General features: G+C 32.5%; 9 protein-coding genes across 15 annotated transcripts; 6 read left to right on the forward strand and 3 right to left on the reverse strand.

The window, feature by feature from the left end:
• The first annotated feature begins 423 nt into the window (after positions 1-423).
• LOC127708478 (mitotic spindle assembly checkpoint protein MAD1-like) lies at positions 424-28,512 on the forward strand. The gene is made up of 17 exons (XM_052213353.1): positions 424-553; positions 3,455-3,625; positions 5,403-5,560; positions 11,389-11,571; positions 12,355-12,479; positions 13,670-13,751; positions 15,268-15,398; positions 17,908-18,022; positions 18,611-18,660; positions 19,420-19,506; positions 22,888-23,032; positions 23,714-23,908; positions 24,665-24,726; positions 25,949-26,039; positions 26,449-26,671; positions 27,188-27,378; positions 28,047-28,512. Exons 2-17 carry the CDS (start codon positions 3,466-3,468, stop codon positions 28,200-28,202), a joined length of 2,154 nt encoding a protein of 717 aa, XP_052069313.1. The 5' UTR covers positions 424-553; positions 3,455-3,465; the 3' UTR covers positions 28,203-28,512.
• A 3,391-nt stretch (positions 28,513-31,903) lies between these two features.
• On the reverse strand, positions 31,904-57,426 carry LOC127708486 (carboxypeptidase D-like). Its single transcript, XM_052213373.1, has 9 exons — positions 57,007-57,426; positions 54,687-54,892; positions 46,997-47,155; positions 46,258-46,421; positions 39,133-39,266; positions 38,523-38,662; positions 38,153-38,285; positions 37,242-37,447; positions 31,904-35,959 (listed from the first exon to the last, which is right to left on the reverse strand). The coding sequence occupies exons 1-9, from the start codon at positions 57,251-57,253 to the stop codon at positions 35,870-35,872; spliced, it is 1,479 nt and encodes a 492-aa protein (XP_052069333.1). The 5' UTR covers positions 57,254-57,426; the 3' UTR covers positions 31,904-35,869.
• A 7,748-nt stretch (positions 57,427-65,174) lies between these two features.
• Positions 65,175-88,645, forward strand: LOC127708491 (transcription factor A, mitochondrial-like). Its single transcript, XM_052213379.1, has 10 exons — positions 65,175-65,276; positions 68,838-68,986; positions 69,935-70,008; positions 73,163-73,324; positions 75,202-75,300; positions 78,495-78,551; positions 80,019-80,138; positions 80,889-80,960; positions 81,386-81,424; positions 84,377-88,645. The coding sequence occupies exons 1-10, from the start codon at positions 65,185-65,187 to the stop codon at positions 84,527-84,529; spliced, it is 1,017 nt and encodes a 338-aa protein (XP_052069339.1). The 5' UTR covers positions 65,175-65,184; the 3' UTR covers positions 84,530-88,645.
• A 12,528-nt stretch (positions 88,646-101,173) lies between these two features.
• Positions 101,174-108,460, reverse strand: LOC127708497 (uncharacterized). Its single transcript, XM_052213388.1, has 4 exons — positions 108,358-108,460; positions 103,911-104,311; positions 102,205-102,264; positions 101,174-101,518 (listed from the first exon to the last, which is right to left on the reverse strand). Exons 1-4 carry the CDS (start codon positions 108,458-108,460, stop codon positions 101,345-101,347), a joined length of 738 nt encoding a protein of 245 aa, XP_052069348.1. The 3' UTR covers positions 101,174-101,344.
• A 373-nt stretch (positions 108,461-108,833) lies between these two features.
• On the forward strand, positions 108,834-138,187 carry LOC127708492 (solute carrier family 25 member 16-like). 5 transcript variants are annotated; one of them, XR_007985281.1, is made up of 10 exons: positions 108,834-108,880; positions 116,795-116,929; positions 117,792-117,884; positions 119,078-119,211; positions 122,536-122,599; positions 123,391-123,576; positions 125,486-125,648; positions 126,459-126,530; positions 131,719-135,322; positions 135,486-138,187. XR_007985281.1 is itself a non-coding variant. In XM_052213380.1 (9 exons), exons 2-9 carry the CDS (start codon positions 116,824-116,826, stop codon positions 131,888-131,890), a joined length of 990 nt encoding a protein of 329 aa, XP_052069340.1. In that variant the 5' UTR covers positions 108,834-108,880; positions 116,795-116,823; the 3' UTR covers positions 131,891-138,187. The 5 variants fall into 5 exon arrangements, 2 of the variants coding, with proteins under 2 accessions (XP_052069340.1, XP_052069341.1); XR_007985280.1 differs by having other exon boundaries at positions 131,719-134,838; positions 135,002-138,187; XR_007985282.1 differs by having other exon boundaries at positions 131,719-134,838.
• Positions 138,188-143,221: 5,034 nt separating this feature from the next.
• Positions 143,222-152,593, forward strand: LOC127708490 (uncharacterized). The gene is made up of 3 exons (XM_052213378.1): positions 143,222-143,463; positions 149,612-149,786; positions 151,382-152,593. Exons 2-3 carry the CDS (start codon positions 149,619-149,621, stop codon positions 152,264-152,266), a joined length of 1,053 nt encoding a protein of 350 aa, XP_052069338.1. The 5' UTR covers positions 143,222-143,463; positions 149,612-149,618; the 3' UTR covers positions 152,267-152,593.
• A 29,029-nt stretch (positions 152,594-181,622) lies between these two features.
• Positions 181,623-183,298, forward strand: LOC127708494 (uncharacterized). Its single transcript, XM_052213385.1, has one exon. It carries the CDS (start codon positions 181,941-181,943, stop codon positions 182,817-182,819), a length of 879 nt encoding a protein of 292 aa, XP_052069345.1. The 5' UTR covers positions 181,623-181,940; the 3' UTR covers positions 182,820-183,298.
• A 34,780-nt stretch (positions 183,299-218,078) lies between these two features.
• LOC127708481 (inter-alpha-trypsin inhibitor heavy chain H4-like) lies at positions 218,079-223,373 on the reverse strand. Of its 2 annotated transcripts, none has more exons than XM_052213358.1 (2): positions 223,286-223,373; positions 218,079-221,196 (listed from the first exon to the last, which is right to left on the reverse strand). In XM_052213358.1, exon 2 carries the CDS (start codon positions 221,158-221,160, stop codon positions 219,106-219,108), a length of 2,055 nt encoding a protein of 684 aa, XP_052069318.1. In that variant the 5' UTR covers positions 221,161-221,196; positions 223,286-223,373; the 3' UTR covers positions 218,079-219,105. The 2 variants fall into 2 exon arrangements, with proteins under 2 accessions (XP_052069318.1, XP_052069317.1); XM_052213357.1 differs by lacking the exon at positions 223,286-223,373 and adding an exon at positions 222,965-223,067.
• LOC127708493 (phenazine biosynthesis-like domain-containing protein 1) lies at positions 223,270-237,182 on the forward strand. Of its 2 annotated transcripts, none has more exons than XM_052213383.1 (9): positions 223,270-223,391; positions 225,585-225,681; positions 229,268-229,366; positions 230,099-230,211; positions 233,826-233,855; positions 234,255-234,343; positions 235,711-235,904; positions 236,258-236,320; positions 237,007-237,182. In XM_052213383.1, the coding sequence occupies exons 1-9, from the start codon at positions 223,302-223,304 to the stop codon at positions 237,120-237,122; spliced, it is 891 nt and encodes a 296-aa protein (XP_052069343.1). In that variant the 5' UTR covers positions 223,270-223,301; the 3' UTR covers positions 237,123-237,182. The 2 variants fall into 2 exon arrangements, with proteins under 2 accessions (XP_052069343.1, XP_052069344.1); XM_052213384.1 differs by lacking the exon at positions 234,255-234,343 and adding an exon at positions 234,141-234,229 and having other exon boundaries at positions 223,302-223,391.
• The last annotated feature ends 19,589 nt before the right edge of the window (positions 237,183-256,771 follow it).

The following is a 256,771-nucleotide window of genomic DNA, read 5'->3' on the forward strand; positions in this document are numbered from 1 at the left end:
AACAGATACCGGTACTAATATTATTTATTAACCCCCCCCCCCCCCCCCCCCCCCCCCCCGCGAAATTTCGCTGTAAATGACTGGTTTGGGGGCATTTCTCTGTTCAAACATTGTTGTTACTACTATATTTTTTTTAACTCCACTTAGGATTGCCTATTGAGTTTTTTTTGTTTATCTCTAGTGGATAGCTGTTTCATTGGTAATCATACCACATTTTAGACTTATCTTTTTATCGTTTGATAGTTTTTCAATTTCTGAGACCAAGAATTTATTACGTATACTATACAAATCCTTGCTAAGACCAGGAACATATATATAGATATACTGTTCCCAGCTAAGACTAATAAATATTATATGATTATCGATTGATATTATTTTATTCCGGAATCATTTCGCTGGTAGTCCATTTACGGTTCGAATATTAACAAATAATAATACAGTTACCTCCCTTTTGTAGGGCGCATTTTTTTTTAACAAATTTTGATGTTTTGGAGACAATTGACACTCTCAGATTTGGTATACAATACAAGAGAGAAAAAAGCACCATACTAGGGTAAGCAAATGGTAAATTGGATCTCCTGTACTTGGCGATCGCAATACTGGTATATCACTGGCACTGCAGTATTTACTGTATAAATTTATGACCTATATTATGTATCCCAAATAAGTTTTTTTTAGAATAAAATGTTCCAGTGTACATGTACCAGAATTGTGGTTTAAAAAAAATAATCAAGTTGCCAAACATAATAAATGAAATATGACACGACATTTTTATCAGCACAAAATACTAAAAAAAAGTAATTGTCATGATATGGTCACAGTGTAGCTGCGGAACCGTAGCTCTTAGGTCCTTATGTTATTTTTTGACTATTTGCGGACCATAGAGCTACGGATTTTTCCTATTTCAAAACGTTCGGAATTGCGACCCAGGTTCAGGTCGCACTTATTTCCCAAAAATTTATTGATTATCGTCCATGCAAAGCTTGTCAATATATATAGTTCGTTTCGTTAGACATTTTTCTAGGATATGACGTACCTATTTATGTTTGAATATTCATATCCTTAACACTATTATCTAATTATTCCCATTTGTATACATTCTCCGCCTATTTTGTTCAGCCATATTGAATCTCGTCGTGACGTCACGAAAATCAAGATCGCAAATAGTCAAAAAATAACATAAGGACCTAAGAGCTACGGTTCCGCAGCTAGTCACAGTGGCGCATCCAGAGGGGGGTGTATAACAAACGGGCATAATTTTTTTTGGGGGGGGGGGGGGGGTTGCATGTGAATCCCATATCTGACCGGAGTGTCTGTTTCGCCGAACTGATATACTGAATACTTTTTTCAAGGCCCGACTGCAACCTGCCTGCTGGGTGTGGCCTATATGTCTCCATGTGTCAACCGCCATTCACAACTTCATTGTCATTTCCGACTCATTCGTAGCCGTTGGTTGATTTGGAACCCCTCACTTCCCTTGTTGGTTGAAACATTTCAACCAAACATTTGGATAAAAATTGCTTGTTTGTCTTTCTTTGTGTCGGTCGTATTGTAAATCCCACATCAAATATATTAATTAGTACATAGCTTTAGATCCATCCAATCATTTTATAATAGACAATTAATGGAGAGAATACGGCACCAAAAATGTCCAACCCCTACACTTTAACTATAAAATGCATTTTACACTTATTTTATGTTTTTTAGCCAAAAAAAGGTCCAAAAACTTTTTTGCCTTGCTCCGAATGGCGAACTTTAATACTACGCCCCCCTTTCCAAAATCCTGGATAGGCCCCTGTGGTCAGATCATATGTTTTCGTATGTCATATGAATTTGTACTATGCATGCTTTTTCAATGGAAATTGTGACGTCACAATGCATTCTTAATAGCACGAAAATCCATGAGACCAGGATAATTATAAATTAATATACTGAAAATGGACATTTTAATATTAACACTATTACTCATGACTCATTTGAATGATATGGCAAGGGTTGTTATATGTTTAAATGATGATATAGAGCAATTGTAATCAAAGAAAGTCTCAAATCTTCTGTGGTCTTTATCTTAAAAGGACCATTCTTTTCCTACAGAATAGTTTTCAAAATACAATGTACATGTATACCATTAGGATTATGAACAGGGGGTGAGGCCCAATTTTTAACAACATTTTTACACAAGATAGATCTATACCAAAAATCAATACTGTATTTCTGAAATAAAATTCAGTTTTAGAAATCAAAACAGTTGAATTGGAATGAAAGATATCTCAAGCAAGCAGAAATCATTGATATTGCTTTATAAACAACTCGTGACAGTAAATAGGTAAATGACTTTCCCAATTGCATCTGCTACACAGAATAATATGATCAATAGATTGATCAATTAGCTGTTATCCTTGCAGCGTCTAATATGGTCATTCTTCTCTGTATATGTTGCAGATAATTACACTTAATATAAGTCAAATAACTTTAAATCTACATGAACATCAATGAAGGGACGATAACTGTTCCCTTTGTTCAGCCAAAAAGGTTTACTGATCACAATTTTCATCACTCTATTAATGATACATGTATTGTTCAACTATACCATTTCATGATCAATTAAAATTTGTATAGGACCCCCAGAATTTAAAACTCTGCAAATTAAGATTTAGTTGGCGAATCACTAAAAAAAGACTGCACAAAATTGCCCTGTTTACAATAACTTTTATTTAATTAGTATAAAAACTGGTTGGGGACCATAAACAAAATTTTTGGGGCCAAGCTGGCCCATGAAAAAAAAAGTTGTCCCTGTAGTAAATAAATCTAATGAGAACATCTGTCGCAGTGCAATTGATCTAAATATTCATTAAATATTTAAATCAGTGTTCCAGCCAGGATTTGAAAAGGCAGTCTACAACAAAATCTTTTTCAACTACTAGTCCGAAGACAAATATTCCGACATTTTTCTTAAGTGTCTAAACAAAGTTTTACAAATACTTACTAGTCCGAATAAAATTTTACTATTCTGGGGCATCAGATTAGTGGCTAACTATGCAGACTGAAAGGGCAAGAGCTAATCTCAAAAATGACATGTTAGTCTATAAACTGAATAAGTTATAACTTAAGAAAGACTCATTAGCACTTAGAATACTTAAGCAAAATAGAATTAATCCCTCATATTGTTTGTTTAATTGGCATTATTAATGGGAGGGGAGGGGGTCGTTTCACTGCATTATCATTATGCATAGATGTCAGTGCAGCATAATTGGAATTTCTAATTTCCTTTGTATGTTGATAGCTGATTAAGAATGAGATAACTATTAAAATCAGTCGTGTAACCATGAGACAAAATGATTTTGAGATACATGTTTTCATCTCGGTAATTATGAATGCTTGAGACTTTGAAATATATGAAAAATATTGTTGTTATAAATGTTGACATAATTCTATTTTTCTCTGGTTTTTACAGAAGAAAGAAAGATGAATGACAACACAGCAGTGATCAGGATGAAGAGAGATTTTGACAAGTTTATAAGTGGACAATCAGGCAGACTTGATCTTAGTCAGAGTGTGGGGTCAGATGACAGCAGCTACATGAACATTACATCTGGCACAGCATTATCAGTCAAATCTATGCTGGGTAAGCGTTATGTCAGTAACTAGTTTATTCAGATGGTCTTGACTTTCGATAGAAATCTTTCAAATTTTAAAGTTCTGTAAATATAATTGTACTCAAATACCTAACTACAGACAGAACTTTGATTTGAGGTGAACAAATGACCAATGTATTTTCATATTTGCAATTTTTGTCTTGCCTTGTGCAGAGACCAGATTTAAAATTCAGGTTAAGGGGAACCACCTATGGTAAATCAATGGTATTTGATATGCAGTTGTATAAGCATTAGCACATCACATATGTCCATGGAGATTGCTTGACCCTGTCCCCTCAGTCATGGTCTGTTGTTTTTGAAACTTTAGATGAGTTAAAATGGTAATGTGACTGATAAGTTCAAGATCAATCGTTTATGTTAAAAATGATATTTGATATGCAGTTGTATTAGCATTTGCATATTTCATTTCCAGGAAGATTATATGGCCCCTTCCCCCTCAACCATGGTTCATTGACATTGTAAATTTTGCATAGATTACATGTTAAAGTTTATGATTAGGTCAGTTAAACAGGAATCAGTCTATCTAAGGTCTTTATTTAATGAATTGTAATGTTTTGACAATTAAGTTCTTCCAGTTTTTTCCATTCCCAATTTGTTTGATTTTGTTAAAATGAGAATTCATTTATAAAATGTTTTCCTTTGAATAAAGATTTAGTGCTATAAATCTGAAAATTTCTCCACTAAGTTTAATTCTTTTGATACAGAATTTAAGTTTTGATTTCCATTCAGTGTTTGTCTTTCTTTTAAAAATGAGTCAAAAATACACAAAATAGAAAATACATGTACATGTTACTCTTTCATGACTATCTTTTATGCTATATTATTTATTTCAATTACTGTAGTATTGTTTGATTACAAAATTTGTGTCACATATAGATACACAGGATATGAAATGAAAACTAGAAGCTGACATTGACATTTTTTGATCACTTGGTAGCCATATATAAATGAATCTATTTTTGGAAGTCAACTGCAGTAAAAAGCTTCATTTTTGCAAACTTGATGATGCTGATTTCTGTCATATATTGTGTTTGCTTTCAGTTGGTTTAGTCAGGGATTTTAAAGAAGATAGACATATTGTATTCTTGAGAATTGAGAAATCAGTTTTGCTAGGAACATACATTGTAGTAATTACTTCTAAGAAGTATACAGATTCTTCAAAGTCCAAGGTGGCCAAGCTAAATCAAAGTGAACTTTTCTTTGCAATGTTTTATTCTATTTTATAAACAATAGTTTCTTAAGCATGTCTTTTTCATGTATAATATTGTTACTGTTAACAGAATGTAACTTGTATAGTCTAAGTAAGGATCCAAACAATGATTCTTTTGATTAGAACAGTGACCTCACTATTGTTTGTAGGAGACTTTTCTACAGTAAAATATGTTTTTATTGATTTATTTTAAGTTATGACATTTACCCTTCATATCCTCTTATTAATAATTTTAAGAAAAAGTGCACACATAAAGCATGTCAACAGCCTTAGATATATAAAGTTGTAAAGTCTAGATGTGACATACCATGGTCTGCCTGTTTGCAATCTTTGATGTTACCTGGGAAGTATGAAATTTAGTCATAAATCAAATTTAAAACTCCACAATTTTTTTGACAATTTTTTTTTCTGGTTTATAAGCAATGGTTTTTTTAAACAGGTCTATTTCATGTATTATTTTAATTTTGGAACAAGTGTCAATATTGCTATATGTAAAATATCTTTTATAATTTTTTTTTCTTTTTTGACCATTTCAGAAAAAGAAAAAGACAGTATGTTAAAGGATGCTGAATTATCTGCAGCAAGAGGAACAATAGCCAAACTTGAGGCTGAAATATCTACACTAAAAACATCAAATAAGAGAGCAAGAATAGAATTTGAAAAAGATTTGGGTTGCATCAAAGAAGGAAAGGATGTATGTTTTAAATTTGTATATTAGGTTTCTACTTGAATAATTTAGAACAAAGTTTCACAGTTACAGTCATATTTGATGGAAAGGATGGCATTAAACAGGAATGATGCCAAAATTTTCATGAGGCTAAACATAATCTTCAGAAGTTTTTAAGTAGATTAAGAAGCAGAGTAGACACACATAACCACAAGACACCTAGAGGTCAGAATACATTCTTCAGCAATAAACAGGTATCTACAGACAACAATGCATTTGTATGTCAAGTTCTAAACTGTCTACAGTATTAACAGAGGTGTGAATAGATTAAACAAAAACAACTAAAGATCTGCCACCAACTCAAAATGAAAAAAACCTTTGATACAGTATGTACTTGTGATTTTGTGATCAATTGTTCTGTATTTTAGAGTAAAGTGTTTTTTATTTGATGACTTTTGATCTAAATGTTACTATTTTGTATGCTCTTTTGTGTACATTTTGTTAGTCTTCTGGTTAGAAATTAGAAAGGTAGTAGGGTTGAGATCTCAAAAATATAGTTTAACGCCTACACATAATATTTATGTGCATCTGCCAAATGTGATGCTGAAATTCATTTACATGTGTATTTTTACTGTACAGAGTAAAGAAAAATTGTGAATAAATTGATTATTCAACATAATGGAAAATAGTTTATTCCTGAAACATACTAAACAAAACCCAAAGAACAGCATGTTTTTCATTTCAATGTCCCAGTAAACACTTATATGCCTTTAACACAGACCAAAAGCTCATGCCTCAGTGAAAATTTATCATTTCCCCTAGTAGTGGTTTGAGCTGAATTTCTTTGCTAAAAATGTAGAAGTCGATACTCCTATTTCTGTGCATTGAAACAGACAGATGCAAAAATCACCGCCGTGAACATCAAATTCATAAAAGGATATGATTCACTATGATATTAAAATAGATGATCATAAGAAAGGTTCCTTACTTAGGGCAGAGTCAATACCATGTGGCAGGTTTTTTGTCGAGCCTGCAACTTTTGTTGCAGAAAGCTCGACAAAGGGATAGTGATCCGGCGGCGGCGGCGGCGTTAACTAACTTCTTAAAAGCTTGATATTTCAGAAGGACAGTTAGGTAGAAGACCTGGAGGCTTCATACTTTGTATATAGATGCCTTATGATATGAAGTTTCCGTCTGTCATATGTCCATAGTCCTTGACCTCATTTTCATGGTTCAGTGACTATTTGAAAAAAAAAGTTAAGATTTTTTGTAATGTTAATTTCTCTCTTATTATGAGTAATAGGATAACTATATTTGGTATGTGCGTACCTTGCAAGTCCCTTATGCCCGTCAGACAGTTTTCACTTGACCTCGACCTCATTTCATGGATCAGTGAACAAGGTTAAGTTTTCGTGGTCAAGTCCATATCTCAGATACTATAAGCAATAGGTCTACTATATTTGGTGCATGTAATGATTGTAAGTTGTACATGTCCAACTGGCAGGTGTCATCTGACCTTGACCTCATTTTCATGGTTCAGTGGTTATAGTTTAGTTTTTATGTATTGGTCTGTTTTTCTATTACTGTATGCAATAGGTTAACTATATTTGGTGTATGTAAATATTTTACGATGTACATGTCAGTCTGGCAGGTTTTATATGACCTTGACCGCATTTTCACAGTTCATTGCTCAATGTTAAGTTTTTGTGCTTTGGTCTGTTTTTCTAATACTGTATGCAGTAGGTCAACTATATTTGGTGTATGGAAATATTTTATGACGTACATGTCAGTCTGGCAGGTTTTAATTGACCTTGACCACATTTTCATGGTTCATTGCTTAATGTAAAGTTTTTATACGACCGCAAAAAAATTTTGTGGTCGTATATTGGTATGACGTTGGCGTCGTCGTCGTCGTCGTCGTCGTCGTCGTCGTCGTCGTCGTCCGGCGTCGTCGTCCGAATACATATTGGTTTTCGCACTCTAACTTTAGTTTAAGTGAATGGATCTTTTTGAAATTTGACCATAAGGTTAAATACCACAAAAGGAAGGTTGGGATTGATTTTGGGGGTTATGGTACCAACAGTTAAGGAATTAGGGGCCAAAAAGGGGCCAAAAATGAGCATTTTCTAGTTTCCAGACAATTACTGTGGAACGGTGTATGGATCTCTCTGAAATTATACTACAAGTTTCCATACCACAAAGGGATGGTTAGGATTTGCTTTGGGGGGTTATGGCTCAAACCGTTTAGGAATTAGGGGCAAAAAAGGGGGAAAAACAAGGTTGTCCTGGTTAATGGACAAATACTTTAGTACAAAACATAATTTAAAGCAGTGTAAGGGAGATAAATCAAATACATCATTGAAATTATCTCCCTTACACTGCTTTTAAATTATGTATAAAGTAATGGTTAATGAACAATAAAGATAATCTAAAACAGTGTAAGGGAGGTAATCCAAATACAACGTTTTGGTTACTTCCCTTACACTGCTTTTAAATTATGTTTAAAGAAATGCATATTTATAAAGGAAGACCAGTAAAAATATCTGCAAATGTTTTCATCTTTTTTTTTTACAAAAAAATCCATATGAAAGATTTGACACTATATTTTTATTAATTCTATTATAAAATAGATTAAGTTAGCACTATGGTAAATTTAAATGGGTAATTATGGTTGCCAACTCCATTGGAAATTTGAATTGAGATTATGACCATATCTTGAGGGAAAGAATTTTTTTGGGGGAAAAGGGGGGGGGGGGGGGGATAAAAAGAAATTGTGGGGGGGCCAATTTTTTCTCATTTCAGATTTCAGAAATTAAAAAGAATTATTCTTCAAATATTATTTTTTTTTCAAATTTCAAATATTGAAAAATTTCAAGAAGTAATCTTTAATTGCACAGTATGGCGCATTAGATTTGTAAAATCTTTGATCACATTTATTTATTTGTTATGCCGAATCTAACAGTGTATTTAGATTTTTAATTTTGGGTCCAGTTTTCAAATTGGTCTACATTAATGTCCAAAGGGTCCAAAATTAAACTTTGTTTGATTTTAGCAAAAATTGAATATATGAGGTTCTTTGATATGCTGAATCTAAACATGTATTTAGATTTTTGATTTTTGGCCCAGTTTTCAAGTTGGTCCAAATTGGGGTCCAAAATTAAACTTTGTTTGATTTCAACAAAAATTGAATATATGGGGTTCTTTGATATGCTGAATCTAACCATGTATTTAGATTTTTTATTTGTGGACCCCGTTATCTAATTGGTTCATATTGAGGTCAAAAGGGTCCAAAATTAAACTTTATTTGATTTCATCTAAATTTGAATTATTGGGGTTCTTTGATATTCCAAATCTAACCGTGTATTTAGGTTTTTAATTTTGGGTCCTGTTTTTTAAATTGGTCTACAATGAGGTCCAAAGGGTCCAAAATTAAACTTAGTTTGATTTTAGCAAAAATTGAATTCTTGGGGTTCTTTGATATGCTGAATCTAAACATGTGTTTAGATTTTTGATTATGGGCCCAGTTTTCAAGTTTGTCCAAGTTGGGGTCCAAAATTAAACTTTGTTTGATTTTAACAAAAATTGAATATATGGGGTTCTTTGATATGCTGAATCTAACCATGTATTTTGATTTTGGACATTGGACCATAATAGGTAAATTAAAAAAATTCAAGTTCTTAGACCACATTCTTTCTGTGTCAGAAACCTATGCTGTGTCAAATATTTAATAACAATCCAAATTCAGAGCTGTATCAAGCTTGAATGTTGTGTCCATACTTGCCCCAACTGTTCAGGGTTCGACCTCTGCGGTCGTATCAAGCTGCGCCCCAGCGAAGCATTTTATTGTGTTTTGGTCTGGTTTTCTAATCCTGTATACAGTAGGTCAACTATATTTGGAGTATGGAAATATTTTATGATGTACATGTCAATCTGGCAGTTTTTATTTGACCTTGACCTCATTTTCACGGTTCATTGCTCAATGTTAAGTTTTTATACGACCGCAAAAATTAAAAATTTTTTGGTCGTATATTGGTATGACGTTGGCGTCGTCGTCGTCGTCCTGCGTCGTCCTAAGACACATTGGTTTTCGCACTCTAACTTTAGTTTAAGTGAATGGATCTCCATGAAATTTTACCATAAGGTTCAATACCACGAAAGGAAGGTTGGGATTGATTTTGGGGGTTATGGTACCAGCAGTTAAGGAATTAGGGGCCAAAAATAAGCATTTTTGTAACTTCCAGACAATAACTTGTGTGTGAGTGTATGGATCTCTCTGACATTGTACCACAAGGTTCCATATCACAAAGGGAAGGCTGTAATTGATTTTGGGGGTAATTGCCTCAAAATTTTAGGAGTTAGGGGCCAAAAAAGGGGCAAAAAACAAGCATTTTTCTAGTTTCATGACAATAACTTGTGTGTAAGTGTTTGGATATTTCTGAAATTGTACTACAAGGTTCCATATCACAAAGGGAAAGCTGGAATTGAGTTTGGGGGTAATTGCCCGAAACGTTTAGGAATTGGGGGCCAAAAAGGGGCCAAAAATAAGCATTTTTCTAGTTTCCAGACAATAACTTGTGTTCAAGTGTATGGATCTCTCTGAAATTGTACTGCAAGGTACCATACTACAAAGGGAAGGCTGGGATTGAGTTTGGGGGTGATGAATCATAAGGGGGTTCAAAAAATTTGGGGGGGGGGATTTTTTTTTTTTTCTTTTTTTTTTCTTTTTTTCTTTTTTTTTCTTTTTTTCCTTTTTTTTTTCTTTTTAAATTTTCCATTTTAAGTTGGTTATTTCTGATTTATATTTAAAAGCAAATAATAATGATATGGTAGGAGATACACACCAAACAGGATGTGTAAATTATTATATAATAAGTATTGTGCAATAGCAAGAAATTTTCAATTGCACAGTATTGCACAATAGCAAGAAATCTTCAATTGCACAGTATTGCGCAATAGCAAGAAATCTTCAATTGCATAGTATTGCGCAATAGCAAGAAATATCCAATAGCACAATATTGCGCAATAGCAAGAAATTGTCAATTGTACAGTATTGCGCAATAGCAAGAAATATTCAATTGCACAGTATTGTGCAAAAGAAGATACTTCGTATAAATAGAGACGTTTTAAGTACTAGCTCTCCCCCTTTTAATAGTGATCAATGGAATAACGAAAGGTACATAGAACAGAGGAAAAATCTTCATTTAACTCTATTCTATCAGCATTAGAGACAACAGAAATATTATATTATAAATTATTATAAATAAAACAATAATAAGTAAAACTAAAAAAAAAATGCTCACTTATGGCAGAATGAAAAAATGATAATATAATGCCTTCTCACACTCAAATATTTGCCACTGTACTTTCTTCATACAGCTTCATGATAAAAGGTAAAGTTACAGTAAAAATAAATTAAAAGAAACATTTTAGTTCTGTTTTAAACTGTAAATAACAAAATTGATATTGATCCCTAATGATAAATACTTGCAATTGCAATCATGCTTTTACTATATATGGCCTCGTTGGTCTAGTGGTCTAAGTAGTTCATTCACTGTTATCACTAGCTTGTCAACACTGAGGTTGTGAGTTTGAACACCTCAAGACATGTGGTAAAACATGTATGGTTGAGTTACAGTAACCTGTCTTCACAAAAAAATTTAAACTTATTGACTGGAAATTATTTTTTTTCCCCAATTTTCTCTATCTCTATATGGGATGCAACTCTTTTTTTAAAGAACTTGTTACAAGCCCCACTACAGCTAGCACTGGACTAGGCTAATGGGCTTGTGGTTAATCACTAAAATTGAGTAATACATCTTTCTCCAGAAATCAGATAAGTGTGTTTTTATTTTCAGAGGGAGGGTGACAAAATGAAAGAGTTAAAATCACAGATCCATTTCCTGTCTAGCCGTGAAAAATATGCCAGAGAAGAACTAGAGGAATATAAAAAAGTGAAAGACAATTCAAGATCCGATTATGAAAGCAAAATATTAGAGTTAAAAAAAGGAAATATGAAACTACAAGATGAAGTTCAAAAGGTATATAAAAAGATATCAGAAAAACATTTTATGAAAAATTTTACAGCAGGAGTAATGTGTGTTAAGGTCTTTAGATAGCATTAACTATTGTTAATTACAAGTCATAACAACGTAATTGTGTATATTATTCTTGTCAATATGTGAATAAATGGTGATACATCGGTACCCCGATATGTACATGTAAAAAAATTCAATAGAAATGATATTCTTGGTGACAAGAAACATAATGAGTTTTACATATACACAGACCATGAAACAATCTTGAAACATTTAACATCTTACTGTTATTCTAAATATGAATAATATTATTTTGGATGTAACACATCTTCTGATTGGCTGAAAGTTTGTTGTCTATCAGCTCATAGACATAATTTTGTCATATGACCGTGAAGTCATCAACGTTTTTTCGTGATTTACTCCTTAAAAATAGAATTAAGAATTAAATTATAAGGAAATAACCTCAAAAATGTGGTACACACTTTTGAATAACCCACTATGCAGGTTATTCAGGTTGCACCACATTTTTAATGTTATTTATTCATAGACAGAAAAAATATTACAGCCATTCCTAAAATAAAACCAAATCCAGAGTGAATTGCGGCAGTTGCTATGCAATATTGATTGTTTTGAAAATATTACCATTATTCGGCAGCTTCATTTGTCATTGGAATAAAACAAATGTTATACATATTAATCATTGCTTGACCTTAATACTGTGTGTTTGTGTGTATTTTGAGATTTAGTCAAGGAAGACTATATATATCTCTCCTTTTTTTCTCTTAGACGCGACAGACCTTATCTGAAAAGACTGCAGATTTTAGAAGTGAGCTGTTGAAATCTCAGACAAGTTTACAGAAAAATATTAATGACCTAGAGGAAAGTCAGATTCAGCTAAAACTTCAACAAAGGTAATGTTTTAATCAGACAACTCAACAAAATTTCTCTTAAAAAATGACAGCAATGGTAGCTTTCCAATATTGCATTAAAACTATGTTTAAACAGTCAATCAGGGAATATACAAATTGTTTATACAGCTCAACAAAGGTAATGTTCAATTTTGACATTGAAAGAAAAGTCTAGTAAAAATGACAAAGTTGAAATCATGTACCAAAGGTAAGTTTATGGTTAATTATGGCAATATGGATAACATTAAAATCTTACAACTAGTGTAATGTTTGACATCTAACAACAAGTGTGAGGTTCACATCTAACAAAAAGTGTAAGGTTCACATCTGACACCAAATGTAATGTTTGACATCTGACAATAAGTGAAAGGTTCACATCTGACAAAAAATGTAATAATCACATTTGACAAATGTAACATTCACATCTAACAACAAGTGTGAGGTTCACATCTGACAACAAATGTAAGGTTTACATATGACAACTAGTTAAAGGTTCACATCTGACATCAAATGTAATGTGTGATACCTGACAACAAGTATTATGTTCAGATCTGACAACAAGTGTTATGATCACATCTGACAAGGACAATGAGTGTAACATTCATATCTGACACCAAATGTAACGTTCACATCCAACATCAAATGTAAGGTTCACATCTGACACCAAATTTAACGTTCACATCCGACATCAGATGTAAAGTTCACATCTGACATCAAATGTAAGGTTCACATCTGACTCCAAATGTAACATTCACATTCGACATCAAATGTAACATTCACATCTGACATCAAATGTAAGGTTCACATCTGACACCAAATGTAAGGTTCACATCTGACACCAAATTTAATGTTCACATCTGACATCAAATGTAAGGTTCACATCGGACATCAAATGTAACGTTCACATCAGACAGCAAGTGTACGGTTCACATCTGACAACAACTGTGACATTAACATCTGACAAGTATAACATTCATATCTGAAAACAATTGTACATTCAATGGACAGTGTAAGATTCAAATGTGACAACAAGTGTAACTTCACATCTGGGCAAGTCAGTGAGCAAAATTACACTTGTTAAAATACCTCTTTATTGGGATCTCTGTGTTATCGTTATCAATAAGCATTATGGAGAATTGTTATCATTGATAAGAATAAATTGTAAGAATATTACAGTTTGTGAAATTTTACAGGAGAGTATCAGAGCTAATGACAGAAATATCTGAGTTAGAAGAACAAAGAGCCAGAGCTAGCATATTAGAACAACAATTGAAGGTAAAAATAGTTTTATATAGTCAGATTTTTGTCGAGCCTTCGACTTTAGTCGAAAAAGCGAGACATAGCGATCCTACATTCTGTCGGCGTCGTCGTCGTCGGCGGCGTCCACAAATATTCACTCTGTGGTTAAAGTTTTTGAAATTTTAATAACTTTCTTAAACTATACTGGATTTCTACCAAACTTGGACAGAAGCTTGTTTATGATCATAAGATAGTATCCAGAAGTAAATTTTGTAAAAATAAAATTCCTGTTTTTCCGTATTTTACTTGTAAATGGACTTAGTTTTTCTGCCGGGAAACATTACATTCACTCTGTGGTTAAAGTTTTTAAAATTTTAATAACTTTCTTAAACTATCCTGGATTTGTACCAAACTTGGACAGAAGCTTGTTTATGATCATAAGATAGTATCCAGAAGTAAATTTGTTCAAATTTTTTTTAATTTTTTCCGTATTTTACTTATAAATGGACTTAGTTTTTCTGCCGGGAAACATTACATTCACTCTGTGGTTAAAGTTTTTAAAATTTTAATAAATTTCTTAAACTATCCTGAATTTGTACCAAACTTGAACAGAAGCTTGTTTATGATCATAAGATAGTATCCAGAAGTAAATTTGTTAAAAAAAAAATTTCATTTTTTCCTTATTTTACTTATAAATGGACTTAGTTTTTCTGCCAGGAAACAATACATTCACTCTGTGGTTAAAGTTTTTAAAATTTTAATTACTTTCTTAAACTATCCTGGATTTGTACCAAACTTGGACAGAAGCTTGTTTATGATCAAAAGCTAGTATCTAGAAGGAAATTTTGTTAAAATTTTGTACCTGTTTATCCGTATTTTACTTATAAATGGACTTAGTTTTTCTTCCAGTTAACATTAAATACAGTCTGCAGTTAAAGTTTTTAAAATTTTAATAAATTTCTTAAACTATCCTGGATTTATACCACACTTTGACAGAAGCTTCTTACAATCAAAAGATAGTATCTAAAGGAATATTTTTATTGATTTTTTTTTCATCATTTTTGTTGAGCCTGCGATTAACAGCAAAAGTAGGCGAGACACTGGGTTCCGCGGAACCCTTACGAATTTTTATTATAAGTTGTTTGATCTTGAAATAGCTTAGAAATACAATAGAATACAAGTTAGTTCTCTTTCCTGGAGAGGAGCACTGATTTTCTGCAATGAAGAGCCAATAGTTAACAGTTCTTATCCTCAATAAATAGGATAAATTATCAGTGTAGAAAATTATTTCTTTGGAATGTTCTTTAGCACTTTATTAAGTCATGTCATAACACTAGAACTTGACTTGAAAATAGTATTTTGATAAAAATTAACCCCTTCCAGAGGAGTAGTACTTGTTTTTTGTAACTTTACAATTGCAATTGACTCTTGCAGACAAATGATGGAAATGTAAGTTTTAATTGTTTAAAATTTGATTGCAAACTAACCAAACTTTTGTTGAATATAATTTTGTAGAAGAACTCTAGTGCGAGTATTATTTTCAATATTTCAGGAATTAGAGACAAAATGTACTCGAATGGAAGAGGATGCCATTGTTACCAAGGCAATGAAAAGTCAGTTAACATTGTTTCCAGGTATAGAAAAAGAAGTAAAGAAATTAAGAGAACAAAATGCTCAATTAAGGTAAATATAGTTTTGAATTTCATAAATTTGATTTGGCTTCAGACTCTATGTCAAATGCCCCTAATGAATGTTGGGTCAAAGGTTATTCCTTGAACTTCACTGGAACAAGCCTTTTCCTAGCTTTAAATTGATGTTTGTACCTGACAATTTTTGGAAATTAGTAGAAACTTTAACCGGTTTAGGAAGTTTTTAGTGTATTTTGTATTTCTATAACAAATTTATATGATAAATAAAACAGTTTGTTGACAATTTGCATGATACTTTATATTTGACTTATTTGAAAATAGTACTTTAATAGCTAGTTTTAATGTGATTTTTTGTCTTGCCTGCGACAAAAGTTGCAGTATACAACATTTAGATATTACTATCCAGCCGCGGCAGTGGCGTAAACTATTTGTATAAAGCTTTATATTTCAGAAGGTAGAAGACCTGGATGCTTCATATCTTGTATACAGATACCTTATGTTACGAAGTTTCTGCCTGTCATATGTCCATTGTCCTTTACCTCATTTTCATTGTTCAGCGACTGCTTGAAAAAAAATTATAGTTTTTTTGTCATGTGAATTTCTCAATTATTATGAGTAATAGGATAACTATATTTGGTATATGGGTTCCTTGAAACATCTACATGTCCGCCAGACAGGGTTCACCTGACCGCAACCTCATTTCATGGATCAGTGATCAAGGTTAAAGTTACATAACTAGGTCTGTTTATCAAATACTATAAGCAGTAGATCAACTATATGTGATGTATGGAAAGATTGTAATGGGTAAATGTCAGTCTGGCAGGTTTCATCTGACCTTGACCTCATTTTCATGGTTCATTGGTCAATGTTAAGTTTTTGTATTTTGGTCTGTTTTTCAAGTACTATCAGCAATAGGTCAACTATATTTTGTGTATGGAATGATTGTAAGGTGTACATGTCTGTCTGGCAGGTATCATCTGACCTTGGCCTCATTTTCATGGTTCATTGGTCAATGTTAAGATTTGTGTTTTGGTCTGTTTTTTAAATACTAATAGTAATAGGTCAGCTATATTTGGTGTATGGACTAACTGTAAGGTGTACATGTCTGTCTGGCACATATAATCTGACCTTGACCCCATTTTCATGGTTCATTGGTTAATGTTAAGTTTATGTATTTTGGTCTGTTTTTCAAGTACTATCAGCAATAGGTCAACTATATTTTGTGTATGGAATGATTGTAAGGTGTACATGTCTGTCTGGCAGGTATCATCTGACCTTGGCCTCATTTTCATGGTTCATTGGTCAATGTTAAGATTTGTGTTTTGGTCTGTTTTTTAAATACTAATAGTAATAGGTCAGCTATATTTGGTGTATGGACTAACTGTAAGGTGTACATGTCTGTCTGGCACGTATAATCTGACCTTGACCCCATTTTCATGGTTCATTGGTTAATGTTAAGTTTTTGTGTTTTGGTCTGTTTTTCAATTACCATAAGCAATAGGTGTATATGTCTGTCTGACAGGATTTATCTGACCTTAACCTCATTCTCATATATCTTTAAAAATGTTAAGTTTATGTGATGCTTTTAGTAAAACCTTTATCTTTAAGACTTTCAACAAAAATCAATGGTCAGACAGTAAAGCAGGCGAGACATTTCACTGTATGCACTCTTGTTTAATAACTTACAGGTTAGAAGGAGAATCTGATTGTCTTAGCTCTATGCTATTCAGTTCATAACTATTTTTAACAAGTTAAACAATAAATCAGATGGGTAAGTTTTGCGAAGTAGGTCAAGTGGGATGAAGGGCAAAATATTTGAATTGATACTGAGAAAAGAGGGGTATGTTGTTTAAGGGTGGAATTTTAGGTTTACAACAGGCCATTTTGTGCTTTGTAATCAATATGCAAGTCTTCCCTAGAGCCATTTCCTGTTTGCTTATATTGTGTAAATTTACTAATCCAGCTTAACATGAAATATGCTTGGGTCAAGTGAAAGGGAATGATGTTAGATTTGATATGAAGAGCTTGAAACACCAAATAGGCACCTGTATATACTGTTGAATCATTATTATTTGTTGGATACCAATTTTCGTGGACTTCGTGGGTAAAGGTGAATCAAGAAATTAAATGTTCAAAGAATGACAAATTTCCTATAGGCTTGTATGCAGACTTCGTCAAAGCAATGAAATAAGATATCCACGAAAATGCAAGTTTTCCTTAATCCACGAAAATTGGAACCCACGAAAATAAATGAATACACAGTAGTTGAACATGCTGTGTGGACCTCAAGATCTCTTTTACTACTTTGTGTTGTTGGGTTTCTGTCTCAGTGTCATATAACCAGATCTTCTTTTTCATAATATGCTTGAGTTATACCATATTAAGTAATTTTTAATATGTGATGTAGCCACTTTCTGTTTGGTGATTCTTTGAACAAGTACCAGTATACTTAACACAAATTACATGCCACTCCATGTTTTATCACAAATTTATAATTGTGATATTAATAGAAGTAAGATACAGATTACTTTGAATTTTTTTAGAGAGATTCAAGAGAACAATATGTTGTTAAAAGAGAAAGCTGAAAGTTTAGAAAGAAAGTTGGAAAGAGCTGAGAAGATATACACTGATGCAGCTCATTTAGATACAGAGAATCTGGTTTGTTTTCAAATACTGTGGATTCATTATTATTTGTGGAATAACGATTTTTGTGGATTTCCTGGGTATAGGTAAACAATGAATTTAAATGTCCAACGAAGTACAAATTTTCTATGGGTCTGTATGGAAACTTTGGCAGAATCACAAAATCAAATATCCTGAAAATTACAACTTGTTCTCAATCCACGAAAAATAGGTATCCACTAAACACCCGTATGCTTTGATTGATTATCCTCACTGACTTGCCTCAAAATGGTAAAATAGCTTTCTGGATGAAAATTAAATGGCTATTGAGTAAGACCTTATAACTTCCAAAATTACTACCTACCATGAAATGAAGGTCATTACCATTCCAGAGTTACTTTCCTTCAAAATGGCAAAATATATGATTACTTCATTTGATTATGTCATTTTGTTTTGAACTTGAATCTACATTTATTTTTTTGTTATTTAGGATCTTACAATTGAGCATTATTATCTACTTTTAAATGATGGGCAAGTTCAATTTTCACTTTATGGTCAGTCTGTTTTTAATACTTTACATAAAAATAGTGTTTTTTATCTCAAGCTAAATGTTTTGTATTTAAGGCACTGAAATCAAAACTACAGAAATGGGAACAGGTGGAAAAGGATGGCAGGTAAGTTACTTAAACTTCATTCATAAACACAAAAAACTAGATGTGGATTCCTCTAAAACATTTATTAGAAAATTTCTGAGGCAAAAGAAATATTTTGAATTGGAAAGTTGTATAACAGAACCAGTATATGTAAATTTCAATGCTGTAATTTATCATGCAAGTAGTATATCATATATATATTTAGTGGTAATAATCATACACATGGAGCACAAAGTATCAATGATAAGAAATGCTAGTAGATTTATTTACAGATCACTTAAATATAAAAAGTTTTCAATGTGTCAGATTGTGGAACAGAATGTGTTGTCATATTCCTTTGGTTTTGCCATTGAAATTAGATAAACAATCTGTTGATACATAAATCATGCTTATTGCACTCATGTATTTACCACTGTATTTCACAGTAGATTTCATACAGCAGCATCATGTATATAGCAAACAGCACTATCTTTTGCAATTACCAAGCCAATTTGTGTACTTAATTTCAATACTGAAAAAAGTAATTGAATCATTTTAGTCACATTTCAAACTTAAATAAGTGAACCAATATTACCAGGTAATTGGCAAAAAAGACACAATGATCACTCAACAGTTGAATTATACACTTTTATCAATATAAAGTATATTGACTGAATAAGAAATATTTTAAGGATAATTCTTATACTTTTTTCTTTATGTATAATCATTATGTCGCAACATATATTTAACACCTAACACAGCATAAAGATACATTGTTTAAGATTTAGTTGTTATTTATAGATCTCCATCACAGTTGGCAAAGAGACTGACATGTCTGCAGGAATCTGAAGCTGTTATGTTAGAAAGACAAGGACAACTGCAGAGCAGGTGTGATCATTTAAGCCACATGAATTAATTTGCAGAATTTTATCCTTCTTCCACAGAAAATGTTTAAAATTACTGAGAGAGGATTTTCATTTATTTTTCCTTTTAGAATTTTACTTAAACCTGCTTAGAATATTGGAAAATGTTTTAAAGAATAAAATTAAATTTGATTTACGAAAATCTGGGATGGATTCTGACAGCATTAATGTGGTTTTTAAGAACAGAATTAAGATGGTATAATGAAAAAGTTAAACGTTACATAAGTAGTATTGATTTTTATGGTTTCAATTTTGTCCATAGATATAGTGAAATAGATTTCTAGTAATCATTGTTGAGTCTTTTCATGAGATCAAAATAACATTCCATTTATTTGTAATGAAGTTCCTGCAACAGAGTTGATTACATTCAGAGTTCAGTTCCTAGATATAAAGTGACAAACAATCATGGTAGTCAGTTTAATTTGAGAAATTGTTTTAGGGGATTATAATAGCTTATATCCAAAAATTGGTCACTCACACATAAATTTCCTGCTTTTATATCTGTGGTTATTTGGTATTTGTTAGAGTTTTAGATCTCAGAAGCATAATGACCTACAATCATATCCTCGAAAGTATACCATCCTTCCATCAAAAAGTGGTCACACTTTTATAGATTTCATGCTTTATTGTCCCTAGCATGACACGTTGCAGGGGACATAGAAATACTGTCTGTCCGTCCATCCGTCAATCCTGTCTTGTTAGCGCTCTCATGTGTACAATCCGTGCCAGATTTTTGTTGAGCCTGCAACATTTATGTCGCAAAAGCGATACATAGCGATCCTATATTCCTGCGTCGGTGGCATCAACATTTAGGTTCAGTCTGTGGTTAAAGTTTTTTAGATATTAATAACTTTGCCAAACCTTCATGGGATTTTAGGAAATTTGGACAGAAGCTTGTTTATCACCAAAATACAGTATCAAGAGCGAAATTTTGAATATATTTATTTTTTATTTTTCCATATTTTACTGATAAATGGACTTAATTTTTTTTACAAATAAAAATTCAGATTAAAATTACAAATAAACATTCAGATTAAAATTACAAGTAAACATTCAGATTCAGTCTGAGGTTAAAGTTTTTCAGTCATCAATAACTTTGTCAAACCTTATAGGAATTTTATGAAATCTGGACAGAAGCTTGAAAATGACCAAAATAGAGTACCAGAACAAAATTTTGAAACTATTTATTTTCATTTTCGTGTATTTTTCTCATTTATAAATGGACTTAGTTTTTTTTATAGTTACCGAGTTGATACAATCTGGGATTAAAGTTTGTTACAGGTCAATTACTTTGTCAAACCTTATAGGAATTTTATGAAACTTTGGCAGAAGCTTTTTTATGATAAAGAGATAATGTCTGAAGCAAACTTTTGAAAATGTATTTTGTTCATTTTCAGTTTTTTTCTTATAGATAGACTTAAGATTTTTACAGTTAACATTTACAGCCAGTCTTGTATTAAATTTTTTTACACGATAAATTTGTAAACCTTCATCAATTGTTATGAAACTTAGACAGAAGCTAATCTTCAATACCAAGAAACAGCATCTAAAAAAAATTTTTCATTTTATTTTTTAAAATTTCTGTATTTTACTGATTAATGGACTCACTTTTTAAAGTCAAAATTACACTTTTACACTGACAGCAGCAATAGAAGGCGAGACACTGGGTTCCACGGAACCACTTACGAATTTTTATGAAACTTCTATCATAATTTTCTATCAGCAATGTCTCAGACAAGTTCGAAAATCAGTGCCAATTAACTATATATAAAAGAGTTATGCCCCTTGGAATTATTAATTACATTGGAAATTGAATTTCATTTGCTCTGAAGCCTTCAATTCTCTAAGATAAATATAAAAAGTTTTAAAGAACTAAAAAAAGAAAATTTTTTTATTAGTTTTTGCCCTTGGACATATAATATGAATCAGGTCTGTTCGCCCAAAATTCATGTTCGCCCCTTTCATGTTTGCACCCTACACGTTCGCACCCAACATGTTCACAACAGGTTTTCTGAAGTGTTTTGTTAATTATTTTGTCGAAATGAATAAGAATATTGTCATGATGATCAAAGTCCAAGTTCATTCATCCAAGACTTGTAAAAGAAAGGGAAAAGATACCGAACGGCTATAAACTCGTCACAACCACATTGCCACTACAATAACAAATAATACAAAAACTGGGCCACAAAGCACATGTTTAGTAGGTCCAAATCAATAACAATAATCATGATTTTCAAACATATAACAATAATACCAAAATAGCTTTGTAAATACCATATTTACATTTAATCAACTACTCACAAAACGATATTTCATTTAAAAAATTTATGAATTTTTATTTTTGAAAATATAAATACTTTGATATATACATTTAAAAAACATATAATAATTTAACCTGTATTTGAATAGAAATTGGGTGCGAACGAATGCAGGGGCCGAATGTGTAGGGTGCGAAAGTGTAATGGGAGCAAACAGACACAATACCATATAATATGTGCAACACGGGAGACATTGGAACTAGTATTGACCGTGCAAGGGCTGTATAGCCAGTCAAGGTCGTTAAAAACTTCCATATATACATTGGAACTATGTTCTTTTATTGAATGAGATAAAATTTTATGTCCCAAGTTTTATTTTTAGATCCAGGATGACCTATCACATATAATTTGGTGTAATGATACATTTAGGAGAGTATACAACTGACCAGTTTTCAAGCTTCAGTGACAGGTCTTAAGTTCTCAAATACTAAGTCAACTTCTATCATATAATTCAGTGGAGTAATCTGACCATATATATGTCACTGACTTTCATTTCATACTTCAGTGATTTTTTTCATGTTTTTTTAGCTCATTTCTTGTATAGTAATGGACCCAAATCATATAACTTGGTGTAAGGAAAATCTGACAAAAGAAAGTCACACTAACCTACACCTCACATCAGTTTTTTCATTGGAGTTATTTTCTCTGGTGCATTTTAACCTGCTTTTGGAGGAATTCAGTGTTTCATATTAGTTTAAAGTCCTTCAGGTGCAATAAAAACATTACTGGCACTTCAAGTTTTTAATTGAAATTTATTTTTCACTTCAATGACAGTTTGATTAATTATATTAGATATAATATTGTGATTTGGACAAAAAAAAGAAATCAATTTAGTATTTTGCATTTAACTTTTAATCATTTGTTAAAGTACATTGGGATGTATACAGGTAACCCACATTATTACACTAGATAATTTTTAATATGCTGCAAAACTTAACATATATGTTTATCACTTAGGAATAAGCACAAATCATTAGAATGAACAAATGCTAGAAAAATATATTTCGTATTACATAAAATGTTGACAGAATACACAGTTTAGAAGAACATCTGAATAGTAGTCAACAGAAATTAGAAACAACTGTAACTGAATTACAGAAAGAAAAGTCTAAGGTGGAACAGAATGCAGATCTGATAAAACGATTACAGAGAAAACTTTTATTTGTTACAAAGGTAATTGAGTTTACTTATTATACCCCTTCTCCAAAACAGTGGGTAGGTATACTGGCTAAGCATTATCTGCCAATCAGTCATCCTGTATGCCTATCTTTCCATTACAAATTTGTGTTTTCAGCAGCTGCAAATCAGAGTTTCTTGATATTTAGAAAAGAAGCATTTAGTTGTTGTCCTGAACCATCATCAACATGTCTTGTTAGAAATATTTGTATTTTTCATAAAATGGAAATAACAGTTTTAAATTGAAAATGAAATCATGATGTTAATTAGTGGTAGAAAGGATTGGTTTGGGTAGAACTTAAAAAGAAAACTTTTTTGGAATAAAAAGATGGATGTATGGTAATCCTAAATTAAAAACATCAAAATGAAATCAGTATTTAAAAGGGAATTACCAAAAAATATTGGACATTTTATCAGACCACACCAACCACTAACAACAAACTCCTCTAAGGAAATATACCTACAAACAAAGACATACCACACATGGTCCAGATAGCTTGGCTTACAGTCACAAAATGTGATAAATTGATGTAGTGATAACAGTAATTTTATTTAGACTGCCAGATCTTGTTATTCAAATACAGCTCAGCTTTCAACAATGAGCAAACCCGTACGGTACAGTCAGCATATTTCAGTTTGCTATTAGATATTGTAATTTGTTCACTTTTTTAATTGTAGGAAAGAGATGGTTTTAAAAATATTCTAGATTCTTATGAAAGTGAAATGACAGTGAATGTAGCCAAACATGCTTCATCTAGGATACAACATTTAGAGGAAACGATAGAAAACTATCGGAAACAGGTGGATCAATTAGAAGGTGACCTTCAGAAAGCCTTCTCACAAAATGGGGCTCAAAGGATGGATAATCCACAAGTAAGTTAGAAAAATGGTACATTATATTGTATTCTTATTTTGTACTCTATTCTCAATGATAAGAAAATTATTAGTTCAGCTTTTATTTTGGCTAGTGAAATTGGGTCAGACAACTCTTAGACTGCCAATAGCAAGCATGTTCCTTGTTGTACTTTCCAACAGCAAATGTGGTCATTAGGGTATAAAAACCAATACTGGTCGGTGTCCTTGAAATTAAAAAATGCACAGAACCTATTAAGACAAAGTCTTTATTAATTATTTCGGATGTTGACCAAAGGATTATCTCTAAATAAATCAATCTATAATTAATTAAAAGTTATAGGTACCAGTTGAGTAACACAGGTTCCTCTGAGAATCTAGTTTTGACCTTTTCATTAAGAAAAATTATGAATAAGTTATTATAACAAAATGAAATACACATATTACAAGTTTACTGTGATTGATTGATTGATTGCAATAAAATTTCAGTGCTTCAATTTTCTGTGAACATCTTTGTTTACCTCTTCATAGATGTTACAGGTATTGAAATTTGTATCTGTCACATCTGTGGTGTCATTCATGATTATGAATTATTGGTCCATGCATTGATGTGTGTCAGTGTGTTCCAATCTTGTATTGTTTTCATACATAACACTAACATCATGATTGGTCACAGGGTTATAAACTGGAAATCCACTTGAAATACTATCTTGTCATAGTAGTTTGTTATGTAAAAATTCATAAGAAATCTTCACTAATCTGTTCTTTTTATTTCAGACGTATGTTCCTGTTGTTCCAGCTCAGTCAGAAGTTGATAAGAAAACTATCTTACAGCTTAGGTATGGTTATATTGATATCATCTGTTGTTTTTTACATGAAGGGAGTCAATTTGAAGTACTTCATTATAAACTCAGCAATATGAATTGCATTATTTTGATTGTGACCAGAGCATTATGAAAAATAAGCACCTGATGTATAATTTGTGCCTTTTTGGTCCTGAAAGACTGTAATAAACTGAAAGTTCTAAGATTTAGTGACCTAAACATGCATGAATTATTTGCCACTGGACGTAAAGCAATAAATAAATAATAAATCTAAAGTCAAGATTTTACTAAGAAGACACATGACAAACTGCATGAATATAATGCAACTGCTTGGCAATATAGCTAGATAAAAAAAATTGTTGTTTCTGGCCTGGAAAAGGTTGTATGAAAAGGATTTGAGTCTGCTTGAAGCTACTGTGACCATTGATCCATTCAAATTGAATTCATCAAATTTGATCATATACTCATTATGAATAAACAAAGACATATATATATATATATATATATGCAAAAAACATTTCATTTATGTGAATATTATCAAGATAAATCAGATCTTTAGAAAAACCCTTTTGAATATGAAAACCCTATAAGGTCACAGCACTCAAAAATAAAATAAATTTCAAGACATTGTATTTTGGATCAAGTAACCGATCTTCTGAAAAAGATTCTTTATGTGCCTGTCCCAAGTCAGGAGCCTGTAGTTCATTGGGTGTTGTTGGGTTATGTCTGTCAGTTTTGATTTTTGTAAATTGTTTTGTTATAAATTAGGCCTTTAGTTTTCTTGTTTGAATTGATTCACATTTTTCATATCAAGGCCTTTTATAGCGGAATATACAATATGGGGTTTTCTCATTGATGAAGGCTGTATGGTGGCCTATTATTGCTTATATCCACTTCATATGAACTCTGGTGGATAGTTGTCTCATTGGCAAACATACCACACCTCCTTGTTTTTCTAATATGGATGAATTTTGCTGAAAACTTCAAATACTGGATATATTATTGAAGGCTTATATCATAAGTTTATTTAATATTTACTAAGGCAAAATACAGACCAATTTAGATTAATTCGAAATCACTTGTATGATTCCAGATTTATTTGGGATATCAAACAAAATATTGATTGAAGAGCTGCTGTGTACCTTGATTAGTAATGCTTACTGTACATGTTAATCCATTTGGTAGTTGGCTACGCTTTTATTTTTCCATTAAATGTAGAAATATTTTATGCTTTTAGAGAAAGAATATCAGTTTTAGAAAAAGAACTTGAAAAAAGTGAAGAACAGAGATATATATTAGAAACAAGAATTGAACAAAGACATTTACAGGTATCAAATGAAAATTACTTTTACCTTTATTTTAATCAAGTAAATAGTATCTGAGAACTAGATAAGTTTTGACTATACTAGAATATCAAAGTATCATCTGAAATTCACTTAGCACACAAAAAGACTTGTGTGTTGATATTTTTGAAATACAGCGAAACTTTATAGATGCAATTTCATGTCATAGCAATACCTAATTCATGAAAATAAGTACACATGAAAATATAAAAAAAATACAGTATGCTGTGATTTCACTGAAATTTTACTATTCCTGTAGCAACTGAGTCACGCTAACCTTTTTGTTCATAAATTTGTATTCAGATTGTATACCAATCTGCATAAAATTGCTTTTAAACCTTGCCTGATACCTTCTTTACAGTTTCAAACATAGAATTTTTTACCTTAATTATAGGGAGACTATGATCCAACCAAAACAAAAGTTATACATTTTGAAATGAATCCAGTTGCTATGGCAGCAAAACAAAGAGCTGCAGAATTACAAAGATTAAGAGAAGAAAATGAAACATTGAAAGAGAGAATTAGAGTCCTTGAGGAATCAGGAGGTCAAGCAATGGATGTAACAGAACAAGTTCAGAAAAGATTATCTGAACCTTCTTGTAGCAAAGAGGTTGATGGTATGGTTCTTGTTTGATAGATGACTTTGTTATAAATCATAATTGGTCATACCCCCACTTATACTGGATCTCTCTTACCCATATGTTGAAACCCTTAATCAGTAACTAGTCTTTTATCTATTGACTCATCTATTTCATATTTGGTATTCTTGCTATGATATAAACATGTGCACTTCATTTTTATTTTCAAAATGAATCATTTAAGTAGCAGCCCTTTATCAACTTTTTTCAAGATGCATATACTTAAGCTCAAAAGTTTTGTCTTTATTCTACATCACAATCATCAGCTGATCAAATCCCAACTTTGTTGCAGCCCACAAAATAATGGGGACGACATAATAGAAAATTTTATTCATTGTGAGATGTACGTACTACTATCCTAGATACAATATATTTATGTACAAAGAAACATTCTTCACTCTTTTATACAAACCATTTTTTGCATATTAAACACATATTTTATTTCAGGCTTCTTCCTCCTTTAAATACTATATTATTTAATTAAAATTTTTGTAGAAATAAAAGCTCAACTAACAAAAGAAGAATTAAAGAACAAGAGGTTAATGGAAGCATTTTCTAAGAAAAGTCAGGAATTTCGTGAAGTGTGTTATCAGTTAACAGGATATAAAATAGACTTCCATTATACAAATCAATACAAAGTAACCAGTATGTACGCTGAATCAAGGGACGATTTCTTTATATTTCAGGTAAGATTTTACCTTAGTAGGATAAATGTAGGCAGTTTTCGTTTGCAGTTTGGGCCTTTAATGGAACACTTAAAGCTTCACTATGTTAATTATTCATGTGTCATGGTCTTGTACAATGTATGTAAGCGAACACTTAATGTTTGTGTATGGTAAATTTCTACCACGAAAACTAGATATGTGTGAAAAATTCCTGATATATGTTACTCAGACAGTGATATGAGATCCTGTATAAAAACACAATATATGTTTATTGTCAGAAAAATATACATTTTATTTTTATGAAAATTTTGAGCAAGAGGAAAAGTGAGGCATATAGAGGTTTTCTTCATTGTGTAGTGAATACAAATCAATTTGATAATTTCCTACAATTTACTTATATTGCTTTTATCTGTCATATACAGGTAGTAGATATATTGTTTGTACAAAATATCTTGATATGGTTGATAGCTGGATAATCACATTATTGTTTTGGATTAATAAGCAGATCACAGAAGATATATTGCTATGTTACTATTAACAGTTTTATATCATTATTGAATTTTAAAAATTAAAGTTTAACAAAGAAATCCTACTTGTTATATTCCAAATGGGCTTAGACTTATAGTTGTGCTCACAATATCATTATTAAATTTTATAACTAGCTCTAATTTCAATCACAACTTTTTCAGCAAGGTGAGAAAAATGATATGCAGCTATTATCTACAGATTTTACAGAGAATTTAGAAGAAAGCATAGACTTATATCTGTCTAAACACAAATCTATACCAGCATTCTTAAGTAGTGTTACCTTAGACTTGTTTAAAACACAGACTTTTAAAGTTTAACAAAGAAATCCTACCTGTGATATACCAAATGTGTTCAAACTTATATTTGTGCTCATAATATCAGTTTATAGACAGAATAGCTACAAATGAAATGGCACAAAATACAGACAGAAACGTTTAGAAGAATTTGGAGAAGTACTTTGTCATCGTATATGATGGCAAATTTTAAAAAATTTCTTTCAGGGATTTCAGCAGCTAGTGTTAATCATGAAATAAATTGCATTGACATATATATATATATATATTGTAAAAGTTGTTAACTATTATAAAATGGAATCATTGGTGGAAATAAATGAATTTTCATGTACAAGTGTAATGTTTTTTTGCTATAAAAAATCGGACACTTGCTGGTATTTCTTCAGTATTCGATATTTCATATTTTTTTATAATGATAAAATGCTTGGACCATATAAACTTTGGCTTTATGCAGGTGCTGACCTTATAAAACCTTGTTTGTGACATTGGTATTGTGTTTATGTAGAGTTTGATCTATGAGGTCATGAAAAATTGCTCAAGAAAAAAAAGTTCACAGATGTTTTAAGTTCTCTTTCAGTTCATAATTGTTTTTTTTTTTTCCCAAAACTTTTCCTTTCGAACAGTTTTATGCCTTGCAGTATAAAGAGAACTTAATAAAATGAGGAGATGTGGTATGCTTGCCAATGAGTCAACTATCCTCCAGAGTCCAAAAAATATAGAAGCTAGCAACTATATGTCATGTAGCCTTCAACAATGAGCATTTATGATGACTTGATAAATAGAAGAAGTTGGACATGTTAAGCTAAGAGTACCCCCACTCATATTTCAAAGTATTGGAAAACATGAAGTATGTGGGACATATCCTAATACTGCTAAACAATTTACTCTTTACTGTTAAGCTTCTGACCAAATATGATAAAATTCTGTTTGGTAAGTACTAACAAAAATGTGAAGAAAATATTTAATTTCATTCCATATTTAGAAAAAACTCAAAGTATTGGCAAACAGGAAGTAGGTAACTAACAGATCCAAAAAGTGGTCACACTGCCAAGCTGCTGACCAAATATGAAGTGATTCTGTTCTGTGGTACCTGAGAAAAGTGTCAAAAATTTTGTATTAAATGGACAGACCAACAGATTAGGTGATTGCAATATAGCCCAACTATTGGAGTAGTTGTATAGTTTTCAGTAAATGTTTGAACATTACCGGTAGACCCACATTAAAAAAAACATTATTATTTACCATGTTCATTTTGTAATGTAAATTGTCATGGAATATATCATCACTATACAACACAACCTTTCAAGCCAATTCAATCTGTACTTTATCAATACTGTTTACTAAATCTAATGGTTACTGAATTATATTCATGTATACAAGGGCATCTTTTGTCTAGTTTCTTGTGCTTGTTCATTTATTAATTTTCTTTTGAGGGGGGATTTTATTTGTCCAGGCCATATAAACTTCCTGGTAATTATCCTTTGACCTGGCCATTTGATATTTGACATGATGGTTTGTCATCTGAAGACAATGTGTCACTTTCAAATGCAGATGAAATCTGACCTTGACCTCAAGGTAAAACAATTGATTTTTTGGGACATTTTAGTTTTTGGCCATAATTTTCATTTCTATTGACATTAGCTTTTGATATTTGTCATGTGGAGATCTTCTGGTTCTTTTTGTTGTTATACATTCTTGTTAATGCCTTAACTTTTATTTTTTTACATAGACTAATGGTATTTAGGTTAGAGATTTATTAAGACCATAAGACCATGTGTAGTTTAATGTGGACAACTCTACAATTTGTAGATTCCTTTAAAAGAATGAATGATTGGAAAAATAAAAGAAAAATGTGTCTGAGGACACGAATGCCCCTGCTCAAGCTCTTCAATTTTTCAAGTTAAAAAGGTGCATAACTCTAAACTGTTAATGACATACTTCCAAAATTGAAAGTCTGTCTGCATGTTGTAGTTCTTAGCATTGTATACAAGTTTTATAAAATTTGGATGAGGCAAACTTAAGTTAGAGTGCAGAAATGAAACAAATTGCAATTTTCCAATTTATAAAGGGGCATAACTCTAGAACGGTAAGTTACTCACTGCCTAAATTCGAACTCAGTCTGTAAGTTTTGGTTCTGTGCATTGTATATGAGGTTAATAAAATTTGGATGAGGAAAACATAAGTTAGAGTGCGGAAACAAAAATAGGACTGAAAGAAGGACTGTCAAGGGCAACATTTAATGCCCCTGTAGGGTAGGGGCATAAAAATAAATTGCTGCAAAGTTTTAATATTGAGTAACTGCTCTATCACAAAACACCAACAGAAATGTCTTTGTTGTGCCTTTCTGGTATCAGACCTATAGATGAAAAGGAGATGTATGATTTAGTCCACTAAATTAGTCCCTCATATTGAAAATACATTCCAAATATTAAACAGGAAGATCAAATGATGAATTTTGGGCACATTATCATGCCTACACCCAAACCATATAAATCCTTTTTTGCCAAGCATTTCAAGTGCACTTTAGGGTTTGTCTCTGGGTGTCATGCCTAATCCCCTTTTAATCATAAATTGATAGTTGTATCAGAAACTGTTCTGATTCCTAACCCCTAAACCATATGTTCCTAATTTTAATGATAACAAGCATTCTGAGAGTATTGCATGGCAATACATAGTCCCCTATGTTTAAAAATTCATTGTACTGGAACAAAATGCTTACTTGATCTATAACTTGTCATGGTGTAAACTATATACCAATTATCAAATCAATATCTTCAAGCATGACGAAAAAAAGTGTGGAAAACTGATAATTTTAGTGAATTATCTAAGTCCAAGGACCATAACTCTGCACAAAATCATCAGACCGGAACAAAATTCGAACTTGATCTGTAACTTGTCATGATAAAACAATACACCAAATATCAAATCAATATCTTCAAGCACGAAGAAAAAAACTGTGGAAAACTGATTTGCCGGACTGACGGATGGACAGACAGATAGACAGACGGTCAGAGTGCAAACCTAAAGTCCCCTTCGACTTCGTCGGTAGGGGACTACTAAAAACTTTAAGAGCACCATAGGTTTTCTCCCTGGGGGTTATATCTGGTCCCTTAGACCATCAATGTTAAACATATTGAAAACTATATATATCTCTGGAGTCCTTCCCTTAATATTCTTTTTATTGAAATAAAAAATCTTTAAAGAGTACCTTAAAGTTTTGCCCATGAAGGGGTTATGACATTTCCCCTGACATCATAAATTGTTAAAATTAAAACTGCTCAGATTCCAACCTTCAAACTATATGAATTTCCAAGTGCACCATTGGTTTTGTTCAAATGGGTCATGCATTGACCCCTCATTTTATAAATTTAAAAATATAAATACATGTATATTGAAAACTGTGTTCAGATCCCTAAACCTTATACATTTACCACAAGTGATGGCCTTTCTATTACCTGAGTGACTTCTATGGATAAAGTGGACACATACATTATATTCCACTAAAATAGTTCCTACTAGTTTAAGGATTTATCTATACAGTAAAGTTTTTCCCAACTATTACCATGATCTCTGTACCAACAGCTTAGAAAGTCCTTTCATAACTGTTTACATGTGTAGTTCTTTATGATTGTGGGCATCAGCAATAGAAAAATGAATAAATAGAAGTATAGCTATATCACTCCAAACGCTCTGTGGCAGTAATTTTTCAGTAAATAAAAACTGAATTGCAAGAAATATTTTAATGACAAACACAACAACAGGTGGGATATAACAGTTTGTAGAGGAGTATAAAGAATTAAATAATAATTCCTGCAGTTTCAATTAAACAAATTTTCTCATTTTTTTTTGTTCAAATGTTGAAAACTTTGACATATCACAAAATTAAAAAGTGTACACTTAACTTATAAAAAAAAAAAGATTGTATACATTGGATTTGAATAAAATTCTTATCACCTGCATTTTGTTCATTTGTAGTGAACTTTGACATAAATTGTGATAGAGATTTATTATAAATTTTGAAGAAAAAAAAATATATTAACTATGAAAATTTCTCTGAAAGTTTACTTGAAACTGCAGGAAGTATAATGAAAAAAGTACAAATACAAGTAAAAAGTCATAATTGTCAGTACATATATCAAAATATAAGGTGGGTAATGTTGACCAGTACAGAATTCAGAAAAAAAAGATTACACCTGTCTGACAGCAAAACAAAATCTGTTGAATTGTTCATTTTAATTTCTGGATAAAAAAAAAAACATTAATTCAATGAACTTTATGACATTAATTTCTTGTATGTTGGTCTGCATATTAATTTAAAAAATAAATACTGAACTAAACGAATTGTTCAATAAGGCCAATCTTCACCTTGAAGGTTAAAAAAATACATACTTTCAACACAGCAAATTTAGTGTATTTGTCTGGCTTTACATCATCTAAATGTTTGTCAGCAAAACTGGAAACTGGAAAATTAATCTTTAAAACAGCTGTGATGCAAACAGTGATACTTAGACAATATAGAATAAGGAACTGCCAAACTAAATTTAATGAAAGCTTAAATTAATAAAAAATACTTTTAATTGCAAATTATAATTCTGAACATATAAATGAGATTCAAATGAAAACCAAAACTGAATAACTTGATAAAGAATATAGTTACATATCACTATTTAAATAGAAATTAATGAATAGAGGACACCATATATTTTGTATAGGCGTAAAAGATGTAAAAATTTGAGGCAATGTAGATTCTGTAGTTATCTGTAAATACAAGATACAGATATTTCTCTTCTTGCTACATTAAAAAAAATTCTAGATTTGAAGTTGGCAAACCTTTAAGCTTTGAAAATCGTCGTAAACAGAGATATCATAAAATAATATTTTTTTTAATGATGATTGTTTCTGAAAGTTTTCAGGAATGTGTTGCATTATAATCACTGAAGGAAGATTTTAACCACATGTAACATTTTTATTCACTGTAGGAAGATTTCAACCACATGTAACATTTTATTGACAGCAAAACTGGGAGACCCTCATTATTCTAGTAACTAAAACAGGAATGTTACAAATATTGTTCGCTTCGCCCATATCACATAAAAATCTATTCAAGATTAAAGAACGACTTCAAAGATTTCTGTGGTAATTTAAAATGTACATTTAAAACAAAATTATATCATTGTTTTGGCATTTGCACTGAAGAAAGTAATAATTAATAAAGGAGTTAAGATGTTACCTACCTAACATTTAACATATAAAGCATGGATTATAAAAATATATCATGTTTTGACTTTTGAGTCTTAAAAGATCTCATTTACATAATTCTTAAGACTTCATTCACTGCCAGACCAGAAAACCTGCACAAAGAATTCTGACCTGCTCAAAACAAGTTTTTATTGATTATTTTTAGTTCAAACATTTTTATAATGCATGCTGCGAAGACAGATGATTTGCCAAGTTCTGAAGAGTTTCTTTGAAATATTTGAAATATAAGTGAAATTCAGGTGTTGAATTTCTGTCGAATAATCTAAATAAATTAGATTTTTTCAAAATGCTTTACTTAGTTAAACTGATATTGATTCAATCAATGTATAACTTATCCTTTCTTTAACAATTTCACAATTTAAATAATATCATGTCTTTTAAATTCCCCCTAAAAAACAGTTTTAACAGTTTAATTTTCATCAGAACTTGGCGAGTTGAACAGATAAGACATATCATGCACATATTGTTCACACATCCTCTTATCTTATTTTTTTGTTGATGTATGAACAAAAGTGTTTAATATATTATAATACAAGATAGTACATAATGCAGATGGGATTTTTATCCCATTTTTACAATTTTTCTATTATTTTGGAATAAATAAGTTATCTTGAAACCATATACCCATCTGTTCAACTTAACTGATACGTAACTAGTCACTAATAATGGAATGTCAACATCAATTCTGGCTTCTCTCTTAATAAAACATCTCAAGTTGAGGATTATTTTCCAAATTTAAGAAAATGTTTTTAATTTTTTTAGTTTGACTGCTTACATTATGTATGCCAAAGAGTTGAAAAAAAGCTCAACTTGAGAGATGTTTTATTTAAGATAGGCCGATTTACAAATTTACCAAATTAATACTACCTGCATAAAATCTGACAAATCTTAACAATTTGAACACTAATTTACCTGTTTTGTAATCTTTCTATCATTTTTGTATAAATATAAATGTATAATTAATTGTGTAGCTTTTTACAATTAAAAAAAAAAGAATATGTATATAAAAAAATATAATAACAACCTCATATTGCACTAACAATGGAATTCTTCAATAAACTAGTGGCTCCAAGAGCCTGTATTACTCACATGGCTTACAATTATAACTTTGATTCACGAAAGGCAACTTTTAAATAGCAATAGTTATGTAATTATGGTCATGTTTGGAAAAAAGCTAATCTAGGATTTGCATAGGAGAAATTTAATACAATTTTTGTTCATTTTATCCTTATGTTCCATTTTCAGTTATATGATGGTTGCTTAGCAAAATCCTTACATTAAATTCTGAAACTGAACAACATATCCTTGATGATTTGATTCTAAACTGTATTGGACTGATGACAGATACTAAGTGATGGCAATAGCTTACACTGGCACTTTTGACCAGGTGAGCTAAGAGAAAAAAATCTGTTTAATTGTAAAGAGAAGAGTAGAAAACAAAATATCTTACAACTTAAAAAATGTTATCAATAAATCTTCAACAACCTAATCATTTAGGTTGTCAAATGGATTTCTAGTAATTAAAAATCAATAAAACCTTCATCAAAGATTTATTGCACTAAGTGGAATTTCATTGTGTATTACTTTCAAGAATTTGTGACAAAATATCTTACTACCATAACACAGTTTACATTTCACCATTTTATGTTTATATCTAATCCATTCAACTATAATGTTGACCATTAAAAATTACCTTTAATAAAAAATTAACAATAAATTTTACCTAAAAATTGTAATACCTATGAATTTCAAGCGTTCAATTAATTGTTGGAAAACATTTCTATGGAATGTGAGGGGAAAAAACAGCTTGGAATATTTTGGGATTTCTAAAACAGAATAACAAATCATTTTCAGATCAAATTTGCTGTGTCTATGAGTAATGTACAGGAATAATATTTTGTTTGTTATTTACCCTGAGGATTAAGTCACATGCAAATAGATTCAAATTTCAGTAGGATATTTAGAGTACAACTTTTGGTTGGTTTCTGTATTTAAAATGACATGCTATTTTCAAAATGTTTGTCATCTTCAATACATTTTTTGATATGATAACAGCAACAATGTCAAAATCAATCTTCTGACTTATTTTGGCTCTTTATTTGTTAAATCAAAAACAAACTAATTAGATAGCAGTAAACCTTTCTTATACTTTCTTTGGATAGTTTTAATTTTTAAATATACAATTATTCATTCTTAGTTTTCCAATATTATTTCACAAAGTTATGATTTTTAGAGGTGCATGACTACTTATTTAGTAACATGCATGATTATTTTTTCTGTAAAAACATCTTTCATTTCTATCCTCTTAAATAACAGACTTTTGGAACTATCAAAAGGTAACAAGAAAGTTTGATAATAACTTTTCAGATCTAATAGAATACACCATTATCCCAAAGAAGGCATCATTTCCATATAGATTTCCGACAGCAGGTTTATCTGTAGCGTCTTCCGAAGTACCTGAGGATAAGGTCTCGTAACCTGTCCACATCATACTCCTCGGCTGGATACTCTCCGTAGAAGTCCTACAATATGTTTAAACAAATCATGATAAGACTTACTTTTGAATTCATAAATGCTTAAGTTGTGGCTTCTTTTTTTTACAAAGGAAACACAAATTCTGTTTTATTCGACCAAACTGGATCTCTTGACGCTATATCTTGCACTTAGCAATGTGTGTTGCAGCTCAAATGCATAAAAATATTTAAAAACAAAAGCTTTCTAGACAAATCAAATAATAAAACATTGTTAAAGTATTCCTCATTGCAAAAGGATTTATTATCCTTTTTGGTACTTATTTAGCATTACCTGACTACAAGGATGACCCGTTTTATCTAAAACTTAAAAGATGAGATTGTGTAAAAAATATGTCCATATCTTATCAGCTACAATGCTAGCATGAATATTTTTGCAGTTTTCTAAGTTATTAAGAGCATTACCCCTACAATCGTTCATCGATAGAACTCATTTAAATCTGCTTGAACTATCATTGAGAAGGATCTTACATATCCATAACTGATGAAATGTTGATTTGCTAGATACCTAACAAGGTTATTGCTGATATATTTTAAGACATTATCAATCATGACTCCTACAAAAATTCATCAAAAGGACTGTTTTAATTTTAGTTATCCATGAGACTGATGATTGATGGTTTAAATATACTTATTCCAAAATTTTAAATGAATCGGATATTACAAAATGTACAGTTTTGTACAACATGTTGAACTATATTTTTATGTCTATGACCTAATCAGTTGGTGGTATGGACATGATACTAGTTTTGCAATAATACCTTTTTTAAACCATGTTACATACAATAAAATTAGTACTCCAAACTCCAAAATACATACTAGTACAACACAAAGAACAACTTTTAAACAAATGGCAACATTTAATTACAAAGCAGCCTCTAAGAGAGTAATCTTAATCCAAGTAACTTAAATATAAAATATTTCAGAGAATATATTTCTGATGTTTATTATACAGTTTGATGATAGTAAGAAACCTAACAACTACTCAAGGAACTCTTTAACAAGAAATTTTACAATAGTCAATAGAGCAAGTTTTTATTTGGACCTACCAGTACTTTTGGTGTGAAGCAGGTAGACTCTGTGGAACAGCCATGTCAAAATCAATAAATAATTACAAAATATATCAAAGAACTCGTGCTAAACTATAAACCAAGTCAATGTAGTGTGAAATTGACCTATTCTTTATGAAAAGCTGTCAGACACCCTAGATTCATTACCGTACTAAGTTAATTATTTGAAGTGCTTAACAAATATCTCAATCACATATACTTACCCTGTTATCAAATGCAGCATCACCATCTTTGATTTCTGGTTCCAAGTTCCCGTTAACTGGTGTCAGTTGAAAGTCCCTTTCTACAGCTTCAGTCATTGGCTTATTTTGAACTTCAACAAATTCTTCCATGGGGAGATAACCCTCCTTCACTACCTTTAGTTTATACTTTCCATCAATCAATAGTCTGTAGTAGTCACCATCCTTGTCTGTTAAAGAGCACCAAAAAGTATCATTAGATCAGGGTAATGGGTTTAGGTCAATACCTATGAACATATTAAAGACTCAACAAACAAAGCAAATTTTGTCAAACTTAGAAAATCAAATCCAAATTTAGGTGATTTTAAACTCTTGAGATAAGAGGTCAGACTAAGTTGTTCAATTGTCACACAAAAAAGTCTGCAATAAGACATGTCACTTATCCTAAACACACTATCCCAACTCTTAGCTTTACACCTAAATGCTATTGCTTAAGGTAGAAGCTGTAAATTACAAATTTAGACAATTAGTCCTATGTCTGATCAAGAAAGGGAAAGTTAAGTTTTAACCCAACTGACAATTAAGCTGTTTTGAGTAAAATGAGTGTAATTTTCTTCTGGTAGGATGCTGTTGAATACTCTAGATACACCCTTATATTAAGAAATATAATTATAAATCACTTCCTATTTTCACATGAACTCAGAAGTAAATTTAACTCCAGTCAATAATTGACTTACCTGCAGTCATTGATACAAATTGTACTATGACAGCCCTTCTAAAGGTTGTTGAAAAATGTCAAACAAGCAAAAAAAGCTCATTTTTTCCTTTTCTCATTAGCATCATAATAAATATGTAGTATCATTGAAAAAAAGTTTTCCAACTTCAAAAACTGTTACTCTTTTTAACTAACTTGACCTATTTTAAATCCAACTTACTTGTTGTAATATCATGATTGATGTACTTGACATCATCACCTCCAGCGACCACTTTGTAGACCTTCACTGAGGCATTTCTTATAGGTTCTCCTGTCTCTGCATCTGTAACAATCCCTTTCACTCCATCATGCACCTAAAATTTAAAGTCAAATTAATACTTGGCCAACACACTCAGAAACTGAAGAAAGTATGAAGGAATTTATGTTAAGTTTGTAAATGATTTTAAGTTTACATATCGATCAACTCCTTCAAATTAGCCTTCAACATTTTAATAGTCAAGTGTTTAAATACTCACTGAAATCAATATTGTTGTTTATAAAACTGTTCAGGTAATGTATATTCATGTACCAAAAGTAAGACAAATTTGTACCTGAAGCATGTAGTTGATAAGTGCCTCTTTGTTCTGGTGCCAGTAATCTTCCTCCTTTTCAGGTACTGGGAACTTGTCACAACCTAACTCTAGTGTGATCTCAAAACAGTTTGTTTCAAGGAGATTGTAATCTTGCATTCCTAAATTACAAAAAAAAATTGTCAAATTGGGATTGTAATTCTGAACTAAATGTGTTATTCTGCAATCCTGCAATAGCAACATAGTTTCTGTCAGGAAGATTCATACATCATTACTAAGTTTGTCTTAGTAAGACCCTTACAAAACAAACAAAGGAAATTTTGACCTTTGAATTTGCTTTCACATTTTTATCAATCTATCTAGAAGCATCCCCCCTTTTTTATGAATAAAATCCCATAACTCAGAAAAATAAAATCTAAAATTTATAAAAATCGAAAGGGAGCTTACGTCAATAGATACAATCAATTCAAATGTGTATACCATAATACGTCCCATAAACGGGATTATGAAAATTGCTTACATATTTGCTAAAGGCATTTAACATGTTTAAAAAGTTTTCTTGGGAGATTCATAGATACAATTCCAACAGAGGTTTTTTGCAAACAAAAAATAAAACAAAAAGTGTTCATACCTCCTGGAACAGAGTACCAGTTAGCTCCATTAGTAATACCCTCTGGGAACAAATCATCCCCTGACATATCACATGGTGTACGATTTTTCTTGGCCATTTCTGTGTGATATAGAGAATAGGATTCTGCTAAAAACCTGAAAGAGACAGAAAATGCATATTAAAATAACACACTGTACAAACCAAACATATATCAAAATCTGACAAGAAATTTTTTTGCTAAGAAATATACACCAATAACTTTATATATATATATATACACATTGTTAAAATATACTTTTTCACTCATTTGGTCTTTTGGAAAATGTTGTTTGTGCTGTATTTAGACCCCTCTACCAAGAAATTTGTTTTGCATGCACACTTATAATAAAATGCTTCGCTGGGGCGCAGCTTGATACGACCGCAGAGGTCGAACCCTGAACAGTTGGGGCAAGTATGGACACAACATTCAAGCTTGATACAGCTCTGAATTTGGATTGTTATTAAATATTTGACACAGCATAGGTTTCTGACACAGAAAGAATGTGGTCTAAGAACTTGAATTTTTTTAATTTACCTATTATGGTCCAATGTCCAAAATCAAAATACATGGTTAGATTCAGCATATCAAAGAACCCCATATATTCAATTTTTGTTAAAATCAAACAAAGTTTAATTTTGGACCCCAACTTGGACAAACTTGAAAACTGAGCCCATAATCAAAAATCTAAACACATGTTTAGATTCAGCATATCAAAGAACCGCAAGAATTCAATTTTTGCTAAAATCAAACTAAGTTTAATTTTGGACCCTTTGGACCTTAATGTAGACCAATTTAAAAAACATTACTAAAAATTAAAAATCTAAATACACGGTTAGATTTGGAATATCAAAGAACCCCAATAATTCAATTTTTGATGAAATCAAACAAAGTTTAATTTTGGACCCTTTTGACCTCAATATGAACCAATTTGATAGCGGGGCCCACAAATAAAAAATCTAAGTTCATGGTTAGATTCAGCATATCAAAGAACCCCATATATTCAATTTTTGTTGAAATCAGAAAAAAGTTTAATTTTGGACCCCAATTGGACCAACTTGAAAACTGGGCCCATAATCAAAAATCTAAACACATGTTTAGATTCAGCATATCAAAGAACCGCAAGAATTCAATTTTTGTTAAAATCAAACTAAGTTTAATTTTGGACCCTTTGGACCTCAATGAAGACCAATTTAAAAAACGGGACCCAAATTAAAAATCTAAAAACACGGTTAGATTTGGCATATCAAAGAATCCCAATAATTCAATTTTTGATGAAATCAAACAAAGTTTAATTTTGGACCCTTTTGACCTCAATATGAACCAATTTGATAGCGGGCCCACAAATAAAAAATCTAAATACATGGTTAGATTCAGCATATCAAAGAACCTCATATATTCAATTTTTGTTGAAATCAAACAAAGTTTAATTTTGGACCCCAATTTGGACCAACTTGAAAACTGGGCCCATAATCAAAAATCTAAATACATGTTTAGATTCAGCATATCAAAGAACCCCATATATTCAATTTTTGTTGAAATCAAACAAAGTTTAAATACTGGACCCTATCTTGGACCAACTTGAAAACTGGGCCCATAATCAAAAATGTAAACACATGTTTAGATTCAGCATATCAAAGAACCCCAAGAATTCAATTTTTGTTAAAATCAAACTTAGTTTAATTTTGGACCCTTTGGACATTAATGTAGACCAATTTAAAAAACAGGACCCAAAATTAAAAATTTAAATACACGGTTAGATTTGGAATATCAAAGAACCCCAATAATTCAATTTTAGATGAAATCAAACAAAGTTTAATTTTGGACCCTTTTGACCTTAATATGAACCAATTTGATAACGGGGTCCACAAATAAAAAATCTAAATACATGGTTAGATTCAGCATATCAAAGAACCCCATATATTCAATTTTTGTTGAAATCAAACAAAGTTTAATTTTGGACCCCAATTTGGACCAACTTGAAAACTGGGCCAAAAATCAAAAATCTAAATACATGTTTAGATTCAGCATATCAAAGAACCTCATATATTCAATTTTTGCTAAAATCAAACAAAGTTTAATTTTGGACCCTTTGGACCTTAATGTAGACCAATTTGAAAACTGGACCCAAAGTTAAAAATCTAAATACACTGTTAGATTCGGCATAACAAATAAATAAATGTGATCAAAGATTTTACAAATCTAATGCGCCATTACTGTGCAATTAAAGATTACTTCTTGAAATTTTTCAATATTTGAAATTTGAAAAAAAAAATAATATTTGAAGAATAATTCTTTTTAATTTCTGAAATCTGAAATGAGAAAAAATTGACCTCCCACAATTTCTTTTTATCCCCCCCCCCCTTTTTTCCCCAAAAAAATTCTTTCCCTCAAGATATGGTCATAATCTCAATTCAAATTTCCAATGGAGTTGGCAACCATAATTACCCATTTAAATTTACCATAGTGCTAACTTAATCTATTTTATAATAGAATTAAAAATATAGTGTCATATCTTTCATATGGATTTTTTTGTAAAAAAAAAAAAGATGCAACATTTGCAGATATTTTTACTGGTCTTCCTTTATAAATATGCATTTCTTTAAACATAATTTAAAAGCAGTGTAAGGGAAGTAACCAAAACGTTGTATTTGGATTACCTCCCTTAGACTGTATTAAATTATCTTTATTGTTCATTAACCATTACTTTATACATAATTTAAAAGCAGTCTTTGGGAGATAATTTCAATGATGTATTTGATTTATCTCCCTTACACTGCTTTAAATTATGTTTTGTACTAAAGTATTTGTCCATTAACCAGGACAACCTTGTTTTTCCCCCTTTTTTGCCCCTAATTCCTAAACGGTTTGAGCCATAACCCCCCAAAGCAAATCCTTACCATCCCTTTGTGGTATGGAAACTTGTAGTATAATTTCAGAGAGATCCATACACTGTTCCACAGTTATTGTCTGGAAACTAGAAAATGCTTATTTTTGGCCCCTTTTTGGCCCCTAATTCCTTAACTGTTGGTACCATAACCCCCAAAATCAATCCCAACCTTCCTTATGTGGTATTTAACCTTATGGTCAAATTTCAAAAAGATCCATTCGCTTAAACTAAAGTTAGAGTGCGAAAACCAATGTGTCTTCGGACGACGACGCCGGACGACGACGACGACGCCATACCAATATACGACCACAAAATTTTTTTGCGGTCGTATAAAAATTGCGGTTTTTATCCAACGCAATCATAGGTTTGAACGTTGTTTTCAATTGAGACTTGTATATATGTATATATATATATATATATATACCATTTAATATTTCATATTGTAAAAAGACCAACCCCGATGAAGACTATTTGTTGTTCTGAAATATTTGTATTTCTATAGGATATTATTTCATCTTTAACTTATATATCTTTTAACATTTTTTTTACTAAAATCTATATAATGTATAATTGATCCTGTTTATGTAGCATCCTAAGCGATCAGATACCTACTTACTTTGAATCATTATACATATATATGATCCTCCTTCTTTCTTATGGCCAGTGTAAAATTCTTATATGTTAATTGTACCCGTAGGTACTAATGTGGTTATAAAAGTAATCCAAGCCTTCTTCATCTCTATGAAGTGAACTCAAATTAGCATGCAACAAACATGTTTGAATTATTCAGTTAAGTATTCCATTCTGATACTAATAAAAGGAGACGTGACACGATTTAAAAAAAATTTTTTTTTTATATTTAATTGATAAATATTAGTTTTAATACATATTTTGTACAATTTTGCTGGTCAAAAAACCTGATCAATCGGCATTTTTTAAGTCAAAGAATCCAGCGCTTGTCATAATGAATGATTTTTAATTAGATAACGGTCACGTGATCGTGCTTACGTCAGTGGTTACAAGCTGGGAAAATGTCTCTTACTGTGGTAACAATCCGATCGGTATTGTCTGAAAGATCGTCGTTGTTGGACTTTTCGCATGAAGAATTAATATCCTTTTCTTGGTTATTTTCCACACACAATGGCTCAAATTGATGAGGTCAATTGTCTCTGTAGTTTGTCAGTAATCGGGAAAAGTGCTTTCAATACCGTCCATAGTGTATCGACTTCATCATATAGGTTTCCTGATGAATAAATTTAATAAACCGCTTTCCTCATTTTTTATTTATTCAAATAAAACTACTTTTAATCATGATTCAAAATATAAATTTTATTATTGATGATCAAATTGTTCTTTTTTCTCTCTGTTACCAGGTTACGGTTAAGTTATAATTATGTGTACGCCCGAAGCAGAAAGAAAAAAAAAGAAACGATAGTAAAAGTAAAATTATGCGTTCGCAAAGGGTACGTTTTTTGTTTTGTTTTGGTTATGGTGATACTTTTAATAGGTATAAACTATCACCAAAAGTTATGCATATATATTTTTTGGTTGGAAACCATACATCACGCCAAGGATTCGTATAGTGACAAATCCTTTATCACACTTTTTCTGCATTAGGATATTCAATTAACAATTTTATTACTTTCCCCCTTTTTATGTAAACAATTCAATTCAATATTTTATTTACGTCTCACCTTATGTATAAAATTAAACAATACAAAACATTTATTGGAGGCTGTTGTATTAGTAATTAAATTTTGACACCTATAGCATGCTTGACCAGGTGAAAGGTAAGAAGGCATCTGTAGTGTGATTTAGTCGGGTGTTATGTTATTTACCTTGAACTACTGTAGTCTTATGTTGAAATAATTAATATAGTTATATTACACTTCTAAAGTATGCAATTCCATCCAAACCCTTATAAATCTAACTTCAAATTTAAGGAATTACACAAAGTAAATTCAAGTTCACACATTTCCACCCTTCTCTTCCAAATATCATTTAGCAATCAATTTGTTTATTGCTACCAGCAAAATGCTTGAGTCCAGGAAAATATTCACAACTTAATATTTCTTCAAAAAGGGGTCATTTGAATAGATGTTAAATTTTCAATCGTACTGAACATGAAAATGTTTACATGTTACATACTTCAGTCTTCGAATACATGAATTATGTATTATTTGTATTTGGCTTTGATCTAGCATACATTATTTGTGCGTTATCTCTCTATTGTTTTTACGTTAGTGGTTTCTGTACTTCGTACCGATCTTTTGAGTTAGACTGGTTTTTATAGTTCTTATGTACTGCTGTAAGACCGCTATCACACGTTTGGAGGGGGGGGGGGTAGGCGCTCACAAACATATATCCCCCCACGACAAATTGTGAATGTGCCTGTCTCAAATCAGGAGCATGTATATCAGTGGTTCATGTCTGAAAGATTTTTTCTGCGGAAATTATTTTGTTATAAATAAGTTAGTTTTATCGCTAAAATTGTTTCACATTTTCATGTTGAGAACTTTTATAGCCGAATATACGGTATGAAGTTATAGACTTGCAAGCATACAGGAATATTACTTTTCCATCTCAAGAAGTCAATTAAAAAAATGCATCTGTTATAAACCTTTTTATATCTGCATATTCTTAAAAGCAATAAAAATAAGATCTATATACAGGTTGTCTGTAATTAGTTATCAACGCTGGTTAGGGTATTTAATTGGTGGTGCATAGGGTATTGTATGGTCGTACTACTTGCAGGTATTCATTAAACATCTTTGTACCTGTATTACTGTGACAATAATATATTCCAATCTCACATGTGCCCTCGGCAAAACCAACATCCAGGATGTACACAAAGAGCTTATGAAGTAATATTGCGTAATAACTATATCTTATCAATGGCGTGACACCTGAAGCTTGCAACTTCAAACGAGACCTGAAATTGCGAAACTCAGTCACCTGTACCGTTCACCTGTGACCTATGATGAACTCATGGCATGACGCCCGAGACCCCAACTCTGGATTCCTTATGAAAGTGGGCGGAAAGAAGTGTAATTTGGGCTTGTTAAAAAATCCTATCTTTACACCTTCTAAGTCCGCGTGTCATTCGAAAAACAGAAAATATCATGTCAATATATATATTCTTTTTAATTATATTGTTGAATCCATCGGCATCACACATACTCATTTTTTTATCACTGTCATACGTTTTGTTGGATAATAATCGAAACTAAATTTGCGCTGTACCCATATGTTTATATGAATGAAAGGAACCACTGACGTAGTAGCCTCGTTCTGAGTGACTTCCGGGATGGAAATATGCATATTTGACAGGTCGATAAATCGTTGCATTAAAATCTCATTAAAATACATATTTTAACAAATATTTGACACTTATATTGCTATCGATGTATTTTTGGGGAAAGTTAAGTATAAATAAACATTTTGAAAAATCGTGTCATGTCTCCTTTAAGGAATCGTATAACAACAAAGACTGTCAAAAATTTACCTGACAGCTGAAGTAAACAATCTTTGACAAAAAAGTTTATAGTATGTTTATCTTACGATAAATTTGTCAAACATTTAGAAAAGAGAAGCATGCAGGGGATTATCATAAAAATATGGGAAGTGGTTTGATTGCCAATGAGACAGCTATCCATTAAAGACAAAACAAAAATATTCATTTCGTCGAAAAGTAGGATGTTTTTGTGTACACTCAAGTAGTAACAAAGTCCTACGTAAAACAGCATCCATAATTTGCACACATAAAGTTCCTTCAAATAATGTAATACCAGTCAAATATAATAAATATTCTCAGCCTTTTTTTAATAAATAAAGGCTACTTATTTATTTGAGTTGCCCTTAAGCATGAGCTGCAACTTCTAATTACATGTATACAACAACCTACTCAATTTTTAAAAGTATTGCAAACAGCTTAGAATTTTGCTTGTTGTTTAATGTACATGTACTGGCAAACATGTTGACTGGCATGTAGAATCATCATATATAATTTTGAAACTACACAATCTGAAAGTGATGGTGGTGATGTATTCGTTCATATTGATCTGGTGGTTTTGAGGGAGAAGTGATTTGTTAATTACAGATATTGAACAGACAATGGACAGTGGATGTCAAAATTCACACTAGCCATATGAACCTGTATGATAATAAAGGATTTAAGAGAAAGCATTGAACGCTTTACTTTTGTAGGTAACAACTTTACCTGAAAGTTTCATCATCTGGAGTTTTAGTGTAATGATGTGCAGATTTGTCTTTGGTGGCATCATATGGATAGTTAGCCACTAAATCACCTCCATGTAAGTTAGATGAGAGTACAAATGGAATTTCATGCAGCCAGATCATCACAGCCTTAGTTTCAGGTTGTAGCTGTAAACAAGTAAAGAATCACATTATTTTCAAAAATATTTTTTGTGGATTTTTTTCATAATTGAACAGCTGTTTCCTGCAAGTCAAAGCAAAGCAGAATTCTGAAGAAGCTACCCTGGTAACATATTCTAACAGAAACCCAGCAGCGTCTAAGTTATTACATTATTGTAATATTTACTTTTACTAATATATGTTAAAATATAAGCAAAATGGTGTTCTATATGCATATCTGGTTACATATTGTTCACTTAAAACAAATATTATAAAAAACAAAAAATTATCTTGTTTAAATACTACATTTAGCATGTTTAGCAAACATTTGGTTCGTAGAATGTTAAAACTGATGTAAATTATAAGACAGTTCCAATACAGTTAACTCAATGCTAAGTTTTCTGTATACTTGGCTAATAAAAAGAAATTCACTAATTCATATGAGTTATAGAAGTACACTCTCTGAATGCTTCTACATTCAAACTGATCGAAGAAATTACTTGTCTTTTTAACTCAACTTCAACATACACCTTTGATTAAGTGTCTTAAAGTTGTACAAATATGATAGAGAAATATATGTATACCCCTGGTGTGTCCAGCGCTACTTGATATGGTTCCATGTGATTATTCTTTCCTCCAGTTCTCTCATTTTCGTAAGCAATTGCATTAAGCTTTGGGAAGTTACGATTTAAATCCACATTATTTGCATTAGCTCTACCTTGTAACCAATTTTTTTTTCCATTCTGAAAAAAATAAATTGTATAACATCTTTAGAAACAAATGATATAGTTTGTCTTTTTATTATGTAACAGTATTGCAAACAGTGAAGTTACTAAATACTATTTACAGCTACTTCATCATTCATACAGCTCTTGAGTACATTACAATTTGTTACTGTGTACTGTAACCTCTGGTTAACAAAATGGGGTGTCCTGGATATTTTGGAACAAACAGACAAATACCTACTAGTATACTGTATTTCACATGGCTTTTTTATTCATAATATTTATCCACATTACCAGTATAGAAAATATAGCAATCATTTAAATTATGATTTTTTATTGCTTTTCTCTAAAAGAGTATTTTGGGTTTTTTTAACATTGCAACAAATGATAGATTTCATGCTCATTAAAATGTTACAAAAATGTACTAGATTGCACATTGCAGGGGCGGATCCAGCCATTTATAAAAGGGGGGGTTCTTAAACCAGGATAAAAGGGGGGGGGGGGGGTTCCTAAACCAGGATAAAGGGGGGGTTCCAACTATATGTCCCCATTCAAATGCATTGATCGTCAAAAAAAAGGGGTTTCCAACCCCCCCCCCCCCCCCTTCCCTGGATCCGCCACTGCATTGGGTAAAGTACACTTATTGTATATGGATATATATCTGGTATTTTGGTCAATTAAAAAAGTAACTACATTACAAATTGCAATAGGGTTGCAAAATAGCACTCAACAAGTGAAACTGCGAGCTACTGCTCACTGATGATACCCCCAGCCCAAATAATTGAGGGTAAACAGGAAGTTGTTGAGTGACGAATCTGAAAACGCATCACACTGTATAGCTGACTTATATAAACACTAAAACCAAATTTCAGAAATCCTTGTAATGTAGTTCCTGAGAAAAATGTGACGAGAATTTTCAACTTGGATGTCATGTGTAAAATGATATAAGTGTTCGGTAGGCAGGAAGTTGTTAAGTGATGAACCTGAAAACGCTTCACACAGTATAGCTGACTCATTAAACCCCTGAAACCAAATTTTCAGAAATCCTTGTAATGTAGTTCCAGAGAAAGATGCGACGAAAAATATTCATGGGAAGGACGGACGGACTGACGGATGCACGGATGGACAGACAGACAGACAGAGGTAAAACAGTATACCCCCTTTTTTAAAGCGGGGGTATAAATACTGCTATTGATACATCCAATCAGAATTTGCATAAATAGGCAAAATAAAACTAGAATGTGTCTGATGACACGAATGGCCCAGCTCAAGCTTTGGAATTTTCCAAGATAAAAAGGGGCATCACTCTAAAACAGTACTAAAATGACTCAATGCCCACGTTCAAACTCTGTGTGTTGTGATTTTTTAGCATTGTGTATGAGTTTCATAAAAATTGAATGAGAGAAACTCAAGTTAGAGAGCAGAAACAGAAAAATTTGCAATTTTCAAAGTTATAAAGGGCATTACTCTAGAACGGTAAGTGACTCACTGACCAAATTTGAACTATGTGAGTCTTGGTTCTAAGCATTGTGTATGAGTTTCATAAAACTTGAATGAGGAAATCATAAGTTAGAGTGCAGAAACAAAAATGGAAAGGAAAGAAGGACGGACGGACGGTCAAGGGTAACACTTAATGCCCCCATTGCCTAGTGGCCAGGGATTAAAAAATTGCATATGGTTTAAGTCAAGTTTTCTTGCATACTTATGTTAGCTGTAAGGACTTTTTGGTCGAAAACTTTGTGAAGGATGGGCAAACGGGAAGAAATACATAAATATGTCCTTCCTGAAGTTTACCAAATACAAGTTCTCACTTAGATCTTATACATTTTAGTAAAATTAGTAAATTAGTCTTCACAAATTAGTGAATCAACATTTATGACAGAACATACATTTAATGTGGTCCTACAGGAAATATCTTATATATTCACAAAAAATACATATTAATTTTACAGAGGAGACGCCATAAAACCAATCTGTTATATCAAAGCTATTTATAGATATGTGAACTTTTAACATGTTTAAAGTCAAAAGATGTAAGTTGTAAAAAAATTGTATCAGCCATTTTGTCAATTACTGCTTAGGAAGAATGGTCACTTTGAAAACCATTACAACATTAAAACATAAATCTTGCTTCTTCCCATTTATGGTTATTGCATGTAAAACCATAAATATAAATTTTATATGTCTGCAGAAGTTCAACCCTTGTTTTTATCTTCTCAAAAATAGATTTTCTTCATGACATAATATCGCAGCGCTTAAAATCATCAATAAAGTTATTTCAGATACATGTAAACACAACAATTACGGTATTGTACCAAAATGACATACTTTTGCACTAATAAAAAGAAACAATGATTAAGCAGTATCATATGTCTGACTCCTATTTCTATCCCAAATCAAACAGATTCTTTAAAAATATTATCAGTTCCAACTCCTTTAGGCAAAGTTGAGCTTAAATGAATTTGGTTATTCATTTAGGCCTCTTTTGATCATTTAGCTCCTCACATGCTTAGGTAAATGTACATCCTTGACCTTCAATATTTTGGGGGTATGGGTGTTACTTATGAATGTCAATCAAGAAAAGCACCTTACACCAAAAATTATTTTAAAGTGTTATTTTCATTCATCTTGTGCAATTATTTCAATAAAATAAACTAGTGCCATGTCAGTCAGATAAAAAGGAATTGTAGTCCCCTTCCCCAAACCCACCCACTCTATCTAATTTATCTTTAATCAATGATTGTCATCCTTATAAGATATTAAACAAGAATGATTTTGCTTGAGAAGTTACACTTCTAAGGTTGACATTATATGATGAATCAAACAAATGCCTAAGTTCCACAATTAGACACCTTAAACATATTTTATTGGAATCAGGGGTAATGTCCCTTTAGATTGTTACACCTGAATAGGGCTTGGCAAGGGTGGAAATTAAAATACATTTCATTATTTGTTTACAGCATGCTTTTGTGTGTGTTACCATCATGCGATTCTTATCTTTAACCTTGAACATATTTGTTCCATAAAAAAAGTTTGCAGTCATAACTTGATAAAACCAGCAGGTGTTATTTATATACATGTTTGCTGTACCAATATGCAATTCACATAAATAATTTCTTTGAAATCAATTTATCCGGTTTAAAGTAAGCCACTGCTAGAGAACATGACAAATCATAGAATGACAATCTTCAAGTCTATGAGCTGATATTTTTTCTACCCTCCACTACGGTAAATACAACGTACTCTTTTTAAAACTAATTCAATAATAAAGTTTTTTATGCTATTTAAAAAAAAACCAATAAGGATTACATTGTTAACTCACACATTTGTTCATACAGTGTGTCTCGGATTTTTAAGCTACAATATAATTATTGTGTAATTCAAAATTCCTCAAATATCTCAATTAAATACAAATGTTTCAACATCAAAGATTTAGAATTGATCCCCTTATAATATATGGTGTGAAAAAGACCTCTGACATATGACTGACTTCAATATTTTCCCAATGATTATAATTATTATTCTTTACAAACTAGATCAGGTTATTGATTTCCACCCACTTCATCGACTATAGCATCGGAGAATCTGTCATTGTACAAGTAATTGAAAGGTTTCTTTAATTATCAATATAAATCTACTCTTCTGAGAACTAAATAACCCTAAATCTTTAATATTATCAGAAGACCACATATTAGTAAATTGAACATGCTGCTATCTGTCTGATACAGATATATTTATTTTTATGTAACCTATGGTGAAACTAGGTAACTTTTTCACATGAAAACAATGTAACACATTCATGGAAATTATCTCCTATACCAGATAGTGGTAGATATTTACATGTCTCTCAAAGATACTACATTAAAAATGAACCAGAGGAATTAGAAACATGAGACGTGAAAATCCTTAAATGAGTACAGAAATACCTATCATGTTTCAAGCTTAACTGGGCTAAGCATGTCAACAAGTGAAAGTTGAACCATTTCAAAACTTTAAGCAAATTGTAGACACTTATTCTTGTAATTAATATAAATGTGCTGGACACAGTAATATTCTAAACAGTCCCTCATATATAAATGATGGCAATAGCTCGAAACAATCTATTAAGAACAAATTCTTCTGAGGAATTCAAATTGAAAATATTTGGGTCAACAGTCACTTTTAGTCCTTTTACCTTCTATTATTTCAGAATCTGAAAAAGCAAATTCAAATCTCCTGCAGGTTATTTCATAAGAAATTTGAAGATAAAAGAAACAAGCAAAATCAGACGATAAACATGATAAATAAGTTATAACCACTAATAAAGTTTATGATCCAAACTACTAACTAGAGGCTCTAAAGAGCCTGTGTCGCTCACCCTGGTCTATGTGCAGATTCAACAAAGGACACCACTCTCCAACATTTTAGACAAGAATATAATTCATGACAAAAATCTCTGTTTTGTTGATCTTGTATTGCTGATCATTTAGTCTGTTTAGTTTCTCTCTATCTTCTTTAGTTTTTGCTCAAAACACAAAAGAGGGTAAAAAAAATACTCAATTAAGGGAAATCACTCCTATGAAGAGTGACAGTCTACTAACTATATAGGCAAAATTTGACTAGTTAGTAGATCTTGCCTTGCTGATCACTTTTGTGATTTAAAATGTCTAGTTATCTATTATAATTCTTATCATATAAGGCAAAATGCAAAAATGTGGTAAAAATCGTCATCAAAGGGCAATAACTCTTACAAGGAGTCGCCTGACTATTTCGACCATGAGACTTATTGGTAGAACTTGTCTTGCTGATCATTTTTGCTATTTAAAATTTCTCTCTATCTATTATAGTTTTCAAGATAATGGGCAAAACAAAACAAAAATGGTATCATTTAAGGGCAATAATTACTTCTATAAGAAATGACATATATAGATTATTGGTAGAGCTCAACATTCTGAACATTACTGCTCCTGTCAGATTTTCTCTATTTATAACGGTTTTCAAAATAATAGACAAAACTTCCATTTTACCCCTATGTTCTATTTTTAGCCATGTCGGCCATCTTGGTTGGCAGACAGGATCATCAGACACAGTTTTTAAACTAAATACCCCAATGATGATTGTGGACAAGTTTGGTTAGATTTGGCCCAGTAGTTTCATAGAAGATTTTTGTAAAAGGTAACAGACGACGACAGACGCCAAGTGATGAGAAAAGCTCACATTTGGGACAGGTGAGCTAAAAATAAACCTATCTACACTGGAAAAATAGATGTATCTACACCTGAGTATAGTCTTAATAGAATTTTGTAAATGGACTTATTTCAGAAGTTTTAAAGTACCCAGTACGTGTAAATTTACTATTCAAATTGTTGAACAATGGGCAAAAATCCAAAACAAATTATTACGAGTTAAGGACATGCTGCATACAAATAATGGCATTAAATTCAAATAGATATAAGAAGATGTGGTATGAGTGCCAATGAGACAACTCTTCATCCAAGTCAAAATTTATAAAAGTAAACCATTATAGGTCAAAGTACGGTCTTCAACACGGAGCCTTGGCTCACACCGAACAGCAAGCTATAAAGGGCCCCAAAAATTACTAGTGTAAAACCATTCAAACGGGAAAACCAATGGTCTAATCTATATAAAAAACGAGAAACGAGAAACACTTATGAACCACATCAACAAATAGGGGAAAACCAATGGTCTAATCTATATAAAAAAACGAGAAACGAGAAACACTTATGAACCACATCAACAAACGACAACTACTGAACATCAGTTTTTAATTTTGCAACACCTAGCTATATATATAGTACATTGTGTATCTGTAACAATTTTCCCTATAAAAAAAACCTTAGCAAAAATATCTGAATTTACAGTAAACAATATTTGATATAACAGGCCGTATAAAATAGATCATACATGTATGTTAGAACATGTAGAAAGTCTGGTTTCAAACAGTCTTACTATCGCTCTGTTGTACTGTCAAAACTACACTTTTCAATCCTACACTATCAATTTCCATCAACAGGTTTCTTGTCCATATTAAATATATCAGTTGACCTTGACAGACACACTTTTAGATTTAGATTGTGTAGGATTCAAGATATCGAGTAATGTTCTTGTTTTGCCAGGCAAGTTTAAACTTATAGTATGACATCTGTTATATAAATGAAGGTTTGCAGCCTTAAAACCTGATTTAAAGTATCGCTATACCTTAAGAGCTATGAAAACAGTTCTTGATCAAATTTTTAGTTTAAACAATAATTTGCTTTAAAAATAGATAAGGTTGAGACATTTTTACATTAATGTTTCAGACTGTTCTGGTGATATTTTTTTAAAGACATTTCTGTCACAGTATGGTAGTATCTTTATGTGCTTATTTTTTTTAAATACACAATACACAATGATTAACCAACTTTCACTCTCTACATGCTCTATGATATTTTGGTTAAAATCAATTACCATTAAATTTCTTCACTATAAAAATGTTACAATGTAATTATTCGGTTAGGGATAATTGAACTTTACTGCCATGTTATGTCTTTGGTACATTTAATTTAATGACAATATATCACTGACATGACTAAAAATAAGCCACAGTATGCCTACACAAAGTGATAACATATATCAGAGGATTAGCCAGACAACATATATTATATTTCTCCTATCTAACTTTCCCCTAGCAAAAATATAGACTTTGGCCTTGTCCAGTATGGAGGACAATATAACCAGTACATGACTATTTTGATTAACTTGTGTTGTGACATTACTGTCCCAATGTTTTTTACTATATCATCATCTTTTATTCATACATTTTTTTGTTGTACTATGGCAAGCTGGATTTTTTGTATTGGTAGGTTGCTGTCTCACTGACATTTAAACAATATTTTATTCCAAGTAAAAGCAAACAAAACGACTCAGCTTATCCATTTTTCTTTTTCAGTATCTATCAGGGTGTTCAAAATACTTATCCAGACACAACTTTGTGCTTTTAAGTACAAATGAAGTATGAGGTATATTGATTTAATCTAAGTTTGAGAACTTGACCATGACCATGAACTTTGAGACAGACAAACCAAACTATCTATAAGCCCGGCCAGAAACAGGAAAATATTATACCAAGTACATGTACACGTATCATGCATATTGTTAAAGACATTTAATAGTTCAGAGACAGGCACAACCTTTGATACAATGTATATGTATAAAAAGGTGTTAATTTTTGTCTTTTTTTAGGGTTTTTTTTGTGTGATTAGTGCCAATCTGATGAGCCAATCCTTTTCCAACTGATTTTTTTATAGTTTATAAATATGATGAGTTGTGGTTTGATTGCCAAAGAGACAACTATCCACCAGAGTCCAAATGACATGGATGTAAGCAATTATAAGTAACTGGTCACAGTATGGTCTTCAACAATGAGCAAAACCCATAGTGTATAGTCAGCTATAAAAACCAGGCCATTCAGAAATATTTTTGCTTTGCAATTTTCAACATTTAAATTCAGCCTCCTTTCAATGACAATCTTGCTGTATCCTGTGCTAATATTGATTAATTTTTTTTTTACCTCATCTCTTTCCAACTCATTGGCCAACTCGTAACCATCTGGATTCATTGAAGGCAGGATATGAATACGAGTATGTTCAATTAGCCAACTAATTCTGGGATCATTGTCTTTGTTCTCACTAAGTAATGATACCAAAGCTAGTAATACTTCTCTTCCAACCACTTCATTTCCATGCATATTACCAACATACTTAAACTCTGGTACCCCTGCAAAATAGCAAAATTTTATTTTATTCAGTAATTCTATAAAGACAAGTACATTATTTATTTACCAATCATGGGCCCTTATCAGGCAAGATGCATAAACATCATAATACAATGATTATATTATAAAACATGCAAGACAAGTACATGTACATGTAATACTGCTATACAAACCACCTCCATGAATGCATTTGAATAAAATGACATGTGGGATATATGTCAATGAGACTGTAATAAGTAGCCTGAAATACATGTGTCCTTCCTACTTAAGTTTGTTTGGCCGATTCACTTGATTTATCAGAAACATATATATACATGTACATGTAGAAATAATTCTATAATACCAGTATTATACATAACATAAAAAAATATGTATATACTGTTACAGATTTTGAGACAAAAATTTGTCCAATTGAGGGATATGGATAAATCGTACTTTATACAAACTCTGATTCAAACAAAAAATTCTCTGAAACTGACATTATCAAGATGCTTGATTTCTTGACTGACAACATATTTGATACATTTGGAGGACATCTTTTTCAACAAACAATCGGAATTCCTATGGGAACAAACTGTGCTCCTCTTCTTGCCGACTTGTTCCTTTATACATATGAGGCTGACATCATACAGGAACTTCTTAGGAAGAAAGAAAAGAAGTTAGCAGTATCCTTTAACTTTACTTTCTGCTACATAGATGATGCTCTCTCACTAAATTCAAAATTTGGTGACTATATTGAACACATCTATCCCATCGAACTTGAGATAAAGAATACAACAGATACAGTTAAGTCTGCCTCATATCTTGACTTACATGTACATGTAGAAATTGACAATGAGGGTCATTTGAAAACAAAACTTTACGACAAAAGAGATGATTTCAGCTTCCAATTGTGAACTTTCCATTTTTATGTAGCAACATTCCAGCAGCTCTTGCATATAGAGTATATACCTCCCAGTTGATACAATATTCCAGGGCTTGTATTTTCTATCATGATTTCCTTAAGAGAGAGTTGCTGCTCACAAGGAAGCTATTAAACCCAGAGTTCCAAGTGGTGAAGTTGAAATCATCCATTCTTAAATTTTATGGACGCCATCACGAGTTGGTTGACCGTAATGGAATATCCGTTTCACAGATGACAGCGGATTTGTTCCAATTGTCATAACTACAGTTCTGTCCCCTTTTCCCCGAATGTGACCTACCGAATTAGACTTATTACTGGGTTTGTACTAACATGAGCAACACGATGGGTGTCACATGTGGAGCAGGATCTGCTTACCCTTCCTGAGCACCTGAGATCACCCTTAGTTTTTGGTGGGGTTCGTGTTGCTCAGTCTTTAGTTTTCTATGTTGTGTTTTGTGTACTGTTGTTTGTCTGTTGGTCTTTTTCTTTTATTTTAGCCATGGCATTGTCAGTTTATTTTCTACTTATGAGTTTGAATGTCCCTTAAGTATCTTTCGCCTCTCTTTTTGAGCTAAAATAAAGGATACCCCATATAGTGAAGTCATCAATATATATTGACTTACATCTAGAAATTGAAAATGACACTCAGTAGAGAATTAAGTTTAACCACAATTAGATGATTTAAATTTTCCCATTGGGAACTTTCCATTTCTGTGTAGCAACATTCCGCTGCTTTATATGGATCAACTATACATATCTACCAGTCATGAGCTGACTTTATATACCTATACTTTAGTTTCCCATCATGATTTCCTTTATAGAGGGTTAATGCTTACAAGGAAGCTATAATTTGAACAAAAGATTTCAAATGGTAAAGTTGAAGTCTTTCCTTAGAAATTCTTACTGATGAAATCATGATTTGGTTGACCACAGAAATGTTCTACTCATTGTAGACAAAATCTTGTGCTCTTTCTTTTGCTTGCAACTTGTAATTATCAAATGTGACTTAGCATCAAAATTTTTACTAGCAATGAGTTGCTAAAAATTTTCTGCAAAATTACTGAGCATTGAGAGCTTCAAAACTGCTATCGTGCACCCTCAATAAATCAACAATGCTCTCTCTACTGTTGTATTAAAGTCAGTATTGGTATCTACAACATATTCATACAGATACACATTTTAAATATAAAATTAACAGATTGATAAACTTACCTGGTATATGTTTTCCTGGGTTTTTGGAAAATTCTATCACAGCAAGGTCTAGACCATTTACTGATTTTTTCTTTAAACTATATTCTTTGCTTATGTCTGGAGCATTTTCGTGCGCTGCTTTAAGTACACGTCGAAGGCTGTGAAAGTCATGATTGCCAAACTCGAAAAATGAGAACGGCTTTGACACAGGAGTTCCGCCGTAACATATTGCTGGTATGAACACCAACACATGTACAATATTTATCATATCAACCTACAAAACTTCCTCCTTTCTGTGTCTGTAAAAATGTAGCAGAATGCAGATGTTCTATTTTCGATCTGTCACTGAAGAGAACTTTGTGTTTACTCTCACGCACCTGCTTATGTTTATGAATGAATGACGTTAATAGTGACGTAAATTGTTTGTGAAAGGGGACCTTTATTCATCTCAATAAACTGTGTGTGCATTTTTTTTTCAAACTAACATGACTAATAAAAATAATTATTTATGATCATTTATCAATCTTATTGAAATTATATTAGTTACTGAAAAGTGTATGGACAGTTTGAATAGTCATTGTAACAGCTTATAAACTGGCATGTAAAATGATGTATCCCTCTTTAACCAAATTACGAATTTCTTTGTTTAGCACACAAAACGAATAAAATTCAGTAATGCAACGGTGGAGCGCATACAAGTTGAAAAGAATATATATACATATCAACAATAGAATAATTGTATCCTAAACTGTATATTATATATGATGTTGCAGTATATGCAAGGTTGTATATATGTTCCGGACCATATGAGTATTTGGACCATACGCGTATGGTCCGTGTACCGACCGTGCGAGGGCTGTATAGCCAGTCAAGGTCGTTAAAAACTCCCATCATCATGGTCCGGGTTATTATTATGATGAAAGTTGAACAGTTACTTAAAGTAACTGTTCAACTTTCATTATACTTTTAAATGCATAAGGTATGACCCTTCAATGTGCCATAAATTAAGAGTTGACTTACATAATCATTTGGGGTCCGTGTATCACTAATCAACTCAAAATTTCAAATTGTTTTCAAATTTTAGTTTTTTTGAAATTTTGATCAAAGTTTTAAAATATCAAAATTCCATTTTTTTTTTAATTTTGAAAATTTCACCAGATAATTAAAATTTTGAAATTATAAACTTCGTTTTAAAATTTAATAGTTTAGATATTTAAGCAAACTTTTAAAATACTGAACTGAACGTACAGTTTTGATCATTTCGCTTCTTGAAAGTTTGATTTCTTAAAATTTTTGATTAAAATATAGGAAAGGGGGAAAGGACTAAAAAGTGGATATCTGTTACAAGTGCGAAACGGAATAAGAATGGAAGGAAACGAAATGAAATTTACCAAAACAAATCAAAACGAAAACAATATTATCTAATACTAAATACGATAAAAATTATAAAACAAGAGGCTAACTTGTGACCTACCGAATTACTTAGTGCCAGGTTTGTAATAACATGAGCAACACGACGGGTGCCACATGTGGAGCAGGATATGCTTACCCTTCCGGAGCACCTGATATCACCCCCAGTTTTTGGTAGGGTTCGTGTTGCTCAGTCTTTAGTCTTCTATCACGGTTGTGTTTTGTGTACTATTGTTTGTATATTTTGTTTTCTTTCTTTTTTAGCCATGACGTTGTCTGCTTATTTTGGACACATGAGTTTGAATGTTCCTCTGTTATCTTTCGCCCCTCTTTTTTGTTTGATCCACAGGGTGAAAATGAAAAATATGTTTCTATAAATCGAAACAATAATTAGTAAGACCTGATTTTGACACACTTTGAAACTGTAACTAAATGAACAATATGCAGAAATTACTTGTCGACTTTGTGATTACTGCTATTTTTAAATTGCGAATAAAAGGAAACGGAATAATTGATTTTTGGCTGAATTTTAAGTGGAATTCAAGGACATAGATTTTGCCTTAAATATGTATAGTATTCAGAATAAGATGAAGCGAAATCATCAAAACTGTACGTTCAGTTTAGTATTTTTAAAGTTTGCTTAAATATCTAAACTATCGAATTTTAAAACGGAGTTTATAATTTTCAAATTTTAATTATTTGGTGAAATTTTCAAATTTTGAAAAATAAAAAAAACTGGAATTTTGATATCTTAAAACTTTGATCAAAAATCAAAAAAACTAAAATTTGAAAACTTTTTGAAATTTTGAATTGATAAGTGTTACACGGACCATTTGGTAATCATTGTTATATGATAAATGATATAAAATGAATTTTATTCACATGATAAAACTATAGGAAAAGTACAGTCATTATTGATTTTTCCTTACGAAACACGATATGTCGACTCCTAAAATAACTAAATATGTAAATGAACCGTTAAACAATAGGTCAACTGTCCTCATAGGTAATTTGGGGCACTGAAACCTCTTTTTGCTCTTTATTTTGATGTTTCGATGTTTTTTAGTAAATTCAAATTTCTTAAATATTTCAAAATATTCAGTTTGGTTAATCAATTTGTTCATGCTCCTATCTATACGATTTTATAATTACAGTAGTTTATACGTGATGCCCCTCTATTCTTATGTCGAAAATAAAAATAGAGGCGCAGCACGTATAAACTTCTGTTATTGTAAGAGCATGAACATATCAGTCAAGTGAAAATAAGTTGAAATTAAAGAAAAAACCCTACTCTAAACGACGGGGAAAAAGAAAAAAAAACAGTCCATGCCCCAAACGCCTGTGGTTTTCACTTACGGGTGGAATTGTAGACAGGATAATGGCGCTTAAAATTGACTCAAGCAAAGGCAAGATATGCAGCAGATTTACCAAGATAAAACAGGATGTCAAAGTTAAAGGATTTTAACTATGAAGGAAGTTAGAATTTATTCGAAAAATATCTATATGGTCCGCCGGGCCCGTTGATAACCAAACGAGTATATACTCATATCAACTGACCGGACCGTATGAGTATTTAGACCATACAGGTATTTTTCGAATAAATTCTAATTCCTTCATAGGAACGGGGGTATGGTCGGACCATATGAGTATACCCATATGGTCATGACCGTACGCGTATGGTCCAAATACTCATATGGTCTTTAACATATATACAATTATGATTGTAAATTGTTATTCAGTGCGCCATATGGGTCCATAAAGTACAGTTTTACCGTATTATATGTCTCTGATCAAATATATGATTTGATTTGATTAGATTTACATTAATGAAACCAGAGACATATATACACATATATATATGTGTATATATGTCTCTGATGAAACACAAAGATAATCATAATTTACTTTATTCACTTCAATATGGATTCAGATCAAAAGTGAGCGACCAGTGACGACTCTACTCACATTCACTCAACAAATTTTGGATTATATATGGCAAATTGTAAACAAAATTTGAACAGTGGGAGAAAGAATTGCTAATGTCATTCAACCCTGACAAATGTGAAATGTTCGATATAATTTGCAAACAAAAACTTATCATTTGGTAATATTCACTGCATAATCAAATACGAAAGTAAAATATCTTGCCATTACCATCACAAATGATCTTACCTGGAATCAAAATCGCACATGGATAACATTTCAAATTACACAAATGCAGAACTAAGACTTATCATGAGGAATGCAAAGACAAACAACATAATAAAGACTAAAGAATAAGCTTTTTAAACTTTTAAAAAAGTTTAAGACAAGCCAAAAAATATTCCATTGTAATCCCTTGCAGAGTTGATGGATTTCCGTATCTAAAGAAGAGACAATAACTAAATAAAATCGAAATGAGTCAGAAAAGAGCTGCCTGGTATACTTTAAATCAGTTAACTGTCAAAGAAGTGTAAGAGCCATTCTTGAACACCCAATCTTACCAACTCTTTAACAAAGACGAAATCTAGCATCATTCACCATTCTCAACTGAATTCAGCACCAACTAGTTCCATCTCAAACAAAGATTTTATTTAATACCTTCAATAGAACATATATTTGTAGAGCCAATATCCCCATTAACTTTCTATTCATTTTCCGGCATTTTTTTCCTCGCGCAAAAAGTAAACTCAGTAAATAAATAAAATATACGTTTAAAAATGTACAACACCAAAACAATGATAAAAAGATATGGAACATAAAATACAAAATTCAATAAATATTTCGGACAACAAATATCCTTCAACGGCATCAGTATGATCAGCCTGGTGTAAAATGGCGTTACAAGCTATGCTAATTCTCAAAAATCTTGACCATTATACAAATTAAAAACCGAACATCGTTTGTAGAAAAGTTAAAGTTACAATTCAAAAATGTTGAACTTCATACAAATTAATTAAACACAAAAAATAGAAAGTTTAGAGTTTTATAGTATGCTATAATCTTGTGGAATAGATATCAATTAAGTATTTACAACCGGCTGGGATGCGTAGTTATACATCTCAAAATGAAGTAACACATCTAGTACTGCTTGATTTTAACTACCTCTTTTCATAGACCCCATTTGATGCAACCGTTTTCAACTTTCGTATCCAAAATCTTTCCCAACTGACTCTTTCCTCTCTGGTCCATACAGTGGTGTGGTCAATGATAATGATAGTCAATCGGTTCAGATCTGCCTTAGAGTGACCAGGAGATCTCAAATGTCGACTGAGAGGGAGGTCTGGCTTACAGTCTTAGTCACTACGATGGCCATTCATATGTTTGTGAAATGGATGTTCTGACTCGCCAACATACTGTTTGCCACATTTACACTGAAGAAGATATATATACAGTGTTTGTACTTTTACAATTAACATTGCAAAATATGGTGTATGTCGTATCAGTCGAGTGACTGTTGAAAGTCTGGGTGTGCAGTATTTGCTTGCAAGTCAGACATCGTTTGTTTCCATGTATAACACAAACGGAACTCTTTTGTTGCCTTTTTTCTCTTTATACTGTAAAAGCTCGTCTCGGTTGATGTTGTTAGCACGAGAGATGCATTTATCGATATATTTTCTTCTGTAACCCCTGTTTGTTATAGGTGGCAGCGAAGTTATTGTTATCGCTTTGTCACAGTATCATTGGTGGAACAAATCCGCTTAATCCCAATGGTTTGACTGTAAGGAATGCACCTGGTACAGTGTTTTGGTTGACAAATCTGGGGAGAAAGATATTGATTAATTTTGCTGGCTTGCAGTATAGATCTTTAGATATGATTCCATCATTCACTTGTGTAGTAGTGTCAAGGAATATCATCTTAGAGGCAGAAATTTCATGAGTGAATTTTATTGAGGGATGAGCGTTGTTTGATTGCTCAATGAAAACATGAAGTTCTTGCTCAGTATTATTCCACTTCATGTCTATGTCGTCAATAAATCCGAACCAAGAAAAAGGTTGGTGTTCCAATTTGTACATAAAAATATTGGCAAAGGACGGGACCATTGTTCCCATTGTTGTTCCATTAACCTGGAGATCAGTAGTAGAGTTAGGATTAGGGTTAGGGTTATAGCCAACAGCCAAGTATTGGATGGCTTCAAGTCTGCTGTATTATCAAAATCTACATGTATGTTTTGTATCTATACATCAATTATCTTGATTATAGGAAGTAAAAAATAGTTCATTTGACATTTATTATAGATATAGGCACAGTTTAAATATTACGTTCCGTGTAACACGTTCCATCTTCAACATTTTGAAAATAAGTATCCCTTACTGTAGATGTGTAGTGTCTGGAACACAGAAATATAATAAAACGAATTTATCTTGGCCAACGGTATACACTATAGAACTTTATTAAAAGCAATGCTTACAAAACTAGCAATATATTGACGTAGTTATTTGGAAGCAGCATGAAAAGTGGATAACATAGTACATACCCGAAAAGTCCATTACTGAATAAGAAGGGATTATTGGTTTTAAAAGAATAAATAAAAGAAAAAAATGAAAGAAATCGTGTTTTCATGATCCTAGCAAAAAAATGTAATTATAAGTATTGAATTCTTCTTCAAGTTAGTAATTTTATAGGGGTATAAAAGCGTTGACCGTGCGCACATTTTTAGAATGAAGCACTTCTGCGCTTCATACAAAATGTACTTCGGTCAACGCTTTTACACCCCAATAAATTTACAAAAAAAACCATTCAATTCTTAATTTAAATATAAAATGGCTATTTGAAAATATTAAGCAACAACTACAATTATGTATGTACAAATGTAATACAATTTAAAAGTCTGTCCTCCGACTAGAACGGTCTTTCACTATCAGACAGACCAGGCAGTGAGGGTTGTTGAAGCTTGCAACTTCAAACGAGACATGAAATTGCGAAACTCAATCACCTGTACCGTACACCTGTGACCTATGATGCACTCATGGCATCGTACCCAAGACCCAACTCTGGATTCCTTATGAAAGTAGGCGGAAAGAAGTGTCAGACTGTCCTCTGAGTGGGACCGGTATGCGCTGTCAAGTCCGACTACGTACGACCCGTTGATCTTTTTGTCTTTTCTTTACAAGAACATAGACAGAAATCAAGTGCTATTACTACTATACGGGGTGTTTCATGGCCTTTACTACACACCAGACCACGAGGGACTAAATGTCACTCTAACTGAACATAAAGCTCTTTATGAAAACCCCTTAACATTCGACTTGACCAGTTACTTCTCCGCCAAACATCTAAATCTACACAATGCTTTCTCAAACATAAAAAATGGTATTCCTGCAAGTAGATTCTACTATAAATTAGTATCAATAACGACCAATATACATTACACGTTTGAATAGTGTTGCTTTGTTTCTGTACAGTAATTTAGATCTGCTGTTTCCGCGATTTTTCATATACTAGTCAACGAGAGAACATAAATTCATCGAATTGTATCTCCTGGTCATGATTGTCAAAATGAATATCTAAAAATCTATCATAAATAGATTAAAACCTGCCAAAGTAGTTGTCTTTCTTAAGTTTTTGTTTATTATTATTTTGTAGAATCAAGTGTTAATAACAAATCTTTGATACTTTTTGTTCAAATAAATAAAGCTATATTTATAGACGAATTTTAGTACACAGAAAACATATTATAAGCTCTGCTAAGCTTTTAAATCGTATTATTACAAATATAATATTAAAACGTGACATGCAAGTTTAAAACAAAGCAAGCGTACCAATCACACAATAACTACAGTATCAAAGCAAAGCATGGCACTGAAGAAGCATACATATACTATATACATTATGTAAGTAATTATGTTGTACTATGCAGAAAATATATATAAGTACAGTTAGCAATCATTATTAAAAGCACACAAAGCACTTTAAAACACTCAAGGATTTGAAACACATAAACTGTATTTATAACACATAAAGCAGAAAAATCACTATATATTAAAGCGATAATTATCTGTAGGCATTGCATTAGCATAAATTACCTTTCCAGGTAACAATCAGTCTAGAAAAATGATGACAATTGTTTTCTTCTCTCAAATGTTTGCAGATGTGTGGTGAAGGAGTTGATGCCATAGCTTGCTGTTCTTACCTGGGGCTGTTCAGCTGTATTTCTATTCTTTATCTTAACGATCGAAAATTTGTTGATTTTTAACTTTAACATTAAACCGTATAAATATGAAGGACTCTTTTACAATTTAAAAGTTATAGATATAATGCTTGTTATCTTCTGACTTTAAGAGATCATATAAGTTTTCGGACATGTACAAAATATTTTGATATGAGCTATCATAATTTTCATAGACAAAACTCAAGACTACATCTGGAAATTTGTTTATGAAGATATGGTGGCGATCATCTGATATTCTGGGGGGGGGGGGGGGGCAGAAGGATTTTTGCGACATTTTGTTTTGCAGAATATTAATTCCCATCCTGTCTCGTGCAAATTTACTTATTTTCAGTTAGTATTTATTTTCAGAATCCTCCTCTTTCGTTTTGTACAACAATCCATAAAGTTTTTCGAACTAAATCTGAAAACCGAATATTGTTTTAACAAAAAGAAGCCGTAAATACCAAAAAATCAAAACTACAACACGTTTATAATAAAATCAATCTAAGTAGAGAATATGATACACGTATGTTTCTGCATATTTTTTAATTTTACATTACATAGAAGAAGATGGACGCAAAAAATACCTTGGATGGTCACATGATTAGAAACAATATTGTATTTTGGTATTTAGCCTCACCATTCTGACCTACAAAAAATGGCGCTATTAGCAACATGTGCCAAGTCTGGAACATTTGCATTTTCAAAATTTTGTGTATTTAAACTTTATCCCTCTAGTTATAGCATTGGGTAAGACATGCATGGTGTTTCTTTTTACAAGAAGAACCGAATAACTGACACAACATGGCTTTTCAGCAAAATATCATATAGAGACAACTCTCACCTTACATCACCGGTTTCCAAATGTCGTTAAGAAATATTAATCAAATTATGCATTACATATTTAGGAAGATAGGTCTATTTTCTACTTTTTATGTTTATATTTCTCTGTACCTGCTCTCTGACAACTTGGATTATAATTAGCTTGGTCTATACCAAAAATTATCCATCTTACAAACATGGCATAAAACAAACCCAAAGACTATAAACTTGGATTTCTAGAAGAATTTTAGTATGACGAACGATGTTATTTGCTATATTTGAAATTTATTACCAGTCTTAATAATTAAATTAGTTTAATTTTTAACAGATTACTTTAAAGAATCATCATAAATAACATTTACAAGATAAAAAAAAAAAAGAAAATTAAGAATTATTAACAGCTAATATTGAAAAGTTACCACTTACATTTTTTCTTTTCTTTTTTTTGATTGTGTATCATATGCATGACTTATTGAATAAACAGGACCTGATAACATCTGAATACTGCCACCAGTATAGTAGACACCTTTTTAATTACCTTTAAATTAATTACTGGCACATGTACTGTTGACATTTTTGTATTCCCCTTTGAACTAATTACAGGCATATGTACTGTTGACACCATTTTTATCACCTTTAAACAAATTACTGGTATATGTATTTGTTGACACCTTTTCAATCACCCATAAAACTAAGTGAGAACATAACAATAATAGACTGTTTTCATTTTACCGACTTTTGACTCTGAAGTATATAGTTTTTCGAAAAGCATTTAAAAGAAGTAAAATCAAGCTTGCAATCTCCTATTTATGGAAAAAAAACTATAAGGCCAAAATAATTAAATTGTGTTTCCGATTTCCTGACCCTACCTCTGATTCCGACGCCGACCCTAAACTTCTTATTGATGATATGAAAAAAGAATAAAAAAAACGGATTTTTCGGTCTTTCCCCAGATCCGATTATTCGTTAAGAATACTATTAATCTTCAAAGCGTTTGATAATTTCGACTAATACACATAAGTAAAGCGTATCAAGAACCAGATTTGAATAAACTAGCATGGCTTGTCGTTACTGTGGAACCGTAGCTTGTAGGTCCTTATGATATTGTTTGACAATTCTGGACCATCCGCACAAATTAGAAAACATGATAAAGACCATTACAGTTACGGTTCCACAGCTAGTCTTGTCGCCATCCGTGCAGGTTATTAGCCATCAAATTATGCAAAATACGATCACATGTACGCAAAAAAATATAATGACATCGTTTCTAGATACTTATGAAATGTTGAACCTTTTTGAAGAACATCATGATGAACCTATAGATTAAACAAATATGAAGCTGGTATATTTTGCTCAACTTCTTTGGACCAAAAGTTAGAATCGTTCCCAAGGTTGGACAGACAGTATCTGTTGGTGAATTATAGACAAACTTATTTAGAGTGTAACATGTTCAATTTACTGCTAAAACCAATGCAGCTATTGTTGTAAAAAACACTCTTGCGAATGTTGTACAAAATTGTGCTCAAGACGCAGCATTAACGCCTGTCAATGACTTTGAGAAGTTGAGTTAATGATGACAGGAGGCAAACAACTGGTTGGGAACAAATGTTGTTTCTGCAAATAATATAAATATGTGCCCTTTAGCATGTTTAGTATTTTGAACTGTTTTTTTTTTTAAATATATTGTATATCACTTGAAATTTACCCCTCGTATAAGGGATACTCATTACATTGAGGGGTTCTTCCCAACCTGAACAATGTGTAACAAAAAAAGAGAAAAAGAAGCTTTCCACAGTAGGCAGACATGGTGTATGATTCATGTTCATTTATAAATGAATCTGCCCAGGCACCATGTCACTTTTATTCTTTTTATATTTTTCTCTGGCTGGTCCCATTAAAATTTATACAAGAAAAGGAAAAAAATCATGTATTTATATCAGCAATTTATTTGACCAGCATATTAAGAACAAGATTTAACATTCTCACTCATCAAAACCTGGAATTTTAATATTGTTAGAACCACCCACTCTTCCAAAATCACATTCTGTCTAACAGCAAAACACATCTTTATATGAGCTGATAGAAATCGACCTTATGCAAATGAATATCAATACATCTGACAACCATTTTTCGGAGTTGAAAAAATTTCTATGCAAAGTCTGTAACTGTTTGAAAATTGAGTTGATATAAGAACCCTACAAAATAGACCAAAATCCATCTTTTATTATGTATTTGAATGTTCCAAATTCAGTCAAAGTCTTACAAATGTACACATGCACTTGCTTAAAGTTGATTTCTATCCGACACAGGTCATATATCAAATAAAGAGGGTGCAAGGGTAGAGTATTACCCTCGAAACATCATAATCAACATCTTCTTAGCATTGGTTCACAATGCTATCGAGGGGTAATAATCTGCTCTCACACGTACCCTATGTGTCATATACATTGTTAAGTTCGACTAGGCCACACATAATAACATACCACGATTTTTCACTGCCATATTTGGTTTAAGATAATTGATTGGCAAGAACATATTCCGTATTTAGGCCCATGAAATGAATAAAATTTGCATTAAAGTTTATTGTCATATTTCTGACACAGAACTAAAACAGAAAATTAAAAATGCAGTCATTCCCAAGGTCCGTCAGACATGTGGCAATGTCCAGTAATAAATGGTTTGGTCCAGTAAAATGTCATCAATTACTGGACCAAATGACCAGTGTAGATTTAAGAATTTTGTAATACTCATAATTTAAAAGACTGCTAAAATGCTGAGTTGACCAGTAAAGCTTGAAGAATTACTGGAGAAAAGACCACTGTGGTCCCAAAAAACCTTCGGAACCTCTGAAATGCTATAGATTTAAGGTCTATTCTAAATATTAAAGAATCCGGCAAAGGGTGGCACTGATTTGGAACTTTTTTTTCTGCTGTCAACAATAAAAAAAAAAATGTTTTCATAAGATAAAACATTTTACCTACCTACCCTACCTAATTTGTTTGGAGGTGAAATAGGAAACACACTATTTATTTTGGCCTAAACAACAAATTCATCAGAAAATATTTGATTTTTCCTGAAATTGCACTGATTGTAAGCTTGATTTTACTTCTTTTAGTCACCTACAGTTTTCAAACCAGATCCTTGAAACTTTAAAGTGAATTTGTAAATGTAGTTGAAAAGAATTGATATGCTATGCCATATAACTGAATCTCTATGACACTATAATACCTACATGTACTGTGCAAATCACTTAACCAAAAAGTGCTCTTTCTTCTTGGCTTCATTTCTCACATTTACAGTGAGAACTTCAACAAGGAACGAAAGCTCACACCTGACTATGTTCAAAACAGAGGCTACCAATTATTTTTAACTACACTTGTGTATTGTCAGGTTGTGTAAAATGTTGTACAATTCTAAAATTCAAGGGAGATATGATTTACTGAATTATACTTTGCAATATATTGATTTATATATTATTTCTTTTCACAGGTTATGTATAAACAGAAACTATGTAACAAAGAAAGACAAGATTGATATTCACAGTCTGCCCAAGGCTCCAAAAAGACCAATGACATCTTATTTGGAATTCTATAAAAATCATTATAGTGAGATTGTAGAAAATAATAATCTTCAAACAGGTAGGCATTGACAGTAACATGAGTAAATAATGTTTTTATGCCTCTTAATGCCACAATGCATAGTTTTATCCATGTAAACAAATGTATAGCATTTCCTCATTTTGGAATAAAACAACTGTCCACACAATTAATTACATAATTCATTTAGCTTGATACAAATCATTTTCCATAATGAGAAGCAAACCTTCATTATCCATCAAATAAATCATTGATCTTATTGTGAATACATTTTCAAATCATTCAGTGATATCAAAAATGACCACCATTTGTTAGCATGTACAGTAGAAAACCAAAAAGATTTTTTTTTATTGATTTTGGCAGTGATGCTCCAATTTCAGAGTTACTTTATATATATTGTTGTCTAGACATCAACTGAGACTGCTAGTTCTGAACTTCAGATTTTATTGAACTAGCACAAAGAATTTGATTATAAAACATTGGAGGAAGGCTTTTTATTTGTACCTTAACCTACATTTTCAGTAAAAGTAATCTTCATTAAGAAAAATTAAATAATAGACAATAGGGAAGACATCTTAGAATAAGGGTTTTAACAGTTAAGTAATCTTAAGCAGACATGTTTTAGGGAAGTTTTAGAATTTATAATAGCTTATTTAATAAGTGTTAGATTCTGGATGAGGTATGTTGACGTGGTAATCCAATATTGTTTGTTTCTTCAGACATGCGTATCAGCCACATGTTAAATCAGTAGAATTTTAAACCAGATCTTTATAATCTTTTTGAATATATTGTCCATGATTATTGTCAGGTAATGATTGATGTATGATTCTTCCACTATGTAAGTATTGGACAGTTACAAAATGAATTCACGGACAGCAATCGTTTCAGATGGAGAAAATAGCTCTTAAGGACCAGTCAGATGAAACATCATTGATAGAACTAAAATGATTGAATGATGAATTCTAATTTCTACACATTGCTATTTTTAAGACAAAAAGAAAGCATCAAAAGCTGTACAGATATGTAGTGGTATGTGGGAATCTTTAGACGATGTTACAAGGAAGGTAAAATAGAATTACTGCATGTATTTGATCCTATGAACAAAATAAATCTTGATATTTTTAACTCAATTACATTAGCATCAAAATACTTTTTCTTATTTTCAAGATTTTGAAGCCTCACTGCCTAAGTTGTACTTGTTAGATTTAGAGTAGATGTATTGTTCGAATGTTGTGTAATGTTAAGTTTGATGGTCAAGTGAGTTTAGAAAAACTCACAAAGAGGTATCCACTCCCATATACATGTACAAAATGAATATGCAGTAGCATGTCATGTCTTGCATGTCAACATTTATGTGCAGTCTGTGTTAAGTTTTATAAAACATCAATAGCTTTGTCAAAACTACATGTAATTTTATTATAAAAAAAATGGACAAAAGGTTCTTCATGATTAAGAAATAGCGTTTGAAGAAAAGGTTTAATTTTTATACGCCCGTTTACGGGGCGTATTATGGTATACCGCTGTCTGTCTGTCCGTCCGTCTGTCCGTCCGTCAGTTGTCAACATGTTGGACATTAATTCAAAAACACTATAACCAATATGCATTAAACTTTGGTGAATTGTTTATATCTATTGACGTGAGCTCCCTTTCGTTTTTTATAAATTTCGTATATACTGTTTCCGAGTTTTGAGGTTTTTTTCATTAAAAAAGGGAGGATTTTCCAGCTTTCGGACAATAACTCAAAAACAATTTCACCAATTTGCATGAAACTTTTGTGAATTGCTTATATCTATTGACCTGAGTTCCCTTTCGTTTTTTATAAATTTCGGATTTACCGTTTCCGAGTTTTGGGGTTTTATTCATTAAAAAAGGGGGGATTTTCCAGTTTTCGGACAATAACTCAAAAACAATTTCACCAATTTGCATGAAACGTTGTGAATTGTTTATATCTATTGACGTGAGCTCCCTTTCGTTTATTATAAATTTCGAATTTACCGTTTCCGATTTATGGGGTTTTATTCATTACAAAAAGGGGGATTTTCCAGTTTTCGTACAATAACTCAAACTTTGGTAAATTGTTTATATCTATTTTTGTAAGCTCCCTTTTGATTTTTATAAATTTTCGAATTTAGGTTTCCGAGTTATAAGATTTTATTTGTTTATAGTCTGACAACAGATTTACTAAGCATTGCACAACAGCACAGTGTATTGCACAACAGCAAGAAATCTTTAATTGAATATAAATTCAATTCATATAACCAATTTCGAGTTCTTTGACTACATTTATTCAGAAACCTATAATATGTCAAATATTGAATTACAATCCAAATTCAGACCTCTATCAAGCTTGAATATTGTGTCCATTTTTGCCCCAACTGTTCAGGGTTGGACCTCTGCGGGCGTATCCAGCTGCGCTCAGCGAAGCAGTTTATTATATTTTGCGGTCGTATATTGGTATGACGTTGGCGTCGTCTGAAGACACATTGGTTTTCGCACTTTAACTTTAGTTTAAGTGAATGGATCTCTATGAAATTTTACCATAAGGTTCAATACCACAAAAGGAAGGTTGGGATTGATTTTGGGGGTTATGTACCAACAGTTAAGGAATAAGGGGCAAAAAAGGGGCCAAAAATAAGCATTTTTGTAACTTCCAGACATAAGTTGTGTGTTAGTGTATGGATCTCTCTGACATTGTACCACAAGGTTCCATATCACAAAGGGAATGCTGGGATTGATTTTTGGGGTAATTGCCTCAAAATATTAGTAAATTAGGGGCAAAAAAAAGGTGCAAAAAACAAGCATTTTTCTAGTTTCATAACAATAACTTGTGTGTAAGTGTATGGATCTTTCTGAAATTGTACTACAAGGTTCCATATCCCATAGGGAAAGCTGGAATTGAGTTTGGGGGTAATTGCTCAAAACATTTAGGAATAAGGGGCCAAAAATAAGCATTTTTCTAGTTTCCAGACAATAACTTGTGTTCAAGTGTATGGATCTCTCTGAAATTGTACTGCAAGGTACCATACCACAAAGGGAAGGCTGGGATTGATGTTGGTGGTAATTGCCTCAAAATTTTAGGAATTAGGGGCCAAAAAGGGGCAAAAAACAAGCATTTTTCTAGTTTCAGGACAATAACTTGTGCGTAAGTGTATGGATCTTTCTGAAATTGTACTACAAGGTTCCATATCACATAGGGAAAGCTGGAATTAAGTTTGGGGGTAATTGCCCAAAACGTTTAGGAATAAGGGGCCAAAAATAAGCTTTTTTCTAGTTTCCAGACAATAACTTGTGTTCAAGTGTATGGATCTCTCTGAAATTGTACTGCAAGGTACCATACCACAAAGAGAAGGCTGGGATTGATGTTAGTGGGAATTTGCCTCAAAATTTTAGGAATTAGGGGCCAAAAAGGGGCAAAAAACAAGCATTTTTCTAGTTTCAGGACAATAACTTGTGTGTAAGTGTATGTATCTTTATGAAATTGTACTACAAGGTTCCATATCACAAAGGGAAAGCTTGGTTTGAGTTTGGGGGTAATTGCCCTAAATGTTTAGGAATTTGGGGCCAAAAAGGGGCCAAAAAACAAGCATTTTTCTAGTTTCCAGACAATAACTTGTGTTCAAGTGTATGGATCTCTCTGAAATTGTACTGCAAGGTACCATACCACAAAGGGAAGGCTGGGATTGAGTTTAGGGGTGATGAATCATAAGGGGGTTCAAAAAATTGGGGGGGGATTTTTTTTTCCTTTTTTTCTTTTTTTTTTTCTTTAAAATTTTCCATTTTAAATTGGTTATTTCTGATTTATATATAAAAGCAAATAATAATGATATGGTTTGAATAGGTAAATTAAAATTTTTTAAGTTCTTAGACCACATTCATTCTGTGTCAGAAACCTATGCTGTGTCAAATATTTAATCACAATCCAAATTCAGTGCTGTATCAAGCTTGAATGTTGTGTCCATACTTGCCCCAACTGTTCAGGGTTCGACCTCTGCGGTCATATCAAGCTGCGCCCAGCAGAGCATTTTATTAAGTTTATTTTCTATATTTTACTGATAAATGGACTTATCTTATTGTAGTCAACATTACAGCAGCAATTGGAGGAGAGACACAGGGTTCTTTTTTGTTTACAAATTTATTTTAAAACTTACGAATTTACTGTAAAGCAAGCAAAATATTTTTTAATGTCAGCATTTTTATTTGGTCTTTTGATATTTAAAGGGGTATCAAGACCGTGCAAAGGTAAGATTAGAAGCTTATAAGGAGGAAATGCAAAAGTTCAAAGATAGTCTTACTGCTGAACAAAAGGAATTACTGAAGGAAGCAAAGAGACAGAAAAGAGAAGAAAAGGTGAAAAAGAAGGAGAAAAAAGAAGAAAAACATGTATGCATTATAAACATTTAAATAGAGATTAATTGCCTCAGACCCATCTGTCCATCTCCATTATAAAAATGTTAGCAGAAAATATTCCCACATGGTTATATTACAATTACTTACAGATTAATGCTAATTATATAATTATACTACCACTAACTGGAGTTGGGATATAGAGGGATACTAGAAAAAACTGGGTTCGTGTTTCTCAAACTGTTTTTATGCACTGATGCATTATGTTGATAGTTTTTATTAGTTTGTCAGTTCTTCTTCCATAGGAGTTTGAATGTCCAATTAGTAGCTTCTGTCTCTGTGTTACACAGGTGCTCCTAGAACGGAGGAAATAACTCAGAGAAGAAGAAGACAACCTAGAACACTGATGATTAAAACATTTCTCAGTGGTGCTAGTTTGTAGTATTTCTTTTTTTTCGAAAGGTGCGAGTCAAGTTCTGTCTCTGTGTGATACGGGTGCTCCAAGAACGGAGGAAATAACTAAGAGAAGACAATCTAGAACTCTGATGATTTAAAACATTTTTCATTGGTGCAAGTTTGTAGTATTTTTATGCCCCCGCCGAAGCGGAGGGGGCATTAAGTTTTACCCTTGTCCGTCTGTCCTGTCCGTATGTACGTACACGTACCGTACGTCCCAAAATTGGTTTCCGTTCTCTAACTTATGTTTGCCTCGACCAAATGTTATCACACTTATACACAATGCTTATTACCACAAAACACAGATCAAGTTTGAATTTTGGTGGCGTCACTTTAACCGTTCTTGAGTTATGCCCCTTTATGAATGGAAAAATTGCAAAATTTTTCATTTCCGTTCTCTAACTTAAGTTTGCCTCAACCAAATGTTAGTTGTGTGAATTTAAGAGCTATAATCAGAGTTAATAGTTAAAAATTGTAAATCATTGACACTTATTTACACATTAGTAAAATCTGATATCTGAAATTGTTGAGAAAGCAAGTTTTCTTTCATACTGAAAAATAATGTTACAAAACCACCAGAAACATAAGAATGTTTTGGATGTTCACACTTCTTATGCCTTTAACATCTAGTTTCTGTGTATTAAAGTTCCAAGGAAAAGTTTAGGATATGGTGTTCATGACACAAAATCACTACAATAACATACACTTGACGAAACAATGCTTTTCATTTCAACGTCAGTGAAGCCTTTAACACCTCACTCTAAGTTCAATACAGCCGCCTGGCACTGATTAGAACTGAATTCTTTACTTGATGTCAGTCATGCTACATCTGTGTACAGCTGCAATGTTATATCCACAAATTTTAAAATCTAAAAAATACTGTAATTCATAAATTGTCATACATGAATTGTCTAACAATCTAATTGCAAAACACAGAAACAGTACAAACACTTAGACATTCACAGACCACACCAAAATATATGTTCAATAACTTGATAGCAATCATTCATAAAACCCCATTTAATTTGGGTGTACTGCATAGCAGTTGCTATTCCTAAACAAATTTTGCCGAAATAGAAAATAATGAACTAGTATAAATACATTGGGATTTTTGATAAAGAGAAAAATAAAGGTAGAAAAAAAATATATTTAATTCTTTATGCATATAATGCAATCAAATTCTAAAATGCTGTTTATTGAGTTTTTTTTGCACTAATAAACTATACAAATATTTTGTCTTACCAGTAAAACAGATTTTGCCATCATCAAAGCCATAATTAATGGCAGCAACTCTTGATGTTTCACAGATGATTCCATTCTGCTATTTAGATAAAATTCTATTATTGGTCATCTGGATTTTTCCATTATAATTTCTTTATAATACAAGGTAATTGGCATTTGAAACAGCTATTTATAGTTACTTCAAATTTTGATTATAAATTTATTTCTTATTTCAGAAGAATGTAGAGCATGGATTACCTAAGAGACCTTTATCGTCATACATGTGTTTTGTGAATAGTAAAATGCCAAATCCATATTCAGATAAGTCTGCTACAGTAAGTATTGACAACAACACCATCTTTAATGCTTTTTTACTTGTAACAACTCTTAATGAAGAGGATGCTGTGAAGAATGAATTAATACAAAGCCATGTCTGAATTGGGAGATTGATAGTTAATTCAAATGGCAATGACTCTCATTAAAAGGGGAGTTAGGCACACTTTAGGTATAAAACCACTAATTCATAGCCCCATTGCTTTCTATGTTAAATTCTGCAATTTCAAGCATAAATGGCTACTTTGTCTTAAGTTCAAATAAAGTGGCAGTTATTTCATGTCAAAACTGTACCTTATGCTGACTTGTGCTGAAAAAATCAACATACCTTTAATTGCATATTAGAGCGTACTGGTTCCTGGAAGTTTGATAGTACAAAAACAGGAACTTCTGATCTGAACAACAGGCCAAATGAGCCCTCCTATTAAAATTTCATATACTTCTTTATTATTCAAATAAAACTTTCAACAAGGGTTCTACAGTGATCCCAAGTCCCCAAGCTTTCATTTGATTTGATACTAAAACTACCCAAATATTCCCACTATTGACAAAGATACAGCTATGCGTAGGAACTATTTTGTTTAAAATATGTACTACTTTCTTGTATGTTCTTTCCGACCAGGCCTGAATTAGTGGTTCTATACCTTTAAGACTTGAGCAACTCACTAGTTATACTTGAAAGTGCTGGTACACATGAACCAAGTCATAGCTATAACATTCAATTTCTAATTGTTCACATAGCCAGTACATATGGATATTGATTTATTTGATATGCTTTTATTACTAGAAATAATTTGTAAATTTATTAAAATTTAGACACTTTGTAAAATGAGCATTTTGTAGATGATAGTCATACACTAGAATATTACAAATTTGAATAAAAGTAGATGTGGGGTATGCTAGACAGCAACCCACAAAAACTGGAAAAAAAGACGTGGTCAACATACAATAAGACCATTAGTCTGTATCTGACTATGGAAACATATTACAAAATCTTGTAATGAATAAAGAAAAAGGTGACAGCAGAAAAATCTGTAGTTAATCATTCTAGTTAAAGCTCATTCTAGGTTTGATAGAAATTAACTTGTGGAACTTGGTCTTTAATTTTGGAAATTCATGCATATGAAGAATATTAATGAATTGCAATGTTTCATTCATATTGATGTGTGTGTATTATTTACTAATAATGACCTAGAAATATCTCAGTTGGCAACATTTTAATGGAATTGATGATATGGCTAGTTTCCGAGTAGTAGTTATACGACCGCAAAAAAATTTTTGCGTCATATAATGCTATGATGTCGTCGTCGTCCGAAGACACATTTGGTTTCCAGACAATAACTTTAGTTTAAGTGAATGGATCTCTATGAATTTTTACCAGAAGGTTCAATACCACAAACGGAAGGTTGGGATTGATTTTGTGGGTGATGGTACCAACAGTGTAGGAATTAGGGGCCAAAAAACAAGCATTTTTGTAGTTTCCGGACAATAATTTGTGTGTAAGTGTATGGATCTCTGTGAAATTGTACCACAAGGTTCCATATCACAAAGGGAAGGCTGGGATTGAGTTTGGGGTTAATTGCCCCAAACGTTCAGGAATTAGGGGCAAAAAAGGGGCCGAGAACAAGCATTTTTGTAGTTTCGGGACAATAATTTGTGTTTAAGTGTATGGATCTCTTTAAAATTGAACTACAAGGTTCCATACCATAAAGGGAAGGCTGGGATTGAGTTTGGGGGTAATTACTCCAAAAGGGGGGGGGGGGGTTCAAAAAGTTGGGGGGATTTTTTTTTTCCCAATTTTTTTCGGGGGTTTCATTTTTTTTCTTCAAAATATTTGAAATTTCAAATTTTTGAAATCTTCAGTTGCACAGTATTGCGCAATAGCAAGAAATCTTCATTTGCACAGTATTGCGCAATAGCAAGAAATCTTCAATTGCACAGTATTGCGCAATAGCACAGTATTGGGCAAAAGCAAGAAATCTTCAATTGCACAGTATTGTGCAATTGCACAGTATTGCGCAATTGCACAGTATTGTGCAATAGCACAGTATTGTGCAATATCACAGTATTGCACAATAGCACAGTATTGCACAATAGCACAGTATTGCGCAATAGCAAGAAATCTTCAACTGCACAGTATTGCGCAATAGCAAGAAATCTTCAATTGCACAGTATTGTGCAATATCACAGCATTGCACAATAGCAAGAAATCTTCAACTACACAGTATTGCGCAATAGCAAGAAATCTTCAATTGCACAGTATTGCGCAATAGCAAAAAATCTTCAATTGCACAGTATTGGGCAACAACACAGTATTGCGCAATAGCAAGAATCTTCAGTTGCACAGTATTGCACAATAGCAAGAAATCTACAATTGCACAGTATTGCACAATAGCAAGAAATCTTCAATTGAAAACAAATAACAAATTTTTTAACCAATTTTGATGGGATTAATTAAGTCTTAATTTTTGGGGGTTCTAACCTTGTATAATTTTTTTGGATATTGGGCCCCATTTTTAAATTGGTCTACATTGAGGTCAAAAGGGTCCAAAATTAAACTTTGTTTGATTTCAACTAAAATTAAATTATTGGTGTTTTTTTATATGCTGAATCTAACCATGTTGTTAGATTTTGGATATCAGACCATTCTAGGTAAATTAAATGTCCCTTTTCAAATTTTTAAGATCTTGACCACATTTATTTTGTGTCAGAAACCTATATTATGTCAAAAATTTGATCACAATCCAAATTCAGACAGTATCAAGCTTGAATATTGTGTCCAAACTTGCCCCAACTGTTCAGGGTTCGACCTCTGCGGTCGCATCAGGCTCCGCTCAGCGAAGCATTTTATTATGTTTTGTATTTATACTAATTGTTAATATATTTTCTGTAATGAGGCAAATCTTTGAAGACAGGTCACACAATTCCTGCCACAAAAATATAATGCAAATACATTCTATGTACATGTACATTGTCAAACAGTTGCTTAAAGCTGCAAAATGCAATTTAAACAATTATTTGTTATATCTGAACAGGTTTCATGGAACTATGCTAGTAGAACATGAAACAATTGTGTCTTTGTGCTTCTAAACTTTTTTGTGTTAAAATTATTTCTACAATATGGAAAAAAATGTATGATACTTGACATTTGATCCTTTTCCATTGAAAAAAGATTAATGCTTCTATTCTTTTTAAGGAATATGTGCAAATGCTAGGACATGAGTGGAGAGAATTGTCTAAAGAAGATAAGCAGGTAAAATATGAAAGAAAAATGAAAGTCATAATTATATTATCGGAACACATATCACACTTTTGACTTAGACAGACATAGATTATTTTCTGTCCCTCTTCTCAATAAATACAGATAAGAACATGAAATTTGTATTCTCTATTTAATCAGCTTTTTAAATGACAAGGAATGATAGACATTCAAATTATAGTTATGTGAATTGACTATAGATCTCTGACTGAAAAAGAAAGGATTTCATTATACATGACTGAACTTATTTACAGATTGATGTTAAGACTGTTTTTATGCCCCCGCCGTAGCGGAGGGGGCATTAAGTTTTACCCTTGTCCGTCTGTACATACGTACGTCCCAAAATTGGTTTCCGTTCTCTAACTTTAGTTTGCCTGAACCAAATGTTATGAAACTTATACACAATGCTTATTACCACAAAACACAGATCAAGTTCGAATTTTGGTGGCATCACTTTAACCGTTCTAGAGTTATGCCCCTTTACAAATGAAAAAATTGCTAAATTTTTTGTTTACGTTCTCTATCTTCAGTTTGCTTCAACCAAATGTTATGTAACTTATACACAATGCTTATTACCACAAAACACAGATCAAGTATGAATTTTGGTGGCGTCACTTTTGCTGTTCTAGAGTTATGCCCTCTACAAATGGAAAAACTGCTGAATTTTTCGTTTCCATTCTCTTACTTTAGTTTGCCTCAACCAAATGTTATGAAACTTATACACAATGCTAATTACCACAAAACACAGATCAAGTTCGAATTTTGGTGGCGTCATTTTTGCTGTTCTAGAGTTATGCCCCTCTATAAATGGAAAAATTGCTGAATTTTTCGTTTCTGTTCTCTTACTTTAGTTTGCCTCAACCAAATGTTATGAAACATAAACATTGCTTATTACCACAAACTCAGATCAAGTACAAATTTGGGTAGCGTCACTTTTACAGTTCTTGAGTTATATCCCTTTATAACATTATATGCAAGTGAAGGCATCATCTGTGTCCCATGGACACATTCCCCATTTATTTTATCTTTCTTTTTCTATTCAACTGCAACACAGAATTGCATGTGTCAAATCTCCATGTGTCATGAGAAGTCCCAATATTTCTATTTAAATTTTAAATTCCTTGGAAAACATGTCACCTGTTTTATTATTGAAATGGTGTTTTGGTGTTTTATACACAATATATAAATTAGAATTTTCTAAAAAGTTAAAGATAAATAAAAAATTTATATAATGGTTATTGGGATCTAAAAAAGTGCAAACCTCTTTTAGAAATTTTTCTAGAAATACCCCGTTTATAGGTTTGAAAAGTTGACACGTTGTTACCATTGATGTAAACATACAGGAATAACAAAAACATTTTTGATCTTTTTTCTTGCATTTGACTGCTGTTTTTGAATTTACCCATAAGTGTTCACAAAATAATTAAATTCCAACAATTCTTTACTCAATCATTTTTTCAGTCTTTTGAAGAACTTGCTGCTGAAGCTAGGGAAGAATACAACCTGAAGATGACACAATGGGTTGAAAATATGGTTGAACAAGGAGATGGATCAGATGTAAAAGTGTCATTATTGCAAAAGGTAAAATAAATCCTTTTAAGCTGTAGTCCATTAAAGAATCAGACAGTTTTGAGAATACAATGAAATCAGATGAGTTAGACAATCAGTACCAATCAAATTTTTGTCCCTTTTAAATATCATTTATATTGAAAATGGCATGAAAGCATTCTCAGGCCTTCATTTCTTATGCATTACTTATGATATTTATATCAAAAGTATACATCAGCAAGGCAATGTATGAGGTTGATAGTCTGCGCCATTTAACTATTTTTGCAGGAATTATGCACCTTGGAAAAAGAAATTTTATGGGAAATTGCTTTGTAAGCATTCTCACACCAGCATTTTTAGTAGAATATGTATGAAATGTATTATATAGTAGTTATTGCCATTGGAAGAATAAGATAATGGAACACTGTCCCTACACATATTATTTATACATTGAACATGTGTATTTTAGACACCTAATAAAAAATGGCAAATATGAATTATACATTTGTTGTGCTTTATATGTATGTCAGATTGCATGTGTGTTTGGTAAATTTATTTTGAGACATATGACAAGTGTTCATGAATGACTGTCTGAAGACAACCTTATTCAATTGATTGATTGCCTTGACAACCTTTGATAAGTTGTAGCTGAATTGGGATATATAAGGAAATCCCTTAAGATTTGGCCTCCATTTCAAATGTATGAAGTTTATTCCTAAGCTTTATAATGAGAACTGTAGAAATCCTAAGTTTCACAAATTTTAGATATTTTTGTTATTGCAGGAATTAGAAAAACTAGAAGTTCCAAAGAAAAATACCAGTGGTTACCAAATATACCGACACCATCACAAGGAGGTAAATAGTTTAATTAAATAACTAGTTCTGCCTATATGTACAATCAGTTATAGAAGTGTTGTTAACATACAGATTTACAAGGAAAGAGAAAGGTAACAAAGTTTATTATTAAACAATATATTGTAAAAGAGGGTTAAACAAACCCATCTGATCACCCTCATATTATCTAATTGTTTTTTTTTTATTTCATTGAGTAGACATTTGATCTGTGCTTAATTTATGTGGATCTATGTATAAATATATTTCCTGTTAGCAGAAGGTGATAAACTTTGAATGTCTAAGAAATCTAGATTCTACCAATTTATCATGTGATGTATGATATTTCTCCTCATCAGACAGTCTCACTTTGAAGTAGAGAAATATCATATTGCATGAGATCCTGTGGGGAATCTGTTTATCTTTATACTTTATTCTTTTATTTTTAGGGACCACTATGGAGTACATTATCAGATGAAGAGAAGGAGGTAATAATTATTATTATAAGATATTTCTCTTTTCGTACTTGTTAAAAATATGATTTAAGAAACAATGTGATATACAGGTAAACACTTTTTATATTGGTGGCATAACATTAAACACTTTCAAAAAAACTGTAAATGATAGATTCTTCAAATCTTTGATAGTATTTTATTATTTGTATGTTTATTCTGACTGCTGCATGGTTGACAGCTTTTTGTCCACCGCACAAAGTGTTGAGGGGGACATAAAAATGCCAGGCGACCATCTGTCCGTCCAGTCTTGCTATCACTCTCACCTGTACAATTCTTGCCAGATTTGCATGAAACTTATATCATAGGTTTATATCAGCCATGTCTTGGACAAGTTCAAAAATCAGTGCCAATCAATAATTTTTAAAAGAGTAATGCCCCATGGAAACATTAATTATATGGAAAATTGCATCGTTAGTGCTCTCGTTGGTACAATTCTTGCTAGATTTTTATGAAACTTATATCATAGGTTAATATTAGCAATGTCTTGGACGAGTTTGAAAAACAGTCCCGATCAATTATTTTTAAAAGAGTTGTGCCTCTTGGAAACATTAATTATATGGAAAATTGCATTGTTCGCACTTTCATGTGTTCAATTCTTGCCAGATTTTTATAAAACTTATATCATAGGTTTACATCAGGAATATCTTTGACGAGTTTGAAAATCAGTGCCGATCAATTATTTTTAAAAGAGTTATGTCCCTTGGAAACATTAATTATGTGGAAAATTGCATTGTAAGTGCTCTCATGTGTACAATTATTGCCAGAATTTTATGAAACTTATATCATAGGTTTATATCAGCAATGATTTTGACACTTTCTAAAATACATGCTGATCAAACAGTTTTAATGAGTTATGCCCCTTGGAAATTTTAATTATAATGGAAATCACATTGCATTTGCTCTGAAGCCTTCATTTATCTAAGATATTAATAAAGAGTTTTAGAGAACAAAAAAAAAGGGCTTTTAGTCGAGCCTTCGACTTTTGTCGAAAAAGCGAGACATAGCGATCCTACATTCCGTCGGCGGCGTCCACAAATATTCACTCTGTGGTTAAAGTTTTTGAAATTTTAATAACTTTCTTAAACTATCCTGGATTTCTACCAAACTTGGACAGAAGCTTGTTTATGATCATAAGATAGTATCCAGAAGTAAATTTTGTAAAAATAAAATTCCATTTTGTCCGTATTTTACTTATAAATGGACTTAGTTTTTCTGCCGGTAAATATTACATTCACTCTGTGGTTAAAGTTTTTAAAATTTTAATAACTTTCTTTAAACTATCCTGGGTTTGTACCAAACTTGGACAGCAGCTTGTTTATGATCATAAGATAGTATCTAGAAGTAAATTTTATAAAAAAATAAATCCATTTTTTCCTTATTTTACTTTTAAATGGACTTAGATTTTCTGCCAGAAAACAACACATTCACTCTGTGGTTAAAGTTTTTAAAATTTTAATAACTTTCTTATACTATTTTGGATTTGTACCAAACTTGGACAGAAGCTTGTTTATGATCAAAAGCTAGTATCTAGAAGGAAATTTTGTAAAAAAATAAATCCATTTTTTCCGTATTTTACTTTTAAATGGACTTAGATTTTCTGCCAGGAAACAACATATTCACTCTGTGGTTAAAGTTTTTAAAATTTTAATAACTTTCTTATACTATTTTGGATTTGTACCAAACTTGGACAGAAGCTTGTTTATGATCAAATGCTTGGAAATTTTGTTTTCTTCCAGTTAACATTACATTCAGTCTGCAGTTAAAGTTTTTAAACATTTATTAGATTCATAAACTATCCTGGAATTTTACCAAACTTGGACAGAAGCTTCTTACAATCAAAAGATAGTATCAAGAGGAATATTTTTATTGATTTACTTCCTCATTTTTGTTGAGCCTGCGATTAACAGAAAAAGTAGGCGAGACACTGGGTTCCGCGGAACCCTTACGAATTTTTTTTAGTTATTGCCCTTGTACCTTGGAAAGATAAAATATGTGCAATGCCGGGGACATTGGAACTCTGTTCTTTTATTGAGTTAATATTTACCATCTTTTATCCTCAAATAAGTCCCTTAGCTTTTCAGGCTGCTGCCAACAGTGTCCATGCCATAACATATGAACCCTTCTTCCAATGGGTTTCAAATTATCATATGTTGTTACTGATGACAAAATGAAGGTCTAGTTTGATATTGACAATTTCACTTTTACCGTTTAGGAGTTATGGTCCTTGATCTATTGGAAAATGGTGCTTTATGTCGTTTCCGAACAATTAGTTATGACCCACTTGACCAATGGTTTTCAAATAATGTTGTTACGGATGACAAAATGGAGGTCAAGTTGGATATTGATGATTTTCAATTTTTGCAGCTCATTGTTTTATTTTGGTTTGGAAAAATAAGCCATATTTAATGAAACTAGAGTTTAATTAGTTCTGTATTGATGTTTATTCATCAAGATTAATAAAAATTGAAAGGTTTGAATTCACCGAAAAATTAGTTTATTTCTGCCACATGTTCATGTGCCTGTCGAAAGTCCGGAATCATATATGGTGGTCATCAGTTATATCTAAATACATTTTATTTTTTACTGAGTTTGATGTTAATCCAAAATCTCTGGTTTTGTTTATTGAAATTATTTACAACTTTTCTAGACTTGGGAGAATTTAAAATTTGACTTGTCTATTGTTCAAGAGGTAAAGTGTACTTTGACGTTTTTTTTTTATTTGGCTTCTTTTGTTTTGTTTTGTTACTGACATAGTACCCCACATCTCCCTTTATTGATGTGAGGCTATAATCAAACAAGATTTCCTATTGATATGCAACTCCGTCTGATTCTACATTCACCTCAAGAGTATAGAGTCGGGTAGTACACAGACAAAATGGAAGGGTATATAAAGCAAAAACAAATATTAATAAGTTTTTCTTGTAGAAATGGGTCAAAAAGGCAGTAAAAGATCTACATCGCTACGAAAAAGAAATGGAAGAATGGTACCAAAAGATTGAAGATAAGGGAAAAACTGACTTTGTGGAAGAGATGTTTGAGCTGATTAAAGCAAATAAAAAGAAACCAACGAAAAAATAATCGGCAAAATTTGAAAAAGCTAAAGTGAAGCCCAAGAATCCAAAGACTGAATTGAAAGAGAGTTGATAAAGGTGCGAAATATCATTGTATTCGTTGATCTGGAAAGTCAGGAAAAATGTTCAGTATAAGATGAATGTAGAATTGATTACTTCCACAATTTGTTGTTGTTATCAATTGGTTACTGTTTATATTTTTAATGTAGAACCAAACCACTTGTGGTCATAAGATGGTCTTTTACTTCCCTGATTGTAACCATCAAGCAGCATTATTGTCATGGGAAATAATAGTAACCTTCTTTGGAAGTTCTTATAATTGATAACATGTATGCAAGTTGAAGTCAGATCACCATTCATTTCAGTCTGGAATATGATGCCAGTAAGCACAAACACAAACATAGATGAAAGTTAGGTTGTAACATAGCTTCTTATAATTAAGTGAGTTATGACTGATTCAAATGCAGTGATATTGAAATTTGTGTGTATTGAGGTGAATTTGTATATCAAATGAAAAGATTTTCCTATCAATATTTTATATTATGTTCCTATATACATGAATATATGCTATATATTGAATCCTTAGGATGTTGACATAAGAGAGGGTGTGATAGGATATGTTTAGCCCATCATTGAAAAACAACTGGAACATATTAAAAAATATAATTGATTTGTCAAGTTTGTTACAAAAATGCTTTTATATTTATGTGCTTAAATGTTGATCTATAATTATCAATCATTTCACTTGTGTGCAAATGATAAAATTGAGAATTGACTCTCTTTTAGAATTGAGAACTTCATTTTTGAATTGACATTATCATTTTAAAATATGAAGGTTCTTATATTGTTTTCCACAGATTCATATATATCGGGAAATGGATGCATCATTGTTTTTGGGAGGGAGGGGTTTTACTAATAAAAGGGCAATTAAATAATTTTATCTTACCTCCTCCTATATAGGAAAGATTTGCTGTTATTTTTGTTTTATTATATCTCCTATATAGGAAAGATTTGCTGTTATTTGTGTATTATTATATCTCATAAAGTGTTTGTTATATTGTATGTTTTGACCTGTATTTTTACTGTATGGAGGTCATTGGAGGAATTAACATCATGTGTGTTCATTTTGAGTTATGGATATTGAGTTTATGCTTCCAGTGGTGTTTGTCTATTGTTTCATTTTAACTGGAGGTGTACAACACTCTTAACAGGATAGAAATAATGTGAATGGTCGTATAATGGTTTACAGTAATTGTCTGGCAGTTCAGGATTACAACTACATGAATTGGTCTGAAAATTGAGGAAAATGAATGTAAGGTAGTCCAGGATTATAATTTATATATAGTCCATAACAAATTAATTTTAATGGTCAAGTGAATTAACACCTGACGGTAAAAGCTGGTAGAGTTATCAAGATGGATAATGAGGTATACTGCTATTGTCTTAAAACCTAAAAAATTTAAACAATAAAAACAGTCTACAATATCCTGGTTACCCCAAGGAAATTATTTTATTTTGTCGACATGTTTCATGACTTAAGAATGGCGTCTTCAGTCTGAAAATTGTCAGAAATGAGGCAGTTAAGGACTGATTACTTAAATGGTCTGAAAATTGGTGAAGATTGTGTGGTGTTTGTAGAATTTATGGTACTCATTTGATAATCATGTTAGTGTTATAGTAGAATATACAACAACATTATATCTTGTAACTTGCAGTAAGAAGTCACATGATTTTAAAGATGGGACTGAATTAAGATATAAGTACTAAGAAATATAAAATTGTGAAGATATTGAATTGTAAAAAGATCTAATTGATATTGAAATGCTATTTGCATGCTGTCCGAAAGATTATTTATATTATTACATTAGAATTTATATTAATTTTTATTATTAATAGATATAGCATTCAACTAAAGGCTATTAGTCCTATGTATTTACTTTGACCAAATATGTGTTCATAATAGATCTGGATATTAAACCTGTCTTTTAGACAAGTGTTTGTTACTGTACAGAGCATATAAAATTCTAGATGGAGAATATATTTATGACCACTTTTTATAAAACTACCTGTTACAATTTTGTTTTTTGTATACTTGTAGCTATAGCATAAAATGGTCAACACATATAGACCACTCTCCATCATGTCGCATATTGGATTGTCATTACAATTTTTCCATCAATTACTCTGAAAAAAAAAAAGAGTGCAGCGAAACTGTCAACTACTCAGAATTTGTTTTATATTTCCTGATTTTTTCCTTGTGTGAAAGAAGGGATTGATTTTCCTCTATTCGCAGGAGATGTATGTTCTAGAATTACATTCAGGTTCATTCAATTTAGGTTATTATTACCGGTGATAGTTTCTAAAAAAGAAATATGAATATGCAGTAAGTAGATGTTTAAACATGGTGAATCCCTAGCAGTATTAAACTTTTCTGATTCTTTTAAAACACAATTTGATGATACTGTCTGCCTTACCACATAAAACTTTAATTACCTAAGAATTCTACAGGAACTCATATAAAAAAGCCCTAAGTATTTTATAATAATGTTTATGGCATAATCAGTTGACTCTCGTTATCTCGAAGCCAGCCGGACCAGAGAAATATTTCAAGATACCCGTAGTTTGACTCAAACGAAAACAGGAAGTTTGACAGACCAAGGGACACAACTCTTGCTTAGCATGGTAAAGCTAAAATAAATCCGGATGAATATGGGAAGAGGAATCCATATTCTGGTCTTATATCGATGTATTTGTATGTTATGGTCTTTCATTATTATAATAATTTTTTTTCTCACTTATTTATTTCTTTGAATAGTTACAATTTTTCCCTGTGGCTTTTAGCTGAGAGAGTAATTTCCAATCGATCTTAGTGTTATTTTTAAAGTTATTTAAAGTTGACAAAATTGATCATTCTCGTATACAAGAGATTTTAAAAAAATTAGATTTCTTTTCATTTTCTTTTATCTCAATCTTTTTTTCAAACGAAAAATACAAAAAGATTAAAGACACCAATTGAGTAGTTTTTGTGTGATTCCCAAGGTAAGTCTTAATCCCCACTTTATACACATCCAAGCTCATTAGTGTATGATAACGATTAATTGTTTTTAAAACATTTTAAATAAAAATAAACAAATACACTCGTGGAAAAAACATGTCATAAATCAATACAGTAGTCAGTGACCAGAAATTTAATTTCACGTGTATTGTCAGATTAACTCTTCAATCCATTTAAATCCCAGAGGTCATGTATTGACATATGTGTATTAATTCGAGATAAATAATGAATTTTGAATGATTTTGTTAACCTTGGGACCGTAAATTTAATTCGAGTCAACCGAAATTTCGACTCATCCAATTCGACTCATCAGGAGTCGAAATACATATATTTATATGAAACAAAGTTCGTGACCACGAGTAAACTTCAACTCATCCGAAATTTCGTGTCAACCGAGTTCGAGACAACGAGAGTTAACTGTAATTAATATTTTAAAGACATTTTTTTTTCTATACAGATTTGATATAAAAGAATGGTTACTGTACCAGAATATATCTTGACTAATAACTTTTATATGGGAAAGATATTCAAAGGCCAAACTTGTGACAACTGTTTGATATATTAAACTGAGAAATAACTCATATTGGCCATTTCTTAGATGTTTTATTACCTGGTGTGAAATACAAATGCTTTCTATGGAAAATCTGTCTTTTTAGTAGCTTAAATTTGTGTTATGCATAGATGCATGGTTAGGATATACTCAAATGTAAAATAATTCCTCATCTAAAGAAAATTTAAATGGTTTTTATAGATGGACATTTTAGAAGATGAATAACTAAAACATTTTGATCTGGTGGGGGGGAATATTGTATTATTAATGTAATTGTTGAATGATAGAATGGTGGTGCTACATTTATTTTTAATGCAGAACATACATCCTCTAACACAACCTTAATATATAACTGGTAAAGTGAACTCTGCAGGTATGACATGCACTCCAGTCAAAAAATATTCTAAACCTTTATGAACAACTCCATTCAGAAAAACAGTCTAGATGTTATCAGTATTGTTGATATGTATGTTCCATTTTGTACACTTGTTTTACAAATAAAAGAAAGCACTAATTGATTTATTGTGTGTATTTTCAATGTTCTGTTGACCTGATCAATGCATGAACTAAGGTTTCCAACAAAAACTGCATCTTCATTCTATTGGAAGTCCCTTAAACTTTTATCAATTTCAAGTAACAATTACAAGTACCCGTACATAATTAAATTTTCTTCTTTGTATGTAATTGTGTAATAAGTAGTGTCAGATTATTAACCTGATGACAGAAGAACACTCAATATACTGTCAGTACTAACCAGTAGGGTTCCTGGCATACCTTTTTTCCACTTGCATAGCAGTGATTAATTTATTTGACACATGTTCATCAGTTCAATGTTAAACCTAAGACCTTGTTTGGTTGGTTATTCGACACCATAGTATCATCTGTTAGAAACATAAGAAAGAACTTTCCTTGCCATACAACTGCCTAGGTGGTCTTGTGGTAGTGTGCTCACCTCTAGTGCGGGAGGTGATGGGTTAGAACACTAGCCGGGTCAAACCAAAGACTTTCAAAGTTGGTATTTGCTGCTTCTCAACTAAGCACACAGCTTTAAGGAGTAAGAGCAAAGACTGGTTTGCTCGAAGTCAAAATAATGTGTCTGGGTAAGATGACATGTCTTCCTGCGGACTGCTACCTTGTGAACTAGCACGATAAAAATCCAACTCAGCATGTTGGTATAATACAAAGCAGGGTAAATATTCATATTACATTAACATGTTCTTGTCCTGAATATGCATATTAATTTGCCGCTGGACATTAAGCAGCCATCCATCAGCATCTTTTCATACAACCAGAACTTGTTTTGAAATACTGTGGTACTAACTATTTCTGTATATAGATGCCTTAAGATATGAAGATTCCGTCTGTCATATGTCAATTGTCCTTGACCTCATTTTCATGGTTCAGTGACTACTTGAAAAAAAAGTTAAGATTTTTTGTAATGTTAATTTCTCTCTTATGAGTAATAGGATAACTATCTTTGGTATGTGACTACCTTGCAAGGTCCTCATGCCCTCATTTCATGGATCAGTGAACAAGGTTAAGTTTTAGTGGTCAAGTCCATATTTCAGATACTATAAGCAATAGGTCTACTATATTTGGTGTATGTAATGATTGTAAGGTGTACATGTCAAACTTTTGGCAGGTGTCATCTGACCTTGACCTCATTTTCATGGTTCAGTGGTTAAAGTTTAGTTTTTGTGTTTTAGTCTGTTTTTCTAATACTGTATGCAATAGGTTAACTATATTTGGTGTATGGAAATATTTTATGATGTACATGTCAGTCTGGCAGGTTTTATTTGACCTTGACCTCATTTTCATACTTCATTGCTCAATGTTAAGTCTTTGTGTTTTGGTCTGTTTTTCTAATACTGTATGCAATAGGTCAACTATATTTGGTGTATGGAAATATTTTACGATGTACATGTCAGTCTGGCAGGTTTTATTTGACCTTGATCTCATTTTCATACTTCATTGCTCAATGTTAAGTTTTTGTGTTTTGGTCTGTTATTCTAATACTGTATGCAGTTGGTCAACTATATTTGGTGTATGGAAATATTTTACGATGTACATGTCAGTCTGGCAGGTTTTATTTGACCTTGACCTCATTTTCAAGGTTCATTGCTCAATGTTAAATATTTGTGTTTTGGTCTGTTTTTCTAATACTTTATGCAGTAGGTCACCTATATTTGGTGTATGGAAATATTTTACGATGTACATGTCAGTCTGGCAGGTTTTATTTGTCCTTGACCTCATTTTCACAGTTCATTGCTCAATGTTAAGTTTTTGTTTTTTGGTCTGTTTTTCTTACATTGTATGCAGTAGGTCAACTATATTTGGTGTATGGAAATATTTTACGATGTACATGTCAGTCTGGCAGGTTTTATTTGACCTTGACCTCATTTTCATGGTTCATTGCTTATGTTAAGTTTTTGTGTTTTGGTCTGTTTTTTATTAAACTTTAAGCAATAGGTCAACTTAATTTGGTGTATTGAATGATTGTGAGGTGTATATGTCTGTCTGGCAGGTATCATCTGACCTTCACCTTATTTTCATGGTTCATCAGTCAATGTTCAGTTTTCCTGGTTAACTTTGTTTCTTAGATACTATAAGCAATAGGTCAACTATATTTGATGCATGGAATAACTTTGTGGTTTACATGTCTGTCTGGCAGGGTTCATCTGACCTTGACTTCATTTTCATGGTTCATTGGTCAATATATAATTTCCATGGTTTGGTCTTTCCTTTATACTATAAGTAATAGGTCATCTATATTCTGTGTATTGAAAGATTGTATTAAAGGTGTACATGTATTTCCGGCTTGATTAATCTGACCTTGACCTCATTTTCTTGGATCATAAATGTTAATGTGATACTTGTAGTAAAACTTTACATGTAGGACTATCAACATAAAATCAATGGTCAGTATAGTAGGTGAGACATTTCAGCATGAGCACTCTTGTTATAAGTACAAATGAAATGTGTCCATATGAACTTGAATAGAATCCCAGTTACATACCAGTCCAGTACCCATGAATGAAGTCCCTTAACAAATCTACCATCTTTTAAATGGGATATTGAACCGAATTGAAAATTATGTAAAGACTCTTAATTTTTATACGACCGCAAAACATTTTTGAGGTCGTATGACGTTGGCGTCATCGTTGTCGTCGTCCGAAGACACATTGGTTTTTGCACAATAACTTTAGTTTAAGTGAATGGATCTCTATGAAATTTTACTCTACGGTTCAATACCACAAAAGGAAGGTTGGGATCGATTTTGGGGTTTATGGTACCAACAGTTAAGGAATTAGGGGCCAAAAATATGCATTTTTCTAGTTTCAAACAATAACTTGTGGAACGGTGTATGGATCTCTCTGAAATTATACCACAAGTTTCCATACCACAAAGGGATGGTAAGGATTTGCTTTGGGGGGTTATGGCTCAAACGGTTAGGAATTAGGGGCAAAAAAGGGGGAAAAACAAGGGTGTACTGGTTAATGGACAAATACTTTAGTATAAAACATAATTTAAAGCAGTGTAAGGGAGGTAATTCAAACACATCATTTGAATTACCTCCCTTACACTGCTTTTGAATTATGTTTAAAGAAATGCAAATTTATAAAGGAAGACCTGTAAAAATATCTGCAAATGTTGCATCTTTTTTTTTCACAAAAAAATCCATATGAAAGAGTTGACACCATATTTTAAATTCTATTATAAAATAGATTAAGTTAGCACTATGGTAAATTTAAATGGGTAATTATGGTTGCAAACTCCATTGGAAATTTGAATTGAGATTATGAAAGAATTTTTTGGGGGGAAAAAGAGGGGGGGGGGGGGAGGGGGTAAAAAGAAATTGTGGGGGGTCAATTTTTTTCTCATTTCAGATTTCAGAAATTAAAAAGAAAAATTCTTCAAATATTTATTTTTTTCGGAAAAAAAAAGTGTGTGTGTGTGTGTGGGGGGGGGGGGGGGGTAATACGCAACAGCATAGTGTATTGCACAAAAGCAAAAAAAAAAGGGGGGGGGGGGAATGTTTTAATTTTTTTTGTGGGGGGAGGGGGGGGGGGTCAATTCGCAACAGCAAAGTGTATTGCACAAAAGCAAAAATTGAATATAAATTCAAATCATTTAACCAATTCTAAGTTCTTTGACTTTAGTTATTCTGTGTCAGAAACCTTTTATGTGTCAAATATTTAATTACAATCCAAATTTAGACCTGTATCAAGCGCAGATATTGCTTCCATTTTTGCCCCAACTGTCCAAGGTTGGAGGGGGCCTTGGTGGCCGAGTGGTCTAAGTAGTTACTACTGTAATCACTAGCCAGTCAACACTTAGGTTGTGAGTTCAAACCCCGCTCGTGCGGGTGCACTTGACTCCAATCTTAATTGACTAGGATTGTCAGTTTTCCTATCGAAGGTCTGTGGTTTTCTCCGGGCACTTCGGCTTCCTCCACCAATAAAAACTGGCCACCACGAAATAGCCCAAAAGCGGTGCTTAAAAGTGGCATTAAAACACCAAAAATCAAAAAATCAAATCAGGTTTGGACCTCTGCGGTTGTATCCAGCTGCACTCGGCGAAGCAATTGATTAGTATATCCAAAGGGTATTCATTAAACTTTCAACTTCTGTTAAACATTCTGAAATGTATGGGGTGGATGATTGTCTGAGTAAATGGTCCAAATGTTATTTCTATTTTAACCATGAAGTTAATAAAATTACTCTATTTATACTCAAAACAGTATTTCTCTCTTTATAATAAATGCCGGTCCTGACCCTCTTAACAATTCTTCCAGAAACCATGAAGGGGGCTACTAGTAAGAGAAAGTAATTGAAATTTTGCAGTCTAATATAGGGAATAAAAAATCTGCCCCTCAATTATGATAAAATTGCATAAAGTAATGAGGGAAATAATTGGGTCCCCGTTCCAACTGTGAATCTAAATCTTGGCTTAATAGACTCATTGATGAAGGTTATAATTATTCTGTTATTATTCAATAGTTTGTTTCATATTAATTGGGATAAACATCAATTTTTTTTTTTTGGCTAATTTGTGAATCTATACTGAAATGTTTGTTTGTTTTCCTGCAATGTTTGTTTTGGGCATTGTACAAGATCACGTCTTTCTGTACTGTTTATGATGTTACTGCATTAAATCTTATATATACATATAAGCTGTATTGCTTCTGGTTTGAAATAAACTATTAAACCCCGTCACATTTTCATGTGATTGTCCCAAGTCCAGAAATTTGTCAGTAGTTGTTGTATGACGTACTTAAATGTTTTTTTTTCTTTTTTTGGAGGATGGGTTCAAATGGCAGATCTTTGACTAGCTGTTAAATTTATTCATAACTTTTATAAACTTTTGAAGATTTATAACTAGACATATCGTATAGACTCATGTCTATTATTGGAGACTGTCATGTATATGATGTCCTCTAGATGTCTTGGTTATTCTTGTCATTGAGGTGCCATCTCGCTCATATATACCACACATCTGCTTTTATCCATATCTAATTACAATTTCCCATAGGCTTCAATGCCAAAGACATCCCAAAGCAATAAAACAAGAGTGCACATGCTGAAATGTCTCGCCTTCTTTACTAATCATTGATATTATGTTGATAGTCCTACATATAAAGCTTTATTACAACTGTCACAGTAACTTAACATTAACCAAGTAAACATAACATTGACCAATGAACCATGAAAATGAGGTCAAGGTAAGATGAACCATGCTAGGCAGGCATGTACAGCTAACAATTCTTCCATACAACAAATATAGTTGACCTATTGCTTATAGTTTAAGAAAAACAGACCAAAACACAATAAAATGCTCCGCAGGGCGCAGCTTGATACGACCGCAGAGGTCGAACCCTGAACAGTTGGGGGAAGTATGGACACAACATTCAAGCTTCATACAGCTTTGGATTTGGATTGTGATTAAATATTTGACACAGCATAGGTTTCTAACACAGATTGAATGTGGTCTAAGAACTTAAAAATTTTAAATTGGACATTCACCTATTATGGTCCAATATCCAAAATCTAAATACATGGTTAGATTCAGCATATCAAAGAACCCCAAGAATTCAATTTTTGATGAAATCAAACAAAGTTTAATTTTGGACCCTTTTGACCTCAATGTGGACAAAGTTAATAACGGGGCCCAAAAATCAAAAATCTAAATACATGGTTAGATTCAGCATATCAAAGAACCCCATATATTCAATTTTTGTTGAAATCAAACAAAGTATAATAATGGACCCCGATTTGGACCAACTTGAAAACTGGGCCCATAATCAAAAATCTAAATACATGTTTAGATTCAGCATATCAAAGAACCCTAAGAATTCAATTTTTGTTAAAATCAAACTAAGTTTAATTTTGGACCCTTTGGACCTTAATGTAGACCAATTTGAAAACGGAACCAAAAATTAAGAATCTAAATACACGGTTAGATTCAGCATATCAAAGAACCCCAATAATTCAATTTTTGATGAAATCAAACAAAGTTTAATTTTGGACCCTTTTGACCTCAATGTGGACAAAGTTGATAACGGGGCCCAAAAATCAAAAATCTAAATACATGGTTAGATTCAGCATATCAAAGAACCCCATATATTCAATTTTTGTTGAAATCAAACAAAGTTTAATTTTGGACCCCGATTTGGACCAACTTGAAAACTGGGCCCATAATCAAAAATCTAAATACATGTTTAGATTCAGCATACCAAAGAACCCTAAGAATTCAATTTTTGTTAAAATCAAACTAAGTTTAATTTTGGACCCTTTGGACCTTAATGTAGACCAATTTGAAAACGGAACCAAAATTTAAGAATCTAAATACACAGTTAGATTCGGCATATCAAAGAACCCCAATAATTCAATTTTTGATGAAATCAAACAAAGTTTAATTTTGGACCCTTTGGACCTCAATGTGGACCAATTTAAGAACGGGGCCCAAAATCCAAAAACTAAATACACGGTTAGATTCAGCATATTAAAGAGCCCCATGAAATCAAGAATAAAACCCCATTGAAATTGGTCAAGAAATAAGCAATTTATAGGAAGTATCTTCTTTTGCACAATCCTGTGCTATTAAATATTTCTTGCTATTGCGCAATACTGTACAATTGACAATTTCTTGCTATTGCGCAATATTGTGCTATTGGATATTTCTTGCTATTGCGCAATACTGTGCAATTGAAGATTTCTTGCTATTGCGCAATACTGTGCAATTGAAGATTTCTTGCTATTGTGCAATACTGTGCAATTGAAAATTTCTTGCTATTGCACAATACTTATTATATAATAATTTACACATCCTGTTTGGTGTGTATCTCCTACCATATCATTATTATTTGATTTTAAATATAAATCAGAAATAACCAACTTAAAATGGAAAATTTTAAAAGAAACAAAAAGGAAAAAAAGAAAAAAAAAAAAAATAAATAAATCCCCCCCCAAAATTTTTTGAACCCCCATTATGATTCATCACCCCCAAACTCAATCCCAGCCTTCCCTTTGTGGTATGGTACCTTGCAGTACAATTTCAGAGAGATCCATACACTTGAACACAAGTTATTGTCTGGAAACTAGAAAAAAATGTGTTTTTTGGCCCCTTTTTGGCCCCAAATTCCTAAACGTTTAGGGCAATTACCCCCAAACTCAAACCCAGCTTTCCCTTTGTGATATGGAACCTTGTAGTACAATTTCAGAAAGATCCATACACTTACACACAAGTTATTGTCATGAAACTAGAAAAATGCTTGTTTTTTGCCCCTTTTTTGGCCCCTAATTCCTAAAATTTGGAGGCAATTACCCCCAAAATCAATCCCAGCATTCCTTTAGTGATATGGAACCTTGTGGTACAATGTCAGAGAGATCCATACACTAACACACAAGTTATGTCTGGAAGTTACAAAAATGCTTATTTTTGGCCCCTAATTCCTTTACTGTTATTACCATAACCCCCAAAATCAATCCCAACCTTCCTTTTGTGGTATTGAACCTTGTGGTAAAATTTCATAAAGATCCATTCACTTAAACTAAAGTTAGAGTGCGAAAACCAATGTGTCTTCGGACGACGCCGGACGACGACGACGCCAACGTCATACCAATATACGACCACAAAAATTTTTTTGCGGTCGTATAAAAACTTAACACTGAGCAATGAATCTTGAAAATGAGATCAAGGTAAAAAAAACCTGCATGACTGACATATAGATCATAAAATATTTCCATGCACCAAGTATAGTTGAACTATTGCATATAGTATTAGAAATAAAAGAACCTTAGTGAGCGCACTCACATACCCCACGTCCCCACATTGCCATTGGAGAAATAAAAGTGTAAGAAAAAAAAATTGAATCATAATTTCCTGTCAATATGCACATCTACATAGTATGTCCTTATTATCTACACAGTTTCATGAAATTCTGTTGTGTGGTTTGAGAGGAGTTGCGATGACAAAAGGTTGCAGTAGTATATTGGGCAAATAAGTTCATAGGGGTGTAACTCCTGGAAAAAAAATTGAATCGTAATTTCCTGTCGATATGCACATCTACGTAGTATGTCCTTATTATCTGAAAAGGTTTCATGAAATTCTGTTGTGTGGTTTGAGAGGAGTTGCGATGACAAAAGGTTGCAGTAGTATATTGGGCAAATAAGTTCAAAGGGGTGTAACTCCTGGAAAAAAAATTGAATCGTAATTTCCTGTCAATATGCACATCTACATAGTATGTCCTTATTATCTACACAGTTTCATGAAATTCTGTTGTGTGGTTTGAGAGGAGTTGCGATGACAAAAGGTTGCAGTAGTATATTGGGCAAATAAGTTCATAGGGGCGTAACTCCTGGAAAAAAAATTGAATCGTAATTTCCTGTCGATATGCACATCTACGTAGTATGTCCTTATTATCTGAAAAGGTTTCATGAAATTCTGTTGTGTGATTTGAGAGGAGTTGCGATGACAAAAGGTTGCAGTAGTATATTGGGCAAATAAGTTCAAAGGGGCATAACTCCTGGAAAAAAAATTGAATCGTAATTTCTTGTCGATATGCACATCTACGTAGTATGTCCTTATTATCTGAAAAGGTTTCATGAAATTCTGTTGTGTGGTTTGAGAGGAGTTGCGATGACAAAAGGTTGCAGTAGTATATTGGGCAAATAAGTTCAAAGGGGCGTAACTCCTGGAAAAAAAATTGAATCGTAATTTCCTGTCGATATGCACATCTACATAGTATGTCCTTATTATCTGAAAAGGTTTCATGAAATTCTGTTGTGTGGTTTGAGAGGAGTTGCAATGACAAACTGTTGCAGTAGTACATTAAAGTAAATAAGTTCAAAGGAGCTTAACTCCTAGAAAAAAAATTGAATCGCAATTTCCTGTCGATATGCACAACTACATAGTATGTCCTTATTATCTAAAAAGGTTTCGTGAAATTCTGTTGGGTGGTTTGAGAGGAGTTGCAATGACAAGAAACAGGACTGACGGACGGACGGACGGGTCAAAAACATTATACCCTCCGCAACCCGTTGCGTGGGGTATAAAAAAGACCAAAACACAAAATCTTAACTTTGACCACTGAACCATGAAAATGAGGTCAAGGTCAAATGACACCTGCCAGCTAGACATGTACACCTTACAATCATTCCATACACCAAATATAGTAGACCTATTACATACAGTATAAGAAAAACAGACCAAAACACAAAAACTTAACTATAACCACTGAACCATGAAAATGAGGTCAAGGTCAGATGACACCTGCCAGTTGGAAATGTACACCTTACAGTCTTTTCATACACTGAATACACTAGACCTATTGCTTATAGTATCTGAGATATGGACTTGACCACTAAAACTTAACCTTTTTCACTGATCCATGAAATGAGGTTGAGGTCAAGTGAAAACTGTCTGACAGACATGAGGACCTTGTAAGGTACGCACATACCAAATATAGTTATCCTTTTACTTATAATAAGACAGAATTTAACATTACAAAAAATCTTAACTTTTTTTTCAAGTAGTCACTGAACCATGAAAATGAGGTCAAGGACATTGGACATGTGACCTACGGAAACTTCGTAACATGAGGCATCCATATACAAAGTATGAAGCATCCAGATCTTCCACCTTCTAAAATATAAAGCCGGATCACTATCCCTATGTCGAGCTTTCTGCGACAAAAGTCGCAGGCTCGACAAAAATTACATAATTAACTAAAATTAAGTGGTTCACAATATAAAGAAATCCATACATGTTCACAGTTGTCCTACCTCCAATGTATGGGAAGGTTGGCATTTATATGTCTTTTTGATTTAAAATAAGTTAAGTTAAAAAGGACTTTTGATGTTGGCTTCAACTGGGTCATTTGTTTGTAGTGAATGTACAGTACTCCATATGATAAAAGAAGGGGTATAAATCAGATATCCTGAGTACATGGCTATAAAACATCAGCCTGACAATACAAATAATCAAAAGCCAAAAGTCAAGGTAAAGTATTAACAATAGAGACGGTGTGAATGAATTGAACAACAATGCAAAGATCTGTTACCAACACTGATTTAAAAAAAAAACCCAAAAAACCCAACCATGTAATGAAATTCTTAAGGGTTCCGCGGAACCCAGTGTCTCGCCTACTTTTGCTGTTGTCTATGTTTTCAGTGTGATGGGGGAATGCACATAATAGATACAGTTAATGAAATGGTTTATGAATTTAATAAATGTTTTAAAAACTTCAACTGCAGACTGTATGTAATGTTAACTGGAAGAAAAACTGAGTCCATTTATAAGTAATATACGGAAAAACAGGAAATAAATTTTAGATACTAGCTTTTGATCATAAACAAGCTTCTGTCCAAGTTTGGTACAAATCCAGGATAGTTTAAGAAAGTTATTAAAATTTTAAAAACTTTAACCACAGAGTGAATGTAATGTTAACTGGCAGAAAAACTAAGTCCATTTATAAGTAAAATACGGAAAAAAAGGATTTTTTTTTTTACAAAATTAATTTCTGGATACTATCTTATGATCATAAACAAGCTTCTGTCCAAGTTTGATAGAAATCCAGGATAGTTTAAGAAAGTTATTAAAATTTCAAAAACTTTAACCACATAGTTAATATTTGTGGACGCCGCTGCCGACGCCAATGACGGAATGTAGGATCGCTATGTCTCGCTTTTGCGACAAAAGTCGCAGGCTCGACAATAAAACCTACACTGACAAGGTTTTTTACATGGAACATATACACTACTGCTCAGAAACCTAGAAAGACTAAGATAACCTCATGAATTCATACCTCAAGCTCCCTTTTTGTATATTATGCTATGGGAAACCCCAACAATAAATCAGAACTTAAACTAAAGTAGAAGGTGCACAGTGATGATATGGAATAAATTCTTTGAATGTTACATTGAAATCTATAAAATTGTTTGTGGATTCAAAATGCCTTCTCTGATTTTTCTAGTCAAAGTTCATGTTTTGTAAAGGGAAACCTAGAAAAAAAGTAAACATTGCAGCAAAATAGAGTAAGGATTTGATGAAATAAGATAGATATAAAAAGATCAAAATGTCTATCAACCAAATATTCCACACAAATTAATGGATTAAATGCTGCTTCACTATCATGAACCTTTTATACCTGACAACTGGACAGGTTTTGCTCATTATTGAAGGTCATATGGTGACCTACAGTTGATTACATTTACACCATTTGGTCTTGAATGGATAGTTGTCTCACTGACAATTGTACCACATCTTTTTTTATGCCTCCACCAAGGCAAGGGGTCATTAAGTGTTACCCTTGACCGTATTTCCGTCCGTCCGTCCCATTTTCGTTTCTGAACTCTTTTAAGTTTTACTCATCTAAAATTTATGAAACTCATACACAAGGCTAAGAACCAAAACTCGTAGACAGAGTTCGAATTTGGGCAGTGAGTCACATTATGCTCCTTTATAACTCGAAGAGCAAATTTTTTCCTTCCTGCACTCTGACAAGTTTTCCCTCATCAAAATTTTATGAAAATCATTCGTAAGGGTTCCACGGAACCTAGTGTCTCGCCTACTTTTGCTGTTAGTCGCAGGCTCAACAAAAATGGGGAAAAAATTATTAAAAATTTCCCTCTAGATACTATCTTTTGATTGTTAGAAGTTCTGTCCAAGTTTGGTAAAAATTCAAGAAGGTTTATGAATCTAATAAATGTTTTAAAAACTTTAACTGCAGACTGTACGTAATGTTAACTGGAATAAACTTAAGTCCATTTATAAGTAATATACGGAAAAACAGGAAATAAATTTTTACAAAATTTTCTTCTAGATACTAGCTTTTGATCATAAACAAGCTTCTGTCAAAGTGTGGTACAAATCCAGGATAGTTTAAGAAAGTTATTAAAATTTGAAAAACTTTAACCACAGAGTGAATGTTATGTTAACTGGCAGAAAAACTAAGTCCATACATGAGTAAAATACGGATAAACAGGATTTTTTTTTTTACAAAACTTACTTCTGGATACCATCTTATGATCATAAACAAGCTTCTGTCCAAGTTTGGTTGAAATGCAGGATAGTTTAAGAAGGTTATTAAAATTTCAAAAACTTTAACCACAGAGTGAATATTTGTGGACGCCGCCGCCGACGACACAGACAGAGTGTAGGATCACTAAGTCTCGCTTTTGCGAAAAAAGTCACAGGCTTGACAAAAGTTCACAGAGAGTTCAAATTTAGGCAGAGAGTGACTTACTGTTATAGAGTTGTGCTTTATTATAACTTGGAAAATTGCAAATATTTTTTGTTACCACATTCTTACTTAAGTTTGTCTAATCCAAATTTTATGAAACCCAGACACAATACTAATAAACCACAACACCAAGACAGAGCTTGAGTTTGGGTTGTGAGTCACTTACTGTTCTAGAGTTATGCCCCTTTTTAATTTGGAAAATTGCAAACCTTAAGTGGGGCATTCATGTCCTCAGACACATTCTTCTTATATTTTACACTGTACCAGCAAGAGAAATAATTTGCTTCAAAATGTAAATTCATGATTCTTAAAAGTGTTTTTAATAGTAATACATAAACAAAACATTTCATAAAAGTTTTTAACTTTGTTTTAATAAATATCTGATAATTTGTTATGAAATATATGTGATTTCTATAAAAATTAACAATGGAATCTAAGGGAACACAACACATACATGCAACAGTAAAAATATCTCCTAAGAAACTAATAAATTACTTATGAAAAATGAAAAAATAAAAAGTCCAGAATCTTCAGAAAATGTAGTAACATAACTCATTATGGTGTCATAAACAACTAGAAGGTCTGGTTTTATCCCGCACAACATCAACATGGTAGACATCTTGTTCTTTTTCCTTGGCATTTGCAGTGACTGAAAAAATATAAAGCCTGATTGTAATGCATACATAATTCGAATAACCAGTCAATTAACTTACCTGTTTGAATTTGAACATTATGAAACATAAATACTGCAACCAAAACAAATTGCGCATCTCTGAAATTTTAAAGAATTCAATATTTTGGTTGGAAATTTCTTACCTTAACAGAAGTGTCAATGTTAATCTGGTTAATCTGGTACAGTAAAATTGTCATCGTTTACATTATAAATCCTGTAATTGCTGTAATACTGGATAAAAAACCAATAGAAAAATTTTGTTTTCATATTTGAATCAGCATAGACATGTACTTTGCATAAACATAAAAAAAGCCTTTGGAAACAGACATTACAGTACACATAGTTGTCAATATTTACACACCAATCAATCAGTTGTACTAAATCAGATGTGATGAAGCTGGGGTAGCAAATGTTGCCTGTGGTCCTGGTAAATCTGCCACTGGGCATTCCCTCATTACATTGTTGTTACTTACACAAAGTCTTTGAAACATGAATAGGCATTACACAAAACTTAAGTGGGTTGGATAAAGAAACTAATAAATGAATAAACCAATACATACCCTCTTGACAGAGGGAGGAAGAATAATGAAATTGTCCTTCCAGGTATGAAATTACCAAATGAAAATTTCTAATGAAATAGCATTATCAAATATTAAACTTACATTTCTCAACTGATAATGAATCCATCCTATCTCAAGTGCAACAAATGGTAGAAAAATCGACTAAAAAAAAGAAAAACCCAAAATTATGAGTTATTAAATTATTAACAGCTGTGCCAGAAGTGTATGATCCATCCATCCTGGTAATTTGTATACATGTTATTGAACGAACAAACATAATTTAAGGTATGCATAAAAGTGTCATGATAGTAGTGCTTGTATGCACTGTTGTATGCACTGTGAAACATTTGAAAAATTGCAAAGTTTTTGAAAATTAAAGTCCCATTTCTTTGAAATGACCACTCGGAAAATTGTGAAAATCAATAGGGAGCTGAAGTATTTTAGTTTTGACATTGTTAACCAACGCAGTGGTACAGTGATTGCAAACAAGTTGTTACCAAACATATGAAAAATTGAAATATTAAGATATTTATTATATGCATGTACATGCAACTTTGCAAGAAAGGCAAATAATCCAGGTAGACTGCATTACAAATCTGATTTTTAACAAACATACACAACTGATTCTCAAGCATGGGGAACTTTCTTACACACAGCAAATATGTTAAACGAAGAATGTTTATTTTTGTCTACTTTTACTGTTTGATTTTTCTTATATGTTTCATTTTATCTACTTTTATGGATATTGTTTTCTTAGCTTTATTTTTGTTTACTTTTAAGACTAATTTTTATTATGTTTATCATTGTCTACCTTCCAGGTTGTCTTTCCTATTCATCCTTGTCAATATTAAAATGTATTTTATCTTTTTGTCTTTTGTGAAGTTTGGTTGCTGTCTCATTCAGGGGCTGCTCTGGCTCCAAAAAAGTTGGAGCCAGAAAAATCACCAGCTGCTATATTTTGTCACCAGTTTGAAAAAATTGGAGCTAACTTTAGAGGCAGCTAGAGTGTTTATTTCCTCTACAAACATTGAAACAATGCTCAATTTAAATTTCTTATGCACTGTACATCATTTAACTTTAAGTAATGATTTTTCATGTAATGTATTGCTCTGTTATATTATGTTTTTTCTTCCTTTCTGTGAAAGAACAAAACAAACAGGTTCACTTACACTATCGTTAAAGCTAGGATTTTGAGGGATTCATACATATCGTATGTTTTTATTTGATTGTTTATGTCTCCAAGCAGGGACTAAAAGGACTTACATAATGACTATATTGGTCAATGTTCCTGTCCTTATAAGATCTATTAGCTTATGGTCTGTATATGCTACAGAATAGAGAAAATGTTTTTAAATAAAAAAAAAAAAAGAATAGAAAATGGGCAATTTTGAATTAATTTTTTTACTTTTACCAATTCAAATGACAATCGTTAATATTACCATTACAGTCAAGAAATGAAAATTTTGACATGGGAAAATGTTGACCCTAGAAATATCGCCAGCAGCCGTATTTTGTCGCCAGATGAAATAAAAAATCGCAATTTGCAACATTGGCGAAGCCCAGCATGGTACCTGTCATTTGCATAAAAAAACACATCTCTTTATTCATGTTTGACAATTTTTACCATATAATATTAGTTCTCCATTAATTGGAATACATGTACATGTAACTAGTCTAACCTTTACAAATAATTTTCCAAAAACCTTTCAACTTTATCTGTCCTGTAAAGTACTGATCAACATACATGTACTTGTATCAATCTAGATACTATCACTAATTAACTTATTATATATTGTACAATTTTGTACCTGGAAATAAAACAGTCCAAAGCCACATTTTAAAACCAGCCTGCATACTATTGCCAACAGAATCAAACTAGCAATCTTCAACCCTTCTGTCTGCTTTAAGGTCAAATTAATATCTGTTTCTGATTTTTCAGGTTTAACAACTGACTTCTGGCTGTCTTGTGTTTGTATATTATGACTATCTATATTTCTCTGTATTTTGACAGTCCCTCTATGCCTGAGTTCAGACTGTATATTCTGCTGTTGAACAGCACTCTGTTGTTCTGATTTGGTCTGCACTTCTGGTCCTGTAGCTTTAAGATTCAATTCTGGTGCAGTAGTTTTAGCTGCAAGGTTTTCTTCTTTTATAGCATTAGCACTGGTATTGGTCAATTTGTCTTCATCTGTTTTATTTTCAATAACTTCTGATGAGCAAAAAAAAACAAAATAAATTATGAAATGAACTCATCAATATTCTGACACTCCATTAGTTTACACCCTATTGGTCCAGTTGGCCACTTCCCAATAGTAAAATATTTGTCTGACAAAAGATACACAACTTTGAGATAAGATTAAATGTGTTATGCATGAAGTCCAATTTAATAAATGAAATATATACAGTTTTGTAATTGTCAATATCCTATATACAGGTGCTCTTTAAAAACAATTATTTTTTGTCTATTTTGTTAGCTTAGCCTTCTGTAGCAAGTTCATTCAGAACCCTAGATGTAATTAGGTCTGGACCAGCTGTCTTGTGAGGATTTAGATTCTTTGTATTTTCAGTATTCCATTATCTGTGATGTTTCCTTCTGGCATGGATGGATAAATTTTATTAGAAGATCCACATCTACATCATGTACATGTATCTTGGGATTTCTGGTTTCAAATACTTGTTCTTTCAGAAAAAGCAGACTAGAACTGTTGGTTAATATAAAAACAAGGAGATGTTGTATGATTGCCAATGAGACAACTATCCACCAGATTTACAATGAAGTGAATGTAAGCAATTCTAGGCGACCGTAGGGCCTTCTAGTATGAGAAAAACCCATACTGTATAGTTAGGCTATAAAAGGCCCGGATATGAAAATTGTGAAACAATTCAAACGTGAAAACTAACCGCCTAATTTATAACAAAACAATTTAATGAAAAAACAAATATAACAGACATGAACCAATGACAACCACTGAAGTACAGGCTCCTCGGTTTGTTGGTGTTATCCAAAGAGTCTGAATGTAATGTAATAGAACAAGTTTTTCAAACCAGGAATTCCAAGATACATGAATTTTTTCTGTTCACCAATGTAATGTAATATTACTGAAAAATTTATTTCTTTTTAATTGTACATAAGCCATGCATGCAACGACACACAACATAATAGTCAAAGTTGTGACTGAGTGCAGAAATACTGTAAATTCAGAAATTTTTGCGATGTTTTTATTATTGCGAAAAATGCGACAGGATTATAATCGCAATAATTTAAACTCGCATTTTGAAATTTTTTATATAAATTAAACAGAATTTTTCTCAATATCGCAAAAATTGAAATTGCATTTTAGTCTAAAATGACAAAATCGCAATAATAAATGCACGCAATAATTTCTGAATTTACAGTACTTAGATAGATCATCTTTTTTTCCATTTGGAGATGCAACGGCCATACTTCCACGTCGTCCATAAGATGTGTCAGCCATACCGCCACATAGTCCATAGGAGGTATCGTCCATACATTTGTACCTTGTAAAGATGTATCGTCCATACTTTAAGCATTTATTACAATGTGGTTATAACATAAAATATAATAATACAACAAGTATTATTTCAAAGTTATAACATAAATATGATTTTGTAGTATCTATTATGTACAAGTTTTCCAGTTTGAAAGAATCAGTATAGATCAATACGATATATGAAGTTGGTAGAGGGGTGCATATTATACACAAACATAGACGGTTTTTGATTTAAAATTTTTTTTTTAATATCGTTTTTTATCTTCTTTATTGTATATATTCAAGACATTTTTTTATTGGTAATTTTTTTTGATAACATTTTTTTCTTTCATTATTGAATATACAAAGTACTGGTCCTGCATGAGTGAGCTTAAAATGAAATTATTAAATTTAACAATTTGATTGAACAATCAATACTGAACATCATTTTTATCTTTCAATATACTTTTATAAAATTAATAAATCTTAGTTACATAATGAAAGCTCTACCATTTTATTGTGTATGACTTTAAAATTATTTAATTACAGTTGAACCTCGTTATGTTGAACTCGGTTGTGTCGAAAACTCGGATGAGTCTAAGTAATTTCTCGGTCCCGGTAAAATTCCTGTTTGATCAATGCATAATTACCTCTGATGAGTCAAACTCGGTTGATTCGAATACTCGGTTAAGTCAAGTAAATTTTTTAGTTCTGTCGATGTAAAGTTCATGTAAATTGACCCCGATGACTCGAAGTTCGAAAGTAAGAATTTTCAAAAGATGCAGACCTGATGATAAAAATTCAAATCGGATGTATTTCTTATGTAACCTAATCATTTTCAAAAGAGATTAAAGCTGAGTAAACATACTTGTTTGTATAACAGTTAAAATGACATGTTTATGGTGACCAGTAATTAACACCTTTGTTGATCGTTCAAGCGGAATGTTAGTGTGTTGAACATTATTCACATCAGATAAAAACAAAATGAATTTAAATGACCCAAGCCGAGATTAAATGAATTGTTAGATTTAAAACTCATTAATTACAATAAATAAAAGGATAAGAACAATTATGATAAATTCATGATAATTTAATATAAAGCAAACGACCTCTGGCTCATCAGAGACCGTTCATAACTTAATTCGTTCTGCAAGTGATTTCATAATTTATAGTGACTGACCTTTGTAGATATTTGTTTAGACTATTGATTTTATTTGTGCATGAATTGTATCTGTACTTGTGTGTTTAATTATTATGAAGGACCAAAAATGGAGATTGAATACACAATCATAAAGTGTCATATTGAAATAAGGCACACTGTTCATTGTATCTAGTTTACACAAATCTCATACCGTATTTCATGCATTCCAAATTTATGACGACACACTCGACCTCGGATGAGTCGAACCTTGGATGTATTGAATACTTTGGTCCGATCTCTTTCACTTCGACACAACGAGGCTCGACTGTAATCAATTTGGTTGTGTAATCAGTCTTTTATATTATTTTCATCTTTCAATAGACTTAAATGAAGATAATATACATGGTTTAATTGTTCCCTATTTAAGTTTTTTTTACAGTGAAATAGATTTTTTTTTAATTTTTGTTTTTACATTTTTTAATTTTAAAAAAAATATTAAAAAATTTTTTTTTTTTACTTTTTATTTCACGATTTTGGAGGGATGAAAAGGGGTGCGTATTATACACAACTGCGAACTATACACGGCTAAATACGGTATTTATTTTTACTTCTGTACATGTACATGTACGTTTATGCTGCAAGGTCTGTACTTCAAAAAGACTGCTCAAACAGCTTGTCTTGTTACAAGAATTTCAGTACCCAATGTATGTTTGTATCCACTTGAACTCAGCTTTGGTGCTGTTGTTTTTATAGTGATCTCGTTTTGTATTTCCTTTACAATTTCTTGACAAAATCATAATAAATACCATATGTTCATTAAAGAAATGATAATCAAACTGATAATAAGCAATTAAAAATCTTCTTAAATTTTAAAATTAATCATTATCTGATTACTTAGTTTTATATTTCAAAACTTAACCTATTGTTTCAACTTATGACAGAAATTAATCTCCCGATTTGGATATTCATTTTTATTTGTTTTATTTTTTCAGTTTGTTTTTTACGCAAGATATTAAAAATCCATTTATTTTCTAATATAAATATTTTATAAGATAAAGCACATTTATATATGATATATATAATGTGTATCCCAAGTGTATAACATATAAAAACATGACAAATAATGTACCGGTACATACAGCATAATACATTTACAAGTTATAATAACCATCTACATCATACGTGTACATATCACAATACTTTATAAATAAAATTTATTTCCGCAAAAAAAACAACATGGCAGACGCGTCTTTACAAAGTATGGACAATGTTGTCGTATGGCCGATACATCTTTACAAGGTAGGAGGATACATCCTATGGACGTCGTGTCCTGCATCGCTTTTTTCAATGGTGAGAAGGAGAGACTACATAACATATTTTCCGTCACTTCTTTTGTGCTTTATGAATGTCCAGAATATCTTCATACAGTCACGAATTTCGTTGATGTTATCAACTGGTGGTGTTACAATGAATTCCACATGCTATATGTCATGGCTGTATTTATTTCTTCCAGTCTTGGAAAATGGGTCATAAACCAATAAACCAAGATCTTTACAAAAAGCTCTGCGATTACTCAGTATGTAGAGCTACAATTAAAGCACTCCGTTGTTATTCTGTAGTTACCTTTTTCCGATTCATATTGATTTGTGAGCCTTTTCATTCGTTTGTCGGCATTTTCTAAGATTTTTCGTCTCCTTGCTTCACGTCTTGCTTCTGAATCTGCCATTTTGAAAAACATAAATTAATGAAAAATAATATGAGTTTTGAAACATCGGTTGGTCTATTTTCCTCCATGGAATTAGTTAATAACTAAATATATAATTTATTTATTTAAAATAATTAGTGCCTTTTTAATTATACGATGAAAGATTCATATTTGCTAATAAAAAATTAATTGAACGGATTTTATGTACTTATTTTTTTCCCCCAAGAAAAAGAAATATTTTCGGATTTAATCACTTCGTGAATATGAAAAAAATAGATTTACTATGTAGTAATAGATCAGTCGCTTGATCCATAATTCTTGCTATATAAAATAAAAAAATAAGATAGAGATTTTTTTCATTTATCTTATTTTATTCGAAACAAAACATTGTCCTTCCATATGGTTACTTTCGATTTCGAATGACAAAAATATTATTGAATGGTAAATTCATCATTTTTTCTCACAAGGGCCAAACAAGAGTTTTGATGAATACTTACATGCCTGTATACTTATAGATATACAGAAAAACTCGACAAGTCCTAAATAATCTTTCATTCACCATAAAAAAGGCCTAATAATTTCCTTGGGTATGTTGGCAATTTTACAGTCCTCTATTTTTAATATTACTTAGTTTTTAAAATAACAATGATGTCTCTTACAGTCTTACCAGACTCACTGAAATGTGCCGGACTGTGTAGTGTCTTAATTTTGCTAAATCACTCATATATAAGTATTAAATATTGATATATCTATATGAGACATACCTACCAACCTCTGAAACCTTCAATGAGGGAGATTTCCCCCTCAGCTATGACAGTTGAGGGGGAAATTTTGCGCGAACAACATTTTCAAGCTAAATAATGAACTGTACATTTATTCATCTACAAAACACCAATGAAAGTTAATACATATACTTTATTTCTTCAGTTCATTGTTTTTTATACAAGTTTTTTTTTGCCTTTTTCAAAACCTCTGAGTCAGGACAATACCCATAACATTTCATATTTTGATTTTGTTGTGAGTCTCACACTAAGCATTCTTTTAAAAGTCGTACAGATCACCAGAAGCAAGCGAAAAGTTGATTGAAAATAATGTGCAAAATGAAGATTTATTGCCGATTGAACTTGTTCTAAAAATTGAAAATATTTCATCCAATCTGCTGGAAATTTGCAGTTATTTTTCTTCTTTTTTATACTGCTGCTTGGTCTAGACAAAGATATCCATCTTGTTTGAGTTGACGTAGCAGAAATGGATTTTCGATTACTTATAAATTGTACATAAAAACTACTGAACAAAGTTTTCAAATGATCGCCGATTGTTTGTTTATTTCTATTGAATGTAATGAAAGAGCACGAGAAATACGAATGAGGGTCATTCCGATTTCGTAGTTTGCTCGGGAGACTCCTGCTCAAAACGGGAGGGTTGGCAGGTATGATATGAGATATTATTTATTTTTAAAATTAAATTGGAACAATAGTCTATTTTTACAGAATCCATGACAACTCACCTCATTGTCAAATCGCCCAGACCACCTTGCCCAACTTTCTATCAACTTGCCACACTTTCTACCAAGATTCAAGTATTTATTAACCAATCATGTTGACCAACTCACACTTATGAAAAGGGTTAAATCCCGCTGAATTTGGGCCTAACAAATTGCCCCACTTATGAAAGCTAGTTTTAATCTCGATAATTTAAGGCCTACTAACTCGCCCCACTATTGAAAAGATGTTTAATCCAGATGAATAAAGGTCTGCCATCTTGCCTTGCTTATAAAAAAGAATTAAGTTATCCTGAATCTAGGCCTACCAACTCGCCCCACTTATGAAAAGTGGTTTAATCTTGATGAGTAAAGGTCTGCCAACTGGTTTTTATACAACCGCAAAAAAATTTTGTGGTCGTATATTGGTATGACGTTGGCGTCGTCGTCGTCGTCCGAAGACACATTGGTTTTCGCAATCTAACTTTAGTTTAAGTTAATGGATCTCTATGAAATTTTACCATAAGGTTCAATACCACAAAAGGAAGGTGGGGATTGATTTTGGGGGTTATGGTACCAACAGTTAAGGAATTAGGGGCCAAAAAGGGGCCAAAAATAAGCATTTTTGTAACTTCCAGACATAAGTTGTGTGTTAGTGAATGGATCTCTCTGACATTGTACCACAAGGTTCCATATCACAAAGGGAATGCTGGGATTGATTTAGGGGGTAATTGCCTCCAAATTTTAGGAATTAGGGGCCAAAAAGGGGAAAAAAACAAGCATTTTTCTAGCTTCATGACAATAACTTGTGTGTAAGTGTATGGATCTCTCTGACATTGTACCATAAGGTTCCATATCACAAAGGGAATGCTGGGATTGATTTTGGGGGTAATTGCCTCCAAATTTTAGGAATTAGGGGCCAAAAAGGGAAAAAAAACAAGCATTTTTCTAGCTTCATGACAATAAGTTGTGTGTTAGTGTATGGATCTCTCTGACATTGTACCACAAGGTTCCATATCACAAAGGGAATGCTGGGATTGATTTTGGGGGTAATTGCCTCCAAATTTTAGGAATTAGGGGCCAAAAAGGGACAAAAAACAAGCATTTTTCTAGTTTCATGACAATAACTTGTGTGTAAGTGTATGGATCTTTATGAAATTGTACTACAAGGTTCCATATCACAAAGGGAAAGCTGGAATTGATTTTGAGGGTAATTGCCCACAACGTTTAGGAATAAGGGGCCAAAAAGGGGCCAAAAATAAGCATTTTTCTAGTTTCCAGACAATAACTTGTGTTCAAGTGTATGGATCTTTCTGAAATTGTACTGCAAGGTACCAAACCACAAAGGGAAGGCTGGGATTGATTTTGGGGGTAATTCCCTAGAAATTTGAGGAATTAGGGGCCATAAAGGGGCAAAAAAACAAGCATTTTTCTAGTTTCAGGACAATAACTTGTGTGTAAGTGTATGGATTTTTATGAAATTGTACTGCAAGGTTCCATATCACAAAGGGAAAGCTGGGTTTGAGTTTGGGGGTAATTGCCCTAAATGTTTAGGAATTTGGGGCCAAAAAACAAGCATTTTTCTTGTTTCCAGACAATAACTTGTGTTCAAGTGTATGGATCTCTCTGAAATTGTACAGTTCATACATGTGAACCTCCCGACGGGAGTACAATAATCCCATTTTCAGGGGTCTCCTCCCGACCTCCCGTTGAAGACAAAAAAATCCCGTGTATGAAATATTTCATGAATGAAAAATTTCAGCCCAACATATCTGGTGTAACTGACATTACTGAAGTTATATTTTACCTGTAAATCAATTAACATGCATAATTATATGGCCGCACTTGTCACCTTGGGTGTCAAACTGCCGTTGTGTAATAAAACTTTGTTTATTTAAAATGAATGTTGGGTTACTTCCCTTGATTTATCCTGTTTTAAGTTACTTTCCTTTAAATAGTATAAATAAAATATAAATTGAACAAATAATCATAAAAGGATGGTAATTAAATGATTTTAAATGTTTTAGGACAAATAAAAAAATAATAATTTGAAAATTATTTGGGGGTTCTATACTTCCTTTCAAGGCTTAAATTGAAATTTATATAATAACTATGACCCATGATTACAGTTTGAATGCGTTACTTATCATGCATTAAAAATCTACTTGCATAAAGATAAAAATAAAAGATCTACTTGCAGATAGATAAGCAAATGTTCTGATTGCAATGAATAATGGTAAAAAAGATATGACCTAAAAAATTACTGAAAAAGAAGAATGTTAGATTGAACAAGTTGAAAGTTTAAAAAGATAGAGAAAATTTATAAGTACAAAGGTACTATAAACATAATACATTCGGATGGAAAGTTGAAGAAAACACACTTTAACAGACAATTTCTACAGCACAGGGTTACATTTACGACAGAATTTATGTCGATTAAAAACATCCTGATCTGAGTCCTAATCTCCAAAACTCCTGATCTTAGTTTCACAGTCCATCACATGTATGTGTACTGCAAGGTACCATACCACAAAGGGAAGGCTGGGATTGAGTTTGGGGGTGATGAATCATAAGGGGGTTCAAAAAATTTTGGGGTTTTTTTTTTTTTTCCTTTTTTTCTTTAAAATTTTCCATTTTAAATTGGTTATTTCTGATTTATATATAAAAGCAAATAATAATGATATGGTTTGAATAGATAAATTAAAAAATTTTAAGTTCTTAGACCACATTTATTCTGTGTCAGAAACCTATGCTGTGTCAAATATTTAATTACAATCCAAATTCAGTGCTGTATCAAGCTTGAATGTTGTGTCCATACTTGCCCCAACTGTTCAGGGTTCGACCTCTGCGGTCGTATCAAGCTGCGCCCCAGCGGAGCATTTTATTTGTCTATTGTTATTTTAGCATTACAGTTAAGTTGATTGTGAAGATTAAACTCCTTTTCATAAGTGAGGCGAGTTGGCAGGCCTTTAGTCATCATGATTAAAATCCTCTTCCTAAGTGGGGCGAGTTTGCAGGCCTTTAGTCATCAGGATTAAAATCCTTTTCCAAAGTGGGGCGAGTTGGCAGACCTTTATTCATCTGTATTGAACTACTTTTCATATGTGGTGTGAGTTGGTGGCCTTAATTCATTGTATTTTACTCTTTTTATACGACCGAAAAGTCGTATATTGGTATGACATTGGCGTCGTCATCGTCGTCGTCATCCGAAGACACATTGGTTTTCGCACTCTAACTTTAGTTTAAGTGAATGGATCTCTATGAAATTTTGCCAAAAGGTTCAATACGACAAAAGGAAGGTTGGGATTGATTTTGGGGGTTATGGTACCAACAGTTAAAGAATTAGGGGCCAAAAAGGGGCCAAAATAAGCATTTTTGTAACTTCCAGACATAACTTGTGTGTTAGTGTATGGATCTCTCTGACATTGTACTGCAAGGTTCCATATCACACAGGGAATGCTGGGATTGATTTTGGGGGTAATTGCTTCAAAATATTAGGAATTAGGGGCAAAAAAAAGGGGCAAAAAACAAGCATTTTCCTAGTTTCATGACAATAACTTGTGTGTAAGTGTATGGATCTTTCTGAAATTGTACTACAAGGTTCTATATCACAAAGGGAAAGCTGGAATTGAGTTTGGGGGTAATTGCCCAAAACGTTTAGGAATAAGGGGCCAAAAATAAGCATTTTTCTAGTTTCCAGACAATAACTTGTGTTCAAGTGTATGGATCTCTCTGAAATTGTACTGCAGGTACCATACCACAAAGGGAAGGCTGGGATTGAGTTTGGGGGTGATGAATCATAAGGGGAATAAAAAAATTGGGGGGGGGGGGATTTTTTTTTTCAATTTAAATTGGTTATTTCTGATTTATATATTAAAGCAAATAATAATGATATGGTTTGAAAAGGTAAATTAAAAATTCTTAAGTTCTTAGACCACATTCATTCTGTGTCAGAAACCTGTGCTGTGTCAAATATTTAATCACAATCCAAATTCAGTGCTGTATCAAGCTTGAATGTTGTGTCCATACTTGTTCATAAGTGGGGCGAGTTGGCAGGCCTAAATTTAGTAGGATATGACTTCTTTTGGTTAGTGGGGAGAGTTGGCAGGCCTAAATTTAGCTGGTCTTAACTCTTTTTCAATTAGGGGGGGGGGAAGGGTTGATAAACAGAGTGGTGCAAGTTGGTAGAAAGTGGGGCCAGTTGGTAGAAAATAGGGCAAGTTTGTAGAGAGTGGGGCCAGTTGGTGGAAAGTAGGGCGAGTTGTCTTGCTTCCATTTTCACATTACCGACTTTTGAACCCGGAGCATATATTTGTTAATGGTCACCCTCTATGTGGTAGGACATTCTGGTACTCCGTCAGCTAAGAGCAACTTAAAAAGTTAAATCAAGCTTACAAGAGGTAAAATTTGAAGAAAAAATTTAATAGCTTAATTTTTTCACAAATTGCACTGATTGGTTGTTTGATTTTACTTTTAGTTGCTCTTAAGACCAAGTACCAGAATGTCCTATCACAGAGAAGGTAACCTGTCAAAAAATTATATACGGGTCAAAAGTCGGTAATATGAAATGGTCTATTCATAAGTTCATAATTTTTTACCCACACTTTTTGACGATATTTTTTCATTTCAGTTTTTGTCTTACCTGTGACTTTCGTCACAGTATGTGAGACAGAGGGATAACAATCCGGCGGAGACAGCATAAACCATTTGTATTAAGCTTAATATTTCAGAGGGTAGAACACCTGGAGGCTTCATACCTAGTACTGTAAACCGGGAAATTTTTGCGATTTGCATGGTCAATCTAAATTCGTGCCATTTTGAATTTCCGATTTTCAGATGTCGCAAAAAAAAATTAATCAATGATTTTAAAACTGCATACTTGTTTGTGTACCGTTAATTAGTGAACGGTTTTAATCATGTTTAAACGATCAACATGCAGAATCGGTATCACAGCCTCCTAAAAAATTGTGTTCAATCTGTCAAGCATGTGTTCTGTTTGTGTTTCTGGGCGTTTAGTTGCACTTCTTTGCTTAGTTTGAACTCCTTGTTTGTAAACTTTCATCCTCTTTGTTTTACAGCAAATTACATAATCTGTGCATTTATGTTGGTATTTTTAATTTCAATTTTAAATACTTATTTGTTAATGAGTAAATGTGTTTAAACATGCACAGTTAAATATAATCATGATAATATCACCAGAATAAAACTATTCACTTTAATAAGATTTGATAAATGGACAGGGAATGCAAAATGTCCACTTAAACCATAAAGAGGTTATAATATGATCTATTTGATTTATTTTTACCAAACAGAGAATCTTTGTATTATTGATAATCCCTGAAAACATTTCAGGGAATTTGTAAAATTAATTCTTAAAATTTTCAGGGATTATATATGTGGGACTCTAAAGTGCGATGGGGACGCTAAAACGCGATGGTCACACTAAAGTGCGATGGTCTACGCTAATGTGCGATGGTTTGATACGCTAAAGTGCAATGGTCTGTGCTAATAAATGGCACAGGCTTTAGTCAGGTGCCTCAATATGCTAAGGAGCGTTTTCCCAGTAACAATGGAAATCAACAAATATGATAAAGCGGATTACCGTAAAAGTGACGCTGTGTATAAAACACTTTGAAAATAATATTTTCCAGTAGTTCGGTAAAATAAATGAATAAAGTAATGTAAACTAATTTTTGTTTGTTGAATGTACAGTGGCAAATATCACATGCATATACAGGAAGATCATACACATGACCATTTGATCATTTATACTGAAATCATTTTAGTATTTCTACTATTTATGTTAAGGTTGCAAAATGTAATTTAACTAAAGAGGAAAAAGAGATTCTGGAGATGGCTCATTTGGACCTTGGGGAATTTAATTTGTCCAAATATGATTTAGTAGCTCCTCCTATTTTGTAATTCCATGTTATGAACTTGCGTGAAATAAAGTCTACTTTTTTTTACTTTCTAATGCAATCATTCTATAAAACACTTTTTACAATATGGTTCGTCATTTCTGTTATAAATATGGATATACGTCAACTAGACAGTAACCCAACGACCAGAGGTGTTGTATTATAATATAATTGCTACACCAAATGTCATAATGGTAAGCAACTATAGGTAACCGCATGCTTTTAAAGCGAGCATTGGCTAACACCGCATAGTATATTATAAAGACCAATGGGCCACAAAAAGACCACAGTTAAAAACCTGATTTATATACAAAACAAAAAACGTGAAACAAATATGAAATACAGCAAAAAACGACTACCACTGAATTACAGGATCCTGCCTTGAGACAGGTTCATAAAGTATATAATAGCTACTGCAATGTAACCATTACACTTTTTTGACAGCTATCGTACTTTAGATATAAAAATGAGACAATTATCCACCCAAGACCGAATTTCATTGATATATGCAACTAATAACTGTACGGCCTTTTACGATGAGCCTAGGCTCATACCGCATAGCAAACTATATAGGGCCACACAATGACCAGTGTCAAACAAATCAAAAGAAAAAGACATCGGCTTGATTTATAAACATAATAATAAACGGAAAACTAGACTAATAGGAACACAGCAACAAACAAAAACTATTGCCTGAACCTCATTCCCATTACACCATCGCACTTTAGCTTGTCAAATAATCCCACTTTAGCGTTTGACACCATAGCACTTTAGCGTATACCATCACACTTTAGCATGACCATCACACTTTAGAGTACCATCACACTTTAGAGTACCACCGCACTTTAGAGTCTACATATATAATCCCTGATTATAAAACTTCACTGTAACATATATCATGTATATGCTGACCTGTAATGTCATAAATAGATGTATACAATGTATTTTTATTCGTAGATCTGACATGATTTGGAGGACAGATCCAGATGACCAAAACAGCACAAGCAGCATTACCGGAGCTACAAACAACAACTATGAAGACAGATGATAGGAAAGAATTGAAGGAGAAAGGAAAGAATTTCCTAGCTGGAGGTAAGAACATCTTTCACAGTTTTTAGATCTGAGAAGTTTTATAAGAAGCATGTGTCATGTGATTATATACAGTATTATGATTGATTGAATTATAACAGTTGGTGATCTTGAAATATTTGGGACCAACAAGTGGTTTTAATACCATTTTCTTTAAATACACAAATAAAATGTGTGCTCCCAATCACAAATCATCTAATGTCGATATAATATGTTCATTTTTTTCAGACATACTCTTGTATTCCTCACTTTGTTCATTGAATTTAAAATCTTTCAGGAAAGAAAAAAAAAGACAGAAATGTGTTGTCACCTTCAGGTTATTAATCAAAAATGGGCAAAACCAGCTCACATACACATTTACCTCAGGATGATTCCGGTCCAAAAATGTTGAAATAATTCATATATGTTTTAAACATTCTTTTATTGTGAAGGAAATAAACCTTTCTCAGAATCAGTTGGTATTTACCTGGCAATTTAAATTTGTGCATCTGTAGGGAGCTGTTTATCTTTTGTACAACCTAATTACTAATTAGTCAGTTCCTATTGAATGAACTCCATAGAGAACAACTGCTATTATTAAATCAATGGGAGAGTTCCTTTTGCCAAAATTTAAATAGCCAGATAAACACCAACTGACTCTGGGGAAAGATTTCATTTCCTTCACAATTATATATTTTCCAAAGCTATACTTATAATTAGAGTTTTTTTTTGTTCTGGGAATAAATACATTAACAGAATTTTGAATTGATGAAAGAAGTTTGAAGTTTTGTGATATTAGACTGAATAATTTCTTATATTAACTATCCCGGTTTAGAATTATTTAAACACAACTAAAATATTAAATCGTATATCTGTTAATTTTCAGGTATTGCAGGCTGCTGTGCCAAGTCTTTAGTTGCTCCTCTGGACAGAATCAAAATCTTGCTTCAGGCTCACAACCATCACTATAAAGATTTAGGTAATTACAAATCTTTAGAGTCATTCTTTTAAGTCATATGATACTCCAAATTTAAAAAGAAGTTGAATATGTTTTATATTCTCAAAGGGCTAAATTTACTGTATAATATGTGTACATGGACTGACTTTTAAAAGAAAATCCTTGATCTAATACATATCTTCAGAAATGTAATGCTATTGAACTCTTGTACTCTGATTTGCTGACAGATTTTCTGTATGCAATGACCTTAACCATGAGACCTCTTGTTAAAAATGTGACAACTGCAATGGATAAGTGCAAGGGGGAAACTGTGATGAAAGAAAAGGTAAACAAATGGGTAAACAAATGTGGAAGTGAGATAATGCTAATTGATTCTGAAAGGCAAATTTTATTACACCAGATCATTTAACAACTGTACGTTTTTATGACAAAGTTTATTAAACAAATGAAAACCCATGGAAAATACCAAAATAAAAAAACAACAAATTAACATTGCTCTGTCATCAAATTTATTTTTCACATGGTTTATGATTCTGTTTTGATTGTTTATCAAGGTCATGATTGGAAACCGGAAGTTAATTAGCAGCCAAAGTTTTTTCAATCAACAATCACCAATTGTGATTTTTTTTTGTCAATTCGATGTTATGGTTTTATGATAAATGTAAAAGAAAGTGCACAGTGACTGGGTTTAGTACATATGCATGCATTGGTTCAACAATCTCCTTATCATTAAAATTACAAAAACTTGTTTCATTTGACTTTAATTCAAAGAAGAGTGAAAATGGCATGTTGTATTCTTCAATATGGGACATCATATTTGAAGTCCCTATTCAGATCATTTAGCAGTTGAACTACTGCTAGATGTATTATTCACCTGCCTATAAAAGTTGTGTTAATACAATGAACTCCATTTTATGACATTCCTGTTATTTGCATATAACTGATATTAACACAGGAATTAAAATCATATGACATTTTTCTTTTTCTTCTATGTAAACAAACTGCCTTAACAAGTAAAAACACAGAATATCTTTCTATTCTTGAAATAAATTGTTAACACAGAGGTATGTGTTGCCTATGTAACAAAATCATAATTTAAAAAAATTGATGATACAGCTGACAGCTATAAAATTTCTATATAAATTCATATTAGGATAATCCCAATATAATTTCAGTCAGCTGGAAATTTTAACATTGTTTTTAATTTATTATAGGTGTTTGGTCAACTTTATTGAAAGTGAAATTAAAGGAAAATATTTCTGGTCTATACAAAGGAAATGGTATCCATATGATCAGAGTCTTTCCGTATGCAGGTGTACAGTTCATGGCATATGAGAAATCTAAAGAGGTATTATTACCTGTATCACCAGGTCTAGTAACAGGTCCACTCTTAACTATGTCTGTCCAATTTTAACACATAGAGGGTATCTAGTTTGTGTAATGTGTAACTCCTTTGGTTTTACTACATTATTTAAACATAACCAAGTAATTGCACAAAGATTGATGATGTGCACCTCCTATTTTAGACAGATTTTAATTTTTTTTGTCAGGTTTACCCATGTGTAAAACCTAGCTTTTTTTTTGTGGTAATAAGTTTCATAACATTTGATTGTATAAGTTTCATAACATTTGGTTGAGGCAAACTCAAGTTAGAGAACGGAAACCAATTTTGGGACGTACGGACGGCGGCGGAGGCATTAAGTTTTACCCTTGTCCGTCTGTACGTACGTACGTACTACATACGTGCGTACGTCCGTACGTCCAAAAATTGGTTTCCGTTCTCTAACTTGAGTTTGCCTCAACCAAATGTTATGAAACTTATACACAATGCTTATTACCACAAGACACAGATCAAGTTTGAATTTTGGTGGCATCACTTTAACCGTTCTAGAGTTATGCCCCTTTATAAATGGAAAAAATTGCAAAATGTTTAGTTTCCGTTCTCTAACTTAAGTTTGCCTCAACCAAATGTTATGAAACTTATACACAATGCTTATTACCACAAAACACAGATCAAGTTTGAATTTTGGTGGCGTCACTTTAACCTTTCTAGAGTTATGCCCCTTTATAAATGGAAAAATTGCAAAATTTTTATTTTCTTCTAAATATCAAGTAATTTTTAAAATTGGAGTTATCTTCCTTTGTCCATAATTATAGTTGAATCAACTACAACCTATGCTTTATACAATGCAATGTTTAATTTTGACTTCCACTGATAAAACACAGATCAAGTTGAATTTGGGTAGTGTTACTTTAACCATTATTGAGTTATGCCCCTTTATAAATTGAAAGATTGCAAAAATCCATTCTGTAACTTAAGTTTGCCCCAACCAAACATTTTGAAACCTATACACAATATTCATTACCACAAAACTAAGATCAAGTACAAATTTTTTTTTCCGTTTTCTAACTTTAGTTTGCCTCAACCAAATTTTATGAAACTTATACACATTCATATGAAGAAGACATAATCTTTCAATCATTTTAATTGAGGTCTGGAGCTGGCATGTCAGTAACTGCTAGTAGTCTGTTGTTATTTATGTATTATTGTCATTTTGTTTATTTTCTTTTGTTTCCTATTTTGACATCGGACTCGGACTTCTCTTGAACTGAGTTTTACTGTGCGTACTGTTGTACGTTTGTTTTTTCTACATTGGCTAGAGGTATAGGGGGAGGGTTGAGATCTCAAAAAACATGTTTAACCCCGCCGCATTTTTGAGCCTGTCCCAAGTCAGGAGCCTCTGGCCTTTGTTAGTCTTGTATCATTTTTAATTTTAGTTTCTTGTGTATAATTTGGAGTTTAGTATGACGTCCATTATCACTGAACTAGTATACATATTTGTTTAGGGGCCAGCTGAAGGACGCCTCTGGGTGCGGTAGTTTCTCGCTGCATTGAAGACCCATTGGTGGCCTTCGGCTGTTGTCTGATCTATGGTCGGGTTGTTGTCTCTTTGACACCTTCCCTATTTCCATTCTCAATTTTACAGTGCTTATTACTACATAATACAGATTAAGTACCAATTTTGGTGGCAACACTTTTACCATTCTTGAGTTATGTCCCTTTATAAACATAAAAATTGCTGAATTTTTCGTTTCCATTCTCTAACTTTAGTTTGTCTCAACCAAATGTTATAAAACTTGTACACAACCATTCTAGAGTTATGCGTGTTTACAAATAGAAAAATTGCTGAATTTTTAGTTTCTGTTCGCTACTTAAGTTAGCCTCAACCAAATGTTATGAGACTTACACACAATGCTTATTACCTCAAAACTCAGTTCAAGTTCAAATTTGGGTAGCGTCACTTTTACCGTTCTTCAGTTATGTCCCTTTATAACTATATGATATGCAAGCGGGGGCATCATCTGTGTCCACATGTGGACACTATCCACATTTATTTTGTCATTGAATGCTTTAGAAATACATACCATAGTTTATGTCATCTGCATCTCCTACAGTTTGTCTTCAAAACTATTCAAACTTTGCCAAGCGATAACACAAACTTGAAGCTGTGCACTTCCTATTTTAGACAGATTCAAAAACTGAAAATAGTCGCACAGTACTAGCATTGGTATCATCACATCTGACTCGTCTCTGAAAGGTCAGCCCGTTCTCAACTGTGAAATGGCCAGTGCACTGTAAAAAGAAAGGAGAGACGTAAAAAATAAGAAATAAGAAGGCAAACAGCACAAGGAGGTGATGAAGGGAAGCTTGGTCCCTTTACTATGAGAATTTTTGAAGTACCATTTGAACAACCCCATTTGTGCATTTTAACAATAGACAACTCTTACACTTGAGAATTTTTAATCCTTTTGTTGTTGAAGGCATTCCTTTTGAACAGCTTTGTGCAATGAGAGGGTCGATATGGTAATTGTTTTGTTACAGTTTAAAGCTTATTGGTCAAGAATTGACAAGTCATTATACTATACACTGTATTATGTTTTGATATATTGTTAATCAATTTATCATATAGAAATTAACTTTGGTTTCAGTTTTTTATGAAACTGGTTGAATTATATATCATTGTTTAACTATATATAATACATGTACTATCCTTTCGTTTACTTGAATAAACTACCCTTTGATAATAATCATGATTATGATCAAGACTTTCCATTTTTAACTCTCGTTAAAATAGAAGACCATTTTATATCCTTTTCTGTAAAAGATACTAGAGAGATGGTCGTTGGACAAAATAACAAAGAATAAGATGAACAGTATGATGAGCAACATTCCATATTTTTATAGTTGCTGATAGTTAGCAAAAATGAATAAATGAATTAGACATTCCAGTGTAGGTAGCTTAATGTTTATCCTGCAAATAAAGAATGTTTTACAGAAAGTATCTGACAAAATACAGTATGCAGGCATGGATTTTATGTTAGGGAGAACCTGAGAATTAGAAATTAGAAGACCTTATTTTGACACAAAATTGGATGAAGTTTTACCTTTATTATATTTAGAAAAAAAAATTATGAGGGGTGGGGGGGGGGGGGGGGGGGGTGGGGGGCAGGGACTCATCCATCAGAATCAATACCTATGTGTTGTATCTGTTTGATTTATGTATACCTTTAAAAAAGTATTGTAGTAAACAGTTACTTTGAATTGCATTCTGGTATATGTTTTTGGTGTAATTAGTCCATTCTTTTGCACTATAATTTTTATTTTTTGCAGATAGTCAAAATGTATTTACATAATTATCCACAAATAGGGAAATTCTTAGCAGGATCTATGGCAGGTAAGTCATCATGTTAATTGATAGATGTTGGGTGAAAGAACTAATCAGCCAATCAAAACTAGTTACTCACCATGTCAAAAAGCTCATATTTTATACAGAAGTTACCAAAAACATTTTGTTTCTCTGAATCTTTATTTAAATTTAATTTTAAATTATTAAAACTGAAGACAAACCTTGCATTTTAAATTTGAAAGCTGCCTGTAGAAGAGAAATAATGTATAAAAATGATGCAGTGGTAGAATCTTTTCCAAATTTCTATTGTCCTGATAAATTGTCCAATACGAGTTTACAAATTTATTATTTTTTAAGGTTTCACTGACTTTTACTCTATTAGAGACAATTGAAATGTAAACAAGGAATGGTAATTTGTATGTTTCTTCAGTAGCAGTTTCTTATGCTGTGTGAACCTTGAAAAATTGGTCCGTTTGCTTTTTTGCACGAGAAATCACTTAGATATAAAGAGGTATTAGGTATTTGTAAATCAGACAACAACCCAACAACACAAACAACCAAAAGAAAATGTTTTTTTTTCTCATTTATTGTTTTGTACATAAGTTATCTTGTTTAAATTGATTTGCATATGTCATTTCATTGGACTTTTATAGCTTACTATGCTGTATGGGTTTTGCTCATTGTTGAAGGTCATACGGTGACTTACAGTAGTTAACTTCTACATCTATTGGATCTGTCATGAGGATAGTTCTCTCATTGGCAATCATACCACATCTCCTTATTTTTATAACTAATCAGATTAAGTTATTGAATAATACATACATTAAATATGATTTTAGGAATATCTGCTGTGTCGGTTACATACCCACTGGATATAATCAGGGCCAGAATAGCTTTCCAAGTAACAGGGGAACATCTGTATATTGGACTGACTGATGCTGCTGGATGTATTGTAAAACAGGATGGTATAATGGGTCTATATAGAGGCATCACACCTACACTCATGGGAATGATACCTTATGCAGGTTTGCAGTTATTTATTCTATGGTATAAAAAATTATGATTTATAATATTGGTCAATGAAAACAATGTCCTCAAAACATCCGAAAAAAATTTGTAGAGGTTTTATTGATAAGTACAAACCAACAACTTAAAATACTGAAGAAAAAAATGTGGTATAATTCAAAAGAATTGACAAAGTTGTTGTTTTCCTTATAAGTGTTCATGGCCAATTTTAGATATCAATTGTACCATCAATTGGTGCTTGATTTGTAAAGATGTTCAGAAAAGTGTCCCGATACAACTATACCAGTAGGGACTAAACTCAGCCATGTTCATCTTTATGATCATTCAAAATATTGCTGCTGTAATTTAACAGATAAACTGTGATTGAAAATTTAATATGATTATGAAAATAAAGAAAAGGGTTCAAAAATTGATGATACTTCTAAGATTATTGATGGTTTTTGAACCATACCTGCCAACCCTCCAGTTTTGAGCGGGAGTCTCCCGCGCAAACGAGGAAATTACGGAAATATACTGCTTGCCGGAACGCTCCAGCGAGGGAGTATATAATCTCCCGCTTTCAGATATTTTACCTGGAATGACCTGTGTTCGTAATTCTCTGGCTTTTTCATTTACTGTCAATAGAAATAAATAAACAATCGGCGATCATTTGAAAACTTTGGTCAGTAGTTTTTATGTTCGATTTTTGAGTAATCTAAATTCATTTCTGCTATATCAACTCCAACAAGATAGAGGTCTTTTTCTGGACCCAGCAGCAGTGTAAAAAAGAAGAAATAGATAACTGCAAATCAAAATGTCATGCAGATTGAATGAAAGATTTTTGATTTTTACGATTAAGTTCACTAGGCAATGAATCTTCACACATTTTGCACATCATGTTCAATCAACTTTTCGGTTTCTTCTGGTGGTCTGTATGATGTTTGAAAGCATGCTTAGTGTGAGACTCACAACAAAATCAAAATATGGAATGTTATGAGACTTAGAGCCAGAGGTATTGAAAAAGGCAAAAAAAAAAGAACCCACCTTGTATAGATTATAACCATGAATTGAAGAAATAGAGTATATTTATTAACTCTTATTGGTGTTTTGTAGATGAATAAGTAAACAGGTCATATATTTAACTTGAAAATGTTGTTCGCGCAAAATCTCCCCCTCTGCTGTCATAGCTGAGGGGGAGATCTCCCTCTTTGAAGGTTTCAGAGGTTGGCAGGTATGAGTTTTTCCAACAAGAGGGTGTTTCTCAGCTACAATCTCTTCGAAGGGCGATAGCCCTGAGATGAAATGTAGCTGAGAAACATCCTCTGTTTTGAAAGACCATTGATAATCTGTTTATCACTGTTTTCCTAGGTAATGTCAGTGACGTAGGCTCATGAGGTCATATATCTCTTTCTACTCAACGGAGAAAAACCCATATCACTCGAGTGGCGTGCTCTGAAAAATTATAACAAAAAAGATCAAAGCAAAAGATTAGAAAATACTGATAATTTAATTAAAACTATTTGTGCCAAACATAATAAAATGTTCATTAGTAGGGCTTTTACTAGGTTGTGTTAAAGAGAAATCAATCACATTGTATTGAGATTTTTTCAACCTGAAATAGGTTAACAAATGTATTGATATTCATTTGCATAAGGTTGATTTCTATCAGACTCAGCTCATTTGTTAATAACAACATCTAAGTTACAACATGCAGATAACATACTATGAATTCTTTCACATTGTTAACAAAATAAATAAAACAATGATTGTTTCTTAGTTTTCCAAAATAACATGATATGATAATCCTGAATTAATAAGGTTTTTGTTTACCCATAATGACTTCGCTTGTCTGATTTTTGCAGTAAAACATGAACACAATTAAAATTATTATTCAAAGAGTTTTTTTTAAAGCTATACCCTACATTTCAGGTACAACATTCTTCAGTTTTGAGACATTAAAGGGAATGTGTGTTGAGTATTTCCCAGACTTATTTGGTAAACCTTGTCCTCAGGATACTGGTGGGATTGTACTTACTATTCCTGGTAAAAGTCTTTGTGGAGGATTAGCTGGTCTGATTGGTCAGACTGTATCGTAAGTTGATTTGCATAGTGTTAATAAGGGGAATGAAAACAGAGACCTTTTAAAATATAAAGTGAGGCCCATGACAACCACAAATATTTGTATTTATTTGTAATACTTTCAACATACTTTGAATTACCAGAAACTTATTTAGGCCCCACCCTGCATATAGGACATAGGAGCCCTATAGTTTTCTCCTCATACATCTGTCTGTCAACTTTATTTTGTGAAAGCAAAAACTTTAATTTGTATAGTTGTTGTGCATAATATGTAGATATGCATATTATTTTGTGTGAAAATTGGGGTAAAACATTGTTTTTACTGAAGAAAAAAAAAAACACAGATTTTGAGATACATTATACTGTGCTAGAAATTCAATGAAAAATTGATATTAATTTTAATTTGCCATTCCAAATTGTTTTAAAATTAATACAATAATACATAAGAACTCATTGTTAATATGTAATTTGTTAAGCACTAAATTTCATGTTTAGTTTGTAAAACGAAATAATTACAGAAAGTGTTGGGGTATAGATTTAATTTTCAATAAATGTATACCTGTAGATAAAGTGAATTGACCACATTAAATTTTGTGAAAGAAATATGCAGTACATATATAGACAATATTGGTTGGTCGACAGTATATGTCATCATAAAGGTTGTGAAAATAAAGACATGATAACTATTTATATAAACTATTCAAGACCCAGTTATATATAAAAAGAATAGAACAGTTAGAACCAACTAGCTGTCTTTAAAAGTCTGTTCTGTATTTTTTTTCTGATAAGTATTTGCTAGATAAATTTACTGTCTTGTTTTCAGCTATCCGTTTGATGTTGTGAAGAGGAAAATACAGCTGTCAGAAATGTTGCCAGAATCTCATAAATATAATGTGTAAGTATATTATCAAATTAACAAAACATTAAGATGTTGTTGCTAATTCAAGTTTCAATATCAAATTTTTATGATGTCAGAAAGCTGAGATACCCTGGTATTCTGTAGAGTGAAACAAAATCATATTGAGATGTATGGAAATGTTTAAATGAACCAACAAGTATGTTATGTAGAAGATTGTAGATTATCTTTATTGTCAACTGATCCATAACTACAACTTCAGAGATTATATAGATGAATTCTAACAATGCTAAATGGTCAGGGTGTTAACTGTTGTTCATGAATCAAAACTAATGGTTTAATCCACCATTTTCTACATAAGGAAATGCCTGTACCAAAGTCAGGAATATGACAGTTGTTTTCTATTTGTTTGATGTGTTTGAGCTTTGAATTTGCCATTTGATAAGAGACTTTCCGTTTTGAATTTTCCTTGGAGTTCAGTATTTTTGTTATTTTACTTTTTTCTACATAGAGAAATTGAGAAGCCTTAATTAAATGAAATTGATACCATAGTTCATCAAGTTATTTTTAAATCTCAATTGAAATATTTTTTAACATGAAAGTGTTCTGTAAATGATATTATTTTCTATTATGTGATTTTAGGAATGACTGATCTATCTGTCCTTGACTGTTTATTATAAACACAGAACTTTTAGTTAGCTTCCTTTTAGTTTGTTATGAACAGCAGTTGTGTATTTGTAGATAAAAGCAATTAGAATTCTAAGGAATTTCAGAAATGAAAGTAAGGAATTAAGAAAGACAAGAAAACACTGAAAAAACAAACTTTGATAATACAATCCTTATTAAAACGCTTTTTGGATACACTAGAAAGACAAATAGGTCTGCTCTCTGTTTAGCCGTTAGTTAAATTGAGGCATGTGTTGTAATTCTTCACTGGAAGGTTATCATCTCAACCCTAAACATTGATTTCAACATGTCCACAAATATGGCTTAGCTGGTAACTCAATTCTTAGTCATGGAGTTTAGAAATTGCAATTTAGATAAAAAGTACAGTGAAACCTGTACAAACTGAAAACCCTCGGAACTTGGTGTTATGTTAAGGTTTTCACATGTGTTGGGATTGAAGAGGTATATGGATGTTGATAGTTTAAAATCATTTTGATGCTGACTGAGTGATGACGGACACCAAGTGACAAAACAGACAACAATTGTGTCATGTTGATTGCAATGTTAAAGATAATAAAATGAGATATATGAAAAATATTTTTTTATAGATGCAGATAGACATAGTAATCAAATGCAAGTTCATCTGTCAAGCTCCTTATTTACAAATTAAAAATGTTGGTATGGTTTATGTCCGATCCAGGCATTAAACTTAATGGTCTGGCTAGTCTACATCATCGTCTGATTCAATTAAATTTTCCCCTGTAACTTCACTGTTCAAGTCAGATTCCCAATCATAGTCAAATGTTGACTTGGTAGTTTAATTGTCATCAAAATCTAGTTTCTATTATCTGCACACTCTGGTCCTTTGACTTCAACTGTTGAACTAAATCTGAAAACGGAACGTCATCATCCGGGTCTTCAGACTCGTCTGCATTGGATGGGCTCTCTAAAGGGAAACCCCAATTATGAAAACATTGAGCACTGTGTTTATCTTTATGCTTGAGAATGTCACAAGCAGTAGCTTTTACCGATTCCATTTTCAAAATAAGATTGTTTAGTGAATAATTTGAAATTGTCTCTGAATCTTTTAAAATTAATTCCAATTTGCATGAAAGAGTCAGAGAAAGTCCCATTCTTGCCCTTTTCTGGGCTATGAAAATGGTTATCATTTTCAATTTTATGTTTCTTGTTAGGAGTTGTATACATGTACATTTACAAGCTAATTAGATTATAAATATAGATTCTTACATTGATACCAGTGGATTATCGGATTTATCCAATCAAGATAGTTAAATTATCAAATTTGAAGTCCGATTTAACTATCTAGATTGGATAAATCTGATAATCCACGAGTAACTATGTAAGAATCTGTTTCTCTAATGATTAAAAAATAAATTTTTATATTTTGTTTAACGAAAATCCCCTTTGAGTGCCTTCCACATTCCATGAAGTTGTCAATTTCGTTAACACCTGTTGCCATATTTTGATTCATCTAGTGTGCTGATAAAGGTTATGACCCTTAAATGCATCCAATCATACTCTGAGATCATCGGCAACCACACGTTGATTAAATTTTTTTATACAATGGGTTCGGAAAGGGATAAATTTCCATAGAATTAGAGAAAAACAGCTTATCATGAAATTAAACTTCAAATAACCTCGGGATCCTTTGTCAGTATGTGTTTGTTTAATCCCTCATGTAAATAATTGTAAATACTTTCATTGTTTTAGATTTAAAAGGTAATCTTATAATACGCATTCACTAACGAGCCTTCAAAAAGCGTTCAGAATTTGGTATCAGCAGGCAGTGTTCCAGCTAGGATTTCAAAAGGGCAGGGTGCCAATCCTGAAAAAAGGCATTTAACGCGTGATATGATAATATGAAAAGGGCATGTTTTAATAAAGATTATAATCAAACATTGTTTGTTCATTGAATCACTGGTTATAAATATACAAGAACAACATCATTAGCCCAGAGAAAAACTATCTTTCTACTTTTTAGGCTGAAAACTTATCAAGCAGCTTGTGACACAAGTTTTAAATCATTGCTTGGCACAGTTAAGCTTTATATGCAGTATTTTTGTGAAAAATGTCCTGCTTCATTCTGTTTCTATGGTCTGACACACTTTACAAGTTTCACCTTTCTACCTTTTCTGTGCTTAATGGCAATACAGCACAAAACAGCTGTAAATGCACAATGTCAGGATATAGTGAACAGTGAAAATTCGGATTGAAAATAAAAATACAGAAAAAGATGACCAAGGCACCCTACCAACCCTGCTACTAAGACCCTCTTTAACTTTTCCCATAACTCAAAACACCTAAACATATAAATTCTAAAGCCAGAAATATGAACACATATTTTGTAATATCTTAGTAGGTTACTCAATGCTAGGAAAAATAAGATTGAGTTATCTTTCTTTATTTGGGTGTGCTCCTTCGTTGGAGGATAATAAACAAGTACGTAGAAGATGTAAATACCATCAACAATATGGCGGCCGATTTTGTTATTTTCGTATAAAAAATGAAGGCAGTCAATGAAAAATACGTCTTAATTTGCTATTTATTTCATGGAAAACAATAAGAGCAATGTTTTTAACGAGTTGATAATGGTTTTCGACTTTCTGCAGGGCTCGACAATAACGCTTGTCCGATTGTCCAGTACCAGAGGAAAAAAAGGTCGGACAAGTAAAAGCTAGATCAAGGTTGTCCAAGTCAAATCATTATGTAGAAAATAAATTAAATCCAACTTTGATGAACAAAGTAATAAACAAAAAATAAGAAAAGATAAAAACAAATATTAATTTGACATGTTTACTTGCAATCGATAATTTAAAACTGGTTCTTTGACAGATACTTTATAACAGATAAAACGCGTAATATTATCGGAAAATAGTCTTAGATGAAATCAAGAATGCGCTTTGTAGATAAGGTAACAAAACAGTTCGGCACCGACACGGAAACCAATCCTTCCATGTTTAATAGACAGCATGGCACCGTAGGAAACATTTGGACCAAGCCAACCAGTACCTCATTTCCCTACCCTTTTCTGTTGCTTATAATAAATATGATAAATTTTATTTAACAAAAATATTTTTTAAGATAAAAAATGAAGAAATTAATGACCATAAAATTCACAGAATCATATTTGATCATATGTAGACAAAACAATACTTGATTGCGTTTGAATAAACATTTTGATATATTAAAATCAAAGCTGTTTGTAGTAAGGCATTAATCATAATAATCAATATTTTACCAACATGAAAGACCATGATACAAACCAAATGAGTGTAGACTGACAGGCCTACCAGACTGTGCCTCATGTGCAGAGTCTGATGAGACTTTGGCATTGATGAAAACTAGAACCTAAATCCTGTGACATGACTTGATTCAGTTGTTCTCGACTCATAACTCATATTTTTGAAAAGGATATGAAGAGATATAAATCAAATTCTATTCTTATGTTCATTGAATCAACTTAAAATGCAAAAAAGGTTAATATTAAGATTTTTTTTGGACAAGTTACAATTCCATTCGGACAAGTAAGTTTTGATGTGTACTTGTCCTATTGGGCAAGTTGAAAAAAAAGTTATTGTAGAGGCCTGTTCTGTCAATTACGTTTTCTCCATGAAACTTCGGTAAACATTGCTAATTGTGCCCAAGTTGTATGAACATTTCTTCAAGTTCAAAGACAAATGCTGACTGACCGATTCTATTTGAATGAATTAATGTTGATGATCATTAAATGACCCATCCAATAAACGGATTACCTATAACAACAGATTATGACACCTGTTGTAACCGTTGATTAGCTTGGGGTCGTAAACAAAGTCATATACTTGTCGCCAGGTAAATTTTCGTAATTGGCTGATCATATCAATACGAACAAAATAATATTCCAATCGATCTTCAAAAAAGGCAGGGCGCCCTGCAAACTGTAAAAAGGGCACAGGGCGGCACTCAGGAAAGGGCGGGCGGACCGCCCTGTGAAAACGACCTAGCTGGAACACTGGCAGGGTTTGATTTGTTCAGGTTGAATAAACAATAATAAGTAGGGAAAATTTTATGAGACTTTGGAAATAGTTCGGCTTAAAGTGAAATTCAGTTTTATCAGGGTTTGGTTTTCCCAGGTTTCACTGAAATTCAATATAAAAATGGAATTAAAGAATGAGTTTCCAAAATTCATACATTTATGAGACCCAAACCATTGAAGCTTTCAAAACTGGTGGTGAATAAAAGAAAAAATGCTTTTACTAAGTTTTTATGACTGTAATTTGTTCTTCTATTTTGTGCACAATCTAATCAGTAGCAAAAATAACTGTGACAAATGTTACCACATACAACTTACAAGGTTGACACTGGCATATATCTACTAGATGTCCTTTTTGGGGGTTTGTTTGTTGTTTTTTTTTTTCTGTTGTAACTGACATTTACATTTCTCAACTCCTTCTGTTATTCATATTATTACAATAGCAAAATTCAGAACTTAACACCAGTATTTTGCATTGGTTAAAAATGTGCCAGACAGCATTAAAGTTGTAAATGTTATTGTTTTCAGTCGTTGGTACAGAATCTTTTTTATTGTGTACAAAGAACATGGAATCAGTAAAGGACTGTATAGAGGAATGTCTATCAACTATATCAGGATTATACCTATGCAAGCTACTGTTTTCACAGTATATGAACAGTTAAAGCAGTGGATGGGGATGGATACCTGCATCACCAGATAATGATGGCTAAGTTTTAGCTCTTTAGATTAGAATTTTGCATAAATTTTGATCAGGGATCTTCAGTTTTGCTTATGTTCTTGTTATATTGCTTTAAAAAATGAAATGATTTCAACTTATTTTTTTTTCAATTTAGCATATGTATATAATGTTATATGAAAATCACACTTGAAACAGCTGAATTATTGTGTTTTGTTGTCAAGGAGATAGTTCTCAGCATTGTTTATTCTAATTTATCTATTTTACATTATTTTATTTTATTAAACATATTTTGGAGGAAGATATCCAGATTTTAGATATTCCTTCACTGATCAAATCTATTCAAATTGTTGCTTGTGTTTAATAAATTGTATGAAGTTTACCTGAATCCTGCCTTAGTAATTAGGACTTGAATAGCCTTAAAAATATGGATTTACTTTGTTATGTGGTTTGTATAGAAATAAGGAAATGTAGGTCATTTGTGTTTACATTTTTGTAATCAAGATTTTTTTCTGCTTTAAACACATTTGAAAATAAAGATTTTTTAAAGGAATATGCATTATTATACCCTTACTCCAAAGATGCAACTATGCATCACAATGGTAATTGATGAGTTGTAAGATGTAGAATTATAATTGGTTACATACATAACTAATCTGGTACATGGTTTCGGAGCGATTATGACAGTTTCACATTGAATTCTCATTTCTATACATATTTCCATATGTTGTACAGAGAGATATCACAAAATTATACATAAATTGCTGCACTTGATTTAAAAAATTGTTTTTCAAAATTAGAAATCTTTTTATTTTGTGAAAATTATATTGTTATTTTTATGCCCTTCATATGATAGAAAGGGGACATTGTATTTTCCTATCTGTGTGGTTGTCTTTCCCTTAGTCTGTTCTTCCTTTAGTCTGTGCTGTTTCAGGTTTAATTTTTGGTTATATTAGTTTTATGAATTTATGGTCACATCAATTTGAAATTTTGTATACAAGTTCATTTTGATGTGAATTTTCAAAAATTTATACCAAATTATGGTTTTGACCCTGAATTTGTGAGGGCTATTCCGTTAAAATGTATGTGGGAGGGTAGGAAGGGACTTTCAAAATATCCCTACAACCAAGAACCATTTTTTAGATTATTTTGCATAATGGTAATAGACACATACTGAAAAAAAGACCCATGACCCACATTCAATAATTAAACTTCCCTTCCTACCCTCCCTCATACATTTTAATGGAATAGACCTGAACAAAAAAAAAAATGCGATTGGGACCTGGGAAGGTGTCCTTTAGAGTACAATGTCCTTTTAAAAAATTTGTCATATTGAACCGTAGTCATTGTGTTAACAGTTAAAGTTAACTGCCTTTAAATCATATCCACTCCCATTACCATTTTCACTAAATTTCATATTGTAATTTCCCATGACAAGCTTTCTACAACTGCACTGCACATTGGTTTGAGTTTTAACCATTGTCATACCATCAGGGATATTTATAAGGTGTACTGCATATCATCATCTGTCACACACCATGTTCATGGCTTATACATTATCTGTTCTATGTTTACTATGTTTGGGATTTTTAAGGCCAAATTTTTCAGCAAATCTTTCAGGTTTGTGATGTCAATTGTCTGTTTCTTAATGTTATGCCTACCATTTTTACTTTTATTTTAACACATACATATATTTTCACAGATTCTAAGGTATTAGGTATGTAGAATCTCAAATTCAATGATCACAATACTTTTAATTATACTTTTGTTTGTATCATTTATAACTATTTTTCCATATTGAATGTAAGGAATAGGACAAGAGCTGTTTTTTTTTCTATCTCCTGAATTGAAAAAAATGAAAAAAAATATTGAACTTCAAACTTTATTGCTTATTTTAAAATGTATGATGTTTAATATCATTGATTGCCACATAAAATCTTAATGAAAAATTCTCAAAATTCATTTTGATTTTTTTTTTAGAGTCTATGGTGTCTCTTCATGTGTGAATACATTTTAGTGTCGATTTTAATTGCTTTAATTACATGAATTGTGTTAAAATCCTTTTGATGTACTCTTTTGACCTTAAACTTAATATTTCATTCTAAACATGTGACTAATGTCAGGATGATATTAATAATACTAGTGTGTAAGCTCAGTCAATTAAGGGAAGAAATTTAGTCATGTTTGTATTTATATATGTATAATACTAGTAGAAATGACCTATCCTGGTACTAATGATAAATATTTTTATTTATTGACAATATTTTTAACGTCATACTTTTTTTTATATGTCATCAATGACAATAACTGATAATTTTTAAAATATTACTCATGACAAATGATAAACTAGAAATACAGCATCAAACCCCTTAAGTGTTTTGTTTTGCACATATCTCAGTGTTTTTATACATTATGTTATTTGTTGATGGCAGATTTTTGGAGGTCACTTTTAAGTTTATGCACAATTTTTCTAGACAAAGAGGTAGACAAATGGTATAGAATTGGTTGACCTCTAGATTTCATATTTGGTTTTATTAATTCGATACTATCTCAATGATGTATTTAAACATATCCATTTCTTCTTCGTTTTTTTCAACACAATGTATTTTAAGTCCCCTACCGATGAAGTCGAAGTGGACTTAGGTTTGCACTCCGTCCGTCTGTCTGTCTGTCTGTCTGTCTGTCTTTCTGTCTTTCTGTCCGGCAAATCAGTTTTCCACACTTTTTTTCTTTATGCTAAAAGATATTGTTTTGAAATTTGATATATAGTTTTATCATGACAAGTTACAGATCAAGTTCAAATTTTGTTCCGGTCTGATGATTTTGTGCAGAGTTATGGTCCTTGGACTTAGAAAATTCACTCAAATAATCAGTTTTCCACACTTTTTTTGTTATGCTTGAAGATATTGATTTAATAATTGGTATATAGTTTTATCATGCCAAGTTACAGATCAAGTTCGAATTTTATTCTGGTCCGATGGTTGTGTGCAGAGTTTTGGTCCTTGGACTTAGAAAATTCACTTAAATAATCAGTTTTCCGCATTTTTTTTGTGTTATGCTTGAAGATATTGATTTAATAATTGGTATATAGTTTTATCATCACAAGTTACAGATCAAGTTCGAATTTTGTTCCAGTCTGATGATTTTGTGCAGAGTTATGGTCCTTGGACTTAGAAAATTCACTCAAATAATCAGTTTTCCACATTTTTTTTCGTCATGCTTGAAGATATTGACTTGATATTTGTTATATAGTTTACACCATGACAAGTTATAGATCAAGTTAGCATTTTGTTCCGGTCTGATGATTTTGTGCAGAGTTATGGTCCTTGGACTTAGAAAATTCACTCAAATAATCAGTTTTCCACACTTTTTTTGTTATGCTTGAAGATATTGATTTAATAATTGGTATATAGTTTTATCATGCCAAGTTACAGATCAAGTTCGAATTTTATTCTGGTCCGATGGTTGTGTGCAGAGTTTTGGTCCTTGGACTTAGAAAATTCACTCAAATAATCAGTTTTCCGCATTTTTTTTGTGTTATGCTTGAAGATATTGATTTAATAATTGGTATATAGTTTTATCATCACAAGTTACAGATCAAGTTCGAATTTTGTTCCAGTCTGATGATTTTGTGCAGAGTTATGGTCCTTGGACTTAGAAAATTCACTCAAATAATCAGTTTTCCACATTTTTTTTCGTCATGCTTGAAGATATTGACTTGATATTTGTTATATAGTTTACACCATGACAAGTTATAGATCAAGTTAGCATTTTGTTCCTGTACAATGAATTCTTAACCTGTAGGGGACTATATATCGACATGCAATACTCTCAGAATGCTTGTGTTTTTTAGACATATCCATTTCTCTTTTTTTTTTCAACACAATGTATTATTTTTTAGACCTGATATTCTTATTTATTCTTTTTATTTATTAATTTATTGATGCCAATATTTCATGAATTTATTTATTGGATAATTATTAAATTTGAGGGTTAATAATAAGTTGAGATTGGTGCAAACATGTGTGTCTGTGATATCTTAAAGAGAAGTAGTAAGTGACAATGACAAAACTAGTCTTAATGTTTTTTATAATCATTGAACTGTCCAATTAATTTTATGTTTATAGTTGTTCATTTTAAGAATGATGAGGTTTGATTTGAGTAATATAATTAATTATGAAAGTCTATTTCATACAATGTATTTAAACCACTTGTGACATTGTCACAGAGAATTTTGTGAATACGGATTTAGACTTATTGTTTCAGATCAAAGATTATTACATGGTAGTTTTAATTTGCTATAGAGGAAGAAACTATGGTTTCATGAGAAATATATTAAATGCAAATTCTCCTTGGAGAGAAAGAGCAGAAAACCTACAAAAAATCGTTATATGCTAATAACCAAATATTTATATCGGTGATCGACTGTCACCCTAAAATAGAGTCCATTAGACTTCTATTTCAATTGCTGAATTTTATCTACTGACATTGTTGTCATTTTATTGCAATGAAAGTTACCAGTAATGGACTTTTATTATCAAAATAATGTTTTTTTACTTGTGATTACACAACAGATTGATTGGGGTATCAAATATTGGAAATTCCAACCTAGTTACATCCCTTTGACATAGAAAATTTTATGAACATGAACAGTTTCTTATCTTCTGTCAACTTCTTTTTTTTATAGCTGATATTTTATATGAAATTTTATCAGGAGTAGTAACAGATCATTTTGTGAATTATGAATACCTGTTATGATTGATTTATAATTTTTCAGTGTGGTTAGGGAAAGTGTTAAGGTACTTTCCTTACGGAATTTGTTTCTATTGACCCTGAATGGAAAATAGAGTAGAATTTTATTAACAAGAAAATACTTAACTCAGTCCTAGTTTATAAGAAATGTGTATGTAACAGATGCATTTTTACCATTCATGGTAGTATCCCAGTTTGCTATAAATAGGACCCGTCAAAAACACTGGAATGCTTTATAAAACAGGGTAAAACTTGGTTTGTGAAAAAAATCAATATAATATTATGTGAAAGCTACCAGTGTTGAATAGAGTATCTGCTCGTTAAAAATCATTTCTTATACACCTGTAGCCTTTTAAAAGATTTAAACTCTATTGACATCTTAATATATATGTAGAATGTACGATATTGAGGGTTGAGTGTTCACATACATGTTTAACCCCACCACTTTCTTTATCATGTTTATGTGCCTGTCCCAAGTCAGGAGCCTGTAGTTCAGTGGTGTCTTTGATTCATGTCTGTCATATTTGTTTTTTTGTGATTTGTTTTATAATAAATTAGGTCGTTATTTTTCTCAATTGAATTGTTTCATATTTTTCATGTTTGGGCCTTTTATAGCCGACTATACAGTATGGGATTTTCTCATTGTTGAAGGCTGAACGATTGCCTGTAATTGCTTACATCCACTTCATTTGAACTTTAGTGGATAGATGTCTCATTGGCAATCGTGGTCACATCTCCTTATATTTATATATCATGAGATTCTAAATTGTGCTGTGCACTTAAAAAGTGTGAGGTGACAGTTTATATAAATCAAGGTAAATGTTGTAGTGGGCATTAATTTGATTTTTGTATGTAAAATGATCACAGAATATAAGGATATTTCATTGAAAAAATTATTTGAAAACTAAAGGAATTAGATTAATTTGGATGCTTTTGATTATACTTGTTATATACACACTTTGTGTGACTGAATCACATAATGTTAATTAAATTCATTTGGGAAATTAACATAATTTATAACCACAGAATGTAAACCTGACTGGCACAATATGGACTGTTTGAAGTATACACACGTATATGCAAATTTAAAAAAAAGTTATATTTTAAGTTTAGCTTTGATTGATTTTCTAGTTTAAATTTTCAATCTTTTCACAAGTGAAAAATAAAGATGAAATTGCAATGTAATTGTAAAAATTGCTCTCTTTATTATGTGTTTAAGAAGGGTAAATAGTTGGGTCATTACTTAATAAATACAATTTGGTAGAAAATTTGGTGATATTTTATATAGAGAGGAAGCTTGTTGATGAATTGTTTATATTATAGAGGATTATTAGTATTGCCTACCCTATAATCCTTTTGTTTGGTTAGACACAAAAATATGAGAAAATTTTTCATGAAAAGGAGGATTTTAAATCTGCTTTACATGAAACATTTAATATGTGCTTACATTTATTTTTAATGTTTAAATAGCTGTTAAAAGATATTGTTGAATATGATTGTATAAAATACATGATTTTTTAAATTGTGAATACTAATTGCATTAAAAAATAAATTATTGTCATAAAGTAATCTTTGTATTTTTGTTTGTTCTGTAGTTCATCTGCCCCATATCAGGTTAAAGTGTTGATTTAAATTAGTTTGATTGAGGCTCAGTACACATGATCATTATGGTGTGGGTTTTAAATGTTGCACTTATGATTAATTCAATATATTGGTGCATTCATATTGTACATGAATCGGGGCATATTTTTTTCATACAGATAAAAGCAAAGAAACATATCAGCATTCAAAGTATAATGTTTGAAACTTGTCTGAACAACTTTTCATGTTGTTGTTTTCAGATAAAATGAAGGTGCAATTGCATCATTACCCATGTTAACTTTTTTAAGTGAGTGATTTAAAGTCCATGGATGTCCAAGTTACATGATGCCATTATTTATAATAATTTAGGTATATGTCCTCATAGATATACAAACAATATAAACACCCCAAAAATGACTGTGCATCCAAGTTGCCTTTATTTTATGTAATAAATGTTCAAAACTGTAAGTGACAACCGTCTTTTACAAGTTTTACATGGACTACCGGTGATTGTGTGATTCATGCTATAAATCACCTTTTAGAAACTGTCAAGGACAGTGCTGTTTAAATCAATTTGGTGAAATACGGTACTTGACAGTTCAGGTTACTGTGACATATAGTTTATTGAATTCCAAGTTAAGTTTTTCATTCAAACTGTTTATTGATTAAGTTGTGAGTGAACAGTTATTCTTGTATAGAAAAAAAGCTGCCACTAGGACGGACAGTTTATTCCTTGGTTTACAACAAATTAGATTGGGATTTGAGCCGTTCTGCTATCAAAATGTTAGCCAGAACAAAATGCAATATAAAAATAAAAGATGTGGTATGATTGACAGCCATAGACCAAATGATGTAGAAGTTAGCAACTATAGGCTACAATACAGCCTTCAAAAATAGCAAAACCCATACTGCATAGCAAGCTAGAAAGGCACCAAAATGAAAAGTGTAAAACAATTCAAACACAAAAACTTACAGCCTGATTTATGTACAAAACAATAAAAGACTAGACAAAGTGATGCCCCCACACTCCACTCTGAAGTAACTGTATTATAACAAAGTCAATATAGGACTTTCTTTGAGATATTATTGTGTCTGGCTAGTTGCGGGGGCATAAAAAACAAATATGATATACAGCAACAAATGACAACCACTTGTTGAAGAATTTACTTGTTGAAGTGGTTGTTGTTTGCTGTTGTATATATTATGTGTGATATGAAGGCAAACAATAACCACTTATTACAGGCTCCTGACTTGGGACAGGCACATACAGAATGTGGCAGGGTTAAACATAGTTGCGGGTACCAAACCCACCCCTAAACTGGGACAGTTGTATAACAGCACAACACAAGAAGCCTGATCTGTAATTTACCACTATACATAAAAAAATCCAAATGTCAGGCATGATAGAACAAAGTGTACACAACCGATTTTTATGAAATTATGAAAATCCAGAAGTTTAAACTTTTTACAAATGTGAACAAGAACTTTAGTTTCTAACTCACCATTATATAACTGAAGAAAAAAGTGATTCGCATTATATGTGGTTACTGAAAAAATATTGTTTTTCTTTTGAAGGAAACAAAAAGTTCAATAGTCTTTGGATTCCCAGTGCATTATCGTTATCATTAACAGGTCATCAATAAAGGTTATATAAAGTAAAATCTCACCCCATTAAATTGTGGTTAGGTTTTTTCTGTATAACCACAATATAATCTTTCTCAACAAACAAAAACAAAAAAAAGAAGATGTGGTATTGTTGCCTTTGGCATCTTTACCAAAACTCAAACAAAAATCTTTCATCCTTGATCTACATTCATCCATTAAATAAGAAATAGGTGTAAGTTAACATAGATTAAAGTAAAGACTATAGTAAACAAGAACTCTTCAACATTTACAGTAAAAAAAAAGACACAATATATGATTGAATGTGGTTTTGTAACCCCAAGCCACAAATATTACATGTTTTATACTCAAACTAAAGCCACATCTATTAAGTCCAAGTTTAGCCGCAAATATTACATCTAGCAGTAAATATGACCTGTAATATACTCAAACTAAAGCCACTTCTTCCTAGTCCAGGTCTAGCGGCAAATATTACATGCTATATACTCAAACTAAAGCCACTTCTTCCTAGTCCAGGTTTAGTGGCAAATATTACATGTCATATACTTAGGTTAAAGCCACTTCTTTCTAGTCCAAATCATCGTCCACGTCTAGCAGTAAGTAGAACCTGTTATATACTCAAACTTAAGCCGCTTCTTCCTAGTCCAGGTCAAGCAGCAAATATAAGATGCTATATACTCAAAATAAAGTCACTTCTACTTAGTCCATGTCTAGCAGCAAATACTTCATGTTATATACTTAAACTAAAACCACTTCTTCCTAGTTCAGGTCTAGTATCACATATTACATGCTATATACTCAAACTGAAGCCACCTCTACTAAAGCTATGTCTAGCAACATATATTACATGTTATATACTTAATCATTACCCTTCTACTTAGTCTATGTCTAGCAGCAATCATTAAATGTTATATACTCGAACTAAAGCCACTTCTACCAAGTCCAGGTCAAGCCTTAAATATTACATGCTATATACTCACACTAAAGCTACCTCTATCAAATCTTTGTCTAGCAGCGAATATTGCATGCAATATACTCAAATAGTCCCCTTCTACTTAGACCACATCTAGCAGCAAACATTGCATTTTTTATACACAAACTAAAACCAATTCTTTCTAGTCTAAGTCTAGGGTGGCAAATGTTACATGTAATATACTCAAACTAAAGGCACTTTTTCCTTGTCCAGGTCAAGCAGCAAATATTACATTTTATTAACTCAAACTATAAAGCCTACTCTCCCTAGTCCAGGTCTAGCAGCAAATATTACATGGTATTTACCAAGCTGCAAATGTTATACACTGAAACTAAAGCCACTTCTGCCTAGACCAAGAATATCACCAAACATTCCCTAGTTCTAGTCTAGCAGCCAATATTACATGGTATTTACTCAACCTAAAGCCACTTTTCTCTAGTCAATGTCTTGTTGAAAATTATACACATAAAATTCTTAAACTAAAGTCATTTTCCTTAGTCCACGTGTAGCAGCAAAATTTACATGTTATGTTTTCGAACGACAACACTCTCCTCCCTAGCCAACCTCTTACAGCAAATAATACATTTCATGTTTTCAAACTAAAGCCTCTTCTCCCTAGCCAACCTCTCACAGCAAATAATACAGCTAAAGCCCTTTTTCCCTAGTCAACCTCAAACATCAAATAATACATGTTTTGTACTCAAACTACCGCAACTTCTCCTTAAATCATGTCTGTAAGCAAATATTACACTTAACCCACTTCTCCATAGTCCACGTATAGCAGCAAATATTGCATGTTATATACTCAAATAGTACCTTTCTACTTAGTACACAGCTAGCAGCAAACATTGCATGTTTTATACACAAACTAAAGCCTATTCTTTCTAGTCATAGTCTAGCGCGACAAATGTTACATGTTATATACACAAACTAAAGCCACTTTTTTCCCTTGTCCAGGTCAAGCAGAAAACATTACATGTTGTATCTAAAATGAAAGCCACTTCTTCCTAGTCAAGTCAAACTGCAAATGTTATACACCGAAACTAAAGCCAGTTCTTCCTAGTCCATGACTAGCAGCGAACACCTCTAGTTCTAGTCTAGCAGCTATTATTACATGGTATTTACTCAATCTAAAGTCACTTATCTCTAGTCTATGTCTTGCTGGAAATCATATACATAAAATACTCAACTTAAGTCATTTTCCTCAGTCCACGTCTAGCAGAAAAAAAATTACTTGTTATCTTTTCAAATAAAAGACCTCTTTTACCTTATCAACCTCTAATAGCAAATAATACATTGTATGTACTCTTAACTTTTCCTTAGTTCATGTCTGGTAGCAAATATTGCACTCAACCCACTTCTCCCAAGTCCACGTTTAGTAGCAAATATTACATGTTATATACTCAAACCAAAACCACTTCTCCTTAGTTCACGTTTAGTAACCAATATTACATGTTATGTACTCAAACTAAAGCCAGTTCTAACTAGTCGATGTCTAGCAGCAAATACTTCAGATTAAAGCTTATTTTTCCTAGTTTATGTAGGTTACCATGACGTTTGTTCATGGTGTTTTTTTTTTGTTTTGATTTTTTACAGATTACCCACTGCAGGAAGGCGTCAAATTCATCATCATTATTTTGAAAAACATCCCTGAATATTAAAATGTTCTAAAACTATGTAAGAATCGAGATAAAAATGTTAAATTGATTACTAATTTCCCTAACATCCCCCGGGAAAATAGCTTACGTCTATACACGCATTTTTATAGTAGCTGGGAAAGCCCTTCAGTTTAATTTAGTCAAAATATTCTTATCGAAGCCAAGTGTTAAAATGGCTATTTTTACAAAGATTTAAACAAACTTCTTTGGACATAATTCCCTGTTGCCTTTCAATGTGTTGTTGTTTTTAACTTTTGGTGTGTGTAATAAAGTGCTTTTTATATGTATGTTTGTATTTCGAAACATTTTTACTCAATTAATTACAGGAACTCACGTATTACGGATCAGTGTTGATGGTATAGTTTTTATTATGCAGAGACAGGAAAGAATAAAACATAAAAATAATTTAAATGTTGGTTTTTTTTTTCTTCATTTTTCGGAATGATTTTATTACAACTTTTCTACATTTTAAAAGTAGGCGGACAAGACAGGCACTCCCATAAAAAGTTTTATGTCCATTTAGATTTGAAAATACTTCTGAAGCTTAAAGATTTTAATTGTGTTATAGTAGGTAACAGTTTACATTATAGTATTTTATCATATTGAACACCAAATATAGTTATATAAAGAACAAATGTTTAGTATGTTTTTGTATGTACAATTTTGTACACTGACATTCGGAATAATTAGGGACAGGTGTCATGAATGATCGTTACCTCGTTGTTCTGTCGCATGTATGAATATTGCCTTAAGGATTTATACCGTCTTCAGAAATATTAACGTCTTATTTTCGTATGAATTTGGCATGGGCAGTTCTACAACTGCAGCTTGTCAATATAGTTAAAAACGTTATAATATTTAAAAGTTGATTTAATTTTTAAGGAAACATAAAAGGAAATTACATGATTAATCATAGTGTAAAAATCGTATATCATAAATTAAGATGTACAGTTTGTAAAAAAAAAATGACAAATCACTGACGCACATGTTAGCTGAAAACACCAAACGAGGTATGTACGATAAATATACAGATATATTTTAAATTATTTTGCATTTATTGTATAGAAATATTACAAAATTAATAATTTTTAAGTTTGTAAATACAGAGTACTGCTTATATGAAGAAAAAGAAAAGTTTATTACAATTTGTTTCAGTAGTTTATGTGTCATATCTTAGACACTCCTGTGCTCACATCTTTAAGATTGCAACTAAATGTAACGGAAACCGGAGTCGTATTCATTTAGCTATATTTGTTTAATATTTAAAGTATATTATTCCTCTTAGCGTTTGAAAATGTACACAATTTAGTAGTATGCAATTTGTTCCCTGAGAATTGTATAAAATGGATGTAAGAAAGAGAAACGGCCAATTTCTCATGTATTCTTTCCCCTCACTAGGGGACAAAATCAGACAGTTGTTAAAACTTTTTTAAAGGAGAACCCGGTAAGACCCCCTTTTGGCCCAAAAATATAGCATTTTTACAAATTTGGTAAATTGTAAACTTTACGCTATTTATTGGAAAGAAGAATACTTTTGCTACATTAATATTGGCTGTTTTTGACAAACAATGCACATGCATCAGGTACTAGCATCATTATGCATGCAAAATTACTGAAATCTTCACAATTTTAACATTTGTGCTAATTTTTAGACGGTTTTTGTCTAAAATGGAAGTGGCCGCACTTGTGTTCAGTCTTCATATTTAAATATATGTTGTACTTGATGATAATATATAACATATATAAAGGTTGAGACTGAAAACGAATGCGGCCACTTTCATTTTAGACAAAAACTATCTGAAAAACTACGTTTAATGGCATATTTGATAGATTTTTCATATTTAAGCTTGAATTTGAGATTCTTTAATCACCAAATCAATTCAAATCTTTCAAAAAAAAACTAATTGAATCGACTGAAGTAGACAATTAAGTGTTTAAAAAATGTCAAAAATCTTTCATCAGATGTACTTCAAATTTTAGGCCAAAATTAGCCCTTACCGGACCTTCTCCTTTGATATTATGAAGAGCCTATAAGATATATTGAAAAACGTTTCAATGATTTCACATATTTCCATAAAATCAAAATATTGTTTAATGCTGCATATGCTGTTAACTTGTTTCATTTTTATTCAAGATGAATTACATTGTATCTGAAAGACAATATATACTTAATTCCAACAGAATGATGGTGAATGACAATTATATATCGTGTATACTTTTTGGATACATACTCATAATCAGATTAGACAAATCTACCCACACTGCAGTTTTGAGCTATTTTTATGTATAATTCAATGTTTAGAAGTATACATATACAACCATCATATTTGAACACACATGATGCAATGATACTAAGATATTTGTTAAAATTCAAAGACCTTTTAAAATTGACCCTCCTAACTAATTATTTGTAATAACATAGAGGGAGATTAGTTATATACGTAGATAGTAGCAATAAAAAATGGTCCGAGTTTGTTCTAATGATGACAATATCGTGTAATGAGACGTTACATTACATAAAGTACTGACTAATATATGATTACTATCCCCTTTCTTACAACACATCAAAATTATTTGATGTTAATTGTTTAATACACGGTTGTCTACTTTTGATATGAAACGTTACTTGAATGGATAGGGTGTTATTTCATTATCAATCACGGCCAACAAGTCCTGTGTTCGCATCTGGTTATGAAAAACAGTAAATCACAATTCTAAAGACAATTATTTTGTTTGATTATTCAAATCGTTCAAAGGGTCTTCACTTTTGAATAGATGTAACGTTACTGCTTATGGAAATAGGGAGATGTGATACGTATGATTGCCAATAAGACAATTAGCTTTCCACCAAAGACAAAAAGACGAGGATGTTAACAACAATATGGATCTGTAAGGCCTTTAACAATAATAAAACCCCATACCGTATAGTAAGCTATAAAAGATCCAGGCATAACAAAATGTTTAACAATTCATATGAGAAAAGCAATTACTAATGTATGCTAAAAACGGCAAATAAAAAACAATTAGTAGACAGCGACCTTCGACAACAAGTTGATAACATGCTGCTGACTTGTGACAGGTACATAAAGAATATTGCGGATTTAAACATGCTAATGGGCACTCAACCCTCCATATAACAGTGGTGTAACAGCACAACAACAAATTAAAACCCTATATAGATGGGTTAGAAAAGGCTTGCCTCATCATATCGACACTAAGTAAAAATAGCAAAAAGACAACAACAAAAAATACCTCAAGGTACCGATCTAAGAGTATTCGCAGTTTCTCATAGCTACAACCCATTTCAACTAATAAATAAACCATGTTTCCCCAGACTAAAATTTCAATTTGTACACATCCAATGGATTTAGTGTAAATACGTCATAAACAGTCTGAGTCAAAATGTCAAAATATCGCTAAGATAAGTCTTCTGTAAGTGTTTTTGTAGTCGATTTCTACATGTGCATTATAAGCCGAAAGAGTGAAAATAAAGAACAGATATCACATGTTTATCTGAATAGAGAGAGGAAAATGTCAAGAATCATTACATTATATCTATTTGTTTTTTTAATTATACATTTGTTTAGAGGATTTCCTAAAGAAAAAAAAATCAAATATGCATTTTTAATAACCAACACTTCATTACAAGTAAATCAGAAATTACACATTTTCACGTTTTCAAATACTGATTTTGTTGGGGAGAAAAGGCATTGCATTACATACATTTTATCTCTTATTTTATACAAATTTATAAAAAAAATCATAAATCTGATTGAAATGGAAATTTACTTTGCGATGTAATAAGTTCAACTGATTATGATTATGATATTTATACATTTCAACACTTATACTTAAATATCATAGTACTAAATTGAAAAAAAAATCATTCTTTTAAATAATGTATGTAAACATTTTTTTATACCTTAGATTGAAAATCTGCTAAATTGAACCTATATTCCCCTTGTTTTGTAGGAACATTTTTTTGCATACTGGTATGTGCGTTATATGAGATAATTTTATTATTGAAAAACAAACTTTACATTTCTGACACGAAATTTACCAATCAATTGTTAAATTTTGTTTATTTTATAATAACATGGACGTCTTTTAAAATATTTTGAAATGTCAATTATTTGCCAGCTGTTTTGAAGGCAGAGAGAAATTCATGTACTTTACATAAACTAAATTCCGAAGATTAAGAATGTATTTTGGGCATTGGTTGGAGTTAAGCTTTTAAATTTTGGAATATCAAAATACGGTATGGTTATTCAGCTTTACACATCTGATGTTAAACCAATTTCGAATTCGTCATTTTTGCTATAATTGCTAACTGAAAAAAATACAATTTCTAGTAGATAAAAACGAGGTAAACCATCACCCCTTTAGAATAAACTAAAGTTCCTGTCATATAAGAATTTGTTTAGCATATTTATAAGCGAGGCCATGGACACACTATTAATGTCAAAATATGCCCCAAGGTGGACATTTGCCATTAGGACAGTATTATGGAGAATCAGTTTTATATCTATTCGATTATGACCACATCAAAATGCCTCCTTCCTTGTAAACAGTTGTTTATCACATATAATTTGTTACAAAAGACACATGATTATATTAAAGTAGTTCCCTATACAAGCCAAATGGTTCTTTTTTTAATAATGATAACTCTAAAATCAGTAATTATCTGGTGTTTTGACTTGACAAAAAAACGTATCTACTATGTTTATGTTATATCAAGTGACTGTAGCTAATATTAATAAAACGATAAAATTCTTCAAACCTGTCAGATATGTAATTTCATTAATTAAGGAATGACTGTAATATTTTTTCTGTCTATGAAGATGAGGTGCACACTGAATTACGCGGGTTATTTAAAATGTGCACCACATTTTTATGTTATTTTGAATAGTCAGAAAAAATATTACAATTTAATTTAAAATTCCATTTTTAATTTTGGATGTAACACGTCTTCTAATTGGCTGAAAGATTTTTGTCTATCAGTTCATAGACATAATTTTGTCATGTGACCGTGACGTCATCAACGTCTTTTTAATGATTTACTTCTTGAAAATGGCTAAAATAAATTATAAGGAATGACTCATAATTTTCCTTAAAATGGAATCCAAAATTAAATTATAAGGAATGACTGTAATATTTGTTCTGTCTATTCGAAATAACATAAAAAATGTGGTGCACATTTAAATAATTAACCCGCTACGCGGGTTATTCAGTGTGCACTTCATTTTTTTTATGTTATTTCTTCATAGACAGAAAAAATATTACAGTCATTCCTTAAATGGATATGTTACTCACCTTGTTTTGTGTTGATTCCTTTAACCTTTCCGTGTGCAAGTCGTAAAAATTTTGGAAAAGTCAACAGTGTCTTCGTAAATTTTTTTGTATGAATGAAATGTCATGCAAATAAATTACATTTCTTTACTCGAATTTGTAAATTTTAGTAAAAATCAATAGCATTTGTTTTTAATCCAAAGTGTACAAACATGAGGAGACCATATCGGGTACTTGAATGCCATGAAACAAAACGATAGTAAAAATCTTTAAAAAAAATAATACCAAACAATCAATATATAAGTTATATCAAAATGCAAGTCGTTCATGGCAGACCTTGTAATAGCCCTTTACCGTAGATAGTCACCAAGTGAGTGTTTAAAAGTAAAACCGCTATAAAAAGGAAATACCCGACTCTTCACCAAAATGACAAAATCAGAAATATATACGCCTCGAAAAAGGGGCGAAAATTATCTACCTATGAAAATCATGAAGCTGCATCTTAACTTGAACTTGTGTAGCTTTATTTCATAGGCACTAAGAGTTTCAAACATCTTTATTTTCAAAAATATTTAGGGGTTTTGTTTGATGAAACGTAAAAACATCTTTTCTGAAATGAAGTCTTTGGTCATTTAATGATGCTTGTGCATTTCCATATATGATTACATATTTTGTAACATATCGCCGTTACAAAAAATATAAATAACCAAACTCCGTGTCAAAGTTTGTTATGAATAATTATGAATAATTGTTTATATAATATATTCTACTTTCTAGTTATTAAAGCACCGAGTTTAGAATAGAGCAGCATATAAAAACTTGTATAAAAGAAAGATTACATGCGCCTATTTTCCTTAATTTAACGCGTTTTTGCTATTACTAACACACTCTTATTGGCTCTTTATATGTGCCATTCCTAAGAAATAGAGGTGGTACTACCATTTGAACTGTTCCCAAACTGCTCCCAAAGATAACAGTCTGATTAAAATTCAAATCAGTTGTAATTCACTCACTCGTCGGAGTAAACGTGATCTTTATTTTATATTTAGTATTATTATATAATAGAAATTTATAATTATATTGTGATAGTAGTAGCAAGAATATATCAAATTATGGTAAATAAGCTGAAAAATATGATTCTGTTAGTCTTAAAAGAAGAATGCTTATGGTTCTTAATTAAACAGGCATTGAAGAGCATTACGAACTAAATGTTCCAAAGGTTATGTTTAACCTGGATAAGGCCAACTATGTCTCCGGTTAGAAAAATAGAATGATTTGATAATTTAAGAACAGTAAATCACAGAAAGTAACAACATCTATGATGCTCATGTCAGCACAGTACAAGAGTGCTGACAATTAGACTGGAGATATCCTCGCTTGCGAAACAACGTGTAATAACCAGCAGAACCCAAATTGGTCATTTCAAACACAGAAATTGAATCCATTTATCATGTGACTGTAGGAGAGATGAACCAATCGAAGATATTTTGTTGAATGATCAAATTTCAAAACAATCGTTAAAGTTGACAGCATTAACAAGAGAAACCGCTTGATAAAAAGAGAATTAACTGCGATACATAAACATTAATGATACATTGTCATTTCATTCTGTCATGTTACATGATTACACCATGTGTCTTGTAGATAGGTTTTTGCTTTTTATTATCATCACAAATTTAAACCTTTGTTTTTAAGACTTACACCAAATGCATGGTTTTGTATGATCGACGAGCGACTAAAGTACGCTTAGATATGTTTTTACTTTATGCATAACGAAATTAAACTTTTTTTAACATAAACTATATGTATGGTTTTGTATGACTGATGAATGACTCTAATTTACGCTTGAAATTGATTTATTTTGTTTAGATTGAAAATGAAATATTACATCTACATATTATATGTGGCCATTTCGAAGTGGTTCAGTGAAGTGGAAGGACATGGTCGACTGGTTGATCCGCCATCCAGATCCAGTATGTGGCGATATGGATATAAAAATCCACCAAATTACAATGATAATCAACTTTATTGTGGTGGAGCTCAAGTAAGATACACAATTCCATTCGCCATGCTATTAACAAATATGAGAAAAGTCACAGGTTATTTAGTTGACCAAAGTCCGAACTTATACCACCAAGATATTTTTACTGTGGCAAGGAATTAACAATTAAGAAAACGAAAGAATATAAAAAAGTATATAGATAATCTGCAAACAGCACGTTTCAATAGTTTTGAAAGAGTTTTGACTTCAGAATTAAAATGTTCATCATTGTATTCAACTGTTTCTTGAAAGGAAACTATTTCTTGTATACTTATAGACGAGCCAGACTGTTTAAAACCCCCTTAATAAAATATAAAGGCATAAATTGTTCGATTCTACCAATATAGTCTGTAGATTCCGGAGTCAATTAAAATTCAGATTTCTCTGTATGGTATTGTATTTATCCTGATCCGAGTATATTTTTATAAGCGGGTGAACTTTATCTGTTGTTTTGTATTAGTGATATTATATTGAAAACATAAGTTTTCATAAAACTAGTATGTGGTCTCCAAAATAGATTTTCTAAATACAGAATGTTAAATTCGAGCATTTGAAAGATTTCAATGCAATTACCACTAATACCACTACAGATGACATATAACCAATTCTTTACAACTCTCTTAGAATTATGTAAAAATATTACACATGTATATAAAATCTCATTAAAGATACAAGGTTTATAATTATGTACGCCAGACGCGCTTTTCGTGTACAAAAGACTCATCAGTGACGTTCGAATAAAATCAAAGTAGATTAGGTTGATGCGAGACCGAAAAGGGGAGGGGGATAAAAAGCAAATAATGTTGTGGAATAGAGGAAGTACTAATTTGAGATTAAGGTAAAAAGGTCAAAAGGGAAAAAGGATAGCACGAAGGTAATCAATCAAAAAAACATAGTCGAAAATCGTCAAAAAGAAAACAAAAGACGAACAGGTCCATCAAACACTTAATAGTAAACTCAAAATTGTGCAACACGAACCCCTTTAAAACATGGACGAACATGTATGCTCAGGAAAAGTAAATAATTTTTTGCTGGTAGATAAGAAATATTCAGAGATTCAAAAAAAGGCGATCACACATCCTGTCCATATGTACTGCAACTTTTGTCATTATGATAGTTTTTAAAGCATGTTAAATTCTCTAAACAAATTTGACAAGTTTAACGCATGAAAAATCATTTTGTATATTTCAGACTGTTTTTATTTTTTTCTCGCTTCTTCTAATTCTATAATGTTCTATTTAGTTTACTTTAATACATAAAAATTATTGAGACAGAACCCGACGACACAAATGATCGAAAGATATTTAGAGTCCAACATACAGTCAACCACAATAGACTATAACTAGCTCTAAATCGTCCACAACGTTAACAATAAAAACACGGACTAGGTTCCTTTAAGGCAGGTATATGAAAAGTACACTCAAGCAGATATAACTTATGAAAATGCAACAGAGAAAATTCACATAACTAGTATTTAAAAAGAAAAGTAATAACTCGCCTTTGTCAAAGTTGCTAATGCATAGCTAACGATCACATGCAAGATTTTGCATGCTATAGATATGTCTTTTATCATGACAAAATATCGTGTTTATTTTAAGGTGCAATATGAAATGAGCAATGGCAAGTGCGGAGTGTGTGGAGATCCTTGGCCAGGCCCACGTGACAATGAAGAAGGTGGTAAATATGCAAATGGCATTATTGTAAGAACATACGACCCAGGAGAAGAAATTACAGTAACAGTTGAACTTACTGCAAGTCACAAAGGTTATTTCCAATTCAAATTATGTCCAAGAAATGATCCACTGCAGAAAACAACACAACGGTGTCTAGATAATTATGTCTTGGAACTTGCAGACGGAAGTGGCAATAGGTATTATATCCCGAACAAAAATGGCTACCAAACTTTAGTCGTCAAACTCCTTCTCCCAGAAAATGTAAAGTGTCGTGACTGCACATTTCAATGGAAATACAATGCGGGAAATAGCTGGGGCGTAGATTCAAGTGGTAGAGGATGCTTGGGATGTGGGAATCAAGAACAATTTTATGGATGTGCAGATATTGCAATTGGGTACGATGACATTGACGAAGGTGATTCCTTAATCACTGGAGATAACTATAAAACAAAAAATTACAGTCCACCTCCTCCTCCTGTTACTAGTGAAGAGCAAACACAAGATACAAATACAAATACAAATACAAACTGGGACGATGATGACACACCGACTAGTTTTTGGGACTCGTTAGTAAGCCATACAGATAAGGGGAGTGAAGTGACACTATTAGAGGAATTCGAGAAACTACAACGAATGTTCAAAAACAAAAATATTAGACCATGCGTGTGTCACAGTTGTGTAGGTAATACTTGCGTGTGTGAATGCCTACCACATTCACGCGCACACAGTTTTATATCCGATGGTGTCAGTGCTTGGCTTATGTATGTTTTAAGTGTACTGTCATGCTTAATACCAATTATTTTGATGTGATTTAATTCAAGTTATTATGTCTCATCTTCTGTGTAACTTTTACAAAGTTACAAACTACACGTCTGTGATAAGTAGCGTATATGAAAGGCAAAATTACACAAAGCGCTTTGCTTAATTTATTGTCTCAAAATGCTGAACACAGTTTAAAGTGCCATTAACATTGAAGAAATCGTATATTGGATTTGTCATTACATTTTCTAATATGGATATTTCAACAGGAGAAAGTGTTGGAAGAGAATTAAAGACCGAATTTCTATTACAGATTCTTTTTCTGTATTACAGTTTTATTTGACTTGTTTACCAAAAAATAAAAGTGCTGATGAATCATCTTGCTTTAAACTCAATAACATGAAACCATGATTTATTCCTCTTTTTGTGGCATATGCATGCGATTGCAAAATTTCTCTTAAATTTTCAAATTTATAACACATAATTATGCTGTTGCACCTCATAATTATCTGGATAGAACTATGACATAATGTCATCTGATGTTCTGAATACTGGAAATTTTAAATGCATAAAGCAATAAATAGATAGATAAATAGAATAATTAAAATAAATGTAGAAACTAATAAATGAATGAATTTAAAAAAGGACATCTCGGTTGAGTGAGCTGAAAAGAGATTATTATAGTTTTTATTCGATTGTTACCCAAAGGTTTGTGGAATACATAGTTACGCAGTCACGTCCTGTCGGAATGGGGATAAAAAATCCGATGCCTCGTGTGTTGTGCCGCACTGTCTGCACATCCAAATCCTATTGTGACAACTATCTGAGATATTCTAAGGTGGTCTGGTTTATAGTAAACTGTCCCAATCAAAACATACCCTCATTTTCAAGTTACGGTAAAAAAAATTCGTCCTTTCTCCCGATCGATATACCTTGCAAAACCTACCTGCTAAATTGTTTTTGTTCTTAATATGCATTGAATATTTTCAACTGGACATTAAGCAAGCACCAATCAATCAATCATTAATTCATACTGTCTTCGATCATCTGTACAGATGCCAACCTAGTACTGCTTTCTTTGATTGCTTCATCGCATGACAGCCTCCATTGATTATACAGCAATAAAACAGCATGAGTGATTTTACTTCTTTCCAGTCTTTTTCTAAAGCACTATTTATCGTGAACAGAAATAACTTTTATATATTATATTTTGATAAAGTCAATAACCGTGTTATTTGCCCTTTTTATTCTTTTTATTTGAGAGATCTGTTTTCACCAGAATAGTTACAGTCCATTCATCAGTCGTTTCAATGGCGCCCATCAAGCGGACTTGGGTGTTCAACATATTTTTACCTTTGATAAAACTTACTCATTATATCTTAGTTCTATCTGCGTTCACCTAACTTTAATCATTTTTGGAAAAATCACAACTTATACTAAGACTGTGAGGTCGAATAAGAATAAAAAGATGGGTGCATGAACACTTATGCAAAATTTTATCTTCAAAGACCCAAATGTTGGTAAACCTGTCCTAGCTCCATAAAACACACCAAAACATTCGAAATCACTATCTTTTCCTCGATATTGACATAGATGGACGACTTCAAACTAGAATATTTGACAAACGTGATGTTTTCAACTTTCCATTTCTCTGCATTAACATACTCTCTAATACGTTACACTCGGGCATGTTCATATAATACAGACTTTATTAGTAGGCGTATGCTCCAAACACAAAAAGTGTTTCAACAGGATTACTAGAAAGAACGACTGAAATCGACACTACAGAAATTACAGTCACTATCACGAATTGGTTTTCCGATACAGTATCTAAACTCACAAGCGAAATGTTTTTTTGCGGTCTTTGATCTTTAGATTCCAGTTGATCTGTAATTTTACCGATTGCGTCCTATTCCTGATTATGATATTTTGACTATATGTGGATTCGCATGGCTGGTGATGCATGTATAGCAGGAGACGCTTAATTTATCGATACACCTTGTCTCACTCTTTTTTGGAGTTCATGCGATTCCCTCAGAATTTGTTCATTTCCTTGTTTTTTTTTTTCTCTTCTTATTCGATATACGAGATTTGAACATCGGTAAATTACTGTCGCTTTAATTTTGTTTTCTGTGTAGTGTTTTTTATAACCTGTTGGTCATTTTTCGTTTGTAATTTTTTTCATTTTTTTTTCAAATTGTATATCTTCCTTAAATGATTTTGAATTGTCCTTTAGTATCATCCCCTTTTAAGTTCTATTTCTGTTAGGATTGCTATTGTATGCTCTTTTATGTATCCTTTGTTATTCCACCGATAGAGATTGACAAACAGGAGTGTTAAGATGTCATTAAATTCGCCATATAATGTTGTGACCGTCCCAAGTCAGGACATTTTTAATGGTTTTCTTTCAATTATATCTTTATGGTTTTTGTTTATATTTTAGAGAATTTGGTTTACAGTCTCTGTCAACTTTTCTAAGGCAAATGAGAGCTAGATATTTTGTACAGACCCTTTTCTATTGTTAGAAACCGTATGCTGAACTCCTTGGTTTTTGTGTGATTGGTTGCTGTCTCATTGGCGTATATCCCAACTTTTTTTTTGTTCATATTGTTGTTTGTCTTATCGTTTTTATTCTTCACTCTTTTGACTTAATTTTGATATCGCTGTTGTTATCTTCTTTCTATTTTCATCCTACGAATGATAAGGGTTTTCCATAAATGGTATGAACACATTATGATATAAAGGAAACACAATACATTACATGTACATACATTTGTATGAGACAGTGTATATGTTAATTTGACAGCTTAACAGGATGCAGTACAATTTGCATACACATATTTAGTATTCATTTTATCGTCAAATCAAATAATCACTGACATTGTAAATAGTATAACATTAGACATGTAGAAAAAAACCCAAATATCTATTCTTATAACATACTCCTATTCCAGTTTTATGATAACATATACATAATTATAATATGCTTTTAAACATTCAATAAGAAGTTGAGATAAATATTAAAGCAAGAAAGGGTCAAATGGCACCATCGTGGGGTAAATAAAACCATTGAAATATTATGAATCAATATTGAAAGGTTCCTATGGAAAAAACCTCAATACATCAGCTTTCAAAGAGGTATTTATAGTTGTTTCGTTGGCTTACACTCAAATGATGAGGTATTATGCATAAGAAGTGCCTTTAAATAGGACAAGGAATGTTGATGATATACAAAAAATAAATAGCTGTTAACATTACATAAATAACAGATGAAACAAAGCAAATTCTTTCAATTTCATTAAAAGTTGAGATACTTAGAGACAATTTTCAGTAAATTTAAATTATAAGAGAGAATAATAGAGACAACTGTATTTTTATTAAGAAAGACAAAGTAAAACTTTATACAGTAAAAATTAACTAAAAGTTAGCAGAAATTTGCTTCTAAACATATTTACAAACAATTAAGTTTTTATTCTTTTTGCATCTTATAAGTCATGTACACCTGAAAACATAAAATTCGCAGGCAGTGAAAGCACATATGCTCATTATGATGCAAAACAACAAACATTAACACTTTTAAATATTGTACAAATTTGTGGCTATCCATGATAAGTTGGATGATAAATTACTTTTGGTAAAAAGAAAATATTTTTGGTGTGTCTGAGGTTTTTGTTAATAGTAAAACAGTAAAAAATATTTTGTTAGTATTTAAATACTATATTAATCAAATACAGATGTAAAAACACATTACCCAAACAGAGAGTGGAATACAATACTTAAATCCATGCACAAAAAGTTAACGTAAATCAGAAGGGTCATTTAGTTGAAGCAGCATTTTATTAACCAAATCAATTATGATGTATAGATATATTTCCATATATCCTTATGACTTGATCAATTCTACAAGTGTTGCGTAACATTTATATATTTTGCCTAATACTGTATTATGTAATTTCGCATGGTTCATTATCAAATAAAAAAGAAATAGAGAAAAAACCTTATTGTTTCCAATGAGTTAACCATTTCATTAACAGTCACTTAACAGAAAATGACACATCAATGAAATAACATGCCAGCACAAAAGCGCTTACTACTAGAATGATGGTAACCTTGTGCTAGAATCGACCTCCAGCAGGGGGTTTACACAATGTTTGAAAACCCTCATCAAAGACCAGGCTTGTAATTGTTTACTCGAGACGTGCGTTTTGGTATTTATGATGAGTTTATTTACAACCACTGGGTCGATGCCACTGCTGGTGGAGTTTTTATTCCCCGAGGGTATCACCAGCCCAGTAATCAGCACTTCTGTGTTGACATGAATTATCATTGACATGGTCATAATCATAAATTAACTGTTTACAAAATTTTGATTTTTTGAAATACTAAGGCTTTTCTACCTCAGGAATAGATTACCTTAGCTGTGTTTGGCAAAACTTTTAGGAATTTTTGGTCCTCAATGCTCTTCAACTTCGTACGTTATTTGGCCTTTTTAACTTTGTTTTATTCGAGCATCACTGATGAGTCTTTTGTAGACGAAACGCGCGTCTGGCGCAAGTACAAAATTTCAATCCTGGTATCTATGATGAGTTTATTTACAACCACTGGGACGATGCCACTGCTGGTGGAGTTTTTATTCCCCGAGGGTATCACCAGCCCAGTAGTCAGCACTTCTGTGTTGACATGAATTATCATTGATATGGTCATAATTATAAATTAACTGTTTACAAAACTTTGAATTTTTGAAATACTAAGGCTTTCTACCTCAGGAATAGATTACCTTAGCTGTATTTGGCAAAGTTTTTAGGAATTTTTGGTCCTCAATGCTCTTCAACTTCGTACGTTATTTGGCCTTTTTAAATTTTGTTGATTCGCGCGTCTGGCGCAAGTACAAAATTTCAGTCCTGGTATATATGATGAGTTTATTTGTCTACATATCATTAGCACACGAACAACAGTGCTGGAAGGCCTCATCAAGAAAACAGCATCGAAAAACTTAATTTCAAAATGTTATGCCGAATCTAGCTGAAGTCTTTTATGATTTGGTTGCTAAAGATTATAAAAAAATTAGATCAATACAGATCAATGATCACCAAAGGAGAGTAAGTCAACATAAATTTCCTAAACTCATATCTGAAGATTATCATAGTTCCAATGGTAGCAGACTTCGCTCGTGTATGTAACAACGTATTTGATTTTAACGAAAGAAACCTTTGTATTACTGAGAAATTATTACACCAGAGTTTTCGATATCACTAACTAGTCAAAACATTTACTAAATTTTATCATCGGTACAAGGACATCATTCGTAAATATAAATGAACATGCAGACATCTTACACGTTCAGGTATTTCACATCCAATCTTTTATGGTAATATTCTATACAAAGCACAAAAATGTCGACATTCACCTCAAAAGCTAACCAAACCTTTAAACAGACTTATTCAGAAGAGATATAGTTACGATACTGTTGTCAGGTCAATAAAGATGGCATATTTTGGTATTTATATTTATTCACTCATGGGGTCTTTGCATCGGAAATAAGCACATTTATTCTAAAACCAGTTGTTGGCATGATACGGGTTATATTCTTCTCATATATTTTATGATAGTATGATACTAAACCCCTAACGGGAGGGATTGTGCTTGATTTTCATATGATGAAGACATAACCTTTCAATCAGTTTTATTGAGGTCTGGAGCTGGCATGTCAGTCTGCTAGTAGTCCTTTGTTAACTTATGTATCATTGTCATTTTGCTTAGTTTCTTTTGTTACCTATTCTGACATCGGACTCGGACTTCTTTTAAACTGAGTTTTACTGTGCGTATTGCTGTGTGTTTGTTTATTCTACATTGGCTAGAGGTATAGTGGGAGGGTTGAGATCCCACAAAACATGTTTAACCCCGCCGCATTTTGCGCCTGTCCCAAGTCAGGAGCCTCTGGCCTTTGTTAGTCTTGTATGTTTTTTAATTTTAGTTCGTTTATATGTTTTGGAGTTTAGTGTGACGTCCATTTTCGTTGAACAAGTACACATTTTTGTTTAGGGGCCAGCTGAAGCCCGCCTCCGGGTGTGGGATTTTCTCGCTGTGTTGAAGACCCATTGGTAGCCTTCGGCTGTTTTCTGCTCTTTGGTCGGGTTGTTGTCTCTTTGACACATTCCCCATTTCCATTCTCAATTTTATTAAATACAAACAGTTTACAGGAAGTATATATAGTTGCTAACTTACTTTTAATTTAAACCAAAACAAGGATGCATAACGTGTCCATATTTTAATAGTATACACCAAGTGCTTATGAAATCTCTTTCGAATTTTCCGCAGCGTATTGATGTAAATATTTTGGTTTTTGGGTCAGATGTTTTAACTGATGAAGAAAATAGTACTAATTTTGTATTGGTACAGAAATATATATTGAAAAGTAACGAGTTCACACAATAATATGAAAGCGTCATTCATATTTGTTCCTTGCATTTCATTTAGTTCATTTCATTCACTTAATTGTTCTTTTCTCCTACTCAAATTACAATATAATCAAATTTATTTTGTATTTACTGTTCTTACTTAATTCATATTGACAGAGCATGCTCCAAGTATTCATTAGGTCGTATGTCATCAATTTTTGGAGACAGATTAAAATAAATAAGAAATATTGCTTGTTTCTGGATCCAATTGTTTATAATGTTTTATTCTATATATTATCATGATTTGATTTATTGAATTAATATTGTTTAAACCAACCAAACATTATACAAAATAAAACATACAGCTTTTACAGGTAGCCAATAAGTATGATATTATAGAAGTATTCCGTTAAATTCATGGCTCTTACACAAAAAAGGGAAGTAACTGCAATTTTAATATTCAAACCAATAGGAAAATCCAATTTTGCCAAATTTTATTACAGACACGAAATCATAAAAGTTTTTCGATTAGGGATTCAAAACTTTTGTGCAATATGCTATAGCATATCGGAACTAATTCGTATTTTGTAAATCTTTTGTGGACATAATCGTTGGTTCGTCTTTAGAGATGTCAATGGTAAGTTTTGCCTTCTTTTGTTGATTGATTGATTGTTGTATGCAAACATTCAATGCATATTCAGGATGCAAACAAATCAATTATCAATACAATAGGTAGGTTCAGCAAATTAGGTCGACCTGAATGAAATTCCGAAAATGCCACTAGGAAATGAGGTTATGTTGGATAGGAGCAAAAATTAATATTTTTAACAGGCCACATACGGAATCCTCATAGAGTTGTTGCAAGGCCTCCTAAACGTCGAGAGAATGTGTTTCCCTTCCTAAACGGGAAATCGGATTTGACGTCCGAAAGCCGACCCTACGCATGGCTGCGTATTTAAACATTTTGTTCAGCTAAACGTAGAGAACTTTAGCAAGGACTTATATGCCAGACAGGAACGTACCTTTGACTTCAGTGTTCATTATGTAGCATTGAAACGCATTGGAACGCATTTCCCAATCATTAGGTCTGTCTGTAAACAAACTCAGCAAAGGTACGAGGCGTATACTTTTGTACAGCATGCGCGCGTATCGTCTACACAAGAATACTCGTTGACGCTTGAATAGTAATAAAAAAAAGTCCAAATAAAGTACGAATTTGAAGAGCATTGTAAAGTGTTGTCTTAACTCTCATGTTTCGAATTTTGCAAAATGGCATTTACCTTCAGCGCTGAAAATAAATTTAAAAAGAGGTCAATGGTCACCATTGGAAGGTTAGTGAACTTGTGAAGTATCCTCCAATGGAATTATCTAATCAGTTTGAAACATTCTTCGCTTCGTGAATGTATTTGTAGCTGTTAATTATCTTTCTTGTAAACAATGAGGTATTACGTAGAGGAAGTTTCTGTAATTAGGTGGAATAATATTTATAGTATTTTGTTCATTTGAAATTGTTGTAAAGAACATGTAACCATAATTTCCAATTTTTTGCAATTCTTCAACAATTATGATTTTAATTATCTTTCATCAGTGGATTTCATACATGACAAAAAATTAGAGATAACTGTATTCAAATGTTTATGAAAAAAATTCATAACCGACTTTAATGTAATTCACAGTTATTGGATTTTTTTTCATAGATTAATGGTAACATATTTTTATAAATGAATGATTTATTTCTCCTTACAAATTATAAAATATGTATTACACAAATATTCCATTTACATTTATATCTGAAGATGTATATTCATTATTTTATATGACAAAATTTGGTACGATAGATAAAAGTGATAAGCATCGACATAAACATTGGACACGCAGTGATAGTATGAATTATCATTGTCATGCGCACAAACCACGTAAAAGAAAGAAACCAACCCTACTTCTGTTATGTTGATGCAGTCCTGTTATGCGACTTTTTAAAGAATAAAAAGATTCCTTGCATTCATCGAAAAGTATCGGTCTTCTTGGTCCACGTATATGACAAAAAGTCATTCTCAATGAAAAAAAAAGATAAGAAGACTACCCCGATGTTAATTGTACAATTTACCACAACAATTTTATATAACCTTCTCAAAACATTCAAATATATTTTCTTGAAAATAGATACCATGTAATGTTGTACTTACATAGGACATTATTGAAAAACAGCGAGAAAAGAGTATGTTAGAAAATGACATGGAAGGAGGAATATAGAGTGCTTGGAAGAGAAACCTGTCGTTTTGCTTGGTGTTTAAAACAAAAAATGTTAAATTTACAAATTTTTGTAGTTTATACCAATGTTGTTCTACTCTATCAGTGAACTCACCGATGCGTACTCTAAGAAAACAACTTAATTCGGGTTTCAAGCTGTAATCAAGTGAATTGATAATAGAAAAACACAACATCCTACAAATTAAGCGTTGTAAAACATTTTGGTTTTATCATTTCCGATAAATTAAAATATAAAGGTTAAAAAAAGGAAAACAATCATTTTAATCGATTATGGTAAAAACATTTAATTGGTATATTTACCAAGATGCTCATTTGAAAGAAAGAATATGTCGTCTTAAAATTTCATACTTCCATTATTACTTAAATAATAATTATAATATTACAATCAGTGAATGTTATAAGGAATTTATGCAAGATGAAATTGTTTGCAAGAATCAATACTCTTTTATTTCTTACAAGGAAGTTATCAAATATAGAGTTCCAAATGATAAAGTTAATCATCCAATCAAAAAAATTTACGTACACCATTAAGAATTAAGAATTGGTTGACCGTTATGGAATATCTATTTCGCAAACGACGATGGATATGTTCCACAATTTCATCCTCTTTTCCTCTTTTTTGATTAATGCGGGAATGTTGTAATTTTATCCGTCTTTTCGTAAGATTTAACGCATAATTATTTACTGCTATTTCTTTATGGTAAAGGTAATGACACAAACGCTAGTGTCAACACTAGAACCATGATCGGCACAGTGCTGTCTCATCAATTTGCTATGAATTATATGTCTTAGAATCACGAAGGGTCAACATTGTCCCTAATTTCCTTGAAAATTAACGTCAGTAATTTTAGTTAACGTTTCATGAAACAAAAATGTTAAAATACCTGACAAATGCAGATCAACAAGCTTTGAAGCATTTCATCAGTAAAAGATGTCATAATTGACCAGATGCATGGACCACCATAATTTTAGTTGGGCCTTGTATCTTTCCCATAATAAGCTTTTAATTGAAAGTTTATTTTAGTCAACGGGCGTTACTAATGTTTTCAAAAGAAAATAGACATTAATAATGCAGTCAAACAGGATATATGGTTAAAAACAAGTAAAATGTCTTAATAATGAGGCTGTCAACAATGTCAAAACAAAGAGTAAATGTTAAATTCATCTCAATTTGCATATTTTGTATAGTAAAATATCGGATATTTGTAGTGATAAAATAAAGTAAAACTATAAGGACACATTCAAGTTTTCTTTGCCTTACTTCTTAGGTAAATTTGATGCTCAGGCTATCTTAAAGGTTTAATTTGCAGAAACTTAAACGGTCTTTTGTAACTTCATTTAAAAAGAATTCCTTATCATATTCATTGCAGATAAAAACTCCAAATTTGTCTTTAGGGCATTATTATGCTTTCACTAGTTGGTTACTTGGAAACTGAATTGATAGCAAAATAGAAAATAGCGCAAAAGTTAGTTGAACTTTAGACATGATCTTATATTGTGACTATAAAAACAACAATGCAAAATGTTGCATAATGTGTAAAATGGTTCAATCAAAATGAAATACATTGAACATCATCGGTGTTACTTAACAATTTCGTTCTCATCAAAATCCCCAAAACTCTTCGGATTAAAATAAAATAAAAAGTGCATTCACAATGACATTGTGTGAGAAAGATTCTGTGAACGTTTCAATATAATAGACAGAGTTGGGACCAGTTGGTTGTGCATATCGATGCCTTGCACCTTTGTTTTAGAGTCAAATAAAATTTTATTGCAATGCAATCACAGTTTTGGTATTTGTTAATGTAAAGAGAGGGCGGACGAAAGGACGCAACTTTCAAAATACGCTTACGGTTTGTTTTTATTCAATATGTATTAGACAATTTGTGTGGATGAAGGATCATACCCAATGTAAATTTGAAAAGACAAACATGAAATGGTCATAGGATTTAAGGAATTCGTGTTACTTGAATGTATAAATTGTAACAAACTTATATCTCAATTTCTAGAGTTCATTCAACTGATATGTTATTCACTAAGGCACATTATGGAATATGCATTTAAAAGTTGATGATGTAATAACCTGTGGCCAATTAAATATTTGAGTCGAAGTAAAAATTAGTTTTCAGGAGGGTAAATGAATTAAAGTGCATTGATATCAGAAATTGTAACCGTAATTTATATACAGCTCATCAGTGACGGGCGAATTAAAACTAAAGTTAAACGAATTTCTTTATCGACTTCATAAAAAAGGGCTGTATACTGATGTACCTCTGTCCATCTGTCCTATATTTATGAAATTTGCGTCTCATTTTTTTCAGAAAATACGAATTAAAACTTTCTGAAATTCGTATCATTCTTCATTTGAATATGTGTAACCGTAAGATGCGTTTCACATCCATTGCTTAACAACTACATTTTTACCAGTGGTCTCACTACCATTAGCCCAAATAACATCTTTTTACGATTACTGTATGCAAGTCAAATCTCAGACTGAGATAGAGCGTGTTGATTATGGAAATATTTGTCAAATTGTTAATGGAACATCACTACATATTGAATGTATCTTCTATTTGAGTTATAAATGAAGATTATTATGGAAAAAACTATTTTCAAATTTGTCTTTAACCTTTGCAATGAGTTATATCTCGTGCAGAACAATTGGTTTCGTTAAGCTATTATAGTCTTTAAAGGCAAGTGCATATATTTTAATTTACATCATATAAAACCATTTTGATGTGTCCGAAATCACCGATACCATAAATCAACTACAGAGTCAGTCTGACTTGATTTAATATGAGTCCCAAATTGATTGTTGTCTCATTTGTAATTATACCATAGCTTCTTATTCTATATAGTACAAAACATAATCATGATTATGTTAGGAGTGAAAATAATGTGAATCTTCCGACATTTATAAAAGGAGGACAACCTGTAATCCAATCACTAAAAGGGAGGGGCATCCAAAACCAAGAAAAAGACAAAAGAAATGTATTGTTTTCTCATTTATATGACCTGTATACAAGTGTAGCGCATAAATCAACCAATATTAATTGAATGAAAATATGAAAATGGAAATGATGCGTATACATGCAGGTATAGTATTTATATCTTCTGATATTATGATTAGCGATAAACATTTTATACTAATATTCATCTTTTTAAGAACATAACGTATTATTAAAATTTAATAATTGTAAGCCTGAACACTAGCAGAAAACCATAAACATATATCATTAATTTGCCCGACAATGACGCACAATCTGTTGGAGTCATGTGCACCATTTGACGAAAAATGCAAGATTTACTTCCCTTTGACTAAATAGTGTGGAATTGGTTTTTTTTTTAGAAACAATAGCAAAATATGCATATGGTAGTCATCTTTTAGAAAGTAAATCTAGTTGAAAGATAAAATAGATCCCCATCAAAGCCTTCACTTAAATTATATCGTATAATTACATCACATATAAAGATAAACCCAGCCTCAAACAATAGTTGGTATCTCAGGGACAACAAACTTGCTATTACCCTCATAACAAGTCAATAAGCGTATAATATTATAAGCTACTGGCTATTTTATCAGAAAATTTGAAGCATATATTTTGTCTATTGAATATCAATGTGTATTAGCTACGAATTTAGTTTGTGAAGTTGAGCTTATTATGAAAACAAAACGTTAAAGTGAATGAAACCAGGTAAATAACATCAACAATGTATACCTTTCCTCACAAACTACGCTCACAATGGACAAACAGGACAAGTGTTGCTTCTTTTTGTATAAAACATAAGTATAAGCCAAAACACGTATCAAAATATCGATAGAAACACCATATGTGGTCAATTATTTCAATGTGTTTTTGATACAAATGTTCATTAATAGCGTTGATAAACATTTTAGAATGAAGATAATTACATCGGAAGTTTAACTATTCACTGCAAAGTTATTCATTAAAAAAAGATACATTATTTCTCTTGAATAAAGTTAAAGTCGTCCCATCGAAATATTTACGATACTATCACGAGTTGGTTGACCTTTGTTGAACATCTGTGTCACAAATGATCACGGATATGTTCTAATTGTCGTAACAACAATTCCCTTATTTTTTTCCTCGAATATGACATCACGAAAGGACACTTGTTATCGAATTTGTAGTTTCACGAGTAACACAACGGAGCAGGATCTGCTTAACCTTCCGGAGCACCTGAGACGCATTTTGGATAGCATTGTCAGTTTGTCTTTGACTTTTGATTTTTAGTGTTCCTTTTTATTTAACCTTTATTATTCATTATATCAAAAATATTATCATTAATATTTAATGTTGATTTCCATTCCTGAACGTTTCTAAATTATATGACACTGTTTTCTTTCTCAAGAGAGAGAATTACACACGAAAAAACCTCATCAAATATACCAGGCTTATAATTGTATACGTCAGACGCGCGTTTCGTCTACAAAAGACTCATCCGTGACGTTGGAATCGAAAAAGTTAAATGCTAAATAAATTTGGAAGTTGAAGCGCATTGAGGACCCAAAAGTCCGAAAGGTTTTGCCAAAAACAGCTAATGTAATCTATTCTTGGGTAGAAAATCCTTAGACCGATGCTTGAAATCATCGGTTAACCAAAGATTTAACATATACTGTTAACACTATATATGTGTTTTGGTCTAGAGCACAGCCTTGTATTTTCGAAGCGTATTAATTGCGCTATGAAAACACAATAAGATTGAGCAGAGCGCATGTTACTGTTGAAAAGTGGGAAGTTGACAATTGGAAAGATAAGAATCACCATGTTCGTCATAAGTTCTAAATTCATTGGAGTACCGATTGTCTGTATAAATATCAATCCATCAATATGTTGTCGACAACTAAGTCCAACATTTTGCTGATAATATTTTCAATATAGTTGTTGTTGGAATCAGTGTTCTTTACAAAGTAAGATTTTTCATAACCTCAAAACCAGAAATTTGTGTCTACGATTTCATATTTTTGTAGTGAATCTTTCAATTAGGCATGGAAAATAGTAGTGTAGAGAGTTGAAAAATCAAAAGATTTGATATTACTGCAAAATTATAATGATTGTAATTAAAGATTTTAGAGGAGACTTTAGAATTTTTCAGAATATACATCATTCTGATTCAAAACATTAGTTGAATATACCTCATCGCAATGACTAAATGTCAAGCTTTTATTATTGAAAACAATGGTAGTAAGTAAAGAACATTAAAAAGATGTTTAGTCGAACATCTTTACGACACGGCTATATATTGTGCTTTACAGGGAATTTTGTAATTTATTTTAAACAGTCGCATAATAAACATATCTAGTGTAACACTGATAAAGCATAGAAAAAGGGGTGTCTATGATAAATTTGTCAATCTGACAATCAGCGCTTTCTAAAAAAATGTGCATTCAATTAAATATAGCAATATATTCAATGACTGGGTCGCGAATATCCCTAGTGTTATTTTCATTATTCCGGATTCTGATTTGTGGTATATAGTTTCTTCTCTACTCCGTATCTTATTCTATGTTATAAGAAACTGAGGTTTTAACTCCCTCAGGCAAAGTTGACCTTATATGGATTTGGTTATTTTTAGGTAATTTTGGTCATATAGCTCTTCAACTGTTTCGGTTCCTATACATCCTTGGCTTTCAAATATTCGGCTTTGAGCGTCCCTGGTAAAGGTTAATCAAGAAAAGCGCTTCGGACGCATTAAATTTATAACGTGTTGTTTTCATATTTTATATACATGTAAATCTTTCCAGCCAATGTAATCAGTTGTTATATTAGTCGCACCATTGGATAGCCATTTTGATCTGACATGGATATGATTTAACGCATACATTGAAGTTTACAATACTTATTTATATGTTCATACAGTTGTAATATAAAAATTGAGGTTCCAACAATACGGAAAATAGTACTTGATAAAAGTATGTATATTCAGTTACAATATATAAACTTGATTTATACATTTTAAAACAGCCATTAATCCCACTAATCCGTCATGTCATTCTGACTTTTTGTCATGTTCATAACTTTGAGTTGTCCCTTCCTAATCGTTTACGAGATTTCAACATCGGTATATAAACTACTGTCGCCTTAATTTGACACTATGACAACTTGATGTGATCCATACATAGCCTTGGATGCGTAGCATCTAATAGCATCAGGTGTCATTTTTTTTTAATTTCAATTCAAATTCAAATCAGTTAATTTTTGTCATATATACGGTATTTAGTACAGAAAAGGTTTAAGTAATTTTCACAGATATTTACAGAGATCTGCCATCAACCCCAATTACCTGGATGGACGTTAAATCTATTGGCTCATATCAGGAGAATGCCAAGCTCTCTATTATTAAAGATAACATGTCTATCCTTACCCACACTTCCTCTTTTCCGTATATTTTGTTGATTTACTGCTTTACTGTTAATAGTATTGGCCTGGATGTGCATGGAACATTCTAATTAGACATCCTGAATTGGTACAGGTACATTAACATATAGACTAAACTGTTTTGGGAACAATTCATCCCCCTCTTTTCCTTTAAATCTCGGACATTTGAATAACAAAAGTGTGTAAAATAAAAACTTTAAAGAATATATTTATCATTTATCATAGACGAAATATACTAAACAAAGGCAAATATCTTGATATAGAAATGCTACTTTCTCGCACTCTAATACGACCACTTTCAATACAACAAATTCCACACTAAAATGTCCTGAACACAGATTACAAAAATGGTCTCGTGCGAAACACAAACTCTCAGTACACAAAAGAAGGAAAATGAATAATTTTAGTCACGTAAATTGAAAACAATAATTATAGAGCTAAATGCAATAATTTAAATAATAATCATAGCTGTCAACATGTCCTTTGTGTTCATGGACACCCAAGATGCCTAGACAAACACGTAGAAACAAGTGAAAATGTACACTCCATAAGAACGACTATAAGAAACATCATAGAAAGGGAAAATTGCAAAAGGGAAAATCATACATCTTTGTATTGAGATTTCCGGAAAAATTCAAATCTAAAAGTTAAAACAAAGGACAACAATAATGTTTATTCTAATGCTAGTTCTTTTCCTAATCACAAGGCTTTTTCGGGCATTACAAATTTTGATATGTTCATTCACACTTTCATACAACTCTTTTTCACTCCGCGCACTCTGATAAAGAATAGTTTTTAATCAGTTTAGATGAATGAATTGCATTGGTTTGTGCTAAGCATTGTAAGTTATATTGTGATGGAAATCAAAAAACGTTTATGTCCATATGGTTTGCAGACAAAAAGAAAGATTATAACAATAATTAATTCATATTCAATTCATTTGTATTATTAAAAATGTGGGAATTGCTTCCCTTTACCCATATATTGAAGTGATCGTCTTATCATCACAGTTGTTTTACTATGTATAGAAAAGGGTAAATTTCAATACTAGATGAGAACAAAATATACACCATCAATGTTAAAACTATAGCTTGCTCAAGGGACTCAACTTGCAGACATTGAATGTATTCTTTGTAACCTCGTGAACAAATATAGAGGTACCTAATCCTATTCAGTATAAATAAAACCATCGACATGGTACCAAATGAGTCATTTATAGATAACTTTAGTGACTTATTAGGCGCAAGCTCAATGTTGCTAGGATACTACGTTGTAACAAATAGCAAATTGCACAAAAGTTAATTTCACTTTAGAAATGGTCTTACCTTGTGACTGGGTAAATTTGATTACATTAGAACATATAAAAGCACCGATGAGGTAACAGTAATTTACCAATGTTCAAATCTAATAAATATATCAAGAAGATACAAATAAAGGTAAAAAAAACCGAAGAAATGGTGCGAGACCGGGTGCGTCGACAAGGTATTTAGCTTCTGATTTGCATGCATCTCCCGCCATGCGAATCAACACTCAGTCAAAATGTCACAATCGAGAAAAAAATAAAAAATGGTTAATATGGTTGAATCCAAATGAAATAGACTGAATATCTTCAGATTTTCCTTTTCTAGTTTATATGGATTTAAAAGACAAAGTCCAATGATATCCTATGTAAAACGCTCAAAACTCTTCGGGCGAAAAAGAATTGCATGCACAATGGCATGATACAAGATAGATTCTGTGGTTAGCTCGGTTTAGAAATAACGAATGTATGGTACGGATTGAATAACGGAAACGTCAATCACAATTCACCCACGATTCCGTATTACTTAAATACGCATAGGAAACTTGACGTGGTGAAAAGGATTATATCTACAGCCAAAGTAAACTTGCCTTACAGATGGAATCTACTTGTGATTAAAAATAATCCAAGTCACATAAAACTTGAAAGTGTTGCAAGCTTGAATGTTAATGTAAATACAGTTCTTTCAATTAATGTTATTTAAGGCACATGATTGAAAATATCGGTCAGTAAAAGATGGATAGCACATAATGTCTAAAGAGTTCATTCGCCTGATACCGGTATGTTGAACCAGCAAAGAACAAAGGAAATATGACAGCCGAGTATGTTTAGTTTTAAGAATTTAAAGACTTTTGGTAACTGCAATGTTCATGTTTATTAGTGTGTGTTTTAGTTTTACCATATGTGGTCTAGGTAGGCAAAGGGGGGTTTTAGTTTTACCATATGTGGTCTAGGTAGGCAAGGGGGGTTTTAGTTTTACCATATGTGGTCTAGGTAGGCAAAGGGGGGTTTTAGTTTTACCATATGTGGTGTAGGTAGGCAAAGTGGGGTTTTAGTTTTACCATATGTGGTCTAGGTAGGCAAAGGGGGTTTTAGTTTTACCATATGTGGTCTAGGTAGGCAAAGGGGGGTTTTAGTTTTACCATATGTGGTCTAGGTAGGCAAGGGGGATTTTAGTTTTACCATATGTGGTCTAGGTAGGCAAAGGGGGGTTTAAGTTTTACCATATGTGGTCCAGGTAGGCAAAGGGGGTTTTAGTTTTACCATATGTGGTCTAGGTAGGCAAAGGGGGTTTTAGTTTTACCATATGTGGTCTAGGTAGGCAAAGGGGGTTTTAGTTTTACCATATGTGGTCTAGGTAGGCAAAGGGGGGTTTTAGTTTTACCATATGTGGTCTAGGTAGGCAAAGGGGGGTTTTAGTTTTACCATATGTGGTCTAGGTAGGCAAAGGGGGGTTTTAGTTTTACCATATGTGGTCTAGGTAGGCAAGGGGGGTTTTAGTTTTACCATATGTGGTCTAGGTAGGCAAAGGGGGGTTTGAGTTTTACCATATGTGGTCCAGGTAGGCAAAGGGGGTTTTAGTTTTACCATATGTGGTCTAGGTAGGCAAAGGGGGGTTTTAGTTTTACCATATGTGGTCTTGGTAGGCAAAGTGGGGTTTTAGTTTTACCATATGTGGTCTAGGTAGGCAAAGGGGGGTTTTAGTTTTACCATATGTGGTCTAGGTAGGCAAAGGGGGATTTTAATTTTTCCATATGTAGTCTAGGTAGGCAAGGGGGGTTTAGTTTTACCATATGTGGTCTAGGTAGGCAAAGGGGGGTTTTAGTTTTACCATATGTGGTCCAGGTAGGCAAAGGGGGGTTTTAGTTTTACCATATGTGGTTTAGGTAGGCAAGTGGGGGTTGCAACAGTAGTTTACCGATGTTTAAATCTCATAAATCGACGAAGAAAACAAATCAAGGTTACAAACAAATATTGAAAGAATCGCATGAACTCCAAATAAACGGAGCCAGACCGGGTGCGTCGAAAGGGTGAGGGTCTCCTGCTATGTATGCATTACTAGCCATTCGAATCCACACTCAGTCAAAATGTCACAATCGGGAATAGGACACAATCGGAAAATTACAAATAAGGCAATTATTCTAGTATCTGAAATTCTAAGACTGCGAAAACATGTCACTAGTGAGTTGAGACACAGACATACCGTATCGGTCAACCATTTCGTGAAGATGACCGTTAACTAATGTAGTATCCATTTCATTCGTTTTTCCTCATTACTCTGTTAGAGCAGATTTTTTGTATAAGGAGCACACGCCTGCTAATAAATTCCGTATAGCGTGCACGTGACTATGCACGAGCGTAACGTATCTGTTGCGTTATGTAAACGCCATGAGATTGGCCAGATGCTATGTTTTTGATGTGATGAGAAATAGGTGGTGACGATAGGAAAGTTAAAATCATCACATTTATCTTAGATTCTAGTTTGAAGTCGTCCATCTGTGTCAATATCGAGGAAAGATCAAGATATGAAACAGACCTCCTAGTATCGGTAGTATCCTTAATTTTAGGTTCACTTGGATATATGAAACATTGAGTAACAGGACATCATCAATATACTAGAACTAGTATCTGAAAATAAAGAACTTCAAAAGATGTGTTTTCTTCTTTTTTTCTTTGAAAAGGTTTTCTATGAATTCTGCTTCATACTAGTACAAACAAATTTGGCCAGTGGGGATGAATGTACCCATTGGAATACTGACAGTCTGTTGAAATGTCAATCTATCAATCTCAACAAATATGCTGTCGATAAAAAAAAGTCCAGTAATTTGATCATATCATCCTCTGCATATTTGATTTTGGAATCAGTGCGGTTCTTCGCAAAGTAAGAGTTTTTATGTGTATCTATAAACCTCATTCTTGTAGAAATGAGATAATGTCTTCGACCTTTCAATTGCGTATGGCGAATAGTAGCGTAAAGCGTAGAATAATCATAAATTTTTATATTACTACAAAATTGTAAAGTCAGGCTATCTGTTGCATGTGATAAAGCGCAGTCATTTGATACCATTCGACAAAAAATGCAAGAGTTCCTTCCCTTTAACTAAGTCCAATAAACTACGGTGTCGATGTTTTATCAAGTTGCAATAGCAAAATCAAAATGTTTAAATTGCAATCATCTTTCAGACAAGAACATCTTTGTAGGACTTATTTAGCTAAGAGTTGTACGATATGAACCACTCGCATTGCCTTTATTGCAGTTATTCAGCATTATTGCTTTACGTAAATATTAATCAAGGAAGTTCTAAGTTGCCACCTACGATTAGTATTTTGCTATTTACTTCGTGGAATATCATTTGATACAAGATACCAAATGTTAAGTGAGATTTTTTATCATAAAATTGATAGCTTTGACTTTGTCATTGAATGTCAATTGAATGTCAGTTGCTATTTTAAAACTGCGATTCCAGTCTCTGGAGTTAAATTCATAATAAAAAAAACATAAAGCTTAAAGCAAAATAAGATTTAATAATTGGCACTGTTCTTTGCCAATGACTCTCATAAGTAGAAGAAAAATTGCAAGTTTTGCTTCTTTCAGTTAAAAAAAGCACGTTTAAAAATATCGACAAAACAACATCTGCGATCATTTATTTCAATGCGGTTTTTGTTACAATATTTCATCAATAGCATGTCCGTGCTGAAGAGTGAAGATAATTATTATTGGAGGCTTAATAGTTTACTAGAAAGGTATTGATCTAACAAAAGATACACTACTCTTTAATAGACATAACATTAATAAACTTTGCGTTGTACTTTTTTAAACTCATGTAATTTCTTACTGAAAATTTACCACACAACATCACTTTTCATTCCCCATCATTCATTTCCCGTATCTTAATGATGACAATACTAATTATTATACTACGAGTTTTCGCATATTCTGTAGACTTCTATTGGTACTGAACAATTCAAAAGACCTGCAAGAGTTCAACAGAAGTCCCTCTGATCATGCAATAGTACTTTTTAGACCTTTCAACCTTAAAGACAGATTGAAAAAAATTGTACAACTTTGCTTCTAAAAACATAAATTGCACATGCAGATACAAATATCTTGATTAAGAAAGAGACAAATCATAGTTAGAAAAACACTTTGATTCCAACAAAAAGTTCACTGCAATTGACATTTATTTGTTCTTTTTGACAACATATTTGTTACATTATGAAGAACGGGTTTTCAACAAACAATCGGCATTCCTATGGGAACCAACATTGTTTCTCTCCTTGTTTATTTTGTATTCGTAAAAGTCAGGCTGCATACAAGAGTTTTTCAAGAAATATAAAATGGAGATTAACTTCACGTTCCCTATATAAATGACGCCCTTTCGCTGAATAATTCAAATATGGTGAATTTGTTGATCGTGTATATCCTTGTATTATAAAAAGAAACAATACAGTTAGTCTGTTGAAAATATTGACTTACGTCAGGGATAGAAAATTTTGAGCCAGGTATCTTTGAATGGTTTTTACAACAACTAGTTCGATGACAATGCTTGTGGTAATTTTTTTCTCGAGGTTATCACAAGTCCAATAGTCAGCACTTTTGTGTTGACATGAAATATCATTGATATGTTTTATTTTCTTTAATTTCACTGCTTATAAAATGTTGTTTTATTCAACACACTATTAGTTTTCTACCACCAGGCATAGATTACCTTGGTCGTGTTTTGTACAACTTTCGGAATTGTTGGTGTCAAAAGCTCTTCAACGTCCTATTTCATTTGGCCTTCCAACTGATTTGATTCGAGCGCCACTGACGAGTATCATATAGACGAAGCACGTGTTTGGCGTAACAAATTATAAGCATGTACGGTATTTTTGATGAGTATATAGAAATGGACAAAGAAGGTCGGCTGAGAAATAAAGTTTACAACAAAAAAAGATGATTTCATTAATCAAATTGTGAACTTTTATTTCATTCTAGCAACTTTAGGCATCGCCTGCATAGAGGATTTTTATTTCCAAATTAATACGATATTTTCAAAGTCTTGTGTTTCCTATCACAAATTGCTCACAAGGCAACTGTTACACCAAAGGAAAGTTATTCCTTCTAAAGTTTACTTTTTGCAGTTTTTCCCGACCCATTAGTATTTATAAGTAGAAATTTATTATTTAAGGCAATTAAGGCAAAAATAGTTTAACGCTGTTCAAATCTCGTAAATCGAATCAAGGAAACAAACAAAAAGCAAGGAACTCCCATGAACTTCAAAAAAGATTGTTACCGGGTGCGTAGACAGAGTAAAAGTTTCTTGCTATGCATGCATAAAGCGAATTTACATTCAGTCAAAATATCACAAACGGAAATAGGACAAAAGCGGTAAAATTCCAGATCAGACGACTTTAATAGTATCTAAATATCTAAGACTACGTAAATATGTTGATATTGAGTTGAAACACCGACAGATCGTATCGGTCATCCAATTCGTGATGGTTACCGTAAAACATATGCAGTTTCGAATTCAGTCTTTCATAACAATGTTGGTATAAAAATAAAAAGATGTGGTATGAATTCCAATGAGACAACTCTCTACAGATACCAAATGACGTAGAAGTTTGCAGTTTATATGTAAGAACCCTCCTCTATTTATGAAGTCCGTATAGTGGGAACATGCTCGATCGTAACGTATTAAAAAGGTATGACAAAAACTCCAAGGCAAATTCAAAATGGGGAATTCCATACAAACTGACAAAATCTAACGCTATCAATTAACGGAACAAGTGCAAAACAACTGCCATATTCCTGACTTTAAACATGCATTTTCCGAAATAGCTAGCGAACTAAACCTCCCACTTGTATGCCAGTTGTTTATAGTTCCTTAATATTGACAAGTTTGGGTGAGCAACCCAAACAGACATGATAGATTAATGTGACAATAATTGAGATCCAGCAGCCAAAACTGTGTCAACATACCTCACAAACATACATCACAAACATACATCACAACTGACTAAAAGATTCAAACAAACATACAAATCAAGCTATCAAAGAGGCAAACAAAACGGTGTAGTAGATAGTAAATGTTAAATTTGACAATGGCGTAAACAAAAAGATTTTTGTCGTTGATAGTACATACCATTTATAGTATATATTCTTTCTCGATAAGGTAAAAACTAAGTAAATATAAATATAAGGGTAAACAAAATAAAAACAACACTATTAATCCCGTTGTGTCCGAATCGCACATCAGGACCCACCTGCACCACTAGATAGAACTGAGATATGTAAATAGAGTGACAGAACATCATCAATATATTTGAAATTGAAATTGAAGAACTTGATGATGCTTTTCTTTATGCCTTTGAGAAGTTTCAGTATGAGTTCCGCTTTACATGAGTATACAAAACAAGTCGGTCATTACTGATGAACAATAATAACCTATTGGCACACAGACAGTCTTCTGAATATTAGGAATCGCTATAAAGTTTTGGACAAATGTAGAATAGGTCTTCAGATTCTTGGCATTTTGTTAAGAAAGATTTTGGTTTCAATTTGCAGATGGTTTAAGAGGATTAGTTTTAAAACAATTTATAAACAGACGAAGGACAAAGGACGACGGACGCCAAGTGTTGGTGATAGTTCCCATTGACCCTTTGAGACATGTGTTTTACAATACATTTACACCAAGATATATCTAGAGATCATTTTATACATTGAAATAACTTATAAGGTAGTGGAGAAGTTATAAATGTCAACTATAACTGACTTTCCCTTTAAGGAATGCACCTTACCCAAAACTTTTTAAAAAAATTTCAAAACATCAGCTTTATTAAAAAAAATTACAAGTTCTGCAAAGGAATGCATTTTTTATTCATTTATTAAATGAACATCCATTTCATTTGAACTTTGGTGGATAGTTGTCTCATTGGCATTCGTACCACACCTCCTTATCTTTATAGTATATTTTCATACAAATAAAAAAACTTGCGGCTTCATTTTGTGTTATTCTGGAGACGCTTTTACCTATCGTAACCCTCTATTGAAGGACGAAAAGTACTAACTTTTGTCATCTCATTTATATAGTATAAATACTTTATTTTATCAAATAGAAGCAAAATCTGATATTTCCTGTTTTGCTTGCTGCTAAATTACAAAACAAATTTTAAAAATAGTAATGGCTATATACAGCATTTTTTCGAAAATCAGACATTAGAGTTATCGTTTGATCTATAAATTTACACTTGAATACTTAAAAAAAACCAAAATGACAGGATTTCAAAGTTCCTAACAGAAATTGCTTTAACTAAAGTTGCAACTGCCTTATGCAAGTTGGCCTTAGACGGTTGTTTGTATGAATAAAAGGAGACATGGGAATACGTCAATGAGAAAACAAGACACAAATAAAAATCAAACGATATTTAGAGGACAACACATACAGGTGTCTTTGGTAGTTCTCTTTAGGTCTTTTTCTTAGCTTTCGCATTATGTCTTCTTGAACATACCTGATGAAAATTCCACGGCTCGTGGACTATCAGCCTCAAGGGTTTCATTATCCCAGTAGCAAGTACTTCGCTATTGACATAATTTATAAATGATACAATTGTTTTTGTGAATTTCGACTGGAGCTTATAAAATTATATTATATTTTGCTAAAACTAAGGTTGTAACTCCCTCATGCAAAGTTGACCTAGCCGATTTGATTGTTCTGTTTGTGTCTTTTTTTTTTAAGTTCTCAAATGCTTTCTTAACTTAATTCTAGTTTCGGGAGTAAAATTAAAAATGCAACTCAAGAAACAGTATCCCTACTAATAAAATTGGAGGAGATGTCGTGTTCTCCATAAGCGCAAGCAGTTTCTGTTTCACTTTTTGTACGCGTGTGGATTTTTTTTCGGGAATACAGGAATCCCAGTATGTAATTAATCAATAGCTATAGTTCAACCTGAATTTCGTAGAACTTACAGATAGTTGTTCATATATAGTTTAAAGCACTTTTGAATTTTTTCTCTCTAAAAGCGACCTTTAAATTTTAGTAAAAAATCTATTTTATGAATGACAAGCAGTTTTCAACTTTTTATTCAACTATTATATATGTCATTATTGATCAGAATTTCGTGGGATGTTGACGTTACAAAAAAATGAGATTTGTGTCATTTGCAATTTTAATTATCCAGATGTTTTGCCAGACTTACGCAGATGTCGAAAATAAAACAAGATAAACAAAGGAAGCTGAAGAAATCGATGCTTACAACCCAAAGCACATATGCAACATTAGGCTTGGAGATGATTCGATTCAATCTTTTCTTGATATGCTGGATGATTTTTGTAGCAGAGAGATCGATGAATGCGGAGGACGTTATTGTTTGACGTTGGGAAGATCAAATGACCCGAAGCAGGTGTGAATGTCGGTCCTACAATACCTTATTCCAATTAGAATAAAACTAATATAAGAAATTATCGACCGGCGAAACATCTGTTGGATACAGTGTTAGGGAAATAATCAATCGGTTGCTCCAGGCTCTTTCTAATTAGCAGGCTGCCTAATCCTAGCAACGTGACAGAGAACATATTCAAGAAACACTTATAAAAGAACACAAACCAATTAATTTAACAAGTGCTGACTGGTAAATTGTGTTGGAAATAGAATTTCCTTTGATTTTATTGTCCAGTATTTTTTAAATTCATAATCAATAAATGAAGTCGTCATTTTCACTGACAGTAATGATCCAATTTTCTATACATTAGTATGGTTATAGAAAGGCGTGATAATCTCTTACCGTATATTGTCAATATTTAATAGGATTGAACAGTTTCTCGACTTTCTTTTTTAAAAGGTCGATGTCTTGTCATGTCTAAAATTATACGCGAAGCCTTCAGGATACCGTGTTTTCTTTGGAAATTCTTCTACATCTTTCTAATGTACTGTCTGTTTGCGAAGTTTTTTAACCGTGAGAGAGGACTTTTGAAAACAATAATATACACAAGGAAACAATAGAAAATTATAGAAAATATAGAGAGTGCATTTAATTCCTACACCTTTAGAAGATTAAACATCTCCAATGCATTTGATTGAATCATTTTTAATAAACTTAGTGGATAAGTTTATATCATACAAATTTCCCCCTAAAATGCTGTTTCTTATGGTCTCAAAATGATTAATTATTACCTCCCAACTACAAAAGCATTCCAAATAACGTTTTTTCTTTCTTCTTCCTTTTTCAATTGAAAACAAATTTGTCCAGAAATGGGCACTCAACTCGAAAGTTGTCCAGAAAAGGGCGCTTAACTCGTAATAATGGGTATAACAAATATTAGAAACGGGGAAAACACATTAAAGCTTCCTCCATCCAAAAATATATACCCTCAAAAAATCATCATACGAAAAGCAAAACTACTATCGACTTAGAAGTGTAATAAATATCTTTTTCGCATTTCAAGGTCGTTAAAAAGAACTGTGTGTATAGTACTGCCTACTTTTATGGTAAGATATAATTGTAATTCGGGCTTCTGACACAGGGGATGACGGTCCGAAGATTCTGTATGCTTGTAGCCAATGAGAAATAGAAAAATGTTATAGTCATATGATAACCGTATTTATTGTCAAAGTGTACAGGTCAGCTTGGATGGAGCAAATATATCACCTCTGATTGATTTTCATTTGTTTGTCTTTTATTGCTGTAATATTGATCGTCATTAGCAACATCTGCTAGTTCCCTGGCGCGTGCAGTTTTTGAAACAAAAGCAGCAGATGGATGTTTTAAACTTCATTAACATCTGCTTCTGTGAAACACCGAGCAAAAAACCGCGCGCAAAGTGGACAAGGAGTGTACGATAACTTCAATTTGTAGAAATTTCGAGGAGAAATTGTTGTCAAATGGGGTAATGCTATTCAGTGCGTAGGGTGAACTGAAAAGTTGGGGGCAACTTCTGAAAGTGACAAGCAAGAAAGGCTTTTCTATCGTCTGATAGTCTAGGACATAGTCAGTATCCTCTTTCATTTTTCATTTTTTTTCAGTAATATTTGGTGTGTCAAAAAGTGTGGGGGTCCGCCTTGCCTCCCACCACGGATCCTACGCTTGTATATTCTTGTAAAAAAGTGTCACAACACCCTCTTACTAATTTCATTAGAACTTTTTCTTGATTCCTGTCACTGAAAATCTGTACAAAAATTGCAACAACTTAGTCCCATGGGGCAGGAACAAATATAATGATATAGATATACACTGTTCCCAGCATCGGGAGAGAGCGTAAGAAAAGTACTTTATTTTTCTGATAAATAACATAAACTAATACCATTATTTCCTATATGTTTCAGGCAACAATGCTGATAATGCCGACAGTATCACACAGAACATCAAAATCTATATACATTCTACTTATAAACAGGATAAAAACTGTGTATTGATTAGTTTTCTACGGCACAGGTGGTTGTCTATCGACTGCCGTTTGTCAAATAATTGGATTCGTCCTACAATGGTAGAAGAGCTTTTTGATGTACGAGTTATCTAGAATATAATGTGTTATTTGTGATTCTTAGACCCACTGAACAAATAACGTACAACCTGCAGTCATATTAATGCTTTGGTATGCAGACATTTCGACGCCGTACTCGGTCAACGCTTTTTCTTAAGAAGAGGTGTAAATAAGCTTTTGAAAAGAGTGAAGGAATTATTCACACTAATAACTATTATTTCATCGGTTTATCGTACCAGATTTTGTGACAAATTAGGTGTGAGGGCTCTCACCGTATACCTGTTTAGATAAGACTTTATAGCAATAAAAATATTTCACAACTGTAAATAATATTTAACGATTGCGTGCACAGACGCTTATCTGGCTTCTGTTTAGTTTGAAAAATAATAAAGCTGTAACTGTCACTCGTTTTACATAATCATTTCACAGTCGAATTATCAACCGTTATAATTTATTTTCCCTCGACAAACGATAAAACAATTAAACTTGTTAACAGTAGACATTTCTGTAGCGCCTATAGAATGGCGCCTTTAAACCTACATCGAACATGTACCGTGTCAAATTGTTGACGAGATATAAACGTGAATAGTAACTTAATACCAAGGCTCGTTAATTTTAATTACAAACCTTCCTAATTAAGTTTTATCTTACGTTAAAAATTTATCAGTTCGGATAACAGGTGTTTCTTTTTCATAATGCGCATGGGCACACAAGTGAATTGATGTTATTCTCTGATGATAATGGTTGTGGGAGGCAGAAAACATATAAATTTACAAACACATAATGTAAATAAATGTCATCCGTTGTTTGAGGGCATCGACTAGAAATATATGATCCTCATTATGTTCTAAGAGAGCAAAGTTCCTGTACCATTTGCTGTAACTTTCGAGTTTTATAGTTTCTTTTCGGAAAAAATAAATGTGAACTTCGTTGAACAAATTGACTATCTGTTGACTTTAGTCTTTGAACTTATCAGTCGATTGTAGCTTTTGAAAAAATCTATTTATGGTTATGCATCCACAATAGCATATCTCTATTTGGTTGTTAATTTCATAACCTTGTTAGATTTACACTTGAATAACGCGTTATATTGCACGAGCTTTGTATATTCAATATTTATAGATGATATGTTATTGTTCAAATCTTAGTCTTTTGGTCTGTATGGAAAGATGTCTCAGTGGTATTCATACCACATCTTCTTATTTTTATCTTGAATTTTATTTTTGATCTCATTTCTATGATTGTTTTGAGTTGGAATATATATGTTAGTATAATATTCCCAGGTTTGAGTATACATTTGTGACTAATTTTTACTGTAAGTGTTAAGTTGATAATATGGACACATGACTACAGATATAAGATCTTTAATCTTAAACTTTTGACTCTGTATAATCACAGGGACCAGACCACCTGTTTATACCATATGTTTAGATGACCCGTAGATTATTGATCATGACAAATATTTAATATCAATAGCCGAAGGTACAAATTCTCCTAGTACACCTGTTAACATGCCCACAAATAATTTACTAGCAAATTAGTGTCGTCTCCCGCATGTAAATGAATCCACCACCAACGAATATAAACAACAAACAACAGTTTTATAATGGAGCAATTTTATACCATAATTATATGATTCGGGGCATTTATAATGTCGCCAGTAGAATGATTTATCACGGAATAAAAAATTAGAAATTTCTACATAACACCTTTGTCAAATAAGTAGTATTATTTGATTTAATCGTATTGACAGAATGATTAAACGAAATGATATAATCTGATAAAGGACAATGTGGCAATAAACGCCCCCAGGGAATCTTCATAATTAATATGACAGCAACGATAAGAGAATGACAGCTGGTCAACCTTCCATTTGATCTAGCGTGCTGGCAAAATAAATCCGATCACGTCAATTTTTCAACTTTATACTGCTCCGTCCACTTGTGTGCTTATTCTGAAAATAAAATGATAAATTGTAACCATTGTCTGATTTTCTGTTAACTTCACAAATAACCACCTGTTTTACGAAAACTACAATTATCAGCATATGGTTAGTTAAAAAACTTAAAATGTAAAGCCAGTCTATATTAAGTGGTTACAAGAGGATCGTTTTCTACACCTTTACAGATTAGCAGGTGGTAAAATATAATCAAAATACTTTTGAAAGTTAAAAGGGTGATTAAAATACTTAATCCTGTTCTTAAATATTTAATACTGACCCTAAAGAGGTGTTAAAATCTCCTGTCTAATTATTTAAATTTTCTTCCAGATGTTTAGCCATACTTATATGTTTCACTGGTCATTCTATTCAAATTTTGGTGTAATTATAAGAAATATTTAATAGTGTCACAAGCCTCTTATGGTTTACTTTTTTGAAATTTGTAGACCCCGGGCAAAGATCACCTTAAATTACTGGCGACTTTAGAAATCAACCTAATCTTTCATACGTTGACGCGAAAATTCCTTAGGCAAAAATAATACTTTCCAGATTTTTAGTATTGTCAAAAATTCCCTATAAACACAAAATGGATTCGTCCTATAACTGATATTGAATTTGCGATTAAACCACCTGGCGACTTTTCATATTTATTATCGAATAAAAACATTCTCATTTACTTTAGTTTAATTATAACACAGTTGTCAAAAAGTGCATTAATACTGTAACTATTGACTGCGCTCCGGACGATTGACTTTTGTCCAACTGTTAATTTTCGTATCACCTATCTATAACGTTGATAGCTATCTGTTCGAGATTAGTCAATAAATAACACGCATCTGAGGAATTCTTTAACATATACCATCTGGCAGACTCAATGACTAGACCACAGTGTAAACAAGTTAACGATCGCATAAAGCTCGGCACAGTTGATCAACAGACGGCATTCACTTCATTATGACTGAAGATGCAAACACCTGTGAACGGCTTACATCCTCACCAGAGAATTATCCCTCGCCCACGGGACAAGGGAGTGTCAAAAGTAATTCATTAATGGATACACCTACTAGGAAAAATAAAAGGAAAAGTAGTGAACCCAGGAAAAGGACTGATTTTAGTATTAAGCGATTTTGTCCGGATAGTCCTGGTAGTGCATGTTCTGAAAGTGGTAAAAGTGAGGATGCTGGATCGGAGGATAGTGTGGACACCCCCAGGGGTAATTCAGACAGATTAGAACAAACAGGGAGTAGTGATTCTATATCTCCTCCTTCAGTACCTCATGGAATGATGTTTTATCCAGGACATTTTCCTCCGGCTTATTTAATGCCTGGACTTCATCCAGCTTATGGACGTGTGCATTCTTTCACCGCTGCTGGTTTGGATTTATCTAATAATAATATTACTAATTATGATGAAAGTGTTCATAAACTAAATGAAAGTGTTCAATTAAGCAATAATGAACCACCACAAACTGTTCAAGACGATGACAATATTGACGATGATGACAACGAAAGTGTCTCGGGTAGAAGAAATAGGAAAAATTATAAAAACATGACACGGGAACGTAGAATTGAAGCAAATGCACGCGAAAGGACAAGAGTTCACACTATAAGTGCAGCATTTGACGCTTTAAGGAAAGCAGTGCCATCTTATTCTTATAATCAGAAACTTTCTAAATTAGCAATATTACGGATAGCTTGTAGTTACATTATGGCATTAGGGAAATTAGCAGGTGATGATTTGAACGGAAAGGTAGAGAATGTGTCATTTGCAGATTGTGTGGATATGTGTACTTCTACAATTCAAACGGAGGGAAGGGCTAGAAGGAGACATTAATACCCCCACGCTGTGTAAACTGATAGCATGATGAGATAAGGATTCCGAGTCCATGGCAGCCGATAAAGTAACATCTGGACAAAGCAGACGACGACTTACATCGATATATTTAGCGCTGAGAGAGTTCTGAATAACCACCGGCTGAGAAATTACGATCAAAAGATATGCCAGATGTTCTTCTCAGCGTTATGTTGCATTCGGTACCGATGATTGATGCATTGCTATATTCAGAAAACATGGAATCATACAGAGTTATTCACTAATCGACAGTTTTTCTGTTTTCTTGTTGATATGTTAAGTATTATGGCGTTTCTGTGATATTTATTTGACTTTGTTTTTTTCTTATTTTCCTCATTCCTTGTTTTCCCAAACATTTAAGCAAAATGACATTAGTTGAGAAATTTGTTTTATTGGAAAATTTTGTTCAGCTTAATGTGTTTGGTTGGTGCTAGAAATATATAAAATATTGAAGATAAAAACTTGTCATGTATTATTTTATGGATAGTTGCATTGTTTTACTTCTAACGACAAGTACAATTTACATGTATCTTGTTGAACTTTTGACTATTATAGATAGCAGAAACAGATGTTTGTGCAGTGAAAATAACTTATTCATATCAATCAATGAAGAGACTTAATGGTCGTATTAAAGTAGATCTTATTTCATAATATGAATATTTAAAATTTCTAGTGCAATATTGCAAATTACTTTTATTTGAAAAATATAACTGTCGTCAGCATTTTTCTGTTCATTAACATTTCTGTTTGGTGAAATTCTTAGGAAATGTAATTCCTAAAATATTTATTATTTCAAAATTTTGCGAGGCACATAAATTTATATATTTTTACACTAGATTATTATAAATCTATATGTGGATATTTTAAATGATTCATATTGTCGTTACTACTGCACAATATTTTAGAAGATGTACAGACACCAAGAACTAAACCAGTTGAGATATACACAATACTACAAATTTTAACGAAAAAACATTTTAAATTTGTTCAGTCTTTTCTTTGAAAACGTGAATGATTTGGAAAACGTGCTAAAATTTGTAATAATGATAACTCGTTTGATTTTTGATGGGTACTATGGAAAAAGCAAATACAGTAATACATGGGATAAAAATACAATTTCACTTTTAAAAGAGGATAAGGTTAGCAGTATATCAAACTAAATCAGACTTGTGCATGATCATGATGATAGTATCAGGAGATTTGAGCTATAGTAACTGATAGTATAGTCAGCCTACCAATGACATAAAAAAAAGAATCACAAAAAGACACGAAGAGTTCAGCATACAAACTTCAACAATAGACAGGTGGCTATACAATATGTCAATATCTAAATCGGCTTAATATGACAGAAAAAAAAGACTAAATTCAACAGGGAATATAAAGTATTTGTCATTAACAACACATTCTCAAAATGACAAAAAGAAACCACTAACAAGGTTCCTGGCTTGAGACAGCCAACTTGTGTTATTTTTAGTCAACGTTTACGATATATAGGTATTACTTTTATACGAGGAAAAGGAAGAAGATGTTTCATGAATGAACCATTGCATTTTAGTTGAAATACGTAGACAAAAAATGTAACTACCAAATTTATATTTAACTGTATTAAAAAAAAAACTTGTCTTCATTGGCAGCACATGTTACTTATTTTTCATCAGATAATTTCTGGTCTGAGTACACATGCTTTAACTTTTCTCTACGCATACTATGCCAATACCTTTCAAAATCATAGAGAAGATACCAAGTGGACAATAAAAAAAACCCCACACAAGTCGAAGAAAACCGACATCATCATGACCAAACATAAAAACCATGAAAAGACAAACATCAGTGCACAAAACACTACATAGAAGACCAAATATTGAATAACACGAACCCCACAATAAAAAAGAATGAGGCGATCTTATTTCATCCGGATGGGTCAACATATTCTGGTCAACCAGTGGCACCCGTCGTTTTACTCCTGTTGAAATACATTGATAAGTCCTATCTGATGACTAAGCTTACATAGAAAGGATCAGCAATTTCTGCTCCACTTGTGACATCCGTCGTGTTACTTTTGTTAAATTACATTGATGAGTAATATCTGGTGATTAACCATTATAAGAAGAACGGGGACATCTCACACTACATGGAAACAACGATACAGTTTCTGCCATTTCTGAAATTATAGGAAAATTATAAGGTATGTTTGCTGTTCTATTGTACCACTCTTTCGAAGTCATTGTAAGACAATTGGGTCAAAATGTTACGCAAAATATTTCATGTATAATTTCATCGTCCTCAACTTCTTTTGTTCAATTGTCTAACATTAAGTTATCTTGGTCGCTTGTGTTGAGGTATCTTGGTCGCTTTTGAATTGCCTGGTATTGTATAATGTTCAGAAACTTTGTCCGGTTATTTTATCTTGGTCGCTTGTATTGTCTTATGATGGGCAATTTTGGCAGCTTGTATTGTCCAATGATGGTTCATCTTAATAGCGTTTTTTGTGATATAACGGGTGCTGTTTTCTGCTCTTTGGTCGGGTCGATGTATCTTTGACACATTCCCCATTTCCATTCTCAATTTTATCTTGGTCGCTTGTATTATCCTATGATGGGTTACTAATATTTTGGTCGCGTATATTGTCCTAGTATCATGGTTTATCTTAGTCGAAAATTGGTTCGAAAATGTTGTGTTATGATGTGTTATTTTGGTCGCTTGTTATGCCCAATGATGGGTAATATTTGTCGCTTGTATTGTCCTATGAAGGGTTATCTTGGTCGCGTATATTGTGGTATAATGTGGTATCTTAGTCGCTTGTATTGTCCTTCTATGGGTTATTTTAGTCGCGTGTATTGTGCTAATATGATGGGTTATCTTAGTCGCGTGTATTGTGCTAATATGATGGGTTATCTTAGTCGCCTGCTATGAGGGATTATCTTGGTCGCTTGTATTGTTCTTTGATGGGTTATTTTGCTATATATTGCGCTTAGATGGGTTATCTTTGTTGTTTGTATTATCTTATGATGGGTTATCTTAGTAACTTGTATTGTGCTATGATGGCTTATCTTAGTCGCGTATATTGTGCTGTGATGGGTTATCTTGGTCGCGTATATTGTGCTATGCTGGCTTATCTTAGTCGCGTATATTATGCTGTGATTGGTTATCTTGGTCGCGTATATTGTGCTATGATGGTTTATCTTGGTCGCTTGAATTGTTCTATGATGGGTTATCTTGGACGCGTATATTGTGCTATGATTGGTGATCTTGGTCGCGTATATTTTCCTATGATGGGTGATTTTGGTCGCGTGTATTGTGCTATTGTGCATGGGTTATCTTGTTCGCGGGTATTTTCTTATGATGGGTTACCTTGGTCGCTTGTATTGTCCTATGATGGTTTATCGTAGTCGCGTTTATTGTCTTATGATGGGTTATCATGGTCACGTATATTGTAAGGGGTCTCGGTGGCCAAGTGATCTAAGCATTCGAACTACTGTACCAGTAGCCTGTCAACACTGATGTTGTGAGTTCGAATCATGCACTTGTATTGTCCTTTGATGGGTTATCTTGTTCACGTGTATTGTCCTATGATGAGTTATGTAAGTCGCTTGTATTGCTCTATGATTGATTATCACAGTCGCTTGTATTGTCCTATGATGGATTATCTCAAGTCGCTTGTATTGTCCTGTGATGGGTTAACTTAGTCGCTTGTGTTGTCCTGTGATTGGTTATCTTGTTCACGTGTATTGTCCAATATGATGTGTTATCTCAGTCGCTTGTATTGTCCTATGATGGGTTATCTTGTTCTCGTGTTTTGTACTATGATGGGTTATCTTAGTCGCTTGTATTGTGCTATATGATGGGTTATCTCAGTCGCTTGCATTGTCCGGTGATGGGTTATCTCAGTCGCTTGTATTGTCCGGTGATGGGTTAACTTAGTCGCTTGTATTGTCATATGATGGTTATCTCAGTCGCTTGTATTGTCCTGTGATGGGTTATTTCAGCCATTTGTATTATCCTATGATGGATTATCTAAGTCGCTTGTATTGCGTTTGTATTGTCCTGTGATGGGTTATCTTGGTCGCTTGTATCGTCCTATGATGGGTTATCTCAGTCGCTTGTATTGTCCTGTGATGAGTTATCTCAGTCGCTTGTATTGTCCTATGATGGGTTATCTCAGTCGCTTGTATTGTCCTGTGATGGGTTATCTTGGTCGCTTGTAATGTCCTGTGATGGGTTATCTAAGTCGCTTGTATTTTCATATGGTAGATTATCTCAATTCGCTTGTATTGTCCTGTGATGGGTTATCTTGTTCACGTGTATTGTCCAATGATGGGTTATCTTGGTCGCTTGTATCGTCCAATGATGGGTTACCTCAGTCGCTTGTATTGTCCTGTGTTGGGTTATCTTGGTCACTTGTATCGTCCAATGATGGGTTACCTTAGTCGCTTGTATTGTCCTGCGTTGGGTTATCTTGTTCACGTATATTGGCCAATGGTGGGTTTTCGCAGTCGTTATCTTGTTCACTTGTATTGTCCTATCGTGGATTATCTCAAGTCGCTTGTATTGTCCTGTGATGGGTTATCTTGGTCACTTGTATCGTCCAATGATGAGTTATCTCAGTCGCTTGTATTGTCCTGTGATGGGTTATCTTGGTCGCTTGTATCGTCCAATGATGGGTAATATCTGTTGGTTGTATCGTCCAATGATGGGTAATATTTGTTGATTGTATCAGTCAACGATGGGACATATTTGTCGATATTGTCTTATGATGTGTTGTCTTGATCAAATGTATTGTGCTACGATTGGTTGTCTTGATCTCTTGTTCTGAACTACGACGGGCTGTCTTGGTCGCTTGTATTGTTCTATGAAGGTTTTTTTTTGGTCGCTTGTATTGTTCTATGATGTGTTAACTTAGTCGCCAGTATTGTTCGTGTTGGGTTATCTGAGTCGTTCATATTGTCCTATGTTTGGATATGTTTTAATGGCTTATGCATAATTGGTTATCTTGGTCACTTGTATCGTGTTATTTTGAGTTATATTTGGTCGCTTGTATCGTGTTATGATGAGTTATCTTGTTCGCGTATATATATATTGTGCTATGATTGGTTATCTTGGTCGTTTGCATTCTCTTCTGTTGGTTTATCTTCGCTTGTATTGTGCTTTTTTTGCGTTAACTTATTCACTCGTATTATCTTTTGTTAGGTTGTCTTGGTTGTTTGTATTATCTTGTATTGGTTCATCCTTGCCTGTAAAGTGCTATGTAGGGTTATCTTGGTCGTTTGTATTATCTTATGTTGGGCACTTGTATTGTGCTTTGTTAAGATAATCGTCGTCGCTTGTAATTTCTTGTATTTTGTTAACTTAGTTGCTTGTATTGTTGTATATATGAAGGCCTATCTTGGTTACATAATTGTATGTCCTATGATGGTTTATTTTGATTGCTTGTATTTTGTTATGTTGGTTATGTCAAGTTTTCTAAGACTTTTCTTGTTAAAGCTAAAGCGTCTAGATCTCGCCTTATTTTATGTTTTTTGTCCTATATTGCGTCTTGTTCGATCTTTGAATATTCGGGTTTAGTCTTTTTTAGCAGTTATCTCGATGTCCTCGAGTATTGTTATACCTTGGATAAGCTGGAATCATTGTCATGTTTTTGGTTATCTTGAAATCGTTTATTGTCTAAGTTTGCGTTTGGTGGATTCATATATTCCAACAGACAATGAATTTGCAAATAGGTACTAATTGAGCACCTCTGCTATCAGACGTTTTCTTGTACGTATATTAAGAATAAAAGTGCCTTTCTCAGAACAAAAGTTTGCAGCAACATCGTATTATTTCAATTTCGGTTATGTTGATGATTTTCTTGTCCTCGGTCAGTATACGCCATTTTACAGCTAATACTTGCAATTGCATTTATTTTACAAAAACCATTTTCCCTTTTAAACGACCTTTCATGATTGCTTAAGTCAATTTAACATAATTATCAGTTTTGTATAATCCTGTCATTGCCACAAAATATGACTTATGAAAAGTATGACAGGTTATGCATACATAGGAACAGATATAAATCCTTTTCATGTACCTTATTATGAAAATAAGGAGATGTGGTATGATTGCAAATGAGACAACTATCCACCAGAGTGAATGTAAGCAATTATAGGCAACTGTACGGCCTTCAACAATGAGAGTTAAGTTGTCTTCACTCTGTTTTAGGTTCGTGAGGTTCTTACTGATTTCACATTTGTTTATATTTGAACATATGCATACTTGCAGACGTTAGTAAACAACCTTCATATCAGCTTGATGTTTGCATTGATCTATTTTGGGCATTATATTGGTGTCTTATATTGTCTTTAAATGGATGTTCTTGTAGTTATCCCGCTGTCTTGTACTGTCTCAAGAGGTTGGATCAATTTCCTCTGAATTTTATATCGCATTCTCAAAACGTTTACTGCAGATACGTATCGAAGCAAATATTGGTAGATTGAGGATGTAATATTCTTGACAAAGATCAGAATTATAAATGCACCTAAATCTATGTGTGGTCTTTCGGATACATCTTAATTCATTGTGGTTATGTATATATAGATATATCATTCGATGCAAAAATTTACCAAAAACATGTAATATTGCAAATTTGTCTCTAAAGTGTATTCAAAAGCAGTGGTTGGCATATAGATTTAAGGTATCAATGTAAAGTTACTGATATTCTTTTAATTTTTTGTTTTATAGATTTCATCATCTTTAGTATGTTTCCCCGTGAGTGAAATTAGTGATGCTTATTGTGTTTAATAGCACTTTGAATATGTCCTTATTTCCCCTTTATACCATGCAAAGTGTTCAGACTCCCTAATAGAATGATACCGTCTTTATTTTTGTGAACCCAAATCATATACATACACAAGTTTTATGCCAAATTTACTCGAAAATGACAATTATATGAACATTTTTAATTTTTGCAGACATTTCTTTCTTTTAATGTCGACCACAAAAGAATAGTAATAGTAAGAAGAACTATCATATTCATTCTTTTCTCAGTTTGAATAATAGTTTTTATTTGCAGAAATACATTTTCAATATCTGTATTACGAAACATATTTCGTTTAAAATTATCTTGTGATGTACAAAAAGAAAATTAATCATACAGGTTAAGGCTTGTCATCCGAACAGGTGATACTTAACGTTAAATAAATCTGGAATATTACACCGTCATGTTTACATCTTCAAAGGCCGTGAACAACGAAAAGGTATGTCATTTACAGACATACTGGAGACAGGTGTTTATCTACCTTTACGACGGTCAACACCTTTAAGTAGATTTATCTCTTTCTCATACCCTATAAATAAATATCTCATTTACTATATTATAGTAGAGTATTTGAATTTTCTTTACACATTCTGGTTAAAAAGTGACAATGGAAGATCCTTTCATTTCGTGGGTGTTCTGCGTCAGTGAGCCCAGGTGGAGTATCGTTTCTAATTATCTGTCGTATTACGACCCTACTGGCGCCGGTGAGACCAGGAGCAACTGCGCCCCACCGTATGACCGTATTGTTCATTCAAGATAAGGTCATCAAATACCTGCTAGTGAATTTTATATTAAATACACATTGTATTGAACATGTTACACCGGATTTTCAAAAGTGTTTTATCTGTAAAATTTAACAAATATTTTCAGAAGGATCAATTGATTTTGACACCTTAGTTATGTATGCACTAAATTCCACTACCGGTGTCACAATTGACAAATCAAATTTATCATCATAGAACAATATGAGGTAATTCAATACTAGAACATTGATTGTTCGATATACATGTATATAATGTTACTTCAGATTTACAAAACGACTTTATGTAATACCAAGCACCTGTATAATTCAGGGTGAGAGTTTTAACACTACAACCATACAACCAAGACCTCTTCAAGAAAAAAAACATGTTGTTTTAACTGTTGGAAGAAGTTAAGTAGGAATTCTTGAATAAAAAAAATAATAAATTGTTAGAAAATTTCACAAATGAAAAGAAAATACATTGAAGAAATAAACATGAAAAAAAAACCCCAAAAAACACGAGAGCAAAGGTAAAAGTTTGGTCAATAGTTTTTGAATTAATATGAGAGTACAACGTAAGGGTCTATATTATTTGTAGAATCATTCGTATCGCCTGAATTAGTTGATTTTAGCTTAAAGTGTACCTCAATATGACAAGATCAGCTGTACTTTTAGTGAGAGTTCAAGAAAATGACATCTACCTTGAGGGCTTCGTGAAACGGGTGGCCTGGTGCTTTATGTGATGGATAGCTAATTCCCAAACATTTCCTGTTGTAAATATAGATATGCTCTGCACTTTTAATTTTTCCTTGTGTTTGTCAACAAAAATTAGATAACTTTATAATTTCATGCAGTTTTCTAAAAGACAATGACTAATGAAATAAATTACCGTTGGAGTTCTGTCATCCAATATATTTGGTTATGTGGAATACATGTGTAATCACGCGTGATGCCTGTTTCTATCGCAACTGATTCCCAATGTTACTATAAACTTGGCATAAAGTATAGGTTGTCCTTCATTACAACGGCAATCGAATGGTGTTGTCTTCATCACAGTCTTTAGAGTTTACAGTCTACATTTAATTTTAACTTTTTTTTCTCGTTCAGAGTATTCATCGAATATTTATCATTGGAAGTTCACAAATAAAAGACACATGGAACTTACTTCGGATAAAGGTGAGAAGAACGAGGATGCTTTCAATTACTGGAAATATTTTTAAAAAAAAATATACAGAAGTCACCATGTTGTGAATTGACAATCACTTTAACTTGTAAAGTTTAGTAAATGCTGTAGCATATTTCCGTATTTTTTCAAAGGATGGATAAACTGTTGACTTGATTATTTTGTTAAATTGACCTCCCCATGACCGATTCACATAATACGTGCATGCAAGCTCACCAATTGCCAACACAAAATTCTGTAATGACTTTATACATCTTTACAGAAAGTAAGCAAACAACGATCAACCAAACAACAATGTCAATATATTTTTTTTAAACGAGTCTGACGGCGGCAAGACAAATGAAAACGAAAAAAAAAGCAGCGCAACAAAGGAACATGATAGTAGACGGAACTGACCACGGGTACACTGCATTCTATACCTCAGCATTCTGACCAAAATCAAATCTGTATTGCTATTACATTGCATTTTTTTCTTCCCCATCACCTATGCTACTAAGTACAAATGCATGGTTAAATAAAGCCCGTATGTAACATTTAACAACATGCCATATGTTAATTAGAAGATTAAAGTGCTTATTTAGTTATACAAGTTACACCTGTGCCTATGATTTATTTATTGTGATGGGACAACCTCAGTTTTCTGTCGCCTTCTCGGTATTTAAAATTTAAACTTGATGAATGCGATACTACACCACATAAAATTGTCTTCATTATATTGTATGCATATATTTAAAATAAACTGTTAGTTAAGGTTGTTTAAATTAGACCCGTGTCACGCAGGACAATTTTTTTCTTTACCTTTTTTAAAAAGTCAGTTGGGTGCACATTTTAATATTACGTTAAAGTTCTAAATTGAAGATAAGGAAATATCATCTGTTTACAACAAAGACAACACAAAACTCAAGAGGTACACACAGGAAAAATCTTGATCTTCATACCCGTATTTCAGTAACTCCGATAATGTCCATCTGGTGATGGTACACCAATGCATATCGATTTGCTGTAATATCGATAATAATAATTACCACGAACTGTAGCTGCATCAAATCATAATTTTTCGACGTAAATAACTAAAACCTTATTGCCCCTAATTCATAATTCATTTTCAACCGTTGGTTCCTACAAGTCTGAATACCACTAATATTGGTCACATTGTAAATACTATCTGAATTTTGACACTTGCTATTACTTAACAATACAAACGTATCACGTTAACAGGTAAAGCCTTTTCTACTATCACACCTGTTCAACAACCCTAGGTTAAATTTCAAAAGTGTAAGATATTGGTAAGATAGACAACCTGACTTGTCCTGAACCCTGTTTAATTTGTCAAAACTACTACCCACATGACTTCATGCAATACTATCGCGGCGACTTGGTAATGACAGGGTAAAGAAAGATTTTATCAATCACTACCCCATTCATGCGATATATTAAATGTTCAAAAATCATTCATAACTTTTTTGTTGATCTGTAATAGGCAATAGAAAGTAATCACATCATTAATCAGTTAAACCTTCTGGCAAAATAAAGAAAAACAACATGTCTAAATCCGTTGGTCCAACGAATGTTAATAATGGAACAAACACAAAAGACACATTTCCATTTTTTGAACCTTTGATGTCTTTCATAGTGCGGAAACCCTTTTAAATTACACCAGTTAATGTCACCTGTGGTATACTTTTCTACTAATCGATTGTGTTATATCAGTTGTATGTTAAATGCCAATCCATCCGCATAGAATTTGAATACTTTTAGGAAACAGTTTCTTTGTACCATATCTTAACATTATACCCAGTTAATCTGTTGAAATATTTAATAAGTGAACGAATCTTATTAAACATAATAAGTTATCTTATAATAAGTATATCTGAAATCTGAAGAATGTTAAAGAAAATCGATGAGCAATTCTACCGCTGGTTTAAGTGTCTTTGAGAAACATATTTTTAAATATTGACAAATTTGTTTTATTTGCAAATTACACCTAAATGGATGAAGTAAAAACACACTATAAACACAGCATCAACATAACAGATTAAAATTACAGTAATAAACATAAAACAAAAACAGTCATGATAATATAACTTTTGATGAACATGGACCTCATTTTCACAACTCTAAAGATTTCTTTATAAAGTCACCAACTGCTGACAAAAGTTAAGGATTTAGCTTATAAAGTGGTTCATTTATTCAAAACGTGTCTTCATATCTTCCTGAGGTAACTTCAGAAAAGCGCTACAGACGCATTAAATTTATAGAGTGTTGTTTTCAATTTCATTTTTTACATCACTGGATCGATACCGTTGCTGATGGACTTTTGGTCCCCGAGGGTATCGTCAACTCAAGTATATAGTCAGTACTGACGTGATTTATAACAAATCTTTCTTAAATTGTCCGTTTATGAATTTAGAAGTTATTAAGAAATTAAGGTTTCAGCTTTCTCAGGCAAAGCTGACCTTTATTTTAGGTCTTTTTTTGGTTATATAGCTCTTCGACTATTTCGGTTCTTATACATGCTTTGCTTTCAAATATTTGACTTAGGGCGTTCCTGGTGAAAATTTATCCAGAAAAGAGATTCAGATGCCTGAAATTTATGAAATGTTTGTTTTCATTTTTTCTCTAACATCGGGGAAAATATACTCAGAGAAAATACAATGTCCGGAAGTTAAAATTTACAGCATTGGTGAACTTGTTGCTGCCTGTGTTATCGAATATTTTCTTATAGTTCGTTTCTGTGTGTGTTGCATTTTAGTGTTTCTCTTGTGTCTTTGTTCTCCTCTTACATTTGATGTGTTTCCCTCAGTTTTAGTTTGTAACCCGGATTTAAGTTTTTTCTCAATCGATTTATGAATTTCGAACAGCGGTATACTACTGATGCCTTTATTTGATTGTACATTTCTAATGCATAGCATGCATTGTCTTATCAAGTAAAAAAGCATACGACAGTGTTTGATTAAAAAATACAGTGAAACCTGTCCGAAGGGAGAGCAAGAAAGTGGCCTCATAAGACAGGTGGTCTTTTTATACAGGTTCAATATGAAATGTACTACAGAAGAATTTAAAATTAATGGTCTTCTAACACAGGTTTTGCTTAATACAGGTGGTCTCTTAAGCAGTTTAACTGTATTTCAATTTTACTCTATTTCTTGAAACAAAATACGGTAGTGAATTTGGACACTTTATTTGCCTTCATTGCTACGTATACAGAATTCTACCTCAAGTTTTAAGACCAAGCAGCTGCACTTTCATGTGGTATAAAGTTCTAAGCCATCTGCTCAGACACTATGACTACATTTACAATTAAACAAGGTAAAGTGCAAAGAATATCAGGTGATGTTTCATTCAATAATAAAGCATATTGGCAAATATAAAGCATCAGGTTATCCGAGTTGTTAAGACTTGAGAGAGACTTCAATAAGGACATTTGATATAGTTCTAAGTGAACTGAAAAAAATCAAAGAATGATGAATATGTTTAAAGGAAACTGAAATATATTTGTTTCTTTTTTAAAGGAGTGGGTATGTGTCATTGGAATATGCTACACATCTCGTTAGAATCATCCCTTTACACAAGTTGATAGCATTCATTTCGTAACGACCTGAATTTATGGCAGATAATACACATTTACATGTTGATACTATTTTTGCTAAAACTGTCATGAAGCTTTTTATTTTATTTCTATATCTTATCAAATACCTTTCGCAAGTCTCTTACCTTATGCAAATGTTCGTTCTGAAATATAGACATTACTTTAAACATTACCATACACCTTCTCTATGTTGAATATCTACGCAATATTCACGTCTTTATATGGATGTTATTATACAGATACTACATATATAATTTCATGGGCAGACAGGAGGATTATTTGTAGACGGAATATTCCTTTTTTACCTGTAACAGTTGCCATGCTAGCTTATTTATTTCAAATTTGTATATAATTATTTCCTGCTTTTGTTAGTGAGAATATTTATTTTCATTCTGTCTTGGCCAATACTATTAATTTTTCAGTTTTTACCAGGCAAGGATATTCATTTCAAAAATCCTCCTACCCCCACTTTCCCGATAATTTAATGGTCGTCCACTTAAATTACACCGAGTGTAACGAAAATTACACTGTTATAGTCTAGCAGGGCATGGAAGGCGAGGTTAACCACTTCTCCCCTGATTTTTTTCTAGGACGTTATAATTTTACAAAGGTCAATAAAGAAGGTGTTGGTAAATCCTTACGAACATTATAACCTTCCAAACTTTTGGTCTCGAGCATACAAGGTTATTGCACAAACACGTGTTGAGCGCAGTTATATCGTATTGTTCGATTTTCTGCTAGCCTCCTCTTCGTTTCTAGCATAATTCAAATTATACTCTTTTTAAAAAAAATCCGACTTATGTTTATAATCAGATAATTGTGCTAATTCCTTTCTGTCATAATTGACCAAGTATGATTTTAGCTGTTCTGCTGAGGCTCTATTTTCTTTCTGTCATAATTGACCAAGTAAGATTTGTCAGCTGTTCTGCTGAGGCTCTATTTCCTTTATGTCATTATTGACCAAGTATGATTTTAGATGTTCTGCTGAGGCTCTATTTCCTTTCTGTCATTATTGACCAAGTATGATTTTAGCTGTTCTGCTGAGGCTCTATTTCCTTTCTGTCATTATTGACCAAGTATGATTTTAAATGTTCTGCTGAGGCTCTATTTCCTTTCTGTCATTATTGACCAAGTATGATTTTATATGTTCTTCTGAGGCTCTATTTCCTTTCTGTCATTATTGACCAAGTATGATTTTAGATGTTCTGCTGCGGCTCTATTTCCTTTCTGTCATTATTGACCAAGTATGATTTTAGCTGTTCTGCTGAGGCTCTATTTCCTTTCTGTCATTATTGACCAAGTATGATTTTAGCTGTTCTGCTGAGGTTCTATTTCCTTTCTGTCATTATTGACCAAGTATGATTTTAGATGTTCTGCTGAGGCTCTATTTCCTTTCTGTCATTATTGACCAAGTATGATTTTAGCTGTTCTGCTGAGGCTCTATTTCCTTTCTGTCATTATTGACCAAGTATGATTTTAAATGTTCTGCTGAGGCTCTATTTCCTTTCTGTCATTATTGACCAAGTATGATTTTAGCTGTTCTGCTGAGGCTCTATTTCCTTTCTGTCATTATTGACCGAGTATGATTTTAAATGTTCTGCTAAGGCTCTATTTCCTTTCTGTCATTATTGACCAAGTATGATTTTATATGTTCTTCTGAGGCTCTATTTCTTTCTGTCATTATTGACCAAGTATGATTTTAGATGTTCTGCTGCGGCTCTATTTCCTTTCAGTCATTATTGACCAAGTATAATTTTAGCTGTTCTGCTGAGGCTCTATTTTCATTCTGTCATAATTGACCAAGTAAGATTTTAGCTGTTCTGCTGAGGTTCTATTTCCTTTCTGTCATTATTGACCAAGTATGATTTTAGATGTTCTGCTGAGGCTCTATTTCCTTTCTGTCATTATTGACCAAGTATGATTTTAGATGTTCTGCTGAGGTTCTATTTCCTTTCTGTCATTATTGACCAACTATGATTTTAGATGTTCTGCTGAGGCTCTATTTCCTTTCTGTCATTATTGACCAAGTATGATTTTAGCTGTTCTGCTGAGGCTCTATTTTCTTTCTGTCATAATTGACCAAGTAAGATTTTAGCTATTCTGCTGAGGCTCTATTTCCTTTCTGTCATTAATGACCAAGTTTGATTTTATATGTTTTTTTGAGGCTCTATTTCCTTTCTGTCATCATTGACCAAGTATGATTTTATATGTTCTTCTGAGGCTCTATTTCTTTCTGTCATTATTGACCAAGTATGATTTTAGATGTTCTGCTGCGGCTCTATTTCCTTTCAGTCATTATTGACCAAGTATAATTTTAGCTGTTCTGCTGAGGCTCTATTTTCATTCTGTCATAATTGACCAAGTAAGATTTTAGCTGTTCTGCTGAGGTTCTATTTCCTTTCTGTCATTATTGACCAAGTATGATTTTAGATGTTCTGCTGAGGCTCTATTTCCTTTCTGTCATTATTGACCAAGTATGATTTTAGATGTTCTGCTGAGGTTCTATTTCCTTTCTGTCATTATTGACCAACTATGATTTTAGATGTTCTGCTGAGGCTCTATTTCCTTTCTGTCATTATTGACCAAGTATGATTTTAGCTGTTCTGCTGAGGCTCTATTTTCTTTCTGTCATAATTGACCAAGTAAGATTTTAGCTGTTCTGCTGAGGCTCTATTTCCTTTCTGTCATTATTGACCAAGTTTGATTTTATATGTTCTTTTGAGGCTCTATTTCCTTTCTGTCATTATTGACCAAGTATGATTTTATATGTTCTTCTGAGGCTCTATTTCCTTTCTGTCATTATTGACCAAGTATGATTTTAGCTGTTCTGCTGAGGCTCTATTTCCTCTCTGTCATTATTGACCAAGTATGATTTTAGCTGTTCTGCTGAGGCTCTATTTCCTTTCTGTCATTATTGACCAAGTATGATTTTAGCTGTTCTGCTGAGGCTCTATTTCCTTTCTGTCATTATTGACCAAGTATGATTTTAAATGTTCTGCTGAGGCTCTATTTCCTTTCTGTCATTATTGACCAAGTATGATTTTAGATGTTCTGCTGCGGCTCTATTTCCTTTCTGTCATTATTGACCAAGAATGATTTTAGCTGTTCTGCTGAGGCTCTATTTCCTTTCTGTCATTATTGACCAAGTATGATTTTAAATGTTCATTCTGAGGCTCTATTTCCTTTCTGTCATTATTGACCAAGTATGATTTTAGATGTTCTGCTGCGGCTCTATTTCCTTTCTGTCATTATTGACCAAGAATGATTTTAGCTGTTCTGCTGAGGCTCTATTTTCTTTCTGTCATAATTGACCAAGTAAGATTTTAGCTGTTCTGCTGAGGCTCTATTTCTATTTAACCATTTTTATTTAGTTTGAAACTTTTTGTTTCGTGCGTTTCTGATAATTTTTATTTATAAACAAATATTTTTCTAGTATATGTTAATCTTCCTGTAACAAGTCGTAACCATGCAATGGTTGACTAAAGTTAAGCTTAAATAATTCACGTTAGTGGCAAATCTTTGGTTGTTTCTTTAAAATTCATTCAAATCTTTTTCTCGACAAATTATGAGGTGAGAAAAAGCAACCTTTTCTGATTGCTTTTTCCATTATTTTAATATATGTAAATTCTCAATGGCGATATTACACATGCATCATTTCATGTCATTACGGTTTAGACCATTTTCTATACAAAATTCTATATATAAGGGAAGTTAAAGGATTTCAGCAACACTGAAAAGATTTTGTTTATTCTTAAGGTTTCTTTTGGCCCGAAAGCTTCCTGTGTTGTATTTATTTGTTTATGGCTGTTCATATTTACAACTCTTTGAGCTGATATTAAAACAGAACTGAGTGATTATAGAACGTATCAACAATGGTAGGTTTAAATTTCATTTATGACTCTATAAAATAGGTTGCCAAGAAGAGGAGCACAATTTGTACCATTGAAATATCCATCGTTTTTTTTTTGTTGTTTTTTTTTTAAACACTCCCATACTATTGATAACTAGTAATAGCTAAGAATGAAAAATATCTTTATCCGTGTATGCTTGTTACTTGTTGTACCCTTACATTTTAAAAATAATATCACGGTGGGATGAACATTAATGAAATCTAACATGTGCAAGTGTTTTACAGAACTTTCGCAGTAAGGGTGGTCCTTATCTTTTTTTTCAGTCACTTTTCAATCAACAACTCCATACTTTAACGAATGACGAACTGTAGATAAACATTCCATCAATATACGTTATTGTAAACATTTGGTATAGTCAATAGATACATAAACATAATATGCTTGAAAGAATTTTAGACGATTTTGATATTTATCTTCGAGACATATAATGAAAAGAATTACCGTTTTATCAAACGAATGGTAATACCTTTTTTTTAAAAATTTTATATGTTGAAAAAAGGTGACACGAAAGGCTTTCATATTGCTTTAGACGATCGTCAGTATAACGAGGTCTATAATATTATACTGCTCAGAACCTAATACACACCAAATGTGAGCTTAGACCAGTTTTGCGAACAAGCAAATCTCAAGATAAGCTAAGCTACTGAAGTAAGACAATATTTTATATGTGTCGTTCCTTATCTATATCGGAATTTTGAATTGAACCTACGTCATCATCAGTACTGATGAACTGCAAAAAGGGAGATATCGACCAGGAAAACAAATATCGACCAGGAAACAAATAAATAGAGCATATACAATAACTGAATAGTATATAGTAACGCGAAAGGTAATCACTAAATAGTATCAAAAGGATAGACAATGATAAACCCTAAAAGGTCAAATCGAGGGTTAAATAGATGACTTAAAAATCATAACAAGGGGTAATGTAAGCAAGAGGTGACAATTGCAAAATGTGCTAAGGCAGGACCATAAAAGCCAAGAATGTATATATCCAGTGGTTATATTACAGTACAATACAAGACGGTATAAGAGAACCTGGGAATTAGGGAAAGGAAGAGGGAGACAGGGTGCGTGAAACCGTGGGTCGTTAACGAGAAGCGGCAGTCAGAGGTGGGAACCGGCGGGTTGGGGTGGGGATAAGTAAAAATCAGGGATGTGCTGGAAAAAATTGTTGACCAATTTTCTTCTGCGAGTAAGGGGGAAGCGATTTTTGAAATTTTGAACAAAACTTGAGTATGGACGTGAAACTGCACCTGAATATCGAAGAAAATGATAATGTATCTTTTAAACCCTCCGAGAGTCAGAAATGTCATGCAAATAGAACCACGTATATAGATATCGTCACAAGTTCAATGGTCTTGACTTAAAAGATCTTAAAAGTGTCATCTCTCAAAACTTTGTGGTACAAGTTATCTTTTGATATGACATGGTAATGTCATTATTTTGTTTCATTGATAGATAATTTATGGGGTTGTTCGTATTAGTTTTGTATAGAAAAGGACAAAGAAAGCATGACGTCGTGGAGGTATTTGCAGTGAAATCTTATTTTTCAATGTTCCAGATAAGGTACATTCATGCACTTGAATGATTAAACGAAGTTGATTGCCTCAATGAATTTGTATCAATAGAGCAGAAATTTCAGTATCAATAACATTTGTAGCAATACCATATCTTTTTTGGAAAAAAAAGGAAAACAAACTAAAACAAACAATAGTCTAATTTTCCAGAAATGGCCCCTTAAAGTCAAATATTTCAACTATACGACAGACTTATTTGTGCAATCTATATACGTATTCTTTTTTGTCATTTTTAAACAAACTAATAATCAGAATTTTCTGTTACAGTGTCTTTCCATATGCATTAGTTGCTTGCTTTCTAAATATCATAAAGATCCAAGAGATTGCTTGCCATTTTGTAAGGAACGTGTAACGCTCTCTGATCGTTCGGCGGTTCAAAGAAGAAGGATCAAGTTGGCCCAAAGATTTTGAAGTTTTTTTTATGTATCCGGCCAAAACACTACAAATTTACATAGACATAGTTGTGACAACGAGTAATACAAAATAACTTCTTTTTGGTATACAAGTATCACATGAAAGATTACGAAGATATGACCCCTATACAATGTGCATTATTTATTTTTGAAACGTAATTTCTCGTTAAATTTTTCATCATTTCTAACAGTTTTTAGCATTAGATACCCTTGTCCCACACCCCTGACCCAGAAATTTGTTGTACCTAGGAATTCAATGTAAACACTGTCACTTTTTGGTAACCGAACATTTTGTATCGTAGGTGTCGTAGAGGTTTTTTTTTAGCTTTAAGATAAATAAAATTGTACAAAATCATCATGTTTTAACAACATATCCAAAATATGCTGTCTTTGAGGCATTAAATGTACTCCCATGAAGAAACTTGATTTACTAATGCGTTAAGGCTATTGAAATGAACACATTTAAGAACCAAAATGTGAACCTTTTGATTATTTCTGATAAAGTTGAGATTCAAGGCCAAAGTTGGGCTTGTCCGGCCTTCATCCAGGTCAACCATCTTTGCAGATTGTAACATACCTCTTGAATTTATTGTCCCAAGAAAAGGGCATCGGGTTTGTAATGCTATGACCAAATTGTCTTTTGTCTGCATTAATTAAGTAAAGTTTATCAATTTGTTCTTGTCCTGCTGACTTTGCAGAATATATTTGCCAATGATCATTAAGCAGACAACAATCTTTCATTTGTTTTTTAATTGCTGTTTTATTAACATGCTCAAGATGTATGATAGATCGTAATTATTTCATAGTTGATATGGGAATCTGATTATATGCCTGGTTACTAATTTTGTTCCTTGATTATATTCGAATGTCTATTTGAATTTCTTATTATCCTTACAGCTATAAACACCTGTTTGTTGTGACAGGTCCTTATTTGGAAAGGATTCAACATTGAGTCAATGACCGGTGAAAGACGTTTTGGTCTTGCTATGTTGCATGTGTGCTTACACCATCATATCATAAAATTTAATTGGATATCCTGCATTTATCATGCCTTATCCTCAAATAAGGTCCAATCCCCGAAAGATCTCACTTCTATAATTTATTGAAAGCTATCATTTTGCATAAGCCATATATCATGGTGTAAATAAAATATTATACACCATCGGGCTAGCACTCTCAGAGATAAATATCTGCATGTATACTAAAAATGTTGATGGTTCAGAAGAGTTTGTTGTAAAAGATGAAGCATGATTCTAAAATTTGCAATTTTAAATTCCTGCTTAACCTGTTTATCAACACTGTCCATTCTTAATGTTTCTGTTATTTATATAGTGTCCGCGAATTTCTATTTGCATCGGGGCAGTGTTTAATCACTCTTAACAATGAAAGAAATAGTGTTGCTTCTCAATCTTATTAAATAAATAGAAAACGATACTAGAATATAATAACGTTACACGTAGCTTTTATGTATAGTTTCAATAGGTAACATCAATATTAAAAGTTTGGAGCTCCGAAACAGTGAACAAGCAAGAGTAATAAATGTTTCTGTTCATGTGTGTATTTGAATTCATTCTATCTTTTAATCCGTAGAAAGAATTCTCTAAAATTTCCAAAATGCTGAGTCTCCTCGGCTTGGATTGCCTTGTAAACACTTCATCAGCATCATTACCTGTGTCACATTCTATAGACTCTTTTGCATCATTTTTACATGGGTTGAATAAAAGAGTTGTTTTATCACTTATTCTCACCAAGTTGTCGCTGACTGTAATTGGATATCCTGCAGGAGCATTTTTCATGCTTTACCTCAAAATAAGCTGCAATTGCTGAAAGACCCCATTCTTTATTTTTGTAATCTATCCGTTTGCATTAACGATAGTATCATGGTGTATCTAATACATAAATTGTTGTAGTATACAAACTTACATGTAGTCGATACATTTAATATTCTGATAAATTGGTTGCATATGCAGTATTATTTTGCGTAACTTTCATTTTCTTTTGAGTTCAATTCAGTTAAAGTCAAGTCAGGTGTATCAAAATTGATCTTCCCCTGTGACTTTAATCAGATCTAGTTAGTGTGAACATACTGTCACCATATACTGTCGAAATTCAATCTTTTTGAACTAAAAAAAAAACAATTGACAGATCAAAGATAATATAGACCACACCAGATTTAATTAGTTGTGTACTGTCAACTATGAAGATAAAATTCCAATACTCAGTTGCGTAAAACATAGATATTTTTTGTGATCAGACTTGTTTATATTTGGTTTTTAAATCGATATCTAATCGATTTATTAAGTTCTGTCGTTAACAACACAGATGTTAAATATTGTCCCAACACGATTCAGCAATATCCTTTTCTGCCTCGCATAATTTTTGTTCATTTTTCAGTTTGGTCCAGTGTTTTCCAAAATTTCCTATCGGTTAAAACGAATGATTTAATACTTTTCAGACAATATACTATTGTTAAGAAAATCTTTCATATATAAATTTGAAATTTACCGATATTTAAAATAAGTTTCAAGAAAGACGGCACAATAATTTGACTTTCACGTGTCACGCTTACAAAAAATCGGCAATCCCAAGTCACGCTTAGACCCCAATGAGACTCACTAGAAGACTTGAGAGGATTTTGTCTTTTCTGCTAAGACCTATTTTGGTTTTGTGTTTCCACCGTTTTACATTTTTGGTTTTCATAACTTTGGTTTCGAGTGTAACTGAGCAGGTACATATTTCAGAAACGTGTTCATATCACGCTGTTTATAATATGACAAATGACGTCCGGACTCAATATTTCTGTTTCCGGACATATTATTTGAAACCATAAACAATATCTTTTCCAAACCTGGTTTGCATATGCACACGGGGTGAAGACGACTACTGTCCGTTTTGAATTTACTAGGTCAAATGTAAAGGTCTCAAATTTTGTTTGGTTTCAAGATGATTTCATTGTGGCCACTACAGCAATTGGTAAACGAAAATATAAAAAAAAATTTGGTCCAGTCCTTAAGACACCAATGCATCCATATTGTTTCTGTAAATAAAACTTATAATAAAGGAAATGAGACCTGGTCAACATTCAAGGTATCCTTATTCTTATCCTTCATTCTTGTTCTATATCATCGTAACATTGCATGCTGTGTTTATGAAATCGTTGATTCGAGTTGGTATTTCAAGGTTACGGATTAATTTAAGCAAAATACAGCTTTTTATCTGAAATTAACCTATTATTATATTGTATTTTTGTATTTTTGTATGATGATATATGTGTAATGACGATGAATAAATATGTTTGAACTAAGGTATCCTATTAATTTTCGTGACCTTCGGAATTCGAATTCATTATTAGTTAATTAATTAGGGATAATAAATCAAATAACAAAAGAATTAACCTCTTAATCGGCTATATTTACGAGACCCTTTATGAATAATGTGTATGTTACTGATTGGATTTAATTGATTTATCCACTCGAGTTGGAAATTAAAGAAAAAATCCAAAATCCTATCTCATTTCACTTGGATATTTTCACACCTTGCTCTACGACAAATTTGTAGATTTGAACTGTTTCCAATATCCACAACTGTAGATCTACAAAGGAGTATATTCGATAATCGCGATCACCACTGTAATATATGCCAAAGGTTTTGATAGAAACCAGCGTTTGGTCTTCGAAAAAAAATAACCATATGCATTCTGTATTGTGTTGTGCATTCGTTCAACTGCTCTTGTCCAAAGCCACTTGGCTGTTTGAGATGTAGAAATACGTAGACATGTGTGGCATGATTAATGTTGTAAGACCGTTCAACTAGCTACTTTTACTAACTGGACGCTTTTACCAAAGTAAAAGGACGCCTTGCTCTTGATGATGTTTAAGGTGGTACATTACACTACAGGGAGATAGCTCTGTAAAAATCAGTTAAGGAAATATTAAGCTTCTCAATGATCAAAATTAGTGTTTGTCAAACTGCTATATATCTAATGAAATATTTCCGATAAAGTGTGTGGTTCAAGGTTTTTGAAATTTTTATATTTTTGTCAAAGGGTCAAAGTAAATATTTTGTCAAAATTTTATGAAAATTAAACGAGCCAAATTAATTTTAGTCAAGGTGTTTGGTACCACCTTAAATACGCAGCCACGTCCGATGTAATTATGATGTAGTGTACCGAACTGTTTGACAAATATTCAATCTCAACGACGCAAATGACACAAGAGTTACAAACTGAATGGTGTAATGTTCTCATGCAAATCCATTGTAGATTATGTTACCCGCGAATAGTATACCTTACAAAGGGAAAACACGCTCTTTGGGGTGTATTAAAATACACAGTAACGTCTAGTATGATACAGGGCTGATATGCATAAAACCACTTAATAAGACATCCAACCGTAATACTAATTTATCGTAGGACATGTAGAAGAATCCGTCATTTAAAAACAAATCTTAACTGAAGTAGTTTTATGCATATCAGCCCTGGATATTAAATACATTTTAAGGATTTTAACAAAAATCAGAAATATGATACAAGTAGTCAATCGCGAATTGTTCCAAAAAGTATTATTTGAAGATAATTGTCCAAACTAGCCAGTATATCAGTATACAGAGTATACCTTGAATTTACGGACTATTCCCCCTTTTTAGAGACAATTTTAAAGTGGCAAGAGTTTTTTTCTCTCGCATACATGGAGTAACAATTCGTCGTTATGTCTGAGAAGATAAAGTTTTCCTACTATTTAGAATCTTTAGGTGACCTTTCAGTGTAAAAATAAATCCGCGTACTACTCATTTAAAGTCAGAGTTTCTTTGGTGTTCTCCTCAGCATCTCCAACAAATCCCATTCATTTTGATGCAGTCCGCTCAAGTATGACTTGCGATAATTTAAGTTTCCATAAACGGATCATACGATGCTTTGGTCTATAAAAAAGAGGCAGAAGATACCAAAGAGAGAATAAAAACTCATAAGTCGAAGAGAAACCGACAAAACTTGAAAAAAAACTCAAAAACGTCGAAATGAAAAGAACAGTCTACAAAACACTAGACACAAAACCTCAGAGTAAGTAAACAATCGGTCTTATATAAAAACCGAGATAATTGAACTCTTAAAATATGTTCTGTTCATTGTATTGCATTGTATTGTATTTAATTGTATCATTGTTTGTTTGTATTTCTCAAGACCCTTATGGGTGTAATTTTGCAATAAAGATTATAATCAAAACATATAATTTAATTTCCATTTTATCGAATGTCCTAGAAATTTTATGTGGCTTTAATCGGGGAATTGAAAATAAGAACACAGTGTATATTTTAACACATTTTTTTTTCCATAAAGGCGAACTCCACATTGTTTTACACTGTTTCTATAGTAAAACATAAGTCGCTTTGGGGTGTGTCTTGGGCAAAGCAAGTGTTTTTCTCCCGCTAATTCAATGCAAATCATAAAGTAATAATAACTGAACAACCTGTAAATGCGACTTATCATCATATCGTCCTGACATATATACATATTTGCCACAGGTTAAGAAATCAACAATCAATTTAGCCATTGAAATATCTCAATACTGCTAGATTTGTTGTTATGGAGAAATGCAAATTGAGTGGTCAAAATAAGGGGAGGAGAGGTGTATCATGCTTTATGATCCATTATATCCTTAGGGTACACTGCTCCTTTTCGTTTTTTGTTAGATGTTTCATTTTTTGTGGATTTCGAATTTCCCCCTTAAACATAGAGAATTCTTGTCTTCTGCATAAATAAAATAGGATATGATGTATAAATTGATGACACTGACAAACTCAACATACTTGAAAAAATTAGAAACAGAGCTGATATTGCTTTCCTCATCTGAAAGTCGAATGCATGGTTTTGAACATGGAAGAAATCAATGGTTATGACACACTTAAAGCCCTAGCACTGCTCCGTGATAAAGTTTTGCATGCATTTCCGAACACATAAGCAAACAATAAAGCAAAGAAATCTGACAAACATTGACATGTTTTACCCCGGTTTTGATCTTCATATTTTTATATCTAGTGTTTTACTTCGTATGGACAGAATCACATTTTAGGATGCTAGTCCATGCGGGAACTGTTGGTGTTGTTTTTTACTGCTTTTTTCACGATAATCGCCCTTCCAACATAAACTTCTAGAAAATAATTTGCTGAAGTTTGCGTTACTTAATTTTTCGGACTTTCACATATAAACCTGAAAATATCAATTTGTCTGTAGCCTGCAGCGTTTAATGCAGCGAGACGATTTTTCTGGTTAGCTGCCTGTTATTGTCTTCTGCTACTAACTTTGTTTACATTAGTAACAGCGTAAATACTACTATGGCATCACTACGCACGTGCCACATACCAAGCACCTGCTCTTCTACAGAACTACCTGTATACATGTTCAATATCATCCCGAGTGTGTCATGGAGACGACAGTAAAGATACGATACATAACCGTGGCGTGACCGCAATTGTTATTTTTAAGAATACTTGTGTCGGAGGAATACAAAGCACTGCATGATACGGATACTATTTTCATAAATTTAAATCTTCCCTTCTAAATTACTTAGATTAATTTTTATTCTGTTTCACAAAAATGCTGGCATAGACGAAAGTGCCTATAACAAAAGAGGCAGTAGATATCAAGGGACAATGAAAAAAAATCATAAGTCGAAGAAAAACAGAACACAATGGCAAACAAGTAAAACGGCAAAAATACTAACAACAGTCTACAAAATACAGAAAAGTAAAGATTGACCAACACGAACCCCACAAAAAAGGGATGATCTTAGGTGACCCGGTAAGTAAACCCTGTTCCACTATAGAAGTCCCTCATGGCAAGTACACATTATGGGATAAATCGGATTTGGTGATGTCATAATCGAGGAAAAGAGAACAGGATCGTCAATACGAAAATTGAAACATATTCATGGTCATGACACTTGCTATTCCATTATAGTATACCAAATTATGATGGCTTCCCTACAATTTTTGAACGGGTGAATACAAACCATTAGTTCTATAGCTTCCTTGTATCAGCAACAACACTCTATCAAGGAAATAGTTATAGAAAACACAAGCTCTTGAATATCTTGTCAACTGGGATTTACACATAGCATACCCAGGTGGTGCTGAATTGTTGCTTCATAGAAATGGAAAGTACATAATTGGAAAGCTGAGATTACCTCTTTTGTCGTCAAGTTTGGTTTTATTACAAACGTAAAAGTGATATAAAGAGTTATTTCCGTCAACCCAGATCTACTTTCTTAAAGATCTTGACACAAGAGGTTGTTAACCATGACCATATCTGTAATAAGACTTAGTTCATTAATGATGTCTGTACTGTTATATAAAACATGGATAAGTCAAATCCCCCTTCCGCTATTCAAAGACCGAGTTCCAGTCCTTTTTTCTGAATAGAGGTCACTATTGAAGCAGTTGATGATTACCCTTGTTGACCACTTGAGGTCACCAGGTGTTTAGTGAGCTTCGTGTTTCTCACTCTTAGTTTTTTGTCTTTAATTTGGTGTCTGATTGTATATATGAGTCGCTGTTAAATCCACTGACAATAAATTCAAGGGAAAATTTGGTTCAGTCCATTTCGAAATTGCTTTTTAGCATGCTTGAGTGAATTTCCTTAAAATTTGGACTTGAGATGACAATGAACCCCTTATAGTTTCAATGCATTAATTTATTTCATACTAATTTTTCATTGTCATGTTTATCTTTAAATAAAAGGTCAATACGTTAGAAGAATAAGATGAGTTGAAATGATTGTACTAACACATTATTTGTGTTGGGTCCTTTGAAACACACAATATCAGGAAAATAAAGTAATTCAAATTATCTTGTATTGATTACTTGCATGATGATTAAGGATGAAATGTACAATATCCAGATGGTAACATCTGGTTTGTTGTCGGTAATGGGCAAGGTTGGTAGAATAATATACATATATAGTAAAAATCAATCAGCATACTTTTTTGCTTCTAGTACTTAGGGACTGGTTTATTGGCGGTCACACTATTGTTTGACCTGGCTATAAATCTTTAATTAACGCGCAGAAATGTTATCTTTGAATGCAAGCTAAACTGAATTTTAGATATTTTGGTAATTAGTAGGACAAATTTGCTACGATGATGGTAATCCTATTGTTTTTTGGGGTTCATATAATATCAGTTGGTTTATTTTTGCTTTTAAGCCTAACATAAGGTTTTTGAATTTACATCTTTTTGGGCCACCTTTCAAATAGTGTCACGTGAGCTTTACTGTCATCAATTTGCGTTTGTTGCCTGACAATTTATATTTCCGTCATCTCGACTGAAACCATCAAGCTAATTTGGAATAATATACATGTATATAGAAAGTCCTTGAGAAATATATGTCTGAAAGATCACCATCAGTGGCAATCTGTGTATCTGATCGGCTAATTTTTAAAACTCTTATTCTTTGAAATTACAATACTCAAGTTGATCGGTTAGTAATAATGCCGGAATTATGGACACTAAGTTCCCGTGGAAAACCTATTAACAACAGCATATATATAGTCATCTACTCCCCCGAAACAACATCAATTTTAACTTAAACCTTCCAGGAATGATGCATACATGTAGCAGGTCTTCTAAAACAATTCACGTGCGATACTGATCGAATAAAAACATTCGTGTCATATCTTGCGGCCTTAAAAATTCATCCTTAGATACCAGAATAATCGGCTAATCTGTAATTTTACCGACTGCATCCTATTCCAGATTGTGACATTTTGACTGAGTGTGGATTCGCATTTGCGGTGATGCATGCAAAGCAGGAGACACCTACCCTATCGATATACCAGGTGTCGCTCCTTTTGGAGTTCCTCTGTCTTTTTCGTTACTTTGTCGATTAATGAGATTTGAAACATCGATAAACTAGTAAGACTGGTTTTCTCGGAATCTCTGATTAGATAAATGCGGCTAGGTACAAAGCAGATTAAATTTATACCTCATTAACATGTGACCGACCTAAATGTGCATATAATATTTGTCACTGGACGTTAAGCATCCAGTCATCAGTTCATACTGTCGAAAATGAGGAATGACTCCTAAATCCTTTTTGAAAGTGTTCTTACAGTAAAATTCAACACAGTGATGTTTTTATAATGACCTATATACATGTATCATGTACAGTAATAATATTATGCAATCAGAATATCTTGTTTTTTCTTAGTTGCCCTTTTCTTTCCCTTCTTTTTGCAATCTTTTCATGTCATTTGTTGTGTATCAGGATAAGCTATGACATTATCAAGTCGATACACAGAGATGATATAGGATAGTTATAAAACTATCGAATGGTTGCCAGAGTTGCAAGTGACTTAAGTGTTCCAACATCAATAATGTTTTTGCATTAGAAAGAAATGAACATGGTGGATCTATGTCGTAATAAAGCAATTGGTTTTCAATAACACCTGTTACTATGATAATTCCTGTCTTGTTTATTTTTCCTCTACAAATAAACGCATTAACGTTCCAAAATACATAAAGGTTTTAGTAGAAATCTACATAGCGAATCGATTTCTTCATGATAAAAAAGAAAAACAGCTGGCAGAAGTCCGCCAAGCGCTAAATATTAAATTTAATCTTCTTGAATATTGATAGGTCGATAGCTGACATAATCAATGCTGAATAAAACTAATGCTTTGTGTCAAAAGATATTGTATAAAAAAAAAAGAAAATACATTTTGATATAACTTTTTAGAAATTAATTATCTATCTTAAGTATATGCTTATAAACATTTCTGAGTTGGTTTTTTTACTCGCTCCTCCCTTAATTTTAAAATCACTTGAACAGTATCACAATTTTACAATCTTTCACTTATTCTCGTTACTTCTTACTTACTGCTTGTTGTGACAGACATGTTGGGTTACGACAACGACGCCTATTTATGTCTTTGTAAATCTACATTTTCCTCATATGTTACCTCATTTACGGCACATTTGCTGAATTTTCGCTTACAATAACTACAGGGCTTCTCTATTGCGTCTAACGATTATCTTTGGTAGTGGATACTCATATACAAAATCTGTTTATTGATGCAGGGTATACAGAGTATATTTTTTTTAGGACAAACCTAATTAAGAGTACCTTGGTTTCTTCATTTCTGACGTTGTCTTTGATTTTAGATTAAAGATTAGAAGGAAACGCATCGATTAAACTTTTGAGATTTCAAATTGTATTTATTTAGCAAAATTAATGCCTTAACGCTTGAATGTACAGTTTTGACTGTTTGTTCCATACTCCTTTTCAGACTTCTTAGTTTTCAAGCACTGCTATCTTATACTTGGATCTTTAAACGTCTGTTTCCTTATGGCGTACAGAGCAAAAACAAAATCACTCACCGTTCGGACCGTATTTGAATCATGTTTATTTTCTAATTACGGGTGCCACTGGAAAACTGCTATTGTTGGTAGACTATAAGTCCGTAAGGATGTCAGCAGCTTATAACATGCCTGATTTAATTTGAACTTATTTCTAAATTAGTTAGTATGAATTGATTTATGATCATTTTTGTTTCCCTGCAGCAAATACATTATTCACAATCAAATGTCCAATATGTTTGACCTTGAATTAATTCACTACAATCATCCGAGTATCATGGACCGAAACTAGGGAGCAACCATTTGAGGTTCGGAGGAGAAAAGGAGAAGCAGGGATTAAAACAAGTTTACTTTTGTAAAATTAAAAAAAAAACTAAACTGAACTATTTGTTCGCATCAAGAATTAAAGTACACATGGATATTTGTATGAATCTAAGGAAACGCCCCCTCCCTCAGTGTCATCTCCAGCTAAGTAATTAATCCAACCATGGAAGTATTACTAATATTGACTAGTGAAATACTTCCATGATCCAACCAAAATGTTGCCTTCATTTGTGTCGCACTACCGCATACAACCCTACTACAGAGAACTGAATTTAATATTATCTTAAATTATTATTACGAGGGTTTCTTTTCGTCGAGAGTGGAGTCAGAAAAAGTAAAATGGCGAGTTAGAAATTTGAAAAAGTCGAGTTGCGAGTTAGGAAAGTCTAAATAAATTAATCTCCATTATTACACTGGTATTATACATTGTATATTTTTACCCGACTCGACTCGAGCGCGGGAGGTCTAGGGTTCGAACCCCGGCCAGGTCAAACCAAAGACTTGGAAATTGGATTTTTCTGCTTCTCCGCTATGCACGCGGTATTCAAGAACTAAGGGCAAAGACTGGACGACTCGGAGTCAAAATAATGTGTACATGTAGGTGACATGCCTTCCTGGTGACTGTTATTTTGTGAACTAATACACCAAAAAATCCGGCCTCGCGTGTCGGTCTAGAACTAAGCAGGGCTCAAATCACTTTATTACGTTCTCGTCCGGAATATACATCTAATTTGCCACGATCCAAAAAGTCAAAAGTTTTAGAACAGATAACATCCAAATGTCAGAAACAGTAAAACCACAGCAGTCACATCGAGCAATTATTTGATTCTCAGGGGTGGACATGGAATTAAAATAAAGTTTGCTTTTGAAAAAAAGATTGTATGCACTAAGAGCCAAAAAGGGATGCTTTATGTTTGGAGAAAAAAATGACTTCAGTACAAATCACTGCCCTCTCCCAGAAGAACAAATGTTTGCCTTTTCTTTGATTAACTGATATTTTCCAATCAATAAATCCAGAATTAATCTAAAATTGAATATATATCTGTATGTTAATTATTGAATATATCAAATATATGTATAACTGACAAACTGTGTAGGGACATTTAAAAAAAAATTAAAACAGGACCCCTTCGTTAATCGGTAATTTTGTACCATAAAACATACAAAAAATAATTTAAAATATATTATAGAATTGAGAATGGAAACGGAGAATGTGTCAAATAGACAACAAACCGACAAAAGAGTAGAAAACAGCCCAAAGCCACCAATGGATCTTCGAGAAAATCCCGCAACCGGAGGTGGGCTTCAGTTGGCCCCTAAACAATAATGAGTAATAGTTCAGCGAAATGGACGCCACACCAAACTCCGAAACATATACATGAACCAAATAAAAAAAAAACACACACAAGACTAACAAAGGCTATAGGTTCCCGACTTGGGACAGGCGCAAAAATGCGGTGGGGTTAACATGTTTTGTGAGATCTCAACCCTTCCCCTATACCTCTAGCCAATGTGTTACAAACAAACTCACAGCAATATATTTGCGAGGTTATACTAAGCAAAGGGAGGATAACGTTTTTCTTTCATCGAAATTTTCTTTCAAAGAATAAAGAGTAGCCTCCCTTTAGTAGTTGTGTAAGTGCTAGTATTGTTATCTTTGGACTTCATAGATGTACTGCTTATTAACATTCTGGTAATTTCTTAAGTTTTAAACTAATTATTACATTATTCAATTCTTGTTATCAATCTTCATTTTGAACTAGGACATATTTAAATCTTGGTATTGATTTTCCTTTTGAACTAGGATATGTGATGTCACTCAAATCAGTAAGTAAATGTCAAAAGGTTTAGTTTTTTCCCCGAGGTGGGGGGTGGGCACATTGTTTGAATATTTCTGCTTTTGTTAGTGCATATACTTGTCCCTGTGATGTTTCACTTGCTTTGGACATATATAGTTATCTGGATTTCAATAAAGATTTTCTGATTTCTCCTCGATATATATTTTGGTTAACATTTCTTTCGTCTTTTGTGGAAAAATCGTGTCATTCAAAACTTCTGATAGCACACAAAGGTTTCAATTTGCACATCTAAAGAATGAAATGATGACGTGGCTTTCTTGTCTCCTTATGACACAAGCAAGACTGTGAATTGTTATCCAGTTCCTTGATAAACGCCATTAGTGTCCGTTGCAGCAGGGTAACCTACACTATTCTCCAAACCTATTACTACAGTTTATGTTATTTGCTGTGAATAACATTGAACTTTTGTTACCTTTATGTTTGTTTTCCTGCATCAGGTACAAGGAAATTTGTTACAGCTCTTAAGCTCACAATCCTAGAGAATCTTCTTTTGTGCATGATGCAGCTAAACAATCAAATATAGATACATTTGATGCAAATATAAATAAAGAGCTACACGTTTGTGCAAGATAAGCCTATCGCCCTTTAAGCTCGTCTTTATGCTTTAAATGAATTTATATGATCAACTAGAAATACTGTGAGCACTGCTCAAATAGTTTTAGAAGATTTTTCAACGAATAAAGTTCGCAATGTCCTATCAGAATTTATTAAAAAGAAAACAAAACGGAAGCTTATTTCAATAGATATAAACAAGTCACTAAAGTTTCATGAAAACTGCTTGAAGCATTTTTGGGTTATAGTCAGAAACTGGAAAATCCTCCACTTTTTATGAATAAAATCCCATAACTCGGAAACGTAAAATCTAAATAAAATTGAGTTATTGTGCGAAGTATTGACGACGAACGAAGTGACAGACGGACGGACAACGGTATACCATAATACGTCCCGTCTTGAAAGACGGGCGTACAAAAATATAAAAAATGCAGATAAAATCACATCTCTGGAGTAGCAATCATTAAATACTTTTTTTATTTAATATGAACTAACCTTTATGACTATAAATCAATCATGATATAGGTTTAGTATATGAATGTCATGTACAACTATTGCATGTTGTAAAGGATTATATTTGCTATACATGTATATGCTTCCCTGGTGAACTAATTTGAAAAAAAATAAAAATATCTTATCCATCTCTTCGTACATCAATAATCTAGATAATGACCTAAAAATAATATTTTTGCACTTACCAATTAAGCATTAACAACAAACAAAAGGCGGTAACGAAGTTCACATTTAGGTAAAAAGATGTTTAAACTGTATATAAGAACTGGGACTATTATACTAACCGATAAGAATAAGAATATTTTATTATTCCAATCAAGGGCCCTTGATGGGCAGCATGACATGTACACATAAAACAATACATCATGATTTGTAACAGAAAAACATTTTTTTTATACATTGAAATGAAACATTAAAAAGTTCAGATATTTTATTATCTCCATTCTATATAAATCACATACATTTAATTCCAGGCAGGACCAGAACAATAAAATTATTACAATTATCATTGTTATTACATACATTAATTTACATTTCGACTAACATCTATACATGTAATAATATAGTTCCCTAAAAATTTAAGTACAGACAAATTTTCATTAGTAAATAACCAAACAAATTTTGCCTCATTTGAGAGATATGAAAAATTAGGACAAATACTGTTTATCTCCTTGAAATATATCTCCCTATCATCTTTGTATGCTGGACAACTAGTAATAAAATGTTGTTCATCTTCAACCAGACTTAGAGTACATTTCTTACAAAGCCTTTGGTCTCTTTCTATATAAAAAGTTTTATACCTGTCTCTTTCTATTTTGAGATCATGGGCACTGATTCTAATTTTACATATGGCACTTCTCAATTGAAAATTGTTTAAAGATAGATACATTTCTTTAGAAAAACAAGTTTTTAGTTTGAAATAAGTATCTAATTTACTACTCTTTGTTTCTGTTCTTTTTGTGTTCCAAAATTTTACAAAACTATTACAAAGTTTTTGCTTAACTGACTTGATAAAAAAGTTAAGCTTTACCTCCAAATTATGAATATTCAGCTTTTTAAAAATGTAATGTATGGATGAATACCAGCTTTCAATATTATTAGTAAACATGTTTTTGTTACACATATAGGTATCGTACAGTAAACCATCTTTTATAATTTTTTATTCTAAACCAATATTTCATCATTGATAATACATCTGAAAAATATAAAGGGAATCTACCAAGCTCTCCTAGCACAGCTAGGTTAGAAGACTTTTTGTTTACACCTAAAATATACTTCATATATCTTAAATTGGATTTATCTAAAAAATCATTCATATAAATGTGCTTCACTTTCTTTCTGGCATGATGCAGAGCTAGTTTTAAACATACTGCATATTTTTACCAAGAGAAGGGAGGGCACTGTTATATTTTTAGAAGTTAATACGTTTCAAGAAATAAAGAGTAACTTCCCTTTAGTAATTTCGGAATAGCAAGATTCAGAAATGTGGAAAAACGGATAACACTTAAACAAAAAGGAGAAAGGCTCTGGATAAGAAGTCTCAGATTAAGTTGAGTGTGTTTTATGGCGTCTGTGTATTGTTTAAATTTGTTTTTGAAATAATCACACTACACATGTCTTTTAAGAGCTCAAAGAAATAAAAATATAATTCTGAAAATATAAACATTATTTTTAGGAGCCAGCTGAAGCCCGCCTCCGATTGCGGGATTTTCTTGCCGCGTTGAAGACCCGTCGGTGGCCTTAAGCTGTTTTCTGCTCTTTGGTTGGGTTGCTGTCTCTTTGAAATGAAATTCCCCGTTTCCATTCTCGATTCTACTTCTTTGTATCTCTTTCGTTCTTCTTTCAAATAACAAATGAGTGAATAATGACGAGACAAAAACACACAGAAGATTAAAACATTGCAGATTGGAAAGGCCTTTTATATCAGGGAACATGACGATGATGTGCATGTATGGTGACGTTATTAAGGCAAGTGTCGGTCCATGCTATATTGCTATCATTTTCTGCAATTTCATAACTCATTACTGGAAAAATGTGAGTGCCAAATTAAATCAAAATTCTGCAATCTTCGTATTTACGTTGGCATGTCAAGAGTTGCTCTCCGAGCTCTTAAATTGTCCGATGTGCAATTCTTTGTCTAGGTTCTTATTGGTTTAATTTGTATGCGGGACAAAGCATTACTTTTTAAATTTATACGTCACAAGACCAGTATCTCCTGTGTTCATATCATTTTTTTGTGCATCTTTATGTGAACACCAGTTTTGGGTTTTGGTAGAGTCCAAGTAAAAGTTATGTGTAGACAGGGTAGTGCTGTGTAAATTGGCAGTAGAAAGGCGTGAGGAAATGTTGTTTCAAACCCTGGTTTTAGAGGAAGTAAAAATCAAGTACAAGTGTACTCTCACATTTATAAGCTTGCGTTTATGCATACTGCACATGGTAGAATTTTATTAATCCCCAGTTTTATCAAAGGCAAAACATATTTTCAGGTACACCATTTCTTGTCGGTAAACTTTTTACGACGTTACTGTATGAAATATACCTTTAAGTAAAACCATCGATATAACAATGTTAGGCGATAGTATCTTATGCAAGCTGGTTGGGTACTTGTTTCAAGTTACTGTAAGCATTTTTTTTTTATATTGTATTGTATATTATTGTGTGTTGCCATTATACCATTGGTTAACTAGTATTTGTCAGTTCCAAAACCCAGAACGTTTTCCCCACAAGTCTTCGTAACTGCAAAACCGAAATCCGCTTCTGATAAGCTTTATATACCGTCATACAAAACATCTTGAAATTCATAAATCAGCTTTAATTCTAATTCTATTTTACTTCGAAAATTTATTAAAAAAACATTGATTCACGTTCAGTTTCGAAGAATTAATATACTTTCTGGGGTGCGAAGACGGTTGCAAATGATACCTGGTAACATTCATATTCAGAGAATCGCACAGAACGGTTAGAGCAGGACAGCCAGCTTGTCAAATAAAGCAGACAATTTTTGAACATCCTCGCAATTTTGAAGCTTTTGTGAAATGCTCATTCAAATAAAAAACATACAAAGAGCATTATCAGAAGAAAACTATACACAAATGCATCAAAATAAGCCAAATAAAAATGTAGTTCTTCCTCGATGTGGAAGCCGTAGGATGACATAAAATATGCTAACTGTTTAATTATGATAAAAATACACATGCTGCATGAATTAACCAAAACACATTATTCTGCCTCTGAGCCAACAAATCTTTGCTCTCTTTCTAAATACCATTTGATCAACGAAGTAGAAACTTATACTAGTTTTAAAGTCTTCAGTTGGGCACGGTCTGGTACCCAATGCATGATTTCGGCACACTACCACGATACAACCCATGCAAATAAACTAAATGAATGAAGAATGTAATTGCCTTCCAGAATTTGTAAATAGTTGTGTCTAATAAAATATGCAAAAACAATTTTATTAAAAATGTTATGATAAAAAAAATCATTAAAAAAAATAAAAATCATGGAGCAAATAATTTTTAAACACAACACACTGCCATTCTTAGCAGTTACATCTAGATACAATTCAAATACGCATATAGATTTAAGACGAAAAATATTAAGCATATGCACATACATTTAAAAAAATACAGCCAGATTTGGTTGATTTATTGCTTGTTCCTTTGATAACCATCCAGTGGAAAATGCAAGATTTGGCATACAAAGAACTATCTGTCTAATTGACAAGGCTAGCATATAATGTTTATTGCGTGCATCTCTCTCTTTGCATTCGTTTTTTTATATATAAATGATTGGTCGAATATTATTTTTTGGTTATCTAAAGTTTAAGAATTTTCATTTTAATGTTAATTTCACAGAACAGTGACATAGGTTTATTTTTTAATGGAGATTGAGTGTATTTTGTTTGTAGAATATCATGTAATAAAGAACTTTATAGAACAAATTAAGCAATAATTCTATCATATCATGCTCTTTGTTGATTTTAACATGGGTAGGCATATAATGTTGATAAATATAATGCCTACTCATGTTAAAATGAGCAGAGAGCATGACAAGATAGAATTATTTCGATTCTAATAGGAAAATTTAGAACTTTTGTACTTCGAAGAGGACCTATAATACACGTTCGAAAGGCAGTCGTTTTGATTTAATAAAGCCAAAAAGATATAGAAAACAACTGTTTCATTGTAAAAAATAAACAGATACAATCATGTAAACTTACTTTAAGAAAGCGAAAGAAGAACGTCATATTAGAATGTACAAATAGTTTCTAGAAAATATAACCAGAACGTCTTATCATATAATTTTCAGTTTTTTTAGCACCAACAATATTCAAATGTATAAATTGGCAGACGTAAAACCTTGGTAATGGACAGATGTACAAACAAGGCGACAAACTATTCAGGGAAAGGTTTATCATTTTTTTTGTTAAACTTAATTACTCAATTTGGCTTAAAATGAACTTCTTATCTACTATAATAACTCAAAAATTGAAGAAGAAAAAATACACAGTAAACTGTAGCTAATCTTATTTGATTTATGCTTCCACTATTGGAGTCTTTTCGAATCCCATGCTTGTCAAGATCAGACGAAAGTGCATTAGTATCAGGATAAGGCCGATGTACGATATTTGACGACTGAGATTGCACAAGTATACCAGACTTAGATCTATATTTTGTCTTTCTACCGCGAGATGGAGCAACTTTAAGTTCAACATGGTCATATGCAATCTTTCTTGGCAGTAATGTTTCGCTTACAATCATGGACGTCAGAGGTGTTACAAAATTATATTTTAACGATAACTCCAGTGTTTTGTTTCTCAATATCATCTTTATGTCGTCATCGTCAGTAAGCGCAGTGTCTTTCAGAAGATCGTTTATCTTCATGTACGCCCACAATTTTTCCATAAAAGAAGATTCCATTATGTTTCCAACTTTTAAAGCGGTAGAGTTTATGTTGGTGTCCAGATTTGTTACTGATCCTTGTCCCTGGACGTGAGCATCTAATTGCGATTGAAAATGGTCGTTGATTTTGCCAACTATAATTAACTCAGAACCCTTAAAATATTGCGGAAATCGTGTCGAAGTCAAAGACGACAGTTCAACGGCGTTGTTTGGATAATCAATTTTGATATCTATCAACGTTGGATTCTCGAGTTCTTTGTAGAAACTTTCTAGCTGCCTTGATGCATCACTTTCTTCATAAATCCTACGGGCGAATCCACCATTTTCCCAAGAAAGCGCCTTCAAGAAATGCATGTCTACATCAAAACCGAAACCCAATGAGAATATAGAAAATTTGTGTTTGTTTGCAGCGGTAACACCTAATCGAATACTTTTTGTATTGGTGATCCCGGCAGTAGGTCGACCATCTGTAAGAAACACTATGATATTGCCTTTAGTTCCACCTAAACTCTGTGTAGTATCCAGTAAAGTTACGCCTCTCAGTAGACCACTGCTTATATCTGTGCCACCTCTTGCATGAACCTTGTCATGAACAAATATTTTTGCTAAATTTACATTAGTCAAAGTAGCTAACATCGGTTCGGAAAACCATTCTTGTATGTTATTATCGAACAATAAAATGTTAAAATAATCACCTGGGTGTAGCTGATCCAAAATAGAAAGCATTGCAAGTCTGGTTTGTTCCATTTTTAGTCCTTGCATTGAACCACTGATATCAATTACAAATATAATGTTTTTATAAAGGACAGTGAAACCAGAAGGTGCTAAATAGTGAACAAAGTATTCGTTTTCTTGCAAAATAATACCACCAACATTGCTGTGTTCTACGTCATACATTAATACAACTTCACCGGAAATTCCTTTACTGATGTTTTGTGTTTTTTGATAGTCATCTGTTGGTTTGAAATAAAGTTCTCGGGTATTCTCGGAAGCTTTTACTACCGTTAACTCGTTTGAGCTTGTTTCGGTCGTGTTTGATCCTGGCAACGTGTAATGAAACTTATTGATACCTTCCTGTTCAAAAATTTTTGCACGAAACACAAGATCAGGCACAATTTGCCGCGGTTGAAAACTTATTTTTTGTTTATAATATCCAAATTTTCTGCTAAGCAATTCGTGATACTGAAGTTTGAAGACTGCTTTGCTCTCTGCGGCAACATTAACAGAAACGGTGAATATTTTCATTTCTCTGTTTGGCGTATCATCTTGGCGGTCTATTTTAGCAGCAGAAACTCCCAGTTGTTTTGATTGTTCATATATTTTGTTTGCTTCTTTCTTTTCTTTTACAATGGCTGTTATACTTTTGTCTCCGACAGACATGGTGAAATTGGAAATAAAAGCCGTGTCCGGTAACTGGAAAGTAAACTGTGTTTCAAGGCTTTGATTTGCAAAGTTTTTCATCTGAGTTGTTACAAGAACACGTGCCATTCGCGCGTGGATCTTGCTTTCTACATGCATAGATGCAATTTGTACTCTCGGCATAATTACTGCATTATCACAGCTACATAATACATTTATAACGGCAAAAAGACCAACAGAATTTAGTCGCAGTGTCATAATGGGTACTGTTGTGCGCCCCTTAATATTGTAAGTCTGAAAACAAAAGCAAAAAGTGTCATTGAAATGTTTAATAATTTATTTTGTTAAACCTTAGGATTTGTTTTGTTTTTTTATTTCGTTTATAATTGTTTTTTAATTTTGTTTATAATACGACTGAGATATTTTCCTCTGGGCGTTTTTTGCTTTTGTTGTTGTCTTGTATCATTTTTTATTTGTTTGGGGGGAGGGTATAATCATGGTTATTTTTGGGGTATACAAAGGTAAACATTGTAGATATAATAGTACCTGTCTTAATGTAGCACTTCTATATCGCAACAGAAAACAGAAAAGGTGGATTAAATAGTCTTTTAATTGGTTAAAATACTTTTCATTCAAATGCAGACGAAATACACCTGAAGAAAGTGTTTACAAAGCTGCCCACCCGTGTGTTAAATCAGTCTGTAAAACGGCGGTTTTCTTGCAAAAATAAGAACTTACTAATCTTACCTGGAAACGAGACCTTAAGCATTTGCCATTTCCCTGTTCCAATTGATTATTTACTACTACAAGAATGTTCTGTTTATATGCATTTAGTGGCAAGATTATGCCATTTCGTGTTTTTGGCTTTGATATTTCATAAAGAGATAACGCGAAAAGAAAAAAAACTTTAACGGCCATCATGTTTTTCACTATTCTGTGCGATCCCCTTTTCGATAATTCGCCTTTTGAGGTATCAAACACGAAATGACCGCATCAGGTCACCATATTTATAAATTTATGCCTTTATATAAACATTAATCAACTGTTTCAGAAATCAATTACATTTGTAGCATCATATTGATAAAAGTTTTTGTTTGTAATTAATGTTCATACTTATTTGTAGATATACTTGTTACACAAGTGGTATTGCAAACAGATAGTTAAAACATGAGCAACATGACGGATGCAACATGTCGAACAGGGTCTATAGTACCCCTCTGGAGCACCTGAGATCACCCCGGTTTTTGGTAGGGTTCGTGTTGCTCAGTCTTTGGTTTTCTGTGTTATGTTTTGTGGACTGTTAGTTTATTTTCGACTTGTGAGTTTGAATGTCCCTTTGGTATCTTTCGCCTCTCTTTTACCATTAAGAGGGTGGTAAAGGGTTATTTTCGTGCAACGTGTTTTGCCATTTTTATTTCACGTGCAGCCGTGAAAAAGGTTCGTTATTCGCCGTGTTTCTTGAAATCGGTAAAAAGATCAACGTGCAAGAAATTTTCAACTGTTCGTTCATCGTGAAATGGCAATTTTATTTCGCGTTCTTCCGTGCAGATACATCCCCTTTACGCCCCTCCATTAAGAATGCAGCTTCTTTGATAGTGGTATCCCTCTATCAAGGAAATCAAGATAGGAAATATCGAATATCGAAGTAACGAGAGATACATACTCCATTTGCAACTTGCTGAATTAATACATAAATACGAAAGTTCACTATTATATTATTGAAATCCCCTGTTGTTTCAGTACACCTGATATTTATAAAGCCGCCTGGATGGAAATTGTTTTAATGTGTCGGAGTTTATAGTAACTGAAACAAAAGAAGAAAAGGAAATAACCTATCTCTGGAAGGTTTGGCATATTAGACCTCTACGTCTATGTCATATCCCTCGATCGTCATATATATATATATATATGTAAACAAAACATAATGATTCAAACCGAAAGTAGAAATTGAGGGTAATGCAATCATTCATCTGTAATTTATTAAATACTGTTTCTCGAAATAAAAAAAATGTAACAAACTATAGCTTTAATGTGCAGGCCTTGAATAATTGAATTAACTTACCCATTTCGAATAGTATTATTCCTTAACAATTACTGCGTCATATTCTCATATATATCATGCAATAAACATAAGTGGACTATAAATACGGACCACAATACGGGTAGATTCCGTGTGGATCTAACAGAGAAATCAACAGATCAAACATGTCAAAATGGTTAAAAAATAATAAACTAACATTTTTTTTCATTTAAATAATTGGCCTTATTTCCATAATCCTAATTCTCATTAAGTCTTCAAGTTTTTTCTTTTTTAAATTGACTGTCGCTTTAAAAGGACCTATTTGTTTTCTTCTTCGTGGACGTACTAATTATTAACCCTTACCTGCAAAACGTGAAAAATGGAGCTTCCGATTTATACCGTAGACGCTTTTACAGATGTTCCATTCCAAGGAAATCCAGCAGCAGTCTGTCTAGTTAATAATGAAAAAGTAGGTTTGTAATAGGAAGTATGTAAAAAAAACTATGTTGACCTCTATATGTCTTTTAGTTATTTGTGTCGTAGGGTCAGTGCTGTTTCATTGACGTATGCCCAACATCTCCTTTTACTATTATACACTTATAACTTATAAATTAATGACTTAATTAGTACTTGCGTGATGGGTCTTAGACCCTTTGCGTTTCAACGATGTAGATGTAGATGTAGATGTACAAGGTACAACCGATCTGTATATTTATTTAAACTAAACCCCGACGGATACTATCATGCATCGCTGTATTATTTAAATAAGGGCGTGTGTATTTCATTTCATTAATTTTTTCTCCTAATTCAAAAATCTTGGATATTGACCGTAGTTAATATGTTGTACATATTTCGCTTATATGAACGATTAAATGTAATATGGTTCTTGTTTTGAATCTAAAATGATAAGCTTACATGAACGATTAAATGTATTATAGTTCTTGTTTTTAATCTAAAACGATAAGCTTACATGAACGATTAAAAGTAAAAAGTAAAACAACAAAAATATCGAACTTCAAGGAAAATTCAAAACGGAAAGTCCCTTAACAATTGGCAAAATCAAAAGCTACGACAAACGAATGGAAAACAACTGTCATATTCCTGACTTGGTACATGCATTTCCTTATGTAGAAAATGGTGGATTTAACCTGGGTTTATAGCTAGCTCGTATGACAGTTGCATAAAATTCCATTTTACTGACAACAACATATGTTATTAATCTAAACAAATGACTATGATATTTCTAAAAAGTGATTGTTTGACGTGTTTTTTTAATGAATATAAGCAAAAATCGTACTATTTTTAGCACAGTTAAAGATAATATATTAAACTAATAAACTACCAAGTTAAAATGGGCGTTTTAATTTAAATAAGTAAATCAAGGTATGTCCCTGTCTGCATGCTACCGTTTTATTCAAAATGTATACGGGTACTTATTTAAATCATGTATACCGTTGTTTTCACAAACGTAGCATTGTCTCGTAAAATTCCGTTCCTCAAACGTTACTCCTTCAATTATTGCATATGTACTTGGATCTTCCTGAGGAAAAGACACTTTTTTTACGTTTCCCCTTTTTCCAAAATCCGTTATGTTTTTGTTTTTCTTAAATTTCAAATTTTTCGTGTTTTTCACTGTTAGACTTACTTATATATAGTTATTTTATTAACTATCAATTACTAGTTTACTACCAACAGCGGTTATTAATAATATATATATTGAGGGAGGGATATTTGGGATTGAAATGGAAAAGAAGGACATGTTGGATAGGGCACATATTTTGCCTTCCAATGGACCAACTACGGTCTATGGATATATTTGTATAATTAAAAGGTAATTTAACGTGCAAAGAGAATGACAAACGAAGGACAACAGTTATGCAACTTAATTATTACAAAATGAATAAAAACAGGTACTATGATAATTACGTAAAAAATACAGCAACCCAACTAAATCGACCAGATTTTAAAAAAATGCGGTAACATGTTTATTCATATGTTCAGTATGATATACAAGTTCATTCCACTATGCATCAAGAATGGTTATAACCTTAGACTAAGCCAACTAGGAAAGCCATTCTCCGACTAACAATAAAATTAATTTGAATCTTTTTGCGGGAATGATATATATTTGCAAGTGCAAAAATGTTGTTCTTACACCGTTTATTTACAGGAGACTTTTTTGCTGATTGATTATTAATTTTTATCTGTTGCTATACGAATGCTTATTTATTTCTAATACTTTGCCGCGCACAAATTTATTTTCACTTTTACTTTGTACGCAACTGTTTCCTGCATTTTATGGTGTAGACTAGTCATTTTGATCCTACATGACTTCTGCAAGGTTGTTTATTTGTCAGCTCCTACCAGGCCAGGATATTTATTTTTAAAATCCGCCTTTCCGCCCGTCCCCTTCTCCCCCCGAAAATCAAATGGTCGTCCCCTTAAGTTGTCGCAACTATATAGGGAAATGTTAACAAAACAACTTTCACGAGCATTTAAATTATTTTAGTTGATTACGTCAATCCTCCCTTTGTATGTGTAATCCAGATACTCTTTTGTGAATTCCACTACTATTAAGTCTTTTTGTATCAACACATGACCATTTTATCTTTCAGTCATTAAATACTTAAATTCTCATTTCATTTCCTTGTTTCCTTCACAGTTATTGTCGGAAGAAAAACTGCAGCAGATAGCAGCTGAAATGAATTTATCTGAAACCGTATATATCATCGATACACATCAGACAGGATTCACACTAGGTTGGAACTTATTTTTTTATAAACACTAAAAACAAAATCATAGTTGTCGAGAAAAAGCAAGAAAAAACCAAGTCGGGCAATCTATTTCACTGCAATCGAAGGAGGACAGACAATACCATGAACATGAAAAAGAAAAAACCCACTAAAACATAAACAACAGTCCACTAAACAGATACAGTAACTACAGATCAATTTAAAGGTGAATCTACCAAAGTCTGCGTGTGAATCAACGCAGGTGCTCTGGGAGGGTAAACTGTCCATGCGCCACTAATGAACCCTTTGTATTGTTCATGAAAAGTAAAAAAAAAAAAAAACTGTCGACTTTGTAACTACACTAATTCGCTGATATTTTCCCGTATGCAGTGACCTTAACTACGAGACCTCTCGTTAGAACTCAGCCACCGCATAGCGCAAGTGCGAAGGGAAAACCGGAATGAAAGAATGTAAACAAACGTGCATTGGAAGGTACGTAGTAATAACTGATTCTTAAAGAATAAATTTAATACAACGAATCATTTAAACTGTTAAATGAAAGTTTTATTAACAAATGGGAGCTCATGGAAAATATAAAAACAAATTATTTTGGCTCTATCATTTCACTTATTTGTCACGTACTCCACGTGTGCTGTGTTGATTGTTTATCAATGTGACGATCCGATTAATTTCGGCAACAAATTCAAAATTTAATTAGCTTGCGATCAAAGATCACTGAATGAAATATTATTTGTCGATTACATGTTGTAAATTCGTAATAGATATTAAAAAAAAAACCGTGCATACTGGACTTAGTTTTGTCAATAATGTCGATAACATTAAAATTACAAGAAAATCGTTCCATATGACCTTAATCCTTTTATCTAGATGACAAATGATATCGAATAGGTTTTATTAAAGTTGATACCTTGTCACGAAACATTGCATCTGTAACGTGTAACCAGTAAGGCGTTTATTCCAGTAACTACTTGAAATCAAGCCACTGGCGTAGCAAGGCCTTTTATAAGTGTACGCCCGAATCTGGGCAAGGGGTCTGAAAGCCCCCAGCGACCCCATGGCAGAGGACCTTCAGGTAGGGGGCGAAACCCCGGGAAGCTCACGCGTTATCGTGAACAAGATACCATTTCTGTCATTCAACAATCATCAATAGCATCATAATTGGTCGTTTGAGAACAAAACTTTACTACATGTATATGAGATTATTTCAGCTTTCCAGTCGTGAACTTTCCATTTCTATGTAGCAAAATTCCAGTAGAACCTGCATATGGAGTATATATCTCCCAATTGATACGATAGTCAGAACTGACATTTCTCATAATGATTTCCTTGAACGAGGTTGCTACTTGCAAGGACGCTATTAAACCAAAAGTTCAAAGTGTTGAAGTTGAAAGCATCCCTTCGAAAATTTTATGATCGCTATCACGAGTTGGTTTCACAGATGACGACGGACATGTTCCATTGTTGTTACCACAATTCCGTTCTCTTTTCCTCGAATTTGACCTACCGAGTTAAACTTATCGCCGAGTTTTTACTTACACTAGCAACAAGACGGATGCCACATGTGGAACAGGATATGCTCACTCTTCTAGAGCACATGAGATCAGCCCCACTTTTAGGTCTTTAGTTTTCTATGTTGTCTTTTATGTACTGTTGTTTGTCTTTTCGTCGTTTTTTCGTCTTTGAAATGGCATTGTCAGTTTGTTTTCAACTGATAATTTTGAGTATCCCTTTGGTATCTTTCGTCTCTCTTTTAAAGTTTGATAAGGGATTTTTTTTTCATGTTGATTTCATTGTGTTTTGAGTGAGGTTTCATCCTGTAGAATCACATCATTGCTTTAAACGACAGTAACCTGAGTAGAATATTCACCGTAGATTCAAAGTTTGACGGAAAATGAACAAATAGATAATATGATACAACATGATTAAAAAGTAAATTTCGTCACTTTTATGGCTTCAATTACGAGTTACCGAAGAAAGCATTATAATTCCTCGTGTGGCTTAAACGGTTCCTTTAATTATTTGGATCAAAATATCCCCCCCCCCTCCCCCCCGGCCCGGGCGTTTTGACGTAAAGGTAGCTACGCGCCTGCAAGCTGTCCATAAACAATACGACAATACCAAAAATCTATAACTATCCATCTATGTTATGCACAATGAACTATAATATACACACGGGCTCTTTGGCGATTAATGTAACAACGAACAATTATACATATACAAATATAATACTACCTAACAGCCTGTCCTCCAGATGGGAAGGTCTGTCACTACAAGACATTGGTGCGGGCTGGTACAGTCTGTCCTCAGAGTGGGACAGTCTGTCACTACCAGACAATGCATGCTGGTACAGCTTGTCCTCCGAGTGGGACTGTCTGCTCTGCCAACTTAGAATATCCAATCCAACCTGTACGGTTACTTTGTACCCGGTACAAGATGTCCTTTCAATATTATTGCTCGTACGGAACAAATATCTACACCACGTAACTCTGTTGGTTTACTAGTCTTCTTCTATACAAGATCATTGACAGAACCCAAATTGTATTCCTCATCCCGCTTATATACTCCAGGGCGAATACAATATTTCCTGGATAGGGGTGTTCCCTAAATGTTCCCCTTACTGAACACGAGAATCCCTTACAAACGTCCCTATAACCGTCGACCCGGCCACTAACTTTCCCGCCAAACGTCTAAATCTGTATCGTTACAATAATATTCTTCGTATTTGTAACCTTAGCGATCAATAAACATTACACATCATTTTGTTTTTATAAAGTTAAATTACACGAGGACGGAAAGATTGTAAAGAAGGAAAATTTTTCTCACTATAATTCTGCATTTTGTTTTTGAGTGAGGTTTCATCCTGTAGAATCACATCATTTTGATTACACTTATTGCAGTACTTTTTATAGTATAGTAGAAAGATGTCTCTTGGACTTGAATTGGGTCAAAATTTGAAACCTATTTGTGCAATTCTCTACGTTTACAGTTACATGTATAAATATAGATCTTTAGGTCGTGTAGATCTGCAGATATTTGAAAGCATATTTAATATTACATACAGTTTGATTTTTCTTGTTTTTCATTGGTTTATTTGGTTACGTGTTTCCTAATATATATTTTGTATACATTTATTATTTTGACATATTGACTCGACGTTACTATTTCAGAAATGACATCGACTCCATATTACTAAAAATAGTAACATCGAGTTAATATCATTTCCAAAAATAGTAAAATCGAGTCAATATCATTTTCAAACTTACACTATTTACATATGTAATATATTAATTAAGGACTTCTACTCAGTCAATACGTTAGATATGGACCTGTTAAGATTATATTGAACCTCTAAAAAGCCATGATTGATAAATATTAATATATATACCTCCCATTACTGTACTTGTTTGAGGATTTTACCATCATCTGAATATGCTCTAGGTTTAACGACTTTTCATAAGGTATTCAACAAAGACAACTAAAGCCACCGACACAGATTTGAGCTTTGTTTTCTTCTAAAGTTGAGCAAGTGACTTTGCAGTTATGTCTTGTCCTAACTGATCTTTATCTTAATTTTGATTTGTTTAAAATGTAGGTGACCGATTTAGAATTCGATGGTTTACACCAACAAATGAAGTTAATCTGTGTGGCCATGCAACGATAGCATCTGCTTCTGTTTTGTTTTACCAGCTGAGTAAGTAAAACAAGTAAAATCGTAGTTTTAATTTTTCACGGTTTCAATGGTCTGTTTCTAGCATTTGCTTTACTCATAAGTTCAAGAGGATTTTAACAATTAAAATATTGCTATATAACTAAATTGTATTTTTAGTTCTTTAAATTGCAGATGAGAACAATGGTGATAAAATCTTCATTTAAGATTACATACTGCAAATTTACATGTTTTCGGTAAGACATCCATTAAACTAAATGAATTACTTTGTATCTGAATGAAAATAATACTTTATTTCCGATAGAATTTCTCATTATTTTATCCTATTAAATACTCTAAATTTGCAGTTTACAACCATCTTCAAACATGCGTTATTTAATTTTAAGATTTAAGTACAGATACAAACTGTTTGGAAATGGTCATGGTAAAGAAACAAATCTGGGAACATTAATACCAGCCTTTGATAATCCCATTTTATCAATTGTTTAATGGAGAAATTTTACATTTTATAAAATATTGGTCTTGTGATATTATATTTGGTTAAAAAAAATTACAGAATAAAACACTTGCTGTAGAAAACCTTACGTGTAGAAAACCTTACGTGTAGAAAACCTTACATGTAGAAAACCTTACGTGTAGAAAACCTTACGTGTAGAAAACGCGCATACATGTTATTACTTAGATACCTTTAGAATTAAACTACACGTAGGAAGAGAGCTATTAAAAAAATCCAGTGATGATTGTTTATTATCATAGACAACCAGTCAAACAGAATTACCTTTGATAGTGCCAGTGGACCTTTGATAACAGAACGTGCACAGCCCAATGGTATTACAATGAACTTTCCACTGAACCCACCAGAGAAACAGGTACGAATACATACCAATTCATATATAATTCATAATAATACATATATTTCTTTGGAGTAAAACAGTTTTATCAATATATATTGTGTTCATATTAAGTTAATTGAGTTATCGTTGAATAAAAGCTAAGTTTACAATGAGAAATATTTCCATTGATTTCATTGATTCCATCGTATGACTGAAGTTTTGAATAACAATTCCTAAAACCACATATTCCAGACTAAGCGTCTTATTGAAATATGGCATACAAATTGAACATATGATTCTGATTTCAGTGTGCATAATACACTACATGCTCCTGTGATGACGTTACCAAAGTATACTCGAAATAAAATGTTTTGGAAGCAAAATACATAAAACGTCTGACAGTATCAAAACAAAAAATACTTACACAGTACCTACAAATCCTAATGTCGGCTTTGCTTTTAGAGAGATGTTACATGAAATTAAGATAAACCAAAAATTTTAAACAAACTAGGAAACAAGGAGCCTTTATCGCTCACCTGTTATTTTTGCATAAAAAATAATGCAATGCAACAAGAATATTTGTGTTGAATGGAAATTATGTGGTTCAAACTTTTGTCCTGTTGATATTTTTTGCTGGGCATATCTTATGTCTTTTTATTCAAGTTTTCCAGACAATAGTAAAAAATGGGTTATAATGGTATCGTTAACTGTGATTGTAAACTAAGTAGTGGATTGACGTTTTCAAGCATTGACTTGCTGTTCAAAGTTCCTGTCTATCTATAATAGTTTTCAAGATGATAGGTACAACACTAAAATTGATCAAAAATCCTCATTAAGGGCTACAATTCCAAAAAGGAGTCGTTTTCCATTTGTCCTTTCTGTAGATCTTGTCTTGCTGATTCTTTTTATTTTTAAGGTTTCTCTCTATCTATTATAGTTAAAAAAGCATAAAGAAAAGTCGTCATGTCGTTTTCGATAATAACTCATATAAAGAATCGACTGAATATGCCGACTGTTGCCTTATTTATGGATCATTCTTGTTGAAAATATCTGATATTTAAAGTTTTCCGGCCGTTATGTGTTTTAGTTTTCAAGATGAAATACAAAAACGCAAAATCAAGAATGGTAAAAATCATCATTAAAGGGCAATAACTAAAATAAGGAGTCGACTAACGATTTCGGCCGTTTGACTAATATGTAGATCTTGTATTACTGATCATTTTTTTCAGTTTAAAATTTCTCTTCATGGATTAAAGTTTACAATATTATATGTCTAGCCAAAATCAAAGATTGTTTAAGAACGTCATTTTAGTGCAATAACTTCTATAAACAGTCCATTGACCATTTTGCTCATTTGAACTATTACTCTGGCTGATCGTTTTTGCATTATAAGGATTCCATTTATTATATTTTGCAAGATACATCCAAAATTGTAAAAAAGGTAAAATAGTCGTTTTAAGGCAAATACTTCTAGTTTTATCAAAATAGACAGTGGAACATTATGAACTTTTTTGTTCTGTTAAGTTTTCCCTCTCTTAAACGGGATCCAAGATTTTAGACGATAACTTGCATTTTATCCCCTATGTTCTTTTTATACCCAAGGCGTTCACGGTGGTTTGCAGGCTAGGTAAACAGATGCAATAATTTTTTCATATAGTGCAATATCTGTTAATATCTGTAGACTGTGTGATCAATGTTATTGGTTTATATAATAAAGCTTTCAACAGTGCTTCTTTTATATACAAGAATCCCGTTTATTCCTCGTTAAAGAACGCGGTAATACAAACTTATTGGATTGGTGCACTTATACACCTCCACACCTAATCAAGAGGAAATATGAGGACATTATGAACTGGTCTTTTCTTCTTGTGGTATTTATAAACGTCTTGATACTTAAAATACTGAAATTATTTTTGGATTCCAGTCACTAGTGATCCAATCTTGAACCGAAACGGTCAATTTGATCTGAACAACTCTTCAAAGACCGAATAACAAATTAGTAAGTTATGTTAAATCTTTCATATAATTTTCAGACTTATCCACTGCGGTAAATGCAGTACTGTTCAGACTATTCGCTTGCAGTCAAATAAGTTCTGTTCAGTTTATGTTTAGACTGTTCATGTAGCTGTTGTTTACCGGTGTAAAACAACAACAAACTGACTGCCAGCAAAGTGTCTAAGCAGTGTTCAAATAACTTCAAGCAAAAACCTGGACATTACTGAATTTAAAACAAGAAAATAAAAGGAAAAAGTAAACTTCAAACGAAACTTAACGCATCAGTTTCAGACTTGTCAGATGACGCTAAAATGACATTTAAGACTAAACATTCATTAAAAAGTGCATGACAGGAGATCCTTATCCTGTAAACGCAACTTGTCTTTCCCCGATGGAGCTTTGCATCTGCCTAAGCCTGAATTTTCTGTATTTCAACTGGGCATTGATATACTTCTTTCAAAGGAGAAATTATGATAAGACTACTTTTTGACCACTTGAGTTAAAAATAGTAATAATAATGTATCAAATAACATTCATCAGCTGTTTGCAAGACACAAGTTTACCAGATATCAATATTTCTATTCATTAGTTTGTATAAGACGTATTTACTGTGAGCCTTTGAACTGTTTGTTCCGAAAAACCTAAAATACAAAAACCTCTGTGACAATTCAGTGTTTTATAGGTTAAATTTAGACCTGAACAAAAGCCATACTCTAGAAGATATTTTGCTACAAAATATGATTGTCACACGAGTTTATAAAATATATTATAGAGTAAGGCTGTTCCTTGTTTTTAATTAAACTAAAAAATGTGTTTAAATGCAATTTCAGTGCAAACATAAAAATATGTTTTCTAATGAGACAACTTCCCACCAGAAACAAAATGACATTGAAGTTAGCAACCATCAATTTTGACATGTTTATTCTCTTGCTGCCGCAAATCAATGTAGTTACTTTTCGTTTGCCAGGAATACGGCAAGTGGACTTCTGTGACGTCACAAAGCCCTGATGACGTTACATTAGAGACCCATTGAAGAATAATATAACACTATAATCATCGATATTTTTATTCAAAGAGATACAAAAATGAACAGGTGCTTGTATAAATTAAAAATATGGACATGTGTGGCACCGGCACGTCAGTGTGGATATGTATGTCCCTACGACAACAAGAGGGTTACTTAATGATGTCACATTGACATCAGAGATGAAATTTCTGCAGTAAATAACCGAACTTTATTCCACTCAATGTAATAAATGAAATTAAAAAAAGTTTTAATGAAAACACTGGCACACAGACAAATAAGGTTTATAATGATACACACAATTGCATGTTAATGTGTTAAACGTATTCTGCTCAGTACTAGACCGACAAAAACTTATTATTTACTCTTTGTCATGAGTATAACAAATGAACTTTCTTAAAACGTAAAATCCATTTGCTCTGAACAAGCAAAAGAGTGTAAGTTTCAACTCAGAGATACAACATATAATTGATTATAAGTACCATACAGTCAATGAATAGGTTCCTGTTTTGTTTGACCAAAAGACTGAATTGTTACCAGAACCTAGAGGCTAAGGGTAACAAGTTTGTTAAATCTATGACGGTGTTTCCTTTATAGTTGAAATTGATTATGATATCATATAATTTTGTAGGAGGAGGAAGAGATGTCCAGTCTCCTTCAGGTAATATATTTTCAAGAATAAAGCCCAACTTGTCTGATATAAATTTACTTTTTTTTTAAAACTTTTTATAGTCAATTATAACATGCCACTTATTTTCTTAAACATCGTTTTTAATAGTATTAATATGAGACTTTAACTGATAGAAAAAGTTTAGTTTACTATTTCATGCGATAAATTATGCTGCATTTTCATATATAAGTATTGATAGTATTGATAAATATATAACTTTCATGGGAATTGTGCATTCTCGAGCATTGTTATTTACTTAAATTTCTTCCATTTTAGCATATCGGTACAACTGCACGTATTCACTCTGTTTATATTTGCAAGACTACACAAAATTTACTGATTCGTTTAAATGATAGTACCACTCGGTAAGATTATTGCTTACATTTTCAGCTCGTTTTACCAAAGAATAAAATACACTCCCTCCATTACTCACAATCTACAAAGAAACTTTTAGTGAGAATGACCGACCACTGTACACGGTAAGGTGATGTTAAGTGTCAGGGTGTATGATAATAAGTAATTTGGTTACCAGTCTTCCTAGTAAGAGTATTTTGTGAGAATGGCTTTTAAACATGCATGACTTAGAAACTGAATAGTGTACATGATCAGGGAAAGTTTCGTACAAACTCATAAATGCACACTATAAAGAACTGTTTACGACATTGTCAATAATTATAATTAATCAATGTTTTATTCACAAGTGAACGTTCTCTATTCTATTCCAATAGAAGGCTGCTGTCAAGTAAACACATTCAGTAGACATTTTGTTTAAATAGCTTAAAACATACATTTAGTCTTAGATGCATGATTTTTTTTATTAGTTGTTAGTGGCTTTGAACTAGCTGTCAGTAACTGCGAGTACTCTTAGATCTGTACTTAGTGTCTTTTTGTTGTTTGGATGTACAAGTACCCGGCCACATCCACTTGTATTTGTAGTATTTGTATTTTTATCCATCTGATAAGTTAAGCCTCTTTCAACTGATTTTTATAGTTCGTTCTTATGTTGTACTGTTGCACCACTGACCCAGGTTAGGGGAGGGTTGGGATCCCGCTAACATGTTTAACCCCGCCACATTCTGTATGTATGTGCCTGTCCCAAGTCAGGAGCCTGTAATTCAGTGGTTGTCGTTTGTTTATGTGTTACATATTTGTTTTTCGTTCAGTTTTTGTACATTAGGCCGTTAGTTTTCTAGTTTGAACTGTTTTACATTGTCATTTCGGGGCCTTTTATAGCTGACTGTGCGGTATGGGCTTTGCTCATTGTTGAAGGCCGTTCGGTGACCTATAGTTGTTAATTTCTGTGTCATTTGGTCTTTTGTGGAGAGTTGTCTCATTGGCAATCATACCACATCTTCTTTTTGTATATAGAAGTAGTTTTCAGAAATTGATGGGCTCAATCTTTACTTTTGGATTACTTTGGTTCAGTCTAATTAAAGTTCTATTTTCCATGAATGGTATGTGTCTCTGAAAGAAAAGCATGACAAACAAAAAATTTGAAATGACTCATTGCTCGCATAAATAAGAATTTGCAATTTTCTTTTCAAGAAAATAGTTCTATACATAAAACACTTCCTAAGTTTGGTATTGCAAAATGGAAATTGACTAACAGAGCATCATTGGCGTCAATTTCGCAGGTGGTTCTCAGATACCCATTTATTTTTACTGTTCAATACTACTTTTCAAATCATCACGTTTTCACCAAACAGTGTACATTATTATTTTCATTGTGAATTTTTATGTTTGTAAACTGATGATAAAGAGAGGGACAGTGGACACGATTTTATTCAAATACTAAAGGAAAGCTTGAGTTATTATTTTTATTGTGCATGGCTGTCTGTATTTTTAGATTAGACCTTGAATCACTACGACCAGATACTACTGCAATGATGAATGCTGAATCAACAGGGAAAGTTACGGGAGTAATAATCACATTGAAAGGGACTATAGACAATGGATGTGTTGACAAGAATGGTGAAGAATATGATTTTATTTCGCGTTATTTTGCACCATGGAATGGTATACCAGAAGATCCTGTGACAGGTGATAATTTGTTTTGAAAATATGTCAGTTTTTGTTATATTTTTATATCTTTTTAGAATAATGAGTGTTTTAGGTTCATTGAATACTATACATTGTTTCAGATTTCTATTCACCCAGTAAACTTTCACTTATTCATGACATGTGTTGTTTTTGTAGTTGTTTGCCTTTGTTTTCATATACTTAATTCATTTGTTGATGTTTGGTGTGATCTGTTTTTTGTGTGTTATCCATGGTATCCTTTATATGGATTATGTTGATGATTACATTTGTAAATTCAACAATTTTTATTTTCAATTTTAGTTTGAATTCTTTCTCAAATATGAGTTATCTATCTTCTCTTGCTATACATTTAGGTTCTGCACATACTGTTAGTGGTGCTTACTGGTCAGATGTTTTAAAGAAGAAATCATTATACGGTAAGAGACAATATACTTACCGAACGTTTATTTAAGCTTCGTATTCTATAATATTGAAAAGCAATAACAGCATGAATATGTCTGTGACTGGTCCGTGAACTATTTTTTGGAAACATACGAAAAGAACCTTTATCAAACAATATTCACTTTCACCAAGCGCCGCTTGATTAGATAGTATAACTATAAGGTAAATTGATTTGCATGGCGACAGTAATTAAGACTGAATTCTATTCCTTGTGCCTTTTTGTGTGGTTTTCTGTTGTAGAATGAAGAGTGTTGCAGGTAATGATTTTAAAACTGTTTTGTATTATATGCTTGAGACGAATATGACATAGAATGAGAAAGGACTAACAAAAGAAGCGATATTTATTAAACTTGAAAGGATAATCTTGTTTGTGAAAGTTTAATAGAACTCGATTAAATCTGGAACACATTAGCATAAATAAAGGTTTTGAGTTGACACATTTCCAATCGAGCTCCAGTGTATCACCGTAACTTATGGTTTTTACAACTTAAATGATTAGCAACTACATAGCCGTTTGAAAGTAATGCAGCAAGAATACATTTAGATCTACAAGTAGAGAATACTGTTATAAAGATGTTTTATATATTAGAAAAAAGGGAGGTTTTCTTTTATATGAGACCTGTACCATTATAATGTGCCATTAATTTGTATTGTATTTCAGCGAGGCAATGCTCAAAGCGGGGCGGAGATATACGGATACAAATTAAGGATGATGGAAGAGTTAACCTTACTGGAAAAAGTGCAATTGTTCTGAAAGGCACTTTTATGATTTCGTGATATTTAATCTCTTATGTCTTTATTCCTGAATGGTAAATAAAGTTATACTCTAATACTGATCCTCTTAGTTTATTGATGTTGTAGTTATTTCAAACTGCATTGGAACAGTAATATTCATATCAAATACTATTGCTTTTTTTATGAAGAAATTTTGGTTTCAATTACCTCAACTATACGTTAACCTATAGACATGAAACGGATTAGGTGTTCCTTGATCTTATCTTTTAATAACTTTATTGATATGAAATTGACGTTAACAATTGAAGTTGTGTTTTTGTGGGTTTGTTTCAGTGTTAAGTTCTGCTTCTGTACTTTTACCCGAAATGAAAACTTTAAAATCATTATCTTTTTGATAAGAGTAAGTGAAAGGAACTGGACAACTTAATATTATTCTTGAAGAAATACATGTAATAAATTTCAAGTACGAGGGAAATAATGACAATCAACACTCACTAACTAACTAACCTAGTTTTTATCTTTCTCTTGTCCCTATCTAATGGATTGCTTTTTGAAGCTTTATGGGCTGTAGTTTTAGATATCACGTTTGTGAGCCATGAATCAACACTGACAACGATGTGTTTTACAAAATATTAAAAGCACGCAATACATTTTGAATTTTAGCAAAAACCGTCTCCTTGATTAAATTCCGTACAATATGTATAAAAGAGGTTGAAGAAACAAAAGAGACGTTTAAAACACATGACGAGAAACTGACAATGCCATGACAAAAAAAGGCCGAAAAGACAGAAAACATCTTCTTTTCTTCGATTGTAACATCACCGAATGAGAATTATCACCGACTTGTACTTGCATGTGCAATACGACGGGTTTTTAATGTGGAGAAGGAACCACTTACCCTCCCGAATCACCTGACATGACCCCGGTGTTTGGTGAGGTTCGCGTTGCTCAGTCGTTATTTTTCAAATTTAGTGTTAATTAGACTTGCTTGTCTTTCTTTGTTTTTCGTCGTTTGTAACGGTGTTGTCAGTTTTTCTTCGACCTGGATGTCCAATTGGTATCTTCTGCCTTTTTCAGCATTACAATATTAAATAGTTAAAAGTTTCGTCTTTGTCGACTGTCTTCTGTTGAATTTTATGTCAAATGAAACACGTAAGAAGAGCCGACTGTTTGGTTGTGTGGTAAGTATAGATACCTCTGACTCTTTCCACTTTTTTTTAAAAGTAGCATGATTATATGAGAATCAACAATTACCAATTGATAAATGTTTGACTAAACCAAGATGGATCGAGGCGGGTACACTACCACGATCATCCAAGACGGTTTGAAAGTACATATACACATAATGTATTTATATATAATACACAGAATTAATAATTAATTTGTTTTATAGCAATCTGCCGAAAACTTTTGTTATGATATAAGTTACATCATTTTCGTTTGTTAAGGTGTTTTTCGAGTTTAATTGAATTGAAGGCGTTAATGTAATAATGGTGTTAATTTGTTTGTTGTGAGAAGGGTTTTGCAATATTTTTCAATACAGTTTCGTTTGTAATTCTGGTTGGATATTGTGTTATGTCTTATCGTTTGTGGTTTGAATTCTATTTTTATTTTCTACATGTATGTAAAAGTTAAGGTAATTAATCAGCTAGTTCATTTATATGATTTTTAGTTTAAAGCTACTATATGCACAGGATTTATTTGTTTTAACAGTTTTGATATAGAAGAAAAACCGACATGGTTAGAAAATACAAATAATTACACCATTACTAACACAATTCTACAATAATATTCTTGTAATGGTTAGAAAATACATAAAATCACACCATTACAAACTTAATCCCAATTTTATATTCTATTTTTAGAAATTTACCTGTGACGTCACTTTTTGTGGCGTTGATACATTCGTGTGACGTACAGTTCATAATTCTATTGTGGTGTAAATGGGAGGTGTCCGTTGTTATTCTGTGGTTTACATGTTGTAATGTACTATTATATTATTTATTTATGTATGTCTCTGTCCTGAGTGTTCTTGCATTTAGTTGTAATGTATTCCTGTCACGTAATGTTGTCATTTTAGCGGTATTTTTAACATTGCCATATAAGCGGGAGGTTTAGCTAGCCATAAAACCAGGTTCAACCCACCATGTTTTTCTTAAAATGTCCTGTTCCAAGTCAGAAATATGCCAATTGTTATCAAACAGTCCGTTTCTATGTATGTTGGCGTTTGTTTTTGTAGCAGTTCAGTGTTTATGTTGTTCCGTTGTTTTCCTCTTATAGTTGCTGTGTTTCCCTTGGTTTTGGTTTGTGACCCGGATTTGTTTCAGTTCAATCGACTTATGACTATTGAACAGCGGTATACTACTGTTGCCTTTTTTTAATATTTTTCCAGGACTTTTTGCTCCTTAATTTTAACAAATTTAAATTCATGCCTACAATAGTACGGACTTCTTCATGTTTCCGATTAAAATAACCGTTTAAGACTAAACCTCATTTACCTGTGTTTTGTCTTTTGGTTGCTGACTATTGATGAATACTCTCACCGTTTTTATTGTCCCGCCTAGACGATCGAGGTATGCTGTTTCCTGCGGTGATAATATCACTTTAAGACTAACCATTTCTATTATGTATGCAACAGTATAAGCATTGGTACATCTCATTTTCACAAATATTGTATGGTTATTTAACTTTGAAATACTTGCTAATTGTTCATCTTAAAGCTGTGCCTATTAAATTTCAACATTTGAACACAAAGGAGACATTTTTAAGTGTAAACAATTATTATGTTTCACAGATGACGACGGAATTGTTCAAACTGTCGTAACTACAATCCCGTCCTCCTTTTCCCCAAATATGATCTACCGAATTGGTCTTATCACTGGATTTGTACTTACACGAGCAACACGACGGGTGCCAGGTGTGGAGCTGGATCTGCATACCCTTCCGGATCACCTGAGATCTCACCCTGGTTTTTGTTAGGGTTCGTGTTGCTCAGTCTTTAGTTTTCAATGTTGTAGTTTTATATACTGTTGTTTGTCTATTAGTGTTTTTCTGTTTTTGCCATGGCGTTGTCAGTTTATTTTCGACTTATGAGTTTCAATGTCCCTTTTAATATCGTTTGCCTCTCTTTTATACATTACAAGAAATGGTTACTTGAAGGACACAACTGCGGATACACAGTATATTTGATTCAATTGAATATGTATAAAAAATAATCATTCCGAAAATTATTTATTAAAATATAAATTCGTAAAAGTTTGAGCGCGGTGATAAAGCATTTATAAAAAAGAGACTTTTATTGTCGAAATGAAATTCGGTGCAGAAAAATTGGTACCATTAGTGTTATTACGTATAAATTAATATTGAATATGGATCAAAATTTGCTATATTAAGTTGGGATTTAAAACATGAAAACATCGGAAAAACGACCATACTGATATTTAGCAATTCTTATATATATTAATTAGTTTTGTTTTACAAAAAAAATATAAGGAAATTAATCACAAAACACTGATGTCAGACAAGGTTATCTGGATATCTGGTTTAATCATTGCTTTTAATTTCCCTGTTATCGGCTTAATAAGATGTGTGAAATATCTGCCATGGATGATGTACACACAATCTTGTACTGCCATTTTTGTCAAAGCAGTGGAAATGTTAACTGAAAATGTGTCAGTTGTCAACTATTACTGTGCAATATTTGCAAATCAAACGTACATCCAAAATTTAAACTTGCTGATACTCATTTTATCATCGATTTTAAAGATGTAGGGACAAGCATTGAATACTCATACAAAGAAATCGAATATGGAACATGTAATTTGCACGGAAACAAGGACCGATGTTTGTATTGTAGAGACTGCAATAGTCTTGTTTGTTTGAAATGTGTATCCGAAACACACCAACAACACTTGTTAATTGATACTGATCAAATATACACGTAGAAAGAACGCCACGTTTCACATCTTACTGAACTATACAAACAGAAAATTACGTCAATTACAAACATAAACAAAATCTGTCACAAAAAATATGAAGAATCCAAAGAGAAAATAATCAATAGAAAAAAAGAACTGACAATTTTATTCGATGATTATTCAATCGTATGTTGTGCCAACTAGAGGAAAAATGTAAAAATACGTCTTTCGGTAGTAAGTCAGAAGAATTGCGCAAAACTTTGGATCTACTGCAAAAATGCCAACGATCTTAGCGAGCAGATGTTTTATTAGAAACCTTAAACACCATTCCAGATACAGATTTACAATTTGATCTGATAGCACGTTTCCCTCGATTTGTCATGGGAAGGCCATTATCACGCGAAATAATTGAAATGTTCGGTTCAATTAAGGAAGAAAAAGTTGTAGACTTACGAGGAAATAGAACTGTTGGTGAAAAGTTCTCACGATACATCAATTAAAATGATCCAGCGAATAGTAGAATTTTCAAATGAGAAATGCTATGTCATAGATAGGTCGTCACTTTACTATGTTGAATGTAAAAAAGAAGAACACGTTCAAATCAAAAAGATTGTCGATATTAAAGCTTTTGATATTTCTCTTTTACAGTCAAATGAAATCCTGATCGCGATACAAACAGAAGGGAAAATTATGATTCTAACCAATTCACTTAAAATGAAACTATTCCACTCTTGTTCTGGTTATTTACCTAGGGGAATATATACTCGCAAAGAAGATAAAGTTATTGTTGGACTCCGAGAAGAGGGTGATTCCGAACTTTCGTCAGGACAAGATTGCAAACGACAGATAAAGATACTTGACATAAACGGAATAGAAGAGAATTTATTTGAATATGACAAAGATGGGCAACGCATCGTTTCAATGCCGATGAGAATAAAAACGAACACTGATGAGGATATGTTTATTATTGATAGAATTTCAAAACTCGAAGGACACATTGTATTCTTGACTAAAAATGGTAATGTACCCTGGGTGTATGATGGAGAAGAATCCGCAAAGAATTTGTTTAAACCATGGGATCGGGTCGTTACATCAAGAGATAATGCTATTATTTCAGACATAGCGAATCAATCATTTCACATCTTGAACAGCAATGGACAATTACTAAAAAAAGTTCAATTGATATAGGATTTTCATTTCCATTTTCTCTGTCAATCTGCCAAGGAAGTGACTTGAATTGCTTGTTGAACACGCATACTCAATATGGATGATTTCACTGATACATGTGGACACAAATTCACGCACATTTTCCGTCTTACCGTCAAAGGAATATGAATAGACTGTTTTTGAAGTCTGGATACATACCTTTTTGCAGCTGTCGAAGTTAGTTTTCCGTGTTTCAGAATTTCCATAATAAATTATTCTACTGTTATACATGTATATTCCATTGCGATAAATAATTCTTATTGTTTAGCATCCTACACTTTTTACCCATAGTTATTGCTGTCTTCGTGTTATTTGCAGCTCTACCAAGAATTCCAAGTGTTGAAGTTGAAATCATCCCTTTGTAAATTTTACGAACGACATTACGAGTTGGTTGACCGTTATGGAAAACATGTTTTACAGACGACGATTGATATGTTCCAGTCGTCATAACTACAATTTCGTCCCCTTTACCCCGAATGCGACCTACCGAGTTAGACTTATCACCAGGGTTATACTTACATGAGAAAAACAACGCGTGCCACACGTGGAGCAGGATGTGCTTACCCTTAGGGTTCGTGTTGCTCAGTCTTTAGTTTTCTTTGTTGTGTTTTGTTTGTTGTTGGTCTTTTTCTTATTTAACCATGGGGTTGTCAGTTTATTTTCGACTTATGATTTTGAATTTCCCTTTGGTATCGGTCGCCTCTTTTTGTCTATGTAGTGTATTCTAGACATAAAGATACATATTTGACATTTATATTCTTTTTTTTTCAAGTTATTCCCCTTCTTTTCCATTCGTACATTGCACTATACCTTATCATTGGTAATTCAGTGCCCTCTCAGATATATATCTCGTTTTTACAACACATTTGGTGTGTGTTTGTTAATTGTGTGATTGGTGTTTTTTTTTTTTTGACTGAGCACCTGATAAACCTTAATTGGAGAAGTTTTTTATAACTTTGCAGTAATTGATCGGTTTAAATGATACATTTTTACTACAAATTTTCGTTTTATAAATAGTATTATTGTAGTATTCTCAGTTCAACTTCATCAGCCAAAGTTGACATTAGTATGTACTTATATATATATATATTATCATATTTTATTGGTGTTGTTTTCCCCGAACATTATAGATATTTTGATTTACAGCTTAAGCCTCAAGTGTACCTTGGGTTATTCCAGAAACTCGTGTTACTGAAATAGTTGTTACTCGTTTATGATACTAAAAACGTATCGTGCAAACTGGTGTTGATATTGATTGAATAATTGATTATTGGTGTTAACCGCCACTTTTAGTTCCCTAGTCTATATCTTAGGGGTAAGTGTTTGTTTTGTTTTCGGAATAAGACGGTGTACCAGGGGAGAACCACCGACCTTCAACGGGAATATTTATATTGAAGACGCTATAATATATGTACATAATTAACTTTTGGTAATATGGCTCTTCAATTCTTTCGGTTCTAATACATCCGTGTCTTTCAAATATTCGGCTAAAGGTGTTCCTGATGAAGGTAAATCACAAAAAGTGCTTCGGACGCAGGAAATTTATTAAATGTTGGTTTAATGTTTTACAATTAGTTTATTGGCTTATTAATTTGTAAACCTGTGTTTACAAAGTAAGCGCATCTACATTGGTTTGTAGTGAAGATACAAAATATTGGCTCCATTCTTTCACTGAAAGATTGACATACAATTAAAATTATGGAAGAGTAAAGGATACTAGTACTCTAAGCTTGAAAATTATTCATTAGACACAAATATATAAAACCTCACTTTAAATTATCAGACATATATTGACAACACGAGCACATCTGATTTGAACGAATCTATTTCTCTTGATGAAACGAAACGTGCGTTGATGAGTTTAAAAAATGGCAAAGCAGTAAGAATAGACAATTTACCTAATGAAATATTGAAAAGTGATATACTGACGAAAACCCTTCACGAACTGTTCAATGTATGTTTTAGCTATGGAATTGTTCTAAATACTTGGTGTCGAAGCATTATATGTACTCTGTAAAAAAAAAAGCAAAGATTTCCGCAATCCAATGGATTACCGAAACATAAGTCTGATGTCAACTGTCGCAAAACATTTAGTCAGATTTTGAATGAAAGGCTCATCAATCATCTCGAAAACAATAACTTTCTAAGCGAGGAACAAAACGGATTTAGGCGGCTTAGATCATGTCTGGACCATATCTTTTCACTGTGTACAATAATGAGAAACAGAAAACTGCAGTACATAGACACTTTTTTTGTGCTTCGTTGACATCAGCAAGGCATTCGATTCAGTGAATCATACAATACTCTGGAATAAACTTTTAGCCGTGGGTATGTATGGAAAAATGTACAAAGTTATTAGTTGTCTCTACTCAAAGCTACAAAGTTCAGTACGATTATCGCCTACGATGTTTATTGAATGGTTTTCAGTTAATTCAGGTGTCCGTCAAGGCGACAACCTCGCGCCGACTCTTTTTGCATTGTTTATTGATGAATTGGTACTACTCATTAACGGACTACAATGGATTACAAAATCAGCTTAATGCTCTGAACGTTGGCCAAAGACACAATTGATGAACGTTAATACAGAAAAGTAAAAAAAAATATGTATATTCGAAGGACTACAAAGGACAACCCTAAATTTACATTTCGACTAGGGGACAACACAGTTGAATTTGTTACTAAATATCGCTACTTGGGACTCACACTATCCGAACATATGGATTATAATGTCTCTGTTAGTGAACATGTGAGTGCAGGTAGTAGATCATTGGGATCATTAACAGCTAAATTCTTTATCATGGGTAATATGGTCTACGACATATTCACGAAAATTTGCCGAAAATGTGAAATGTCAAGACGTTACCGAAACACGTGGTGTAACAGTTGTAAAACCCAAAGATCTGCAATCGCTAAAATTCGCTGTGGTACTTTCCACTTAGAGTCGAACAAGGACGCTATAGAAACATTCCAATCGAACAACGAGTCTGTAAACTGTGCAATTCTGGGTCTATTGAAGATGAGAAACACTCCATCTTATTCTGTGATCGTTACTCTGTTTTGAGAAATCAACAATTTACTGCAATATCTTCAGATCCTGCGTATCCACTACGGATAAATGAACTTCCTCCAAATGCAACAAATTCATAGCGAATTTCATCTTGGACAGTGACCGTATCCGAAGAGAAATTCTCTAATTATTTTACTTTAACTGTTGCGTTTTCTAATAACGTAGCCATTCGTCGAAAATTATTTGTTATCTATTATTCAAATATATTAATTGCGTTTCAATTTGGCAGTGCATCGTAAGCCTATTTGGCTGGCTGTAATGTAATATTGTACTAATATGTATTTATTGAATATATAAAGTTTGCATCATAACAAACCATTCATTCATTCATTCATTCATTCATTCATTCATTCATTCACAAATTTATTGGACGACTGCCATTTTGGAGGTAAAGATTGAATTAACAATTTCAAGTCTAATCCTCATTATTACACCCGTGCTATTTCCCCGTTCATATATAATCCAGGTGGCAACGTTAGTACTGATAACCTTAACAAGGTCAATAACACTTGTTTGCGAAGTGTGTCATCCAAAATCGTGAGCCTAAATCCATCAACTGGAAATACAACTTCAAGATACTGATAGGTTTCTGTCGATGCTTATGCCCAGCAATTGACTCAATGCAAAAAAGAAGGCGTTAATACTATCTCCGAATTGGCTAGCCTGTGAGGTCTATAAATACACATACTACATCGATCTTTAATGACCATAATGTTGCAAAGCACCTGTCCAACCTCCATGATAAATATTGAAACACAACAAATACTACCCCCCCCCCCCCCCCCCCCCCCAAACACTTAACAAGGAGGGAATCCTGAATAATCTTAGGTCTGTTCTATATATTCTTCGAAAAATGCCTGTAACAAGTCAGTTGTTTTTCACTTGTTCCGTTGATTGATAGCGTGTGATTTTGTCAGTTTTGATGGACTTCCCCTGTTTGAATTTGCCTTGTAGTTCAGCAATTTTGTTATACTTTTTTTTCCTTTGGAATTTTGACCTAAGATGAAGAACGGATCTTTCTACGCTGTATTGGATACCTAAATAACATTAGTGTCATTACAATCAAAGTTATATTGCTGGGTCTTCTGAGTGCTCCACAAAACCCCTTTCTAAATTAACATCAATTTTATCAGCAATCAAGGCCGGATTTCAAAATTATTGGGAAACTATCTACTCTAGGAACGGCGTGAATCAGATGCAGTTACCAAATAAACTGCAAAGATCTGTTGGTGTACACATAATCTTAACCTCTTTCCATTTGGAATAGTATTAAAACAATTGACGTGTGTACACTTTATACAAGTATTCACCGTTGCAAAAAAAGACAAATTAAAAGATTTGGTATTATATAAAAGAATGGCTAACGTAGATACAAGTATCTTGTCTTAGGATGGGATACGTCGTACTTTGTAAAAATTAACTTTGATTCAAACAAAATATTCTCCGAAACTGACATTTTCTATATGCTTGATTTCTTAATTGACAATCTAATTGTTACATTTGGAAGACGTGTTTTTCGATATATAATCGTCATTCCCATGCGAACCAATACTCTTTTTGCCAATTTGTTGCATTATTCAAATGAAGCGGAATTTAATACAGGAAGGTCTTAGAAAGAATGAAAAGAAGCTAGTTTTATCCTCCGCTAGTACTTCCAAGTTTGGTGAATAAGATGATCGTATTTATCCCATCGAACTAGAAATCAAAGATACAACATATTCAATAAGTCTGTCTCATATCTTGACTTACATATAGAAATTGAAAATAAAGGCCGTTTGGTAACAAAACTTTACCACAAAAGAGATGATTTAAGTATCCCAATTGAGAACTTTCTATTTCTAAGTAGCAACATTCCAGCAGCGCCTATATATGGAGTATATACTCCCAGTTGATACGATATATCACAGCTTGCATTTCCTATCATGATGTCCTTGATACATGGTTGCTACTTACAAAGAAGTAATTAAATCAAGAGATCACCCCCGGTATCGAAGGGGTTCGTGTTGCTCAGTCTTTAGTTTCCTATGCTGTGTTTTGTTTACTGCTGTTTGTCTTTTGTTCGTCATTTGCTTTTGCCATTGCTTTGTCATTATGTTTTCGGCTTATACGTTTGAATATCCCTTTGTTTCTTTTGCCTCATTATTACATAAAGAAAACAAAACTTTATCAACAAAAATTATTCTTTTACTGTGTCGATACTTATATTTTGGCATTACACAAGTTTATTTTTTTCTCTGACTGTTAATTATGTCTTTTCACTTCAACCATTGGAAGTTGGATGTGTTATGATTGCTATTTGAGTCTAAGGCCGTGTTCACATTGAGATAAACTCGGTGATGTGTTAGTGTACTCAACAAGTAATCTAAACTCTATTACGTTCCCATTTACAAAAATCAATGTTTGCAAGTAGTTTTAATCAGGTTTTGACTACATGCAGTTGATAGTCAATGTAGGCCTTGTGTGGCTTAAGTGTCCATAAGACTAGATATCAAGAATATTGATTTTATTATGAATATTTAAGGAAGTTACATATATTGAATAAAAATTATTATAATGAAATTATGTATTAGGTTAATTACCTATTTATATTACAAAAACTCAAACATTGCTCAGTTAAAACATGATTGAATTTAAATAGCCTTAGTGGACCATTTGATTTTCAGTGGGAGGGGGATTTTTGCTGATGGAATATTCATTTTAAACCTGTTGATTGTATGGCTTAATTATTTGGTGCGATCATTTTTCTCACATTGAATCCGATGACTCTTGTAAAGAGAGTACCAAGCTCTCTGCACGTCAAGAATCCTTGCAACAACTTTTTTTGGGGTCCGTAGGTGGCCTGTTTTAAAGGAATTGTTTTGTCCCTATCCAATATACATGTACTTTCATTTTTCAATGGCATTCCAGATTTTCCCTATCTTCATCTCGGACGGCCTATATTACAGGACTTGACTACTGTTTTTTTTTTATTTGTTCTTGTCCTCAACATGCATGAAATATTTGATACTGAACGTTAATCAATCAATCAATTAATCATTTCCAAAATAATATTTCGCCAATTATTACTCTGTTTTAGCATGCGTAATCGTGACATCTTAAAAATCAATCACAAATCAATAGAATGATTTTCAGAAGGTACTAACTATTTATCTTCGAGGGACAAACCACTTTTTAATTTACTTAAAAAATAAAACACACAAAATGTGTTTTTCAATAACATACAGGAACATTTCTTAAACTCCATGTTGTATCCCCATGCCCTTCACTCTTAATGGAATCGAACAAGTTTTCTCACTTCCCTCCTGAAACAAATATATTTTTTCTGAAAGAAAAAAAAACCCCAAAAAATAAACGAATTGGTCTGTGCTTAACTGAAACAAAAATTTACAGAAAACATGTAAGCCATCTGTACATGTTGTTTACTGTTGTGAACAATTATCATTTACAGGTAATTCAAATCGATTAACGGATGAGAACAAATTAAATGTGAAACAAGTATTCACATGATGAAACTTATTGTAAACACGTTTACAGTACGCGACGTTTGGTGTGACCTGGCCTTATTAGATACATGATTTTCTAATTGGTTGTTATTGGTTTTAAACAAGATTTCAGTAACTGCGAGTACTCTCAGATATGTACTTTGTGTCTTTTGTGTTTTTATTTGTTGTTTTGTGCTTTGTATCGATTTAAAGAGTTGAGGCCTTGTCAACGGATTTTTATAGTGTCTACTTATGTTATACTGTAACACAACTGTCCCAGGTAAGGAGAGGGTTGACGCGCTCGAAAACAAGTTTAACTCCGCCACATTTTGTATGTGCCTGTTCCTAGTCAGGAGCCTGTAATTCAGTGGTAATCGTTTGTTGCAGTATATAATATTTGTTTTTCGTTTATTGTTTTGTACATAAATTAGGGCTGATAGTTTCTCGTTTGAATTGTTGAAGGCTGTACGATGACCTATAGTTGCTAACCTCTACGTCATTTGGTGATGGAAGTTGTATCATTAGCAATCATACCATATATTCTTATTTTTATATTTACAACTATTAACTTCGTTTTTCTTCTTCTTTTTACTTAGATAGGAATAAAGATTCTTTGAACTAGACCAAAGCGCTGAAAGAAGACATATTGCCCTTTTATGGCTTGTTATGCAGAATGTCTTATGCTCTTTGTTAAAGGCCGTACGGTGACCTATAGTTGCTTACCTTCTATTTCCTTGGGTCTCTGGTGGGGAGTTGTCTCATTGGCAATCTTCTTATTTTTACATTTACAACTACTTTTTTCTCTCTTTAAAACAAGCTTTTTGCACTATATGTTGTTAGAAAAATACAATGTCTACAGCACTTATTTGACAGGATATCCCTGTAAGGTAAGATTGCTGAACAAACTGGGAAATTGTTCATTATTTAATAATCAATTGTAGGTTTTATATTTCATGTCTACTACAGATTACTACAGAATTTATTTTCCGGAAAAAAGAAATTCACCGATTCAACTTTGTGTATTTTAATTGACCTTGTCATGACCCTGATGAGCATCAATCACACCATGGAGGCAATTTGACAAAAACTTATTTATTGTAAGTATACGTACGTAGATGTAGATTTTATGGTTTACATTTCTTAAAAATTAGGTGACAAAAAAAGAAGTTGTTCAAATAATTAGGGTTTGATATTTTTCATCGAACATGATCATGGCAAAGTCCACAACACATGATCAAACGGATCAGAAGATAAACCATGGCAAAGGAAGCCATATGTATTTACATGCATAAATCAATAATTATATATTAAGACTTATTACTTTGAAAATTTTACCATGTTTGCCACCTGTTAGTATTGAGATATTTAAATAGTTCAAAAAACCTTTTTTGAGAATGGCATTAATTTGGAGCTTTATTATTTAAAATATGAGTGCACTTGTTGGTGGAAAACGTAATGATTGTTATAAAAAAAGAGGCGAAAGATACCAAAAGGACATTCAAACTAATCAGTCGAAAATAAACTGACAATACAATAGCAAAAAAAGAAGACAAAACAAGATTGATATCGTAGTAACCGAGACATCTGGATTGCTTTTCCGGCGACGGCGACGACGGCGTCAATAATTGTTAAGTTTTCTCCTTAAGTTAGTTTGATAGTAACTACTTGTGATAAATCATTGATATTAAATATAATGTTGCCTTAATATCAGTACATATCAGTTTGAACGACTATTTTGAGGCCCTGCCCCCGAGGTCACGGTCCAGTGACTTTGAATTAATTAACAATTTACAGTTTTAAGTTTTCTGCTTAAATTAATTTGATAGGATCTACTTGTGATAGATTAATGATAGTTTGTATGAAGTCGCATTACTATCAGTACATATCAGTTTAACGACTATTTTGAGGACATGGTCAGTGACTTTGAATTAATAAGCAATTTTTAATGTAAATTTTTCTAATTAAGTTAGTTTTATAGGAACTACTTGTTAAAGATCATTCATATTTTATATAAAGTTGCATTACTACCAGTACAAATCAGTTTGACGACCCTTTTGAGGTCATGTCCCCTATGACATGGTCAGTGACTTTTGAGGCCCTGCCCCCAAAGACTTGGGGGAATAAGCATTGTTTATAATCTTATGTTTGATTACACATGTCACATTTACTTACACATACATCCATTAATAAAGTAAATGTTTACATGATGCAACAATTTCCATTGAAATATGTTCAGTCTGTCATCTTTTCAACTGATAAATACAAATTTGGGCATTGAGTTAATTGCGCTTACAGAATCTAAATTTAGTACACTTTTCCATTTTAAGAATACTTGGAGGTATATCTTCATTTCTAGTATTAGTTATGTGTTTATATATCTGTTTTCTTTCCATAAGTTGAAAATATGTTATCTTATTTTGAGTACCTTTAACAATGCTTTTGGTGAAGCATATTTTAGTTTTGAAATTTCGTACATTAGATTGGATTTGTAGGATACATTATAAGATATTATATCTTGAGAAATGTTATCATTCTAGTCAATGCTATCATTTATATATAACCTACCTTCTATTATCCATTTTGTAAAACTAAACATTTTCCATGAAACTTTATCATTTTGTTCCCAATAATATTTGTTGTTTTATTTTTTTTTAAATCCATACTAAATTTGACCTCAATCAAATTTTGTACTTTGAACCAGGACCTAACCATTTCTAAGTAGAATATTTTTAAAGTTTTATGTAGGTTTAATATGGAGTAAAAATTGTCCGGATTCATGTAGAATAACATATCAGCACCAAATGATTTAAAGTAGAATGTCAGAATCACTTTCCAGTTAGCAAAATTATCGGATGTAAGTCTTTTGAACCGAGCTATTTGTAGTGCCGTTATATGATTGTCCATTTCTGTCATCTTAAGACCTCCATTATTCGTACCTTTACTTAATATTGTTCGGTTTACTTTTTCTTGTTTACCCTTTCATTTAATATTGTAAAATAGAGTTTTAAATTCTCGAATACATTTATGTGGTAGGTTTGTTACTGACGCTAGATATGTGAGGTTTGGTATAATAAGAAATTTTACAATTGTAATTTTACATATCATTAGAAGATTTCTCATTTTCCTGTTGCTCATTAAATTTTGACATTTTTGTATTATTTTTTCAGTACTCAGCTTATCACATTCAGCTCGATAAGTTTCAAAATAAACTCATAAATTTTAACTGTTCTTTTATTCCATATAATATATAGGTGTTAAATGTACATATATGTGTATAGAGAAATGATTTTCAGAAATTACTTTTTTAGATTGCTGGATTGCTGAGCACGGATTATGTAACCACTCATCGACATAATAACTATTTTGAACAAAAGCACTTGAGTAACAGTTTTTGATAATCATAAATTCGTTTGCAGTTGCAACTTATGATGATTTCTGTAAATGTTATATTCATGGGAAACTTTTAAATATTCACCTTAGTGTGTAACATTTGTTTCAATAGAAGATCGATGGCTTTGTACCTGAAGTGAACATGGAATGAAACCACTGTTAAATTTTTCAATTGCATTAAGGGTTTCAACATTACTAGTTATAGAGTATTTGTATCTGAATTTAATCCACCATTTTGTTTGGAAAATGCCTGTAAATGCCTGTCGCAAGTCAAGAATATGGCAGTTGTTTTTCACTTGTTCCGTTGATTGGTAGCGTTTGATTTTGTCAGTTTTTATGGATTCCCCTTTTTGAATTTGCCTTGGAGTTCAGAATTTTTATTATTCATCTTTAAATAGTGCAAAATAACATGAATGTGTTTGGAGTTGTTCTTCTTGTGTTCGAAACGAAGTAAAGTAGTGTGAACTTTGAGTAACATATATGCAATTTGGTAGGAACATTAAGTGGTTGAAAAATATTCTTAAGTATCAGTGTCTTTTTTATAACGATAAACTAGTGATGAATTGTTTATGCAATCATTGAGTAAAAACTATTTATTCTGGTTAGTTTGCTCATGAACAGATCATATTTGATGCACAAAAATAAAATGAACAATAGCATTAATAACCGTATGTGTACTAGCAAAGAAAAATGTTCTTTAAGTTTATTGCTTGTATTAAAACTAGCTGGTTCTTTAATACGTATATCACTGGTGATGTTTTGTAAACAAAATATCTCATATTTGTGAGTGAAATTAAAAAGTACACTGTTATCTTGTTCTATATCATCAATTGAGAATGTATGATCTAGTGGTTTATTGTATTCATTTTTTGAATTGTTTATTGCACTATTGATATCAACACAGATAAAATGTATAAAGAATACACCATTTTCATTCTCCTCATCATCAATTGAACACATATCATCTGATAATATATCGTATTCCTTTTTTACACTGAAAACACATAAAATGAGTACACTATATATGTTTACTATAACATCAATTGAACACATACAATTTTATATTATATAGTGTTCTGTTTTGCTTGTTTGTTTTATACACTATGAATAAAACACAGAAAAGAGGTAAACTTATATACACGTATCCATGAAATTAGCAGTTAATTATAATTTTAAATGTATATGTAGCTGTGCTTGGTGATATAGATGGTTACTTTGGTTTCTGAATCTGCGAAGTGCTTTCATGAATTTGGTCAGTTGGACGTTTGTACTTACAACTTTCCGGTGTGCCAACACTGTTCTTCCCTTGAAAGTGATAAAATAATATTGGTTGTGTAGGAATGTCATCGTTCTCTTTGTTTCAGTGTTGTTGACTAACTTTTTTGTTTCCATTCATTATAGTGTTAGTGTTTTTGTTTTCATTGTTGTGTTATGCTGTCGATTGCCCTAGGGAACTGTCTCATTCATATCACGAGATGCAGCACTTTAAGTTGATGCATTGTAGCTGCAGCTTGCACTTGCGACATTGAAGTATTCAATTAAAAAACGGAGATTGATTGCTGTTTTTATCATTTGTTTTTAGTTTGTTAGTTTCTGTTCAGTATTCACATCATCCTCAGTCTCAGCATTCGAATCGTCTGAATTTGAATCTTGTGTGCAATCACTGTGGTCTTTAACATTGACTGACTGGTCTTGGTCGTTGTGTTTGTGTTCTTGAAATTGTGACACTCATCTTGCTTGTGCTCGGAGTTTATGCATCCTGTACATACTGTACATTCTGACAGTCCCTTAGCATATGTACAGTTTGCTAACCTCTTATTACAAGTGACTTGAGTAGAATCGGTCCTCTGTTTTTATGTAGTAATACGGCTGCGTATTTTCTAATTCTTAATGTTTACAACTATTACCTTAGTTTTTTATCTTCTTTTCTCTGAATTTGGAATAAAGCTTCTGTGTACTAGACCAACGCGCTGCAGAAAGACATACTGTCTTCCCATACACATTATTTTGACTCTTTCTTCTCACTCCTAAACTTGTCGGGAAATGCTGATGGTGTGAATTTATTTACATAGGTTATAAGAGTTGCACAATTTCTTATTCTTTTTCCTGGACATTTTTTTATGAACTGCCTACGATAATATTGGATGTCGCATAAAGTTCAAGTTGTGGTCTTAATCTAGTTGACAATGAAGTTGTGGTTACATCAATTTAAACCTTAGTGAACCTCTTCATTATGTTGTAAACTCTTTATTTAGGCTTTTGACACAGATTCCGATGTTTATTGAACATAGAAATGTCACAAAGTGAACGGTTATAGTTTCCTTTCGCCTCTCTTCCTAGGGAGACGTGTTCGTGTTTATATTTCGATTGATAAATTAAAATATTTTCATAAGCTTAATGTTTCATTAGTTGTAAAATACTTGAGAAGTTCATGTCCCACTGATTTAATTTGTTCTTAAAGCTGGAGAGATTGAAATTTAAAATATAGTAATAATTAGTTGTATAACATGTCCGTCGTACAAAATTTATATCCTGGTATCTATGTTGAGTTTATTTCTACCATTTATAGGCAAAATTCAAAAGTCACGGTAACTGGTCATCTTACCTATAAAATTTCCAGCAAAATTTGGCATACCATTTACCTCTTTTTCATCGTTTATAGGAGGAATTAAAATCCGAGTCTGTGGTACTTAACCTACTTTTTTGGTAACCCTTTTTAGGATAAAAGAATTTTCCCCTCTAAGAGTTCTTGTTAAAGATTATTTGAGAAAAACTTCGAATTTCTGACGGTAACTGGTACTCGACCAGTATATATCCAAATTCTGGGAAAGTACTTTTATTTATGCGGTACCATTTTTTGTTGTTTTCGTAGATGGCTTAATCCACGAATTAAAGTGTTCACGAAATATAACAACTGTTGTCCATATCAAGACATTAAAAGATCCCCATGTAGGTTTGACTACATGGATACGGGCAAATAATCTAGAGAATACATTGCATTAAAAAAATGCAATATGACCTATATTTACAACTTCAAACAGGATTTTACCCATTTAATTTTTGTCTCACCTGCGACGAAAGTCGCGGAAAGCGAGACATAGGGATTGCTTTTCCGGCGACGATGACGACGACGACAATTCAACAATTGTTAAGTTTTCTGCTTAAGTTAGTTTGATAGTATCAACTTGTGATAGATCATTGATATTTAATATAAAGTGGCCTTAGAATCAGTACATATAAGTTTGACGACTGTTTTGATGCCCTGCCACTAGGATATGATCCAGTGTTTTTGAATTAAATAGGAATTTTCAATGTTAAGATTTCTGCTTAAGTTAGTTTGATAAGATCTATTTGTGGTAGATCAATGATATTTTGTATGAAGTTGCAATACTATCAGTTCATATCAGTTTACGACTTTTTCGAGGTCCTACCCCCAACGTCATAGTCCAGCCACTTTCAATTAATAAGCAATTTTTAATGTTAATTTTTCTACTTAAGTCAGTTTGATAGGAACAACTTGTCATAGATCGAGGATATTTTCTATAAAGTTACATTACTATCAGTACATATCAGTTTGATGACTATTTTGAGGCCCTGCCCCTAAGGACATGATCCAGTGACTTTGAATTAAATAGCAATTTTTAATGTGAAGTTGTCTGCTTAAGTTAGTTTGAGAGGATCTATTTGTGATAGATCAATGATATTTTGTATGAAGTTGCATTACTATCAGTTCATATCAGTTTGACGACTTTTGCGAGGTCCTATCCCCTACCCCATTGTCCAGCCACTTTCAATTAATAAGAAGTTGTTATCGTTAAATATTCTGCTAAAGTCAGTTTGATAGGAACTACTTGTGATAGATTGGTAATATTTTCTGTAAAGGTACATTACTATCAGCACATCTCAGTTTGTCGACCATTTCCAGGCTTTACACTCTAGATCATGGTCCAGCGACTATGAATAATATTGATAAGCCATGTTGCTGTCCACCAGATTGTCTTTTCCTGAATTTAATACGTACAGGCGAGACATATCTCTGTGTCAACAATTTATGATAAAACCTAAACTGTACGACTTATGAACTTTTAATTCTCATGAGCAATTAGTTTTGATTGATGAAACTCAGACTTCCAGTGGTGATATGCGATGATGAAATGTTCATTCTATCTCCTCGTAATTCTTATACGAAATAAAAATTCAGATAAGGCTTGCGTTTTTATTATGGCCCCGCAGCAAAGTTGTCCGGTCCATATAGTGTTATCTTTGTACGTAATTCCGTCAGTTTGCAACGAACAGTTATACGGACTTTTTTTCGGAACCCCTTAACATAATGAACTTATATTTAGTATGAGAGTCAACTATGATAAGTTAAAAATCGAGTTTACGTTTGGTTCCGCTCCGCAGATTTTTGCAGAAGTTACTGGCTTTTGACTTCGAAAATTTCACGAATATAGCAGTTATACAGACTTTTTTCTAAAGGCCTTTACATATTGAGCAAATTTTTCAGTATGTAAGTCTATTATGATGAGTTACAGATCGCGTACACGTTTGGTTTAGCTCATTTGATTTTTGCTGAAACTACGGGCTTAGGACTTTGAAAATTTTGTGAAAATAACAGGTATACGGATT

The sequence above is a fragment of the Mytilus californianus genome, unplaced genomic scaffold (genome assembly GCF_021869535.1).
Source record: "Mytilus californianus isolate M0D057914Y unplaced genomic scaffold, xbMytCali1.0.p SCAF_7, whole genome shotgun sequence".
NCBI lineage: Eukaryota > Metazoa > Mollusca > Bivalvia > Mytilida > Mytilidae > Mytilus > Mytilus californianus.

What these genes read in the sequence shown, in the direction of transcription:
- LOC127708478 (XM_052213353.1), top strand. Translation starts at nt 3,466, where the DNA reads ATGAATGACAACACAGCAGTGATCAGGATGAAGAGAGATTTTGACAAG. An exon ending in CAAGGACAACTGCAGAGCAG is followed by an intron (nt 19,507 to 22,887) that starts GTGTGATCATTT and finishes AAATGTTGACAG; the next exon opens with AATACACAGTTTAGAAGAAC. An exon ending in AAAACTATCTTACAGCTTAG is followed by an intron (nt 24,727 to 25,948) that starts GTATGGTTATAT and finishes TTATGCTTTTAG; the next exon opens with AGAAAGAATATCAGTTTTAG.
- LOC127708486 (XM_052213373.1), bottom strand. Translation starts at nt 57,253, where the DNA reads ATGATAAATATTGTACATGTGTTGGTGTTCATACCAGCAATATGTTAC. An exon ending in ATGAGTTGGAAAGAGATGAG is followed by an intron (nt 47,156 to 54,686) that starts GTAAAAAAAAAA and finishes TATTTTTTTCAG; the next exon opens with AATGGAAAAAAAAATTGGTT. An exon ending in TTATCAACTACATGCTTCAG is followed by an intron (nt 38,286 to 38,522) that starts GTACAAATTTGT and finishes TTTAAATTTTAG; the next exon opens with GTGCATGATGGAGTGAAAGG.
- LOC127708491 (XM_052213379.1), top strand. Translation starts at nt 65,185, where the DNA reads ATGGCGCTATTAGCAACATGTGCCAAGTCTGGAACATTTGCATTTTCA. An exon ending in AGAAAAAAGAAGAAAAACAT is followed by an intron (nt 73,325 to 75,201) that starts GTATGCATTATA and finishes TTCTTATTTCAG; the next exon opens with AAGAATGTAGAGCATGGATT. An exon ending in ACCGACACCATCACAAGGAG is followed by an intron (nt 80,961 to 81,385) that starts GTAAATAGTTTA and finishes TTTTATTTTTAG; the next exon opens with GGACCACTATGGAGTACATT.
- LOC127708497 (XM_052213388.1), bottom strand. Translation starts at nt 108,460, where the DNA reads ATGGCAGATTCAGAAGCAAGACGTGAAGCAAGGAGACGAAAAATCTTA. An exon ending in TTGGACTGTTTTATTTCCAG is followed by an intron (nt 102,265 to 103,910) that starts GTACAAAATTGT and finishes TCTTTTTTTTAG; the next exon opens with TCGATTTTTCTACCATTTGT. An exon ending in TTCATTATCAGTTGAGAAAT is followed by an intron (nt 101,519 to 102,204) that starts GTAAGTTTAATA and finishes ATATTTTTTCAG; the next exon opens with TCACTGCAAATGCCAAGGAA.
- LOC127708492 (XM_052213380.1), top strand. Translation starts at nt 116,824, where the DNA reads ATGACCAAAACAGCACAAGCAGCATTACCGGAGCTACAAACAACAACT. An exon ending in AAAGAATTTCCTAGCTGGAG is followed by an intron (nt 116,930 to 117,791) that starts GTAAGAACATCT and finishes GTTAATTTTCAG; the next exon opens with GTATTGCAGGCTGCTGTGCC. An exon ending in CATATGAGAAATCTAAAGAG is followed by an intron (nt 119,212 to 122,535) that starts GTATTATTACCT and finishes TATTTTTTGCAG; the next exon opens with ATAGTCAAAATGTATTTACA.
- LOC127708490 (XM_052213378.1), top strand. Translation starts at nt 149,619, where the DNA reads ATGAAATATTACATCTACATATTATATGTGGCCATTTCGAAGTGGTTC. An exon ending in TTTATTGTGGTGGAGCTCAA is followed by an intron (nt 149,787 to 151,381) that starts GTAAGATACACA and finishes GTTTATTTTAAG; the next exon opens with GTGCAATATGAAATGAGCAA.
- LOC127708494 (XM_052213385.1), top strand. Translation starts at nt 181,941, where the DNA reads ATGACTGAAGATGCAAACACCTGTGAACGGCTTACATCCTCACCAGAG.
- LOC127708481 (XM_052213358.1), bottom strand. Translation starts at nt 221,160, where the DNA reads ATGACACTGCGACTAAATTCTGTTGGTCTTTTTGCCGTTATAAATGTA.
- LOC127708493 (XM_052213383.1), top strand. Translation starts at nt 223,302, where the DNA reads ATGGAGCTTCCGATTTATACCGTAGACGCTTTTACAGATGTTCCATTC. An exon ending in ATGACCGACCACTGTACACG is followed by an intron (nt 234,344 to 235,710) that starts GTAAGGTGATGT and finishes CTGTATTTTTAG; the next exon opens with ATTAGACCTTGAATCACTAC. An exon ending in AAAGAAGAAATCATTATACG is followed by an intron (nt 236,321 to 237,006) that starts GTAAGAGACAAT and finishes ATTGTATTTCAG; the next exon opens with CGAGGCAATGCTCAAAGCGG.